This window comes from Anolis sagrei, chromosome 6 (genome assembly GCF_037176765.1).
Source record: "Anolis sagrei isolate rAnoSag1 chromosome 6, rAnoSag1.mat, whole genome shotgun sequence".
In the NCBI taxonomy this organism is placed as follows: domain Eukaryota; kingdom Metazoa; phylum Chordata; class Lepidosauria; order Squamata; family Dactyloidae; genus Anolis; species Anolis sagrei.
Window position 1 is genome coordinate 14,835,706 of NC_090026.1, and position 287,004 is coordinate 15,122,709.

Here is a 287,004-nt window from a genome sequence, read left to right on the forward strand (position 1 = left end):
AGCTCAAACATCTATATAAATAAAATTGTATTGTTCGTTTGTGGGATTAGCATAACTCAAAAGCCACTGGGCGAATTGACACCAAATTTGGACACAATACACGTATCAGGCCAACAATTGATCATCACTCATAAAAAAAACTGAAAAACACAGCAGAAGAGACTTAAAAAGCCAAAAAAAAATACATTACAACACATGCACAAAACCATATATATATATATATATATATATATATATATATATATACGCAAACACACATATATACACATTTCTTGTGCTGGTACGGCTGTACCAGGAGCTCCAACTTTATTTTCTTTCTGTTATCTGTTTGCAGTCATAGGGCAGGCCTCCTGTCCATCATAATTAAGCTTTGGTTCCGCCCCTTGTTCAGGGCTCTAGGAGGGAAAGGAGCCATTTTTTGGGCAGTCTCACACAAGGAAGCTAAACTATAGGACGCAGACCAGTTCGTCCCGTGAAAAGCTTCTTTTCCCAAGAGCATCCAGGGAAAAAGAGCATCCAGGGGAACAGAACATCCAGAGAAACAGAAATTCCAGGGAAAAGATCCCAAGGCTCTGGCTGAGAGCTCACAGCCTCTCAACCTCACAGCAATCAGAGGGAAAACAGCCCTGAAGTTTCAAAGAATTCTCTGAGGGAGGACAGCATTACAGATCCAAGGAACTCCAGCTGAAATATCTTCAAGCCTCGGCTGGTAGGTCTTCTCAATACCCAGACGCATTTGGAATCGGTAGTAGGACCCACACCGATGAGGCATACATAGTAAACAGCCTGGGAGAGGTTAAAAAGGGTTTTTCCTACAGAGAAAGTTCAGTTAATCAAAGTCAGGTACCAGCCCATTGAGGACTATACTAAGAAAGCCTTGAAGTGTTGTTTGAACCATTGAAGATTTGTTGTTTGTTCCATAATAAAGACTTTGTTGTATTATTAAAGACTCTAAAGACCATCACTTCCTATAGAAAGGTACAGCTGTTACAGGCCCAGCACGCAACAGAACATTTACAAAAATATATACACAGACAAAGCACATATACACAGACTGAGCCACTGCAACGTGTGACAGGGGACGACACATATAGATCTATATAAATAAAAATGTAATGTTCGTTTGTGGGATTAACATAATTCAAAAACCACTGGACAAATTGAGACCAAATTTGGACACCATACACCTATCAGGCCAACAAGTGACAATCACTCATAAAAACACTGAAAAACACAGCAGAAGAGACTTAAAACGCAAAAAAACCAAAAAATTACATGACAACGCATGCACAAAAACACATATATCCACAAACACACACACACATACACACACACACAAAACACATAAACATAGACTGGGCCACAGCAACGCATGGCAGGGGACGGCTAGTATAATTAAAAAATGCAATGTTCATTTGTGGAATTAACATAACTCAAAAACCACTGGAGGAATTGAGACCAAATTTGGACACCATACACCTATCAGGCCAACAAGTGACCATCAGTCATAAAAACACCGAAAAACACAGTGGAAGAGACTTGAAAAGCCAAAAAACAAAAAATGCATTACAACACATGCACAAAACTACATATATACAAACACACACATATATACACACAAAACACATATACACAGACTGGGCCACAGCAGTGCGTAGCAGGGGACTGCTTATATATATATATGCTGGGGTTACACTTCAAAATGTAGCTATTCCAACTTATAAATAAATTCAATTTAAGAGCAAACCTACAGAACTTATCTTGTTTGTGACTTGGGGACTGCTTGCATGCCGTACCAAATAATGTTTGTTTCTCTGTGTGCCACACATGAAAGGTTTATGTAAGTGGTTAGTTTGTAAGATTGAGTTTGGTGCTTATTGAGATTTATGCATAGCAGTGTTTACAAATATACAAACACACCTGCACATGCTAAGCATCCTGTTATATAAGAAATTGGCAGGAATTATTTGGCTTTCTATAAGAAAGCTGTGTTTGCTACTTAGCAACTGACTGAAGTTCTGCCCTGAGGACTGAAGATGAGGGGCCAGGGCTTTATTTGGCAACCATGTATGTGACGTGCCACATAGCATGCACTTATGTGCTAGAATCATGGAATAACTAGAACAGGCATGGGCAAACTTGGGCCCTCCAAGTATTTTGGACTCCATCTCCCACCATTCCTAACAGCCTCAGGCCCCTTCCTTTTCCCCCTCAACTGCTTAAATTGACCCTTTTAAGCAGCTGTAAAAGTGAATCTTGTTAGGTGGTTTGTGGGCATTATTAAAGGGTAATCCATAGATAGATAGATAGATAGATAGATATTCCTGGAAATGGGTGCATTTACACAGTAGTTAATCCACTTTGAAGACATGGAGTTTGTGAAAGAGATAGTTGATGTGGTGGGTGCCTTCAAGTTGTTTCTGATTCATGACAACCCCCACGGTGATCATATCACAGGTTTTTCATGACAAAATTAATTCCGATGAAGGTTGACATGGCTTTCCTCTGAGGCTGAGAGAGTGTGACTTGCCTAAGGTCACCCAGTGGTTTCCTTAGGCAAAAAACTACATAAAACAAATAACATTGTGCAACATTAATTTTGTTCCTGGGTTATAAATATTATTTCCTAATAGGTTCTATCAGAAAAACATGGGGGAAGTTTATTAAACTCCCAGAACTTGGTTTTTGCTGGAGGGACATCCTGCAGCACATTTTGCTCTAGTTTTTCAATATCTCATAGAATTCAACACGTTTTTCTTTCATGCCTTTTCTCCTGTAATCGTTCATTTTCAGATTTATCACCTGCCATTAAAAAAAAACAAGGGGGGGGGAAGTGTTGGGGATACTGGTCTTTCCCCTTCAATCTCACTACTCTGGAGTAGACCCCAGGCACTGATTTTAACACCACTTTATGGATAAAGGACTTTCCCCTCCAATCTCACTACTGGAGTCCACTTTGACAGCTCCTATCTTTACTCTTCTTAATTCAGAACAACATATGTTTTGTTTTTGTTTTTCTGTCGTGTCAGGAGTGTCCTGTTGTGAGAGAATTGGCCGTCTGCAAGGACGTTGCCCAGGGGACGCCCGGATGATTTTTTGATGTTTTATCATCCTTGTGGGAGGATTCTCTCATGTCCTCGCATGAGGAGCTGGAGCTGATAGAGGGAGCTCATCCGCCTCTCCCCGGATTCGAACCTGCGACCTGTCGGTCTTCAGTCCTGCCGGCACAGGGCTTTAACCCACTGCGCCACTGGGGGCTCCAACAACATATGTACAACGTGATCAGTTGCATCAACTCACATAATGCCCTAATATGAGAGATTTAAAATGGTCTTTCCTTGTCCATGTGGATAAACTCCTTCAGCAGGTCATGAAGCGAGAGCACGCTCCAAACTCTGACTCTCTGCTTCTCTCTTTTTCTCTCTGCAGCTGCATAGCTCAAACCTGAACAAAAATGTAACAATAACCAAAAGTCCCAGGCTCAGCTTGCTCCCTGGGAATTGCTCAACCAATCAGCTCCATGCATCTTAACTGATACCTTGCATGCTCCAACATTATATGAGTCTCCCTTGCGATATAATTCAGTTCAAAGCAGATAATCTGGATTGTATATGGCAGTGTAGAATGGGGCCAGAGAGATACTGCACAGATAGGGTTAATGCTCACTGCTTAGCTTTCCTTTTCCTTCAAACAGATTTACAGGTAATAGAAAGCGAAACCTAAATTGTAGTATATGAGCAATCAAAGCCAAGGGTGGGTCAGTTAGTTGATGTGGAGGCTGGAAGAGGATGCTGAGGTGAAAATACCATTGAATAATTGAAAAAAGCAGAAGTGGCGAAGGCAAGAAAAGACAGAGACAAGAAGGAATTAAAGCAGAGAAACAGCTATGGTGTAAGATTTCATCTATATGAGAATGGTTTTGAGGAATCAGCTTGCCTAAACAGCTCTACAAAGAACTGCTTGCTTGAAACCTGGAAGGAAGTCCTCAGAAAAAGTGTAAGATCTATATATAAATATCTTTTGGATAGATTTAGAATGCATCTACACTGTAGAATTAATGCTGTTTGACATCACTTTAACTCCCATGACTCGATCCTATGGATCATTGGAATTATAGCTTTACAAGGTGTGTAGCCTTCTCTGCCAAAAAGTGCAGTGCCTCACCAAACTACAAATCCCAGAACTCTATAGCAGTCAGCCTTGGTAGTTAAAAAGGTGGCAAACTGCATTCATTGCACAATGTAGATGCACCCTTAAAGGAAGCCATTTATTCACTATTTGTTTATTCTATTGCTTAGTTGGGAATTTGTTATAAATGTTACTCTCTAGCTGTCACAATTTGACAGATTAATCCTTTGCCATCCCATTTTTCAGCCAGTTATAATATTGTGTCTGTTTCTCTTTATCTCTCATATCATTTTCTGCCTTGATATTCTGGGTTATATGGGTGTGGAGAAGGGCTCTGAGAGGGTGTGACTGGACCCCTATATCCCAGAATATCAAGGCAGAAAATCCCACAATATCTGCTTTGAACTGGGTTATCTTGAGTCCACACTGCCATATAGCCCAGTTCAAAGCAAATAATATGGGATTTTGTACAGCTGCATGGAAGGGGCCCCAATTCAATGCAGATATTGTGGGATTTTCTGCCTTGATATTCTGGGTTATACGGCTGTGTGGAAGCGCCCTGGAAGGGTGTGACTGGACCCATAGGGTCCTTCAACATAGCCCTATATTCTAGAATATCAAGGCAGAAAAGCCCACAATATCTGCTTTCAGCTGGGTTATCTGAGGGCCCTTCCACACAGCCATATAACCCAGAATATCAAGGCAAAAAATCCCACATTATCTGCTTTGAACTGGGTTATCTGAGTCCACGCTGCCATATATTTCAGTTCAAAGCAGATATTGTGGGATTTTATTCAGCTTTGTGAAACGGCCTGAGTCCACACTCAGATAACGTGGGATTTTCTGCCTTGATATTCTGGGATACAGGGCTGTGTGGAAGGGCCCATGGCTGAGCAGGGATTTGAACCCTTGTCTCCAGCACTGTAGTGGATAGATTGCATCAACCCTAGTTTCTTAGATAGGGCTATCATGGTTTTCTGTGGGCAAGATGGCAACTTGTAGATGGCATATGCTCAGTATCTCAAAAACTTGCCCTAATAGGGGGAAACTATTGCAATTTTTGGAATCAGCAGGTCAAATAGAACCAGAAACAGGATAACATTTGAGGCACCGAAATGTGTGTTGACAATGTAATTTTGAATTCTTAGCAAAAGATTTTTTCAAAAAGATTTTAATATTACACAAGCAATCCTTTTAAAACATGTATTATTGCTGTGATTGATAGTAACTACTAGTTGTCCACCTAATTCCTGAAGTCCTACCACTATACCAAAGAAAAAGATAAATAGATTGGAGGGTGGGTTGGTGGAAATACCTCTAAAGCAGTGTTTCTCAACCTGGGAATCGGGACCCCTGTGGGGGTCGCGAGGGGGTGTCAGAGGCATCACCAAAGACCATCAGAAAACATAGCATGTTCTCTTTGTCATGGGTGTTCTGTGTGGGAAGTTTGGTCCAATTCTATCATTGGTGGGGTTCAGAATGCTATTTCATTGTGGGTGAACTATTAATCCCAACAACTACAACTCCCAAATGGCAAGGTCTGTTTTCCCCAAACTCTACCAGTATTCACATTTGGGCATATCCATCACTGTTTGAGTCCACAGTGTTCTCTGGATTGAGGTGAACTACAACTCCAAAAACTCAAGGTCAGTGTCCACCAGACTCTCCCAGTATTTCTCTTGGCCATGGGAATTCTGTGTGCCAACTTTTATTCAGTTCCATCATTGATGGAGTTCAAAAGGCTCTTTGATTTTAGGGGAACTATAAATCCCAGCAACTCCAACATTCCCAAATGGCAAAATCAACCCCCCCCCCCCCCAACCACATCAGTATTCAAATTTGGGTGTATTGGGTATTTGTGCCAAATTTGGTCCAGTGAATGAAAATACATCCTGCATATCAGATATTTACATTACTATTCATAACAGGAGCAAAATTAAAGAAGTAGCAATGAAAATAACGTTATGGTTGGGGGTTACCACAACGTGAGGACCTTTACTAAGGGGTTGCGGCATTAGGAAGATTGAGAACCACTGCTCTAAAGGGTTAATGTTCAGTGATTAAGTTTCTCTTTCCTTCAGAAATACCAAAGATTTGTAAAGAATAGAAAGTGAAAGCAAAAATGTGGTATATGAGTAATTTATGGGTGTGTTTGTTGATATAGACTGGAGGCAGCAATTGAGCTGGAACTAAAATTAAAGTCAAAGCAGAAGTGGCCAAGGACAATGCAGTCTCCAACATTTAACAGATTGAAATATGTACATTTGTGCCCAAAGAGCATTAGAATCTAATTAAAACGGCAAAACACCCCAAGATAATTTTACAGTAGCACAAAAATAGGTATGTATGATTAGGCTTAATTGACTTGGAGTCAGAAGGGACTCTGAATTGAATCCAGAGACACTGTCAAGATAGAATGCAAAAAACAAAACAATACAAAAACCCTACTGCTATTGATTTAGTGAAACTTAAGAACAACAAAAAGAGAATTTCAACCAATACTGCTTGCTATCTACAGAGCTAGTTTAGGTTGAGAAACTGTAGAGAGCCAAAACTCACTGAGATATTTTTGCAGCCAAGTGGGGGGATTGGAATTCAGATTGTTCCAATCCTTAATCAGTATTGAAAGAAATGATAAAATTCTGTTTTTACAAAATATAAAATTAGTGCCTTAAATAATATAGACTAGATTCATTAGACGACGACAATCAATAGGATAGGTTCATTAGAAATAGATTGGTAAATAAAGTAGTTTATTGAAGAATATGTTGCATTTATTAAGGTTTGTGTTTTGCTGCTGATAAGAAAAATTGCTGGCCACAGACAATTTTAATTGCCAGAAAAACCTTGAAGATAAGGAAGAAAAAAGGGAAGGTGCAGTCAAAACAGGTGTGAAAAAGTGCAGCTGCGGTCAAGATGACTTGCATACTTGAAAGTTGAAAAGATAAAGGAATAAGTTGGCCAAATTGGGAATAACCCTGCCAAAGAAGGGCAAGAAATATTTAATTGGTTTGAGGTTGTCTTAAATTTATAACAACTCTGATAAGCCCATAGACCAGTGTTTCACAACCTTCCAAATGCCGCAACCTTAATATAGTTCCTCAGGTTGTGGTGACTGCCAACCATAAAAATATTTTGTTGCTACTTCATAACTGTAATTTTGCTACTGTTATGAATTGTAATGTAAATATCTGATATGCAGGGTGTATTTTCATTCACTGGACCAATTTTGGCAGAAATACCCAATACGTCCAAATTTGAATACTTGTGGGGGGGGGGGCATGATGTTGCCTTTTGGGAGTTGTAGTTGCTGGGATTTATAGTTAACCTATAATCAAAGGGCATTCGGAACTCCACCAATGATGGAATTGAACTAAACTTGACACACAGAACTCCCATAACCAACAGGAAATATTGGAAGAGTTTGGTGGGCATTGACCTTGAGTTTTAGAGTTCTGTTTCACCTACATCCAGAGAGTGCTGTGGACTCAAGCAATGATGGATCTGGACCAAACTTGGCACAAATACTCAATATGCCCAAATGTGAATGCTGGTGGAGTTTGGGGAAAATAGACATTGACATTTGTGAGTTGTTGTTTCTGGTATTTATAGTTAACCTACAATCAAATAGTATTTTGAACCCCACCAATGATAGAATTGGGCCAAACGTCCCACACAGAACCCCCACGACCAATAGAAAATACTGTGTTTTCTGATGGTCTTTGGCGACCTCATGACACAGCCCTCCTGACCCCCCCCCCCACTGGCTCCTGACCCCAAGGTTGAGAAACACTACCATAGACTCTATGACACCGTTGATCAAATCAGAGAGGAGTGAGACTTTGTGAAAAGGAAGAGTTAAAAGACTCACACAATGAATGTTGGGGTGTGCCTTTTATTGATTGATTGATTGATGATGATGATGATGATGATGATGATCGTAAAGACACCAGTATCTGCAGGTATTTTTATAAAGAAATTTTCTGCTCCACCAAACTTTGTGCTCAGAGTAATTTTTAATAATATGGCTCTAAGAAGGGGCAGATACAGGCAAACCCCAAGTTATGAACAAGGTTCTGTAGGTCTGTTCTAACTATTATACTAGTGTTTATTCTGTTTCTCCTGTTCTTTACTATGGGAAAATGCAGCCAGTTAATCAAAGGCACTTTTAAAACAATCTAACCAGCTAATCCAGATCTCCATCCCCTCTGTTGTTTGTAGATACATATGTCTTGTTCATAGGGATGTGCACCAAAGATTTGGAAGAAATACTTTTGTGGACTTTTAACTCCCATATTGGTCGGAAGATCATTTTCAAGCTCTGGCTTTACTTGAAGAATAGGTGAAAGCTGTTCATATTGAAGAAGTTCTAAAAAGAATTGATCTGCTTTTGTGTAGGAACATCATCACCACAGCTTGCCTCCATGGCCTTTGAGACCATTCGGAGGGAGCGTGAGAAGCTCATCGCCTTTCTTGAAAGGGCGCCTGATCTCATCTTGGACGATGCAGCTTCCCAAGGCTTTATCTCAGAGACAGATTACAGTGAATTGGACAAGCTTCAGTCCTCCAAGGAGAAGATGCGCAAACTTTTGGTCAAGATCCAACGCAAGGGCGAAGAGATTTGCCATCGGTTTCTGGAAAGCATACGGAGTATCTTTCCAGACCTGCCTGCTGCCTTATGGCCTCCAGCGAGTGGTGAGTTGATGTTTGGTAGGATTCACCATTCATATAATCATAGGGCCATCCACAAAGGCCATCCAGTCCAACCCCATTTGCCATGCAGGAACACACAATCAAAGCTCTCCTGACAGATAGCCTCTGCTTAAAAATTTCCAGAGAAGGAGACTCCACCATGCTCCCAAGCAGCATATTCTTCTATCAAGATTTCCAAAGTGAGGAAATATTTCCTAATATTTAGATAGAATCTCGTGAAGTTTGGATTCACTGTTCCATGGCCTAGTATCTAGAGTAGGTTACCCCTTCCTCAAGGTGACACTCTTTGAAATATTTAAACATGGCTATCATGTCCCCTCTCAGTATACCCACCTACGCTTGGTTTCCAGACCTTTGACCATTTTGTTTGCCCTTCTCTGCACATGTTCTATATTGGTGAATGTAGAATCCATTAATGCTACATGAGAACTTTTGAAATGGGCTACAGGTAGCTATCCTTTTGGGTCCTGCCCCAAATCTTTATTCTGACAGCTCTCAAAAGAGAGACAAAGGGCCCTTCCACACAGCCCTATATCCCAGAATATCAAGGCAGAAAATCCCACATTATCTGAGTGTGGGCTCAGAAAACCCAGTTCAAAGCAGATATTGTGGGATTTTCTTACATAATATTCTGGGTTATATGGCTGTGGCCCCTTCTACATCTGTGTTAATATTCTGGAATATAGGAGTGTGGAAGGGCCCAGACACAGCTCTCTCAGGACCCTTCGAAACAGCCATATAACCTAGAATATCAAGGCAAAATACCCCAAAATATTTGCTTTGAACTGGAATATCAGAGTCCACGCTGCCATATATCCCAGTTTAAAGCAGATAATGTTGGATTTTATTCAGCTCCGTAGAAGGGGCCTTAAAGCATAAAGCAACACAGAGACATACTTCGTGTTTAAACCAGCTTTCCCCTGATTTTGGCAGTTTGCGGAAAACTGCAGGGATTTTATAGAACGAATACAAGTTGACATCACTTTTACTGCCATGGCTCAATGCTGTCAAATCCCAGGCTTTGTATTTGGGGGGTGGGGGTGGGGGGACAGCACTTTTTGGCAGAGAAGGTTAAAAACTTTTCAAAATATCTTATAAGCCGCTCTGAGTCCCCTTCGGGGTGAGAAGGGCAGCATATAAATGTCGCAAATAAATAAATAAATAAATAAATAAATAAATAGCTGCCATGATTCCACAGTATTGAGCCATGGCAGTTAAAGTGGTGTCAAACTGCATTAATTCTACAGTGTTGATTCACCCTGAGTATCCTTCTGCACACTGTCCATTTCCCTCCACTAGTGAGCAGCAGAAATGAAGGTCCCTCTTGGAGCTTACTTGCACCTGAGAAGGACACTAAACTACAAATAGTGTTAACATCCTGACTGCTTGGTGTAGGATCCTGGTCACAAGGTTCCATACTTTTTGCAATGTTTTCATCGAACCTCTGCGTTCTGGAGTTCTCAAATTGCTTCTCCTCAGCTTTTGAAAATAGTAGAATTGCTGATTGCAAAGAGCTGTGAACAAATTAAATTAAGGTGATAATAATTAATAATTAATGCAGCGCCCTAACTGCACCGTATTTTATGGCCATCACACCTTGAGGTGTTGGCCACTATTATCCCCATTTTACAATTGAATTATCTGAGGTTGAGAAATGGTGACTTCATAGCACCTGTTGAGTTCAGAGCTTAGGTGTGGTAAAGGCTATAAATGAGCCAGCCGCCAGTCCCAGAACTTCCTTTGAGTATCTGAGAGAATAAGTTGGGAGAAAATGAATTAGTTTTTCAATTAGCAGAAAAGGGCACTGAGGAATGATGATGATGATGATGCATTTATCTATATACCGTCTCCTAATAATGAGACTCAAGGCAACTAACAACAGTGCAGATGTACCCCAGGACATGGAAGGGCAGCTATGAAAGAACGAAAGAAGACCCTGAAGTGTCAAAATGAATATTAACATTAATATTTTACCATGCCATGGTATTTCTCATTATGGAATCCTAGGGTTTGTAGTTTAGTGAAACACTAGCGCTAGAGCTGTCTGCCTGATATTTCTAAATACTTCTCTGTAAACTGCAAATCCCAGAATTCCATAGGGTTGCAGTTAAAGTGGAGTCAGAGTATTGCAATCAGAGGGCATAAAATGCCCTTGGGAAGAAATGTAGGGAATTCCATATCCACCATGAAGTCTACAATCTTGTTTTTCAAGTACTGAACACCAAGGTTAGCAAAGCAGAGTGTTCTCTGGGCATTTTCACTGTTGTCAGGAGTTAATGGATGACAGAAAAATTAATAGTATTATTTTCCCAGTGTAATCAATTGGCATTGATGCTTTACATACTAGTATAATTGGGCAGAGGTCGGATTTCTGTTCAGTTGACAGTGGAGGAGCCAAAAGAAAAGAGGAAAGACTGAGGTACAAATTATGAACGAACTAAACTTTATTATATGCACTTTAGGCTTAAGTACACTTTAGAATTGTTTACAAGGAAAGAGGATCATAACACATCCACTTATGTTACACCTTCTTCTACACTGCCATATAAAATCCAGATTATCTGCTTTGAACTGGATTATAAGGCAGTGTAGACTCATATAAACCAGTTCAAAGCAGATAATGTGGATTATTTGCTTTGATAATCTGTATTATATGGCAGTGTAGATAGAGGGCCTTAGAATGATCCTGAAAGGAAATAAGTGTCCTAGATCTTCTGAGCAATACTTACAATTCTGGTTTGCACTGATGAAATATTGGTGATTTCTTTTATCTCTGAAATTGCATAATACATGCCTCATGGACTGTGGACCCAGTTTGTTCAATTTTTTTTGTTGTTTTTTTTTTTTTTTGCATAATACTGAGTTGCTCAAGGCTTTGCTTTCCCTTTTTAGACCTTTTGTTTTCAGTTGTTCTTCCTTTAGTCATCAGTTATGGACCTGGCTTGGGGGTCAACAGGATATGGAGTTTCCCCTTTGTTACAACTTATTCACAGAAATTCAGTTTATTGGTGGGAGATCAAGTGTAGCTGGGGAACCACCATTATTGCCCAAGGGCTTCCTCTGATCCTTTCCATCTCAGCATGTTTGGTGCCTCCTTTGTGCAATTTGATTTGTCTCCCCATCTTTCATTGAAACATCTCTGTGGGTTAAATATCAGGTTTCTTAGGGCCCTTCCACACAGCCATAGAATATCAAGGCAGATAATGCACAATATCTGCTTTGAACTTGGTTATCTGAGTCCACACTGCTATATAATTCAGTTCAATGTGGATTTTATACAGCTGTGTGGAAGAGGCCTTAGCAAAGCCAGCTGTACTTCTAAGAATTACCTGAAGGAAGGCGCCTTCATGTATAAGCTACCCTTCTGCTAATATGTAAGATTGCTTGCTTGGAATAGAATCTTCTCCTTTCTCTTCATTTCCATGCTCTCTTCATCTGTCTTTGTTTAGTGTGTGCATGCACGAGTGCGTATATGCATATAGGATTCTCATCTCCCATGGGAAGTCGGATCTGGCCACGGTGGTCCACGCCCTTGTTACATCGCGGATAGATTACTGCAACGCACTCTACATGGGGTTGCCTTTGTAGACTGTTCGGAAACTTCAATTAGTCCAGCGGGAGGCAGCCAGATTGCTCACCGGAGCATCATACAGGGAGCATACCACCCCCCTGTTGTGTCAGCTCCACTGGCTGCCGATCCAGTTCCGAGCACAATTCAAAGTGCTGGTTTTGACCTACAAAACCCTATACAGTTCCAGGCCAGCGTATCTGTCCGAACGCATCTCCCTCTATGTCCCACCTCGGAGTTTGAAATCCTCTGGGGAGGCCCTGCTCTCGGCCCCGCCTCTGTCACAAGTGAGATTGGCGGGGACGAGGAGCAGGGCCTTCTCAGTGGTGGCCCCTCACCTATGGAATTCACTCCCTGGGGAAATTAGATCAGCGACATCCCTCCTTTCCTTCAGAAAGAACTTAAAAACATGGATGTGGGACCAGACATTTGGGCAATCTGGCAGATAAATAAAGGACTGCAACGACGGATAGGAATAGACAATGTGGAACGAAGTATGGACTCTGAGTTGGTGAACGCTGTGCTTGAGATTGGCTATTGACTGTGATATATATTGTTGTTTTAATTGTTTTAATTATTTAACCGTTTAACTGTTGTTTTTATACGTTTATTGTATTATTGTGTAGGCATCGAATTGTGCCATTTTGTAAGCTGCCCTGAGTCCCCCCTTGGGGGTTGAGAAGGGCAGGGCAGAAGTATACGAAATAAATAAAATAAATAAATAGGAGAGAAAAACAAAGCCTAGTCTCTAGAGAGTTAGAGATAGGAATAAGTACAAGTTAAGCCCTCAATAACTTCCCCAATAACTTGTGTGGCACCTAAATGATCTTCTACATCTACACTGTTGATAGTTGCCTTGAATCTCATTATTGGGGCACAGATGGAATATATACATAAATGAATTGTTGTTGTTATTCCTCAGGAATTACTCAAGATCCTGAAGTGTGGAGATATATAGTTGAATATTAAAGTTAGGATTGCCCATGTCATGGTATTTCTCATCTTATGCTCAATCCTATGTGGTTTGATAGGGTTGCAGAATGTTAATCAAATGACCAATATCCAAATCTCAGCATAGGTTATCTGGCTCTTCTTCCGGAAGAATATTTAATACTAATACAGCCATCACTCTACATTCCTAGCGGCTGTTAGGAATTATAGGAGTTGGAAGTCCAAAACACCTGGAGGGCCAAATTCTGCTCGTGCTTTTTCTAGAGAGTGTCTCTTTGATCAACCTCCTTCAATCATATTGGAGGACCAAGAGATAGCTAGAGAAGATTCTAGCTATTGCTTGGTCTCCCAGTGCAATTCTGTGGTCAGCTTTCAGCAGAGGTTGACCATAGATTTGTGCTGGATGGCCTAGATATTCTTAGAAAGGTATTCCTTTGGGTAAACAAAAGTAATTTCTATATTTGTAGTGTTTCACTTTGACGGGGGTCCTCTGCTCCTAACCCAAGTTAATGTGAAAGGCTGACTGTCTGTATGCATTTTCATTATTCTTAGAAGTGATGCTGAAATTTATAGTTGGACAGCTTTCTTTTTGTTTAGAGGGAGGGTGTTGGATAGAATTGCTTTTAACTGAAGGCTTTTGGTTAGCTTGCTCTCCTACTGAATGCTCAGACGTAAATGGAAGTTGTAACTCTCCTCCTGCTGAAGCTGTGAATGAGAAGAGTGAACCAGAAAATCCAGACTTGGTGACTTCCTTGCCAGTGAATGGAAGCAAGAACTCTGAAGGTATGCCCTGAATATTAATTTATGAAAGCCCATTTAGTGCTAAAGTTGCAAAAAACGTTTATTCCTGTAGTTAGTCTTCATGATTCCTGGATCAATTGGTTATGAACCTTTGCATATTGTTTTTTGAATCAATATGATTACTCTTACTTTCTTCTCTGAAGCTATGAGAAAGATGAAGTGGATATTTTTCTCAGGTTGCCAGATTGAATTCAGGCCACACATCGCCCTGTTTTAAATTGTTCTTGGTGTGAAAAATGGATTTTCCCCATCCAGTTTTCATTATATTTTTCAGCCAATAACACTGAATTCCTCATTAGCCTATGGGAAACCTATGCCCCTTCATAGATTGTTGGGTTTAAATTCCTCATCAACCTCGGGCAGTATGGTCTATGGTATTTGGAGGACTATTGCTTTCCCTGCCCTAGAACTTATGCAAACTTTGATCTCCCAATGTTTTCTGTACCTTTCTGTCTTTCTAACCACACTAAAGCTCTAAGGTTAGATGAGGTTTTTATTCATCCAAACTGATATTTTAATTTCTTTCCAGCAGCTAGATAAACGAACATTCCTTGACAGAGGAAACATATTCAAGGGTAGCCATGTTGGCCATACAAAATCCATAAAATAGCATAAATCATAGACTACTCAAAACAGTCCTCCTCAGCAGGTAGTTCTCCAGTTTCTTTTTGAAGATGTCTAGAAAAAAGAAACTCCACACCACTTCACTAAAGCAAAGTTCTACATTTGTTTGCTGTGTGCCTTCCATGTTGTTTCCGACTTACGGCAAACCTAAGGCGAACCTGTCACAAAGTTTTGTGAACATACTCTTACATTTAAAACTTCTCTGATAGAGATTTAGATATAATTTTGGAACAGTACATTCATGAACATGTTGCCTTAAACATTTATCCCTCTCCTTTTTTTTGCATGATAGAAGATGCATCCAATACTGAAGACCTTAAAGTAGATATGATGGAGGAAGATATCCCTGAAGGTAAGGATTTCTCAGCTTCTGGAGAAAATTGTTCATTTTATTAATCTGTTTAACATGTATTGTAAAAGTTTCTCTCTCCTGTCTCTCACCCAACATTCCTGCACTTCTGGGCACATTTACTTCTTTCTTCCAAAATAATTGGTAAGAAATATTGCATGATGAATATTTTTTCTCCCCTTTTCCCTCCCACTAGGAACAGTCAAGAGCTTTCTGAACAAGTTGGGGCTCAGCAAGCAAAGCAGAAGCAAGCTCACTATGAGAGAAATCCTAGAAATTGACTCAGAAAGTCTCAAAATCATGGTTCCCCAAAAGCTGGAAGATCTACCATGGCATTTCTTGAGGAAACTCATGGCACTCAATGGAACTGCTAGAAATACAAGCCTTGTACCAAAGGCTGAGAAAGATTCAGATGAAAGTATGAAGAATGAGATATTTTGTCTTCCTGAAGTAGAGACAGAGGTTTCTTCAAACCCTCTTGATGTCCTTTGTGCCATATTGCTGTGTTCTGATAGTTTCCTTCAACAGGAGATTTTTCTTAAAATGTCCATGTGCCAGTTTGCCCTTCCTTTGATTTTACCTCCCCTTGACACTCCCAAATGTACCTTCATGCTCTGGGCCATGAGGGCCATTGTGAGAAAATGGCGACCACATTCCTTAGCTGAGAGTAGAGGCTTTAGAGAGGATAACTTGGTGCTTATTTCCATGCCAACCATTTCCTTTGTGCGGATGGGAACTAGCAGTCTCTCCAAATCCAAACTTCTTAATGAAGTTCTCAGCTCCCCTCAACACCACCATGATTTCTTTGTACATCGTGATGTTGACTGTGGAAATGTTGCTCGAGAGATTAGTAATGGGCTAGTGGAAATTTCCTGGTATTTCCCTGCAGGGAGGGAAAACTCTGATCTTTTTCCAGAACCTGTAGCAATAACAAACCTGCGTGGAGACATAGAGTCACATTGGTTGCAATTCTGTTTTTTAACAGAAGTATCAACAGCTGTCTTTATTTTTGTTGAGAACATTTCCGAATTCGAATATAACATGTTCTTGACTCTCCGGAAACTAGCGTCTAAATTCTACTTTATCTTAAATACTGAAGGAGGGAAATCAAAGGAAGCACTGGCATCCCTTAACAGACTAGCACCACTACTGAACTTGACCAGATCACAGTTGCTAGTGAAAGAAAAAAGCCAAAACACCACAGAATTTGTGAAGAAGCTCCATTTGGCCATGAGAAACATTGTGACATCTCCTCAGAAAGTGATGACTATAGAAGAAATGTCTGATGTAAGTCGAGAACTGGGGATTGAGGTAGATGCAGATACAGAGGGCTGTCAGAATGGGACTTTGTATGCCAAGGAAATCACTGAAGAAATAGCAGATGTTGCAGATTACAAGAAAGAAATGCTGAAACTCCAAGGCGACTTGTGGAGAAATGTGGCCAAGGTGGAGAAAGAGCAATGCAGAATGAAAGGACAAGCTGACACACCAACAGAAGACTACAAGTCTCAGCTTAGAGAGAAGTGGATACAGTTGCGCGCACAGCAAAATCAGTGTGACCTTACTGATGGCATAACAAAATTTATTAATGGACTCCAGCATCTTTGCCCAACAGAGAAGCATTTCTTTCTGAAACTGATGAAATTCAGCTTAGATCGTATTGCAAGGGGAAACCTCTTAATATTGCAGGAAGAGTATAAAGAGAAATGCCGCACAACAGGTAATGACACAGAGCAATTAAAACAGCTGGACAAATTAATTTCCTTAAGTTCCTTAGGGGTGGAACACTTCATGCGTGAGCTGGGGCAGTTTTATGAAGCAGAATACATGATGGTGAAAGAAGGTAGGATGACAAAGGGCCAAAGGCAATTTCTACACCTGCCAGCAATAGCTGCCGACTTGATGCTGGAAGGATTTCCAATGGAGCTGATTGATGGAGATGCCTCTAACATCCCCCTGCAGTGGGTCACTGATGTTCTGACTGAGCTCCATAATAAGCTAGGGGGCAGATCTAGAATGCAGATTCTAACAGTTCTTGGTGTACAAAGCACTGGCAAATCTACCCTTCTCAATACCATGTTTGGACTGCAGTTTGCGGTCAGCAGTGGTCGATGTACTCGGGGAGCGTTCATGACACTCCTTAGAGTCTCAGAGAATCTGCAGCAGGAAATTGGTTGTGATTTTATCTTAGTAATAGACACAGAAGGTTTGAAAGCCCCTGAATTGGCCAAGCTGGAGGACAGCTATGAGCATGATAATGAGTTGGCGACCTTGGTGATTGGACTCAGTGATATCACCATTGTTAACTTGGCCATGGAAAATGCAACTGAAATGAAGGACATCTTGCAAATTGTGGTCCATGCATTTTTGCGGATGGAGGACATTGGCCGCAAACCCAATTGCCAGTTTGTACATCAGAATGTTAGTGACGTTTCTGCTCATGATCAAAACATGAGGGATAGAAAACATCTCCTTGAACAGCTGAATGAAATGACCAAAGCTGCAGCCAGAATGGAGAATCGTCGTAGAGAAGTGTGTTTTTCAAATGTTATGGACTACAATCCAGAAAAAGACAACTGGTACATTCCTGGCTTGTGGCATGGTATCCCACCCATGGCTCCAGTGAACCTTGGATATAGTGAGAGTGTGTCAGAATTGAAACGGTCCTTATTTGACTTCATGAGGACAAGCTCACAAGATAGATCTAAAGACATTCCCCAGTTTGTTGAATGGATAAAGAGCCTGTGGAACGCTGTAAAACATGAAAATTTTATCTTCAGCTTCCGTAACAGTCTTGTGGCTGATGCATATAACCAGCTCTCAATGAAATATTCAGAATGGGAATGGGATTTCCGGAAAGAGATACATCTCTGGGTATCTAAAGCTGAAACTTCAATTCAGAATCGCCACCTAGAAGAGCTGAAAGCTGATGCCTTAGATACATTAAAGCTTGAGGCTTATCAAAGACTGGATGCTGGAGAGCAAAAAATGCTAAACTCTATAGAGAACTATTTTGAGAGTGGTGGTGAACATTTGCACCTCATAGAAAAGTATAAGGAAGAGTTTATTAGAAGTGCAAAGTTCCTTCGCAACCAGCTGGAAAATGTTTCAGTTAACAAGTGTCAGGAGGCCATTCTGATTCGTAAAGGACAAGGTAAGATAAACCATCTGCTGGCTAAATACTTTAAAACCATAGAAGGAAAGGTAAACAAACTCTTGGAAGAATGTAAGGAAAGGAAATACAAACTGAATTCCGAGGTACTAAAACAGGAATTTGAGAAAATGTGGAAAGAAACCTTGGAAGAGTTGCCCTCTACTATTTTACCTCACCGGAAAATTTTTGACGATGTATTCCTTCAGCTCAGGAAAGATTTAGAGTCTCGGGGTAGCTTGGCAAATCAGATCTTGCAGGAGTTATATTGCAGTTCAGATCATCATGAGAAACTGTTCATCATGAAGGATAAGTATCTGCAAATGTCATTTTATGAGAAAATCAAAAGTATCTTCAAGGATTATCTAGGTAGATTTGAGATTGCCACCATGTCTCTAATTGAAACGTGTCGAAATTATGTTATGGAAAAAGTCAGTCTGAAAGGGGACTATGTTGAAACGTACTGTTGTGAATTGTTGAGGATGATTAATCAGAAACTTCAAGAGAAAGATTTTCAGAAACTTCCTATTACCATTCACTTTCAGGTAGAGGTGAAATATCACATTCTGCGAGAGGCAGCTGCTTCTTTTCAGGAGATGCACAATGCCTTCTACAGAGCAAATAATCCCCATCAGCGACTAGAAAACCTGAAACCTCACTATTTTTCCATCTTTAAAGACCTTTACTATGAGAAAGACGCTTGCCAGAAGAGAGCCACCGATTTTTGTGATGTGTGTCTAAAGCCAGCTCTGGTGGACTACCTCTACAAGAAACTTGGGATAAACATAGTCGATGACTTTCTCAGCAGTGAGCAATCCATTCAGTATGGGAATCGGAGCTTTTTTCAGTTTGCAGTGCAGAAGAAATTACTTGAAGATGAAAATTTTGATGACTATGTGGAGTACATAAGCAATTACAAAAAATTTGTCAAGTTTTGGATAGAAGCACACCTATTGGACCACTATGAGAAAAGGCAAGATCTGGCAGTCTTGGAAAGAGTTATCCTATCTGCTGTCATAAAGAAAGTTAAAGAGGCCCTGGTAATCTCTGCAGCAGAAACAGAGACTTTGTCTGAATTTCTGGAATTTTTCTGCCAAGAGATGAGTGAAGAGCTTGTAATTTCTAAAGATTCTCTGGATGTTATCCTGTTCAATAATACTTCCAAAGTTGGCTCTTTTTCAGCTGATGTCCAAGTCTGTATCTTTGAAGTAATGGAGAGAATTCTTGCAGATCAGTCTACACTTAATATTGATATGATTCTTCAAAAGGTTCCATTCAAGCCCCAGGAAGAAATTTTCAAGCGTGTCTTTGGCTGTGGGAAACAGTGTCCCTTCTGTAAAGTCCCTTGTGAAGCCGGGGGTGGAAACCACCAGGAACATTTTGCCTCGATCCATCGGCCGCAAGGGTTAGGGAGGTGTAGAAATGATGAAACCAAGGAGCTAGATTATTCCTTATGCTCCTCAGATGTCACCTCAAATAGTCGTTTCAGAAACCTGGACACAAATAGTGAATGGCATCCCTATAAAGAATATCGTCAGTTTTATCCTGACTGGCGCATACAGCCTGATGCTAGCATTGCAGCTTCAGACTACTGGAAGTTCGTATTCAACAAGTATAACCAGAAGTTTGCTGAAGCGTATAATGCTCTCCCTGCTGTTCTTCCTGCAGATTGGAACACAATCACCAAGCAACAAGCCCTGGAAAGCATCCAAGAAGCCTTTAACATGAAAGACTAAATGACAGCTGCTGCCATTGTTAACTTTTACACCCAAATGCCTTATTAGGGTGATAGAAATGCTAACCTAAATCCAATTGCTGGTCTCAACTAGTGTAGCCCTACTCAGTCCTTAGTATGATATATACGTGTTAATTAATGTGAGTCAGATTTGGCTCACTTTCTGCAGTAAATAACAATCTATTAAAAGTCATTGAAATCATGTGGCCACTGCCTTGTTATCTTTTTTTTTTTTGGTGGATTCTTTCCCTGTGTCTGCATATATTCAGTAAATTCTTAATTCTAAAGAACCCAGTCTGCTTGCAATAACTTTACCAGTCTAGTAACTTTTCTTCTATTTCCTTTCCTCCCTGGGAGAAATATTACCCTAGGATTAGTATTAACCAGCTTGTTCTGATGGTAGACATATGTAACTTATCTCTTACACTGAGATTGCTTCAGAAACAATGAACAGTATTAAAATTTTACTTGTGTCAAAGAAGGTGAGGGGGTTTATGCCTGTTTGGCAATGTCCTAATTCTTTCCACCTTTATCTCCTACTTTGTAAATCCTGATATGGCAAGAGAGCAGCTTACTTAACTCTATAAAACCAATATACAGCACAATCTAAAAGAAATTACTCAGTACCAGACCACCCCTTCCCTAGCATTGGCCAGATTTCATGGTGACCAAAAGGAAATTTAAATTTTTATGATTTTATGTTAAGTAAAGCAACAAATGACCCCACTGGATGTGGAAAACTAGGCATCTTGTAAAAATGCCTTGTATGACGGTTGGCCACGTCAGTAATAAGACATCCTTCCCTCGACCTTTAGGGTTAGAAATCGTAAAGGAAACAGACTAATATATTTGCTATGTTTTTCTGACATCATTTTGTGTGAATGTTTTAGTAATCTCAACATGGATAGGCAATGGCATTCCAAGAAAGCTTTCCAGGGGGTAACCGTCTTTGGTCACAGAGTTCAACCAAGTCCTGTAGGATCTATATCCTAAACGCAACAGATCTTACCTCGTTTTTGAATCTAGGTTAGGGTCAGATCAGGGTAATACTTGGATTGGGGAGCTGGCAAGGAATACCAGGTGTGGTTTGTAATTGCCTTTTCCTAGTTAGAGTCCCCTCTTTCTTACCTTGGCGTCAATTTGGAGCCAGGAGAGAACAGTTCTGTCATTTGCCCAGAACTTCATTGCTATTTGTCATCTAGTCAACTTTGATGTATAATGATACTATGAATGAAAGACCTACGTTATGGTCTCGTTAATTCCTAAGTTATAGGCTGCTCTGCTCATATCTTACAAACACAGGGCTGTGGCTTCCTTAATTCAAGCAAGGCACCTATAGTTCAGTCTTTACTTCTATTGCCATTTGCTTTACATTATAATATTTCCCCAGTTGTCTCACTGTGAGCCCAAAGTATTATTATTATTATTATTATTATTATTTACAGCATTTATATTCCGCCCTTCTCACCCCGCAGGAGACTCAGGGCGGATTACAGTGTACACATATATGGCAAACATTCAATACCAATTTTGACATACAACATATACAGACATAGACAGAGGCTATTTAACTTTTTCTGGCCGCCAGGGGAGCTGTCATTTTCATCATCCATCTGTGACACTGATGAAGTACTTCCACATTCCCTCCATGCTTTTTGCTGGAGTGCTTGCTGGTGTCTTTTTTTTATGGCCTCATAAATTAGTTAATTTAGCCTCTCCACACTTTAGGTGATACCTAATTTTCCTACTTGACAGATAGAATCATAGAATCAAAGAGTTGGAAACTTCATGGGCCATCCAGTCCAACCCCTTGCCAAGAAGCAGGAATATTGCATTCAAATCACCCCTGACAGATGGCTATCCAGCCCCTGTTTAAAAGCTTCCAAAGAAGGAGCCTCCACCACACTCGGAGGCAGAGAGTTCCACTGCTGAATGGCTCTCACAGTCAGGAAGTTCTTCCTCATGTTCAGATGGAATCTCTTGTAGTTTGAAGCCATTGTTCCGCGTCCTAGTCTCCAAGGAAGCAGAAAACAAGCTTGCTCCCTCCTCCCTGTGGCTTCCTCTCACATCTTTATACATGGCTGCAACTGTCTTTCGGGTTGCAAAGGTCGACAACAGGCTACACAATTGGTTGGAAACCCACTCCAACCCGGGCTGGCTTCGAACTTATGACCTTTTGGTCAGAGTGATCTTAATGCAGCGGACACTCAGCCAGCTGTGCCACAATCCCAGTACAATAGCCTTCCAGGGAAAATTCAGACCTGATGTGCTCTCGGACTCGCTGGTCTCTTGGAAACTCCATGGTACCTGTAGAGCTCTCCTTCAGCACCATATTTCATATCAGTTGATCTATTTTCCTACCAGCTTTCTTATTTCTATCCCTAACTAGAAATACTACAGAATTGATGGTTCAGTTCCTTCAAGGCTGTTGTGCCCAGTCTTGGCCTTCTTTTTATTTCCTGACTATAGTTTCTCTTTTGATTAATTACCAACTTCCAACTTTTAAAAAAAGTTTCTGTACAATATAACAATCATCTTTTTTAAAAATTAGATCCTTCTTGTTGGCTGTTGAGGGAAAAGTGGCAAAACGATGCTTTAAACTCAAACATGGGATTTTGGCCTGCATAAGTAGGAGTATAGTGTGTAAGATCCAGGGAAGACATGCTATCCCTTGATTCTGCCTTGGTCAGACTACACCTGAAATACCGTGTCTAATTCTAGGCACCACAATTGAAGGGAGATTTTGACAAGCTGGAATATATCCAGAGGAGGGCAACTAAAATGATCAAGGGTCTGGAGAACAAGCTCTATGAGGAGTGGCTTAAAGAGCTGGGCATGTTTAGCCTGCAGAAGAGAAGGCAGAGAGGCAACATGATGGCCATGTATAAATACGTGAGGATAAGTTATAGGGAGGAGGGAGCAAGCTTGTTTTCTGCTGCCATGGAGACCAGGACATGGAACAATGGCTTCAAACTATAGGAAAGGAGATTCCACCTGAACATTAGGAAGAACTTCCTGTGAGAGCCGTTCAGCAGTGGAACTCTCTGTCTCGGAGTGTGGTAGAGGCTCCTTCTTTGGAAGCTTTTAAATAGAGGCTGGATGGGGGTGCTTTGAATGCAATTTTCCTGCTTCTTGGCAGGGGATTGGACTGGATGGCCCATGAGGTCTTTTCCAGTTCTATGATTCTGTGATTTTATGTTCCACACATCACTTAACAGTGTCTTAAGCCACAACATTTAGTGTTTTATCAGGGGAAGGTCAATTTTGATATTTTATACTATTTTTATCAATGGTATTGAATTGTTGCCAACACTGTGAACCACCCTGAGTCCCCTTCGGGGTTGAGAAGGGCGGTATACAAATACCACAAATAAATAAATAACCCAATTCATTGGGTGCAGACTAAACTGCATCAGCAGACCGGCTAAATATCCTAAAGGCTTCAAAGTTTGAAGCCACACAGATTCAGCCTTGGATGGGAGACCGCCAACATATACAAGGTGCCTGGACTATTCTTCAGAAGAAGGAATTTGCAAAATCATTTAAGTATCCATTCCTTGTCTAAGAGTGCTCTCTGAAATTAACGGGGTTGTCAGAAGTCAGCAAAGCATTGAAGGCACCTACATATGCAATATCTGTCCTTGGTCCTGATTCCTGGAATGCTGCAGGATAGAATTTCCAGAGGGAAGGAAAGGGTGACTTTTTGAACTATCATCCCAGAAGGGGGCTCTGGGAGCAGCAGTCCAAAAAGAAAACCTGAGGACTGCAAAGGAACCCCAGGCCATGTAGCCCTAAATGGTTTGGGACCATCCTACTTGCGTGACCGCATCTCCGTTTATGAACCCACGCGTTCTCTTCGCTCATCCTGGTTGTTTCCTCTCTGTTGTTGTGCTGTTCTAATTTTGGAGTTTTTTAATACTGGTAGCCAGATTTTGTTCATTTTCATGGTTTCCTCCTTTCTGTTGATATTGTCCACATGCTTGTGGATTTCAATGGCTTCTGTGTGTAGTCTGACATGGTGGTTGTTGGTGTGGTCCAGCATTTTTGTGTTCTCAAATAATATGCTGTGTCCAGGCTGGTTCATCAGGTGCTCTCAACCAGGCACATATTAACACCTCTCAACAAAGGTTTTTCCCAGGCTCAGCCAGGCCTTCAAATGCTAATGAAGGTGGTCAGTTAAAACATTCACACCTAGCTCCAGCAGAGAAGAATCCTTTGTCTCACCCTGGTCATTCCACAGATATATAAACCCTTTTTCCTATTTCCAACAGACCTCACAACCTCTGAGGATGCTTGCCATAGATGCAGGCGAAACGCCAGGAGAAATGCCTCTAGAACATGGCCCTATAGCCCAAAAAAACCTACAACAACCCAGTGATTCCGGCCATGAAAACCTTCGACAATACATATAACCTAACTACCCTCATTTTAGATTAGATGTCTCAAACTGGGATATCTAATCACCTCTCAACAAAAGATTGCTCCAGGCACTAACAAGCCACACCAAACAACAGCCAGGCCATCAAATGCTAATCAAGCCCTGAACGGTTTGGGACCCCCCTACCTGCGTGACCGCATCTCCATCTACGAACCCACACGCTCACTCCGGTCATCTGGAGAGGCCCTGCTCGTGATCCCACCCATGTCGCAAGCGCGCTTGGTGGGGACACGGGACAGGGCCTTTTCTGTGGCAGCCCCCCGACTTTGGAACGCCCTCCCAAAAGATCTTCGACAGGCCCCTACTTTGGCAGTTTTCAGAAAGAATCTAAAAACTTGGCTGTTCCGATGTGCCTTCTCAGATTAGGAATTCCCCATCTCCAAGTCCTAGAAGCACTTTAGTAGAATAAAGATCGCTGCACACTGCACTTATTTTAATCCTACGTTCCTCCTGCCATTTCAGCACTTTTAACCCTGTACCCACTGCTCTGGCCGGCCCAGTTTTTAAAGTGTCCTGATGTATTGTTATTGTTATTTGCTTAACTATTTTGATTTGCTTCTGTTTTGTTGTTGTGTTATGTTTTGCTGTACTGTGTTTTTGAGGCTTCGGCCTGTGTGAGCCGCATCGAGTCCTTCGGGAGATGCTAGCAGGGTACAAATAAAGGTAATAATAATAATAATAATTGAAACATTCACACCTAGCTCCAACAGACAAGACTCCTTTGTCCCACCCTGGTCATTCCACAGATATATAAACCCTTTTTCCTAGTTCCAACAGACCTCACAACCTCTGAGGATGCTTGCCATAGATGCAAGCGAAATGTCAGGAAATGCCTCTAGAACATGGCCCTATAGCCCGAAAAAACCCACAAGAACCTGGAAGGAAAGCTGTGGATGTTTTCTTTGAAGGCTGAGGGACCACAACTCCCAGCATGCCCTGCTCCTTTCCCCCGCCCCCTGAGCCCTTGGGTCGCCTTGCCTAGCTCCTCCCTTCTGCGCCCTGATTGGCTGCGGGGCGCAATGGCGGGCGGGCGAGTGTCTCGTGCCAGAGTGGCAGCAGGGGAAGCTGCCCGGGGCTCGCTTCCCGCCGGAAGGAAGAGCAACAACAACAACAGCAGCAGGAGCGCAGGCGAAGGGATGCCAGGCTGGGAGCGGGCGGCGCGGCTGTGCCTGTGCGCGGCGGGGCTGGCCCTCTCGGCCTACGCCTTCCACGTGGAGGCGGCCAAGGAGCGCGACGCCGCCTACCGCGCCATGTGCGACCTCAGCGCCAGCGTCAGCTGTTCTCGCGTCTTCACCTCCAGGTAGATGCCTTGTGGGCGTATTCAGTCTAGGTTCTTGTGGGTTTTTTCGGGCTATAGGGCCACGTTCTAGAGGCATTCTCTCCTGACGTTTCGCCTGCATCTATGGCAAGCATCCTCAGAGGTAGTGAGGTCTGTTGGAATTAGGACAATGGCTTTATATATCTGTGGAATAGCTGGGGTGGGGCAAAGAGCTCTTCTCTGCTGGAGCTAGGTGTGAATGTTTCAACTGACCACCTTCATTAGCATTTGAAGGCCTGGCTGAGCCTGGGGGAATCTTTTCATAGAATCAAAGAGTTGGAAGAGACCTCATTGGCCATCCAGTCCAACCCCATTCTGCCAAGAAGCAGGAATATTGCATTCAAATCACCCCTGACAGATGGCCATCCTGCCTCTGCTTAAAAGCTTCCAAAGAAGGAGCCTCCACCACACTCCGGGGCAGAGAGTTCCACTGCTGAACGGCTCTCACAGTCAGGAAGTTCTTCCTCATGTTCAGATGGAATCATAGAATCAAAGAGTTGGAAGAGACCTCATGGGCCATCCAGGCCAACCCCATTCTGCCAAGAAGCAGGAATATTGCATTCAAATCACCCCTGACAGATGGCCATCCTGCCTCTGCTTAAAAGCTTCCAAAGAAGGAGCCTCCACCACACTCCGGGGCAGAGAGTTCCACTGTTGAACAGCTCTCACAGTCAGGAAGTTTATTTATTTATTTATTTACTGCATTTGTTGACTGCCGTTCTCAGCCCTAGGGCGACTCACGGCGGTGTACAACATATAAAAAGACAATTTACAATGAAAGCAATATCATAAACAACAATAACAACATCACTATTAATAATACCATTACACTAAATCATTCGCGACGTCTCATCATAGAATCTCAATCCAATCTCATCCATATTCCGTTCCACTTATCATTGCCAATTTGTTGTAGCACTTAGTCAAACGCCTTCTCAAACAACCACGTCTTTAGGCTCTTGCGGAATGTCATAAGGGAGGGTGCCTGTCTGATGTCTACAGGGAGGGTGTTCCACAGCCGGGGGGCCACCACCGAGAGTTCTTCCTCATGTTCAGATGGAATCTCTTTTCTTGTAGTTTGAAGCCATTGCTCCATTGCATCCTAGTCTCCAAGGAAGCAGAAAACAAGCTTGCTCCCTCCTCCCTGTGGCTTCCTCTCACATATTTATACATGGCTATCATATCCCCTCTCAGCCTTCTCTTCTTCAGGCTAAACATGCCCAGCTCCTTAAGCCGCTCCTCATAGGGCTTGTTCTCCAGACCCTTGATCATTTTAGTCGCTCTCCTCTGGACACATTCCAGCTTGTCATATCTCTCTTGAATTGTGGTGCCCAGAATTGGACACAATATTCCAGGTGTGGTCTAACCAAAGCAGAATAGAGGGGTAGCATTACTTCCCTGGATCTAGACACTATGCTCCTCTTGATGCAGGCCAAAATCCCATTGGCTTTTTTTGCCGCCACATCACATTGTTGGCTCATGTTTAACTTGTTGTCCACGAGGACTCCAAGATCTTTTTGTTGAGAGGTGTTAAGATGTGCCTGGTTGTTTCCTCTCTGCTGCTTTGCTGTTGTAATTTAATACTGTTTTTTTTAATACTGGTAGCCAGATTTTGTCCATTTTCATGGTCTCCTCCTTTCTTGAAGCATCCACAGGCATGTTGAAATTGTCCACATGCTTGTGGATTTCAATGGCTTCTCTGTGTAGTCTGACATGGTGGTTGTTGGTGTGGTCCAGCATTTCTGTGTTCTCCAATAATATGCTGTGTCCAGGTTGGTTCATCAGGTGCTCTGCTATGGCTGACTTCTCTGGTTGGAGTAGTCTGCAGTGCCTTTCATGTTCCTTGATTCGTGTTTGGACCACGCTGCGTTTGGTGGTCCCTATGTAAACTTGTCCACAGCTGCATGATATACGGTAGACTCCTGCAGAAGTGAGAGGATCCCTCTTGTCCTTTGCTGAACGTAGCATTTGTTGGATTTTCTTGATGGGTCTGTAGATTAGGAAGTCTGCTTGACTTGAATTCATCTTTCAGGCAGTCACAATTCTGCAGTTCTGCCAGTTCTGCCAGTTCCATTTGGTAAATTGTATCCACATTTTCAATGTCAATAGAAAACAGGTTACAGAAAAGCTGTATGCCCTGTTCATGAAGATAACGCTCTTTTAATCTAATTTGGAACTCTTTTTGTTGTGTCAGGAGCGACCTGAGAAACTTCAAGTCGCTTCTGGTGTGAGAGAATTGGCTGTCTGCAAGGACGTTGCCCCGGGGACATTGCCCGGATGATTTGATGTTTTATCATCCTTGTGGGAGGCTTCTCTCATGTCCCCGTATGAGGAGCTGGGGCTGATAGAGGGAGCTCATCCGCCTCTCCCCGGATTCGAACCTGCGACCTGTCGGTCTTCAGTCCTGCCGGCACAGGGGTTTAACCCACTGCGCTACTGGGGGCTCACCTTTGCAGTGAATCCACACATGTTTTGTTTAGGAATACAACCAATGGTTTTTCCGCTAACAGATTTTGAGTTGTGGGGAGATGGCAGAAATTCCTCTCCTTCACTTGTTTGATGAGGTCCAGTACATCTTGGGGAGGTGGGGGACTCAATCCTTCTCCACACCTGGTGGGCTAGGTAAATGTCCTTGGTGGGCCGCATGTGGCCAGTGGCCCGTAGTTTGAGGACCCCTGGATTAGACCGTAACACAATTTTTGTTCCTGGTTTAGGTAAAGATAAAGGTTTCCCCCTGACATTAAGTTTAATTGTACCCAACTCTGGGGGTTGGTGCTCATCTCCATTTCTAAGCCAAAGAGCCTGTGTTGTCTGTAGACACCTCCAAGGTTATGTGGCCAGCATGACTGCATGGAGCGCCGTTACCTTCCCGCTGGAGTGATATCTATTGATCTACTCACGTTTACATGTTTTCAAACTGCACACACACACACACACACACACATATATCTCTGTATAAATAAAAATGTAATGTTAGTTTGTGGGATTAACATAACTCAAAAACCACTGGACGAATTGACATAAAAGTTGGACACAATACACCTATTAGGCCAACAAATGATCATCGCTCTTAAAAACACCGAAAAACACAATAGAAGAGACTTAAAAAGCAAAAACAAACAAACATTACAATGCATGCACAAAACCACTTATATACACATATACACAAATATATACGACATATACACAGACTGGGCCACAGCAACGCGTGGCAGGGGACAGCTTGTGTGTGTGTATGGCTAGAGTCAAAATATGTCAATACACAAATGTCCTATTGCTATAAACTTCAGCAAAAATACCAATTGGAATAATGAGGAGAATGCCAAACTTGTATAGTACACAAGCATGGGAGTTCAGACTGCTCTTTGATTGTAGGTCGACTATAAAGCCCAGCAACTACAACTCCCAAATGACAAAATCAATTTTTTGACTGATGGTCACTCCTTGGGTTAGTAGGTGTCTTGTGGCCAAATTTGGTGGCAATTCGTCCAGCAGATTTTGAATTATGATGTCACTCAAAACGAACAGAGCATTTAGATAGAGAGAGAGAGAGAGAGAGAGAGAGAGAGATTTGGATAGCATAGGGAAGCGTTATCACTTCTGTGGTGTTTGTTTTGCTCTCTGTGCCCCTGTTCAGATTTCACCTCACCTTCTGTCCTGTGACAATTAGATTTTGAAACATTCGGCTTGTTGGAGATAAAGCTTCAGTGGAGGCACATTTTCCCCATAATAACTTCCAGGACTGAATTTCCCTTCAGAGGGGTAGATTTCTCTTACTTCCTGTTGTCTTAGCCCGTCCTTAACTATGAATTGTTTATAAGCTGGATGTTTGTAACTCAGGGACTGCCTGTAGTTTGGTGAGGTACTGGCACGCTTTGATAGAGAAGGCTCAGAGTCTTGTAAAACCTAAACTCATGATCCCATGGCCTTGAGACATGGTAGTTAAAGTGTCAAACAAACCACTTTAATTCTACAGTGTAAATGCACCCTGAGAGGCGCATGCCAGCAAACCCATTGATCCCTGGAGCCTAGGCTTAGGCTGGAGATGAGTAACATTTACTCCTATTCTTATCTCATTAGAGTTTTTTGACATTTTATCCTGCACATGTGGCCCATCCACTGTCACTGTGATTGTGTTTATTGCAATGTTATTTTGTTATTCTATTCATATGTTTTTAATGTAATTTTGATGCTGTTGCTTATGTTTTGGTTTTATCTTGCTGTAATATGTTGTCCGGGCTTGGCCTCATGTAAGCCGCCCCGAGTCCCTATTGGAGAGATGGTGGCAGGGTATAAATAAAGTTTGTTTGTTTTTTTGTCATGTCAGGAGCGACCTGAGAAACTGCAAGTTGCTTCTGGTGTGAGAGAATTGGCCGTCTGCAAGGACGTTGCCCAGGGGACGCCCAGACGATTTGATGTTTTTATCATCCTTGTGGGAGGCTTCTCTCATGTCCCCGCATGAGAAGCTGGAGCTGATAGAAGGAGCTCATCCGCCTCTCCCCGGATTTGAACCTGCGACCTGTCGGTCTTCAGTCCTGCCGGCACAGGGGTTTATTATTATTATTATTATAAAGTTTATTATTATTATAAAATGTGACCCTTTAAAGATGGTTGGACTCCAGTTCCCATCATCCTTCACCATTGGTCCTGCTGGCTAAGGCCAATTGTGGTGTTCTCTCCATCTCCTTGCCCATCATGCTCAATCCAATATATTATTATTATTATTATTATTATTATTATTATTATTTCCATTCTGTAACATATTTCTTGCCCCCTTTTTCTTTCCAGGTGGGGTCGTGGTTTTGGCTTGGTGGCCGGCCTCTTGGGATCTGATAGTGTGTTCAACCAACCGAATAGCATCTTTGGGATTGCTTTCTACATTCTTCAGGTTCTTTTGGGTGAGTGATAACATTCGTTTCGTCATTCATAAAGATCCCAGGGTGATGCATTGGGGAACAAAATATTCAGTAAAAGGACCATAAATATAACTGTGCATGCTATAAAACCAAGAGAGTCCTCAATTTGGGGGAGAGTGGGTTAAAAAGTTTGTTTTCTTTGGACTTTTGGTTGTCCTTGCAGCTGAATTCTGGGAAGTATAGTCCAAAGTCTGTTTAAAATTGGACTGTAGCAAACAGACTGTGGAGATGTCTGTGTGCAAGAGTGCATGTTGTGTACACACATCTGTGTGTAAATATGTTTCGGTACAACCTTTCTCTGTAAAGCCACCTTGAGTCCCCTTTGGGGTTGAGAAGGGCAGGGTATAAATATGGTAAATAAATACATTCAGGAGTAAATTACCTTTCTGAGGGGTAGATTTCTCTCACTTCCTGTTGCCTCACTCCTGTTCTTAACTAAGAGTTGGATGTTTGTAACTTGCAGACTGCTTGTAGTAAGTTAATTAGGATGTGGTTTGTTTTTGTTTGTTTGTTTGTTTGTTTTGCTTTCATTTCTGTGGATGAAAGCAAAGTAACCTTGCATCCTTCTTCTTCCCAGGTTTCTCCACCAGTGGCTTGGCGGCCATCGCTCTGTTGGGCTCATCCTTGGTCTCCATTGCTGGCTCGCTCTACCTGGCTTACATCCTCTTCTTTGTGCTCCATGACTTCTGTGTGATTTGTGTCAGTACTTACATCCTCAATTTCGCCCTGCTCTTTCTCAACTACAAACGCCTCAGCTACCTCAACCGGTCTTGGCAACGTCATCCAGCTAAGACCAAAAAGCAATGAATATAAAACCTGGATTATGCTATGATGGTGAAGCTTTAGACTGATCTTTCGAATCTTTTTATAAGCCTTTTGTTTAGCATAAATTTGCTCATTCAGCTTGTTTTGTCCTCTTCCCCCAAATCAGTGAGACCAGATTTTTCAGCATTCCTCTTCTCTGTGCCTTTGGATTCCAATCAAATTAGGACTCTGGGTTCTATTTTGAGTCTTAGATGGTTGTGTTGACCTACAGAACTCAATACCTTCTTTTTAAATATATATATAAAGCTTATTTTTATAGGCCTTCATATAGAAACAAAAACCATGTTAATATAGCAACAAAAACATATCAGTCTGTGCAAATATAGCTATTGCTGGTTTTGCTTTTTCAAATGGTATTAAAGTGAGAATTGTTGACAATTTGAAATTAGACAGTCATGGGAACAACCTAATTTTGGTAGGAAACGTCTTCGATTTTTAACCACACTAAACATAATTGAGAGTTTGCTATCTTTTTAATGGTCCTCCAAAGTTTCCTGTCAAATTCTCAGCCTAAAATTGTACAAAAATGATATTTTTTAAAAAATACAAAGTTATGTTCTAACACTAAGTTTGAGAACCGCACCACAATTTCCCCTGGTTAGTGGTCACACTGATGTTGTGTCCTGCCAAATGGTTTACTTTTCCAATTATTAATAATAGTATGCTTGTGTATAATTTATAAATATAATAAATATACTTTATTTATATTCCACTCTATCTCCCCGAGGGGACTCAGAGAAGATTACAGAATACATATATGGCAAACATTTAATGCTGTTATACAATTAACAAAGACAGATAGTACACAGACAGAGGCAAGGCTTCCCTTTTTTTTTTCATTTCTGGCATCTGGAGACTGTGCTCAACTCGGCCATGGGGAGGTGCTGTTGTTCCATTTTTCTACGCCGAGGAGCCTGTTGTCCATAGATGCCTTCCTGATTGAATTGCTGGCATGTTTTCAGGGGCACCTTTTACCTCCCTGCCACAGCAGTACCTATTTATCTACTTACATTGCTGTTTTTGAACTGCTAGGAAAGCAGAAGCTACGACTGACGGTGGGAGCTCACCCCAACCTGCAGCTTGAACTGCCAACCTTCTGATCAGGGAGAGAGAGTGGTCTAGAAATAAAGTATTATTATTATTTGTAGCTGGCATTTTAACCTGCTGTGCAGACCGCGGCCTTTTACGGCTAGGCCTACGTTAGATAGGCTGAAACAATCTACTTCAGGCAGGAGACTCTGGATTGCCATTTAAAAGACAGTAAACTGTTATTTTTAGTGGGTTTGATAATGCTAGACATTGCAGATAAATGAAAAATAAACCAAACCTGCATTCAAATTTGTTAGCATTTTATTTTAAATTCTGCAAGCTGGGGCTTTATGTGGAACTCTTGTTTTGACAAAGGATGTCTGGCATATACCGACAAAATGCTGACAAATTGCCTAAAATGAATGCATTGCTCAAATACATTTCAGAAACACTGTGACAGGTAGCAGTAAATGTCAGCAAACGTATAACATATTACATATCTCTAGAAATATATACAGGTATGTGTAATATTTGGGATCATTTCCATTTGTTGCTACATATTACACATTTCTATGTTCAGACAGTTGGATTGTGTACACATACCTTTGTCAATGGGTACTGACTTGCAGTATAGTCCCATTGGCTTGGTTAGAAGATAGTGGTCACATTGTGCTGACCTTACGTGCTTTAAAGTTATTTCCATCTTATGGCAACCCTAAGATAATCCTATAATGGGGTTTTCATGGCAAGATTTGTTCGGAGAGGGGATACTTTTTGCCTTGCTCTGAGATTCTGTATGTGTCTATACTGCAGAATTAATGCAGTTTGACCCCATGAAATACAATACTGGACGTTATGATTTGGTGAAGCACCAGAATTCTTTGGCAGAGAAGACAGCAATCCTTGTAAAACTGCAGCTCCAATAATTCCATAACATTGAGCCATTGCAGCCATTGCAGTCGAAGTGGTGTCAAACTGCATTAATTCTACAGTGTAGACCAGACGTGTAGACCAGACAGTGTAGACCAGACAGTGTAGACCAGACAAACTTCGGCCCTTCAGGTGTTTTGGACTACAACTCTCAGCCTACTGGCTGTTAGGAATTGTGGGAGTTGTAGTCCAAAACACCTGGAAGGCTGAAGTTTGCCCATGCCTGGTGTAGATGCACCTTATGATTTGCCTAAGGTCAGCCATTGGATCATCTTATGGAGCCTCCGGTGGCGTAGTGGGTTAAATCCCTGAACCGGCAGGACTGAAGACCGACAGATCGCAGGTTCGAATCCAGGGAGAGGCAGATGAGCTCCCTCTATCAGCTCCAGCTCCTCATACGGGGACATGAGAGAAGCCTCCCACAAGGATGATAACAATATCAAATCATCCGGGCGTCCCCTGGGCAACGTCCTTGCAGATGGCCAATTCTCTCACACCAGAAGCGACTTGCAGTTTCTCAAGTTGCTCCTGACATGACAAAAAAAAAAAAAGCCATTGGATTTCTATAGCTAAGCATCGATTCAAACTTTGGTCTCAAACCACTGTATTTATACTGGCTGCCATCGGACCTATACTAGTTGACTATCAAGAAGCTTTAGCTGTATATGCCCATTTCAGAGAAAGAAAGACTCAGAGTGCATTCATACTGGAGTGCGTTTCCCATGAAGGAAACTGCATAAAATATTTATTTATTTATTTATTGTTTACAGCATTTGTAGCCCGCCTTTCTCAGCCATAGAATCATAGAATCAAAGAGTTGGAAGAGACCTCATGGGCCATCCAGTCCAACCTCCTGCCAAGAAGCAGGAATATTGCATTCAAATCACCCCTGACAGATGGCCATCCAGCCTTGCGACGACTTAAGGCGGCTCACAGAAATAGCAATTTTAGTGCCATACATTAATAAAAATACCTCTAGAACATGGCCATATAGCCCAAAAAAACCTACAACAACCCAATAAAAATACAGTTAAAAACATTTGACTCAATATAAAAAAAAAAGCATATATAAACCATTTAAAAACATATAATCACCGGTCCTGTTACAATCATTATCCAGCAGCATTGTCCAGCCATTCCATGTTCATTCTTCCTATTGCATAATTACCTATTCTGTTGCACTTATAGAATCATAGAATCAAAGAGTTGGAAGAGACCTCATGGGCCATCCAGTCCAACCCCCTGCCAAGAAGCAGGAATATTGCATTCAAATCACCCCTGACAGATGGCCATCCAGCCTCTGTTTAAAAGCTTCCAAAGAAGGAGCCTCCACCACACTCCGGGGCAGGGAGTTCCACTGCTGAACGGCTCTCACAGTCAGGAAGTTCTTCCTCATGTTCAGATGGAATCTCCTCTCTTCTAGTTTGAAGCCATTGTGCGGCGTCCTAGTCTGCAAGGAAGCAGAAAACAAGCTTGCTCCCTCCTCCCTGTGGCTTCCTCTCACATATTTATACATGGCTATCATATCTCCTCTCAGCCTTCTCTTCTTCAGGCTAAACATGCCCAGCTCCTTAAGCCGCTCCTCATAAGGCTTGTTCTCCAGACCCTTGATCATTTTAGTCACCCTCCTCTGGACACATTCCACCTCTCAATCCCTCTCTTGAATTGTGGTGCCCAGAATTGGACACAATATTCCAAGTGTGGTCTAACCAAGGCGGAATAGAGGGGTAGCATGACTTCCCTAGATCTAGACACTATGCTCCTATTGATGCAGGCCAAAATCCCATTGGCTTTTTTTGCCACATCACATTGTTGGCTCATGTTTAACTTGTCCACGAGGACTTCAAGATCTTTTTCACACGTACTGCTCTCAAGCCACGCATCCCCCATTCTGTATCTTTGTATTTCGTTTTTCCTGCCAAAGTGGAGTATCTTGCATTTGTCCCTGTTGAACTTCATTTTGTTAGTTTTGGCCCATCTCTCTAATCTGTCAAGATTGTTTTGAATCCTGCTCCTGTCCTCTGGAGTATTGGCTATCCCTCCCAATTTGGTGTCGTCTGCAAACTTGATGATCCTGCCTTCTAAAAGCTTGTTCAAAAAGCCTAGTTTTTACTCTTATTCGGAAGGACAGGAGGGAGGGGGCCGATCTAATATCCCTAGGGAAGGGAGTTCCACAGCCGAGGGGCCACCACTGAGAAGGCCCTGTCTCTTCGGATTAGAAATTGAGATGAGCACCACACCCCAGAGTCGGACACAACTGGACTTAATGTCAGGGGGAAACCTTTACCTTTAAATTATTTTTTATTAATTATTTTAAAATTATTTTAATTTTATTTTAAAATTATTTTAATTTTCATTATTTTAAACTTATTTTAAATCTTTAAATTATTTTTTATTAAATTATTAATAATTTTTAAAAGGTATTTAATAATTTAAAAAACCAACATCTAAATAAAATGATAGCCTAGCAACATCCTTCAAAGACTACACTTCCCATACTGCCGCGCGCTTCCCTTTTGTTTGTGTTCTATTTCAAAACCAGCGCACTTCCTGTTTGGGGAAAGAGAGAGAGCGCACTGGAAGGGAAAGGACTCCATTTCCCAGAAGGCATTACTTCCCTCCGTCAGCGCTCGCCTGGCATCAGTTCCCCCTCTCCCAAAGAGCCAGCTGGTTCAGTCCGGTCCCTAAAGTGCGGAAACCGCTGCGGCGTTTGGGACTCGGCGGTAAGGGCCCTCCTCGTGGAAGGTACCATTGTGATTGCTGATAGGGGGGGAGCCAGGGAGGGTGTTTAAGATTGAGGCGTTCTAGTCACAGCAACCAAGGAAAGGATGGCAGGCTTTTGTATTGTTTAGCAGCGCCTTGGGGAAGAAAGACATGGTTGTTATGGGGTTCTTTTAATACTGGAGAGGAGCTTGGCAAAGCCAGGACTGTGTCAAGATATTGGGGGCTAAAATGAATGGTTTCAGTTCCCCTCAAAGAAGAGGGGAACTGGTTTAAATGGAACTATAGCCCACCTAAATGTTTAGGGCCTCATAGTTAAAGCCAAGGTCTTGGGCAGTGGTTCTCAACCTGTGGGTCTCCAGATATTTTGGCCTTCAGCTCCCAGAAATCCTAACAGCTGGTAAACTGGCTGGGATTTCTAGGAGTTGTAGGCCAAAACACCTGGGGACCCACAGGTTGACAACCATTGGACTGGGGTGTCCTTGTGGACAACAAGGTAAACATGAGCCAGCAATGTGATGCTGCAGCTAAAAAAGCCAATGGGATTTTGGCCTGCATAAATAGGAGGAGTATAGTGTCTTCATCTTGTTTCATGCCCTTTACTAATAATATATTATTAGTAAATATACTACTACTACTACTACTACTACTTCTAATACAATATTATACTAATATATTTTATATTCCATGTAATATTACCCTAAACCAGTGGTTCTCAACCTTCTTAATGTCACGATCCCTTAATACAGTTCCTCATGTTGTGGTGACCCCCAAGCAAAAAATTATTGTTGTTGCTACTTCATATCTGCAACTTTGCTACTGTTATTATGTAAATATCTGATATGTAGGATGTATTTTCATCACTGGACCAAATTTGAATACTGGTGGGGTTGGGGGGGATTAATTTGTCATTTGGGAGTTGTAGTTGCTGGGATTTATAGTTCACCTACAATCAAAGAGCATTCTGAACTCCACCAAGGATAGAATTGAACCAAACTTGGCACACAGAACTCCCATGACCAACAGAAAATACTGAAAGGGTTTGGTGGACATTTACCTTGCGTTTGGGAGTTGTAGTTCACCTCCATCCAGAGAGCACTGTGGACTGAAATAACGATAGATCTGGACCAAACGTGGCACGGATACTCAATTTACCCAAATGTGAACACTGGTAGAGTTTGAGGAAAATAGACCTTGACATTTGGGAGTTGATTGTTGCTGGGATGTATAGTTTACCTAGAATCAAAAAGCATCCCGAATCCCACCAACAATAGTATTGGGCTAAACTTCCCACACAAAACCCCTGTGACCAACAGAAAATACTGTTTTCTGATGGTCTCTGGTGACCCCTCTGACACCCCCTGGCGACCCCTCCAGGGGTTGAGAAACGCTTCCCTAAATGGTTCTGGCCCAACTTACCTGTCCAAACCCATCTCCTCCTATGAACCCACTAGGACATTAAGATCGTCTAGGGAGGCCCTGCTCTCGGTCCTGCCTGCGTCATATGTACATCTGGTGGGGACGAGAGACAGGGCCTTCTCAGTGGTGTCCCCTTGGCTGTGGAACACCCTTCCTACAGATATTAGGTTGTCCCCCTCTTTATTGTTCCACAGGAAAGTGAAGACCTAGTTGTTCAAGCAGGCATTTGAATAGGCAGTGTAAAGAATATAGGAATATGGAACAATTGGATGATGAAACGATCCTGATTCTAATTATGAGACGCTAACAATGTTTATTGATGTATAATGGATTATTTAATATGCTACTGTTTTAATTGTTTTTAACTATTTTATGTTGGTCTGAGCATTGAATTTTACTATTGTTAACCGCTTTGAGTCGCACGAGGAATGAGAAAAGCGGTATACAAATATAGTATATATACACATCTTGCAAGCAGCTTTGGGGTGAGAAGGGCGGCATATAAATGTTGTAAATAAATAAATAATAGTGTCTAGATCAGGGATCCACAATTTTTTTAAACAGAGGGCCAGGTCACAGTCCCTCAAAGTGTTGGAGGGCCGGATTATAATTTGAAAAAAGTATGAATGAATTCCTATGCACACTGCACATATCTTATTTGTAGTGCAAAAAACACTTGAAAACAATACAATAATTAAAATGAACAATTTTAACAAATATAAACGTATTCGTATTTCAGTGGGAAGTGTGGGCCTGCTTTTGGCTGATGACCTAGGATTGTTGTTGTGTGTTTTCAAGTCATTTCAGACTTAGGTAGATCCTGAGTGATGGCCAGGTAAATGACCTTGGATAGCCATATCCGGCCCCCGGGCCTTAGTTTGAGGACCCCTGGTCTAGATCCAAGGAAGTCATGCTACCCCTCTATTTTGCCTTGGTTAGACCACACCTGGAATACTGCGTTCAATTCTGGGCACCCCAATTGAAGGGAGATGTTGATTCTAAGCTGGAATGTGTTCAGAGGCGACTGAAATGATCAGGGGTCTGGAGAACAAGCCCTATGAGGAGTGGCTTGAAGAGCTGGGCATGTTTTGCCTGCAGAAGAGAAGACTGAGAGGAGACATGATAGCCATGTATAAATATGTGAGAGGAAGTCATAGGGAAGAGGGAGCAAGCTTCCTTTCTGCTTCCCTGAAGACTAGGATGCAGAACAATGGCTTCAAACTACAAGAAAGGAGATTCCATCTGAACATTAGGAAGAACTTTCTGACTGTGAGAGCCGTTCAGCAGTGGAACTATCTTCCCCAAAGTGTGGTAAAGGCTCCTTCTATAGAGGCTTTTAAACAGAGGCTGAATGGCCATCTGTTGGGGGTGGTTTGAATACAATTTTTCTGCTTCTTGTCAGGAGGTTAGACTGGATGGCCCATGAGGTCTCTTCCAACTATGATTCTATGTGTATCTACACCGGGCCTGGGCAAACTTGGGCCCTCCATGTGTTTTGGACTTCAACTCCCATAATTCCTACAACAGCTGGTAGGCTGTTAGGAACTGTTGGAGTTGGAGTCCAAAACACATGGAGGGCCCAAGTTTGCCCAGGCCTGATCTATACTGTAGGATGAATGCTGTTCAATACCCTATTAACTGCCAAGGCTCATTGCTATGGAAATACGGGAGTTGTCGTTTGACAAGCCTTCTTTGCCAAAGAGAGGCGGGGCCTCACCAAACTACAACTCCCAAGGTTGCCTTAGCCTTGAACCATGACAGAGTGGCGTTGAACTGCATTGTTTGTACGGCGTGGATACTTTCTTGGATGAGCCATAAAATGCAATCTGAAACTGTATTACGTGGTCGGTGATAGCCTCATGCTGTTTGACAACATTGAATGGCATTGGATGAGTCTACACCAGGAATGGGAAATCTTCGCCCCTCTAGTGTTTTGGACGTCAACTCCCACAATTCCTAACAGTTTTGGCCTTCTCTGCCAAGTAGTGATGGTGTCACTCCAAATTACAATTGCTGTTATTCCATAGCATTGAGCTATGGCAGTTCGAGCAGTGTCAAGCAGCATTGATTCTATAGCAGTGGTTTGCTACCTTTAGTCCTCCGGGTGTTTTGGACTTGAGCTCCCACAATTCCTAACACCTGTTCAGCAGGCTGGGATTTGAAATCCAAAACAACTGGAGAACTAAAGGTTGAGAACCACTGTTCTATACTGTAGAGCAGGCAAGGGCAAACTTGGGCCTTCCAGGTGTTTTGGACTTCAACTCCCACAATTCCTCCTGGTCAGTGAGCTGGGATTTCTGATAGTTGAAGTCCGAAAGAATTGGAGAACTAAAGGTTTGGAACCACCGTTCTATAGTGTAGAGCAAGCAAGGGCAAACATCGGCCTTCCAGGTGTTTTGGACTTCAACTCCCACAATTCCTCTTGGTCAGCGAGCTGGGATTTCTGGTAGTTGAAGTCCGAAAGAATTGGCAAACTAAAGGTTTGGAACCACCGTTCTATAGTGTAGAGCAGGCAAGGGCAAACATCGGCCTTCCAGGTGTTTTGGACTTCAACTCCCACAATTCTGGCTGTTAGGAATTGTGGGTGTTGAAGTCCAAAACACCTGGAGGGCCGAAGCTTGCTCGTGCCTGATCTACACTATTAAGTTAATGTCATTCGATACTACTTTACCTGCTGTGACTCAATGCTGTGGAACCCTGGGATTTGTAGTTTGGTGAATCACCAGCACCCTTTGGCAAAGAAGACCAAAGACCTTGAAAAACTACAACTCCCAGAATTCCATAGCATTGAGCCATGGCTTTCAAGTGGTGGCAAATTGCAGTGTAGGTTTATGCTTGGTTGCTCTGTAAAGTGACAAAAATGTTCTGCTTTGGTTGCCATTTATGTTTGTTATTTAGGTTCCTCATGAATAGGGGATGTACCAAAGGTGGGAATTAAAGCCATTAACACCCAGCTAGAGTCTGGTAGGTTAAAGGAAGGGGACTTCAGGAGGAAAGGGCAGCTGCCGCAGTTGGGCTTGATCAGCCTTGTTCTACATAGAGTTGCAAGATAAGCTTGGGCTGGTGTCCAAGATGTCCTGCATTGCTCCTTTCTCCTTTAACTGGCTGAACCTGGGGAATGTAAACAGCTGGACTTGGCAAGGAAATGGCAATTGTTCCAAATACTCTTGGCAGGGAGCAGCGGCTTCTATAAGTACATACTTCAAAAGCACACGGGACTAGCCTGTGGTGGGGACGTGATATTGGGAAAGCTGCACATGAAACATCGAAGACAAAGATCTCTCTTTAGTGTTTGTGTTTCACAAAGCGTTGTGTGCAACGATCGTGATATATAATAATTTACAGAACACCATGCAGTAGTGTAATGTCTAAAAGGAAATAGCATGGCCGGAATCACTGGGTTGCTTGGAGTTTTCCAGGCTGTATGGTCATGTTCCAGAAGCATTCTCTTCTGACGTTTCCCCCACATCTATGGCAGGCATCCTCAGAGGTTGTGAGGTCTGTTGGAAACTAGGCAAGTGAGGTTTATATATCTGTGGAATGTCCAGGTGGGAGAAAGAACTCTGTTTGAGGCAAGTGTGAATGTTGCAATTAGCAAGCTTGATTAGCATTGAATGGCCTTGCCGCTTCAAGACTTGGCTGCTTCCTGCCATTGAAATCCACCAGTATTTAATACCAGTATTAAACTCTAAAGTCAGGATAGTAAATTAAGAACAACATAGGATTTCCAGACAAGATACAATCAGGGCCAGCCAACACCTCCCAACAAAAGATTCCCCAGGCAGGAAGCAGCCAGGCCTTGAAGCTCAAGGCCATTCAATTCTAATTAATCTTGATAATTGCAACATTCACACCTGCGTCAAACAGACAAGAGTTCTTTTCCCCACCTGAACATTTCACAGATATATAAACCCCACTTGCCTAGTTTCCAACAGACCTCACAACTTCTGAGGATGCTTGCCATAGATGCAGGTGAAACATCAGGAGAGAATGCTTCTGGAACATGGCCATACAGCCTGGAAAACTCACAACAACCCACTGCCTAGAAGGCTTGTGCACTTTATGTACTTGTGCATAAGTCTAGAAACATTAGTAAAAAAAATAGCCCTCAGAAATTATTGAATTGAAACCAAAACTACAAGTATATCAGGGTCTGACTGTTACTTTTTAGTTTGTTTTATCAAGAAACATTTTAAACTCACAGTTAATTAGAAAATGTGGATTTTTTAATATAAAAAGCCAGTGTGATGTAGTAGTTTGAGTGTTGGATTAGGACACTGGCGCCCCATTAACACTGCCATATGATGCAGTTTCAGAATGCCATTTAACTGCACCGAAGTGCATTATATGTCAGTATTATTATTTATTTATCGTATCAGAAGCGAACCAAGGGTACAGTTGTAATGTATTTTAAAACACAAACAAAGTTTTTAAACTTGCCATTATAGTAGATTTCCTTTGGCCAGAAGCTGCCCACTTGGAGTGCCTCTGGTGTTGCTATAAGAAGGTCCTCCATTGTGCATGTGGCAGGGCTCAGGTTGCATTGCAGTAGGTGGTCAGTGGTTTGCTTTCTCCACACTCGCATGTCATGGACTCCACTTTGTGGCCCCATTTCTTAAGGTTGGCTCTGCATCTCACGGTTCCAGAGCACAGTCAGTTCATCGCCTTTCAGGTCACCCAATGTACCCAGGAGGGAGTCTCTCATCTGGTACCAGTCATGGCTTGAGGTTCCATGTTTTAGCCTGCCACTTTTGGAATCTTGTTTGCTGAGGTGTTCCTGCGAGTTGCAGTATTATATGGCAGTGTAGATTCGTATAATCCACTTCAAGGCAGTTAAACTGCATACAATGGCAGTGTAGAAGGGGCCTCTGAGGCCAGGGTTTGAATCTCTGCTTGGACATGGAAACGTATTTGGTTACTCTCTCAGAAGAAACGAATCCACTAAGAATCAATCTTGCAAATACACACACTAGCCATCCCCTGCCACGCGTTGCTGTGGCCTAGTCTGTATATAAGTGTTTTGTGTGTGTGTATATGTGTGTTTATATTTGTGTATCTGTGTATATTTGTGTGTTTGTGTGTGTGCATCTATCTTTCTAGATATAGATAGATTAGATATGCGTGTGTGTGGGGTATGTGTGGGTGTATATATGTGTGTGCATATGTGTGTTTGTAGATGTGTATATATGTGTATATAACCGCATTGAGTCGCCTGTTTGGGCTGAAAAATGCGGTATAGAAATAAATAAAATAAATAAATAATATGTGTGTATATATTTGTGTGTTTATAAGTGCATATGTATATTATGTATATGTGCGTGCTTGTTTTTATTCATATTTGTGTTTATATATGTATATGTATGTGCGCATGTGTATATGCGCATATGTATATGTATATATGTGTGTATGTAGATGTATGTGTGTGCATATTTGTGTGTGCTTGGGTGTGTGTGTGTATATATATATATACATGTACACACGCATACGTATGTGTATGTTTATATATATATGTATGTGTGTGTGTGTATTTTTGGGTTTTTTAAGTCCATTCTGCTGAGGGTTTTTTGTGTTTTAGGGGTGATGAACACTCGTTGAACTGTTAGGCGTACTGCCTCAAAATTTCGTGCCAATTCATCCAGTGGTTTCTGAGTTATGTTAATCCCACAAACGAACATTACATTTTTATTTATATAGATATATATATCCTGTGATAGATTCACCTTTTTTCATATATTGGAAACAACTTGAATGCACCTGATAGCAATTAGTTTTTAAAAGAAATTTAGCTTACAACTTCTTAGGATGCTTGCTACAGATGCAGGTGAAACATCAGGAGAGAATGCTTCTAGAACATGTCCATACAGCTTGAAAAACCTACAACAACCCAGTGATTCCAGCCGTGAAAACCTTCAATAATAAAGCTAGTTTTGTTGTGTCAGATTGCCTGTCCAGTTTGTATTCTTGATAGAAAAATGCCGAGATGTAAGGAATGGTAGGAGTTGAAGCCCAAAACACCTGTAGGGCCAAAGTTAGCCCATGCCTAACCTAAATGATTAGCACCCCGTCATCTTCTTTGGTTGCGAAAACCTTAATGAAACCTCCCAGGACCTTTTCCCCTGGGCACCCTTTTGATGCTGCTGGGCTTCCCCTCCCTGCCGTCTTCAGCTGCTCCCGGTCAAATGAGGTTGGAGGCGTAGGGAGGAGCTGGGCTGGGGCAGCTGCTGCGTGCGTGTACACTGTGCCAAGAGCCAGAAGACTCTGTTGATAGCAGCCAGACAAACAGGGCCTTGGCAGCGTTGCTTCCTCGGCAGTGCCCATATGGAACCTGGGGACCCGCATGGGCAGGAGGTGAGTGGATAAGTTCATGCCCTCCAGGAGACCCGTCTCTCCCCTCCTCCTGTTCCTCCTTCCTAGGGGCAGCTGAGGCCAGGAATCTGGGCTTCTGGCTTCCAGTTTGCTGAGCCGCAAGGCCTCATCCTCTGCCTGAAATGGAAACCGGGTGTCTTAGTTTTCATCCTGCCTAGAAAGCCAAAAGATGTTATTTCTTGGTGGGCTTCCCCAGTCTAGGAAGGCCTCTCTGCCCTCTCAAAGCTGTGATTTGAAGGGAACTACAGTAGAGTCTCCAACCTTAGCACACCCAACATTTTGTATTATCCAACGCAGTCTGCCTCCTGCCCGGATCCACAGCTGTTTCAATACATTGCAATGTTTTGGTGCTAAATTTGTAGATACAGTGATTACTACATAACGTTACTGTGTATTGAACTGCTTTTTCTGTCGATTTGTAGTAAAACATGACATTTTGGTGCTTAATTTGTAAAATCATAACGTAATTTGAAGTTTAATAGGCTTTTCCTTAATCCCTCTTTATTATCCAATATTTTTGCTTATCCATCGTTCTGCCAGCCTGTTTACGTTGGATAAGCAAGGCTCTACTGTATTCGTTTTGTTTCCTTCTTATGTCCTAATTCTTTAAGTCTGCTCTCTCTTTCCGAATTGGAAACTTCAGCCCTCCGGATGTTTAGGACTTCATCTTCCACAATTCCTAACAGCCTACTGGAATTGTGGGAGCTGAAGTCCAAAACACCCAGATTACCAAAGCATGGGCAATCTTCGGTCATCTGGGTGTTTTGGACTTCAGCTCTCACAATTCCAGTAGACTGGGTTGTTGTAGGTTTTTTCGGGCTATATGGCCATGGTCTAGAGGCATTCTCTCCTGACGTTTCAGTAGGCTGTTAGGAATTGTGGGAGTTGAAGTTCTAAACATCCGGAGGACTGAAGTTTGCCCATGCTTGGTTTATACTCGTGTATAAATCAACCTTATGTTTGCATTGAGGGATAGTTTGGGGGTTAGAATTGTGAATTTTATGTGACCTATTCAAGAGTCATTCTGCAGAGAAGAGAAAGGGCCAATAGAGAAAGTAGAGGAGAGAGTGGTACTTCTTTTAGGTTCTCTTGGGACAGATCAAAATCCTATCTTTTGCTACTCAATTAGGAAATTCAGTACTTACATAGACCCAACTTAAGTTTTTTTTCTAGACTTATACATGAGCACATACAACAGTATTCTAGACTTGCACGCCATCTCTGTTTGAACTCATCTAAGGCATAAATATTGTTGAATTGCAGATTCTCCAGATGTCATTGAACTGCAAATTCTCCAGCCAGCGTAGTGATTAGTTAGGAACATGAGGAGAAGCAGTTTGGCAACATTTAGAGGGTTGCACAATTCCAACCATGTCCACAGTCCATGCCTTAGTTACATCCAGAATGGACTACTGTAATGCACTCTACATGAGGCTGCCTTTGAAGACGGTTCGGAAATTTCAGTTAGTGCAAAGTTGGCTGCCAGATTACTAACTGGGGCTAGCTATAAGGAACATACTATGTAACAGCTCCACTGGCTTCTGACAATTTTCTAGGCTCAGTTCAAGGTGTAGGTTATTACACTTTGGGTCCAACATATCTTCGAGACCACATCACTATGAACCAGCGTGGGCTTTGAGATCAGCAGGGAGGCCCTACTCTCAGTCCCACAAGTGAGGTTAGTGGGGACGAGAGAGAGGGCCTTCTCTGTGGCGGCTCCCTGGCTCTGGAATACCCTCCCAAAAGAGATTAGGTTAGCCCCCACTTTTGAATCCTTCCGATCCAGTCTAAATACATGTATTTTTAAGCAGTCTTTTGGCCTCGAGTAGGATGACACTCTGGTACTTTAGTTGTGAATTGATGGCAGCTAGTTTTAACAACAGATGGTCTGCATTTTTAACTTGTGTTATTTTATTTTATATGTTGATAGTAAGTGTTTTTAGAATTTTATATGATATTGTTTTATACTCATGTACTGTTTATGTTATATACTGCGCTTTGAGTGCCTTGTAAGCCACCCTGAGTCCCTTTTGGGAGATGGTGGAGGGATATGAATTTATTTATTTATTTATCGTGTCAGGGGCAGACCAAACAGTTGCATTGCATTTTTTAACAGACAAACAAACAAAACACAAAGTTTGCAAGCTTGGTAGTTGATTAAATGTTCTTTGACCAGTATCTGGCCACTTGGAGTGCCTCTGGTGTTGCCACAAGGAGGTCCTCCATTGTGCATGTGGCAGGGCTCAGGTTGCATTGCAGCAGGTGGTCTGTAGTTTGCTCTTCTCCACACTCGCATGTCCAGGATTCCACTTTGTAGCCCCATTTCTTAAGTTTGGAGGGATATAAATGATGATGATGATGATGATGATGATGATGATGAAGGCAGCACACCCTCCAACTGTCTCAATTTGGCAGGGACAGGCCTCTGTCATCCCACTGCATTTGTAATGTCACATATTTTCTCTACCTTCCCCCTTTTTAGTTTACTTCAGATCTTGCAGACTGGTTTTAAAGTGGTTTGCACTCAGTTATCTCAATGGACAATAGGAGGTGGTGGACACTTGATGTTCCCTATAGTTTCAGTCAAAACCAAAACCACTGTAGTCTCTCTTGACTTGGGTGTTGTACTGCATGAATTATTTTTGCCATCTTACCACTCTGATATAATTCTTGGTCATTCATATCCCAGTTTTTATTTGTCAAATAGGCAAGATGAGGCAGCCTTTGTTTTTCCAGGTATTATTCGGTTGCATTTTGCCCCACTGGCCATGTTGGTTGGGGCAGATAGTAGTTAGAGTCCAAGAATATATAGATTCTTATCCTATGAACTACTGTAGTTTTCATTGGGGATGGTAAACCTATATCTGGACTGTACCAGATTTGGCTATTGGAGGGAGGGACTTGTACAATGGTATGTTCCTCTTTTCTAAGCTACGGTGAGCACATTGGGGCTCTCCATGGATCCAATCATCCTCATTTTGAAAATCCCCCCTGCCTCTCCATCAACCCCCCAATTATAAATTTTTCTATAAGGGACACTATTGTATTATGCCATAGTATATAATAGGACTTGAGCATTTATGGATTTTGATACCCTCAGGGAATCCTGGAAACCAAACTTCAGCGGATACCACTGGCCTACTGTTCATGGATAGTTCTTTTTAATTAGAGTTCTTTTATTCTGTACTATATAAGTCAGAATCACCAGTGGCGCGGTGGGTTAAAGCGCTGAGCTGCTGAACTTACTGACTGAAAGGTTGGCAGTTTGAATCCAGGGAGTGGGGTGAGCTCCCGTTGTTAGGTCCAGCTTCTGCCAACCTAGCAGTTCAAAAACATGCAAATGTGAGTAGATCAATAAGTTCCGCTTCAGCGGGACGGTAATGACGATTCATGTAGTCATGCTGGTCACATGACCTAGGAGGCGTCTACGGACAACGCCGGCTCTTTGGCTTAGAAATGGAGATGAGCACCACCCAACAGAGTAGAACACAACTAGACTTAATTTCAAAGGGAAACCTTTACCTTTACCTAATTGTATAAATTTGATAAAAATATATTATTAAATGCTTCTCCTCTATAGACTGTTTTTCTAATAACTGGATTTTTCCTCCCTTGCTTTTTAGATGGAAGCGGAGCTACCTGTCCTTGGAGAACAAGGAAGCTGGCAGGAGATAAGCAAATTTACTTGAGGTAAATCTACTGTGAGATTTCTGCTGGATCTAAATTGAGTCCTGCTTCTCACTCTCTCCCTTTCCTTTCAAGTGATTTCAAGCTTATGTTTGCCCATTTTAATCTTTGTGTCAATAAAACTAGATGCAAGCCTGAGTTGTATGACTGCATAGCTGTATGAGAGGACATAATGATGTGAAATGTGTACACCCAGCACTAAAAGGAGGCAATTGCCAACAGGTTGCTGTTGTAAACGTGGTCTTTATGGCACAAGTGGAGCATAATGGATCAGTGTGGTTTTTATGGCAGACTTTGTAATGTCCTGTGACTTTAGCCATTTTGTGTGTGTCGAGAACGACTTGAGAAACTACAAGTCACTTCTAGTGTGAGAAAATTGGCCGTCTGCAAGGATGTTGCCCAGGGGATGCCCGGATGTTTGATGTTTTACTATCTTTGTGGGAGGCTTCTCTCATGTCCCTTCATGGGCAGCTGGAGCTCACAGCAAGAGCTCACCTGCTGTCTCTGGATTAAAACCACTGACCTGTTAGTCAGCAGTTCTGCTGGCACAAGGTTTTAACCCATTGTGCCATTGGGGGCTCCTTACTTTAACCACGAGATGGCTAAAAGAAGAGTGCAAAACCGTTATGATTGAGGAATAATTGTCTTATTTGTTCAATTCTGTGCTTAAAATCCCTCTCAGCTGGAATAGATTGTCCCCGAAGTTGGTGGCCTTTCCATCTTTGGAGATCTTTGAATAAAGGTTGGATGGTCATCTTTCAGGAATGCTTTAGTCGCATATCCCTGCATGGCAAACAATTGGATTAGCTGACCCATGTGGTTTCTTCCAACTCTGAGATTTTATCATTCTAATGCTTGGAAGGTGGCGTGTGCACCTCTACGCTTTCCTACTCTGAGAGTCTTCGCATCTCTTTCCTCATCTTATCTGACATCTGCATTTCTTTTGTGGAACATGTAGACTCATAACTTCCATGTATGAATGGGCCACCAGAGTTAAAGCACCTCAAATGAAGCAACTTGAGCTGTCCACATGTTCAGGACTGCCAGTCAAGCATTTACCATACATACTCGAGTATAAGCCGGGTTTTTCAGCCTCTTTTTAGGCTGAAAAAGCCCCCCTCGGCTTATACTCGAGTCAAGGTTATTTATTATTTTATGGTATTGTTGTTTTGTTATTATTATTATTATTATTATTACATTTATTATTTTACCCTATTTATTATTTTTACATTTATTATTTTACTCTTATTATTACATTTATTATTTTTCTTATTATTGTTGTTATTACTACACTTACATTATTTTACTCCATTATTATTTTATTACATTTCCATTATTTTACTCCATTATCATTTTTATTACATTTATTATTTTACTCTATTATTATTGGAAGGATACGTAAGCATATTTACATTGAAGAAGGTTAGAATAATGGTTTAATCATAGTTGGACAGTCTTACCTTAAATATCTTATGTAAATATTCAAAAACATTTAACCTACTGATGCCTCAATTAATGTATGTGCATTGGTATCTATTTTTATTTTGAAATTTACTAGTAGCTGCTGCATTTCCCACCCTCAGCTTATACTCAAGTCAATATGTTTCCCCAGTTTTTTGTGGTAAAATTAGGTGCCTCAGCTTATATTCGAGTATATACAGTAATAATGTCCCAGGATGTGTGAATTAATCAATTGCCTTCTCCCATAGGGAATGCACGGAGATCCTGCCAGAGGGGAGAGTGCCCAGACCGGGAGAAAGCAGAAAGAAGTATAATTTGTCATTTTAGGAGTAAGTCTACTGCATTGTTAAATTGCTTATCCTCAGGAAAACAAATACATATTGATTTTGGTGGTATGATCTCAAGCTGCAGATTACTTAGCAGAATCTATTCTCAGTTCCATCTTAGCTGTAGGGACTGCTTTAGTCTGCCATCCTGTTTCTGTATCTTATGTACAATAGCTGTAATCTAGCTGTCTGATTTTATATTTGTCATATTTTAATAATAATAATAATAATCTAAAATTAATAATAATTGTTATAATAATAATTGTAATCTAGCTGTCTGGTTTTATATTTGTCATATTTTAATAAATAATAATTGTAATAATAATAATAATAATAATTGTAATCTAGCTGTCTGGTTTTATATTTGTCATATTTTAATAATAATAATAATAATAATAATAATAGTAATAATACACTTTATTTATATTCCGCCCTTCTCCCCTAGGAGACTCAGAGCAGATTACAGCATTTACAAACATAAGCAAACATTTAGTGCCTTTACAATAACATGAGACCACAAACACAAACAAAGGCAAGGCTTTTCCTTTCATGAAGGTGGTGCTCATCTCTGACTCTGGAAGGTGCTTTGTCTCCATTTTCAAGCCTAGGAACCTGCGTTGTCACCTCCTGGTCATGTGGCCAGCAAGATTGCTTGGAACGTCTCTTTGCCTTTTTTTCTGCCAAAGTGGTACTTATTTATCTACTCACATTTGCATGTTTTCTAACTGCTAGGTTGGCAGGAACTAGGGCTGACAAATGAGAGCTCAGTCCATCTTGAGGATTCAAACTGCCAATCTTCAGGTCAGCAGTTCAGCAGCACAAGGGTTAACCCCTTTGTCCCAACGCAGCCCCAGATGGATATTTAATTCTTATCTATTAGCATTGCTTCAGAACCAATAATATTCCTAACTTAATACTCTTGATTGAAATATTTTGAGAGAATTGCAGTTTGGGAAGAGTGTGAGGCAAGCTGCCATACTGTTCACTGTGTGGGAATAATATCCCATTGATTAGATTTATTATGGCCAATATTTGCTTTTATCACTGCTTATTTTTCCTCAGTTTAATTTATATTGTTTACATTCTGATCTGTTTTAAATAGTTTACATTAAAATTGCTGGTATGATGACCCAAGATCCTAGTATGCATGACAACATATACATATTTACATGAAGTGTTTTTTCACTTGTGAAGTGTGATTTCCTCTGTATAAACTTGCCAAAAGTTAGGACTGCCTCTCTGATTGAGTGAAGCATTGAAACAGACAGAAGGAAACTGTGACATAGCTAATGTGTTATACCACAGGAATAACCAATTATCACGATGGGTCCAACTGGCACACAGTCTAACTCAAGAAATGGGAACCATTCAACCTCTCCAAGCTGATGGACTGCAACGTCTAGCATTCTTCATCACTGCCTGTGCTGCCTATGGCTAATAGCATTGCAGTCTGACAACATTGGAAGGGCCACATGCTTCCCACTCCTATCAAAATTATAACTTCAGTATTTATTTATTTAAAACATTTATATTCCGCCCTTCTCACCCCGAAGAGGACTCAGGGCGGAGCACAGCATATATACAGCAAACATTCAATGCCGGGACACAAATTCTTATATATATATACATAAACATTAAAAACATTTATCAGAATATTAAAATACACCATTTAAAACCATCCTAATCATCCTAGTCAGTATGACTCCCATACCCATAGGAGATGTGTTCCAGGACTTTGCATGGCTATCTAAAGCTGAATAATGACGTACCTTATTGTTTTAAATGGAATGATTGACAAGATACCAAGAAGAGGGTATAACATGAACAGAAGGCCCTAAGTAAAACTTTTTTTTCCGTGTCAGGAGTGACTTGAGAAACTGCAAGTCGCTTCTGGTGTGAGAGAATTGGCCATCTGCAAGGATGTTGCCCAAGGGATACCTGGATGTTTTGATATTTTACCATCCTTGTGGGAGGCTTCTCTCATGTCCTCACATGGGGAGCTGGAGCTGACAGATGGCAGCTCACCCTGCTCCCCTGATTCGAACAGCTGATCTTTCGGACAGCAGTCCTGCAGGCAAAAGTGTTTAACCCATTGCGGCATCTGCAATGAAACTGCAGAAGCAAAACCATGTATATACCATATATACTGGAATATAAGTCGACCCAAATATAAGCCGAGGCACCTAATTTTACCACAAAAACCTGGGAAAATGTATTGACTGTAATAATAACAACAATAATAAAGTAAAATAATAAATGTTATAATAATAACAATAATAATAATAGAGTAAAATGATAAATATAGTAATAATGAATAAAGTAAAATAAGAAATGTAATAATAATAATAATAATAATAACAGAATAAAATAATAAATAACCTTGGCTGGAGTATAAGCCGAGGGGGACTTTTTCAGCCTAAAAAAAGGCTGAAAAACTAGGCTTATACTCGAGTATATACAGTAATTTCCATAGATCTGCATCGGGCATATACCTAAAGAAGCTTTATATCAAGCAAGAAAACATGTACAAATGTATTATACAGTATTGCCATTCTAACACATCTGTTTTGCTTCTAGCTGTCTGTGGAAAAAAGAATGATGTGGAAGACATTGTTGATGCTTGAAGTGGGTGGAGTAGGAGGGCGGTCTCCTTGCGTGTTCCCGTTCTTTGTCCCTGCTTTCCGATACCGGTCCTCTTCGGCCATCGATCAGCAGCATGAGCTGGCACGTGAGCGATCCAAGACGGTTACCTCTTTCTATAACCAGTCAGCCATTGACATAGCAGCCGAAAAGGTGAGCACAAGACGATTACCGTATCTGTTATCTCTCATTCACAGTCCAGTCCAAACACACTGAAAGCCTGGCAGAGTAGGAAAACATTCTTGTTTCTCAACCTCTTCCTTCTTTGAGGCGTAGTTTGCCTCATCCTGCAAGCTGTGAGCCATGAGCGGGTCTGGACGCTCCCAACTCTTCCTTCTTGGCAGCAGAGGGACAAACCCTGCCAGGACTAGAAGCCTCAGGAAGATGTGTTGTGTGAAGAACAGGCCTGAGCAGGCAAATTCTCTTCCTCATAGTAGTTTTGGGACTACTAAAAAAAATTATGACCCAACTCAGTTTGTTAAAATTTGGGGATAGGAGTGTTTTGCTAACTTTTGGGAAGAAAAGTGGAAGGCAGGAACAGATAATTCTTTGTTAGTTTACATTTCCCTCAGAAATCACCCATTTTCTATTGTTTTTGGACAGGATTATCTTTGAGCCCTTGGGTCCCATTTTTCTAATCACCGCCACTTAATGAGTTCCCCAAACAGATTGGCATAGAACCGAAGGGGGGAGTGTCCACATCATAAGCTAAAGGGAGAAGTCTAATCTTGCTTCCGCTGTATGGAACCCACCCTGGGGAAAACACTGATTAATTAAATAAAACATCTGCCTGGCATTATACAAGAGGCCTTATGAGAGAGGCTTCTGTTATCACTTGGCACAATGAAGACGTTACCCGCTCGGTTTTGAACAGAAGCCATTTATGAATGGAACTTGAGGCATTTGAGTAGGGCTCCAGTGTTCACATAGTAGTTGGGAGTTCTAGGTGAATTGTGACTACATATTACAGGGGAACAATTTGCCAGCATGGTTGCCCCTTGCTCCCCCTAGAGAATTGCTAAGCATCTTTACCTGGCAGATATATAACAGATGCCGCTTCTTCCCTTCCATTGACATCTGTGAGTTGGAGAAAAGCCGCAGCTGTTGCTTTCCTTACTGTTTATACAGCTTTTGAATGCAGAAGTAGCTTGTCAAGTGAAAAAAGGTGGCAACTTTATTATGTGGAATAGCATCTGGTTTCCATTTAGAGGGAACTTTGCTTTGCATTTTGAGAGTCAAGCAAGTGAGGAGGGAATGTATGAAACTGAAGCCCTACCACTCACAAAATCTGCACACCAATTTTCTTCCCCACAATCTAGGTTTTCTGAAATTTCAGCAGTCACTAGAACTAAACAGCGTCTATGTTTGGGCTGTATAAATGGAAGAGAAATACAATGTGTAAAAGTGCTGGCTTTGACCTATAAAGCCCTAAACAGTTCTGGCCCAGCTTACCTGTCTGAACATATGTCCCTCTATGAACTGGTTCAAGTGCTAAGATTTGCCAGGGAGGCCCTGCTCTCAGTCCCACCTCCTTTGCAGGTGTGACTGGTGGGGATAAGAGAAAGGAACTTCTCAGTGGTGGTCTCTTGGCTATGGAACTCCCTCCCCAGCAATGTCAGATCGGACCCCTTCCTCCTGGTGTTCAGGAAAAAGTTAAGATCTGGCTGTGGAACCAGGCATTTGATGAATAGCATAAACCACAGTGCAATATGGAACTGACATAAATGAAAACAGCATGAACGATGACTATGGGACTGGGTGCTATATTTTAATAGATTTTAATTGCAGTTACCTTGCATGTTTATTTGATTTTGATTTTAATGTTATATGTGTTGTACTTTTATATTTTGTGTTGCAATGCGACATTGAATGATTGCCAAGACTGTACAATGCTCCAAGTCCCCTCCAGGGTGAGATAGAGCAAGATAGAATTATAGTAAATAAATAAATAAACCCTGTAAATAAATATATTCAAAAGAGTTGTTAACATGGTACTATGGGCCTCATTTTCAGTGCAGTCCTCTCCACATTCGCTGGAATTTGGGGCACAGGATCAACACAAAATTTAAAAAGAAATTTAAAAGTCTGTGTGTGTTTTTTATAATACATCTCTAGGAATCTCTAGATCCTCCAACATGGTTCTGTGGTCAGTTTCTTCTGGACGTTGATTACGGAATCAAATCCTGGACTTAGAGAGAGATGTTATCTCTAGAAAGCTCTAAGTTAATGGTTCTCAACCTATGGGTCCCCAGGTGTTTTGGCCTACAACTCCCAGAAATCCCAGCCAGTTCACCAGCTGTTAGGATTTCTGGTAGTTGAAGGCCAAAACATCTGGAGACCCACAGGTTGAGAACCACTGCTCTAGGTCCTCCTGTGTGATTCTGTGCTGTTGTCAACTTCTAGCAGAAGAAGTTGATTGCAGAGCCATGCTGGAAGATCTAGGGCAGGCTTGCAGGATCTGCAACCCTACAGGCATTTGGGACTTCAGGTCCCAGTATTCCCAAACACCTGGAAAGCCACAAATAGTGCGGTTCTGCTCTAGAGGTTCAAGCAAAAATTAACCATATAGCCATGCTGGAAGACTGAGAGATTCCTAGAGAACATTTTCAGTGAAATTTGTAAAAGTGAGGCCTGAAAATATGGAAGCTCTGACTACACGCTCCTTTCATGAGGGGATGAGTGGAAGCCATTCATAAGAAGCTGTGGATTTAAGGAATGGCTGGAAGAAAGGAAGGTAGTAAAGACAAGTTAATTTGTGGTGGAGAAAAGTCAGTGTTGGTGCTGTCTCCCTGATTGTTTTCATGGGGCCATTTTGGATGCTATGTGAACATTTGTTCCTTCTTTTCCCCTCAGCCTTCTGTGAGGTTGACGCCCACCACCATGCTATATTCTGGACGTTCTCAGGATGGAAGCCACTTACTGGTAGGTGTGAGACCAGCTGCTTCCCCAAAAATTAATGATTGTAAGATTCCTATCTCCAAGTTGTTTTGGTTCTTGTTCTTGCTTTTAATTCTTTTTGGTATGATTTTTTTCTGATCTCTACCGTAAAATCTAGTAAGTCTTGGTTTTCAAGATTAGTTTTCTAGTAAAAAGAACTTTATTTATTTTGAGTAAGCAGTGGTTTTTCAATCTTTGAAGCCTCCATGTGGATTTTGAATCAATGTAGTCTCAAAACCTGCACCAAATGGCCCTGTTGGATAAGTACAACTGTGTTCTTGTGACTGTACTATCCCTGAAAATATATGGTGATACTACACACTGTCAAGTCTGCACATAGCATGGGCCGCAATGTTATTCTGCATTACAACCTTTTCTGTCTCCCATATTTAGAGATGTTTGGACTTTAGGAATTTTGGAGGATCCATAGAAAGACTGTGCCATGTGTTTTGGCTTCATATTTTTGTTTAGGCTATCAGTCATCCTTAACAGAAGCAGTGTAATTTTTGCATTCTATGCAGTACCAAGAATTTGGTAGTTCAGCATTGTATACAAGTCATCACAACAACCAGGACCTTCTCAGTGGTGGCCCCTTGGCTGTGGAACTCCTTCCCTCTTAGCCTTCAGAAGGAAAATAAAAACCTGGCTTTGGGGTCAAGCCTTTGGAGATTAATCTATAGTGCAATAATAGCCTCGAAATATGTGCAATTGGTCTTTGGATCGACCTCGGATTATGATTGAGGATGGCGTGATTTTAATAACGAATGCGATGTTTTATATGTTTTAATGTGCATTTAATTTTAATTTTTAACTTGTGTATTCTAACTGTTTGTTGTCCAAAGGCATCAAATAGTTGTCATATGTAAAGCTGCCTTGAGTCCCCTTTAGGGTAGAGAAAGGCAGGATACAACTAGAGTAAATAAATAAATAAATAAATATACCAAAAGCCTATTTAATTCCACACAACAATGAATAAAGGTTGCCTCACCAAGATAACATGAGTAATAATTAGGAGTTGTAAAGCTTTGCTATCAAGAGCAGGGTATAAATGCAAGAAACCGGTGATTGTTTTAGTAGAAGCTGCAATACTTTCTTTTCTGAGTATTATAGAATTTCTAAGATTGAATTAAATAGAAAAATTATCTGGTCCAACTCCCCCACCCCCACCCCACTGCTCCTGCCAGTACATAGCACCATATGCATGGAGATATGTCAAAAGATCCTTGTGGGAACTCATGATTTAACTAGTCTCAAACCACATCTTAGTACCAGGAATCCCTGAATCTTATTGTCCCAAGACTGAGTTCCTTATAACTTAGTTCCCAGTTACTCTGCAATGGTTCACCAGCCTAAATGCACAGAGGAGCGAGCTTTCTCATCTGTTTTCCTTCCTGACCTTATTCCCATATTGTCTAAAACTTAATCCAAGAATCAGAATGGCTTTTTGATGGTTTCTGTCAGGTCACACCAACTTGTAGATTGCAGATAACAATAGGTCAGTGTGTCACTGCAATTGTTTTCTGTGCAACTTTCCAGTCATGACAGCTCCCGCTATTATCAGTTGGTGTGGCAACCCCTGTTTATCTCTTGTGTGCAACCAGGAGACAACATCTTTGTTTCCTTGTTTGCTCCATCAAGAGCACAGCAAACGAGTAGGATCAAGCAGTCAGGTTAACCAGGAAAAACTCCCTGCGGGCATAGGCAGAAACTGGGACATGCAGACTAGAGTAAAGGTTTTCGCCTGCTGTAGCTATGGCAACCTGTGACTCAGTTGCCATTGCCGCCTGAGCACCTTGAGGGAAAAACAAAATTATGTCTGTGTTTGCAGCCTCAACATGTTGTGTTTTAAAGAGATCTTAAGATCTTTCTGGATGCCATTGCAGTCTTCCTGGCCCAGATTAACTTGGAGCTCTTCTGCTGAGAATAAGACTCGCCAAAAAAACCTCATTAGCTCACCTTTCCCCCCAACATTGTTGACTGGTTATGCAGCACTTTCAGTGCACAAAAATATGAAATAATTGATTTTATTTATAACTAGCTGTCCCCTTTCTGTTGCTGTGGCCCACATGGGGGTTCTGTGTGGGAGGTTTGGCCCAATTCTATCGTTGGTGGGGTTCAGAGTGCTCTGTGATTGTAGGTGAACTATAAATCCCAGCAACTAAAACTCCCAAATGTCAAGATTCTATTTTCCCCAAACTCTACCAATGTTTACCTTTGGGCATATTGAGTATTTGTGTAGAGTTTGGTACAGATCCATTATTGTTTGATTCCACAGTGATCACCGGAGGTAAGTGAACTACAACTCCAAAACCAAAGGACACTGCCCACCAAACCCTTCCAGTATATTCTGTTGTTCATGGGAGAATTGTGTGCCAAGTTTGGTCCAATTCTATTGTCAGTGAGGTTCAGAATGCTCTTTGATTGTAGGGGAACTATAAATCCCAGCAACTACAGCTCCCAAATGACAAAATCATTTTTTTGAGTGAAATACATACATTGGGTTATTAAGTGTCTTGTGTCCAAATTTGGTGTCAATTCGTCCAGTGGTTTTTGAGTTCTGTTAATCCCACAAACGAACATTACATTTTTATTTTTATAGATGGACAAAATCCTATGGGCACCATGGTCTTCTGTTTGTGGCATAATGTAAAATAAACCATGTGTAGTTCACGTTGAATCAGCCCACACACTGCCTTGCTAGAGAAAGAAAATACGCCACACAGGTGAACAGTAAAGAACAAGTACCGTAGTTTACTCTTTGTAGTTCAGAACAACATATGTACAATGTGATCAGTTTCATCAACTCACTAAATGTCATTTCCTGAGAGATTTAAAATGATCCTTTCTGTGTCCACATGAGAAACCTTTTCAGCAGCTCTCTCTGCTTCTCCTTTCTCTGCACGTGTATAGCTTGAGCCTGAACAAAAATGCAGCAGTATCCAAAAGTTTCAGGCTCAGCCATCACCCCGTGCATTGCCTGACCAATCAGCTTCATGCATCTTTTTTTTACAGTTGACACACACACTCATTGATTGCTTGCATGCTCCAAAAGAGTTCATCTGGGTAACAATATAATCAAACAGTATAATCAACTGACCTGTCTGTGCTTTATTATTACAGAAAAGTGCCCGGTATCTGCATCATGAACTTCCGGTCCGCATTGCTCATCGCATCAAAGGCTTCCGGAGCCTCCCCTTTATTATTGGTTGCAATCCCACCATCCTCCATGTGGTACGTGGGCCAGGACACTACAGCAGGAGTGGGTAACTGCAGAGAGAGTGGGCTAGTTTACTCTATGCATTTATCCCAACAGTCTGCACTATTGTGTTTCAGCCATGACTTTGGCTAATTTGGGGGCTTTTATTTGGTTGGGGCTTCTTTTGGAGAGTTGTCTGGTGGGAGGCAGGGAAGATAAGTCACTGTATTTAGGAACATTGTGAGATGTTTTGGCTGTTTTGCAATAGATGGATACGTAGTATGTGCAATGACTATTACAATGGCCCTGGATTATGGTTGTGGATGGTGTGGTTTTAATAATGAATGTAATGTTATTAAATGTTTTAATATGTATTCATTTTAATGTTCATTTCAATTGTATGTTGTTTTTAAGGCATTGAATAGTTGCCTATGTATAAAGCTACCTTGAATCCCCTTTGGGGTTGAGAAGGGTGGGGTGTAAATAAATAAATAAATTTGTGGGGCAGAAAATTGCCTGACAATCAGCATGAAGAAATTGAGGGGTTCAGAATTTTAGAGGCCATATATTGGAGCCACATGGGCTGTACTTAGCTCAAGGAGATGATTAGTAGTAGCTGGATCATATTGGAACTAGGGCAGTGAGACTCTTAGGACGTGGACATTCAAATAATGTGGCAACGAAGCAGCACAATAATACCACATTGCGCACATTGTTTCCTATTTTTCAGTCAAATGGTTATCAGTATGCCTTAACAATAGATTTGAATAAAGACTGAACAAACTTGTGGAAGTCTCCAGATGTGAGAATTATAATTTTTTTCTAGATCACTGGTTTTCAACCTGTGGGTCCCCAGATGCTTTGGCCTTCAACTCCCAGAAAGCCGAACAGCTGGTAAACTGGCTGGTATTTCTGGGAGTTGTAGGTCAAACCATCTGGGGATCCACAGGTTGAAAACCACTGCTTTAGAAGTCGTTTAACTACACCTCCCAGCATCCCTCACCATTAGCAATGCTGGCCTATCCTGCTGGGAGTTGCAGTCTCCATCACCTGGAGGCTTCTGGATCCAAACCCATCAATATACATATGCAGATGATCATACAGTTTTTAAAAGTCTCCCCAATTAATGGTACTGGCATATTCTCTCTTTTAACTTCCTTATTAAAAGCAAATGGGAATTTCTGGGAGGCCTGGTATTTACTAAGCCTTCATATTATTTCCTGGCCAGTGCCTGGATGTTTTCCTAGGGAGGTCAATTCTTCCAGCCCTGAACTGTTGATGCTGATGTTTCCAATCTGAACTTGGCCTTCACTGGCTAGCATTAGTTCAGTGGCTCTTTCAGCTTTTAATTTTATCATGGTGGAAATGGGTGCATTACAGCAACCATGCCGAGTAAACTACTAAAAATATAATTATATAATTTACAGACTTTTTCAAACTCTTTTATGGAATTTTTCTAAGTATCTCATTTAATGTGCCTTGTTCAAACCCAGGAAACCTGGCTCTTATTATTTCTTGCTTCTAATATATTAAGAACACACCCTTCCAAGAATTTAGAAAGTAATTTGACAGATTTTGTAATCTGTGCTTCCGCTTTAATTCATTTTTCCTTCTTTCAGCATGAGCTTTACATCCGAGCGTTCCAGAAGCTGAGTGAATTCCCCCCAGTAAGTATTCTCCAGTCGTGGAACATAAAGACGTTATAGAAATTGTCCTATAAATGGAGATAACACAAATATATATTTTGTAGTAGCCAGATAAAATATGAACATATGATGCAAGCATGATTATTGGAAGCTAGTTATAAGATGTTTAAATGCCCAGACGGCACCAGATCCTGTCTGATTTTGGAAGTCAAGTGGAGTCAGTGCTGGTGGAGTCAGTGCTCAGGGCTATAATCCAGAGTCTGTGGCAAACCACATCAAATACTCCTTGTCTAAGAAGACCCTGTGATGTTTATGTGGTCATCATGCGTCAACAGGCCCCCTGGTGGCACAGCAGGTTATACCACTGAGCTGCTGAACTTGCTGACCAAAAGGTCGGCAGTTCAAATCCAGGGAGCGGGTTGAGCTCCTTCTGTTAGGCCCAGCTTTCGCCAACCTAGTAGTTTAAAAACATTCAAATGTGAGTAGATCAATAGGTACCGCTTTGCAGGAAGGTAATTGCGCTCCATGCAGTCATGCTGGCCACATGATCTTGAAGGTGTTTATGGACAACACCAGTTCTTTGGCTTAAAAAAAATAAAGGGATGTTCAGTGTTTTCTAGCTTGAAGTGGGACTGGTTGAGTGGGACTCGATGTCTTCCTCCTTTATATGTGTGTTCTTTTCCTCTATCCCCACCCGTCCTCAACCTGCACATTGATCTTTAAAGGCATTTTATCCCCTATCTTTTTCCCTCTGAACAGATTAAGGACCAAGAAGCTGAGGCCCAGTACTGCAAACTGGTTCGCCAACTCCTAGATGACCACAAGGATGTTGTGACGCTACTAGCTGAGGGCTTACGGGAGTGTCGTAAGCATATACAGGTAAGGCCAGGTTACAGTGGTTGGTGTACAGTGGTTGGAAAGAGAGGTGTACTGTTTTGTCTCCAAGGAACATGACTGAATCATTGTACATTATGGAATTTCTGATTCCTTTAATGGTCTTAAAGCACTTGCTCCAGTTGCAATTTAGATAATCCAGTCTGGATTATCTAAATTGAGACTGACTTCCTCATTTTTTCTGAGCAGTTTTGGGTTAGAGTTCAGCAGCCTGTGTCTGAGAAAAGGGTTGAGAGGGAAAGATAATTAAAAATAAGACACCAGAGGCTGTAACTTGTAAGAAAAACATGGAAGTTGAGTCTGGATTCCAGAATTAATGGAATATTTATCCAAATGTGCTTTATGTTCTGAGCCTAGCCTTGCCTTTGTTCTGTTCACCATAAATCTCTGCACAGAGTAGTGAGGGCAAAACAGATGAAATAATAAGGTGATTCGGCATCTCTGTTTCTTGCACGTTGTTATCCCTTGAAGATTCACATGAAAAGGATTTACAAGAAAGAGGGGAAAATGTCACTTTCCAGATGGAGCTGTTATAACCACTAATGAGGTCTTGGGCAGTGCTGCAGCCTATTCGATTTTCCTTTCCTTTCCTAGGATGAGAAAGTGATCCGTTCCTTTCTGGACAAGACTCTCACCTCCCGCTTGGGTATCCGGATGTTGGCCATACACCACCTTGCTTTACATGAGGATAAGGTAAATATATATTCTTTAATTGAATAACTTTGAGTGAGCTGTGACCCCTGGGAAAAGTAATTTTCGATTTAGATGTAGATTTTCTGCGCCTATGAACAGGAGACACATCTTGTACTGAACCAAACAATCTAAAGCAATGTTTCTCAACCTGGGGGTTGGACACCTAGGGGGGTTGCAAGGGGGTGTCAGAGGGGTCATCAAAGAGCATCAGAGAACACTGTGTTTTCTGTTGATCATGGGGGTTCTGTGTGGGAGGTTTGGCACAACTCTATCCTTGGCGGGGTTCAGAATGCTCTTTGATTGTAGGTGAACTGTAAATCCCAGCAATGACAACTCCCAAATGTCAAGGTCTGTTTCCCCCAAACTACACCAGTGTTCACATTTGGGCATATTGGGTATCTGTGCAAAGTGGTCCAGATCCCTCATTGTTATTGTCCACAGTGCTCTCTAGATGTAGGTGAACTACAACTCCAAAACTCAAGGTCAGTGCCCACCAAACCTTTCCAGTATTTCCTGTTGATCATGGGAGTTCTGTGTGGGAAGTTTTGTCCAATTCTATCATTGGCGGGGTTCAAGATGCTCTTTGATTGTAGGTGAACTATAAACCCCAGCAACTACAACTCCCTAATGACAAAATCGACCCCCCCCCCCAACCTCACCAATATTCAAATTTGGGCATATTGGGTATTTGTGCCAAACTGGATCCAGTGAATAAAAATACATCCCGTATATCAGATATTTACATTACAATACACAACAGTAGCAAAATTGCAGTTATGAAGTAGCAATGAAAATAATGTTATGGTTGGGGGTCACCTCAACATGAGGAACTGTATTAAGGGGTCGTGGCATTAGGGGGGTTGAGAAACACTGATCTAAAGCATTTTTACCTAGAGTCTTAGAGTTGGAAAAGATCACAATGGCCATCTAGCCCAACCTTGTGCCATGTAGGAATATACAACTAAAGAACTCGTGATATATGCCCATCAGTCATCTGTGTAAAGACCTCCAAGGCAGTCTATACTATCCAATAGCTCTCACAGTAAACACATTCTTCCTAATTTTTAGGTATAATATCATGGATTGAAATTTGAATCCATTGGTTCTAGTCTCTGGAGCAGTGGAAAACAAGCTTACTTCATATCCATATCTCCAGATATTTAAAGGTGGATATTATGTCTCATCTCAGATTTCTCCTCACCTCTCCTCTCCAAACTAACCAAACCCACAACCTAAGCTTTTCCCATAGGGCCTGGTTTCCAGATCTTTGGTCACCCTTTTTCAGGATATATTCCAACTTGTCATTATCCAGTTACTGTTGGATAATCAGGGAGGCAAGAGCCCTGAGCCTGCAAGACCTGAGCAGGGCTGCTTGAGGTTACAATGGCTTGAAAGACTCTGATTCATAAGTTAACAAAACAACAAACCAAAGTCTTTTAACAGTTTAAAACAGTTTACAAATCATGTGAACAAGTGAAAATCACTCATTTGTGAATTTGGATGAAATCTGTCATGCACCATTTATTTATTTATTTATTTATTTATTTATTATTTGCTTTATTTCTATACCGCATTTTTCAGCCCTTAACAGGCGACTCAATGCGGTTTACATGGTACAATTATCAAACAGTGTCAGTGCAATTAAAACATAACAATGCAACAAACATTTCAGTTTCTTCTTTTCATCTCTTTCTGCAGCCAGACTTCGTTGGGATCATCTGTACTCGCTTGTCTCCAAAGAAAATAATTGAGAAATGGGTGGATTTTGCCAGGTATTGTTTGCTATTCCCCTCCTCCATCCCTCCGAAAAGATGAAGTCTTGTCATACTCTTGGTGTCTTTTTCAGCAGTCTGTGACTTCCCCCTTGTGGCCAAGTTGAGCAGTTGCACTTTATGCAATTTCTGTATCTACTTATTGTCCAATATGCTTTCATTATTATTATTATTATTATTATTATTATTATTATTGCCCCCAGTGGCGCAGTGGGTTAAACCCTTGTGCTGGCAAGACTGAAGACTGACAGGTTGCAGGTTCGAATCTGCGGAGAGGCGGATGAGCTCTCTCTATCAGCTCCAGCTCCTCATGCAGGGACATGAGAGAAGCCTCCCACAAGGATGATAAAACATCAAATGATCCAGGCGTCCCCTGGGCAACATCCTTACAGACGGCCAATTCTCTCACACCAGAAGCGACTTGCAGTTTCTCAGGTCGCTCCTGACACGACAAAAATATATATATTATTAATGTATTTTTTATCCTGCTTTTCTCCCATGAGTGGGACTCAAACCAGCATACAAGGTAAAAACAGCAAAGATAAACATAACATAAAAGTCCAACAAAAATATCATAACCCAGGTGAACAGATTGCACGCAATACCTCCCATATAGAAACATTTTAATAAATTATAATATATATAATTTTTAAAAAAGCTCTAAACCTCTGGCCACTGAAAGTATTCAAGTGCTTGAACGTCATACCTCTATACTTACTTAAGCGATCCCTCATAGTCCGAGGATGATGGTCCTCCAAGTGTAGTGTCTTAGCAATGAGTCCGTAGGTGGCTGTGGAGCCCTATTCTTGATCCGCATGTTCTCCCACAGTGAGGACAACAGTTTCCAGGTGGAAGGCAGTCCCAGTCAGGGTTGGCTTGGCGCACCTTCCTCTTGGCATGTTTCTCTCTTTTGCCCTCCATTGCTGCCTCTTCGAATTCTGCAGCACTTCTGGTCACAGCTGACCTCCAATTCGAGTGCTCAAAGGCCAGGGCCTCCCAGTTCTCAGTGTCTATGCTACAGTTTTTAAGGTTGGCTTTAAGCCAATCTTTAAATCTTTTTACCTGTCTACCAACATTACGTTTACTGTTCCTGAGTTGGGAGTATAGTAACTGCTTTGGGAGACGGTGATCAGGCCTGGGTGGCAAGACATCTAATCTTTAATATCATACTGCTAAACATGAATTTCAAAATTCAGCATCCCTGATTCATTAAATAAATAAGACATTGTCCTATTAAATAAGACATTGTGCCTCCCGTCTACCAGTAATAGTATGTCTTGGCTTAGCTGGGACTTGATTGAAGGAAGATTAACCACACTTATTGCAAAGGAGTACTTCTCTCCACTAAGCTTCATGTCACAAGTTCATAGCTTGGATTAAACTCATCAGACACAAGGAGCCCCCAGTGGCACAATGGGTTAAACCCTTGTGACAGCAGGACTGCTGATCAATAGGTCAGCAGTTTGAATCTGGGGAGAGCGGGTTGAGCTCCCTTTGTCAGCTCCAGCTCCCCATGTGGGACATGAGAGAAGCCTCCCACAAGGATTCTAAAATATCAAACATCCAGGCGCCCCCTGGGCAACATCCTTGCAGACAGCCAAGTCTCTCACACCAGAAGTGACTTGCAGTTTCTCAAGTTGCTCCTGAGACACACACACACAAATCAGACACAAGGTGAGCAGGGAGATTGTATTCAGACATGCAACTCTACTGTAATATAGGTTGTTTCTAGGAGCACAGAGAGAATGGATTTATGTTCAACCTATTTTCATTTGGCTTTCTAGGCGTCTCTGTGAGCACAAGTATGGCAATGCTCCCCGAGTGAGAATCAATGGGCATGTGGCCGCCCGCTTTCCTTTCATCCCCATGCCTCTTGATTACATCCTTCCAGAATTGCTCAAGAATGCAATGCGGTAAGTTCACCTTTCCCCTTCTTGTTTGCAGCAAAGGAGTAGACTTTCCCCCCCTAAAAATGGAGTGGGCCAAATGCTACCTCAGAGCTACATGTGGCCCCAAAGGCTGTATTTGTGGCCCTTAACATCCACCACCCACCCCCAGATTTCCCACACTGTGATTTTGTAGTTGAACAGAAACAAAAAATTGTGTTTCTTAGAGTTCAGGAATGACGAGACTTAACAGTTTGCACCTTCTCATCAAGACTCAATGCTCCCTTTAAAAATCCAAAATAAGTGTAGACCTTCAGTTACTTTTAGTTTTGACCCTGCCTCTTTTTAGGGCATTTTGGGCAAACTGTATGGCTATAGAGAGTCAGTTGAGCAGAAATGTGGCCCCTGAACCTGCTGTGACTGCCACTTCCTGTTCTAAAAATCTGCAACATTGATCTGCTGTTATGTTTACGTTTCATTTAATTACAAGACTTTTCTGGATTAGAAGACTTTTACATGGGATCACAAGACATGGGGAGCTTTTGCATAACACCAAGTGGAACAGTGTTGAGATACCTTTTTAAGGTCAAATTTAGCCTTGTTGTCTTCCTTTCAGAGCCACGATGGAATCTCACCTGGATACACCCTACAATGTGCCAGACATAGTAATCACCATTGCCAACAATGACATTGACCTGATCATACGGTACAGTGGAATAATTATTATGCCTTTACTATAGCTTTAAGATCACCACCAATGTCTACAATTATGGCAGGACTTGGTCACTGTAGTATAATGCTATGGACACATGTAAATTGACTGAGCAGTACTATAGAGGCAAACTCCAGAAAACAGCCTTCGTTTTGGTCAGGAATGGAAGGTATAAATTGTATAAATAACTTAGATTGCAGTACATGGCTTCTTATGTCGCGGGTCTTCTTTTCATAACAGGATTTCAGATCGAGGGGGTGGAATTCCTCATGATCATGTTGAGAAGGTAACCGATTACCACTTCACTACAGCTGAAGCAAGTACCCAAGATCCCCGCTTGAACACCCTCTTCGGAAACATGGTGGAAATGGGGAACAGCGCCCAGTCGGGGCCCATGCATGGGTGAGCACAGAGGGAGGAAAGGTGGGGTTTCTGGCAGTCAAGGCTAAATAGATAGATAGATAGATAGATAGATAGATAGATAGATAGATAGATAGAGGTTCCTTCTTATACGGAGAGAATTGTGATATAAACCCAGTTCCAATTCCAATCCAATAAGCCTTTATTGGCATATACATAGCAAAAAAAGAATAAAATACACTACAAACCATAGAAGAGAGAACTTCACATTTGCTAAACATTCAGTTTACAGACTTCATTCAGGAATTTTACCACTGAAAGACAGAAGTTAAAATCTTGTCAATTTAAAAGCATAATTACTTTGTCTGGATCACTGTGGTTTTTCAAGGCATCTATAACATGTGGTAGTAAGCTAGATCTTGGTTCTTTGTAAAGTGGCCAGTGCAGAAAAATATGCGGGATATTTATTTATGTATTTACTTGCTGTATTTGTATACCGCTTTTCTCAGCCAATCGGCGATAGAATCCAGCTGTCCTGTGCTACAGGGAGAATGCCTCTTATTGCTCGGTAGACTGTTAAGTCTTCCTCTATGGAGTGGAGACGGCATAATATTAAGATATATTAATATATATAGTTGTTAATCTCATTTAGAACAGATCTAGTGAAGTTGTGCTACCCCTCTATTCTGCCACAGCTGGAATACTGTCTCCAATTCTGGGCACTGCAATTTAAGGGAGATGTTGACAACCTGGAATGTGTTCAGAGAAGGGCTACTAAAATGATCAAGGGTCTGGAGAACAAGCCGTATGAGGAGCGACTTAAAGAGCTGGGCATGTTGAGCTTGCAAAAGAGAAGGCTGAGAAGAGATAGCCATATAGCAATATGTGAAAGTCATAGGGAGGAGGGAGCAGGCATGTTTTCTGCTGCGCTGGAGACTAGGACGCAGATAAATAGCTTCAAATTGTAGGAAAGGAGATTCCACCTGAACATTAGTAATAACTTCCTAACTGCCAGAGATGGCTGTTCAGCAGTGGAACTCTCTCTCTGCCTCTGGTGGAGGCTCCTTCTTTGGAGGCTTTTAAGCAGACACTGGATGGCCATCTGTCAGGGGTGTGATTTTCCTGCTTCTTGGCAGGAGGTTGGACTGGATAGTCCACAAGGTCTTTCCAACGCTATGATACTATGAGTGTATGAGATGTATTTAATCTGTGGGGTTCACAAAAGTGAACTTACCAGTCAGCAATGTAGCTTGTGAGGGGGAAAAGGAAGAGGGCTGAGGCTGTTAGGAAGTGTGGGAATTGGAGTCCAAAACACCTGGAGGGCCAAAGTTTGCCCATGCCTGTTTTAAACCCCAAAGGATAGCAACTTGCCACATAAAAAAAAACATGTAAACAAGATTCCCAGGAAGCCACCCCCATTACCAAGCTCCAGCACACAAATCCCTGGCAAAGCCATGTTAAATGTACGACTGTATATTATCCGTGATATAGTTAGATGTGATACTCTGGTGGTTTTTGGATTTTTTTCCCCAAGCAGTCGTCCTTTATAGGATTATCCCACACACTTGCATTGCAAGACAGTGGCATCCCATGGAACAAAAGTAGTAGGGTTTGTCACTCTGTGAATGTGAAGGACTGCAGAAGTGTTTGCTCTACTCCAAAATTTGGTCATAGAACCAAAGACTGGGCTGCTGTGAGTTTTCCAGTCTATATGGCCACGTTCCAGAAGCATTCTCTCCTGATGTTTTGCCTACAACTATGGCAGGCATCTTCAGAGGTTGTGAGGTCTGTTGGAAACCAGGCAAGTGAGGTTTATATGTCTGTGGAAAGTCCAGGGTGGGAGAAAGAACTCTTGTCAGCTTGAGGGAAGTGAGAATGTTGTAGTTGGTCACCTTGATTAGCAATTAATGGTCCTGGAGTTTCAAGGTCTGGCTGCTTCCTGACTGGGGGGAATCGTTTGTTGGGAGGTGATTAGCTAGCCCTAATTGTTTCTTTTCTGGAATTCCCCTGTTTTTGATTTTAGAGTTTTTTAATGCTGGTAGTCAGATTTTGTTCAGTTCTGAAATGATAAAACCATGAATTCTTTTTTAATTCTGGCTAACAGAATTAAAAAACTCTTAAATCAAAATAAAGAACAACACTCAAAACAGGGGAATTTCAGACAAGAAACAATCAGGGAGAGCTTATCATCTCCCAATAAAGGATTCCCCCCAGGCAGGAAGCAGCAGACCTTGAAACTCCAAGGTCATTAAATGCTAATCAAGGCGGCCAATTGCAACATTCAGATATGTAAACTCCACTTCACTAGTTTCAAACAGACCTCACAACCTCTGAGGATGCCTGCCATAGATGTGGGCGAAACGTCAGGAGAGAATGCTTCTGGAACATGACCATACAACCCAGAAAACCCAATGATTCTGGCCATGAAAGCCTTCGATAGTACAAAAGACTCTACTTGCTGCTTCTTACTGCTATATCTGAATAAGTGTCCACCTGCCTATTCTTATTTTCTTTTTCACAGGTTTGGATTTGGGCTTCCCACGTCCCGTGCTTATGCCGAGTACCTGGGGGGCTCCCTCACGCTCCAGTCCATGCAGGGGATTGGCACAGATGTGTACCTCCGCCTTAAACACATTGACGGCAAAGAGGAGAGTTTCCGCATCTAGGAAGACCATTTTCTGTGGGTGGAATTCCCCTTGGCTGCTGGAGAAAGCTTTTGATCACCTCCACCCAGGCCCAGTTCTGCAAGAATTATGGATTTCTACCAATGCTCCGTGATGGCCTGGTGAAGCTCTCCTTTCCTCTTGGACTCCTGGGTGCTGTGACAAAGGATTTGTGGGGTTCGTGTTCCTGTGCAATTGCTGGTAGATACAGCGTCCTCCTGGTTGTTCCAGTCCTTCCTACGGGCATGCTTTATGCTTTAATGACTTGTCTCTTGAAGCCAGATTCCTGTGAGAGCCTATGGACAACTTTTCAACTCTCTGCTTGGAGAAGTGTGAAGTCACAAAATGGCACCAGGGCAGAATCAAGTCGCTTTTCCTCTGCCCTCCTCCTGTTCACTGCCAACTGCATCTTCATTCTCCTTCTGCTGAGGTTGTGATTGTTTCTCAAAGACATGGGGTGAAGGGAAACCTTTTATTCTCGCATGTGCACATCCTGTTTGGATCTCTCAGGCTGTTCTTGATCTGAAAGTCAAACATTGACATAGTAGCATGTGGCACCAAAAACCCTTTCCTTTTATCTTACTCCCAAAGTCTCAGCCAAGGACTTCTTTTATTGCTACATCTACATGTTGGGCCTCCAACAAATCAAGACTTTTCATATTTCAGGCAGCAGCCAGATGTCCTCATCTTGAGAGGAAAAGACTATATGACAACCTTGAGTGTTCATATTCCGTTGCTCTGGGGTGGGTTCCAGAACATTCTCCTCCTTTCCTGCACAATGACGTGTTTTATTTCCACCCTCAATCTGTTCTTTCTGTTGCCATTCATTATTTTTTAAACAAATGTTACTTTAGGGAGTGGGATGATGGGTTCCTCTCTGCCCCTTCCCCTCCCTATTCAGCATTAGAGGGAAAGGGGTACAGAAATAATTCTCTTTTTTGCTGTGATACTCCAATAAAAATGTGCAGATTCTAAAATCTACCAAGCGTTGTCTACTTTTCAAAGGGAATTGGATAAAATTGTGTAATGTAAAATAAAACACGTGTAGCTCATGTTTGATCAGCCCACACACTGCCTTGCCAGAGATAGAAAATATGCCATGCAGGTGAACAGTAAAGAACAAATAGTTTACTCTTCATAGTTCAGAACAACATATGTACAATGTGATCAGATGCATCAACTCACATAATGTCCTTTTATGAGAGATTTAAAATAGTCTTTCTTTGTCCATATGGATAAACTCCATCAGCAGCTCATGAAGTGAGAGCACATTCCAAACTCTGTCTCTCTGTGCTTCTCTCTCTGCTCCAGCATAGCTCAAGCCTGAACAAAAACGTAACAGTAACCAAAAGTCCCAGGCTCAGCCATCTCCCCAGGCATTGCCTGACCAGTCAGCTTCATGCATCTTAATATTCGTAGTATAAAGAAAGATATTCAGTATGTTAAACCTGACTCTGACTTACTTTATAAGTATAAAGGCAGGCGATAACTAATATGTTACTACAAATCTTGGCACATTCCTTTTATCTTGCACTTCATCTAAAATGGAGCATATTGAAATGAGAGTTGTAGTCAAAAGGTCTTTTTAACTCTATCTCACATGACACAGTTCTATAAACTGAGATCTGTGTTGTTTTTCTAAAGTCATTTGAGTTGGTAGTTTTACTCATTACGATTCATAACAATAAAAAAATTACAGTTATGAAGTAGCAACGAAAATAATGTTATGGTTGGGGGAGGGGGGATCCCACAACATGAGGAACTGTATTAAGGGGTCGTGGCATTAGGAAGGTTGAGAACCATTGTGTTAGACCCTGGATTATTCTAGGAACTTCCCTGCATTGAACGTCTTCCACAAATTGGTGTATGAAAACAAGACAATTGCTAGAATCAGCTGAAAAGGTGTCATATGATGGAAGCACTTCTTTCAGGCAAACTATCAGGAAGGCAAAATACTCTTAATACTAGAGAAAAGCATTTTAATGATAGTAAAAATAAGACTATTTCATAACAGAAATTCTTCTTATGGGTGTGGAAATGCAAAACTGAAAGTTGAAACCTATATGGCCTCATTAGATTACAGGCTGAAAGGTAAATAGACAGAATGATTTGCAGGAATTTGCTTTCTCTCAGCTTCAAAAAAAGGCATATTGCTTCATATAGTGTTTCCATGTATTTGTAACATTGTAAACACTATTACTAATATCTTCTGTCTACCTATCTATATAGAAATGCTCTGTGCGTTTTGAGTGGCATCATTACTCAAAATCCGCTGGACAAATTGCCACTAAATTTGGCCACAAGGCGCCTACTAACCCAAGGAGCGACCATCACTAAATATATATATATATATATATATATATATATATATATATATAGTCATTTGGGAGCTGTAGTTTCTGGGATTTATAGTTCACCTACATTCAAAGAGCACTCTGAACTCCACCAACGATGGAATTGAACAAAACATGGCACATAGGACTCTCATGACCAACAGAAAACACTAGAAGGGTGTGGTGGGCACTGACCTTGAGTTTTGGAGTTGTAGTTCACCCACATCCTGACAGCACTGTGGACTCAAACAATGAAGTTTCTAGACCAAACTTGGCATGGATACTCCATATGCTCAAATATGAACACAGATGGAGTTTGGGGGAAAGAGACCTTTACATTTGAGAGTTGTAGTTACTGGGATTTATAGTTTACCTACAATGAAAGAGCATTCTGAACCCCACCAACGATAGAATTGGGCCACATTTATATGATAGATATATATGATTGACACAGACACACACACACACACACATGTATATGACAGATATAGTATCATAGATTTGAAAGGGACCCCAAAGAAGGACAATTGTATGTTGCATGTTCCAGAGTAGGCAAACCAGACAATCTCCATATCAACACTCACAAAGAAACATGGAATACTGTTTACCCACAAGCATAAAGAAATTACATATATTAGAAACCAACACTTTCTCATTACTTTATTTTCCAGATCAACAGTCTGGGCCACAGCAACGCGTAGCAGGGGACCGCACACACACACACGCACACACACACATATATATAATTAAAGGCAAAATATGTATATGTATATGTGTTTCAGGACAATGACAGAGGATTATGGGAGATATACAGGGTTAGTCAAAATGCATAGGCCAATAAGCCATTCAATTGAATGGCTTATTGGCCTATGCGTTTTGACTAACCCTGTATATAGTTCACATCTTAAAACACTGACGGGGTTTGGAGGGATTGACCTAGCATGATTGGAATTGTAGTTCACCCACATCCTTCTGCATCCTTCTGCATTTTCTTATGGGCCCATTCATAAAATTCAAAACCAACCACATTTCAGGAGCTCTACATAGATTCATTATCACTCTAAGATGCAGCAGCAACAACGTGTAGGATGTAGAAAGGGATTTTGTTGAAAAGCCCCAGAATGGCCTTGGAGGGAGTGTGCCACTTTTAATTGGAACTATTTGGATTTTTTTTTTTATGCCAAGGGAAAAGAAAGGCATAACTAGCCAAGAATAACTGCTTTTGAAGACTAACAGATTTTATTTTACATAAGATTTTGCGGACTGCAGCCCACTTCCTAGGATGGATGTAGCAGGCAGATATTTATGCACATGTCTGATGTGGGAATATGTAATTGTTAGAGAGAGAATGGAAATGTAGAAAGTACAAGCTTTTAATTGTTATGTGTACTTCTAAATATATGATGGGATACACTGTTAGAAGTGTTTGTCAATGTCAAAAATTTTACTATTCTCGCTCTTTTATTTGTATTACACTAGGAATGTATGTGTCCACCGTGTATGGTGTTCCTTCCGCTATTAACCTCTACAACAATCCAGTAAGACAATTATATTGAAAGATAGTAGTGACCCATAGTCACATGGTTAATTCAGTGATTAAGCAGAGATTTGGACCTGGGTCTCCTTGTTCCAAGCACTTTAAATGTTAATGCTACTGGTTTTCTCTGATTTGTTGTAGCTGTCAAAAAATATATGAAATTTGATTATAGCTGTGATGTCGAAGGCTTTCATGGCCAGAATCACTGGGTTGCTGTGAGTTTTCTGGGCTGTATGGTCGTGTTCCAGAAGCATTCTCTCCTGACATATCACCCATATGGTAGGCATTCTCAAAGGTTGTGAGGTCTGTTGGAAACTAGGCAAGTGGGGTTTACAGTGTTCCCTCGCCACTTCGCAGTTCACTTTTTGCGAACTCGCTGTTTTGTGGGTTTTTGCCTCCCAGTTTATGAATGGTTGTTCCACAAAAATATAGACCTCACTTGCCTAGTTCCACAACCTCTGAGGATGCCTGCTGCAGATGTGGGTGAAACGTCAAGAGAGAATGCTTCTGGAATATGGACCTAGAGCCCAGAAAACTCAAAGCAACCCATTGATAATAGCTCTTTAACTCGTTTTAACTATAATGACTTCCTTCTGTAAACAATTCTTTAAAAACTCCCCAAAGCTCCATTAAGTACAAGGCATGAATCCCAACGAAACAGCAAAGACACAAAAGGCTCAAGAGGTTTCTTATTTTCAAATAAGAGTGAGGTTTGTTGAGTGCTATTAAATAAAAGTCTCTCTTGTCAAATTTGCAGCACATATTTCTTCTTCGTAGTAATAAAACTACTTTCAATGTATGCACAGCACAAACAGGAAAAACGCTTTTAAACCAGTAAGAGAACATTTTTCAAATTTTGTTACACAGTGTTGTTAGCAACATGTGAGAGACATCACGATTCTGGTCTCTTTCACTTTCATTTTCTTTGAATTTAGGGAGGAAACCAAGCCAGCACAAAAATCAGCAGCCAGTTTCCTGCTCTCTTCTGGAACAGAAGGTAAGTCATCCCCATGCCCTTAATAACAGTTATAAGTAATATATACATTTTATAGAACAGATTGAGTATCCCTTATTCAGAATGCTTAGGGCCATGAGTGTTTTGGATGAAATATCTTGGGAGATGCTACCCAAGTCTAAATATGAGATTAATTTAAGTTTCATATATACCTTACACTTAGCCTTGAGGCAATTTTATATAATATTTGTAATAATTTTGTGCATGAAAATCTCTGTGTACTTTGAACCATCAGAAAGCAAAGGTTTCACTATCTCAGCTACCTTTGTGGACTCTTGAATTTTAGCATTTCAATTAAGGGATGCTCAGTTATATTCAGATTTAGGGTTGTTATTAGTAATGTTAATAAGTCATTCATATCTCAGTAACTCCTTTTAATATAACTCATGTTTGTGCGTGTTTGGTGTTAGGTAGAACTTTTAAAAAAGACTTGCCAGACACGGGAAAAAGCCCCAGTGCAGACGAAAAAGAAATGGTCACTTTTGTATCCTGTTTGTATCCTGTTTATGAACTTTACAGAAGACCCTCACCCCTTTCTGCACACTTTTAAAACAATTTCAAAACATGGCTTCAAGGGAAAACCCTTCTGGTGTTGTACAGAAGGACACAAAGGGTTTAATGGAAGGTTTCCCACCCAAAACCACCCCACTCCAAATAAACCAGTTGCTCCTCACATAGGAAAATAAACAATTAGCCCTTCATGGGTTTTACAATCGTGGTTTTGATTTTTGATTACTCATAAACTTATACTACTGTACCTGCTGTGTGAACATTCACCTTACAGTGCTGTCTTTGGGAACGGGGAGCACAATCTAGGCTATGCCTGGCTCTTGAAGATGGGATTAACAATCACGTAGCAGCCCCATCCTCAGGAGGTGGGCAGGGATGAGCTATCACTTCCCAGGCTATGCCCATTTCCCAAAAATAAGACTGCCCTGTGAACATTCACATAGTAGCCACTTGGGACTTCGATGGGCACAACAGTAAAAGCTTGCAAACCAGGCTACCCAGAACTGTTTATCTGTACTTACTTACTTAGGTGATCCCTCGTAGTCCGAGGATGATGGTCCTCCAAGTGATGTGACTTGGTGGTGGATACGTAGGTGGCTGTGGAGCCCTATTCTTGACCTGCATGTTCTCCCGCAGTGAGAGTATTGGTTTCAGGTGGAAGGCGGTCCTGGTGGGGGTTGGCTTGACATGCCTTCCTCTTGGCACGTTTCTCTCTTTCGCCTCTTCAAATTCTACAGCACTGCTGGTCACAGCTGACCTCCAGCTAGAGCACTCAAGGGCCAGGGCTTCCCAGTCCTTGGTGTCTATGCCACCGTTTTTAAGGTTGGCTTTGAGCCCATCTTTGAATCTCTTTTTCTGTCCACCAACATTCCGTTTCCCATTCTTGAGTTCGGAGTACAGCCGCTGCTTTGGGAGAAGGTGATCAGGCATCCGGACAACGTTACCAATCCAGCGGAGTTGATGGCGGAAGACCATCTCTTCAGTGCTGGTGGTCTCTGCTTCTTCTAGCACACTGGTGTTTGTCCACTTATCTTTCCAAGAGATTTGCAGGATTTTTCAGAGGCAACGCTGATGGAATCGTTCCAAGAGTTGCTTGTGACGTCTGTAGATAGTCCATGTTTCGCAGGTATATAGCAGGGTTGGGAGGACAGTAGCTTTGTAAACAAGCACCTTTGGTATATTTATCTGTACTTACTTTCTCAATTTCTATCAGCACAGATGTTCATTAAGAGATGCAAAGGGTCATGGTGAATACCAGAGTGTCCAAACCACAACTGGGTTGATATTGCCTGTAAAAAATACCAGAAGAAACAAAAATGGATCCAGATTCAGGAGTTTCAGCGGAAACAGCCAATGAAGGGTAACTTCTGCACTTGCATTTATACTCTTGCATAGCAGGAAAACACACCACTGTTGGGTAACCTCAACACAGTGTTCCAACTTGCCAACACCTCGTCTCTTGAGGGCAGCCAAGTCACCAAGGGCGGGGGGGGGGGGAGACTTAATCCTCTCTTTTTATTTATTTATTTATTTATTTCGAGGTTTTATATACCGACCCTCTCACCTTCAAAGAGGGATTCGGACCGGTTCACAACATGTGTTAACATACAAAAAATATACAATAACAACACAATGCCACTTCATTACACGATTAAAATATCAGCACCATACACATTAAAATATTAACATCCTAGTTAAAAGAGCCAAATCGTCCAACACCATCACAATCACATTCATCATCCTCCTTTCATGTGGGCAAAGAATTAAATCAGTTGTCAAATGCCGCGTTCCACAACCAGGTCTTTGTTAGTTTCCTGAACGTCTTTTGTATTTGAACTCTAATTATGTAGTTTTGTACTAACTGGCTTTTGATGAGATTACTATTGGCACCACATCCATATTTTGTAGTTATGGAACATTACAACAGAAATCAGCAGTGCTAGTCCCATGAAACTGAATGAGAGCTTGCTTTTTGATTGGAGTAGGATTACACTGTTCCCTTGCTACTTCGCGGTTCGCTTTACGTGAACTTGTTGTTTTGCGGTTTTAAAAAAATGAATTTAAAATATTTACATTACAAGAAGCCTCTGAAAGGGAAGCTGGTGTGCAGCCCCTCGCTTCCTGTCACTTTTTTGCTCATTCCTTAATGTATAAATAAAGTATAAATATAAATAATGTATAAATATGAAAATTAATGTAATTTTAATATATAAATGATGTATAAAGATAACAATTAATATAGTGTCACTACACAGATTTTCACTTATTGCGGGTGGTCCTGGAACGTAACCCCCGCGATATGTGAGGGAACACTGTATAGTCAGCTACAAGTGGGGAACATATGACTCTTCAAATGTTGTGAGATTAATACAACTTCAATTGCTTCTCAGTGCTCATGAACCAGGAGACACTGGTAGTCTACAGCAGGCCTGGGCAAACTTCAGCCCTCCAAGTGTTTTGAATGGCAACTCCTGCAATTCCTAACAGCCTACCAGAGTTGAAGTCCAAAACACCTGGAGGGCCGAAGTTTGCCCATGTATAGTCTACAGGGAGGAAGTATGTTGTGTAAAGTAAAATAAACAAAGTGTAATTAATGTTTGATCAGTTTACACACTGCCTTGCCAGAGAAAAAAAAATGCCACACAGGTGGACAATAAAGAACAAGTAGTTTACTCTTCTTAGTTCAGAACAGCATATGTACAATGTGATCAGTTGCATCAACTCATATAATGTCCTTTTATGGGAGATTTAAAATAGTATTTCTTTGTCCATTTGTATAAACTGCTTCAGCAGCTCATGAAGCAAGAGTACACTCCAAACTCTGTCCCTCTCTGCTTCTCTCTTCGAACTGTCTCTCTCTGCACTTGCATAGCTCAAGCCTGAACAAAAATGTAACATGAACCAGAAGTCCCAGGCTTAGCCATCTCCCTGAGTGTAGCCCAACCAACCAGCTTCATGCATCTTATTTTACAGTTGACACACACACATTAAACTGATTCCTTGCCTGCTCCAACAAAATAGGCTTAATAGTTTTATGGAACCTCCCAAATTTTTACATTCTCTGACTATTCCTCAGTGACATTTGAGTATGTTGGGTTCATACCTTGTGCAGAATATTGTATACCAGGGGTCCTCAAACTTTTTAAACAGAGGGCCAGGTCACAGTCCCTCAAACTGTTGGAGGGCTGGATTATAATTTGAAAATAAAATTAGTGCATTCCTATGCACACTGCACATATCTTATATGTAGTGCAAAAAACACTTTAAAACAATATAATAATTAAAATGAAGAACAATTTTAACAAATATAAACTTATTAGCATTTCAATGAGAAGTGTGGGCCTGTTTTTGGCTGATGAAAAGGGATTGTTGTTGTGGTGTGCTTTCAAATAATTTCAGACTTAGGTTGACCCTGAGCGAGGACTGGGTAAATTATCTTGGAGGGCCGTATTCGGCCCTCAGGCCTTAGTTTGAGGACCCCTGTTGTATACTATGTATAAAACTCTGCAGTACTACTGTGAAACACATCATTTGAACATAGCGGGTACCATGTTCTCTGTCTGCATCTCTATGAAAATCATCCTATGCTGTAGGTCTAAAAAGAGCACTGCCTTGGATCTTGTAAAGCCACTGCCTTTCAGATTAATCCTAAACACTTTCAAGGTCTGGGTAACACTTTAAGCCTCAGCCAGAAAGATGGAGCCCCACGTGTAAATTTCAAAACTGTGACCGCATTTTTTCCTCCTTTACTTTTTCATTCGTTTTTTATTTTTCTCTTTAGCTATTTTTTTTATAAAGCAAGTAAAATAGTACAAGGGAAACTGGAATAAAGCAAATAGTGGGAAGTTGCTCTTGTTATTAATTTTAAGGTTAGTTTTGTCCCAGTTGTGGGTGCTGATCTACAAGTTGAATGTCAACAAAATAGATCTTATAGCATTGTTAGACTGGTAGACTCATTGAAACACTCCTTTATATTCTTGCTAGCTATAATTCCACCCCCTTTCCATTCTAGTTATCTAATTCATAAAATATATTTTTCTTGCCATAGGTCACTGGACTCAGTGGCATCTGCCTTTAGTATTATTTCCAAGCAGAGAAAACAATTAACAGAACTCCTTCAAGAAGACCTAGAACTTGTTTTAGATGAGCTACTTGTCCAAGATGTCATCACAGAGGAAGAATACGAGACCTTGGACAAAACAGAAGAGGAATCAAAGAAGAAAAGTAGGAAACTGCTGATCATGATACAGAAGAAAGGAGAAAAAGCCTGCTTCCAGTTCCTGGAATTGTTAGAAATGGCACGACCAGGTTCAAGACGGTTTCTGCAGCAGTCAAGAGAAGGTGAGTCTTGGGATCCTTCTAAACATCCAATAACATTTCAACAGAATTTGTATACCTTCATCCCCAACCGGTCCCTACAATTTTCTGAACACACAAAGAAAATGTGAGGATGCTTGCCATAGATGCAGGCGAAACGTCAGGAGAAATGCCTCTAGAACATGGCTCTATAGCCCGAAAAAACCCACAAGAACCTAAAGAAAATGTTGTTGCATTTATTATAGAAAGTAAAATATAGTTATATATGCAATGCGTGGTACAGTGGGCTCTTGATATCTGCTGGGGTTTAGTTTCAGGACTGCCTGTCCCTTGCCTCCTGTGAGTATGTAACTCTGTGAATGCCCAAGTCCCATTATATATAATGGCATGGTCTCTTATCTAAAATGACAAAATTAAGGTTTATTTTTTGGAATTTTCTTTTTGGGCGAATATTTTCAAGTGATAGATTTTTGAATTTATGGATGCAGAATTTGTGGATACAGGGGAACAAATGTACCGATGAGGTCTCCCTAGACCTAATTTATTGCTTTGGTTTTCCTACACTTTATTTCCAGCCCCAGCCCTATAGTTTGCATTTGCACAACCCCTTGCCCTGCCCTCTCAAATCTGAATATGCCCACTTTTCCCGGCTACTGGTTGTTGATGTCAGTTGATTTCTTTTTATAATGTTTTACTGTCTGGTTTAATTATATTTTATTGTTCTATGTTTTTAATTGCTTTACCTTGTAACCCTTGTTCTATGCTGGGCTTGGTCCTCATGTAAGCTGCCCCGGGTCCCTTCGGAGAGATGGTAGCAGGATATAAGAATAACATTATTATTATTATTATTATTATTATTATTAACATAAAGTATGAGTCCACAGCAGACACTCTGCTGGCTGTTGAATTGGATCACACGTCGGACACTTCCCAAGTGTCTAGGACTGTGTGATGTATCAGTGAATAATGCGTGCAGATCACAGTAAGGAGGCCTTCTGCAGCTGGCAGATGGTAATTTTGTCAGCGCCGATTGTGTTTAAGTGCAGGCCAAGGTCTTTAGGAACTGCACCCAATCCTGCTGTCACCTGGGATTGCGACATCGATCCATACTTTGTTTTTTAACAAGATTGTGAGGTCATGAGCGTTATTATTATTATTATTATTATTATTATTATTGGTTGTAAAGTACTAAATATGTTAGGGAAGAAGGGGGAAGCAACCTCTTCATGCAGGTAGGAAGCAAAAACATGTTGAGTTACATTGATCTAAGAAAAAGAGGAGGCAAGCAAAACAATAGCAATCAGGTTTAAGAGGACCTGATAGACTGTTTTTAAATTTGCATTTCCTATTATCAGTTCCTGTCATTACACAGATGGGATGAGGCAATGTCAAATTATATTTTTTTAAGAATTCTGTATCTTTTAATTCTCATGCCTTTTTTTTTAGCTTCCTCCTCAACAGCATGCCAGGTGGGAAAGGAATGTAATTTTAATGATTCACCCCAAATTTTGGGGGAAAGCGTACCAGAAAATCCAGATGTTGTCAGTGTATCAAATGAGAGGAAGAACCCAGAAGAGGACTCATGCTGTAAGGCAAGAGGTCTTATTGAAAGTGGAAAGCCAAAATGTGAGAAAGAAATCTCAGAGATATTTTTGTGGATAACGGGCAAAGTACCAGCAAAGGATATGACACTACAGGAAGAGAATTCTAAAGGTATATAAATGTCTTCATGGTGTTATTTCTGATTCCTAATTTCTGCCAATATTGCCTGGCGCTCTAGAAAATGTAATACTACAATGAGACCAAAATATCCATCACTTAATTTGAAGCAATTGAAATAAGCTAGAACAAGGCAGGAAAGTGGGAGGATGAGTGAAAAACTGGGATATTTTAAAATTATCTGAAAAAGGAGGTTGACTGAAGATGAATTGGGACTTTCCCTGCCAAATGAGGACAGTTGGAGGTCATGGCATCTATATATTATTATTATGTTTACTAGCTGTCCCCTGCCACGCGTTGCTGTGGCCCAGTCTGGTGAACTGGAAAATAAAGTAATGAGAAAGTGTTGGTTTGTAATATATGTAATTTCTTTATGCTTGTGGATAAACAGTATTTTATTATGTTTTCCTGCCCTGGTGAAGGGAGTTGGACTGGGTGGCCTTAAGTATTTTCTGTGGTCATAGGGGTTCTGTGTAGGAAGTTTGCCCCAATTCTATCATTTGTGAGGTTCAGAATGCTCTTTGATTGTAGGTGAACTATAAATCCCAGTAACTACAACTCTCAAATGTCAAGGTCTATTTCCCCCAAGCTCCATCTGTGTTCCTAGTTGGGCATATGGAATATTTGTGCCAAGTTTAGTCCAGATACATCATTGTTTGACTGCACAGTGCTCTCTGGATGTAGGTAAACTACAACTCCTAAACTCAAGGTCAATGCCCACCAAGCCCTTCTAGTATTTTCTGTTGGTCATGGGAGTCCTGTGTGCCAAGTTTGGTTCAATTCAATCATTGGTGGAGTTCAGAATGCTCTTTGATTGTAAATTGACTATGAATCCCAGCAACTACAACTCCCAAATGACAAAATAATTTTTTTTAGTGAAGGACATACATTGGCCTGAGAGGTGTCTTGTGTCCAGATTTGGTGTTGATTTGTCCAGTGGTTTTTGAGTTCTGTTAATCCCACAAACGAACATTACATTTTTATTTATATAGGCTAGCCATCCCATGCCTCATTGCTGTGGCCCAGTCTGTGTATATGTTTTGTGTAGGAATATGTGTTTATATATTTGTGTATATATGTGTTTGCATATATATGTGTGGTTTTGTCCATGCGTTGTAATGTTTTCTTGCTTTTTGGCTTTTTAAGTATCTTCTGCTTTGTTTTTCAGTGTCTTTATGAGTGATGGTCACTTGATGGCCTGATTGGTGTATTTTGTCCAAATTTGGTGTCACTTTGTCCAGTAGTTTTTGAGTTATGTTAATCCCACAAACGAACATTACATTTTTATTTTTATAGATTTATACCTCACTTTTTCTTTCCACAAGGAGATTCAAAGTGACTTACATTAAAAGCATTTGAATATAATTTAAAATCTAGAAATATACAGAATTAAATATCATTGATAAGGCTTTTGCTTCCTCCATCCCTCTGAAATCATGTCCTCCTGAATAAAATCTCAGAGTGTTGCAGATCAGCCAAAGGCTGATGGTTTAAAAGGATTGTGGCCCATCATTGTGGCATACAATGATGGGCTTTCAAGTCTGGGAAATTCAAGTCTGGAAAGTGATATTTCTCTCTGAGAAAAAAATGGCTCAGAAATTGCAAGGTCTCAAGGCCAGTCTGAGGAGTCAGAAGTAGCAACAACAGATAAGGAATCAAGTGAAGAGCTGAGTGATAAGGAGGGCTCCCAGGAGAAACCATCTGTAGCTACAGAGATTAACAAAAGTCTCAGTTTACGAATCAGAGCTGAAAAGTTGAGAAACCAAGTGGGGCTCCAATCACAACAGTGACTACTAACTCTACCATGTATTAGAGCCAGCTTTAATGGTTCTGGTAACCAGTCTTTGCCCGGTCTGTCGGGCGCCTCTTTTGTTCCTTCCATCGTTGGCAGCGGAAAAAGGAGAAAAGAAGCAAAAAAACCAAAAAAAAAAAAACAGGAAAGGGTATCTGTTTATGTAAACAATTTTTTTCCAGAGTCACTTCCCCTCAGAATCTGGCCTACTTATTTACTTTCATACTTATCTGGAACATTTATAACTCATTGTTCAGCTTTAAAAAGCTCGAGAATGCCATGCAAATGATTAATTTGATGGTTCACTGTCCTCAGATTTAAAGTATAAAAAGACACTATGCACAAGGAAAAGGGGGTGGCAATTAGGTATGTGATAAGGTCCTGCAGACACTACCTGGTTATGTAGCTCTCCTTCTTTTCTGCAATGAAAATGCTTTCTGCACATACAAACACACACTCTACTAAGAGAAATGTGTGTGTGTGCGTACGTGCATGTGCACACATCTACTGAGCTTTGCCTCCCCGCCCTTGTTCCATGATTGAACTTTTTGAAGGTCAGATTAAAGCACAGAAATCTGTGTGGCTGTGGGGTAGTATCAGTACTTTTTTTTTCAGGAGGCTATGTCTGTACGGACTGCTTTCAGAGCAGTATTGCTGTATAGACACATAGATAAGTCAACCCCAGGGTCAATATTTTTGCATTAATTTTTCGATTTGTACATGAGCAACCAACTTTAGGAAGGCCATATTGGGTTTTGTGTAAACTGCATTTCTGTTTGACAGTTATTTATTTTGTATCAAAAGCATTGCCTAAATTATCATACAACTGACAAAAATAGAAGGTGTGAAGGTGGCTAAATATCTTTCAACCAAAAATGGGCAACGACAACGGCATTGTTGATAGCCTCCAACAATTCCTCCTCTGTACATGAGGCAGGGTACAATGGACAAGAATACAGGTGCAGAGTTGTGTGTTCTGCTCCACAGTCACACAAGGTATTGAATTCTTTTAGGTAGTGCCATTTTGCCAGGTTGTCTTTAGATCTGCCCACTCCGCTTCTGAGTCTATTCAGGGACTTCCAGGTTGCCCATTCTTGGTTTGCCCCTGGAGGAAGACCCTCGCGATGGGCCATCCAGTTGAGATTTTCTGATTTCTTGTTTGACAGTTAATGAAGTTGGATTGAGTGAGGTAACGGTGAACCAGTTTAGCTGCAGAATAATTTAGCTCCTAATTCTCAAACCTTTCATTCAGCTTCCCCCTCAACAGGATGCCAAAATGAAGAGGGTCATGCATGGAGCCTTGTGGATCTGGCCAAAACTTTGGAGGAAAGTGTAACAGGAAATACAAATGTTGCAGTGTCCCCTGTACCAAAGGAAATGGAATACCCAGAAGATGACTTATACTGTGAGGAGAAGTGTCCTTTTGAAAAAGTAGAATCCAAATATGAGGAAACAGCCTCAGATGAACTTTTGCTTTCAAATGATAAAATATCAGCAAAGAATGTGATACCAAAGGAAGAGAACTTTAAAGGTATATATAAAGAAGTGTCTCTATGTTGGTATTTACAATTGCTGATTTCTGTCAATATTTGCTGATGCTCCTGAAAATGTAGTATCTACAGTGAGACCCAGATGTCCAGTTTTCTTTCCTGGTTGCATTTGGATGAATTGGAACTTTTCTGCCAAATCAGGAAAGTAGAAGAGTATGATATATGTGTACTTAAATCTTTTGATTTGCCCTTCTCCGACCCCATCCTCACTCACCATTTAATGCAGTCTGAAACTAGCTAGACAACAGACGAGTACAAAAGTACACAAAATAAAGTCCTTAATGTGTATCAGTGCTGTTGTTTGTGTAATCATTATCAAGGCCTCAAACTGGTACCAAGACTTCCTATGTAATCGTCTGCTCAGCAAAGCCACTTTCTTCATACCAGTTTGAAACTGTATTAAATGGTTAGTGTAGATGGGGCATCTGTGAGAGATCACATCCTCTTTTTTTCAATGAAGGGTGTGTTTACCCTTACCATCCTCCATCACCAAGCAAGGATTCAGACCATGGTCTCCCAGAACGTTAATTCAGCACTTGATACCCATAATGCTCAAGGATTTTTCAAAGCCACAAAGGTCATCTATGGGCCAAGAAACCATGGCATACAGCCTCTACGCTCATCAGACGGAACCAAACTCCTGAAGGACCAAAAGTCAATTGCACTACGTTGGAAAGAACACTACCAAAGCCTCCTAAACCGCAGCTCCAGTGTGGCCGAAGAGGTCCTCTCACAAATCCCGCAACAACAAACCAGGGATGAGCTTGCAGCACTGCCTAGTTTGGAAGAAGTCAGCAATGCCATCAGCCAACAAAAGAACAACAAAGCCAGCGGACCGGATGGGATCCCTGCTGAAATCTTTAAAGAGGGAGGACCTGCGCTGACACACCAACTCCACCAGCTCATAGAAAAAGTGTGGGTGACCGAGAAAATCCCAGCAGACTTCAAGGATGCCACCATCATCACCCTCTTCAAAAAAGGGGAAAGAACAGACTGCGGAAACTATCGAGGTATCTCCCTTTTAACCTCTGCTGGAAAAATCCTCGCAAGAATCCTTGCAAACCGCCTTCTGCCCCTCTCAGAAGACACCCTCCCAGAATCCCAGAACGGCTTCCGCCCCTCCAGAGGAACTGTGGACATGATCTTCACTGCACGACAGCTCCAAGAAAAATGCAGGGAACAAAACCAACCTCTGTACATGGCATTCATCGACCTTGCAAAGGCATTCGACACAGTGAATCGCAGCGCTCTCTGGACCATCCTCCACAAAATCGGGTGCCCAAGCAAATTTGTGAACATCCTGCGGCTCCTCCATGACGACATGATGGCAACAGTCTTGGACAGCAGTGGCTCCCAAAGTGACCCATTTAAGGTAGAATCGGGTGTCAAACAGGGATGTGTTATTGCCCCAACTTTATTCTCCATCTTCATCGCCATGATACTTCACCTTGTTGATGGGAAGCTTCCCACCGGAGTGGAAATCATCTATCGGACAGACGGCAAGCTATTTAACCTCAGCAGACTGAAAGCCAAAACCAAGGTCACAACAACAGCTGTTATAGAACTCCAGTATGCTGATGACAATGTCGTCTGTGCGCATTCAGAAGAAGATCTACAAGCCACTCTCAACACCTTTGCAGAAGCATACACAAAGCTTGGCCTGTCACTGAACATCGAGAAAACCAAAGTGCTGTTCCAGCAGTCACCAGCCGTCCCCTCTCCAATGCCAGAGATACAGCTTAATGGTGTAACATTAGAAAATGTCGACCATTTCCGCTACCTTGGCAGCCACCTCTCCACCAAAGTCAACATCGACGCCGAAATACAACACCGCCTGAGCTCTGCAAGTGCAGCATTTTCCCGAATGAAGCAGAGAGTGTTTGAGGACCGGGACATCCGTAGGGATACTAAGGTGCTTGTCTATAAAGCTATTGTCCTCCCAACCCTGCTATATGCCTGTGAGACATGGACTGTCTACAGACGTCACATGCAGCTCCTGGAACGATTCCATCAGCGCTGCCTCCGGAAAATCCTGCAAATCTCCTGGGAAGACAAGCGGACAAACGTCAGCGTGCTGGAGGAAGCAAAGACCACCAGCATTGAAGCGATGGTCCTCCAACATCAACTCCGCTGGACAGGCCACGTTGTCCGGATGCCTGACCACCGTCTCCCAAAGCAGTTGCTCTACTCCGAACTCAAGAACGGAAAACGGAATGTTGGTGGACAGGAAAAGAGATTTAAAGATGGGCTCAAAGCCAACCTTAAAAACTCTGGCATAGACACTGAGAACTGGGAGGCCCTGGCCCTTGAGCGCTCCAGCTGGAGGTCAGCTGTGACCAGCAGTGCTGCAGATTTCGAGGAGGCACGAGTGGAGGGTGAAAGAGTGAAACGTGCCAGGAGGAAGGCGCGTCAAGCCAACCCCGACCGGGACCGCCTTCCACCTGGAAACCAATGCCCTCACTGCGGAAGAAGATGCAGAGCAAGAATAGGGCTCCACAGCCACATGCGGACCCACAAGGAAACCCATGATGGAAGACCATCTTACTCGTCCAACGAGGGATCGCCTAAGTAAAGTAAGTAAGTAACTTGACCCATTGCATCACACTGAAACTTGTGTTACTAGAGTACCTTAATTTAATTGGAGGCCTATCATGTTTCTTATTTAATGAAAGGTTTTTAGGCTAGTACTAACTCATATATTATTGAGATTGTAAAGAATTTAATGCAATTATTGCTCCAATCATACAAATTGTATTTCATAATAAGACACAATGTAAGCACTCTTGGCAAGCAGGTGAAAAAGGTAGAAAACTATGGGCGAAGGAAAAGGACAGGAAATCCTACAAACAGTTCTGGGGCAAGATGGAGAAGTTTGATAGTGACAAAAATAATACAGATTATAATTTCTTTTTGCAGAGAGAAGTGAGGCACTTGAGGATATTCTCTTGGAATTAAAATTGCTCCAGCGAAAAAGCAAGAAAATCACATTGCATGAAACCCTTGAAATCAGTTCTGGTAGTCTAAAGAAATGCACTCCTCATAGCCTAGAAGAGCTACCTTGGCATTTTCTGCGGAAGGTCCTGGCTTTGAATGTGAGTGCCCGGAACACAAACCTTGACCAGGGGACAGCTGGTGGAAAAGGTGTGAGAGGAATGGAGAAAAAACAGAGCATTGATGATAGGATCTTCATCGCTGAGATGGATACAAAACTGTCCATGAACCCCCTTGATGTCCTTTGCGCTCTTTTGCTCTGTTCGGATAGTTTTCTTCAGCAAGATATTCTCTCCAAAATGTCAATGTGTCAGTTTGCCCTGCCTTTGCTTCTGCCGCCCCTGGGGACTCCCAAATGCACCCTGATGATTTGGGCCATGAGAGACATTGTGAAGAAATGGAGGCCTCATTCGCTGGCTGGAAGCAAAGGCTTTAGGGAAGAGAACCTGGTACTCATTCCAATGCCAATAATATCCTTTGTGCGGCTAGGCAGCTCTAATATCTCTAAGTCTCAACTCCTCAATGATTTGCTTAGCTCCTCCCAGCAGCACCATGATTTCTTCATACACAGGGACATGAAGGGTGGAAACGTTCCTCGGAAAATTTCTGATGGGCTGATAGAGATCACCTGGTATTTTCCAGGAGGCCAAGAAAACTCTGATCTCTTCTCAGACCCAGTTGCATTTACTAATTTACGTGGAGATATAGAGCCACATTGGATGCAGCTTACGTTTCTAGCAGAAGTCTCTTCGGCCCTCTTTATAGTTGCTAAATTCATAAGTGAGAGAGAATACAATTTGTTGTCATTACTGAAAGAATCATCAACTCAGTATTACTTCATCCTGGAATGTGATGGTAGTATATCCAAGGAAACTTTTGCTTTTTTAAATAAATTGGCTCCAGTGCTTAAATTTGACAATTCACATATATTGCCCAAAGCTGCCAGATCCAATAAAGCGGAATTTGTGGAAAAACTACAATCTACTCTTGAAAGAGTAGTCCACTCTTCTTCAAAAAACATAAATGTCCGAAACATGGCTGATATAGCTGGTGAATTTGACATCTGGGTTGATGAGCACTCTCAGGATTGCCTGAGGGCTCGCCGATGTGCTAAACAAATTACACAAGAAATAAAAGATGTCACAGATTATAAAAAAGAAGAACTCAAACTCCAAGGTGATCTCTGGAAAAATCTGGCAGTAGTGGAGAAAGAGCTGTGCAGAATGGAAAAACAAGGGGCCAAGCCCTCTGAAGAATACAGATCTGAATTGATAGGCAGATTATTGGAACTACGTGAACAACAACACAAATGTGAGCTCACTGTTGGTTTGATTCATTTCATTCATGGCATAAAATATTTGAATCCTACAGCGAAACATTACTTCTTGAAATGGATGAAGTTCAACTTGGATTCTGTTGCTAGGGAGAATCTTTTAAGGTTACGTACTACTTACAAAGAGAAATGCAGGACTGTAGGAAATGATGGCCAGGTGATTGTACAGGTAGATCGACAGATAGCTTCCTCTTCCTTGGGAGTTGAACATTTCATGCGTGAATTGGGGCAGCTTTATGAAGCAGAATATTCAGTGGTTCAACAAAGCAAACTTCCAGAAAGTCAAAGGCAATTTGTCCATCTCCCAAGCATTGCAGCTACCCTGATGCTGGAAGGGTTCCCTATAGAGCTGATTGATGGAGATGCTTCTAATATTCCCGTGCAGTGGGTAACAGATGTCCTGACTGAGCTCAATAAGAAACTAAATGGTCAGTCCAAAATGATTGTGGTAACTGTGCTGGGGGTGCAAAGCACCGGGAAATCAACTTTGCTTAACACCATGTTTGGCCTGCAGTTTCCTGTTAGCAGTGGCCGATGTACACGTGGCGCCTTCATGACATTCCTTAAAGTCAAAGAAGACATGGCTGAGGATCTCCACTGTGATTTCCTTTTGGTAATAGACACAGAAGGCTTGAAAGCCCCAGAACTTGCTCAGTTAGAAGAGAGCTATCATCATGACAATGAGTTAGCCACACTTGTGATTGGATTGAGTGATATCACAATAGTAAACATGGCAATGGAGAATGCCACTGAAATGAAGGATGTCCTGCAGATCGTAACCCATGCTTTTCTCAGGATGAAGGAAATCGGTCTAAAACCCAACTGCCAGTTTGTTCACCAGAATGTTAGTGATGTTTCCGCACATGATCAAAACATGATGGACAGGAAACGCCTTTTAGAACAGCTTGATGAAATGACCCAGGCAGCAGCAAAAATGGAGAAAGTTGACAGAAATACCAAATTTTCAGACATCATAGACTACGACCCAGAGATGAACAGTTGGTACATCCCAGGTTTGTGGCATGGAGTGCCACCAATGGCGCCAGTTAATGCAGGATACAGTGAAAAGGTGTTAGAGTTAAAGCAGCACCTAATTGAATTCATAAAGAACCGCTCACATCAAAGATCATGCAAGGACATCCCAGCATTTATTGAATGGTTAAAGAGCCTGTGGAGTGCTGTGAAACAGGAAAACTTCATTTTCAGTTTCCGCAACAGCCTCATTGCTGAAGCCTATAATAATCTTTCTGTAGCATATTCTGAATGGGACTGGAGCTGTCGCAAAGAAATGTATTTCTGGCTATCCGAACATGAAAATGAAATATATAACATTTTTCCTCAAATGGAGTTATATGAGTTGAAATCTGAACTTCAAGACAAGCTGTCAATTGAAAAAGACAAGATTTTGAAGAATTTGGATGAATACTTTCAAAGTGAAGCACAAAACCTTCATCTAGTAGAAAGGTACAAGGAAGATTTTGTCAGAAATGCCAATAGTCTCATGAATGAACTTGGAAGTTCTTTGTGTAAGAAGTTAGAAGATGCCATTAAAATTAAAAAAGGTCAGCATAAGATTGAGGCTCTCCAAAATGAATACCTGAAAACCATTGAAAGGAAAGTGGACCATCTTCTTGAACAATGCAGAAAGAAAGAGCATGTTGTAGAAGAACAAGAACTAAAAAAAGAGTTTGAGCAAGTATGGAGAGAAACGTTGTCAGAACTATCTCCTGTTCATCTAATAGAATTTGATATTTATGCAGATGTTGAATTTCATCTGAGAAAGAATGTGGAGTCTCAAAGTAAGTTAATCACACAGAAATTACAGAAAAGGGGTTTGTCAAGTTATAGAGTAAATGATTTCCAAATAAATGATGACCATATGCAATCAAAATGGTTGAAGCCTCACAATCCAAATTCAGAGGAATATTTGCTGAGGATACAAGAATTCTCTATCTCATTGATATACAAATGCATTTCATATATGGATGAAAAAATCTATTCCAAAAGAGATTATGTTTCAACATACTGTGGAGAACTTCTCCATCTCATCAGTGAGAACTTTCAAGAAGATGATGTTCAAAAACTTCATATGACACCTGCATTTGAAGCGGACCTGAAGCTTCACATTTTGGGAGAAGCAGCTTACAAATTCCAGAAGATGCATAAAGATTTCATTGAGGAAAATGATCCCAGGAAACGCCTGGACAAACTGAAACCTCATTATTTTTCCATTTTCAAAGATCTTTATCAGAAAAAAGATGCCCAGCAAATCAGAGCTAAAGACTTCTGTGACAGGTGTCTCCATCCTGCCTTAGAAGATTACATCAACAAAAGACTTGGGATAGAAATAGTAGATCACTTCCGTAACAGTGAACATCCCATGGAATGTTCTAGTCGGAATTTCCTTCAGTTTACACTCTTGAAGGAGTTGTTGGATGAATGGGATTTTGATCAATATGTGGAATGCATCAGAAACTATGAACAGTTTGTCAAGAACTGGATCCAGAAACAAGTGATAGATTGCTACATAAAAAATGACACTTTGAAGAATTTGGAGAAAGACATTCTGTCAGGAATACTAACAAAAGTTAAGAATACAGTGGACATCTTAAGAAATAAAAATGTTGAAACGTTCTCTAATTTTGTGGACGATTTTTGTCAGGAACTACAAAAGGACTTGGCCATATCAAAGAGTAATCTAGTAGGATTAGAGTTGAGGAGTGCATTTGATCCCGACCACTTCTCTGCTTATGTTGATAACTGTCTTCAAGATTTACAGAAAGAGATACTCTCCAAATTTGAATCATTGGATATTGAATCCAAGCTCTCAAGACTGTCTGTGAAGCCCCAGGATGAGATTTTCAAGCAAGTGTTTGGCTGTGGGAAGCAGTGTCCCTTCTGCAAGGTCCCCTGTGAAGCTGGGGGTGCTGTCCACAAGGATCATTTTGCAGCAGTCCATCGGCCCGGAGGGTTAGGAGAATACAGAGATAATGACACATGGAGGCTCATTAGTGATATATGTTCTTCTCAAGTGGCCTCCCAAAAAAATTTCAAATGTGCAGATACCAATTGGGAATTTTATCCATACAAAGATTATCGTGATTATTATCCTAATTGGTGCATTCAGCCTGATCCCAGTCTCAATGCTTCTGATTACTGGAAGTTTGTTTTAAAAGAGTTCAATACAGAATTTTCCAAAAAGTATAGTGCAAAACGAGCACATTTGCCAAAAGACTGGAAGAAGATAACCAAAGAACAGGCTCTCCAAGCCTTGAAGCAATCTTATAATATGAATAGACAACCTAATTCTGAAAAAACAAGTATCTGAAGTTTGAATTGAATTGAGGAATTGTTTCAGTCAAAGGCTGCTGTTTTTGAAATTTCTCTTTTGTACATAATTTCTTTAAGAAAAAAATATATTATAAGGTATCTGGAACCCTGGAAGAATGAAGAGTATGTATATCCTCCATTTCCAACTGCACATCAGCTTTACAGTGTTTGGAATGTATTGAGAAAGCGGAAAACCATATTCCAGAAATCATGCAGCAAATTGGGAACTCCATCTATACAACCGTTATTGTGACTGCTATCTCCTTTGAACTATCCACTCAGATCACAATATCAATTATTTTGTTTAATGGAAACTCACTTTTTATACAATTCTATAATGATTTTGTCAAGGAATGCAGAAACAACAATTCTTTATTGATTAGTCAATGTTGACCATATCAAAACATACAAAACATACAAAGCATACACACTTACCCATACATACCATAAAACCATATATGAATACAAAGCATCCTGGTCTACTGGCCTGTCAACCCACTCCTAAATGATTGTGCAATTACGAGATGAAAAGATTAAAAATTGATTAATTCCTTAAAATAAGGTTTGAGCGGCAGCGAGGGTAAAGTAAAACTAGTGGGATGTCCATATTAAATTTTTAAATTTGAATTTTGTTGATGGCAGCAATATCACAGCTCTCTGCTTCCATCTTCTCGCTGATGGCCAGTGCTTTTTTTTTGCACAATTTTAAAATAGAGTTTTTATCTGAACCCTGTAGGAGGATGTGCAATTTCTCCTTATTCTCTAGATAAGTATGGTTCTTCAGCAGAGGCTCTAGGTAGTAAGACCGAATCCTGTTGTAGTAGGGACATTTTAAGAAAAAATGTTCTGAGTCCTCTGCATCTACCTCATGAAACCCATAGGTTCTCCTCATATAGGGAATGTTCTGATGTAGTCCCAGCTTGGACTTAATGTCGAGCTGCTCTAATCTAGCCCGGTTAAAAGTTTTCTAATATATAGTGGAAGTATAAAAGAGATAAGTGTCCATGCCCACGTTACATTTAAATTTAGCCAGGTATGGAGTGGCTCTAGCTTGCGCTATGGTCATTAGATCATTTTGTGCAGAAACAAAGAAAGGCAGAAACAAAAATGTTAATCCCTTTTCATTTTCCCTTTCAAAGTGGTGGTGTTGTTAGATTTATTTATACCCTGGTTTTTCTCTCCCGAAGGAGGCTCAAAGCAGCTTAACAAAAGCATAAGCATACAATTTAAAATATACAAATATGCAAACATGGAAACAGGATTAAATATAAATAGTATTAAACAGTTAAAAACCATTAAAACATGTTCAGAGATTTTTTTAAAAAAAACCCTGTGTCTGTTCCTCTGTCAAAACTGGAAGAATATAAGTAAAATACACATAAACAAATCCCTGAAGTATTTGACATCTTGAAGGAAACCGGAACATTAAAAAAAATACTTTCTCTGGTAACTCTAGGGAAACAAATTAGAAGGCTGTGTTGGTGAATATTTAAAGAAATACATTTCTGCCCCATTCTCCAACAGACCAGACTCTCACCTGTATTAGCGTCCTGAATATATTCTAATACAGAAAGTGTCAGGTCATATGGCACTGAACACAAGCTAACTATTGAGCTGATATTTCTGATCAGATATTTGTATTATCTTCTCAGACTAGGCATTAAAACTGACAACCTCAGACTCTTTTCAGACTCCTTGCTATTGGAAAGCTTCAACATACTGACTGTAATCTATCTGTGTTAACCAATAACTTACCTAGCCTTTCTGATGAGGATCGTTCATTTAATACCCTCTTTTGTCTACAACAAAATTGTTTTTAATAATAATAATGTTAATGAAATTAATAATATTTGACAGAAATAAATGTGTTGTCGAAGGCTTTCATGGCTGGAATCACTAGATTGCTGTGAGTTTTCTGGGCTGTATGGCCATGTTCCAGCAGCATTTTCTTCTGATGTTTCACCCACATCAATGGCAGGCCTCCTCAGAGGTTGTGAGGTCCGGAAAGCACACAGCAACCCAGAAAAGAAATGTTATCACTTAAAATGTTATTTGTTGAACATTGTCTATATCATCATATGGATATGTATACATAAATAAATCATAATTGAAAAAAAGGGAAAATGCATTCCTGCTAGATTGGTCTGTCAAGGTAATGAATTGTTACAGCCTCAGTTTTTGATCATTGATTTCTGAAAATCTGTTGAGTGTCTTCATAAAAATATTTTCTTTGCTTCTTGATGTTCAATAAACTCCGTAGCTGTGTTTTTAGTGATAATAAAGGATATGCAAAAAGTGTTTCAGATAGGTGAGATTAACAACATCTCGTGATATCACAAGTAGTATAATACCACTACTCTACCAAACACCTCAGTGTGATGAAGTGGATATACAACTTTGCAGAGTCAGAAGTTGACTATCAATTCCTGGGCTGTTGCCTTGATCTGTGGTTATATGGTACATGAACCCACATTTGTTTGGATGAGAACACAAAACCTCAAAGGTGACAAAAGAGTGCTTTGACTGCTTCTTATCTTTTTGCTAAAATGTAGGCATTGGCTTCTCCTTATCTATTACTTTCAGTAAGGTTGTTCTTAAGAGCATCCTCCTCAAAAAGACTATCAGAAAAACAACTGTAGTCAAATTAGATCCAGCAAAAGGCAGTGTGGCTAAATTTGCTTCAGCCAAACCAATATTCAGCCGTTGCATCTACTATGTTAGAAGACAAGGAAAGAGAATAGTGAGACAGAAAGACAGTTTTGATTCGTAAACTGTAGCCAAGTTATGAACAAACCTATACATTCATATATAGTCAGGTTTGTGTATAAGTCTAGAAATTTTAATAAAAAACAAACCCCAATACCAGGGTTGACTTATCCATGACTCAGTATGAGGACTTTTTGTTATTAAAGAGAGCGACCATTCCCTTCTCTGAGTAGAGTAGCAAAAGGGAATAACTTAGTCCATTCCAGGAGAACCTAAAAGAAGCACCAGTCCCATCTACTCTCTTCTCTGGCCCCATTTCTGCTCTTTTTGAATGTCTGGTGCAACTGCCTCCAGAAGTCGCATTGGTGAGTTTCCCGCTTTGTGGAATGACCGTCAATTTATCTCCCGCTCATATTGCAATCCATAATATTGGCCTCAAAACCTGTTCTCAACTTATAAAGTTGTCTTATACATGAGTATATACGGTAGATAATTTTGACAAATATGATGTGTGCAAAAAAACAAAATAGTTAAGATCTATGAAAGCTATGTTGATACCATTCATCTCCATATCTCTAATCAAACAACTAATGTTCATGGACTTTGGAACCAGAAATAAAAGCACGCAAACAGTCCCATAGATAACACCAAAAAAGGTAATTGGGCTTCAAGACCTTCAATCAAATCAGGTAGAGGAAATTGGGATTAGCTGTTGAAACCTGAACACAATTTCCATTTTCCAGAGTGTTTGATTACTGACGGGCCATGTAAGTAATTTGGCATCTTCTCCTTTGTGCTTCCTAACAGAAAAGTAATTTGATGGATGAGAATTTCCAAAATCATTTAGCCTATGCAACCAGTGAGCAAGTTGGCTGGGAGATAATGAAGATTTATAATTTAAAAAGTTTTCTTTTCCAAGGTCTGGTGTTATATTCATCTGACAATTTTACTTCAACAGATTCAATTACTTCAACTCCTGCAATAGTGAATGTTAAAGAAATCTGTGTTTCTCAATTCTGGGATGTCATGGAGTTCAACAAAAGATACAGGTGATTAAGGGTCCTTCCAGACAAGCCCTATATCTCAGGATCTGATCCCAGGTTTTCTGCTTTAATCTGGATTATATGAGTCCACACTGCAGACAATCCGGGATAAACAGAAAACCTAGGATCAGATTGTGGGATATAAAGCCTGTTTGGAAGGGCCCTTAGATATCTACCCAGAGATAGTCACCAATATACAAACAACCATTACTTACTGTTGTAAGTCAGAGTAATAAGAATTTTGCTTCTAAGTCTTGTTGGGAGAAGAAGCTGTAAGAGAAAACCATGGGAAGAAGATGGTTTGTGCATAATGTCATAGAGATGAACAAAATATGATTTTTTTTTCACAGTAGAAGTCAACTATGGAAGCAGCCTTAATCACAGACAATTAATTATCACACCTGAATAAAAGAACTAATATTTCTGCTCAAATTTCATTTGATATGCAAAGCTATATTGGGCTGAGGGACAGGTCTGGGCAGACCCAGGATGAGGCTCTAACTACACTATAGAGAATTTGAGGCACAAAGTGATACATTTATTATGTCCTTTGAAGAGGTGGCCCTTAAAGATATTTGTAACTCTTTTTTATTTGTGATTTGTCATAAATAGGCAAACTTACATTTTATTTGAAAGTCTGGTAGCTGAGGCACCTATTTGTGAGGATATTCCAATTTGGGTTGAAAAATAAGTTCTGTAAGAAATACACATTTGTCTTAATATCTACAGTTGACCCTTGACACCTGTAAATTTAACTTCTGCAGATTTAAATATTCACAGATTTAATTATTCACAGATCTGATTAATATGTTATCTCTGGGAATCTCTTTCTCGTCTAACATGACTTTGTGGTCAATGCCCATATGAAGTCAAGCACAGAGTTGTGCTGGAGAATTTAAGAAATTTCTAGTGAGAACTTTCCTCTATACATTCTTCAGGTCCTCTGGAAGAAGGCAATCATATGGGCACTCTGGAGGACCCAGGTGGTAAAAATTGCTTTCTTTAACAAAAAAAAGCTCACTTTTGTGGGGGCCCTGTGCCATAAACCACTGTGAATGTGGAGGGTCTACTGTAGTAGACTCTATTTTAGCAACAGAAACTTTTCTTTTTGTGTCAGGAGCAACTTGCAAAACTACAAGTTGCTTCTGGTGTGAGAGAATTGGCCATCTGCAAGGACGTTGCCCAGGGGACGCTCGGATGTTTTGATATTTTACCATCCTTGTGGGAGGCATCTCTCATGTCCCCACACGGGGAGCTGGAGCTGACGGAGGAAGCTCATCCACACTATCCACAGATTCGAACCTCCGACCTGTTGGTCTTCAGTCCTGCCAGCACAAAAGTTTAACCCATTGTGCCACCGGGGTCTCCTAACAGAATCTAGAAAAGTGTGATAGCTTAGTGGATTGAATGCAAAGATCTGAGTGAAGGATGTGGATTTTGAACTTTATTGTCTTTAGCTGTGTGGCCTGTCAGCAGTAAATACTGCAGTAGATAAAAGTATTAATCCGACAAGGAGTAAGTCAGTTTCCTATGTAATGTTTTAATTTCTTCAGTTTTCTTCTGTCTCCTCTTGAGCAGAGTTTCTATCTCTTTGCAGCTGTTAAAGCCAGTCAGCCAGCCAGCTTGCCTTTCTTGACTTGCTTCCCTCCCTCTCATACCATGATTTGAAGGTCAAATGAGCTTAATGCTCTGTAAATTTTTGTCATTCCAAAAACTGCAGTTGAATTCTCCTGGTATGAGTGATCTATGGCACAGATTTTTAAATGAATAAAAAACAATTGAAGACAGTCACAGTCAGTTCTGTCACAAGGCCAGCTCCTGCAAGCCAAGCATTTAACTGCAGTGAAAGATTTGTAGAAACCTTTGATCCACTTCCTTTGGGGAGGAACCCTCCAAGCCTTTTGAGATTCATGACCAATTATGTGCTGATTTTTTTCTTACACTGAGCAAGGAAGAGTTATCCGGAAGTCTCTGAAATTCCGCATCAACACATCATGGACAAAAGGTAGAAGAAATTAATCCAGAAGCATTGTAAAACTTGGGAACCCTGAGGGTGTTATTTTGAATGAACACTCATTATTAATACGACCAAGGATTTGTTTGCATTTTCAGGGCGTGTTTTCACAAAGTGTGCCTAAGCAAATTATGAGTCACCATAGCCAACGCTACTGCATGAACTGTATGTGTATGAGAGAAAAATAATGAGCTTATTTCGGCATTGTTCACAGTTGGCTGTAGTTATGACTAACTAAATTTACACCAATTTTGGTGAGTTTTGTCGAAGTATGATTTGTTCTCTCAAGGCTAAGATCAATATAGAGACATGTGCTTTTACTCAAACCATTTTGTCTCTCCTTTTATGCAATTTAACAGTTTGTAAACCATGTCCAGAGAAAAAGGGCAAGATCTTAAACCAATGGAGCGCCCTCAGCTAGGTGAAATAGATGGCATTCTCCTGGCAAAAACTACCTGTGATGAATGGAACCGGATCCAGAACTTCCAAGCAAAACCAGATGACCTTCTCATTTGCACCTATCCCAAAGCAGGTAAGGGCATTGGGACAAATAATGTCCAATCTGTAAGAGCAGCATCACTGCCAACTGGCTGCAGAAGATGTAAGGCTTGGAAAGGTTTCCCGAAATCTCCAGCCAACAATGCCAGTGACCATGATGTGGGAAGATTGCTACAAAGGCTGGGTGGCTATCTGTTAGGTGTGCTTTGATTGTTCTTTTCCTGCATGGCAGAAGGGAGTTGAACTGGATGGCCCCTGGGGTTATTACTACTACTACTACTACTACTACTACTACTGCAAAGGCTAGGTGGCCATCTGTTGGGTGTGCTTTGATTGTGCTTTTCCTGCATGGCAGAAGGGAGTTGAACTGGATGGCCCCTAGGGTTTCTGCTGCTATTATTATTATTATTATTATTATTATTATTATTATTATTACTAGTAGTAGTAGTACTACAAAGGCTGGGTAGCCATCTGAAGGGGGTGCTTTGATTGTGCTTTTCCTTCATGGCAGAAGGGAGTTGGGCTGGATGCCACCCAGTGTCTTCCACTGAAATACTGTTATGTTTATGTTGGTCAGAAACTTTGCTCATGTCTGATATATGTATATACAGTATATATAATATATAAACATTTATTGGGACTCCACAAAAAGCTTTTACTTCAGAAAGGGATCCGCAGCTAAACATTTTTTAAAGAACCGCTGCTTTGAGGCATTGAGACAGCACACAGCATAGGAAACCACTATCTATTGGTAAAATGACCCTAATGCATACTGAGTGTAGCTGATCTTTGTGCCCAACCTAGATCATATATGAACATGCATAATACTGTATATCTGCATACTGATTTCCCTCCCCCATTTCTCACCCTTCCAAGGTACAACCTGGATCCAAGAGATAGTGGACATGATCCAACAGGAAGGTGATCTGGTGAAATGTCAGCGCGCGCCCCTGAATCGCCGACATCCATTCATTGAGTGGGCAAGGCCACCCCAGCCATCAGGTCATTATAGTAGTTTTTATGTGCCTTCAAGATGACTTGGGCTTATGGAGACCATCTGAATAAGGGATCTCCAACAGATCTGACTATTCCCCGTGGTGCTCAAGCAGGCTAAATTAAGGGCTATTGCTTTATTGACTGAAATATAAAATTGCAAAACTGTAGATCTGGAAGAGACCCCAGAGGTCATCTGCTCCATTTCCCAAGCAGTTCCATTATAATAATGAACTCTGAATGCTATTAATAAAGCAAAAGATACAAATCTACTGAACAGGGAATTATAAAAAGCCTTTGTAGTGAGTTTTTGAAGGCTGGCCAAAATAGAATACTTTTAGCTTGTTCACGTAAAGAGATCAGGAGGAAGACATCCTAAGCTACATTAAGGAGTTCAGAAACCTGAGAACAGCTTTCAAGAAAGTCCTCTTCTCAGTATGTTTCCATAAGATATGCCTGTGAAAATGATAGATTGGATGAAAAGAAGGGCATCTGCCAAAGATATACAACCAGGCAACCTAATAGAGAAAAATATAGGCCTGAATTCTGTTTGGGCAGATTAATTGAATCAATTGGATTTACCTATGTGTGACTCACCATTTAGATGGAGTAATTAACAAGACTGAAGTCATCATCCTTGAGATAGCCGGAAACTAAGTCCATAGTTAAAATATCCACGATGGGTATTGGGTAGCAATGTGTCATTTATTTCCTCCAATGAAGGAAATTTTAGCAACTTCTGGGCATTCTTGCTCTCTTCACCACACAGTCAAAGCAAACCTGAGGACAATTCTATAGCAAATAGAGAAGAAAGTTAATTATTTTAATAGCAGATATTTAGCAGTGTTGCAAAACCTTGGGAGAGAACTCAGACCTGTGAATGTGGTATTAAAGAAACCAATTTTCACAGAGTCTTAACTTCAGAGAAGGAATGATTGGCAATTTCCACTGTGACCTTAGTACTTTGCTTCTTTCAACAGGGATTGACCAAGCAGAAGCAATGCCCTCTCCACGGATTCTGAAAACCCATCTGCCTGTGCAGTTGCTCCCTCGGTCCTTTTGGGAGCAAAACTGCAAAGTGAGTGGTGGAGGTTGAGGTTCTGTCTTTAGTAGGACTTGAAAACAATTTGCTTAAAATAACTGGCTTTACTTCTGTTGATGTTATATTTTTTTAAAAAAATTGTCACACCGTATTTCATTTACGCGTTTAACAACTTAAAAATGTAGTTATTCAGGCCATTATCTTCCTTCGCTGTTAATTTTGAGTAATTATTAACTTTTCCTTTGTAAAGAATCAGAAGGTAAGGGCTTCGTCCGCCCTGGAAGAATCTCAAAGAAACACCAGTGTCCTCTACTCCCCTCACTCTAGTATTTATTCTGTCCTTTTTTGTGAATGGACAATGGCCAACATTGATTGGTCCCCTGAAGCAGCATTGGTACTTTCGCCCTTCTGTGGAATGACCCATGTTGTATCCATGAGTCATATTACAAACCCTAACCCTAACCCATACCTGCCCTAGACTTATACATGAAGTTGAATTACAGGCAAGTATATACACTAATTTGCTGAGAAGCAATTTTAGATAATGTTACTTCCATTTTTCTTTAAATTATTTAATAAATTAATGAGAACATCTTTTACTACAGGCAGTTCCCAAGTTACTAACAAGCTAGATTTTATAGGTTTGTTCTTATGTTGAATTTGCATGTAAGTCAGAACAGGTTTATGTTTAGTGTAATTCCAGCCATATATTGGCCAACAAATATACATTGGGCATTCCTGCCAATATCCCAATTCACAATTCAGCAACCGAGTTTCTTAGTGCCTCTGCTGCTTAGCTAGAGATAGATAGGTAGGTAGGTAGGTAGCTTTGGATAGCAAAGAGAAGGATTAACACCCCTGTGATGTTTGCTTTGCTGTCTGTGTTCAGAAGATTCCACCTCACTTTCTGTCCCTGTAATAATTGGATTTTGGAAAAAAATGGCCTATGATGAAACAAAGATTGCTGAAAAAGCTTCAGTGGACACCTTTTCACCATGATAACTCTTTCAGGAGTGACTTCCCCTTCGAGGTGTATATTTCTCTCACTTCCTGTTGTCTAACTCCCATTCTTAACTCTGTTGTATGTAAGTCAAATGTTTATAACTCGGGGACTGCCTCTTGTCAATGCCACTAAAGACTAATGGAGGAATACCTGTTGCAACATTGCATCTTTATAAGTGGAATTCATATCCAGCAGAGTACTACTGTAACATTGGCAAATAGCTGAGCTAAAAAAGTGCCTGATATGCATTGGTGCCCAGGGCACATCATATTGGGGATGGGGCAACCAATGTACATTGGGCATTCCTTCCAATATCCCAATTCACAATTTAGTAACCGAGTTTCTTAGTGCCTCTGCTACTTAGATTTATGCAGAGCTCTTTATGTTAATTGCCCTGATGAAATCACTGCCCCAACTATTTTGGCCCTTATTGGGCAACCTTCAGTAGATGGATTGCAAATTAGATTTAGATCACTAGGTGGAGCAAATGCTTTCTATTTTGACTTGTCTGTTTGCCTTCGCATTCCTGATTTGGGGCCCATTATACAGCTCTAGCACTACAAGCTGTCAGGTTTCACTTTGGGAGAAAGATGGTTGTACAGACAGATGATTAGTGATACATGATAGTACCTTTTGGTTTCACTTTTAGTTTCTGACCTTTGCCATTTATCCCATGTGAGTATACGTGCCAGTCGTACATGATTTGTTGTTAAACATTGTGTCTTCTCAGAGGGTTTTCTAATAGACTTTCAGTACAGGCAGTTCCCAAGTTACTAACAAGCTAGATTTTATAGGTTTGTTCTTATGTTGAATTTGCATGTAAGTCAGAACAGGTATATGTTTAGTGTAATTCCAGTCATATATTGACCAATGAATATACGTTGGGCATTCCTGCCAATATCCCAATTCACAATTCAGCAACCGAGTTTCTTAGTGCCTCTGCTGTTGAGCTTACTCTATATACATAAATACATACACACACACACACACACACACACACACACATATATATATGCACACACATACATAAGAACAGACCTATAAAATCTAGGTTGTTAGTAGATCAACCTACTAATCTTCATGTGGTTAATCTTCATGTGGTCTGTGTTGTCTGTCGTCTCACAGTGATATTCTGCTCCTAAAGTTAATGCAGTCACCCTCTTTCACTTCCAGGACACCTGGTATAGGTTGCTCTGAGTTTAGCAGTGGAGAATTAGAATTATCTTGCAATTAAGTAAAGAAACGTTTTCTCTCTTTCTCTACACAATTAGTTTCTTTATGTGGCAAGGAATGCCAAAGACTGCATGGTGTCCTATTACCACTTCCAAAGGATGAGCAAGTTGGTTCCTGACCCAGGAACATGGGATGAATATTTCGAGGCATTTATGGCAGGAAAAGGTGAGGGAAAACATATATACATATATTCTTATTTTCCTTTGGAGAATTATCTGTTGAGAAAACATGCAAAAATGACATAATGTCCCAGTATTTTATTTGGCCAGTTTATTTATATTGAGCAAAGTGCAAGCTGTGTGATGTAGTCATTTAGGTGGCCCAAGAATAATTCTAAAATATTTTTGAAAGAAATCTCAAAAAGGAATCATGGAGGGAGTTTTACCTTTTTTTTTTTCTTTTTTTTTTTGCAATCCTACAATACAAAGTGAACCAAAAGAGATCGCTGCTTACTTCCTTTTGGTAGACCTCTCGTAGACCTAAAATGGCCCTGGAGGACCTAAATGCATATCTTAGAGGACATTTGAGACATCTCAGTTCCTTGAACCAAACCATGCTATATGGGTACACTATATGGTCATGTCCTTTTCTCTCTCACATTGGTTTATTATCTCCCAGATTTTTCCCCCATTCTAAAATTTTGAAAGGCAATAAGAGCTGTATGCTAAAATCTGAGGGTATTTTTGTTCCCATCCTTTGTCCACAAGATATATTTATTCCAGAACTTTTCTGAAATTGAATCTAGCTCTACTCTCAGCGTCATTGTCACATAACTTAGAAGTGTTCTTTTTGTGTACTAAATTCCTAGAATTCTCTAGTCAATATGACCATCGAAGAGGACCTAAGGACTATTATTCAACATGTGTGCAGAATAATGTATAAGATGCAACTAAGCCTTTGTTTTTCCTAACATTTTGTGGAGGCTTTCCCCACTTTAAGTGTAGACCTCCTTCTTGTGGGACTTTTCACTGTAGACTTCACCATCTCATTGTACTCCCCTATGTCTTCTAGTGGGCTGGGGCCCGTGGTACGATCATGTGAAAGGCTGGTGGAAGGCAAAGGACACCCACCGTGTGCTCTACCTCTTCTATGAAAATATCAAAAAGGTGAGCAAACCTAGGAAGAACTATTTATCCTATGTAAGCATTTTGCCAATATTGCAGCGCGGATGCGGATATAACAAAGTGCGCATAAGCGGATTTTCTGTCATCATCTCTTCTCACCCTCACTCTTGGTTCCTCCAGGTTTGCACTCCTGAATCCATTTTTACTTTGGAGTCACTTGCCATCAGCATGCAGGTGCCCACTGTGTCATCTCAAGCTCCATTTCAGTAACACACAGGAAATGAGAACAAAGGCATGGCTGGAGAGTTTTCTCATGGAAATTGCTTTCCTTCCGTGCTTCCATTTACCCACCTGTGTATTTTTGGCTCCATCTGTTTATATCCCTTCATCAGCTGTTTTGGGATTTTAAAATGAAGATAAGTATAGAATCATAGAATCAAAGAGTTGGAAGAGACCTCATGGGCCATCCAGTCCAACCCCCTGCCAAGAAGCAGGAATATTGCACTGGAACAGTCTGCACCAGAGTAGTGCTAGGAATTCTCATTTTGGGGAGGAGCGCTGGGATATACAGTGCTCTACTGCAGCTCCTTTTCACCCAACATTGGAGTTTTTCAAAACTTTTTATCGTGTGTTTTCCATGCCCTTTCGTGACCAATTGCACACTGGTTGTGCATTTTGTAGCCACCCCTCCCCTTTTATCCAACTTGCTTCTGGGTTTCCAGGCCTGTGTAGATGGGCCCTCCTTCTGTCTTAACAAGAGCAATGGGTAGTCTTAAGAAGAAGAGCTTTTCTATCCTCATCAGCCTCTCCTTTTCAGCAAGACAACAGGCTGGATGAAGACTTGGGCCCCATCGACACTGCCGTTTAATCCATTTTGAATGCAAATTAACTGCTTTGAATTCATAGATTATATGACTCTACACTGTCATATAACCCAGTTCAATGCAGTTAGTCTGCATTTAGAAACTAGATGATACCAATCTTGCAAAATGAATTTCTCAAATAGGAATTCTCTTGTATAGCTTTTTAACAGAAAGCAAAACCTACAAAGGATCTTCATTCGGGCTGGATAGAAGAGCAAATGTTTAATTAGAGTTCCTCACAGGGTTTTCAGAAAATCATGTAAAATACTGAATCCTTATCCATCTGTTTGCAGCATTTTCTAGAAGTCCATAGGGCTCTTTTGCCTTGGTTTTCTCCTCTTTCCACTATCTATTATTGCTGCTACTATTAAGATTATCTCTCTGTCCACAGAACCCAAAATATGAAATCCAGAAAGTGATGCAATTTGTTGGGAAGCAACTAGATGAAGCAACGCTGGATAAAATTGTCCACCATACCTCATTTGAAGTTATGAAGGACAACCCCATGGCCAACCGGGCTGGAGTGCCCATTACAGTCATGGACCAGTCTATTTCTCCATTCATGAGGAAAGGTATGACTCTTCCTCCTCTGCCATTTATTTCACCTGAAGGAAATTGTTTTTCAGTATCTAAAGTTGGATGCGATTCTCTTGGGTGCTTATGTTTGTATGGATTTATGTCAGTGGGAAGTAGAATTGAGGTCTGTAATATGCCGTAAAGGAATGCTATTCATTTTCTCTATAGGGGAGGCAACGAAGGGACCCATGCACATGGAGACCAATGCACTTAGGTCTAAATTTCTATTGGTACACTGACTAGGAAGTATTGATACTACTCAGAACATTCTTTTTTGTGTCCCATTACACATCTTTGTAATTCAATGTGTTTCAGTGCCTCTGCTACATAACTAAATATAAATGCTATGTAATGTACATCATAATACAAAATTCTACATCTTCTAATTAAGTGATGAAGACATAGTAAGGAATCATAGAGAGAGAGAAAGCCACAGATGCCAACTTCATGCCTTACAGAAACACACAATAAAAAGTTTCCTGTCAGATGCCCATCTAGTTTCTATTTTTAAAACTCAAAAGGAGACTTGTTACAGGCAGCATGTTGCACTGTCAAATAGCAGTTACCATTAGGGGGACTGTTTTTTGATGCAGTTTGAATCTATTGCTTCTTGTCTAGTCTCAAGAAAAGCAGAAAACAAGTGTGTTCCATTTACTGTAGATTTTCAAGAAGTATGTAAATAGTGTTGCAATTATATTTTAGTGGATTGTATGGGTTTGTCTTACAGGGACAGTTGGTGACTGGAAGAACCATTTCACCGTTGCTCAGAATGAGAGATTCAATGAAGACTACAAAAAGAAGATGGCAGGCACAACCCTGACTTTCTCAATGGAACTCTGAGGTCCAAAGTGCCAGTGCTGGGAATCCCCAAAAACATTCCCTATAAAACACAGTGCAGCTCAGCTCTGTCCTCAGTAGTCTAATTTTTTTTCTAACAGGTCTGTAGACCCTTATGATTTCAAATAAAAAAGCCTTTTTAAAAATCTCATGTAGTTCCCTTTGTTTATATAACAGTTCCCCTGTGCATATAGGTATTCTTCTTTTTCTGCCTGATTCCACTTACCTCCTGGATTTTGCAGTTTGGGCTCTTCAAAAAATGACCCAGTTACTAGATTCCTGAGAAGGGTACACAGGAGAAAGCAAGACATGTCTTTGTACTTGTAGATGAGTTTTTCCCCCAATGTAAATATCGCATTTCTGCCAAATGTTCTCATATTTAAAAGTGTACATACAGATTTCAATTGATCAAGGACCTCATCACACTAAAGCAGGGGTCCTCAAACCTTTTAAACAGAGAGCCAGGTCACAGTCCTTCAAACTGTTGGAGGGCCGGATTATAATGTGAAAAAAACATAAATGAATAGCTATGCACACTGCACATATCTTATTTGTAGTGCAAAAAAAACCACTTTAAAACAATACAATAAATAAAGAACAATTTTAACAGATATAAGCTTATTCGTATTTCAATGGGAAGTGTGGGCCTGCTTTTGGCTGAAGAGATAGGATTGTTGTCACCTAACAACGTCTGAGGATGCTTGCCATAGATCAGTGGTTCTCAACCTTCCTAATGCCACGACCCCTTAATACAGTTACTCATGTTGTGATGACCCCCAACCATAAAATTATTTTTGTTGCTACTTCAGAACTGTAATTCTGCTCCTGTTATGAATTGTAATGTAAATATCTTAAATACAGAATGTATTTCATTCACTGGACCAATTTGGCACAAATATCTGATATGCCAACATTTGAATGATGGTGGGGTTGAGGGAGGGTTGATTTTGTCATTTAGGAGATGGGATTTATAGTTCACCTACAATCAAAGAGCATTCTGAACTCCACTAATGATGGAATAGAACTAAACTTGGCACACAGAACTCTCACGTCCAACAGAAAATACTGGAAGGGTTTGGTGGGCATTGACCTTGAGTTTTGGAGTTGTTGTTCACCTACATCCAGAGAGCACTGTGGACTCAAACAATGATGGATCTGGACCAAACTTGGCACAAATACTCAATATGCTCAATTGTGATCACAGGTAGAGTTTGGGGAAAATAGACATTTACATTTGGGAGTTGTAGTTACTGGGATTTATAGTTCATCAACAATCAAAGAGCATTCTGAACCCCACCAATGATAGAACTGGGCCAAACTTCCCACACAGAACGCCCATAACCCACACAGAACGCCCATGACCCGCGCCGCTCGCCTTCTCCCCAGGCCGGCCCCGCCTTCTCCTGGCTTCAGGATGGAGTCTCGCCTCGTCCTGATGACGGGAGAAGGTGGGGGAGGCGGCAGGCGGTGAGTCTTTGGGGCCGTGTTGCCTGCCGCTTCTCCACACGCGGGCCGGATAAATGCTCTCAGGGGGCCGGGTCTGGCCCGCGGGCCTTAGATTGAGGACCCCTGCATTAAAGCATGGATCCACTTTAAATCTGGTTTCTGCCTCCTGCAGAATTCTGGGACTTGTAGTTTAGGGATGGATCTTTAAACTGCTCAGCTAGGCAGGTCCTGGGCCTCACTAAACTACATACCCCAGAATTCTGCAGGAGACAGAAACCAGATTTAAAGTGGATCCATGCTCTAGTGTGATGAGGTAACAAGTAGAAAACAGCTTATACAGCTACTTATTCCAATGTATTACCTGTTCTCATTCTGTTGCCAGCCTACACTTTTTGAGGTATTCCCCGTTGTTATTTCACAGTTATACAAGGAAGGGAGTCAGGATCTTTGTGTAAGCCGCCCCTGAGTCCCCTTCGGGGTGAGAAGGGCGGGGTAAAAGTAAACCAAATAAATAAATAAAATCCTCAAGCCCTTTCCCCTGACTACCCCAAATACATATTTTCAGGTTTCCTGTTGCAGCAGAAATGCTCAGAAAATATTTATGCGTCTTAAGAAGTGGTCTTAAATTCATAAAAGTTATGCTGATATATATCACTCCTTTATTCTGCAATATTAGCTTCTCTTTCTCACCAGACAACCCACAATGGCTTGGGCCTATCCACAGCCATTCTAAAGGCCAGCTCATTTTCTCCATATATTTCCCAGTTGTCAATCATTGTTGTTGCCGTAATCTTGAGGTTTTTTTAATGTTTAGCTGCAACCCAGCTTTTGTGCTTTCTTCTTTCACCTTGATTAGAAGGCTCCTCAGCTCCTCCTCGCTTTCAGCCATCAGTGGTATCATCTGCATATCTAAGGTTGTTAATGTTTCTTCCAGCTATTTTAACCCCAGCCTTGCATTCGTCAAGCCCCGCACATCACATGATGTGTTCTGCATACAATTTGAATAGGTTGAGTGAGAGTATACAACCCTGCCGTACGCCTTTCCTTATCCTGAACCAGTCTGTTGTTCCATGGCTGTAGTCCTGACTAACTAAATTTACACCAGTTTCGGTGAGTTTTGTCGAAGTATGATTTGTTCTCTCAAAGCTAAGATCAATATAGAGAAATGCGCTTTTACTCAAACCATTTTGCCTCTCCTTTTCTGTCATTTAACAGTTTGTAAACCATGTCCAGAGAAAAAGGGCAAGATCTTAAACCAATGAAGCACCCCCAGCTAAGTGAAATAGATGGCCTTCTCCTGGAAAAAACCACCTGCGATGAATGGGTCAGGATCCAGAACTTCCAAGCAAAGCCTGACGACCTTCTCATTTGCACCTACCCCAAAGCAGGTAAGGGCATTGGGACAAATAATGTCCAGTCTGTAAGAGCAGCATCACTGCCAACTGGCTGCAGAAGAAGCAAGGCTTGGAAAGGTTTCCCCAAATCTCCAGCCAACATTGCCAGTGACCATGCTGAGGGAAGATTGCTACAAAAGCTGGGTGGCCATCTGTTGGGTGTGCTTTGATTATGCTTTTCCTGCATGGCAGAAGGGAGTTGAACTGGATGGCCCCTGGAGTTGCTGCTGCTGCTGCTGCTGCTGCTGCTACTACTACTATTACTACTACTACTACTACTACTACTACTGCTACTACTACAAAGGCTGGGTAGCCATCTGAAGGGGGTGCTTTGATTGTGCTTTTCCTGCATGGCAGAAGGGAGTTGGACTGGATGCCACCCAGTGTCTTCCACTGAAATATTGTTAAGTTTATGTTGGTCACAAACTTTGCTCATGCCTGATATATACGCATTAAATATAATATAATATATAAACATTTATTGGGGCTCCACAAAAAACCTTTGCTTCAGAAAGGGCTCTGCAGCTAAAAAACATTTTTAGAACCCCTGCTTTGAGGCATTGAGACAGCACACAGCATTGGAAACCACTAACTATTGGTAAAATGACCCTAATGCATATCGAGTGTAGCTGATCTTTGTGCCCAACCTCGATCACATATGAACATGCATAATGCTGTATATTTGCATACTGATCCCCCCCCCCCTTTTCTCACCCTTCTAAGGTACAACCTGGATCCAAGAGATAGTGGACATGATACAACAGGAAGGTGATCTGGTGAAATGTCAGCGCACGCCCATGAATCGCCGACATCCATTCATTGAGTGGGCAAGGCCACCCCAGCCGTCAGGTCATTATAGTAGTTTTTATGTGCCTTCAAGATTATGTTGCCTTATGGAAACCATCTGAATAAGGGATCTCCAACAGATCTGACTATTCCCCGTGGTGCACAAGCAGGCTAAATTAAAGGCTATTGCGTTATTGACTGAGATATAAAATTGCAAAACTGTAGATCTGGAAGAGACCACAAAGCGGTCTCTTCCAGAGCTACAGTTTTGCAATTTTATATCTCAGTCAATCTACTCCATTTCCCAAGCAGTTCCATGATAATAATGAACTCTGAATGCTATTAACAAAGCAAAAGATACAAATCTACTGAATAGGGAATTATAAAAAACTTTTGTAGTGAGTTTCTGAAGCCCGGCCGAAATAGAATACTTTTCACTTGTTCACATAAAGAGATCAAGGAGGAAGACATCCTAGCTCCACTAAGGAATTCAGATGCTTGAGAACTGCCTTCAAGAAAGTCCTCTTCTCAGTATGTTTGCATAAGATATTCTTGCGAAGATGATAGATTGGATGAAAAGAAGGGCATCTGCCAAAGATATACGACCTCATAGAGAAAAATATAGGCCTGAATTCTGTTTGGGCAGATTAATTGAATCAATTGGATTTGCCTATGTGTGACTCACCATTTAGATGGAGTAATTAACAAGACTGAAGCCATAGTCCTTGAGATAGCCACAGTAAAATATCCATGTTGGGTATTGGGTAGCAATCTGTTGCTTAAATGATGGAGATTTCAGCAACTTCTGGGCATTCTTACTCTCTTCATCTCACAGTCAAAGCAAATGTGAGGACGATTCTATAGCAAATGGAGAAGAAAAGTTAATAATTTTTAATAACGCATCTTTAGCAGTGAGGGAACTCACATCTGTGAATATGGTATAAAAGAAACCAATTTTCACAGAGCCTTAACTTCAGAGAAGGAATGATTGGCAATTTCCACTGTGACCTTAGTACTTTGCTTCTTTCAACAGGGATTGACCAAGCAGAAGCAATGCCCTCTCCACGGATTCTGAAAACCCATCTGCCTGTGCAGTTGCTCCCTCGGTCCTTTTGGGAGCAAAACTGCAAAGTGAGTGGTGGAGGTTGAGGTTCTGCCATTGATAGCATTTGAAAATAATTTGCTTAAAATAATTGGCTTTACTTCTGTTGATGTCATCAGTTTTTTTTTAATGTGTCACACTGTATTTCATTTACACGTTTAACTTGTAGTTATTCGGGCCATTATCTTCCTATGCTGTTAACTTTGAGTAATTATTAACTTTTCCTTTATTACCTTGCTTCACTGTGGGTATCTTCAGTTACTAGTCAGTTTTATTCGATGCTTAGACCATAGGTCTTTCACATACAAGGCAAAGAGATAAATACATGAGCACCAGATTATTAAATACAATATAAATTACACAATAAAATCCTATAAATCATTAAAATGCTACATGTATCAATGGCAGGATGCACGTTTAAAATACTACATACTGTATGGACTCGCACCTGCGTAGTTAAAAACCAGGTAAAACCAAATAGATACAACATTATTAAAACTACATAAACAGTCACTATTAGTTAAAAGCATCCCCAGCACAGTCGACTGCAATATCAGATATTAGTTTTGCCTGGATTTTCTGTGCTGCCAGGGCAAAAAGAGACACTTTGTGAGAGACGACAGGGTTAGTGTCAGCCAAGAGATAGAAAATCTTTTCTGACACCGTGTTGGTTTGGAGAAGGTGCAGAATAGTCACCAAGATTTTGGTTCTTGGCTCAGAGTACAGAGGACAGAAAACAAATAGTGAGGCAGATCCTCAATTTCCGGGGCCCCGCAAACACATAAACGAAGAGCCAGAGGGGTGCCCGTGTATCTGCCATCAATCACTGCTATGGGCATACTTTGAAAATGAATGGCTGTGAAGGCTTGCCTAAGTTTTGGGAATGTGAGCCTAGTTAGGTAGATAGCCTTATCGTGGTCAAGTTTGTATAGTCTAAATCAGCGGGAAAATTTGGAGTTATTAATAACCTGCCTATCATGGTGGACACAGTGATTAAAATATATATTCATGGAGCTTCTCCCTTGAGTTCAAGATAGAGGGCTTATCAGACAGAGTGGGATGAAATTCAAGCAGCTTCTGGTTTCTTGTATTCCAGACTTTGCATTTTGCTAGCTGTTCAAAACATCCCTTGGGGAGAACCCTAACTGAGGAGTCTTTTATACTTCTCCAATAATTAAATAGGCTTAAATGAACATGAAATCTAATAGAGGGGAGACCAACCTCTGCGTGGACCAAGGCTGCCGGGGTGCCCGGTGGGAGTCTCAGTCGTTTCTTAAGAAATGTATTCTGGAGAGCCTCCAGTTTTGCTGTCTGAGACTCATCCCATCCCCAGACAGAAGCACCATACAAAATCTGGGCTATAACTTTACTCTGAAATATTTTAAAGGCTGGGACAACTAGATGACCCCCTGCAGTTTTGTAGAATCTGAGTACTGCTCCAACAGATTTTAAAGCCACTGCTTTAGTGTGTTCTGTATGGGGTTTCCAGGATAGTTTTTCTGTGAAATGGATTCCAAGGTACTTAAATTACTGACATTTTTCTATTTGGTGACTCCTGATGGACCATCTGTGTTGAGAGTGTCTTCTTCCAAACACCATTACCTTTGTTTTATTATAGCTGATATTCAGCTTTTCTTTAGAATAATATACACCAAGCTTAGAAAGCAGTCTTCTCAGGCCAATTTGGGGAAGTGAGATTAGAACTATGTCATCCACATATAATAGAATGGAAATTTTCTTGGATCCTACTGCAGGTGGGAAAAATTCTGGCCCCGAGAGTGCAGGTATTATATCATTCAAGTATAGATTAAAGAGTATTGGTGCCAGTAGACACCCTTGTTTTACTCCTTTATTAGTAATAATGGGGTCAGTTAATGAGCCAGAAGTACCAACCCTTATTCTAGCCATGGTGCCAGATTAAAGTGTCTTGATTAGAAACAGTAGGTACTTATCCATATTGGTGTTGGCCAGTTTTTGCCACAACAGGTTTCTATCGATGGAATCAAAAGCTGCTGCTAAGTCGACAAAGGCAACAAATAGATGTTTGGTAGGTCCAGCAGTTGCTTGTTGAGCTAAGAAATACAAGATCAGACACTGGTCAATCATACTCTGTCCTTTTCTGAAACCAGCCTGTTCAGCGTGAATGATTTGGTTATTGAATTCCAAGTCCTCTAATTTGTTTAACAGGTGTTTACTATATAACTTAGAGTCAATATCTAAGGGGCTAATAGGGCGATAGTTGTTGGGATCTTATTTATCACCCTTCTTATAAATGGGGACAACTATGCTCTGTTTCCAGCCCTCTGGGATTATGCCTGTGTTATTGATTTGTGAGAACGCTTTGCTTATTATTGGAACCCACCACTCTGAATTTTTTAAAAATATTTCTGCGGGCATCATGTTTTCCCCTGGGGCCTTACTCAGAGCCAGGGCTGCAATCAATTTCTTCAGCTTAGAAGTTGATACAGGGGGCCAGTAAAGCAAACAGGTGGTATTGGGAACACTGGTAGGATGATTTTCTGAAGAAGTAGTTCCATAGAGCTTACTAAAATTGTCAAACCATTGTTGTGTTGAAATATGTCCAAGGACTACTGGCCTGACCATATGCATTCCAGTTGAGATAATATCCCAAAACCGCTGCTCATTTTTTTTCCCGACACAGCTAATTCTAGTTGGTTTCACTGAGCTCTAGCATGTGTATCTTTTTCTGCTTTAAAAATGCTTTATACGAAGCCCTCATCTGAGCTAGACTTGCAATGACAGTACTATCTTTGTTTCTAAGTGTATGTTTGGAGTACACCATTAGAGCCTGCCTGGTGCTTCTGCATTCAGAATCAAACCATCTGTTAGTTCCCACCTTGTTGGGGTTTATTTGTTTGTTACAGACTAGTCTGTCTGAGATTTTGAATGATGGATTGATAGGCATTTAAAATGTCTGTATTAGAGTCTAGGATGTATTGTCGGTGAAATCTATATGGGTTGCTCTCAAATATATGCAGAATGGAGTTGCTTAGGTTGACTGACCATCTTATTTTCTGTTCTCCAACATGGATTCCATTTAGATTTTGTGAATTTTGAGAGGATTGTGTTGGAGGTGATGTTTCAAAATTAAATAGGAGTGACAGAGGAAAATGATCACTCTCGTCCCTATTATTAATTGCAAATCTTTGGATATCAGGTAGCAGGTTGGCAGAAACTGCCATATAATCGATAGTACTAGCTCCCCTATTGGTAACATAAGTATAGGCACTTTATGTTATGTAATTCTGGGTTACCTTGAGGCAATATAATTGATGCAAAGGGAGCACCTCTATGAAACTCAGACCGGCCTTGTTTCTGATTGTGTCTCGAGAGACCCTGTCAGCAGATGTAACCTGACCATCATGTCCGAAGTTAGTGCCTTTCACTTGTTTAACACCCGTCCAATTCTAGCATTAAAATCTCCACACAAGAGGAGCTTTGTGGAGGAGTATTGGCATTCCAAACAGGTGAGGGTTTCAGATAGTCTAATCCAGATATTATTAGGACCTCCATTTTTTGATAATCTAGGTGAAAAATAGACATTTATACAGATTACATAACCAAAATGCATGTTCTTAATGAGAAGGGCCTGTATATTGTGGGAAGGAACTATCCAAAGGTTGAATGTCCACATGCAGATCGACAAATGAATATGGTAAGGCCCCAGCTACCATGGCCTTTAGAGCTTGTTTTTAACAGCTGGAACTAAATATGCTCTGAAACCAATGAGGGAAGGGAGATTAATTTCAGTGGGCATGTCTCTTGCAAACAAATAATTTTGAATTGTTGCAGATAAATTGCAAAATCTGCATCATGAAACTTATTTGTCCATCCCATTATATTCCAAGATGGCAGGTGTAATTGTCACGCTGGTATCGATAGGACTGAATCATTACCGATATCCAGACGTTCAGTCTGAGCAGAGGCTTTTTGGTTGGGTGGCAATTTGTTCATTGGAGGTATCTGATTTTCCCTCCTAGGCTTCAGGGGGTGTATTGGATTTATGGTTGTGATGTCGTCCTCATTCATCGCAAGTAGTGTGTCAACAGAGCCCCCGGCTAAATCCCACATAGCATGTGGAGGCTCAGCAGAGAGAACTAATTCCATTAATGGTTCAGCCTGGTCCCTAATTGTAAGCCTCATGTTCTTGAGGTGGTCCAATCTACAAGCAATGTCTTGTTGTTCATTGCAGGTTGGCCTACTTAGGTCCAGAGGGTGCTTCTCTGTTAGGATACTAGGGGTTTTGGTTGGGCTGGGCTGCAGCATGTTCTTGCAAAGAGTTTGTTTGGGATTTATCAAGCGATTACTGCAGTGCGAAGAAATTATCAAAGGGGTGATGCTTAAATCTCGGAACACCCTTGTTGGTGTTATTTGGAAACTGGACAAAAAGAACTTCATCTTCATCAGCATGCTGGGAATTGTCATCTGCTCAAATGATATGAGAATCCTGTCGTGAGCCGACATTCTGGGAAGCCACTCTACCATAAGTGATATCGATGTTATGTGGGAGTATGTGTAATAGCTGGCTCAAAGAAGTTCTGATACCTCTAAATGCATTCCATTTGTCCTTATTTATTTCGATGTGGGCAATTTGCAGTGACTTTCCCTTTGAGGTGTAGATTTCTCTCACCTCCTGTTGTCTCACTCCCGTTCTTAACTCTGTTGTACATAAGTTAGATGTTTGTAACTCGGGACTGCCTGTTGTTAATGCCACTAAACACTAATGGATGGATATCTGTTGAAATGTTGCATCTTTATAAGTGGAATTCATATCCAGCAGAGTGCTATTGTAACATTGCCACATAACTGAGTCAAGAAATTGCCCTATATGCATTGGTGCCTAGGGTACATCATATTGGTCTCGATGGGGCAACCAATTTACGTTGGGCATTCCTTCCATTATCCCAATTCATAATTTAGTAACAGAGTTTCTTAGTGACTCTGCTACTTAGTTAGATATATGCAAAGTTCTTTATGTTAATTGCTTTGATGAAATCCCTGTCCCAACTATTTTGGCCATTATTGGGCAACCTTCAGTAGATGGCTTGCAAATTAGATTTAGATCACTAGGTGGAGCAAATGCTTTCCATTTTGACTTGCCTGTTAGCTCATCTACTAGCCTGTTAGCTCATCTACTGGCATTTTGGTGAAGGTTAGAGATGAGCCTCCTCACTCCGTTCCCCTCCAAGTGTGAAGGTCCTACAGAAATATGCTACCTAAATGCTAAAGCTCTAGCACTATAAACCAGGGGTCCTCAAACTAAGGCCCGGGGGCCGGATACGCCCCTCCAAAGTCATTTATCCGGCCCTCGCTCAGGATCAACTTAAGTCGGAAATAAATTTAAAGCACACAACAACAATTCTAACTCATCAGCCAAAAGCAGGCCCACACCTCCCACTGAAATACTAATAAATTTATATTTGTTAAAATAGTTCTTCATTTTAATTATTGTATTGTATTTAAGTGGTTTTTTTGCACTACAAATAAGATATATGCAGTGTGCATAGGAATTTATTCATGCTTTTTTCAAATTATAATATGGCCCTCCAACAGTTTGAGGGACTGTGACCTGGCCCTCTGTTTAAAAAATTTGTGGGTCCCTGACCTAGACACTATTATTTATTTACGACATACCCCTGCTATGAACTGTCAGGTTCCACTTTGGGAGAAAGACGGCTTGTACAGATAGATGATTAGAGATTACTTACCTTTTGGTTTCACTTTTAGTTTCTGATCTTTGCAATTTAGCACATGTGAATAAACATGTCAGTAGTATACGATTTGTTGTGAAACATATTGCGTCTTATCAGGTTTTCTAATGGACTTTCAGCTTCCTTTAATCTTCATGTGGTCTGTGTTGTCTGTCGTCTCACAGTGATATTCTGCTCCTAAAGTTAATGCAGTCACCCTCTTTCACTTCCAGGACACCTGGTATAGGTTGCTCTGAGTTTCCCAGTGGAGAATTAGAATTATCTTTCAGATAAATAAAGAAACGTTTTCTCTCTTTCTCTACACAGTTTCTTTATGTGGCAAGAAATGCCAAGGACTGCATGGTGTCCTATTTCCACTTCCAAAGGATGAGCAAGTTGATTCCTGACCCAGGAACATGGGATGAATATTTTGAGGCATTTATGGCAGGAAAAGGTGAGGGAAAATATATATATATATATTCTTATTTTCCTTTGGAGAATTATCTGTTGAGAAAACATGCAAAAATGATATAATGTCCAAGTATTTCATTTGGCCTGTTTATTTATATTGAACAAAGGCAAGCCGTGTGGTGTAGTCACAGGGTCATTTAGGTGGCCCAAGAATAATTCTAAAATATTTTTGAAAGAAATCTAAAAAAGGAATCATCGAGGGATTTTTAACTAATTGTTTGCAGCATTACAACACGAAGTGAATCCAAAGAGATCCCTGCTTACTTCCTTTTGGTAAGAAAAGGCCTCTCGTAGACCTAAAATGGCCCTGGAGGACCTAAATGCATATCTTAGAGCACATTTGAGACATTTCAATTCCTTAAACTCAACCATGCTATATGGGTACACTGTATGGCCATGTCCTTTTCTCTCTGACATTGGTTTATTGTCTCCCGGATTTTTCCCCCATTCTAAAAGTTTGAAAGCAATAAAAGCTGTATGCTAAAGTCCGAGGCTATTTTTATTCTTGTCCTTTGTCCACCAGATATATTTATTCCAGAACTTTTCTGAAATTGAATCTAGCTCTACTCTCAGTGTCATTTTCACATAATTTAGAAGTGTTTTTTTGTGTACTAAATTCCTAGAATTCTCTAGTCAATATGACTATTGAAGGGGACCTAAGGACTGTTTTTCAACATGTGTGCAGAATAATGTAACATTTTGTGGAGGCTTTCCCCCGCTTTAAGTGTGGACTTCCTTCTTGTGGGACTTTTCACTATAGACTTTATCATCTCAATGTACTCCCCTATGTCTTCTAGTGGGCTGGGGCCCATGGTATGATCATGTGAAAGGCTGGTGGAAGGCAAAGGACACCCACCGTGTGCTCTACCTCTTCTATGAAAATATCAAAAAGGTAAGCAAACCTAGGAAGAACTATTTATCCTATGTGTTGCATTTGTATGCTGCCTTTCTCACATAATAGGATCCTAACAAGAACAGCCTAAATCTTGTCTCTAAATTATTTTTCATAGGTTGGAAAAGGGAAGGTTTGAAATTAGGAGAATTTCTGGGCCCTTCCAGACAGCCATTTAATCCTAAATAACAAAAAAAAAAATCCTGGAGAGTTCACACACTAAGCTATTAGTCCTGGAAAATGGTTTCATGGCATCCAGAAAGGTTTGGTTAATGCGGATTGATCCGAATCATAAAAGCTAAGGCGGAACATCCACCTGAAATTTTCCTTTAACTTTTTTCCCTAATTATGCTCCGAGATATATTGCAATTTATAAGCATTTTGCCAATATTGCAGTGTGGATGCAGATATAACAAAGTGCGCACAAGTGGATTTTCTGTCATCATCTCTTCCCACTATCACTCTTGGTTCCTCCAGGTTTGCTCTCTTGAATCCCATTTCCCTTTGGGGTCACTTCCCTGTGACACTGTGTCATCTTAAGCTCCATTTCAGTAACACACAGGAAATAAGAACAAAGGCATGGCTGGAGAGAGTTCTCGTGGGAATTGCTTTCCTCTCGTGCTTCCATTTAGCCACCTGTGTGTTTTTGGCTCCATCTGTTTATATCCCTTCGTCAGCTGTTTTGGGATTTTAAAATGAAGATAAGTACTGGAGCAATCTGCACCAGTGTAGGGCTAGGGACTCTCATTTTGGGGAGGAGCGCTGGGATATACAGTACTCTGTAACAGCTTTTTCACCCAATATTGGAGTTTTTCAAAACTTTTTATCATATGTTTTCCATGCCCTTTCATGACCAATTGCACACTGGTTGTGCATTTTGTAGCCGCCCCTCCCCTTTTATCCAACTTGCTTCTGGGTTTTCAGTCCTGTGTAGATGGGCCCTCCTTCAGTCTTAACAAGAGCAATGGGTAGTCTTAAGAAGAAGAGCTATTCTGTCCTCATCAGCCTCTCCTTTTCAGCAAGACAACAGGCTGGATGAAGACTTGGGCCCCATCGACACTGCCGTTTAATCCATTTTGAATGCAAATTAACTGCTTTGAACTCATATAGATTATATGAGTCTACACTGTCATATAATACAGTTCAATGCAGGTAGTCTGCATTTAGAAACTGGATGATACCAATCTTACAAAAGTGAATTTTTCAAATAGGCATTCTCTTGTATACATTCTTAACAGAAAGGAAAGCCTACAGAGGTTGGTTCTTTGGATCTTCATTCAGGCTGCACTGAAGAAGAGCAAATGCTTTAATGAGAGTTCCTCGCAGGGTTTTCAGAAAATCATTTAAAATACTGAATTCTTAGCCATCTGTCGGCATCATTTTTCTAGAAGACCGTAGGGCTCTTCTGTCTGGATTTTCTCTTGTTTCTGCCATCTATTATTACTACTACTAAGATTATCTCTCTGTCCACAGAACCCAAAATGTGAAATCCAGAAAGTGATGCAATTTGTCGGGAAGCAACTAGATGTAGCAACGCTGGATAAAATTGTCCACCATACCTCATTTGAAGTTATGAAGGACAATCCCATGGCCAACCGGGCTGAAGTGCCCATTACAGTCATGGACCAGTCCATTTCTCCATTCATGAGGAAAGGTATGACTCTTCCTCCTCTGCCTTTTATTTCACCTGAAGGAGATTGTTTTTCAGTATCTAAAGTTGGATGCAATCCTCCTGGGTACTTATGTTTTTATTGATTTATGTCAGTGGGAATTAGAATTGAGGTCTGTAATATTCAGTAAAGGAATGCTGTTTATTTTCTCTATAGGAGAGGCAACGAAGGGATCTATGCACATGGAGACCAATGCACTTAGGTCTACATTTCTATTGGTACACTGACTAGGAAGTATTGATACTACTCAGAACATTCTTTCTTGTATCCAATTACACATCTTTGTAATTCACTGTGTTTCAGTGCCTCTGCTACATAACTAAATATAAATGCTATGTAATGTACACCATAATACAAAATTCTACATCTTCTAATTAAGTGATGAAGACATAGTATAGAATCATAGAGAGAGAAAAGGCCACAGATGCCAACTTCATGTCTTACAGAAACAATAAAAAGTTTCCTGTCAGATGCCTATCTAGTTTCTATTTTTAAAACTCAAAAAGAGACTTGTTACAGGCAGCATGTTGCACTGTCAAATAGCAGTTACCATTAGGTGGACTATTTTTTGATACAGTTTGAATCTATTGCTTCTAGTCTAGTCTCAAGAAAAGCAGAAAACAAATACGTTCCATTTTCAATGGAGCCCTTTCTCTGTGGAATTGCTAATGTTAACTCATATTCAAGGTAGTGTGAATAGAGGAAAACATTAAAATATTTATCTCCCTTACTGTGGATTTTCTAGAATAGTGTTGCAATTATATTTTAGTGGATTGTATGGGTTTGTCTTACAGGGACAGTTGGTGATTGGAAGAACCATTTCACGGTTGCTCAGAATGAGAGATTCAATGAAGACTACAAAAAGAAGATGGCAGGCACAACCCTGACTTTCTCAATGGAACTCTGAGGTCCAAAGTGCCAGTGCTGGGAATCCCCAAAAACATTCCCTATAAAACAAGAGTGCAGATCAGCTCTGTCCTCAGTAGTCTATTTTTTTTCTAGCAGGTCTGTAGACCCTTATGATTTCAAATAAAAAAGCCTTTTAAAAAATCTCATGTAGCCCCCTTTGTTTATATAACGGTTCCCTTGTGCATATAGGAATTCTGCTTTTTCTTCCTGATTGCACTCACCTCCTGGATTTTGCAGTTTAGGCTCTTCAAAAATGACCCAGTCACTAGTTTCCTGAGAATTCTCATTCTTATAGGGAGAAGGGTACACAGAAGAAAGCAAGACATGTCTTTGTACTTGTAGATGAGGATTTTTTTTCAATGTAAATATAGCATTTTTGCCAAATGTTTGAGATTTAAAAGTGTACAAATTTCAATTGATCAAGGACCTCATCACACTAGAGCATGGATCCACTTTAAATCTGGTTTCTGCCTCCTGCAGAATTCTGGGACTTGTAGTTTAGGGATGGATCTTTAAACTGCTCAGCCAGGCAGGTCCTGGGCCTCATTAAATTACATACCCCAGAATTCTGCAGGAGACAGAAACCAGATTTAAAGTGGATCCATGCTCTAGTGTGATGAGATACCAAGTAGAAAGACTGCTTACATTGCTACTTTTTTTTTTACCTGTTCTCCCTCTGTTGCCAGCCCACACCTTTTGAGGTATTCCCAGTTGTTATTACAGGATTATACAAGGAAGGGAGGCAGGAGCAATATAAAATCCTCAATCCTTTCCCCCTGACTATCCCAAATACGTATTTTCAGGCTTCCTGTTGCAACAGAAATGCTCAAAAAATATGTATGCATCTTAAGAAGTGGTCTTAAATGCATAAAAATTATGCTGGTATAAATCAATCCTAAAGGTACCATTATATTCATCTCCACTGCCATCATTCAAGCAGTGGGGGAAGAGAGAATCATAGAATCAAAGAGTTGGAGGGGACCTCATGGGCCATCCAGTCCAGCCCCCTGCCAAGAAGCAGAAATATTGCATTCAAATCACCCCTGACAGATGGCCATCCAGAATCAAGATCAAAGATGCTTGCGATATTCCAGCATGCCCGATAAAAGATGTGCAATTCTTGGCGTGACCTTGGGCAAGTTATACTATTTCAACAACACAGCAAAGCCAAGAAGCCCCTGTGATCAGTTCAGCTTAGAGTTGCTTTAGATCGGTTATTATTGCAAGGTCCATGATAACTGTGAAACTATAGAGGGCAGCACACCTTCAGCTCTGAGCATGAATTTTCAAACAGTGGCCTATATTCTAGGAAGGCACAAACCCCTCTACCTATTCAACTGTAGTAGGTATGATTCTAATTAATCCTCTGTTTGTAAGTTTTTACTCACTTTGTAAATGTTCCAATTTCTCCTGTCTCCTCTTATTTCTCCCTTTGTCCTTAATTTATTTCAATTATTGCAAACCGAGTTCAAAGTGCAAATGTAGTTTGTACTCAGTGAACTCAGCAGTGGAGGAAAGGAGGGACTAGTGCTTTGCCCTTCACAGTTGGCTCAGGCAAAGTCAAATTTGCTGCAGCATTTGCTACCGTGCATGTTTTTCCCCATTAAAAATATTTGGTACCTTATAATCGCTTGCTGGTGTTAATTGGCCTCATGCATTTTCTGGAAGCGTTGGTGGACATGAAACCAGAATGTGTCAATCCAGCAAGTCAGACTATGGTTTCACCCCAAGAACCGGTGTTATTATATATTCTTTTATCATGGAAGCATCTTTATTTTGATACCATTTCAGTGGCATCCCAAGAGTCCCCTTTCATAGCTGTGTCCCCAGGGTCTATATCAAGTGTTTTGCTTATAACATCAGCTGAATCTTCACTAATTAACGCATTCAGACTCTTCTCCATGTTTGCTTTCTCTGTTGCCCACTTTTGTTGCACCGCTTCTGGCCAGTTGATTTGATAATAGTACCGATCAACTTCAAGGGTACGTGGGTCTCGGCTAAGATCAGTAATTGACTTGGCTGAAAATCTCATGGAACGGCGGTTACCCTTCAGATGCCAAGCTTTGCAGTTCTTTTTCAGTGGAGCTTTTGTATATTTCCTGGCTGAATCTTTTGGGGGAATACCAGGCAGCTTCTTAGCTTCTGCATCCATTGATGAGCGACGATCCGGGGAACACAATAATTGCTCCGACTGCAAAGCAGTAGTATCCATACTGTGGAATGAGCCAAAAACAGTTTTGGTTATCAAAAGCATGGACTGGGTGGTTATTTTTTGCTTGTGTTATGTGTATTTGCAGGCACCGTATTTGCAGGCATTGGGGATGCTGGGTTTAAAGTGGTTACTAGCTTCAGCAGAGGGCATGTGATTGCCATCACATTATAACGCAGGCAGTTGAAATGAAGTCAGGAAGGAAGTAAATATTTGACTTGGTATTCAGTAATGAAGACCGGGAGTCACGACGTGCCTGTTGTACAAATAAGCTGCTATCTTACAACTTCTTTATGGAAGGGGGTCATTGAACCTTGTCAGGAGGACTTTGATTACGTTTTCTTGCCCTGATGAAGGGAGCTGGACTGGATGGCCTTAAATATTTTCTGTTGATCATGGGAGTTCTGTGTGGGAAGTTTGTCCCAATTCTGTCGTTTGAGGGGTTCAGAATGCTCTTTGATTGTAGGTGAACTGTGAATCCCAGTGACTACAACCCCCAAATGTCAAGGTCTATTTCCCCCAAACTCCATCTGTGTTCATATTTGGGCGTATTGTGTGCCAAGTTTGGTCCTGATCCATCATTGTTTGAGTCCACAGTGCTCTCTGGATGTATGTGAACTACAACTCCCAAACTCAAGGTCATTGCCCACCAAAACCTTCCAGTATTTTCTGTTGGTCATGGGAGTTCTGTGTGCCAAGTCAGGCTTTCGATGAATGAGACAACACCCTAGGATTCTGGATGGAAGATGATGTAGATCTGATTTTAATATGACGACTGACCACCGTAGTTTTATATATAGTGTTATTTTAAACCTGTTATTGTAATTGTGATATATGATATTTTAATGAGTGTATGTGTTTTTATGGTTGGAAACCGGGCTGAGTCCCTCAGTGAGGTTGAGAAGTTCGGTACAGAAAACTTGGAAATAAAATAAATAAATAAATAAGTGTGGTTCAATTCCATTGTTGATGGAGTTCAAAATGCTCTTTGATTGTAAGTGAACTATAAATCCCAGCAACTACAACTCCCAAATGACAAAATCATATTATTATTTTTTTAGTGATGGTCACTCCTTGTGTTGTGAGACGTTTTGTTGCCAAATTTGGTGTGATTTCGTTCATTGGTTCTTTTGTTTTTACAGTACTAATTACGCACAGAGCATTTTTACACACACACACACATATATATATAGATAGATAGATAGATAGATAGATAGATAGATAGATATATGTCACATGTGTGTTTGTGTGCTTATTTCAATAGATTCAGAGGTGTCTTGTTACATGCGTGTGATGCACCTACACACTACTGTGGACACACTACACAACATTTGGAAAGCTCTGGTCTATAGGTACCAACGGAATGATTTATTTTAATTTCTTTTCAGTTTAATAGCCTCACAGAGGAAATAGTTAAGATGGCGTCACTGCATGAGGGGTTTAATCACCATTGCAGTCCAGTGGGCTGTGCACTCCCTTTTCCTTCCCTACATGGAAGCCATTTTACACATGGGTGAAGATGGTTTTCATGTAAGAAAAATACAAGAAAAAGTGAAGGAACAAAGAGAAGTAGGGGAGGGCTAGTAAGCAAAGAGTACGAGAAATGAGTGTTGTTTAACCTGTGGGCAGGATTTGTGATGGTTCCATATTGAATCATCTCCTTGTATACTAGGCATGGGCAAACTTTAGTCCTCCAGCTGTTTTGGACTTCAACCCTGATGGGCTGTTAGGAATTGTGGGAGTTGAAGTCCAAAACACCTGGAGCACCAAAGTTTGCCCATGCCTGCCTTTGATGGTGCGTAAGGTCTGAGATGATCAGGCTTCTTCTCAGCAACAGAACTGGATGAAGCAACCATCTTATTCACCACAACGTGTGATGTTAGCTATTGCATTCCATATCTTACCACGTTCTAGTAACCTCACCTCCTGGTGATTAAATATTAATATTTGTCTCAGATTATCACCTATCTGCGATATTATGGCACAGGTGTCAGTCCTAAAATACAATTTCCCTCACAAAACATGGCCTCCCCTCAAATCCTATCTGTTCCCTTCATGCCCCAACCTCCTGAGGGAACCACTCAAATCTGCCCATTCCAAATAAATCAAATTAAATCTTGTAAATTAATGTTTTGTCTTGATTTTTTTAAAACATAGCAGCCCATATCAGTAGAATACATTAAATAAATAAATGAATAAGTAGGAACTTCTCAACAGGTCCTTGTGATGTGCTTTGTTTCCAACTAATGGCAACCCTTAGGTTTCCTTGAGAAGATTTCCTCAGAAGGGATTTGTGTTTGCTTTCTTCTGAGGCTGAGAGAGCGTGACTTAAACAAAGTGAAACAGTGGGGATTCAAAATCCGCTATTCAGCGTCATAATAGTCTAAAATTCAGTGTCATAATAGTCTATTCAGCGTCATAGAATCATAGAATCAAAGAGGTGGAAGAGACCTCATGGGCCATCCAGTCCAACCCCCTGCCAAGAAGCAGGAATATTGCATTCAAATCACCCCTGACAGATGGCCATCCAGCCTCTGACATAAAACCACTAACTAGATCAGCGTTTCTCAACCTGGGGATCGGGATCTCTGAGGGAGTCGCGAGGGGGGTGGTGTCAGAGGAGTCGCCAAAGACCACCATAGTATTTTCTGTTGGTCATGGGGGTTCTGTGTGGGACATTTGGCCCAATTCTATTGTTTGTGGGGTTCAGAATGCTCTTTGATTGTAGGTGAACTATAAATCCCGGCAACTACAACTCGCACATGTCAAGGTCTATTTCCCCCCAAACTCCACCAGTGTTCACATTTGGGCATATTGAGTATCCGTGCCAAGTTTGGCCCAGATCCATCATTATTTGAGTCTGGATGTAGGTGAACTACAACTCCAAAATTCAAGTTCAATGCCCACCAAACCCTTCCAGTATTTTCTGTTGGTCATGGGAGTTTTGACTTCCAAGTCTGGTTCAATTCCATCGTTGGTGGAGTTCAGAATGCTCTTTGATTGTGGGTGAACTATAAATCCCAGTAATTACAAAATCAATCCCCAACCCCTCACCAGTATTCAAATTTGGGCATATCAGGTATTTGTGCCAAATTTGGCCCAGTGAATGAAAATACATCCTGCATATCAGATATTTACATGACGATTCATAACAGTAGCAACAAAATAATTTTATGGTTGGGGTCACCACAACACGAGGAAATGTATTACAGGGTCGCAGCATTAGGTCCATTATTTGAGTCTAGATGTAGGTGAACTACAACTCCAAAATTCAAGGTCAATGGCCACCAAATCCTTCCAGTATTTTCTGTTGGTCATAGGAGTTCTGCGTTCGAAGTTTGGTTCAATTCCATCATTGGTGGAGTTCAGAATGCTCTTTGATTGTAGGTGAACTATAAATCCCAGCGACTACAACTCCCAAATGACAAAATCAATATTCAAATTTGGGCATATCGGGTCTTTGTGGCAAATTTGGTCCAATGAATGAAAATACATCTTGCTTATCCGATATTTACATTACGATTCATAACAGTAGCAAAATTACAGTTATGAAGTAGCCACGAAAATAATGTTATGGTTGGGGGTCACGACAACATGAGGAACTGTATTAAGGGACACAGCATTAGGAAGGTTGAGAAACACGGCACAAGATCAACCCTAGAAATGGTAGAGTTCAGAAAGAACAAGGGCCAATCTGTTTCTCCGCCAATCTGTTTCTCCGCCATTCTTCCCTCTTTTCAGCCTCACTCTCTTTAATTCCTTCTGTGTCATGGCTCCCTCATAAATAACTGGAAAATTCATTTGAAATTAATCCATTTTCTCACACACTTGGTGGATGAGAGACTGGGAGACTGCATCTACACAACAGATGAATACTGTTTGGTGCCATTTGTAATTGCCTACGCTCAATGCTAACAGAGCATGGAAATTGTCATTTTACAATGTCTTTTGCCTTTCTCTGCCAAAGAGTGCTGTTACCTCACCGAACAAATCCATAGCATTGAGCCATGGCAATTACAGTAATGTCAAACTGCATTAATTCTACTTCTTTGATGAACCCAAAGAAATATTATTTATTTCTTGCCAAAATAAAAGAAAAGACATTTGTGGAGATTGACTAGGGCAAGTATGGGTCAACTTTGGCCCTCCGGGTGTTTTGGACTTCAACTCCCACCATTCCTAACAGGCCCTTTCCTTTTCCCATCAAGTCCAACCGCCAGCCAAAGAGCAGGAAAATCACATTCAAAGCACCCCTGACAGATGCTATCCAGCCTCTGTTTAAAAGCCTCCAAAGAAAGAGCCTCCACCACACTCCGAGACAGGGAGTTCCACTGCTGAACAACTCTCACAGTTAGGAAGTTCTTCCTAATGCTCAGGTGGAATCTCCTTTCCTGTCGTTTGAAGCCATTGCTCCGTGTCCTAGTCTCCAGGGCAGCAGAAAACAAGCTTACTCCCCCCTCCCTATGACTTCCCCTCACATATATATACATGGCTATCATGTCTCCTCTCAGCCATCTCTTCTGCAGGCTAAACATGCCCAGCTCTTTAAGCCGTTCCTCCTAGGGCTTGTTCTCCACACCCTTGATCATTTTAGTCACCCTCTTCTGGACACATTCCAGCTTGTCAACATCTTCCCCTTGGTCCTAATCCGGTTCCTAACCAGATACACTTACCTATGTAAATGACCCACAAGAAGTATTTCTACCATCTCAGATACCATCCAATTGCCTTCATAGTGTGAAAGAGTGCAAATGTTGGAAAAGGATGTTGGTTGCTACAGACTTGGGATCCTTCATTATTATACCAATTAACATCCCCACCTGTTTCCAGGATAACTGAAACTCACCTGGGTATAAAGGTCCCATCCCTCCCTCAAGCAAAAAACAGATCTGTTGGTTTAAGGTGTAAAAGCACCTAACAATCCAGGTGTCCTTTGTTTAGGGGCAATGCATTCCCTGTAACAGGATAACAGTTTCACTTTTGTTCTGCTGCAAACTGCTTGTACACTCATTATTATTAGGGTTGCAATATAGTCTTTTAAAGAGTCTCATTTCAGCATGTAGAATATGCTTTTTTAACTTTTTGTGCTAGCTCAGAAAACAATGCTGTGGTTGGTATATTGGAATTGATTGATTGGATCTCCCTTTCCCGTATCTCCCCTTCCCCATCATCACCTCAATGGGGCCCCCCCATCCCATGGAACTCCCCCTGCCCAACAGGCCCCCTCCCTTCCCTTCATCCTGATAGTCTAGTATTGCACTTTGATGTAATGTATCTAAATCTATAGTTGTTAAAATTCCATCATTTTCATTATTCATTTCCTCAACCTCATAGAATCCTCCACTGATCAAACGGCAGTCATAGAGTGCAAATATAAGGTGCAAGATGGAAAGTGCAATTGTAGGTTTAAAGTGCCAGAAGATCAAGAGCAGCATTGGTAAACATGGACTAAAATGCTAGTGGGAAACCAGCTCCAACCATATCACATTGAGGAATTAATGTCTTAATTATATTAATTGTTGGTGGAGTTCATTGGATAAAGTGCAAAAGTCCTAGTGAAACTGGCAGCAAGTCCCAAAGGCCCGGTTAATAGATTTTAAATTAAGGACGACAGTCATAAAGGGCAGGGATAAAGTGCAAGATCTTCTCCCACAGTGGATCACACAGTATAACATATTATACAGGGTTAGTCAAAATGCATAGGCCAATAAGCCATTCAATTGAATGGCTTGTTGGCCTATGCATTTTGACTAACCCTGTACTATTATTATTAACATATTATTAACATTCCTCAGCCCTAAGTGGTAGTAGAATATTATTGTAATGTTACAGTTATTTAAGACCACAATAAATCCTCTGATGTAAAAATAATTTTCGCTCCCAAAGCAAAAGGACTAAATAAACTCAACCGAAAGCCCTTGAGTAAATGGCCCACCTGAAGGTCTTAAAGGAACACTATGGCCCAAGCCAAAAGAGGCTTTGTATAGGCACGAAATAGGGCCAGGGGAGCCACGAGTTGAAGATCAGATGGTAAATGGCGAGCTGGTAGATCGGCAGCCAGGAGACCGTAGCTGATGACTGGTGGGCTAGAAACAGAAGGAACACCAGGAGGCCCGCGCCATAGGGGTGATGCCTTCCTTCAGTTGCCCCTGGCTGGGCAAGGTAGAGTTTTAAAATGCAGGCTACCTGGGAGAAAGTTGAGGCGATGCCTTGCTTCAGCTGCCCCCCGTCTGGCTAAGGTGAAGTCTTAATGTGCCAGCTGCCTGGATGGGAGTAGGGATGATGCCTTCCTTCAGTTGCTCCTGGCTGGGCAAGGTAGAGTTTTAAAATGCAGGCTACCTGGGAGGAAGTTGAGGCAATGCCAGTTTGGTCCAGATTAATCATTGGTGGGGTCGCAATGGTGTCTGGAAACGGGTGAAGGTACTGCAAATCCCATCATCTGCTTTCCAACCTCCCCCAAACCATACTAGGATGTAAAGCGGGCTACACAGTGTATAGATAGGGTCATTTATAAGTTTGTACAGCTGATGTGGTGCAACTTCCAAGAGCAGCCTACTTACTAAGTAATGCATTTTCTAATGTTATGTATTGGAATTTTTTTCCAATTTACAGCTGTAGGAATGAGTCAAGCAGAGAGGTGATGAAACATCCGCTATAAGTTCAACACAATATCACGTCTCACAGCAGGAATATAATGGCATCGTTGATCTGCTTCTACTGTACTTGGCCATCCCCCATAAAGAAAATTTGCAAAACCTTGGGGTTTTGATTGGGTAAAGGCATCATAGATCCTGCCTTGTGGTAGACTTGACCTTGCACTCTGAAAGTTGTCGGGAAACTCCTTTCTTCAACTGCAGATGTGGTACCAAACGATGTCATTTGGAAACATGAATGGTGTCTTTTTATGTTGTGTAAGAAATGTTTAGCTTCTGAAGTACTTCCAGACATACAAGAAAAAAGGTCATCTGGTGGTTATTGTAAAGGTGGCAGTGCAACTTTTCCACTTTTGCAGTACAACCCAGGTAGCTCCATTTTAAATTTCCTGGCATGACAGTAACTACATATTTGGTCCATGTGTCCAATAATAATATTCGGATATTGATCGTAGTCCTTATGAGGAACATAGTGAAATACTTCAAGCAACAAATCTGAATGCTTTTCTTTCCTTATTGTAGTGACTTTTTCCCTGATTATTAAAGTCGGGCATTGTGCTTATCCATGGTTTCTGATGCTCTTGACGTAGTGGCTCTTTTTTACATTGCTCCAAGACTGGCCTGACGCTGTTGTGGAGTTTCTGCTGCTCTTGTCATAGACGCTCTTTCTTGCATTGCTCCAAGTCTGGCCTGATGCTGTTCTGGAGTCTCTGCTGCTCTTGCCGCAGACTTGCATTGCTCCAAGTCTGGCCTGATGCTGTTCTGGAGTCTCTTCTGCTCTGGATGCCCTGGCTTTTTCTCACTTTTGTTGAAGCCTGGCCAGACGCTGATCTGGAGTTTCTGCTACTCTTGACATAGAGGCTGTTTCTTGCATTACTCAAAGTCTGTTTTGATGGTGTTTGCACGTCTCTGCAATCCTTGATGCATTTGCTGTTTCCTGGTTATTATCAAGTCGCCAATAAGTTGACTCACATGCTTGCAGGAATTTTCCCTTTATTGCTTTTGGTGGGACTTTTCCTGTGGTAGTTTTGCTTTCTTGAGACATTTTGAAGCTTTCACGCCTGATAAAAGAAACACAATTATTCACCAATGTAAAAGAGAAAGGAGTGAGCTTTTTTTTTTGTAGGGATTCAGGGAACAACTTATTACAATGCATACTATGGAAAATGTCCCTAATACCGTAATTATTGTCTGTTGTCTTTTGAATAAAGTACAACCTTACCTTGGGTAGGGACAGTGCTGTTTCCAAATGATCCTGGATAAAACCACCCTTTTTTGAACTATGTTGAAGCAGGGGGAGGGGGAGCAGTTGTGTAGCCTAACCAGCTGAAGACAGCTTGCAAGGTTTGAAAGGATTAAGTGGAAGGGTCAATGGGGGCTGGGGGGGGGGCAGTTAGAACTTTTCATAAATACACATATTATAGAATCATAGAGTTGGAAGGGACCTCATGGGCCATCCAGTCCAACCCCCTGCCAAGAAGCAAGAATATTGCATTCAAAGCACCCCTGACAGATGGCCATCCAGCCTCTGTTTAAAAGCCTCCAAAGAAGGAGCCTCCACCACCATATTGTGCCTGTATACACACACTCTCACACACAGTTATACAAAGGAGATATCTGACATATAGACACCGTCTGTTGGACATTTCCCTATGTGTTTGAATTCATTCATATTTTTCTTTCCCTTTTTTTCACAGACATACCTTAATTTTGTTATTTTTATGAAAAAGAAATGGAAAGGAGTCAAAGGGGGAGGAATAGTCTGTCAAACCCCATCTTATGTAAAAGGAAACATTTAAAATATGATAATTATTTTTCTTTTTGTCTTTTGAATAAAGTAGGACCTTACCTTCTGTTGGGACAGTACTAGAACTTTCCATTATCATAAAAAGGCATCATTTAAAAGTGAATAATCATTATCTCTGGTGTATTTTGAGTAAAGTAAGGCCTTCTTTGGCACAATGTGGATCTGGGAAAATGGTGCCCTCTTTTGTGGCCTAAGATAGCAGTGCCAGCCTGCAAGGCCTTAACAGATTCATCAGAAGGGCCCTTTACAAATCTACAACAATAATTATTATTATTATTATTATTATTATTATTTCTGGTGTATTTTGGGTAAAGTAAGGACTTACCTTGTTGAAAGCTAGTGCTTTTTTCCAAAGACCCTGGTCAAAGCTGCCTTCTTTGACACAAAGTGGATCTGGGAAAATGTTGCCCTCTTTTGTGGCCTAAGATGGCAGTTCCAGCCTGCAAGGCCTTAATGGATTCATCAGAAGGGCCAAAGCAGGCCATGGGGTGGGGTGAGGGCTAGAACTTTCCATTATCATTAAAAAGGCATCATTAAAAAGTGAATAATCATTATCTCTGGTGCATCTTGAGTAAAGGAAGGACTTCTTTGGCATGCTGTGGATCTGGGAAAATGTTGCCCTCTTTTGTGGCCTAAAATGGCAGTGAAAGCCTGCAAGGCCTTAATGGATTCATCAGAAGGGCTTAAGCAAGCCAGAGGGTGGGGGGGTGGGGGGCTAGAACTTTCCATTATCATAAAAAGGCATAATTAACAAGAGAATAATCATTATATCTGGTGAAATAAGGCCTTGTTGAAGGGCAGTGCTTTTTCCCAAATACCCTGGCAAAAGCTACCTCACCAGGACGTAGAGTGGATAATGAGGGCTCTGTGTGCCAAGTTTGGTCTTGATCTGTTATTGGTGGGAGCCACAGTGGTCTGTGGTTGCCCAAGCATTTTAAAGTACTACAAATCCCATAATCCGTGGTCCACCTCCCCCAAACCGCACCAGGATGTAAAGTGGGTCATGGGGGTTATGTGTGCCAAGTTTGGTCCTGGTCCGTCGCTCGTGCACGTCACAGTGGCCTGTGAAAGTGGCAGCCAATCAGAACGCTGCCACATACATACATATATACATACATACATTCTCTTTTATTATATAGGTAGATATATGTCCTTTCCAGGTTACCTCTCTGCGGGCTGCAGCATCCAAAGAAATGTTTACATTTCAGAATCCCAACGAGTTCTCTTATAGAAGCCCTTGCAAGTTATAACCTTCTTCTGATTTTATGACAGCAGTCTCCATTCTTCGCCAAGGTATGGGACATCATGAACTATTTCAATGTCTTCATTGTCCGCTTTAAGATTATAGTATGTCACTTGAGATGCATCTAAACTGCAAAATGAATACAGTGGGTTGTTGTAGATTTTTCCAGGCTACATGGCCATGTTCTTGAGGCATTTTCTCCTGACGTTTCGCCTGCATCTATGGCAAGCATCCTCAGAGGTAGTGAGGCCTGTTGGAAGAATGACCAGGGTGGGACAAAGGACTTTTGTCTGCTGGAGCTAGGTGTTAATGTTTCAACTGACTATCTTGATTAGCATTTAATGTCTTGGAAGTGCCTGGGGGAATGTTTTGTTGAGAGGTGATTTGATGTGCCTGATTGTTTACTCTCTGTTGTTTTGCTGTTGTAATTTTTGAGGTTTTTTTTAATACTGGTGGCCAGATTTTGTTCATTTTCATGGTTCCTTTCTGTTGACATTGTCCACATGCTTGTGGATTTCAATGGCTTTTCTGTGTAGTCTGACATGGTGGTTGTGAGAGTGGTCCAGCATTTCTGTGTTCTCAAATAATATGCTGTGTCCAGGTTGGTTCATCAGGTGCTTCCAACAGACCTCACTACCTCTGAGGATGCTTGCCATAGATGCAGGCGAAACGTCAGGAGAAAATGCCTCAAGAACATGGCCATGTAGCCCAGAAAAATCTACAACAACCCAGTGATTCCGGCCATGAAAGCCTTCGAAAATGAATACAGTTTGCCAGTTTAACTTCCAGTGCTATATATTATGGGAGCTGTAGTTTGATGAGGCACTACACCAGTGGTTCTCAACCTGTGGGTCCCCAGGTGTTTTGGCCTACAACTCCCAGAAATCCCTGCCAGTTTACCAACTGTTAGGATTTCTGGGAGTTGTAGGCCAAAACATCTGGAGATCGACAGGTTGAGAATCACTGCACTATACTCTTTAGCAGAGACTCCTAAAACTACAATTCCCAGGATTCCATAGACATTAGTGGGGCCTGGAACAGCTGGATAACAGGGAGATATCCACTGGTATCCTGGATTAAGACCTTTAGAGGCCCTAAACCAGGCATGGGCAAACTTGGGCCCTCCAGGTGTTTTGGACTTCAACTCCCACAATTCCTAACAGCCGGTAGGCTGTTAGGAATTGTGGGAGTTGAAGTCCAAAACACCTGGAGGGCCCAAGTTTGCCCATGCCTGCTTAAGAGTTGATTCAGCCCTATCTCATCCAGCTTGAGGAATCCTGTCCCATTCTGCTTGGAGGTTCTCAACTGGAACAAACCACTGCAGAGTGCGGGGGTGGATGTGTTTGCAGGGTAGTGTGCAGCACTGCATTTCCTTCTATGGAGAATCCATGCTTTCGTCTGGGCTACTGACCTACTTTCCACGATTGCTATGGCAACAGCCCGGGGTCACTTACGAATCGGCAGGAGGGGCCCCTCCAAGCCGGATTGAACCGGTTTCAGAGACAGCAGAAGCCTTGTTCTCCCTGGGAGAAACCATTTCGCGGTGGTAGAAGGGGGTGGGAGAGATAAATCAGTTATAATTTAGCATGTATACTATTAAATCTAGCAGAATAGACTAAATGTTTGACTAGAATAGTGAAACCTTTGCTTTCTGATGGTTCAATAGACACAAAATTCGTGTTATGCACAACACTTATTAAAAACATTGTATGCCATTACCTTCAGGTTACTGTGTGCAAGGTATATATGAAATATGACTGATTAATGTGTTTTACCCTGCCTTGACCTGAGAGGGGAGGGTGGTAATGAATAACATTTATTATTACTATTATTATTCATCATTCGTAATGACTCATGTCCAAGTATGATTGCCTTCCTCATGATACGTGTCTCCCTTTCGCCCTCCATTTGCACATCTTCAAATTCCACCGCACTGACGCAGGTTCACAGCTTGGGAGCGATCCTGGACTCATCGCTGAGCCTGGAAACCCAGGTTTCAGCAGTGGCCAGGGGAGCTTTTGCACAGTTAAGACTTGTGCGCCAGCTGCGCCCATACCTTGGGAAGTCTGATCTGGCCACGGTGGTCCACGCTCTGGTCACATCCCGAATAGATTACTGCAACGCACTCTACGTGGGGCTGCCTTTGAAGACGGTTCGGAAACTGCATTTAGTCCAACGGGCAGCAGCCAGATTACTAACAGGAGCTACATACAGGGAACATACCACCCCCTTGTTGTGTCAGCTCCACTGGCTGCCTGTCGACTTCCGAGCTCGATTCAAAGTGCTGGTTTTGACCTATAAAGCTCTATATGGTTCTGGCCCATCTTACTTGTACAAACGCATCTGCCTCTACATCCCACCTTGTAACTTAAGATCATCCAGGGAGGCCCTGCTCTCGCTCCCACCAACATCACAAACACGGCTGGCGGGGACGAGAGACAGGGCCTTCTCGGCTATAGCCCCCCGCCTGTGGAATTCACTTCCAAATGAAATATGATCGACTCCATCCCTCCTGGCATTCAGGAAGAAATTAAAATCTTGGTTTTGGGACCAGGCTTTCGGACAATAAACATAAAGCAGCACTTTGACTGGAAATAGACTGGCAAGATGATATGTATGAGGATACGGTTTTATTGTTCTATCAGTGGGCTTGTGGACTGTGTATTGTTTTAATGACTGTTTTAATGACTGTTATGATAATTTGGTCAATTAATTGCTATTGTTTTAACTCTGTATGTATTTGTGGTTTTATACTGTGTTACTGATTGTGGCATCAAATTGTTGCCTTTTGTTATCCGCTCTGAGACCCCCCCCCCCCCCCGGGCGGTTGAGAAGAGCAGGGTAAAAATGCTATAAATAAATAAATAGCTGACCTCTAGTTAGAACATTCCAGTTAGAACAGTGGTTCTTAACCTGTGGGCCATGGATCACCATTGAGCTGCGAGGACGAAAATCTGGTCTACGAGCCTCCTTCCTCTTTCTTTTATTTTATTTGTTTTAAAATATTATTTTATTTCCGCCATTTTTGTGCCACTTGCCACTCCTTCCCTGTTGCTGACCATGGTATATGTTCTACATCAGAAACTAGAACTGATGTGGTCTATCCAATGCAATTTTCTGAATCAGCACCCCAAACTGAATCTAAAGTTTACCAAAAAGTGATTCGTAACGCTGTTGGTACTAATGTTGGAGAGTGATCCCTGGTCAAAGTGGTCCCTGGTCAAAAAAAGGTTGGGAACCACTGAGTTACAACAACTTAGGGAACTGGGCATGTTTAGCCTGAAGAAGAGAAGGCTGAGAGGAGATATGATAGCCATGTATAAATATGTGAGAGGAAGCCACAGGGAGGAGGGAGCAAGCTTGTTTTCTGCTTCCTTGGAGACTAGGACGCGGAACAATGGCTTCAAACTACAAGAGAGGAGATTCCATCTGAACATTAGGAAGAACTTCCTGACTGTGAGAGCCGTTCAGCAGTGGAACTCTCTGCCCTGGAGTGTGGTGGAGGCTCCTTCTTTGGAAGCTTTTAAGCAGAGGCTGGATGGCCATTTGTCAGGGGTGATTTGAATGCAATATTCCTGCTTCTTGGCAGGGGGTTGGACTGGATGGCCCATGAGGTCTCTTCCAACTCTTTGATTCTATGATTCTATGAACTTAACTTTGATTTTGTTTTAATAGTTCTCAGCCTGTGGGTCCCCAGGTGGTTTGGCCTACAACTCCCAGAAATTCCAGTCAGTTTACCAGCTGTTAGGATTCCCCTTCAGGAGAGATAAAGCTCAAGGGCCAGGCTTCCCAGTTCTCTGTGTCTATGCCACAGTTTTTAAGGTTGGCTTTAAGCCCATCTTTAACTCTCTTTTCCTGTCCACCAACATTCCATTTTCCATTCTTGAGTTGGGAGTATAGTACCTGCTTTGGGCATTCAGACAACATGGCCAGTCCAGCGAAATTGTTGCTGTTGTTGTTGTTATTATTATTTGATACAAACCAAAATTAGTACACAGCAAACAAGATTACTATACTGGCTTTTGTATTAGATCACATGCCGGACACTTCCCAAGTGTCTAGGATTGTGTGATGTATCGGCTAATAATGCATGCAGATGCCAGTAGGGTGGCCTTTTGCAGCTGACAGATGGTAATTTTTATCAGCGCTGATTGTTTTTAAGTGCAGGCCAAGGTCTTTAGCTACTGCACTCAGTATGCTGATCACCCCTGGGATCACCTTTACTGGCTTGTGCCAGAGTCTTTGCAGTTATTTAAATCCTCATATCTAAGCTTTTCCAGTTGCTTCTCATCAATCCTGCTGTCGCCTGGGATGATGATGATTATATCAAAACTCTAGAAGGTGCTTATCCTTGTATGGCATACAGTACAGATTCAAGTGTAAAATCTAGTTTGTGAAATATTAATGCCTCCATTTATTCAGTGGGGGCCAATTACTTCCTTTGAAACACAAGTTCTTTATCCAGAAATCTGAAAGATGCTGCAAAATTGTCCACATGGGTGGCTTCTGTTGATTCAGTGTACACCAGCTTTATATTAAGGCACAAAATTATTAAATTATAAATAGAAAATTATCTTCAGACTATTTATGCAAAGTGTATATTAAACATAAATGAATTTTGATTTTAGTCTTGAGTCCCATCTCCAATATATCTCATGAAATCTATCTATCTAGCTATCTGGGAATGAAAACTGAAATCAAAAATACTTTTGGTCCAAAGCATTTCGTTAGGATTTTACCTGTTAATTTTAATTAATACCATTGATGTTTCTATTTCTGTACCATCAGTCGAGGGGCCCTCCCCCCAGCACCAACTGCTGCTCTGGGGTTAGAGTGAGGAGGGGAGGCCAGGAAGACAGTTCCACCTTATCTCCTGTGCCCTCATTTGGGGGCTCTTCCCCCCAGCAACAATATAGTACTATATATTTAAACTGCTGAGCTGCTGAACTTGATCGAAAGGTCGCAGGTGCAAATCCGGGGAGTGGTGTGAGCTCCTGCTGTTAGCCTCAGCTTCTTGCAACCTAGCAGTTCGAAAACATGCAAATGTGAGTTGATCAATAGGTACTACTCTGGCAGAAAGGTAATGGTGCTCCATGCAGTCATTCCGGCCACATGACCTTGGAGGTGTCTATAGACAACGCCGACTCTTCGGCTTACACATGGAGATGAGCAACAACCCCCAGAGTCGGACACAACTAGACTTAATATCGGGGGGAACCTTTACCTTTACTTTATAATCACCAAGGACTGGGAAGCCCTGGCATTTTGGCACTAGTCAGCTGCAAGGGTGCTATGGATTTTGATGGGGAAGGGAAACAGGGTTTCTTGCAGCCAGGAAATCAGAAGATATTTACTTCTTGGGAGGAGAGCAATGACCAAAATTGATAAAATAATAAAGAGTAGAGACATCACACTGGCAACAAAGATCCACATAGATAATGCAATGGTATTCCCCGTAGTAACCTATGGATGTGAGAGCTGAACCATAAGGAAGACTGAGCAAAAGTAGATGCTTTTGAGCTGTAGTGAGGAAAATTCTAAGAGTGCCTTGGACTGTAAGAAGATCCAACCAGTCCATCCTCCAGGAAACAAAGCCCGACTGCTCATTGGAGGGAAGGATACTAGAGGCAAAGTTGAAGTACTTTGGCCACATCATGAGGAGACAGGAAAGCCTAGAGAAGACAATGATGCTGGGGAAAGTGGAAGGTAAAAGGAAGAGGGGCCGACCAAGGGCAAGATGGATGGATGGCATCTTTGAAGTGACTGGACTGACCTTGAAGGAGCTGGGGGTGGTGACGGCCGACAGGGAGCTCTGGCATGGGCTGGTCCATGAGGTCACAAAGAGTCGGAAATGACTGAACGAATGAACAACAATAATAAAATACAATAATATTACTTATATATTATATATTACGTGTAACATTACTAATGATATTACAGTATAGTGGCATAGTACAATATAGTAATATATAATGCCAATATTGTGCTAGGCTAATAATATAAGACACTAGCTGTCCCCTGCCACGCGTTGCTGTGGCCCAGTCTGGTGATCTGGATATGAAGTAATGAGAATGTGTTGGTTTCTAATATATGTAATGTCTTTATGCTTGAGGGTAAACAGTATTTCTCGTTGTTTCTTTGCCAGTGTTGATGTGGAGATTGTCTGGTTTGCCTACTCTGGAACATGTAACATATCATTGTCCTTCTTTAGGGGTCCCTTTCAAATCTTTGATACTGCATCTGTCATATACATATATGTGTGTGTGTGAATGGCTGGATGGCCCTTTGTCAGGAGGCTTTGTTTTGTTGCCCTGGTGAAGGGAGCTGGGCTGGATGACCTTAAGGCAGCATTTCTCAACCTGGGAAGTCAATACACCCGGGGGGGGGGGGGGTCACCAGGGGGGTGTCAGAAGGGTCCCCAAAGACCACCAGGAAACACAGTATTTCCTGTCGGTCATGGGGGTTTTGTGTGGGATGTTTGGCCCAATTCCATCGTTGGTGAGGTTTGAAATGCTCCTTGATTGTAGGTGAACTATAAATCCCAGTAACTACAACTCCCAAATGTCAAGGTTTATTTCCCCCAAACTCCATCTGTGTTTATATTTGGGCATATTGAGTATTCATGCCAAATTTGGTCCAGATCCATCATTGTTTGAGTCCACAGTGCCTTGTGGATATAGGTGAACTACAACTCCCAAACTCAAGGTCAATGCTCTCCAAACCCTTCCAGTATTTTCTGTTGGTCATGGGAGTTCTGTGGTTCAATTCTATCGTTGGTGGAGTTCAGAATGCTCTTTGATTGTAGCTGAGCTATAAATCCCAGCAACTACAACTCCCAAATGACAAAATCGTAATTTTTGATTGATGGTCACTCCTTGTGTAGTGAGACATTTTGTTGCCAAATTTGGTGTGATTTCGCTCATTGGTTCTTTTCTTTTTATGGTACGCATTATGCACAGAGCATTTATATAGATAGATAGATAGATAGATAGATAGATAGTATGTACATATAAGCGCTCTGAATCCTCTTCGGGGTGAGAGGGGGCAGGGGATAAATATAGTAAATAAATAAATATTTTAATGTTTGTATATTTTTGGATTTTAATTGGTGCTGAGATTCTTTTCATAGAATCATTGAGCTGGAAGAGACCTCGTGGGCCATTTAGACCAACCCCCCTGCTAAGAAGCAGGAAAAGAATGTAGTGTAAACGGGCTGCAAATAACAACAACAATATAGGAGTCGTTAAATATATTATAATCCACTGGAGAAAATGTCTTGTTTGTCTTCAGAAGCAATTTCCCATTTATTTATTTATTTTGCTTCTTCCTTTTCTGACCCCCTTCTTTGCCAATTTGGTTGCTTCCAGTCTTCCTCTGTGAGCTCACCCTAACCTCCGTTCTATATGGACTGTACCATTTCAGTGCGGTAGGGGGGGGGTTGGAATCCCATTCTGTTGGAAACCAGTCCCGTGAATTAACCTCGCCTGTTAATTATTTAAATCAATGATTGATATTAGCTTGGGATTCTTTGGGAGGAGATGGCGGCGAGTTGTTCAGTTTAGTGGGGAGAGGAAACGATGTCTATTCTCGGCTCTCCCCCCACAAACTAACATGGTTCGGCCTAAAGGCTGAATGGGAGGGGGAAGTATATAAAGGAAAGAGCGGGCTGGGAAAGCGCTCGGAGGCAAGGAGACGGGAAGGAAGGTTGCTTTTGGCCGCTTTGGGGGGAGACTTGGAGGGGTCTACAGCAATGGCGTCTAACGGTGAGGAAGAGGATACAAAAGGGTGTAATATATTGAATTTTGTAGCGGGTGCAATGCTTGAATCCAGAGTGGAGCCATTGAATCAGCGAGTTTGACTCACCAGGAGGAATTAAGATTCAATGGTTGTATTCTTGGTTCTGATAAACTAAAACTAAAGATTGCAATGGGGTTGGAATAGGATTTTCAAAGGGATTGGGTCTCCTAGGATGTGTTTTCCCTTTCTCTGGGGGTTACACGATTCCTTTACATGCATAGATCTTTATTGCGAAATAGATTGGGTATTGTATTGTCGAAGGCTTTCATGGCTGGAATCAATAGGTTCTTGTGGGTTTTTTCGGGCTATATGGTCATGTTCTAGAGGCATTTTCTCCTGACGTTTCGCCTGCATCTATGGCAAGCATCCTCAGAGGTAGTGAGGTCTGATAGAACTAGGACAATGGGTTTATATATCTGTGGGAAGACCAGGGTGAGGCAAAGAACTCTTGTCTGCTGGAGCTAGGTGTGACTGTTTCAACTGACCACCTTCATTAGCATTTGAAGGCCTGGCTGAGCCTGGGAGAATCTTTTGTTGAGAGGTGAAACATTCACACCTAGCTCCAGCAGAGAAGAGCTCTTGGCCCCACCCCAGTCACCCCACCCTCTGGCCATATAGCCCGAAAAAACGCACAAGAACAGATTGGGTATTATTACAACGGAGGCCATTTTGTACCCCATTTGAATAGGGTGACTTCCATTTTACGGAGCGAAAGGCCCCTTAAATAGCGGTTTCATATGGAAATAGTATTATGGTTGGGTTTATATACTAAGGGGTAATATTCGGAGGCCATGCCGGTCGCTTTTGGCTGTCTAGAAGGAAGAGATCTTGAACTGCGCCATTATTCGCCGCCATTTTGTGCCAGCGTGAGAACTAGGCCACGAGGAGGGGCAGTTCCGCTCTGGAAGGAGCGCGAGGGAGGGCTGGGCTTTTATAGGGAGGGGAAGGAGACGGGGCTCCCCATGGCAACGACACACGGGCAGTGTTCGGCAGCTGCGCATGCGCGAGTGAACACGCTGAGGGGGAGGAATAGACAATGGAAAAGTACTCGAGGTGTGTGCCGGCGTTTCAGATGCTTAGTTAGGAGAGGAAGGAGCGGCGCGCGCATGCGCTGGGGAAAGAAAAGCTTGCGCATGCGTATACAAGGCTGTTTGTCGCAGTGTTACATCCGGGCCCTTGCCCTTCCCCATTCCTTTGGAACGTTGTCCACCCCGTTGAGTCATTCTCTTCACCGCCCACGAGCTCAACTGTCATTTTTTTTGCCCTCTTCGCGGGATCCGCGCATGCGCAGGAAGCCCCTTTGACTTCTCATTTAAAGCGCTGATGGTTCTGATTCCAGCTCTTCTATTCTTTGTTACCTCAGCAGCCTCTACTTGTGTGGGGGCGACTTCTCATACACACAGACACATATATATAAATAACTCTGGAGGCCCATGGGTGGGTTTGCTTCTTTTTACAGCATTTCCTGATCCATAATGTGTCTAGATCTAGGGAAGTCATGCTACCCATGCTCTATTCTGCTTTGGTTAGACCACACCTGGAATATTGTGTCAAATTCTGGGCACCACAATTCAAGAGAGATATTGACAAGCTGGAATGTGTCCAGAGGAGAGCGACTAAAATGATAAAGGGTCTGGAGAACAAGCCCTATGAGGAGCGGCTTAAGGAGCTGGGCATGTTTATCCTGAAGAAGAGAAGGCTGAGAGGGGATATGATAGCAATATATAAATATGTGAGAGGAAGCCACAGGGAGGAGGGAGCAAGCTTGTTTTCTGCTGGCCTGGAGGCTAGGACGCGGAACAATGGCTTCAAACTACAAGAGAGGAGATTCCATCTGAACATGAGGAAGAACTTCCTGACTGTGAGAGCCGTTCAGCAGTGGAACTCTCTGCCCCAGAGTGTGGTGGAGGCTCCTTCTTTGAAAGCTTTTAAACAGAGGCTGGATGGCCATCTGTCAGGGGTGATTTGAATGCAATATTCCTACTTCTTGGCAGGGGGTTGGACTGGATGGCCCATGAGGTCTCTTCCAACTCTTTGATTCTATGATTCTATAATACAATGTAATTTTTTCTCCTCCCCAATGAAGGCGTTCATAGAGCAGCCATGGCCAAACTTAGGCCCTCCATGTGTTTTGGACTTCAACTCCCACCATTCCTAACAGCCTCAAGCCCTTTCCTTTTACCCCCTCAGATGAGGCTGTTAGGAATGATGGGAGTTGAAGTCCAAAACATCTGGAGGGCCCAAGTTTGGCCATGACTGTTCTAGAAAAAGCTATAGTTGTGACTCAAGGGGAAAGATGTTGATTTTGTCTTCCTGCACAAAGGCAGTGTATCTGTTTTGTAGAAATTGGATTAGGATAATTATTTATTATTTACTTCATTTATATACCGCTTTTCTCAGCCCTCAGGCGACTCAAAGCGGTTAACAACAGCAAAATTCAATGCAAAAACATCACAAAACAAATATGGGACAGTTAAAACAGTAGCATCATCAACGATAAAACATCAATATAACAATCATTAGTATCTCATCAGTAAAATCCGAATCCAATCTCATCATCCATTATTCCATATTCCTATATTCAATTATACTGCTTAATCAAATGCCTGCTCGAACATGCCTCAGGCCTCTGTGAATTTTCCTGTCCTCCATTTGTGTGTGCGCTTGTTTATGTTTGTTTATTCTATTTTGGTAGAATGTTGTGACTTGTCCCCGAGACACACAGAACAAATAATGTGGTGGAACAAGAGGGACTTGTGTAGCTTCTCTTCCTAGCTGTCTGGCCTCATTTACACTGCTATATAATGCAGTTTAATTGTGTTGAGCTGCATGATGTGAGTCTACGCTACCCATATAATGCAATTTCAAGCTGCATTATGTAGCAGTGCGGATGGGGCCTCTGTTCCTTCCCACATAGTTAATGCCCCATTGGGTTTTCCTTTAGATTTCCTGTGGCAAAAACAATATGTGCATTTTTGAAAGAAAAAAGGAGGCAGAAGTGTTGGAAACATGGCCAAAGTGTTGGAAACTTGGTATATGTTGTATTTATCTCTCTGTTTCCGAAGCAAATGTCACTGTAGGTTAGGGGTTCTCAACCTATGGGTCCCCACATGTTTTGGCCTTCAACTCCCAGAAATCCTAACGGCTAGTAAACTGGCTGGAATTTCCTAGGAGGGCTTTCGCACAGTTAAAACTTGTGCACCAGCTGCAACTGCACCTCAAGAAACCTGCCTTGGCCACTCTGGTCCATGCCTTAGTTACATCCAGACTGGATTACTGTAATGCACTATATGTAGGGCTGCCTTTGAAAACTGCCTGGAAGCTGCAACTGGTGCAAAGGTTGGCAGTCAGGTTGCTAACTCAAGCCAATTATAGGGAGTAGATGACACCCCTATTAAAGCAGCTCCACTGGTTGCCGATCAGTTTCCAGTCCCAATTCAAAAGTGCAGGTCATCACCTACAAAGCGTTGAGCAGTTTGGGTCCTGCCTATCTTCACGACCGTATTTTCTCTTATAAAGCAGTGCAGACCCTAAGATCTGCAGGGGAGGCCCTTCTCTCGCTCCCACCACCATCGCAAGCATGGTTGGTGGAGACGAGAGAGGGCCTTCTCGGTGGTGCCCCCCCCCCACCCTGAAACTCCCTCCCTAGGAATATTAGGCTAGCACTCGCTCTGTCTACCCTCCGTAAGGATCTCAAAACATGGATGCTGAAATGTGCATTTGAAAATGGTCTGATTGTCCAGCCCTAATTGACCATCAGATTGAATCTCAGCACTTTACCTCAACCCTGACCCTATAATCAGTTTTTGCACAGCGCACATGCCCAGCCCTCTCTAATCTGCCCACCATAGTCATGGTTCCGATTATTGAGATTGACTTTGATTTAGTCCAATGATGTTTTTATATTTTACTGTTTGAATCATGTAATTAGATTGTCATATGTGTTTTAATGTGTTTTTATTCATCTAACTTTGTTATTATTGGGCTTGGTCCCACTTGTAAGCTGCCCTGAGTCCCTTTGGGGAGATGGTGGCGGGATATAAAAATAAAGTTATTTTATTATTATATAGAATAATAAATTGCTTATTTGTAGCTGTGGCTTGTGTATGGAATGGTAAATACTACGTCCTTTGCCTAAGCAAAGTGAACACACTATATGAGTGTATGACACAAACTTTGCACCTGGATACCTTTCTTGAACAGGGAGAAATAAAATGGGGAAAGAATATCCCAAAGGGAAGAGATAGGTTGTATATCTAGACAGGAAAATAATAGAATTGGCATAGAATTAGATGGTAAGGTAGCAATACGTGGGATTTTGAAGATTTTAGTAGCATAGTATTCCAAAAGTCAAGTGAAAAGCCGAAGTAATGGTCACTGTGAGCTAGATAGGGGGCAGGGCCCGTATCAAGTGTCTCAGTTCTGGAATGTTCTGAATGATGGCTCTGCGCTGGCGTAAAATTCAGTTGTGTGAGGCACAAAAATCATAATGAGCAAGTGCTTTTTCCCTATACTTTTAAAAAAAGTAGGAACTTCCTTTGTTAAACGGTTCTAATATCATTATTTTTCTTTTACAGATTATAGTCAGTCAGCAACACAGAGGTAAATAACTTTCAAAGTACTCAATTTTTCAAGTACCTTCACATGCTTTCTCTTTATAAAACTAATATTAGCTACATATGAACAAAAGTTTGTTTCTGTAAATTTTAAAGAGATATGCTCATACATTTGTAAAAAAATCAAGAGGATGTAGGGTTCCCAGCATTTTATCTGCCAGATTTAGCCCTGTGTTTTGATTTCCCCTAGAAGACAAGTAAAATTTTCTAGAAACAGTAGTGCCAATGATTTCTGGAAATAGTGGGCTGAATTGCTTAAAAAATATTTATTGTTTTGGTTACAAACTATTTTGAAACACAACATTCTAAATGTATAAAATGTATGACATTAATTACGATTCTTGGAACCAAGTAATTATTAGCTGTTAGAAATACTCTCCAGTTAAATACACTCATGTTTCTATTTGTTCTGGACTATATCCAAACTAATATGACTTGTACAAATCAACAACCAGAGCACTCCTCCTTGACTCAAATCTGCAGTTGTTGAAACCTAATAGCTGCAAAAGGATTAGTTTCAACAGCTGCTGCCAGAGATATAAACAGAACTCTCGGTGTAGGCAAGATATAAGAAACAGCAACAGTTTCAGAGAGCGGTTTGACTGATTTTAAGTTACTGTAGGCACAAGTTATTCTTTGCTGAACTTTTCTTCCTTTTTCCTTAGTTATGGGGCCTACCCAACTCCACCCACACAGGGTTATTCTCAGCAGACTAGCCAGCCGTATGGGCAGCAGAGCTATGGTGGATATGGACAGTCAGCAGATACTTCAGGATACGGTCAAAGTAGTTACAGCTCTTCTTATGGACAGACTCAAAGCTGTAAGTGTTAATAGTTCTGTGTATTTTTATTGCACATTTTAAGATAGTCATAATTCTAGAAATCTATTTAGCTTTCTCGTATTATGTAAGTTGCAAGCGATTTTAGATTGAATAATCATACATTTTGTTTTTCAAACAGCTGGCTATGGCACTCAGTCAACACCACAGGCCTATGGCTCATCAGCAGGATATGGCAGTAGCCAAACTTCTCAGACATCCTATGGACAACAGTCATCGTATCCCAGCTACTCCCAGCAGCCAGCCAGTTCTACCACTGGAAGGTATTTTCTAAATCTGTCGCACCCCAAAAAGTGAACATTGTGTCACCTCTTATAGGTGGGGGATTGTGCACTTGTTGGATTTAGGCTGTGTCTTTTTGTGCTTTCTCTGATGCAACCAGTGGTGGAAATCCAGTTTTACTATATTTTTGTGATTGTAAACCAAAGTTCTGAATAGAATCCAGAGTTCCATCTTTCTAGTGCTAGAGAAGTCTGTCCCTTTTTGTGTATCCTGAAATCTTACTGTCTCCTTTTTTGAAATTGTAGTTATGGCACCAGCTCTCAAACCTCCAGCTATGGGCAACCCCAGAGTGGAGGTTATGGCCAGCAATCAAGCTATGGCAGCCAGCAGCAGAGCTCCTATGGGCAGCAGCCTTCCTACAACCCACCTCAAAGCTATGGCCAGCAAAGTCAGTATGGCAGCGGCAGTAGCAGTGGAGGAGGCAGCGGTAGTGGATGTGAGTACTTTCCCCCCTTCTAATTCTTTCTCTTTAAAACCATACATGAAATGATGAACAAAATTTGGTGCAGTGCAGTCTGCAGAAGCCCATGACTGCCACCTAGAGGAAGCCAGAGCAACTACTGATCCTGGTTTCCTCTCTTAATTGCCAGGCCTTTCTCATTCAAATAAACAAAGCCTCATAGCCTGCTCTTAATATCTCAATTATTTTTCTTTTCTTCTTCAGCTGGTGGCTATGGCCAGGATCAGTCCTCCATGAGTGGAAGTGGTAGTGGAGGAGGCTATGGCAGCCAAGATCAAGGTGGATACGGGGGTCAGCAAGACCGCAACCGCGGTAGAGGCAGTGGAGGAGGAGGAGGAGGCGGTGGATACGGCAGAGGTGGCTTCGATCGGAGTGGCAGTGGTGGTAGAGGCAGCAACAGAGGTGGCCGTGGAGGCATGGGGTAGGTGTCTAGTCAATTGTTGTGGGAGAGGGAGTGGGTTTTGTAATTAGTAATTTACTTTTTACTTGCAATTAAAAAGCCAACCTCATCTGGGAGGGTGCAATGTGCAAATAATTGAAATCCATGTAGTGTTTTTTGTAAACAAGTGTGGGATGCCACCATGTATACTCTAGATATCAGAATGCTTTTTGAACTGGGATGGATTTTTAATGGATGTCAAAGTTTTGTGTTCCTTGTCTGCATGTGAAAGACCAAAAACCCTACTTTCTAACAACCAGCCATTACAGTAACTAGCCTGTGTATGGGAGGAAGACATGGTATTTTCATCTCATATTTCTGCTTGCATCTGTATACAACCTCCAATGTGTACATGATACGGACTTAAATACTGTTCCTCAAAGGTGAATTATGGTCCTCTTTGAGCCAAGTTCCAGTTATATACCAATATATACAACAACATCTGTACTTCCTTTTTTGTAAAAGAAGTTGATGTCCATACAATAGGAGTGTTCTTCAACTCTACCCCAGTGTCAACCTGATGATACACTGAGGGAGCTTGGTGTATATGTTGATAGCAAATATAATTCTTGGTTATAAAAATCTCTTCAGAAAGAGGTGATTTTATGCAGGCTGCAAGCCAGCTTTCCTTGGGGTTATAATGTTGTGGTCTAGCCATATAATGAATGCCAATACAGGCTCAAAGAATGTGTTCTGGTTTTCCCACATGGTGGCTGGACTACTTGTACATGTGGTTTATGGTGTGGCAAAACAGAATCCTCCACTGCTCCTGGGTGTGTGTACTGCCTCCTTTTTGTGGAGGAGTAATTAAAGCCTGGTGATCAAAAGGCAATGGTTGCTAGGCAGCATTGACTATGTGGGCTCCCACTGAGCGGGAGATAGGAGATAATAGAGAGGTGAGTATAGGCGGGGTCAACTGAAGGGTGGTTTGCATATGAAAAATTGTTGATCTGTTAACAATACCTGCTCTGTTAACGAATTCTGCATTTTGTGTGCCACAGGTGTGAAAGTCAATGAACTTTAATCAAATCTCCACCTTCCACATGTTAGTTAAGGGTCTGAGGAAGGGAGAGAGATCTTACGGGCAGGCAGATATGCAGTCTTAAAAGCTGAAATAAATTACTATTATGAGTGCACAATATGAGGGAATGGGTTCTTACATACTTTCAAAGCAGATGTCTGCATTAGGGTTGTGAAACAAAGGAAAAGTTTGTAAAAGCACAAGCCAAGCTTGAGAAGGGTGAACTGGAAATACAGAGTGCACGGTATGCAATATTTTTAAAAACAAGCTTGGTTCAGCAGTCATGCCAAGAATAGGACGGCTACAAGGAAAACAACATGGTCTCAAAAGCTGCATCACGACGCTTCATGTTACGGTTCAAGATTGGAAGCAAGAATGACTAAACACTAGAGCTGTTTCACTTTCAAACCTTCTTGAGGGTGTAATGATACATTTCAAAAAATGCTGAGGGCAAGGAAAAGGTGGAGCAGGTTGTATTAGATCTTCAAGAAGAACCAAACATAAGTGTTGGCCAGCATCTTAACGGAAATGGTGTAGTTACTAGCAACAAACCTTTTTAGCCATGGAAAAAAGCATCATTATCTTCTAACTTATCTCCTCAGCGGTGGTGAGCGAGGTGGTGGCTTCAATAAATTTGGTGGTAAGTCCAAAGAGTTCAAAAACTTGAACCACAAAAGTGTATTTCTATATATTTTTCAGAGACTCTGTTTGTATGCCAAAAAAGTTGAAAAGCCACCATTTATCAGATAAAAACCTATGGGAGCACCCCCTGTTGTGGCACATATGCCAAAATGGTTGGTTGTATCTATGGTGTTGATTTCCACGTTACGGGGCTTTCTACTCAGCCAAGATCTTGTACCAATACAGTACATTTTGGTTGTATGTCTTGCAACATGATGGGAAAAAACAAACCCTGAGACTTGTGTCGTATTGAGAATACATGAGGTAAAACTTACCTTGTAAGTGTTGGGTTAGTGTGTTGTCCCTTAAAAACACACGTGTGAATGTTGGGTTAAAATGTTCTAATGGAAGTGCATGCATTCTTGAGGAAACATGGTAAAACAATGGTTTATAAGTACCTTGTTTAAAATGCTACTGGTACAGGGAATATGGAGGAACCACTCCCTTCAAACTTGGAAGTGCAATTTTGTCTGTATGAAACTCTTAAGAGCTCTTTGACTAATAAGCGGTTTCATGGGCTTCAATTTGAGAGTTTGGTTTTAATCTGTGAAGTTTCACAAAAGGTCTTCTTTTTATTTTTGGACTTCAATGTACCAAACCAAAATTGGTTTTCAGGAAAGTTCCCATAGGGTTTGCTGAAAAGGGCTTGGCATGAACATTTTATAAAGCGCTCTGTATGTAGGATTGTCATTGCATTTGAGACCAGTGTTGGGCATAAGCTTTTCAAAATGACTAGATGCAATCAATGGTGTCAAAATAAGAAATATATATATATATAGAACGTTAATAACAAAATGGTTGGTGCAAGTAAATAACCTGATGGTTTACAAATAAATAAACAAACAAACACAAAGCTCTCATTTTCAAGGGCTTATTATAAATGTGTTCTGTGATGTAAGGTGATTTCTTTTCTATGCATAAAGTTTCAATAAGTGTCTTATATCATGAAATACATATGGTAGTCTGCAATGTGCTGCTACAGACTTCAATGTGTTGGAGATTTAGACTGACCAAGAGTCAGTAAAAGACTCTGAATAGCAATGGCTGATGTGTGGTGTCAAAACAGATGTTTCAAAGTTGTTTGTCCAACGGTGCTTTCAGTGTGTGTCTGGAGGCCATGATCCTCCCTGAAAAGCTGCAAAATTTTAAGTTTTCAGTATTTTCTGGAAGAAAGAGTGGTATCTGTTTTTGTAATAAGCTATCGTGTCACTAGGACATGGACCACTTCTGAATGTCAGGAGTGTTTTTCTTACACTTAAAAGTAAGCTTGGGCTGCATATGTTCCAACACTGGCCTGTTACTGATGTGTTCGTGATGGTGGTGCTGATGTAAGAAAACAAGTTGGTCATTATTGCCCACTAACGGAGCCTCTCCTTCCTTATTTTCATGTACAAAAGGACCCCGGGACCAAGGATCACGCCATGATTCTGGTAAATATGTTTGATTAGTTCTATCACATTCAGATATGGTTCCAACACTTAGGTCCCTCAGAGCACACATTTTCTACCTTGAAGCTGTGGACATGAATCCCAAGGAAATCTGTAATGTCCCCAGATGTCACTATACTAATGTACCCTGTGAGCAACAAATAGGAGCTTTAGAGTATCAAAAATGTGTCTTATTCTTGTTTAAACGATAAACATTTTGAATGAAGTAAAAACAAGGAAATGGCAAAAGATACCATTCAGAGCAGGATATTTGAAACAGATGACAAACTGTCTTATAGTTCAGAAGTAAAGTGATGAGTTTTAGAGGCTGCGGGAAGGTCCCTGATGAGAAGCAGGAACCAGAGACTATAGATTAGTAGGAAACTTAACATTTTCTTTATTTTTGCAGCTGAACAAGATAATTCTGACAACAACACCATCTTTGTTCAGGGACTTGGTGAAAATGTTACTATTGAGTCAGTAGCAGATTACTTCAAGCAGATTGGCATAATCAAGGTAAAGTTGGTGTCCATTGTGCCTATGAGAAGATCCCATGCACCAGAAAGCTATATTTAACAATCTTACACTCCATTGCTCTAAGAGAATGTGATATGTTAGTGGGTGTTATGGATAGAATGATGACTTGAGAAATTTTGGAATGCGGATTATGGTTTTGATACTAGTAGCAGTAATTTGAATGTAAAGATGAAATCACTGGTACCTAACACAAGCAAGAATATCAAATATAAATAAAAACTATTCAAAAAATTGTTGGAGGATGTCAAGAATCAGGATTATATATACATATGTAAATAATTTTTGGGGGAAAGTATTTAGAGAAATAGAAGATACAATGAATATTGAAATAGAAAGAAATCCTAGTATAGCTTTATTATCATTATATAATAATAAGCAATTGAAAAAAGACTATAAAGAAGCGATAACAAATTTATTAACAATAGCAAGACTGCTTATAGCAAGGAACTGGAGAAAAGAAATAAATATACAAATAGAGGAGTGGTACAAGGAAGTATGGAAATTGGCAATAAATGATAAGCTGACATGTATATTAAAAGTTAAAAGGTATATGGAAACAAAGTGATTTTGATGATGTATGGAGAAAATTTATTGAAAAAGGATTAAAAAATAAAGAAGGAAAGTTACCTCCACAAGAAGAATTGAAATTTTGGACAGATGACATGTAAATCTGTGGCTTGAAAGGGGGGAGGGGAGCACAGTGGTGAGAGGTAGACAATATGTATAAGCAGAGAAAGAACACTAGATTCCAAAAGTATGTTAGGTTGTATCTAAAAATATGTATCTGCTGTAAAACAATGTATAACAAATGTATTAAATCATGATAAAATAATAAACAATATTTTAAAAAGTAAAGATAAAATATCTTTGGTTGAAAGTACATACTCAACCGTTAAAAGTTAATCAGTTTTCATAATGTTTTTCATTTATCAGTGTCAAAGTAGATGATCACAGCATCCACTATGTATAGATAAATAATAGAATAGGATTGACCAAAGACTGATTGACTTGTGGGTTTTTTTGCAGACAAACAAGAAAACTGGACAGCCCATGATTAACTTATACACAGACCGTGAAACGGGAAAATTGAAAGGCGAGGCTACCGTGTCTTTTGATGACCCTCCATCTGCAAAGGCTGCGATTGACTGGTTCGATGGTATGTACATTTTGTCTCCTGAAATGCCTTTTGGGAGTTGCTGTTGGGGGGGAACCTTGATATCACTTATATGACTTGTAATTGAACAGTAAAGGATTTTCTAAAGTCTTGGAAAAGTATGTAGTAGAGAGAGGTTGCTAAGAAGGAAAGCATTCGTATTTTGTTTTCCTATTTGATTAATAAATTCATCCCACTCTCTCCCTAGGTAAAGAGTTCTCAGGAAACCCCATCAAAGTTTCATTTGCTACCCGGAGGGCAGATTTCAACCGAGGTGGTGGCAATGGGCGCGGAGGAAGAGGCCGTGGTGGTAGAGGAGGTATGAGTCACTTTTTTCTTCTGCAATTGAATAGTAGTGCATCGCATAGTAGAATATGGTACCGTTGCCGTTAATGTGATGTGTTTGAGAAAAAGAGATGGAATAGAATTTAATAGTCTGCATTAGCGATGGACAAAAGACTGCATGTGGGCTGTCAAAGGAGGCAAAAATACTTTAGAAATCGTTTTTTGCTTCAAAATGCTCCCAAATGTATAGGTTTGGGGCTGAGAACAGCGCTATACAAAGGGCTGAGAACAGCAGTATACAAATAAAGTAAATAAATAAAGTAAATAAATATTCCCACCATACTTGGTGTACTCCTCCCCCCCCCCCCCCCGGGTGGGAGAAGGGCATTTTATCATGAAATAGTCCAAAATGTTCATAAGGGAGCATGCCATACATTTCCACCATATGCTGCAAATTCCTTAAGCCAGTTTAAACCCAGGGGAGAGTTTTTTGGAAGACCCAAAATCTGGTGAAAATGATCCATAACCCCTAGAGGCAATTTTTCCCTAATCTTCCACATTTGTCTAGTTCAAATAGGAAGTAACAACATAGGCAGTGTGAGAGACTCGTGAGACATTAACCAGAAAGTGTTTTCAGAAAACCACCGCCACTAACTGCCCCTGCCTTTCCTTCTTTTTCTCCAGGACCCATGGGCCGTGGGGGATTTGGTGGTGGTGGTGGTGGCGGCGGCAGTAACAGTGGCTCTGGTGGAGGCAGCAGGGGAGGCTTCCCCAGTGGGGGAGGTGGCCAGCAGCGTGCGGGAGACTGGAAATGCCCCAACCCGTAAGTAGCAGATTTAATGGTTTGAGTGGTAAGGTGGAAAAGGGAGGATTAATGACTACAGGAACATGATTTATATTTCTCTTGTCTTGTAGAACATGTGAAAACATGAATTTCTCGTGGCGCAATGAATGCAATCAATGCAAAGCTCCCAAACCAGATGGCCCTGGAGGTGGGGGACCACACATGGGTGAGTAGAAGAAAGCTAGTGTTTGGTTTGTTAAAGGAACATAAGTTAACATTTACTCAAGAGAATTTTCTTGTTTGCCTATTGAAAGGAAGGAAATGCATACGGTTAGTCTCATCCTCTTTTTCTTTGCATTGTTCCGTACCTTGAAATGCAGTCATCTGAATGTATGAAGTAAGCATTGGTGTTTTGGAAAGGAAGCCTATTTTCACAACCTGCTCTTCTTTGCTAGGAGGTGGATTTGGTGAAGAGCGACGTGGAGGCCGGGGAGGCTTTGACCGAGGTGGATTCCGAGGAGGAAGAGGGGGCGACCGAGGGGGCTTCCGAGGTGGAAGAGGCGGAGACCGGGGCAGCTTCGGACCAGGAAAAATGGATTCCCGGTAAATATTGCTGAACTAACAGAATGCTGTAAAAATGGGGACTTTGGTATCAACTGTCTTCCTGCATTTTTCTAAGCAATTAAGCAAGAATTCAGGTTCAAACTTTTTAAAGTATGGAAATGTTTACAAATATGAGAAAGTTAAAAAATACAGCACACATAAAGATGTCCTGCCCATAAAAGAAATAGCTTCTAACCACCTTTTGGGTAGATTTTCATAAAGACGACCAGAATCTCACCCTAAAATAGTGCCTCCAAAGGATACTACAATTGAAAGCTGCTAAGAGGCGCAGCTTCAGAACCAACTCAACACGTAACCCTTGTACAGTTATTGGTCTAGGTCATTCATAAAAGCCAGACCTGAAAACAAATTGAAATGGATTCAGATAATCAGTTTCATTCAGTAACCTGTGGAGCTGGGGAAGCCACCACAGACTAGAACCTTCAAGGGGAAAAACCAATTGGAGACTGACCGATATTATATAGAGGAGTTTAGGGATGTGGTTTTTCCCTCTCTAATAGGCCTTGCCACAGAAAGGGATCTTATTTTCCAAGAGTGAGGGATTAAATATGCCTAACTTGAGTTTTTATTTCCGTCGACATCCTCTTCTGTTGTCACCCCACTGTAGGTGCTGCAACTGAACACACTATACTAAGCTTTTATTTTCTCTTTGCAGAGGTGACCACAGACAAGACCGCCGTGAGAGACCCTATTGAGTCTGTACAGGATCCCAGACCATGTGAATTTATAAACTTTTTTTATTTTGTATGATCTCCGGCTTTGTTGCAAATTGTGTGTCCTTTGTTGGTTTGTGTACAAACTTTGTATTCCCTTCTCTTAATTTTTGTTGACTGTACCTTGAAATCTGATACAGTTAAAAACAAAAAAAAAGTTTTAGTCATGTATGTATTAACGGCGTGGGGCGGGGTGGGATAGGAGGCTTGGATAATAAAGATGTTTCAGTTAATTCTGAGAAGAGCTACTTTAGTCTTTTTTCCCACAGAACTCTAGAAGCAGCAAGACCAGCAGCGAGTGCTTATTCAGTGTGAACATCATTATTTCTTTTGTAAATATATGGCATTCTAAATGCATGACAGTTGACCACCAGACTGCTGTATCTCCAGGAACCAGAGGTTGTTGATGGCCCTCTTTGGGGATGCTGTTGGGGGCATGACATTAAAACCTCTTGTGTTACTCATTTATCTCCCCACCACAATTTATATTGGACCTGAAGATCTATTCTGACCAACTTGATTACATGACTTGGAGACAGTAGTTTCTCCTATGAACATTACTATATTAAGTTTTCTGGAGACTAGGACATGGAACAATGGCTTCAAACTACAGGAAAGGAGATTCCACCTGAACATTAGGAAGAAGTTCCTAATGGTGAGAGCTGTTCAGCAGTGGAACTTGCTACCCTGGAGTGTGGTGGAGGCTCCTCCTTTGGAAGCTTTTAAACAGGCTGGATGGCCATCTGTTGGGGGTGCTTTGAATGAGATTTTCTTTTTTTATTAATTTTTATTGTGAGTTTTTAATACATACAAACAAGAATCAAGAGAAAACAAAAGAAAAATACGTGACATCGTCCTCACCACCACCTCCCGTGCATCTGGGAGAGAAAAAAAGAGAAAAAAAAGTTTAAAGAAAAGTGAAATTAAAATTGAACTTCCCAAAGTCCTCTGAGAGCTTGATTAGCATTGGTTTACAATTGGTTCTATTCACTCTAATCTTCTCGGATTCACCTCCATATTTTCCCTTTTTCATAAGTTAGACAAGTCTAGTATGAGTGGAATCTTTCTGGATTCGATAAAGTCAGAGAAGCCTGACCAGTCTGTTCTTCTAGCATTATTCAGTTTTTGTGATAGACAATCCATTTGCACTATGTCGAATACTTTGATTACTTTGAATGTGATTTTCCTGCTTGGCAGGAGGTTGGACTAGAAGGCCCACGAAGTCTCTTCCAACTCTTATGAGTCTATGTATTATAGCTGCTGGTGCTTGGAAGCAGCATTAGTGATACTTACATCACAATCTGTGCCATAGTCTTTAAATGTCCAGCAGGGATACAAGTTCGAGATCTTACATGGTTGCTCCTATCTTATTTGAATTCAAGCCTTCTACATCATGTTTCCTGAGACCAAAAGCATGCAAAAACAATATTTTACTCACATAAATTGAACATCGCAAAACAAGATTTATAATTGACTACATTTAGAACACAGCTAACACATACAGCTAATTCAGACACTTGCACTCTTAATACTAATTCCCTGGTGGTGCCGCGGGTTAAACCACAGCTACTGAGCTTACTGACTGTCAGGTTGGCGGTTCAAATCTTAGAAGTTGGGTGAGCTTCTGCTTGTTAGCCCCAGCTTCTGCCAACCTAGCAGTTTGAAAACATGCAAATGTTAGTAGATCAATAGGTATCGCTTCTATGGGAAGGTAACAGCACTCCATGCAGTCATGCTGGTCACATGACCTTGGAGGCGTCTATGGACAAGACCGGCTCTTTGGATTAGAATAGGAGATGAGTTCCCCTCCCCAGAGTCTGGCACGACTAGCTTTAATTTGGGGGATAACTTTATCTTTTATCAATTTTAAGCAGAGAGTTCCACTGCTTATACTGACTCTTAATCCTCATTCTCAATTCACTTACTCTTTTTTAAGTACTTTGATTATATCGGTTGTCGTCTACCACTAAAGTCTCAAGACATTCCATCAATTCTGACAGTTTACTCTAAAAGTGTGCATACATACATTACCTTAGTGTAGTATATATTACATTAACCCAAACTATACAAAAACCCTGGACATAACAACTGCCCCTCAGGAACTGTGTAATTCACCTGAATGGTTGAATATGTACGACGTTATACTGGATCTGCACTATGATGCAAACCCTATTTTTAATTATTGGGAGCCTAGTTTTCTGCTGACTCAGTGTCTTTCATTCATACCTTGTGTTGATGTGCCTTCAAGTCACGTCACCCCCGTTAAATTTACAGGATCTTGGGCAATAAATACTCAGGTGGCTTTGTCAGTTCCTTCCTCTGAAGTACAACCCTCAGCACCTGGAATTTGTCTTATGGTTTTCCATCAACGTATTAACCAGGGCTCATCCTGTTTAGCTTCCACAATCAAATGGCCTCTAGTACTAGGATTTTTGGACCCTTTTTTGACTAAACATTACATCTACTTAGAAAACCTGAATGACCAAAGACAGTTTTTGTCTCAGTGCTTCCCATCATATTTGATCACCTTTAATAGTATTGCTGTAATGAACTTTTTTGAGAGACAAGTAATTAATCACATAGGCAAGTGTGAATGTTGCAGTTGGCCAGTTTGATTAGCCTTGAAGCATTAAAGCCTGGCTGCTTCCTGTCAGGGCTAGCTAACACCTCCCAACAAAGGATCCCCCAGACAGGAAGCAGACAGTCTTTGAAGCTGCAAGACTTTCCAATGGTAATCAAGTTGGCCAATTGCAACATTCACACTTGCCTCAAACAGACATGAGCAGCTTCAAGACCATTGAAATCCACGAGCATGTGGACAATTTAAACAGAAAAGGAAACCATGAAAATCAACAAAGTCTGGCTACCAGTATTTAAAAAGCTAAAATCAGGACAGTAAATAAAGAACAACTCTCAAAACATGAATTCCAGACCAGAAACAATCCGGGTCAGCAAACAGCTCCCAACAAAGTTTCCCCCAGGAAGGAGGCAGCCAGACTTTGAAGCTGCAAGGCCATTCAAAGCTTGCTAATTGCAACATTCTTTCTCCCATCTGGACATTCCACAGATATATAAACCCCACTTGCCTAGTTTCCAACATACTTCACAACTTCTGGGGGTGGATGCCTGCCAAAGATGTGGGCAAAACGTCAGGAGAGAATGCTTCTGGAACATGGCCATACAGCCTGGAAAACTCACAGCAACCCATTATTGAAAATGTCAGAAAGTTGTTACAGTACAGATCTGAAGGGCTCAAAAAGCACCAGATCCTGTCTGATCATAGGCTGTTCCTCTCCTTGCTTTTTAATTCTGATCCAGAGCTGCTGCTAGTAAATAACCTTGTATGTAAACAATGTTCAAATCCTGACAGCTTTGAAAATGCAGGCAAGTTGCTTTGTCTCACTCTTTGATTACAAGATAAGGGTATTGTGCTACAATTACAGAAAATGTCAAATTTTGCAGTCATCTAACTGGCAGAGAAGAGAGCTAATAAGCTCATAGTGGGTAGGATTTTAGGATTGTGCCTCTTGCCTGTTTGGTTAATTAATGTAACTGATTCTCTCCACAATTGTGGTCTTAAGACAAGGTGCCTTATAGACATGGGTTGTTTACATCCATGTGCGGTTGACACCTAATTACTTCTCCTTAGAGGTACCTGAATCATAGCCTCCAGCAAAGCATCCAGCCTTCTCTAAAGCCACCTGTCCTTATCATGGACGCTTCAAAGTTCCTTGTTTAAATACTAGTTTCCGTCCTTCAAGACATTAATAGCACCTGTCGTACAATTTGTCAATTAACTCTTCAATTACTGGAGGCTGTAATAGTCCATTCTGTACTGTAAGAGTCTATTTCCGGCTGTCGGGGAATCCAAGACGGTTTGAGCATTATGTAACGACAGTGCGGACGTCATCCCGTTTCTGTTAACCCTATTCATTCCACCAACTCCCTTAATGACTAAGCACTGACTAGGGGATGGGTGGCAGAGCAGGTGATCTTGGGGGTTGCACAAAGGTGAGGGTGGATCATCAAAACAACACAGAGGCAGGAGGAAGCATTGATGGAATCTACCAGACAGTTGGCTCAGATTTAAGAGATCTGAGCTCAAATTCCTACTTTGCCGTGAACCTTACCAGTGACTCACATCTCTCCTAATCCTAGTTTGTTGTGGAAATAAACAAACTGTGTTCTGAGTTCGTTAGATAGCCAAGAGACATACACAATACATTAGACCCAAGATTTCTTAGCTTTGGATTCTTTTAACTTAGGAAATGTAATGCTCTGAATATTGAAATCTATTGGGAATATACTGATTAAGGCAATTCAGTTATTCCATCCTACCTTGTATGGTTGTTGCTAGAATAAAAATATGCCATGAACTCTGTGGAAGAAGAGTAAACTCACACAATCACAATTCAAACTCGTAAAAAAGGAAAATGCTTGGAAGGAGATTGTAAACATTGCACATGTGATATCAAAGCCAAATTTATGCTGATACAAATCTAAAGATCCTAAATTCCCCTAAAGCAGGGGTTCTTAACCTTCCTAATGCCGTAAGCCCTTAATACATTTCTTCATGTTGTGGTGTTCACCGATCATAACATTATTTTGTTGCTACTTTATAAGTGTAATGTTGCTACTGTTATGAATCGTAATGTAAATATCTGATATGCAGGATGTATTTTCATTCACTGGACCAAATTTGGCACAAATACCCGATACATCCAAATAAGAATACTGGTGGGGTTGAAGTGGTGGTGGTTGATTTTATAATTGGGAGTTGTAGTTGCTGGGATTTATTGTTCACCTACAATCAAAGAGCATTCTGAACTCCAACAATGATGGAATTGAACCATACTTGGCACACAGAACTCCCATGGCCAACAAAATACTGGAAGGAGTTGGTAGGCATTGATCTTGGGTTCTGGAGTTGTAGTTCACCTACATTCAGAGATCACTGTACTTTTTAGGCGATCCCTCATAGCCCGAGGATAATGGTCCTCCAAGTTCAGTGTCTTGGTGGTGAGTCTGTAAGTGGCTGTGGAGCCCTATTCTTGATCCGCATGTTTTCCCGCAGTGAGGACATTGGTGTCCAGATGGAAGGCGGTCCCGGTCAGGATTGGCTTGATGCACCTTCCTTTTGGCACATTTGCCCTCCATTTGTGCCTCTTTAAATTCTGCAGTACTGCTTCTCACAGCTGACCTCCAGTTAGAGTGCTAAAGGGCCAGGGCTTCTCAGTTCTTGGTGTCTAGGTCACAGCTTTTAAAGTAGGCTTTAAGCCCATCTTTAAATCTCCTTTCCTATCTTCCAACATTACATTTCCCATTCTTGAGTTCGGATATAGTAACTGCTTTGAGAGACGGTGATCAGGCATTCGGACAACGTGGCTGTAGGAGAATTGCTTCAGTGCTGGTCTTTGCTTCTTCCAGCACACTGACATTTGTCAGCCTGTCTTCCCAAGAGATTTGCAGGATTTTTCAGAGGCAACACTGATGGAATCGTTCCAGGAGTTGAGTGCTACGTCTGTAGACAGCCCATGTTTGCAGGCATATAGCAGGGTTGAGAGGACAATAGCTTATAAAGCACCTTGGTCTCCCTGCAGATGTCCCAGTCCTCAAACACTCTCTGCTTCATTTGGAAGAATGCTGCACTCACAGAGCTCAGGTGTCAATGTTGACATTTGTAAAGAGGTGGCTACTAAGGTAGCAGAAATGATCAACATTTTCTAATATTACACCATTAAGCTGTATTTCTGGTATTGCACTGTGGACTCAAACAATGATACATCTGGACCAAAGATGGCACAAATACCCAATATGCCCAAATGTGAATACTGGTGGAGTTTGGGGAAAATAGACCTTGACATTTGGTAGTTGTTGCTGGGATTTATAGTTTACCTACAATAAAAAATCATTCTGAACCTCACCAACGATAGAATTGAGCCAAACTTCCCACACAGAACCCCCATGACCAATAGAAAATACTGTGTTTTCTGATGGTCTTTGGTGACCCCTCTGACACCCCCTCACAACCTCCCTAGGGGTCCAGATCCCCAGGTTGAGAAACACTGCCCTAAAGGTACCAGATCTTGTCTGTTCTTCAAAGCTAAGTAAGGTCAGCCCTTCTTATAACAGAGATCAGAGATTGCCAGCAAACTACCAAGTGCTGAAGGCTATATTTCAGAGGAAGAAACTGGCAAAACCACTTCTGAATATTCCTTGCCTAAGAAAACTGTTAAAATGCATGTGGTTGCCCTAGTCAACAGGTGACTTGAAGGCACACATAGATATACACATACAATCGTTTTCTGGAAACACCTTTTTGTAAACCACTAAAACTTAAGTTATTTTTCTTTTAGATGCTTTTTTTCATACAGGGAGGTGTATGTGTGTGTATATATAACATTTAGTCAGCAAGTAACAGGTGAAACTAACAGCTACTGTTGTAATCATTACCTAGACATTTTTCCCTCAAGGTACATTCCTTTGGCAAGAATGTCTGGCACGTGGGCTTTGTGCGTCTAGGGCGGTAAAACCAGTTTCTGATGGTGACCACTAGAATAATGTTATTCTTGGCCACGATCAAGAACACAGATAAGTACACTAGTCCCAAGCTGGAGGGGATATGTTGACACTGAAGAACTGGATCTGCCACTTGTCCATTGTATGAGATGCTGACTTGCATCCAGAAATGGGGAAAAACAGGCGCAAGGGCCAGCTTTCTTATGAAGAGATGTTGTCTGCTTTGAAACGGTCTCTAACCTTGTTAACCCTAGGTATTACTCTAGTATGGAGTGCATGACAACAGTGCAGTCTGTGAACAATCCTTCCCTGTATTGCAGCCCATGAAGTTCCGTTTTAGTTAAGATTAATTCACTTTGAATGCGTTGTCCTTTCTCTGCAGAGGTGTGCCATTTATAATTCTAAAGAAAGATTTGTCAAAATAATCTTTCAGATTTTACACAAAGAGTATTACGTTAGAGTCTAAAAAGCAATTGAACACATTTACTTAATTTACAGAATAAAGGGAAAAGATAAATATAAGGAATTAAGATTATCCTCATGATAGAACAATCTTAATAAATACAGAAAAGTTTGTCAATTGGTCCCGGGGAGGCGAGGGAGAAAGAGGGGGAATATTGTAAACATATGTTCTCCATCGTGGCCTCTGTGAAATCGTACATATTATATTTTCAGTGAAAATGTTTTGAATGCTTGTATAATTTTGTGTAGCACTATTCAGAATAATTTATAATAATAATAATAATAATAATCTATATATATAAATTTCTTAGGGGCATCCAACGAGGAAACAAAACTCAAAAACCCCCCAACGAAACTTAACCAAAATTCCCATGCCCATAACACAACCCACAAAGTACAAACATATCTACTCAAAATGAAAAACAACACAACAACACACTCACAAAACGGCAAAACAACAAAACTCAAAAATCCCCCAACGAAACTTAACCAAAATCCCCGTGCCCATAACACAACCCACAAGGTACAAACATATCTACTCAAAATGAAAAACAACACAACAACACACTCACAAAACGGCAAAACAACAAAACTCAAAAATCCCCCAACGAAACTTAACTAAAATCCCCGTGCCCATAACACAACCCACAAGGTACAAACATATCTACTCAAAATGAAAAACAACACAGCAACACACTCACAAAACGGCAAAAGAACAAAACTCAAAAAAACCCCAACAAAACTTAACCAAAATTCCCATGCCCATAACACAACCCACAAGGTACAAACATATCTACTCAAAATGAAAAACAACACAACAACACACTCACAAAACGGCAAAACAACTGAGCATGCGCATTGGCGCCCAGCTGCAAGTTCCCTGGCGCGCGCACATGGCCTTCCAGCCAACATTCCCTCTGCGGAAACCATGCCCACTCCAAGCCCCGCCGCGCCGCTTCCCGCACACACACACCCCCTGCCGCACACACACACGCAACCCCACGCTCCATCACTCCCCCCGCCGCCGCATACACACACGCAACCCCACTCCCCCCGCCGCCACACACACACACGCAACCCCACGCTCCATCACTCCCCCCACCGCCGCACACACACGCAACCCCACTCCCCCCGCCGCCGCACACACACACACGCAACCCCACTCCCCCCACCACCGCACACACACACGCAACCCCAAGCTCCATCACTCCCCCCGCTGCCGCACACACACACGCAACCCCACGCTCCATCACCCCCCTGCCCCAATCTTACCTCCTTTTACTTCACGCCACCTCCAAACCCCACCCCGCCCCTTTCCGCCCTGTCAAAATCTAGGAAAGACAGGAAGGAAGGAAAGAAGGAAGAAAGAGAAAGGGAGGTAAAGAAAAAGGGGGAAGGAAGGAAAGAGATAGAGAAAGAAGAGGAGAAGGAAAGATGGGAAGGAAGGAAGGAAGGAGGGAGGGAGGGAAAGAAGGAGAGAAAGAGGGAAGATTGGCCACAGCAACACGTGGCGGGTAAAGGTTGTTATTTCTATTATTATGATGATGCTATTGTTCCTCTGAGACCCTTTTAGGGGGAATGGGAGAGGTGTCAGGTCCCGGAGGCAATGCATTGCATTATTGTTATTGTTATGATGGTGGTGAAATAAAAGGAAATAAAAAGTAAAAGAAGGAAGCAAACAGGGAGGGAAGAAAGGCAAAGGAAGAAAGGGGGAGGAAATGAAGGAAAGAGAGAAGGATGAAACCAAGTAGTGAAAGAAGGAAAGAAAGAAAGAGGTAGAGAAGGAAGAAAGGAGAGAAAGGGGGAGGAAAAGGGGGAAGGAATAGGTAGGGACCTCTCTTTCATAATAGTCCAGATATCTACCTCAACTTTGATAAGTTTTACTATAGGCCACAGCAACGCGTGGCAGGGCACAGCTAGTAATAATAATAATAGTTTTTAAAAGCAATGGAACACATCAAATCTTGCATTTTTACCATTCAGTAGCAGTGTGATTGCATTATTGAGTTCCTTAATTTTTTTTAAAGCTTTGCTTAAAATGGCAGATTGTGCAAAAAGAATCTGTGAACCCCACCTCCTCCAAGACAAACTGAACCACCCAAACTGGGCTTTAGAGGCCAATGGATACATCACTACAGACATCAGAAGAGCTGCAAGACCAAGAACAAGCCACGAGAGTAAAGACAAATATCCATCCAGAGGAAAAGTGTTCTTGCCATACATCAAGGGAATCACTGAGCGCATAGGGAAACTGATGAAGAAACACAACCTACAAACTATCTACAGATCCACTAAGAAAATTCAACAAATGCTACGTTCAGCAAAGGAAAAGAGGGTTCCTTTCACCTCTGCAGGAGTCCCCCATATCCCATGCAGCTATGGACAAGTCTACATAGGGACCACCAAATGTAGCATTGCCCAATAGGGCTGGGCGGTTTCGTTTCGTATTTCGTAATTCGTTAAAAATTCGTTATTTTTTTTTTATAACGAAGCAATAACGAACCATTCAGGAGCAACTAAAAAACGAAACAAATTTTTCCAATTCGCTTCGAAATTGATTCGTAATTGTTTCGTAATTGTTTCGTAATTGTTTTGTGATTTCCGAAATTTCGTAAATATCGAACTTTTTTAAAGAAAAAATTCGGAATTCTTTTAAATAACGAAACGCAAAAATCCCCAAAAAATGAATCGAATTTAGAAACAAATTTTTCCGTGGTTGGACAGCCCTAATGCCCAAACATGAATCAAGGAACGTGAAAGGCACTGCAGACTACTTCAACCAGAGAAATCAGCCATAGCAAAGCACCTGATGAACCAACCTGGACACTGCATATTATTTGAGAACACAGAAATGCTGGACCACACCAACAACCACCATGTCAGACTACACAGAGAAGCCATTGAAATCCACAAGCATGTGGACAATTTCAACAGAAGGAAGAAACCATGAAAATGAACAAAATCTGGCTACCAGAATTTAAAAACTCTAACATTATAACAGTAAATAAAGAACAAAACTCAAACACAGGGAAACTCCAGACAAGACCTACAACCTACAAACTATAGACAAGACCTACAACCTACAAACAAGACCCAGTTGGCCCTTTCCAACTGGGTGCGACTCAGCAATCCTCCAAGGAGGGAGGGACTATAAAGCTGTGTTGCACCTGCCTTGGCCTAGTCTCAGACTGCTGCTGCTCCTGCCACAGGGGTCCTGAATCCTTCCATCCAGCTTGGCTGCCCTGGACTACTTGTGAGTAGGAGAAGCCCCAGGCCCTTTCCAACTGGGTGCGACTCAGCAACCCTCCAAGGAGGGAGTGACTATAAAGCTGTGTTGCACCTGCCTTGGCCTTGTGTTGCCTGCGCAATTTAACCGGATAGAGACCAACTGGGCCGACCGCCACCGTGTCGACCACCTCCGGAGGTCCATCCGCTGTCTTACATCAATCGTCTGTTTTACATCTGAATCATAGCACTTGTGCCAACTGTCAATCTCTTGTTTACTGTGTTTACATATTGCCAACATCGAACGTTATAGTTCCATCCTAACTTGCTGCTAATGTGATAATAAGAGCATAGCACAGCACTTTAAAGGCGCCTGCCTCTGTCGCCAACTGTTTTTGCACTTTGTCCCTTCCCCGAGTCCCCCTGCCGCACTTTAGTAGCATTGAGGGCCAAGTTTTGGGCTTGTTGCACTTTAATATCTTGTCGCACTTTAAGTTCCTGCACTTTAAGAACTACCCTTGTAGCCGTGGATTTTGCTACTGTTACTACTGTTGCACTTAAGACTCTAGCACTCTAGGGACCACCCTATTTTGCGGTTGAACGTTTACCATCTGTATTTACCATCTACCGAAGTGTATTGTTCCCATCCATGTGGTCCCCCACCCTCCTATGTATACTGTCTCTGATACTATTGACTGGTGGAAGAAGCAGGGGAGGAAGTGGGCTGGAGCCTGTGAAGAACAATGAGGAGGGGAGGGGGGACAAAGAAGACCAAAGTAATTGGCAAGAAAAAACGCCAACATTTCAAACATCTGATGAAATAGAGATTAAGACCCTGGTCAGGAACTGCGGCATAGAGGAGGGGAGGTGTTCCACTAGCCGAGGGGCCCCCATAGAGGTCGTGGTGGGAAGGAGGAGATGCGGGAAAAGGAGACCTCAAATTCGGCCAAATTCGGACCATTTATCCAAAACATTAACAATTCCAACTCGGTCTCCTAAGGTAAATTGGTGTAACCAGGTGAGCGGACCCTCTGGACTGAAGGTGGTGCTGTTGAACGCTAGATCTGTCAACGGAAAAACGACCTGGATCCAGGACCTAATCCTGGACGAGCGGGCAGATCTGGCGTGCATCACGGAGACCTGGTTGGATGAAGCTGGAGGAGTAAATCTGACCCAGCTTTGTCCTCCGGGCTTCTCCGTGCAGCACCAACCGAGATCCGGAGGGCGGGGAGGCGGGGTCGCAGTGGTCTATAGAGATTCCATCCATCTGACCAGGTGCCCCATCCCGCAGACCGCAAATTTTGAAAGCGTCTACCTGAGGGTGGGTGACCGGGACAGAATAGGGATTCTGTTAGTGTACCGTCCACCTCGCTGCACTACAGTCTCCCTACCTGAGCTAGCGGGGGTGGTCTCGAGCCTGGCGTTGAAGTCTTCAACATCCATGCCGAGGCGACCCTCACAGGTGCGGCTCAGGACTTCATGTCTGCCATGGCAACCATGGGGCTGTCCCAACAAATATCTGGCCCCACCCACTGTGCTGGACACACATTGGATTTGGTTTTCTGCCAGGGATGGGAACAGGGTGGCGGTGTGGAGGAGTTGTCCATCTCTCCGTTGCCATGGACCGACCACTTCCTGATCAGATTTAGGCTCACTGCGCCCCCTAACCTCTGCAAAGGTGGAGGACCTATTAAAATGGTCCGCCCCAGGAGGCTGATGGATCCGAATGGATTCCTGGCGGCTCTTGGGGATTTTCCCGCCACCTCGGTAGGTGACCATGTCGAAGCCTTGGTGGCTCTCTGGAATGGGGAGATGGCCAGGGCTATTGACATGATTGCTCCGGAACGTCCCCTCTCAAGTAGCCGAGCTAAACCAGCCCCTTGGTTTACTGAGGAGCTGGCAGTGATGAAGCGAAGGAAGAGGGAACTAGAGAGCGTGTGGCGTTCGGATCCGAGCGAGTCAAACCGAGCACGCATCTTGGCCTACGAGCCCACGAGGACCTTGAGATCGTCTGGGGAGGCCCTTCTCTCGATCCCGCCTGCCTCACAGGCACGTTTGGCGGGGACGAGGGAGAGGGCCTTCTCGGTGGTGGCCCCCCAGCTGTGGAACACTCTCCCTGCACACATCAGACAGGCGCCTTCCCTCATGTCCTTTCGAAAAAGCCTTAAGACATGGCTGTTCTAGAGGGCATTTAATTAAGTGCTAAACAATACGGTAATGAGAACTGGAATGGAACAAGGAATATGAGACTGGCTATGATTCCACTAAGAGACGAAGCGGATTTTTAGTGTAGTCTGTAATTGTTGTATAGTTTATATGTTGTTGAAACTGGCTTTTTTGTAATTGTCTTTTATGTGTACTGTACACCGCCATGAGTCGCCCTTATGGGCTGAGAATGGCGGTTAATAAGTGCATCAAATAAATAAATAAATAAATAAGAAACAATCAGGAACACCTAATCACCTCTCAACAAAGGAATTTCCCAGGCAGTAACAAGCCACGCCTAAAAACTGTCAGGGCATCAAATGCTAATCAAGGTGGCCAATTGAAACATTCACACGTAGCTCCAAATGACAAGAGTTATTTCTCCCACCCTGGACCTTCAATAGATATATAAACCCAATTTTCCAACAGACCTCACAACCTCTGAGGATGCCTGCCACAGATGCAGGCAAAACGTGAGGAGGAAATGCTTCCAGAACATGGCCATACAGCCCAAAAAACCTACAACAACCCATTTGCCTAAAATGTGTATGTGAATTTGTGGTGACTCCATGAATTTAAAATGGTTTTCTTAGGAAAGGAATACTTAATAGTTGGTTTGCCATTGCCTTTTTCTGCAAAATGGCCTATAGCAACTGATATCCTTTAGAGCAGTGGTTCTCAACCTGTGGGTCCCCAGGTGTTTTGGCCTACAACTCACAGAAATCCCAGCCAGTTTACCAGTTGTTAGGCTTTCTTAGAGTTGAAGGCCAAAACATCTGGGGACCCACATGTTGAGAACCACTACTTTTGAGATCTTCCATTTGAGTACGGAGCAGGTGTGACTGCTTAGCATCCAAGATTGGACACCAACATAATTATTCCAAGGTTTACCTTTATTGATATCTCACATTCCCTCAACTTCTGTTTCACCCTTTCTCAAAGAAGCTCAGGGCACTATCCACACCTCTTCGCTCATTTTCCATTTTATCCTGAAGACAACCTTGTGAGATAGGTCAAAAATAGGAAAAGGAGTAGTTGATCTGGGACTAAGTGGTAAATCTCATAGGTGGTTGGGGAATTGAACCTAAGTCTGAACTTATCCTTACACTAAACCTTTGCTAGTGAATATTTATTACAGTGGAAGCAAATTACTCAAGTCACTCTCCATGGGCTGAATACTAGAACCCCTGGATTCTTGGCTGAAGCAACCTCTTGGACCTCAGGTAGGTATCCAGTTTCACCTGATCTGCACCTGCCATGTTCCTCTGTGATGTAGGAAGGTGTGGGTGGTACAGAGCAATGGGCAGCCCCACAGCAGACAAGGCTGGGGAAATGGAAGTGTCCTATAGTCACCGAAGATTGAGTGGGGAACTTCCAGGAGATCAAATTCAGCCCCAAAACTAGAGGTTCTATCCCTTCTTTTGCCACTACATCATACAGGTATGTGACTTCTGATTGAGGAATGAGGAAAAATCAACTTCAAAAAATGTTGCATAACTCTCGATAGTTGGAAACATGACTGATAAGTCCCTGTTCTTTGTGGTCACTTGTATGGGTGGATGACGTCTGACTAGACCTGAGGAACAGAGCGTTGGGTTCTACCACTCATTCATGAGGGCTGCCCACATTCTTAAGGAAGAGAGAGATCAAAGGTGGAAGGAAGAGAACGAGCAATTAATTTCTCCTGCTTTTGTGCCTCGAACAGCAATCTAAATGACAGTAATTAGGCAGAGGTTCAAGAGACGCAGATACGTGATCAAGAAAGGTCTTACTGATAAACTCTACAGACACAAGAGCAAGGGTAGTAAAAGAGGGAGCAACCGGAACTATGTTGCAAATAGGCTCCTATCTTTCGTTTCATTTGTTTATTACTCATTGTATTCCATGATAAGGACATAGTTTCTTAAAATCCCAGACAGGACTGAACAAGTAGTAATTATTCAGGGGTGAAATGAATGCACTCTATGCATGTTCTTTTGTCCTTATTGGATTTGCATATAAATCATGATTACAGCTGATGAACTGCCAACTTATTATATTTTTTAACGACATTTGTATGCCACCCTTTTCACCCCAAATGGGACTCAGAGCAGCTTACAATATATTATATTTTTACCATAGTACAATATCAGTATTATATATTACTATATTGTACTATACCATTATATTGTAATATTATTAGTAATATTACATGTAATATAAAATATATAATTATAATATATTATTAGTTGTGTCCAATTCTGTGGGGTGGTGCTCATCCCCATTTCTAAGTGGAAGAGCCGGCATTATCTGTAGATGCCTCCAAGGTCATGTGGCTGGCATGGAGCACCGTTACCTTCTCGCTGAAGCGGTACCTATTGATCTACTCACATTTGCATGTTTTCGAACTGCTAGGTTGGCAGAAGCTGGGGCTAACAGCGGGAGGTAGTTTAAGGGAATTCTCCAGCTAGGAAGCTGCCATCTTAATATTTCCTTGCCTCACAATCTTCCATTTGAAGCAGAACTCTCACTGACTATTAGTAGGACTGGGTCTCTCCATATTAGAAGGGTTGGGAAAGCAATGGTCCACCAGCCTCATGCATCCTGCAATGCTGCTTTTATGGCCATTTAACCCCACCCCTGATTCACTGGACTACCTTTTTTCCTGCCCACCCAAGCATAACTTAAAAACCTCAAAAGCAGTAATGAATCTTTTAAATAGGTCTGCAGGACCCAATGGAATTGTCCACCCCAGTGCTGCTGTCGCCTGTCTTGTGGTGACCCTAACCCTCAGGACAACACTAGCTTTAATCCACTAACAGGCTTCCGCTTACTAACTCTTTCAGTGCTTGACTCACACTTACCCAGTTAATTTTTAATATTTCTGACAAAAGCCACTTTTGAGTATTCCTTACCTAAGAAAATCATGGGGTTGCCATATGGCAACAGCAACAGGTGACTTTGAGGGCACACACATAGAAATATTATGAGTGTTTTAATTAGGAACAAGTCAAAGTATCCTACAAGTACTAGTTCCTGTCTAATCTTGGAAATTAAGTGGAATCTGCTTTAGTTATAAATTTGTCGATTATTGCAGGCTACTTGGTTGTTGGTTTGATGGTCGCTCATATGCTATTTAATGTTGTTGTTTTATTTTGTTTTATGCTGTTGATTATGTGTTTTAATGTGTTACTTTAACTATGTTTGATCGGGCTTGTCCCCACGTAAGCCGCCCGAAGTCCCTTCGGGGAGATGGAGGCAGGGTACAAAAATAAAGTTATTATTATAATTTACTGACACAAAAACACAGTATGTCACAGCAAATGAGATATATATGCTGGGTTGTCATTATTGTTGTTGTTGTTGTTGTTATTTGAAACACAACAAGATTACTTAGGCGATCCCTTGTTGGACGAGTAAGATGGTCTTCCTTGATTACTATTTTTGTGGGTTTGTAGGTGTACATAGCAAACAAGGTCACTCTGTTGGCTGTTGTATTGGATCACAAGTCAGACACTTCCCAAGTGTCTAGTACTGTGTGATGTATCGGCGAATAATGCGTGCAAATCCCAGTAGGGTGGCCTTTTGCAGCTGGCAGATGGTAATCTTGTTAGCGCCGATTGTGTTTAAGTGCAGGCCAAGGTCTTTAGGCACTGCACCCAGTGTGCCGATCACCATTGGGACCACCTTTATTGGCTTGTGCAGTTCCATCTTTAAATATTATTATTATTATTATTATTATTATTATATTATTGTACTTGGATAAACATTGCTAATAATACTAGGCACTGTAGGCTAACTGACAAAACTGTCATTGAGTATTTCCTGACTAAGAGAACCCTATGAAAATTCATAAGGTCATCATCATAAGTCAGCCAGCAACTTGAAAGCACATACATACATATTAATGACATTTTATATCAGGGAAAAAAATATTATTATTATAATAGTTTTGGATTATCCCCTTTACACAAACATTTATTTCAAAGTACTTACTTCCTATCCCAATAGTTGTAGGAGTGGGTTGTGTCCTGAAAGCAACAGCCCTATCTTCATTGTCATCCAGGCTCTGTCAAGACTACTTTCCATTTTCCTTTGGGGAATTTTTTTTCCAGGGAGGAAAAGCGGCCAGGAAGCTGAGATCAGAGCCAACTCTGCCTGGTGGGATTAACTTAGCACCTTGATGGATGGATGCCTCCTGCTAGAATTTTAAACAATGCAACCCCCAAAGTCACAGGGGCTGAGAAGGAAATAAGGCTGTGTGATAGCATCTGCTCACTAACACCTATTTAAGGGTTGCTACTATTTACCCTTAGAGCTCATAGGGCAGCAGCATGAGAGGCAGAAGTCCACCATGCCTTTTTTCCAGCAAGAAGAGGATTGAAGGAGGGGAAGGAAAGGTTTGTTGTTGTCATTAAGGTGGCTTAAATGTATAGCTATCCCCTGAATGAGAGATCTCCAGGTCATGCTCTGCTCTGCTCATGTCTTGCAAACCCAAGACTGTGGCTTCCTTGATTGAATTTATCCATTTGGAATGTGGTCTTCCTCTCTCTTCCTTCTATAAAAAGGAGGAAGGAAATGGGAAAAATGAATACATGTGACACCATCATCCAGTGATAAGTCCAAAGTATGACAGTTTTAGTTTAGTCATCTTGGCTTTTAGGGACAACTCAGGCTTGATTGGCTTTATTTATTGTGTCAGGAGCAAACCAAACAGTGATATTGTATTAAACACACACACACAAAGTTTGCAAACTTTGCATTCTATTAAATATCCTTTGACCAGTAGCTGGCCACTTGGAGTGCCTCTGGTGTTGCTATAAGGAGGTCCTCCATTGTGCATGTGGCAGGGCTCAGGTTGCATTGTAATATGTGGTATGTGGTTTTCTCTTCTCCACATTCGCATTTCGTGGATTCCACTTTGTAGCTCCATTTCTTAAGGTTGGCTCTGCATCTTGTGGTGCCAGAGCGCAGTCTGTTCAGCGCCTTCCAAGTCACCCAGTTTTCTGTGTGCCCAGGGGGGAGTCTCTCATTTGGTATCAGCCATTGACTGAGGTTCCGGGTTTTAGCCTGCCACTTTTGGACTCTCACTTGCTGAGGTGTTCCAACAAATGTCGCTGTAAATCTTAGAAAACTATTTATTTATTTAAGTCATTGGAATGCTGGCTGATATCCAAACAGGGGATGGGACGGAGATGTCACTGCCTTGGCTTTAATACCCATTTACTAATCTTTTTAGCAGTCCACAGGAGTCATATAACTCTTTTCCGATACCATGTTTCCTATTACATGTTTGATTTCTCCCTTTTGAATAACAGAATGATAGCACACGTGAAAGGAATCTAGGTAGACCACAAGCTGAACATGAGTCAACAGTGTGATTTTTTTTTATTGTATCAGAAGAGACTTGAATACATATTGCAAGCCGCTTCTGGTGTGAGAGAATTGGCTGTCTACAGAGATGTCGCCCAGGGGACACCTAGATGTGTTGCCACCCTGCTGGGAGGATTCTCTGGTGTCCCTGCAAGCTAGAGCTGGCAGATGGGAGCTCATCCCTCCTCGCGGATTCGAACCGGCAACCTTGCACCACCGTGGCTTCTAACAGTATGATGCGGCTGCTAAAAAAGCCAATACGATTCCATAGCATTAAGAGAAGTATAGCATTAAGATCAAGGGAAGTCAGAGTCTCATTGGTGAGACCTTACCTGGAAGACTGTCCAGTTCTCAGCAACACAGTTCAAGAGGGATATTGTTGTTGTTGTTTATTCGTTCAGTCATTTCCGACTCTTCGTGACCTTGTGGACCACCCACGCCAGATTCCCTGTTGGCCGTGGCCACCCCCAGCTCCTTCGAGATCAAGCCAGTCACTTCAAGGATACCATCCATCCATCTTGCCCTTGGTCGGCCTCTCTTCCTTTTTCCTTCCATTTTCCGCAGCATCATTGTCTTCTCTAAGCTTTCCTGTCTTCTCATGCTGTGGCCAAAGTGCTTCATCTTTACCTCTAATATCCTTAACTGGCCCAGACAGGAAGCAGCCAGGCTTTGAAGCTGCAAGGCCATTCAGTGCTAATCAAGGTGATCAACTGTAACTTTGATACTTGTCTCAAGCAGACAAGAGTTCTTTCTCCCACCCTGGACATTCGACAGACAGATAAACCCCACTTGCTTAGTTTCCAACAGACCTCACAACCTTTGAGAATTCCTGCCATAGAGGTGGGCAAAACGTCAGGAGAGAATGCTTCCAGAACATGGCCATACAGCCCAGAAAATTCACAGCAGCCCAGTGATTCAGGCCATGAAAGCCTTTGAGAACATATTATTTCTTTGTATTTTATTTTACACAAAACTTTTTCTGGCTCTCTACAGCAAACCCTGTGAGGCAGATTAGTCTGAGAGATTATGGCTAGTTCAAGTCCTGATGTATAGATTTCACAGCTGGAGAGGAACGTGTCCCTGGGATTAACCTAGCAGCCGAAGTCATGCTCCAGCCATGACACCAGCCACGTGGCTCTAAAATTGCCTTTACATCTGTCTGACAAAACATCCACACCCAGAAAGAAGCACCTTAACACAGCCTTGGGACAGGAGCAACAGTTATCGGAGCCACAGAAGGCTCCTGCCCCTTCATTTCTTGCCGCTGGAGGCCTCACCTGTCGACTATGACAGGTCCCAACTCACATGCGGCGGGACAGGAAACCTTTAATTTCTCTGACAGATGTTGAATCACCCTTCACGTGCCTCTCAGCTGGAAACGCAAAGCTTGGGAACTCCTGGAATGTCCGAGGATTGAACCCGAGTCCCTGCCGTGGGAACCTGTGACAGGTCCACACAATGAAACCATGTGACAAAGTCATGATTACCATAATTCACAGCCCTAAATATACCTTTTTCATGCACTGCAACCTCAGTCCCTGTTTCTCTGTGAGCCATGGGTGCCTCAACACCATTTTTTAATGTTTTGCAATGTCTTTAATCTGATAATGGTCTGGGTAACTTAGAGAAAGATGACAAAGATCAAAACTTTGAACTTTCTACAGCATATCTTGTTTGTTTTCTAATCTTTAGGCCAGTGTTTCTCAACCTAGGGGTCGGGACCATTGGGTTGGGGGTCGTAAGGGGAGTTTCAAAGGGGGCACCACATATTTCTGATAGTCTCAGGAACCCTTTTGGCAGAGAAGGGTGAAGATGTCTCCACCTGTCCTTCTCTTCCTTTTTGGTGTTGGTGAACTACAACTCCGAGAATTCAAAAACTACCCCCCCCCCCCAAACCCCACCAGTATTCAATTTTGGCCATGTAGGTAGTGTGTTAAGTTTGGTGCAGATCCATTGTGGGCTGGGTTCAGGGTGCTCTTTGGTTGTAGGTGAGCTATAATTCCCAGCAACTACAACTCCCAAAAGTCAAGGTCTATTTCCCCCAAACTCCACCAGTCTCCACATTTGGGCATATTGAGTATACGTGCCAAGTTTGGTCCAGATCCATCATTGTTTGAGTCCACAGTGCTCGCTAGATGTAGGTGAACTACAACTCCAAAACTCAAGGTCAATGCCCATCAAACCCTACTAGTATTTTCTGTTGGTCATGAGAGTTCTGCGTGCCAAGTTTGATTCAATTCCATCATTGGTGAAGTTCAGGATATTCTTTGATTGCAGGTGAACTATAAATCCCAGTAACTACAAAATCAATCCCCGCCAATCCCTCACCAGTATTCAAATTTGGGTGTGTTGGGTATTTGTGCCAAATTTGGCCCAGTGAATAAAAATACATCCTGCATATCAGATATTTAAATGACAATTCATAACAGTAGCAAAATTACAGTTCTGAAGTAGCAACAAAATAATTTTATGGCTGGGGTCAACACCACACAAGGAACTGTATTAAGGGGTCGCAGCATTAGGAAGGTTGAGAACCACTGCTTTAGACTGAAATAAAGGGACACCATATAAAAATAAGTTGGGAACACGCATAGTAGGATCCATTCCAAAACTTCCAAACTCAACTTCCATCTGAGAAAGACTTTGCATGCAACTATGAGTAAATCTATATTTCCTGCCTTTGCTCTCCAGCTCTAATAACAGTTCCATATTAAGGTGTCCTGAAGCAGTCTTTTCCAACATGGTTTTAAATTACAACTCCCATTGTTCTGAGCAAGTAGTCATATTAACTGGGGTTTATGAATGAGCGGTGCAGTTCCATTTCAAAACATCCGGAGATCATTGGCTGAGAAAACTGAGCTAAGGAATGCGAACCATTTCCATATTCAAAAGCACATTAGATAGTCGGCACTGCCTCCATTAAGGATACAAAGCAAATAAACTGCTGCCTTCCACCCAACTTTCTTATGCTAATGTCAGAAAATGCAAGCTTTCACATTCACAAAAGGCTTCTGCTTGAGGAAAGTTCTCCCATAGTCAAAGGGTGAAGTTTTATACTTATTTAAGAAGCTGCAAACCCACTATTTATTTGTTTTTATTTATAGTGTCAGAAGCAAGTTGAGGGTACAGTTTTTTTTCCCATGTCAGGAGCAACTTAAGAAACTGCAAGTCGCTTCTGTTGTGAGAGAATTGGCCATCTGCAAGGACATTGCCCAGGGGACGCCGGATGTTTTGATGTTTTTACCATCCATGTGGAGCCCCCAGTGGCGCAGTGGGTTAAACCCCTGTACTGGCAGAACTGAAGACCGACAGGTCGCAGGTTCTAATCCGGGGAGAGCATGGATGAGCTCCCTCTATCGGCTCCAGCTCCTCATGGGGGGACATGAGAGAAGCCTCCAACAAGGATGATAAAACATCAAAACATCCAGGCCTTCCCCCGGGCAACGTCCTTGCAGACGGCCAATTCTCTCACACCAGAAACAACTTGCAGTTTCTCAAGTCGCTCCTGACACGACCAAAAAAATTAAAACCATCCATGTGGGAGGTTTCTCTCATGCCCCGCATGGGGAGCTGAAGCTGACAAAGGGAGCTCATCCATGCCTTCTCCAGATTTGAACTTGCAACCTGTCGGTCTTCAGTCCTGCTGGCACAAGGGTTTAACCCACTGCGCCACCGGGGGCTTGAGGGTACAGTTAAAATGCATTTAAAAACATAAACAAAGTTTTAAAAGGGGCATTATGCTAAATGTCCTTTGACCAGAAGCTGGCCACTTGGAGTGCCTCTGACGTGTCTGTGAGAAAGTCTTCCATTGAGCATGTGGCAGGGCTCAGGTCGCATTGTAGTAGGTCATCTGTGCTTTGCTATTCTCCATACTCACATGTCCTGGACTCCACTTTGTGGCCCCATTTCTTAAGGTTAGCTCTGCATCTCGTGGTGCCAGAGCGCAAGCCCATTCAGCGCCTTCCAGGTCACCCACCCTTCTGTGTGTCCAGGAAGGAGTGTCTCATCTGGACGCAGCCACTGATTAAGGTGCTGGATTTTAGGCTGCCACTTTTGGACTTTTGTTTGCTGAGGTGTTCCTGTGAGTATCTCTGTAGATCTTAGAAAGCTGTTTCTTGATTTAAGTCATTGGCATGTTGGCTGATATCTGAACAGAGGATGGGCTGGAGATGGCACTGCCTTGTTCCTTTAATTCCTCGCTGCTACTTCCCGAAGGGTATCAGGTGGTGCAATGCCAGATAAACAGTACAATTTCTCCAGTGGTGCATGCGGTAGACATCCTGTGATAATGTGGCATGTCTCATTAAGAGCCACAGCCACTGGTTTAATGTGGTGAGATGTATTCCACACTGGGCATGTGTATTCAGCAGCAGGGTAGCAAAGTGCAAGGGCAGATGTCTTCACTGTATCTGGTTGTGATCCCCAGGTTATGAGAGAAGCCTCCCCACAGGATAGTAACACATCCTGATGTCCCCTGGGCAACATCTGATTCTCCCACACCAGAAGCGACTTGCAATATAGTATAGCTCAGTGGTTCTCAACCTGGAAGTTGGCCTACAACTCCCAGAAATCCCAGCCAGTATACCAGCTCTTAGGATTTCTGGGAGTTGAAGGCCAAAACATCTGGGGACCCACAGGTCGAGAACCAGTGGTGTAGATGCAACCTCTGAAATGTGGAAGTCTGCATCGCCGTCTGAAAAAAGTAACTTTCCAGACTTCTGGGGCTCTTCCCTACTCCTCTCTTGTGTTTTGTGGGGAAGAAACAATATAACATGAATGAAAAGTGGTGGAGAGAGCCTGGGTGGATCTACACTGAAGGTGCAATTTGACCTGGGATCCTGAGATTTGTAGTTTAGTAAGGTTCCAGACCTCTATGACAGGGAACACTGAAAACCTTGTAAAACGATAAGTCTCATGATCCCATAGCATTGCACCTTGGCAGTTTTCCACCTTCTCTGCCACAGAGTGCTGGGGCCTCCTCAAACTACAACTCCCAAGATTCCATAGCATTGAGCTATGGCAGTTCAAACTGCATGGGCAAACTTCAGCCCTCCAGGTGTTTTGGACTTCAGCTCACTCAATTCTTAACAGCTGATAGATACAGACATGGACAAACTTCGGTCCTCCAGGTGTTTTGGACTTCAGCTTTCACAATTCCTAACAGCCTACCAGTTGAAGTTTGCCCATGTCTGTAGTAGAACCACAACTCCTATTGTTCCATAACACTGAGCTATGCCAGTTAAAGTGGAGTCAAACAGCAGCCAATCTTCACTGCAGCAATGAGATGGAGGAAGGCCCCACCTGGGCTGGTGACAGGTGAGTATGCAAATCACGCCCAGGAGAGCAAGCAAGTGATTGGCTGGGGCAGAGAGCCTAACTCCACCCCAGCAGGTTGGGCAGCTTGTCAGTCATCCTAAGGAAGGAGGCAAGAGTCTGGGAGCACCGCCTCTTTCTCAGTCCACCTGTCCGCTGGGTTACCTGTAGCACCTTCTTTGGCCTGCTCTTTCTCCTGAAAGGCTGAAATCCACACACGAGAGGGAAAAAGAAAAAGCCATGAGGAGGCAAAAGAGAAGCTTGGAACTTGGATTGAGACTATTACTCAGCTGTGGTAAGTAGCCAAGGAGGAAAACTCTACCTGGGCGAGGTTGGGCAGGCTTTGGAATGGTTACCTGGCTTTGGAGGAATCTCCCTAGAGTGCACCTTCACTGTCGAATGGGATGCAGTTTGACACCACTTCAGTGCTATGGGAGTTGTAGTTTGGTGAGGAACTCTCTGCCCGGAGTGTGGTGGAGGCTCCTTCTTTGGAAGCTTTTAAACAGAGGCTGGATGGCCATCTGTCGGTGGTGATTTGAATGCAATATTCCTGTTCCTTGGCAGGGGGTTGGACTGGATGGCCCATGAGGTCTCTTCCAACTCTTTGATTCTATGGCAGAGAAGGCAAAAGACTTTGGGAAACTACAGCTCCCAGGACTGCCATGCACTGAGCAATACATACCATTCCAAAGTGACGAGACTCATCATCACCATCTGACCTTGGTTATGTTGAGTTCCTTCAATTCGTTGCCAACCTATGGTTTCCTTGGCAAGTTTTCTAATAATAATAATAATAATAATAATAATAATAATAATAATAATACCTTTATTTATACCCTGTCACCATCTCCCCAAGGGGACTCGGGGTAGCTTACATGAGGCTTGCCTTCCTTTCCTTCTAAGGCTGAGAAAATGGGATTTGCTGAAAGGCATCTAATGCTTTTCCATGGTCAATTGGGAATTCGAACCCAGGTTTGGCATAATCCAAAAACAACATTAAGGATGTAATTATATTGCAGACCCAATGCAACATTGACTCCAGTTTAACTGCCATGGCTCAATGCTAGGAAACCTTGGGAAGTTGTAGTTTAACAGTGTCTTGAGCCTTCTTTGCCGAAGAATGCTGGTGCCTCACTAAACTACAACTTCCAAGGATTCCATAGCATTGAGACATGGTAATTGAAATGATGTCAGATAGCATGCATTCTATAGTGTAGATCAGGCATGAGCAAACTTGGGCCCTTCAGATGTTTTGGACTCCAACTCCCACCATTCCTAACAGCCTCAGGCCCCTTCCTTTTCCCCCTCAGCCGCTTAAGCGGCTGAGGGGGAAAAGGAAAGGGCCTGAGGCTGTTAGGAATGGTGGGAGTTGGAGTCCAAAACACCTGAAGGGCCCAACTTTGCCCAAGCCTGGTGAAGATGCACCCTCAAGTAATCCAAACTGGGGGATTATGGAAGTCTTTGTCCCAAAATAACAACTCTGTTAATTCACAAGGTCGTTCGCCTTCTCTGCTAAAGAGCTCTGGTGCTTCGTGAACTACAAATCCCAAGATTCCATAGCATCAAGCCACAGCTGTTCAAGTGGGGGCAAACTGCAAAATTGTGGCTCGTAAACCCTTTCCAAAAATCTATGCAAGTTTTTCAGGACACTGGCATTCTCAATCCTAAAAAAGTGCTCAGATTTGTTCGGTCGGTCATGTACCTTTTCTTCTGCCACTTGGTTTAACGTTTTGTAATATGTGACTTAGTAAGATTTCTTTGGGGAGTGAAGAGTACACAGGAGGAGGATTTGGGTTTAAAGTCTTCTAACAAACTTCCAGGACATCTTCTTTGTTGATGTGAAAGGTAAACGTCCACTTAAAGGAATGGAAGGCAATCTACTAGGAACATCAGCTTAGTCAAAATGGAATAGATAACAATATGGAAGTGTGGAAGGAAGCAGTGTGTGTAGTATGACACTTAGTACATCTAAACTGTTGAATTAATGCAGTTTGATGTCACTTTAATTGCCAGGGCTCAATACTATGGAATCATGGGATCTGTAGTTTGGGGCAGCGCCAGAAAATTGAATTGTGGAAAGAAGTGTGTGTGTGGTATGACACTGAGTAAATCTATTACTGTTGAATTGATGCAGTTTGATACCTCTTTAATTGCTAGGGTTCAGTATTATGGAATCATGGGATTTGTAGTCACAACACACACACCTTTGCACAGAATATCAAACTCTGCAAAGGTATGTGTGGTATGACCCTGAATACATCTACACTATTAAATTAATGCAGTTTGATACCGCTTTAATTGCCAGAGCTCAATACTATGGAATCATGGGATTTGTAGTTTGGAGCAGCACCAGAAAATTGAATTGTGGAAAGAAGCATGTAGATATATCGTATGACCCTGAGTATATCTACACTGTTGAACTGATGCAATTTGATACCACTTTAATTGCCAGGGCTCAGTATTATGGAATAATGGGATTTTTAGTTTGGGGCAACACCAGAATATCAAACTGTGGAAAGGGGTATGTGTGTGGTGCGACACTGAGTGCATCTACACTGTTGAATTAATGCAGTTTGATACCACTTTAATTGCCAGGGCTTAATACAATGGAATCCATAGATTTTTAAATCCTTGCATGTTGTTTATATGTGATTTATTTAATTTTATTGCTGTTATTTTTTGTTATTGCTTTCTTGTTTATTGATGTGTTGTTGGGCTTGGCCTCATGTAAGCCGCTCCGAGTCCCTTGGGGAGATGGAGGCGGGGTATAAAGTATTATTATTATTATTATTATTATTATTAGTAGTAGTAGTAGTAGTAGTTTGGGGCAGCACCAGAATATCGAATTGTGGAAAGAATTGTGTGTGATATGTCACTGAATACATCTGATCTGTTGAATTAATGTAGTTTGATTACCACTTTAATTGCCAGGGCCAAATATTTGTACAATGGTATCCTGGGATTAGTAGTTCACAAAGCACCAGCACTCATGGGCCGAGAAGGCTAAAGAAAACTACAACACTAATGATTATAATAATAATATAATAATAATCATAATAAACTGCATTAATTCTACAGTGGAGATGTACCCGTATTTACGATGCTTTTCAGATTGAACATCCCCAAATACATTAAAAACAGCTACAATCTTTCAAAACGGGTTTTCATCATTGTGTGGTATAATTTTCCCAAGCTCTACAGTTATTCTGTCCCTCGCTTTTCCTTTCCGCTGTGCTAATAAGACTGCTAAGCGCTGTACTTTTCTTTTCCTGCATCCACACCCCTTCCTTTTGCCTGCTGGCCATTTCTATCATATTCTGCTGGGAACCGAATCCGGTTTGGCAACCAGGCTGCGGAGATCAGGCTGTTAGCTGCAACCCGTTGGGTGTCCCTCCAGAAAAAAAGATGAACCATCTTCTGGTATTGATAACTCAGACATGGTATTTGGGGTGCATCTACATTAGTGGTTCCAAACCTGTGGTCCATGGACCACCAGTGGTCCACATGAACTAAAATATGGACTGCGGCCTCACCGTTACGACACCATTGCAACTAGAGCAATTGGTCTCACAAAACCCTCTTATAGCGCCGAGACTTATTAAATATGTTTTTTTGTGGGTGAGCAGATAGCAACTACTGGATGGCATATATTCTGTATCAGAAACTAGAACTGATGTGGTCTAGCTGATGCAATTTTCCGAATCAGCACCCCAAATAACCAAACTGAATCTAAACCGATTTGTAACCCTTTTGGTACTAATTTTGGAGAGTTGTTCCTGTTCAAGTGGTCAGAAAAAAAGTTGGGAACCACTGATCTAGACAATGGAATCAATCCAGTTTGGCTCCATGCTGTAGAATCCCGGGATTTGTAGTTTGGTGAGGTGCTAATGCTCTTTGGCAGAGGAGTGTTTTAAAACTACAACTTCCAGGATTCCATAGCTTGGAGCCTTGGTAGTTAAAAGCATTGTTGCATTGCATTCATTCTACAATGTAGATCAGGTATGGCCAACTTGGGCCCTCCAGGAGTTTTGGACTTCATCTCCCACCATTCCTAACAGCCTCAGGCCCTTTCCTTTTCCCCCTCAGCCGCTTAAGCGGCTGAGGGGGAAAAGGAAGGGGCCTGAGGCTGTTAGGAATGGTGGGAGTTGAAGTCCAAAACTCCTGGAGGGCCCAAGTTGGCCCATGCCTGGTGTAGATGCACCTTTGGCGAGAAGGAATTGTTGGGACACCTTAGAAGCTGGGTCAAGGCGTGTTTACCTGGTCGTGTGATGATGCAGAATAATTTATTGCTTTGTCACGGTGTATGAGGAAGACAAACCAAAGTGATTCACTGTTGGTTTGTGAGCAAGTATTTGGGAGAAGTTAGTTTATTTAAAAGAGGCACCTGCCTGGAAGCTCTGCTTTGTGACACTAGTCATCTGCTTGGGATCTGTGGGATCTGGCTGTCAAGTTAGCCATACATTAGGGAAATGGACCTTGTAAGAGTCTTCTCCTCAACCTTCCTCCATACCTTTCCAGATTTATGATTAAAAGGACTAATCGCAATCTAACTTTTGTTGTGTTGGGTGCTTTCGATTCATTTCCAACATGTGACGAGCCTACTATTAGGCTTTTTTTTTTGCAAGAGGGGTGCTTTGAATGTGATTTTCCTACTTCTTGGCAGGGCGTTGGACTGGATCGTTCACGAGGTCTCTTCCAATTCTATGATTCTATGATATGTTCCAGGAAGGTTATCCATTGAGTTGTTGAAAGCTTTCATGGCTGGAATCACTAGGTTGCTGTGAGTTTTTCAGGCTGTATGTCCATGATCCAGAATCATTCTCTCATGCTGTTTCACCCACATCTATGGTAGGCATCTTCAGAGGTTGTGAGGTCTGTCAGAAACTAGGCAAGTGGAGTTTATATATCTGTGGGATGTCCAGGGTGGGAGAAAGAACTCTTGTCTGTTTGAGGCAAGTGTGAATGTTGCAGTTGGCCAGCTTGATTAGCATTGAAAAACCTTGCAGCTTCAAAGCTTGGCTGTTTTCTGTCAGGGCCAGGTAACACCTCCCAACAAAGGATCCCCCCTCCCCAGACAGGCTTCCAGATCATAGATCATTTTGTTTGCCCTTCTGTGGACACATTCCAGCTTGTCAATATCCCTCTTGAGACAAGTGTGAATGTTACAGTTGGCCAGCTTGATTAGCATCGAAAAGCCTTGCAGCTTCAAGGCTTTTTTGCCTGCTTCCTGCTTGGGGATCCTTTGTTGGAAGGTGTTAGCTGGCTCCAGAGACGGCCCTAGGTAATTTTCAACGGTAAGCAAACAGTATTTTGGCGCCCCCCGCCCCCAACCAATCACTGATATATATTTCCTGTTCGTCGTGGGAGTTCTGTGTGCCATATTTGGTTCAATTCCATCATTGGTGGACTTCAGAATGCTCTTTGATTTTAGGTGAACTATACATCCCAGTAACTACAACTCGCATATGTCGAGGTCTATTTTCCCCCAAGAGCGCCTCAAGAGCGCCCCTGGGCAAAATCAACTATACTGCAAATGCTTACTTTGCGTAATGGGTTGAGCCGCCCTTGGCTGGCCCTGACAGGAAGCAACCATGCTTTCTATATCTGTGGAAAGTCCAGGTTGCCTCACGCAGACAAGAATTCATTCTCCCACCCTGGACTTTCCACAGATATATAAACCCTACTTGCCTAATTTCCAACTAATCTCTCAACTTCTGAGGAAGCCTGCCCTAGGTGTGGTAGAAACATCAGAAGAGAATGCTTCTGGAACATGGCCATATAGCCCGGAAAACTCACAGAAACCCAGTTATCCATTCAGTTCCTCTAAGACTGAGAAAATGTGTTTTTCTGAAAGCCGCCCAATGGGTTTACATAGCTGAATGGTGATTCGAACCCGGGTCTCCTCTAATCCTAAGACAACACTAAAGGTGCATCAACACTGTAGAATGAATACAGTTTGACATCACTTTAACTACCATGTCTCAGTGCTATGGAATTCTAAGAGCTGTAGTTTTATAATATCTTTAGCCTTCTCTGACAAAGTATGATGGTGTCTCACCAAACTACAACTCCAAGGGTTCCATAACAGTGAGTAATGGCCGTCAAAGTGGTGTCAAACTGCAGCCATTGTACTATGTTGGTACACTTTATAATGACTATGCTACACTGGCTCCAACAATCAAACATATTCAAGGCGTTAAGTGAACTATGCTTGATAGTACCAAGTCTGTATTTAAAAGTTTGAATCCGGGGATTGTGGTGAGCTCCCGCTGTTAGCCCCAGCTTCTGCCAGCCTAAGAGTTAAAATAACATGCAAATGTGAGTAGATCAACAGGTACCGCTTGTGCAGGAAGGCTTCCCTTTTCATCCTTTTTTGGTTTTATCCATTATTTATTATTTTCTTGGAATCCTGGCAGGTAGAAGATGCATCTACATTCAATGATTACTGCAGTTTGACACCAATTTAACTGCCATAGTGGAAATAATAGTAAATGTAGTGTGTTGAGGCACCAGCACTCTAGCAGAGAAGGCTAAAGATCTTGTAGAACTACAACTCCCAGGATTCCATTGCATTGAGCCATGGTACTTACAGTGATGTTAATCCTAGAATGTAGCTAGTTACACCCAGAGATGTGCACTATATATGTGTGTGTGAGAGAGAAAGATATATGTATATATTTTAGTGATGTCTGCACAGGTGTGCAGTTTGTTACACCTTTATTTTCTCAAAGATGTGCTTCACAAATAAAGGTCATTTAGTAGACGGACGTGCCATGCAGCGTGTATTTCCTGTTGGGTAACAGATTACCATTTGTGAATTTAGGAATATAGGTTGTTTACCTGTGGTCTGGGCCAGGTGGGGGTTGTGTGATAGTAGGTGGAGCAGGTAGGGGTGGTCTGAGAAAGCAAACACATCCTGTTCTGCTATCCTTCTTCCTGCAAGCAGCCTTGTGTGCTTGGTGAGGGGGCTGGGATGGGTGCGACATTCCTAGAGGACAAAGGTCTCAGGGTTTTAGGAAAACACAGATAGGAAGGGGAGGAGGTCGGAAATGACTTTATGGCAGTGGTTCTCAATCTATGGGTCCCCAGGTGTTTTGGCCTACAACTCCCAGAAATCCCAGCCAATTTACCAGCTGTTAGGATTTCTGGAAGCTGAAGGCCAAAACATCTGGGGACCCACAGGTTGAGAAACACTTCTTTATGGGGTACCTCTCTCAAGCTAAACTTAAAGCTGCTAAACTTGCTAACCGAAAGGTGGCAGGTTTGAATCCGGGGAGCGGTGTGAGCTCCCACTGTTAGCCCCAGCTTCTGCCAACCTAGCAGTTTGAAAACATGCAAAATGTGGGTAGATCAATAGGTACCACTCCGGTGGGAATGTAACAGCGCTCCATGCAGTCATGCTGGCCACATGATCTTGGAGGTGTCTATGCACAACGCCAGCTCTTTGGCTGAGAAATTGAGATGAGCACCAACCCCCAGAGTTGGACACGACTAGACTTAATGGGCTCTAGTTTCCATACAGAACACATACCATCTAGTAGTTACCATCTGTTCGCCTACAGAAGCCATATTTAATAAGCCTCAGTACTTTAAGAGAGTTTTGCAAGACCAGTCTCTCTCATTGCAACAGTATAGTAATGGACATATTTAATTTTTGTGGAACACGAGTGGTCCACAGACCACAGGTTGGGAACCACTCTGTTCTATAGCATTGAACCTTGGCAGTTAAAGTGTCAAACTGCATTAATTCTACAGTGTTGATGCACCCTTGGTTACTAAAGACTCAATGTACACATCCTTTTACTTGGTAAAAGAGAGCAGAGATCATCTACAAAAGGATCAGCCGGCTACCGGGTTGCGTGAAACTCCTGTTATCTTTCATTCCAACAAGCCCGAAACTCTTTGTAACCAGATTCCTTGGAGAGAAGAGGCTTGGAGCTGAGCCCGTGAGAACAGTGAGCCGTCTTGTCCAGTTAATGTGCAAGTAATGTTTGTTTTCATGGCATGTCCAAATCCTCAAGTAGTTGAGCTGAACCTTGGAATCAATCTGTGCTGAGCATTTGCATAATCTAGTCAAAGAATCAGATTAATTGTATTCCCTTGACTTGTAAGCAGGTGGATGTGCCGTGGTTCATTTGACTTGGCTGTATCTCCTGTATAGAAATAATGTAGTTTGGACACCACTTTAACTGCTAAGGTTTAATGCCATGGAATCTTGGAAGTTGTAGGTTTTTAAAGGACTTCAGCCTCACCAAACTACAATTCCTAGGACTCCATACATGGTTCATTTGACTTGGGTGCATCTCCAGTATAGAAATAATGTAGTTTGGCACCACTTTAACTGCTAAGATTTAATGCTTTGGAATCTTGAGATCTGTGGTTTTTTAAAGGACTTCAGCTTTAGCAAACTACAACTCCCAGCAGGCCCATAGCCAGGATTTCGTTTCGGGGGGGGGGGGGGGCTAAAACATTTTCAGGGGGGGTTTCGGGGGGGCTGAGTTTCGGGGGGGGGGGGCTGAGTCTGAGTGAAAGAGGGTTTAGCCTAGCAAACCTTTTGTATCATTACCCCAATACCCCCATGCATATGGGATATATTGAGTATGGTGATCAGATCATGATATGAATAAACATAACAGTTTAAATAATGCACCAGTAAGGCCTTTTCGCGAACCACCATGAGAATTTCGAGGGGGGGGGGGACTGAAGCCCCCCGAGCCCCCCCCCCCCCCCCCGGCTACATGGCTGACTCCCAGGATTCCATATGTGGTTCATTACACTTGGGGTGTATCTCCAGTATAGAAATAATGTAGTTTGGCACCACTTTAACTGCTAAGGTTTAAAGCTATGGAATCCTGGGAGTTGTATTTTTTTTTAAAGGACTTCAGCCTTGCCGACTACAACTCCCGGGTTTCTATACGTGATTCATTACAATTGGGGTGCATTTCCAGTATAAATATTGTAGATTGGCACCAGTTTAACTGCTAAGGTTTAATGCTATGGAATCCTGGAAGTTGTAGTTTTTTAAAGGACTTCAGCCTCACCAAACTACAACTCCCGGGTTTCCATACGTGGTTCATCACAATTGGGGTGCATCTCCAGTATAGAAATAATGTAGTTTGGCACCACTTTAACTACTAGAGTTTTATGCTATGGAATCCTGGGAGTTGTAGTTTTTAAAGGACTTCAGCTTCACCAAACTACAACTCCTAGGATTCCATGTGTGGTTCATCACACTTGGGGTGAATCTCCAGTATAGAAACAATGTAATTTGGCACCACTTTAACTGCCAAGGTTTAATGCTATTGAATCCTGGGAGTTGTAGTTTTTTAAAGGACTTCAGCCTCACCAAGGTACAACTCCCAGGATTCCATATGTGGTTCATTACACTTGGGGTGCATCTTTAGTATAGAAAGTAGTTTGGCACCACTTTAACTGCTAAGATTCATGCTATGGGATCCAGGGAGCTGTAGCTTTTTAAAGGACTTCAGCTTCACCAAACTACAACTCCCAGGATTCGATAGCATTGAGCCATGGCAGGTGAAGTAGCATCAAAATACATTAATTCTACAGTATAGCTGCACCCTGGGACGTTCGCCTCTTTTACGCTCCCTCCTGTCTTCATTGTGTGTAAAGAGTCAAACTAAGTGAGTAATCACGTTAGAGTTTCTTCAGCAGCGATTACAAGGCATAGCTTTCTAAACAGCTTGAACTCTGACACCTCTCTTATTAGAAACTTGTTTCCTTTATTGACAAAGACTGGGATTAATGTGCAAGGCTTACAGTACCTGTTCCAGTTAGTTCAGATAAGAGGGACTTGCAAGAAACTTTACTTCCGTTCAGTGCTTCATTCAGCCACACTCAAGAAACTCCATTACATTCAATCACTCCCTAGTTTTCTGTGCCCTTCCTAAGCAAGTGCTTGCCATGGAATTTATTATTCTGATATCTATATCATTATCGGAACAAACAGTTAATATTTTGTTCTTATTTTCCTGCAAGAATGGGAAAGAACTGGCCAACTTGGAACCATCAAGATAACAAACTGACTTGTTGAGATTTGTGGTCAAGCAAGAAAATATTGGGTACTTATATGAACCAGAAGATTTTGACAATATGATCGCAGTCAAAGCCAGAATTGTTTTGATTAGGAATATTAGATGATCAAATAGAGAAGAAATATGGAAGATTGTCGAAGACTTTAATGGCTGGAATCACTGGGTTGTTGTACGTTTTTCGGGCTATATGGCCATGTTCTAGAAGCATTCTTTCTTGACGTTTCGCCAGCATCTATGAGGATGCTTGCCATAGATGCAGGTGAAATGTCAGGAGAGAATGCTTCTAGAACATGGCCATATAGCCTGAAAAACCTACAACAACCCAATATGGAAGATTATTACAATATGTAATTGAAGCAGAAGGGAGACTATTAGATGCTCAGAAATGGAAGCATATAGAGATTGTGACACAAGAAGGTTTGTTTGATGAAACCGATGGACTTAGAGCAGGCATGGGCATAAGACCGAACTACAGCTCTGAGATTCCCAGAGCAATTTTCCCGAAACACCTGTCAGTATTCACAGTTGGTCATGTTGAGTCTGTGTGCCAAGTTTGGTCCAGATCCATTGTTGGCTGGGTTCAGTGCTCTCTGGATAAGAGTGACTTCTGTTGGTCGTGGGGTTTTTGTGTGCAAAATGTGGTCCAGGTCCGTTGTCAGTGGGGTGGGGGTCACAGTGCTGTGTTTGATGCAGGGTGAACTACAACTTCCATCCTTTGGCGTCAGTCCAACCCCCTACAGAATGATCTACTCACATCTGCATGCAGTGGGTGAAACCCATAGCTGGCAGGGATGGGACAGGTCATAGGTTCTGGGGAGAGCGTGGATAAGCTCCCTCTATCAGCTCTAGCTCCTCATGCAGGGACATGAGAGAAGCCTCCCACAAGGATGGTAAAACATCAAAACGTCCATTCATTCCCTTGGCAACATCCTTGCAGATGGCCAATTCTCTCACACCAGAAGCGACTTGCAGTTTCTCAAGTCGCTCCTGACACGACAAAAAAAATCTGCATGTTTTCGAACTGCTAGGTCAGCAGAAGCTGAGGCAGGAGCTCACTCACACTCCCTGGATTCAAACCACCAACCTTTTGGTCAGCAAATTCAGCAGCTCAGCGGTTTTATCTACTGTGCCACCAGGGGCTCCTATACACACATACACACACAAATACGCACACTATCAAAAGCTTTTATTTATACACACATACACATACACAAATAAATAAAAGATTTTGATAGCATAGGGAAGGTGTTTGTTTTGCTGTCTATGTCCCTGTGCGGAAGATTTCACCTCACTTTCTGTCCCTGTGATCATTGGATTTTGAAAAAATTGGCTTGTTGCGGAAAGGATTGGTCAGAAAGCTTCAGTGGAGATGCCTTTTCCTCATGATAATTCTTCCAGGAATGATTTCCCCTTTTTAGCAGTAGATTTCTCTTACTTCCTGTTGTCTCATTCCTGTTCTTAACTATGAGTCATTTGTAAGTCGGATGTTTGTAACTCAGGGACTACTTGTATAGATATACGCAGATGGGTCAAAAATGTTACCTCCTGTGTCATAAAAATATTACGAGAGAACATATAACAGCAGAAGTTGCTACAGATCATAGCCTGAACGATCCTCTATACAAAAACTATGGTTCACCATAGTCACCATCAAATTCTACACATTTGTGTCATCGTTTAACCCAGGCATCAAAACGATTGTGGGAAACATTCAGGTTGTGCTCCATGACCCATCATTTTAAAGCTTCTTTAACATTTTAACATACGTGTGAAAAAGATCTTGGAGTCCTCGTGGACAACAAGTTAAACATGAGCCAACAATGTGATGTGGCGGCAAAAAAAGCCAATGGGATTTTGGCCTGCATCAAGAGGAGCATAGTGTCTAGACCTAGGGAAATAATGCTACCCCTCTATTCCGCCTTGGTTAGACCACACCTGGAATATTGTGTCCAATTCTGGGCACCACAATTGAAGAGAGATATTGACAAGCTGGAATGTGTCCAGAGGAGAGCGACTAAAATGATAAAAGGTCTGGAGAACAAGCCTTATGAGGAGCAGCTTAAGGAGCTGGGCATGTTTAGCCTGAAAAAGAGAAGGCTGAGAGGAGATATGATAGCCATGTATAAATATGTGAGAGGAAGCCACAGGGAGGAGGGAGCAAGCTTGTTTTCTGCTTCCCTGGAGACTAGGACGTGAAAAAATGGCTTCAAACTACAAGAAAGGAGATTTCGTCTGAACATGAGGAAGAACTTCCTGACTGTGAGAGCCGTTCAGCAGTGGAACTCTCTGCCCCAGAGTGTGGTGGAGGCTCCTCCTTTGGAAGCTTTTAAACAGACGCTGGATGGCCATCTGTCAGAGGTGATTTGAATGCAATATCCCTGCTTCTTGGCAAGGGGTTGGACTGGATGGCCCATGAGGTCTCTTCCAACTCTTTGATTCTATGATTCAAGTCATTGAATCTGAAACTTTCAAAGTTCTTCAGCCAACGCCTCCCGCTGCTGATGTCCATTATAGCGTCCCCATCAAACAATTATGGTGCACAGCCTTCTCTGGTGCACAGCCTTCTTTGGCCAGAAATTCAATGACGACTCTTTCTTTTAGCTTCAGATTCATGGTTCTAATCAGCCAATCTGAGCAAGAAAAGACTATATTAGTAGAGTAAGGTTACCTCTATAATATCATGCATAGATGGTCTAGAAGCTGTGAAAGAAGTAAAAGTTAGAGCGATGGAGGCATTACTTTTTGACCCACCCTCGTAGGAACGTAAAGAGGACAAACTGACCTTTTGGATCACACTGCTGGGAACCACCTTAGAATTCAAGGAAATGGGACAAATGCACCCTGAGGCATGTATTGAGAGTTACCTGTAACATTCTTTGAGCTCCGTCTTGTCTCCTTTAGATGTTTGCTACCCAAAAAAGGTTGAGCCCCAGGAGGTGAGATGGGGCAAGAGGGCAGAGTTAGGTCAGGTTGGTCTCCTTCAGTGAAATTTTGTCACAGAACGGGTGGAGCTGGCTCCCGCGTCACCAGGCAAGCAACCCAACCAGTTGAGCATGGCTCTATTTTTAAATGCCCTATTTGCTCATACAAACCACAGCCAGCTCGTGGCCTCTGTGCATGAGGACTGGCCATGAGGGATAGAATTAGCTGGCAAATTTTGGCCGTGACGTCTTGCGGGTTTTTCCTGGGTGCTAGTTTGGGATGGAAAAGTCTGTCCCATTTGAGAGCGGAGATCCTTAACCAAAATATGTGCCACACCTGAGTTTCAGGGCAGACAGTTGAATAGTGTTCGTGCACTTGTTGGAGGCTAGGATCAGTGATTCAGTTGTTTCAAGAAAGAGTCAGCGGTTTCTGCTATTTGGATAATGTCAGTTTTGAGCCTGTAGGTCTTAGCCAGTAGCCATGCAGGTTAAAGCGTTCTGGGAATTGCAGTTCAAAAAATAACATTTTCAAAGCTCTGCTTCCCAAAGTGGGAACCAACACGAGTCCTGGGGAGGCCCTCCTCTCACTTCCGCCTCCGTCTCAGGCGCAGTTGGTGGGGATGAGGGAGAGGGCCTTCTTGGTGGTGGCCCTCCGGCTCTGGGACTCTCTTCCTAGGGAGAGCAAACTATCACCTACCCTGTCTTCCTTCTGCAAGAACCTAAAAACATGGATGTTCCATTGTGCCTTTGATTAGGCAGTTCCAAAGAATTGGTCCTTTAATACCTAAGTTCTGGCACTTTATCATGGCCTCCGCTTTACAATCCTGACATTATAAAGCCCAAGGACATTACTCTCCCATCCCTTCCTCTGAATTATGCACTTTCCCTTAGCTCTAGCTAGGAATTTTGCACAAACTCAGAGCCCTCTGAACTTTTCTTGCTCCCATGATACTGTTTTCATTGTGTTATGTTTTATTGTGATATGTTTCTATTTTGTTTTGTTTTGTTTTTATTTTATTGCATTACATTTGAACTCTGTGCTCTCTGGGCTTGTCCTGAATCCCTTCGGTGAGATGGAGACGGGGTATAAAAATGAAATTATTATTATTATTATTATTAGTATTAGTATTAGTAGTAAGGATTGGCAAACTGGAAAGTATTCCTTCAATCTACTTGACGTTACCATAGGAACAAGACTAATCATTCTCTTGATTACTCATTTATCCAGGTTTAATATATTATGGGGTATTGAAAATGATAGATTTCTGCACATACTTCCAAACAAGGATTCTTATATAGCTCATATACATTGTAGGATCAAACCAGTTTGACAATGCTTTAACTACCATGGCTCAATGCTGTGGATCATAGGTGTTGCCATTTGGTGAGGTACCAGCATTGTTTGGTGAAACTAAAATTCCCATGTGTTGTCGAAGGCTTTCATCGCAGGAATCACTGGGTTGTTGTAGGTTTTTTAGGCTTTATGACCATGTTCCAGAAGCATGTTCTAGAACAAAAACTCCCATGTTTCAAAGCATTGAGACATGGCAGTTAAAAGTGGTGTCAAACTGGTTTGATTCTTCAGTGTAGATGAGGTATACAAGAATCCTTGTTTGGAGGCATGGGCACAAATCTTCCATTTTCAATACCCCATAATACGTTAAACCTGGATCAATGAGTTTGTTCTCCACCTAATCAAGAGCATGAGTACCTCTGGGAATAATATTCATAATTTCCTTTTTTGTTAGGGAAAACTACCCTAAAATAAAGCAGAGCATCCAAAAATCAAACAGGATACAAAAGTTGAACATTAGCTCATTAGGAAGCAGAGCGTGAAGTGCCGTGTGATGTGGCTGTAAAGAATTCAGCGCATAGGCAGGCAAGATGCAGAGTCCAGTCTTAAAAAATCACAAAAGGTTTATTTACAATAATAAGAAGTAACTGCATTTCGTAATAATCAGGAACTGGGTCTGAGCTACTCCAACACTCATGTCTTCTAAGGTTTCAAAGAGAGGGAAAAACACCAATCACTACATCTCTCCTGACACACAAGCAGAGAGAGATCTCAAAGCACACAGCACATACTCTCCATACTAAAGTGTAAGAAGGCAAGAGTCAGATTCAAAAAGTTTGCAATAGAGAAATATCCATTTTAAACAACCAATAGAATGAAAGCAGAAACAGAGAAGAAATAGATATATTCCCAGATGTCATATAGGAGACATGGGGGAAGGGAATAACCTATACTAAACTAACTGCTCCTCATTGAGGACTTAGGAGCACCCGGTGGCGCAGTCGGTTAAACCCCTGTGCTGGCAGGACTGAAGACTGACAGGTCGCAGATTCGAATCCAGGGAGAGGCGGATGAGCTCCCTCCACCAGCTCCAGCTCCTCATGTGGGTACATGAGAGAATCTTCCCACAAGGAAGATAAAACATCAAAAAATCATCCGGGCATCCCCTGGGCAACGTCCTTGCAGACGGCCAATTCTCTCACACCAGAAGTGACTTGCAGATTCTCAAGTCTCTCCTGACATGACAAAATAATAATAATAAATTGAGGACTTGAGACTTGGACGGTGTAGGGTTGAATTCCAGCACTTTTCACTATGAAAAAACACCATCACAGTTCCATGTGATTATGGTGGGAAGAGAGGGAATAAACAGAGCAAAGTGGGTGGCTTAAACTCTGCCAAGTTTTGTATGTGAAATTACACATTTCGAGTATTCAGCATAGATCCCCACTTGCTTACCATTGCATACAGTACAATCTCCCTATACACAGGGGATATGTGAACCTGCAGGTAATAGTGAATGCTCTATTTGCACGCTGCCCTGTGAAGAGGAGTAACTTAAGTTCTACTTTGTTACTCTGGAGAAGGAAAAACAGTTTCCCATCCTCTCCAGAGACAAAGCAATAGGGCGGCAATTCTTCCTGCTTCCCCCTTTGCAAGCCTGAAGTTGTAGGAATGTGTACACAACGGGAAGTGGCAGTGGTTCTTCCTTCTTCCTCCACTCCACCCAAGCCTGAGGCTTCTTCCTTCTCGCCCTGGAAGCCCAAGGCTGTTGTATGAATAGTGAATAAGTGAAAGCACTGATATGTGGATTTTACAGTGCTTCAAGGAAAAAAATCATTTGGATTGTATTTCCACCTGCATGGCATTGCCAAGCTCTCATGGTTGTCTAGTAGTGGGTCTCCTACCCAGGCTTCCCCTACTCACCTGAACATGCACCTACCTCCTTGTGTAGTGTAGCTGTCATCTATATAAATAAAATGTAAATGTCTGTTTGTGAATGACCTCAAATCTCCCAAAATATTTCACCGATTGCTTCAAAATTTGGAGACAACGTAGCATTCGAATAGGCGAATGTTTTATGTATTCATATACCTGCTATTATACAGACATCACACCTGTGACAGGTAAAAACATGCATGGCATCAAAAACAGCGCCATCTGCTGGATGTCCTAGTAACACATGGCAAAGTGACTCCAGAGCAGAACTGGGAGAAGAAGAGCAGGAAAAGGGCAGTGGGGCAGGTAGGGAAATCCAGACCAGAGAGAGGAGTGGGGCACAGGCCCAGGGGAGTGAGGGAGGGAGGGAGGAAAGAAGGAAGGCTCGCGCTCCCATAGCCTCATACCATGCCCGGCCTTTCCCAGCGCCGTCTCACACCTGCGCCTCCAGGAAGACGTCTCAGAAGGAAGGAAGGATTGATTGTTAGGAAGGGAGAGATAGATAGGAGGGAAGGAAAGGGTTTCCCCCAAACTCACTGATCATTATTATATAGACCAGTATAATTGTTATTGTCATTATTATATACACCAGTATTATATAGATTACATAGGGCAGTATTATTATTATTTACACCATCATTAGTTCACAGACAATGGAACAACAAAAAAATACTGTATACCCACAAGCATTACGGAATTACATATATTAGAAACCAGCTCTTTCTCTTTTCTTTCTTTTCCATTTAACTTGACTGGGCCACAGCAACGCATGGCCAAGTACAGCGAGTTGTGTAATAAAAATGTACCAAAACACTGTTGACCACCTTTGTGAAAAAGCACAGCTACAGTTGAGAAGTTGGCAATTTACTTTACAAGCCGTAGGTAGGTAGGTAGGAAGGAAGGAAGGTTAAGGTTTTCCCCTGCCATTAAGTCCATTTGTGTCCGACTCTGGGGGTTGGTGCTCATCTCCATTTCTGAACTGAAGAACTGGTGTTGTCCATAGACATCTCCAAGGTCATGTGGCCGGCATGACTGTATGGAGCACTGTTGCTTTGTTAGGTCCTTCCTTTTTTCATGGAATGAAGAAAGCAAAAACAAATTTTCAGTTACATATTTAAACCCAAGACCCATAGAGGGGCTCATCTTCATTTCTTATTGAGTCACCAAGTGACCTCTGCAGTGAGAGAACAATTTTAAATGTATGTTCTTTCCTGCAATGTCCTTACTGACATGTTGGCTGGGTGCTCTCCAAACCTGCATAAGCTCATCAGTCAGGAATCCCTGGCACGACAGGCTTCTCCTCTTGCAGAAAGTACCTTCTTGATTAGTTCTTGGGAAGCAGATCTGTGGCAAGAGAAACTGGGGCAGGAGGTGGGAAGAGACTCATGTCACCTCTCACCCCAAAAGTTGCCAAGCTGAAGAGGAAATCTTGGAAATGCCCCAGGAGAAATCACCTTTCTCTCTATCTCACCATCATGACGCCACCCCAAATGGAGAAGGCACGAGGACAGATGTGATTGGATGTTATATCTTTGGGTGTGGATAAGGCTGATGATCCTTTTCGTCATCCTGGAAAACTTTATCAGCTTTTCACAATATGAGTCTCACTTCTTCAATCTTTGCTCATCCAACGCAGTCTGCCTCCTGCCCGGATCCACAGCTGTTTCCAAACATTGCAATGCTTTGGTGCTAAATTCGTACAGTAATTACTACATAACATTACAGTGTATTGAACTGCTTTTTCTGTTGATTTGTTGTAAAACGTGATGTTTTGGTGCTTCATTTGTAAAATAATGTAATTTGATGTTTAATAGACTTTTCCTTAATTCCTCCTTATTATCCAACATTTTCGCTTATCCAGCGTTCTGCCGGCCTGTTTATGTTGGATAAGCGAGACTCTACTGTATGTAGAATGCAGTCCTTACCTTGACACCAATGTCAGGATCTCCTCCTGTCCCTCCTCTATGGCCTCACATGTAGGGACCTTCCCAATGCCCTTGTGGTTGCAGTTCAGAGCTTTGCATGCATCTACACCAGACATGGGCAAACTTAGGCCCTCCAGGTGTTTTGGACTTCAATTCCTAACATTAAGATATTAAATAGAAGGTGAACATGAGCTCAAAGATTATTATTTAATACATCTAGATCCTGATTGACTCAAACTCCAGCTCACCTCTCTCACATATATTCCTATTACAGACACTCATCTGTCACTCGTAATCCTCCCTAATTGACTTGAGTAATTAACTCATTTCTGTCTCTGACCAACTCTCCTCACGTCTCTAACTCATATCAGTGACTCTGACATTCTTCTTTCACAGCCTGTCTCTACTCATATCCTAATTAGGCTCAGCATGTTTAAAAATAATAATATACTTTATTTATATTCTGCTCTATCTCCCTGAGGGGACTCAGAGCGGATTACAGAACACATATACGGCAGACATTCAATGCTGATGTACAATTAACAATGCCAGACAGTACATAAGCAGAGGTAAAGGCTTTCCATCTTTTTCCATGTCTGGCATCTGGAGGTTATGCTCAAATCTGGTCACAAAGTGGGAGGTGCTGTTGTTCCATTTTTCATGCCGAGGAGCTTGTTGTCATTGGATGCGTTCCTGCTCGAATTGTCGGCATGTCTTTATGGGAGCCTTTTTACTTCCCCACCAAAGTGGTACCTATTGATCTACTCACATTACTGTTTTTGAACTGCTAGGTAATCGGGAGCTAGGCTGACAGTGGGAGCTCACCCCAACCCGTGACTTGAACTACCAACCTTCTGGAGGTGCTAACCATGGCCCTTCTCTATCAAAGAGTGTTACTGCCTCACCAAACTTACGAATTTCAGGATTCCACAGCACTGAGCCAAGGCAGTAGAAGTAGCATCAAATTCCATTAATTTTACAGTATAGATGCAGCCTAGGTGATCTTGGGGCAAGTCACCCACCCTGTTGGCCTCAGAGAAAGACAATTACAACTTTCCTTTGAACATATCTTGCCAAGAAGACTTTATTTTTAAAGATTTAAAGAAAAAGAGAAGAAAAAAGAAATAATTAAAAAAGAAAAATGTATTTAAAAGTTTTCTTTACATAAAAAGTGGGGCAACTTTATAATAAGAGTAATAAGAAAACTTTATAATGAGAGTAGTTCATCCTAGCAGCACAGAAGTCATGGAACAATGGAAACCTGACTTGGATTGTGTCCAAAGTAGAACCAGTTGGATTCTGGAGGGGGGGGGGGGCTTTTTCAGTGAATTCTTGAAGAATGACAAGGCTTGAGCTACATACCAAATTAAAGCTTGCTTGCAATCCAAGGATCAGTTGAAACTATTTGCAGAATCAAGTATAATTTCCCCAACATTCCTTTGATGGAAACTGGAATGTTTATATCTAAGCTATACCTGAATATGGCCAAAATAGCAAAAATAGACAAGCTAGGAGACGCTACAGCAGTTTGGTTATGCCTGACTGTACTGGGAAGGGCATGATTGCGTCCAATCCACTAATAATAATAATAATAATAATAATAATAATAATAATACTTTATTTCTACCCCGCCATCTCCCCCAGGGGACTCGGAGCGGCTTACATGAGGCCAAGCCCAGAAGTACAACAATGGAAATAGACAACATAAAAATAAATAAATAAACAGACCAGAACAATATAAAATCACAATATTCGAACTCTGAAAGTTGATCACAGCGGGCAGGGCCGGTTGCAGAGATTAAAAGTTTAAAAACACTGGGTGAGAGAGCAATGTAATGTATCTGGACAGGGGATCCAAGGGACAATGTAAGGTTAAATTGCACAACAGGTAAAATAAAGTGCTTCCGAGGGCATTTTATGCAGGGTTTGGTCAGGGATTATTGTTCATTCATTAATTGAAGGCACACTGGAACAGCCAAGTTTTCAGGCTCTTCCTGAAGACTGCCAGGGTGGGGGCTTGCCTACTTTCCCTGGAGAGAGAAAGTCAAAGCAGATGAAGAAATAAGATAATAAAGCATTAATAGGACCTGTTCCTGCCAAACCAAAACATTGGGAGGGTATGAAGTCTTCTTCTGGTAGAACTTTACTCAGACTGGGCATTCCATTTCTGGCATCATGGTTTGAAGACAATGTGGTGTTCTTCAAGTAGTCTTTTATGCCATTTTCTTATATGTATGAATGAGAGCTTGGAAAAATTAGTTGCAGTCTTGGCTGTCATAATTTTGGAGCTATAATCCAAAATGTTCATTTCTAAGCTCTGACAAGGATCTACATTTTTACTAAAGGTAAAGGTTTCCCCTTCACATTAAGTCTAGTCATGTCCATCTCTGGGAGGTGGTGCTCATCTCCATTTCTAATCCGAAGAGCCGGCGTTGTCTGTAGACATGTCCAAAGTCATGCGGCCAGCATGACTATATGGAACGGCGTTACCTTCCTGCTGAAGTGGTACCTATTGATCTACTCATATTTCATGTTTTTGAACTGCTAGGTTGGCAGAAGCTGGGCCTAACAGTGGGAGCTCACCCTGCTCCCCGGGTTCAAACCACCAACTTTTCGGTCAGCAAGTTCAGCATGACTGCATGGAGTGCCGTTACATTCCTAGTAGGAACATTTAAATGTCTAATTGGCTGCACCTGCCAGTTGAAGTGATTCAGTCAAATAAAACTGCAATCATATGATGATGTGGAATATCTGAACTCATACCTATGCATTCAGTTCAGAAATGGCAGATATCTTAGAAGAACAGAGACGGCAAAGTAGAGGATGTCATCAGTGGTATATATTCTGCAGCAGGATTCCTAGGCTTTATCTCTAGGCCTTTTGAAGTGTTGTGAAAATGAAATACATCTAGATCCTGCCGTCCTGAATCCCTCTTTGGAGGTAAGAAGGACAGGATATAAATGCTGAAAATAAATAAATATAAATGAATACAAAATATAATCTTTAGCATCACTATTAGAAAATATGTTGACCTCCCTTTTTTCACATTTAAGATGGATTTTTCATCCCGTTTTCTAGTTTTGGTGTAATTGAAATATTGCAAAGAGTTCTTTATATCCCTTCTGACAGCTTGTCTGTTTGTCTTGTTCTCTTTTATACAGCATTTCTCTCCAGCTCCCGCTCTGCAGCCGTGGAAGATGTAAGCACAGGAGGAAGTAAGAGCTTTATTAATGTTGCACTTGTTTTTGAAATAACAATCATAGCGAAGTAGACCTAACAGAAGCTTACTGTTTAGCCTTCCTATTGGCTCTCAAAATATCCTCCTTCCTTGGGATTATTTCTGTTCCAAATCAGTTCGCTGCTATCATGGTTTAGCTATCACAAGCATTACTGATTTCAACTTTTCCAGATTTGATTATTTATGGCTTTGATTAATGTGTTAGCTGTAGGACTCTTTAGGTCAGGGGTCCTCAAACTAAGGCCTGGGGGCCGGATACGGCCCTCCAAGGTCGTTTACCCGGCCCTCGCTCAGGGTCAACCTAAGTCTGAAACAACTTGAAAGCACACAACAACAATAACCCTATCTCATCGGTCAAAAGTAGGCCCACACTTCCCATTGAAATACTAATAAGCTTATATTAAAATTGTTCTTCATTTTAATTATTGTATTGTTTTAAAGTGTTTTTTGCACTAAAAATAAGATATGTGCTGTGTGCATGTTTTTTTTTTCAAATTATAATCCAGTCCTCAAACAGTTTGAGGGACTGTGACCTGGCCCTCTGTTTAAAAAGTTTGTGGACTCCTGCTTTAAGTCCTCCAAGATGACTCTGTTATTAACTTCTGCTGGAAGTTAACCATAAAGTTGCCCTGAAGGAGCTATACGTTCCTAGAGAGGTATTCTCTGAATTTAAAAAGTTGTTTTTATATCAATTTATTTATTTATTTTACATATTTGTATCCCGCCCTTCTCACCCTAAAAGGTGACTCAGGATGGCCTTACAGCAGGCAGCGAGTCGACGCCAATGCATATAAAAATAAACAAATACAATTAAAATCATACAATTAAACATCAATTATTAAAATATAAATTAAAGTCACGTAATCCAGATCATAGTCTAAGGTCTGTCCAATTGTCAATTCCGTTAGTACGTTATCCTTATTGCACTATTTTACTGGTTGAATGCTTGGCCTCACAGCCACGTCTTAAGCTTCTTCCTGAACGACAGTGGGAGGGAGCTGACCTGATTTCATTGGGGAGGGAGTTCCACAGATGAGGGGCCACCACATATTTATTTCATATATTTGTATCCTGCCCTTCTCACCCTAAAAGGCGACTCAGGATGGCCTTAAATTCATGCAATTAAACATCAGTTATTAAAATATCAATTAAAGTCACGTAATTCAGATCATAGTCCAAGGCCTGTCCAATTGTCAATTCCATTAGTATGTTATCCTTATTGCTCTATTTTACTGGTTGAATGCTTGACCCCACAATGGTATATATTCTGCAGCAGGATTCCTAGATTTTATCACTTAAGCTTCTTTCTGAAAGACAGGAGGGAGAGAGTTGACGTGATTTCATTGGGGAGGGAGTTCCATAGACAAGGGGCCACCACTAAGAAGGCCTTGTCTCTCGTCCCCACCAATCACGCTTGCAAAGGTGGTGGGTTCAAGAGAAGGGCCTCTCTAGGTGATCTTAACTTTTGAGGTGGGTCATAGAGGGAGATATGTTTGGACAGGTAAGCTGGGCCAGAACCGTTTTGGGCTTTATAGGCTAAAGCCAGCACTCTGAATTGTGCTTGGTAGCAGACTGGCAGCCAGTGGAGCTGATGCAACAGAGGAGATGTGTGCTTCTTGTACGCCACTCCGATGACCAATCTGGCTTCCACCTGTTGGACCATTTTAAGCTTTAGAATAGTCTTCAAGGGCAACCCCATGTAGAGCACATTGCAGTAGTCTATTTGGAATGTAACAAGAGTGTGAACCACCGTGGCCAAGTCTGGCTTTCCAAGGTATGGGCACAACTGACGCACAAGTATTAATTGTGTGAAAAGTCCCCTGGTCACCCCCAAAACCTGGGGTTCCAGGCTCAGCGATGAATCTGGGATCACTCCTAAGCTGCAAACTTGTGTCTTCAGGGGGAATGTAACCCCATCCAGCACAGGCTGTAACCCAATACTCTGTTCAGGGATTGCTGGGATGTCTTCTTCTATGTCAGTAGCAAGTGAGAAAGTTCAGAGACTATCAAGACATTTTCTTCTGTATCCATAGCAAGACTTGATGTTACCAATCCAAAGTATTGTTTTATCATCTTGTTCAAAAAGTGATGGGATTTTGGAAATGCCTTGTTTTTTCACGCTCCAAAATATCTTATTTCAGCAACACTGTGCGGCGTGCCCTCCATGGGTCGAATCATCGGTGGCATGAATGCCCAGAGGGGACAGTGGCCCTGGCAGGTCAACCTTAACTTTGACGGTCATCACGTCTGCGGAGCCACCCTCATTGCCCCACAGTGGCTGGTCACGGCCGCGCATTGTTTTCCTCCGTAAGTGTGAAACATCTACAGAATGTGATATTGATGTGAGCATTGGGAAGCGGAAATGGGAAATTGTGGTGCCTTTTGGAGATGAGGATTTAAATGGTGGTGGGTTCAAGATCCAGACCTAGATTGGAAGCCAGTGAAATGTAGGGTTAGTACTGATTTTGGAGTCTGGAAGACACAAATTAATGTATTTTTTTTTTAAAAAAATAATAATTTAAAAGTATTGCTACATTAAGCATAATTTTATTCCAATTTAAAGTCCACTTTTTATATTGGCTATGTAAAAAGGTAAAGGTTTCCCCTTGACATTAAGTCTAGTTGTGTCCAACTCTGTGGCTGGGGCTCATCTCAAGTTTCTAAGCTGAAGAGCTGGCGTCATTCATAGACACCTCCAAGGTCATGTGGCGGCATGATTGCATGGAGCACCATTACCTTCCCGCAGAAGTGGTACCTATTGATCTACTCACATTTGCATGTTTTCGAACTGCTAGGTTTGCAGAAGCTGGGGCTAACAACGGGAGCTCACCCCATCCATGGATTCAAACCGCTGACCTTCCGTTCAGCAGCTTTATGGTTTAACCCACTGCACCATCAATGCCGTTTTGGCTATGTAGTACTTTTAAAAATTCTTGAAATTGAAGTCCATGGGGGGTCATGATGATGATGTAGGTGTGCTGTTTTTAACAATTCAAAGCACTTAATGTATCTTTGCCATTCCCCATTCAAATTTCAATATCTGAGCCACTGTATCATGAGAGTTCTTGGACAGAGGCTGACTGGCTTCTGCATCTCCAATAGACGAAAGGAAATGATTCTTCACAGAACCAAGAAAAAAAATTGGGATGATAATTTCCAGAATCCACTAATAGTCATGCTAGTTGGAGGTTGCGGTCTGAAATCTAACTTTCTCTAGATCTAGTTTTTTTTTATGTATTTTGCTGAATTATGGGGAAAACCTGTCTCATTGTGACATCAAGCAGATTATTAACCTTGGCCAGTGGTTAAATGTTGTGGCATAATATAGAATTAAATCACATGTAGTTCATGTTAGATCAGCCTACACATTGCTTTGCCAGGAAAAGAAAATATGCCATGCAAGTGAACAATAAATAAAGAACAAATAAAATTCAGAATAACATATATACAATATAATCAGTTGCATCAACTCACTAAATGCCATTTCAGAGAGTATTTCTTTGTCCATATGAGAAATCTCCTTTTCAGCAGCCAAGAAGCAAAGCAGCCTGTTTCTCTCTGCTTCTCTCTTCTTCTCTCTGTACCTGCAGTGCATAGCTTGAGCCTGAACAAAATTGCAACAGTATCCAAAAGTTCCAGGCTCAGCCACCATGTATTGCCTAATCAATCAGCTTCATGCATCTCATTTTGCAGTTTACACACACACACACACACACACACACAGATTCCTTGCATGCTCTAACAAACGTAACCTTCACATTGAGAAGTACCAGTAAACTAAGTCTAAACATCAATTGGTCTGGATAATGAAGTGGCAAACATTGCCTTCTCTTCCTTTTTTCTGTACTTCTTAGTTGTCCGGCCAATGTTGGACATTAGAAAGTTGGACTAGGTGAGTTCTTAGACTAATCCAGTAGAGATGTTCTTATCAACCTATATCTTGCCTTCCTTTTGTATCTTAGGAAAGTGTTTTGATGAGTCCTGTTGCTTTCTCTTCTCTTAGAGTGAATCCCATAGATAGATATGAGGTGACCTTGGGGGCCTTCCAGCTTAAAAACCCCTCGGATGATCTTGTGGTGAAACTGGTCCAGGAAGTGCTGAAACACCCCGAATACACCGACGACGAGGGGTCGAAAGGCGACATTGCCCTCGTAAAACTTAAGGAACCGGTCTCCTACTCTCGGACTATCCGGCCCATCTGCCTGCCCGCCTCTACTGTCAATTTCCCCAGTGGAATGAAATGCACCGTCACCGGCTGGGGAAACATCCTCACATCCAGTAAGGAAGGAATTTTAATCTGGGAAACATAGTCCTTCTTGTCTGCTTAGCATGAAAGGTGTCTTGATTCTGTGAATCTGGTTCCTTAAAAAGATCTCTTTTGTTGCTATGTCAGGCTACTTCAAATCCTATCTGTAATTGGATTGTTAAAAAATGTACTTGTATGCTAAATACGTGAAGTTTGTGACTATGCTACTTTTAAAGAAGACTGCTTATTTTTGTCTCTTGAGAGTATGATTTAAGCCAAGATATTTTAAGGGAGAGTTGATGTTTTTTCGGCAACTGAAGAGAACACTTCTGAAACTCTGTGCCCCCCCCCCTCATATATATCTATATAAATAAAAATGTAATGTTTGTTTGTGGGATTAACAGAACTCAAAAACCACTGCGGGAATTGACACCAAATTTGGACACAGTACACCTAACAACCCAATGTATGTCCTTCACTCATAGAAACACTGAAAAACACAACAGAAAGGACTTTAAAAGCCCCCAAAGGTTAAATGAAAAAAAGCTAAATGACAATACAGAAAAAAGGGAAGAAAAAGGGAGGAAAGAGGAAAAAAGAAAGAAAGAAAGAAAGAAAGAGGGAGGGAAAGAAAGAAGGAAAGGGAGAAGGAAGCATGGAAGCAAAGAGAGAAGGAAGGAACAAAAGAGGTAGAAAAGGAAGGAAGAAAGGGAGGGAAAGAAAAAGGGGGAAGGAAGGAAAGTTAGAGAAGGAAGGGGGGAAGATGTAGAGAAAGAGGGAGGGAAGGGAAGGAAAGGAAAAATGAAGAAAAGAGACAGCAGAAGAGAAAGAGAAAGGGGGAAGGAAAGAATGAGATAGAGGAGGAAGGAAGAAGAGAAGGAAAGATGGAAGGAAGGAAAGGGAGTGAAGGAAGGAGGGAAAGAAGGGGAGAAAGAGGGAAGGTTGGCCACAGCAACGCGTGGCGGGTACAGCTAGTGTATATATATATAGGCGTATGCGTATGTTTGTCCCTAAGAGTTCAAAGAGATATCTAGGTATATCAGTTTAATAGCTGAGAAACCTGGGTTGTCTTGGATGAATGCTGTTGGGTATTTAACAATAAGGAGAAGGTTGTGATGGAATGAAAATCATGCATAGTTCGTGTCTTTACCAATCCACACACTTTCTTGCTAGAGAAAAGATACGCCACACAGCTCATCAGTAAATAATAAGGTGTTTACTCTTTTTTATGCAGAGCAACATATATACAGTCATGTGAACAGTTGCATTGACTCACAAAATGTCCTTTGAGAGAGATTCAAATGGTCCTTAGGGTGTTCATAGGAAAAATCTTCTTCCAGCAGCCAAGAAGCAAAAATATAAACTGTCTTGATATGCTCTTGCACAGGAAAACCTAAAAATGTAACTGTTGCCAAAACTCCCAGGCTCAGCTAGCTTCTTGGGTGTAGCCCAACCAATCAGCTTTGTGCTTTGTGTTTTTTAGTTAACATACTCGCCAACTGATTTTTACATGATCCAACAAAGATTGTCTTAAGTGAGTTTTTGACTCTTCTCAGGACGATTCCTGTTTTGTCCAAAATGTTACGATCTCTAACAAGGTCATGCCTTTCCTGTGACCAGCGGTTTTCCAAAAGGTTATGAATCCCATTTCCTATATGATATGGAGATTCACATCTTCCAAAGTAGATATAACTGGCATATACATTTCTTCTCCACTTCTGGGCACTGACTCTGAATTTTCTCCTTCCGTTTAGCGAGCCTCCCTTCACCTATGACACTGCAGCAGCTTGAAGTGCCTATCATTGGGCTGGATACTTGCAAGTGCCTCTATAGCAAGGACCCAGATCCTGAAGACCCTCATGTCCTCCACAATGATATGATGTGTGCTGGCTTTGCCGAGGGAAAGAAGGATGCCTGTCAGGTAAGACACCCCATAGAAGAATTGAGATTAGGGATGCTTGTTATTTGGCAAAGCAAGGTTGACGAACTGGCATTTTGTTAATTTAATGTTGGATAGGTGTGCGCTTCTGCTAAATTTGTTGTGACTTGCATTAATAAGAGACACACTGTCTTCTGCTCTCGATGCCACCTCCTTCGTAAATGTGGTTGGTGGGGACGAGAGACAGGGCCTTCCCAGTGATGGCCCCTGGGGAACTCCCTCCCCAGTAAGATTAGATCAGCGCCCTCCCTCCCGGCCTTCAGAAAGAACGCAAAAACGTGGCTATGGGGCCAAGCCTTTGGATAATTGTAGTGCAATAAAGGATAAAGGAATATGTACAATGACAACTGAAATGGCTCCAGATTACGATCTTGGACTGAGTGGTTTTAACAATTGGTGCAGTGTTATGATGTTTTAATTTCTATGATTTGAATGTGTATGTTTATTTTAATTGTATGTTTTATTCATTTATCGTGTCAGAAGTGTGTTGAGGATACAGTTAACATGTATTTATAACACAAAGATTTTGTTGGAGAAAAGAAGGAATCAGTGAGTGTGTGTGTCAACTGTAAAATAAGATGCATGAGCTGATTGGTCAGGTAATGCCCAGGGAGCAGGCTGAGCCTGGAACTTTTGGATACTATTACATTTTTGTTCAGGTTTGAGTTATGCAAGTGCAGAGAGAGACAGTTTGAAGGGAAAAGCAGAGAGAGACAGTTTGAAGTGTACTCTTGCTTCATGAACTGCTGAAGGAGTTTATCCACATGGACAAAGAAAGACTATTTTAAATCTCTCATAAAAGGACATTATGTGAGTTGATGCAACTGATCACATTGTACATATGTTGTTCTGAACTACAAAGAGTAACTACTTATTCTTTATTGTTCACTTGTGTAGCATATTTTCTTTCTTTGGCAAACCAGTGTGTGGGCTTTTTATTTATTTATTTATTTTTATCATGTCAGGAGTGACTTGAGAAACTGCAAGTCGCTTCTGGTATGAGAGAATTGGCTGTCTGCAAGGATGTTGCCCAGGGGACGCCTGGATGCTTTGATGTTCTTATCATCCTTGTGGGAGGCTTCTCTCAAGTCCCCGCATGAGGAGCTGGAGCTGATAGAGGGAGCTCATCCTCCTCTCCCCGGATTCGAACCTGTGACCTGTCGGTCTTCAGTCCTGCCTACACAGGGTTTTACCCACTGTGCCACCGGGGGCTCCTAGTCTCTTGGGTGTAGCCCAACCAATGAGCTTCGTGCTTTGCATTTTCAGTTAACCAAATGATTTTTACACAGAGGCAACCCTAGGTAATTTTCAATGGTAAGCAAACAATATTTTGCCCCCCCCCCCAAACCAACCATTGATATATATTTTCTGTTCATCGTGGGAGTTCTGTGTGCCATATTTGGTTCAACTCCATCATTGGTGGAGTTCAGAATGCTCTTTGATTTTAGGTGAACTATACATCCCAGTAACTCGCATATGTCAAGGTCTGTTTTCCCCCAAGAGCGCCCCTGGGCAAAAACAACTATACGAATGCTTACTTTGCGTAATGGGTTGAGCCGCCCCTGTTTTTACATGGCCCAACAACTTTTTGGACTGCATTGTACAGAGCCATGAGTCAGTGGCCATGGATGCTGGGGAGAGCCTGAGAGTTGCAGTCCAAAGAAAGTAACTTCTCCAGTTTTGGGGTGACACTCTGGCTCTCTAAACTGGTGCCACTGGTGCTATTGCTGCCACACTCTTCCCTCTATAATACGCTTTTTGTTTTTCCTAGGGTGATTCTGGAGGACCCCTGTCTTGCCGTATTGACAATGCTTGGTTGCTGGCTGGAGTCGTGAGCTGGGGCGATGCCTGTGGGGCTGCCAACAGACCCGGCGTCTATATCCGCACCGCAGCCTATGCTGACTGGATTAAGGAGAAGGTTCCCGAGGTGGAGCTCAGCAATGTGGTTGCCAACGTGGAACCGGTTTCTGAACAAGGCATGTGTTCCAATACTTCTAGCGCTAGTCAACCAGGACCTTACGATCACATTCAGCCCGAACCCGGGTGGAACCGTCCCCTCAACCCCAGCCAGCCTCCCAGAAGCAGCGCAGCCCCTTGGCTTCCATCAGCCAGCCTGACCCTCCTTTTCCTTCTCCTCCAGAGTTTCTATTATCTTCTCTGAATTGCACTACAAATGTGCCCCAATTGTGTAGGGAGAATGTCCCCTTCCTACTCCCATACTCAGTGGAAGGTCCCACTATTTCACAATTTCACACCTTTAAGAAAAAGTTTGCGTTCTGAGTGTATTTAATTCTGTTTTTAAACGGCAACGTTTTGCTAGTGCAGAGGTTTCTATCAAGCCTTGGGTTTCAGCCCAATGTTTACCTCATAGGCACACCTTGAGCCTCCGCCTGCTATGTGCTTTTTATGTGCCAATAGAAAATAATGGTTCATGTTTCAAGTTTCTTTTCATTCTTGGCAATCTCACTCTTTGGTTTGTGTGTTTGTGTTTGTATGTTTAATTTCACATTATGGTATAATGCAATTTCTTAACACCGAATGGCCGTCCATTTTACAACTTTGCTTTTGATTCCCTTAATGTTGTAACGTTCCATTTGATGGCTTGCTATCTGAGTCTAATATCAGACTAATAATGTGTTTTCCTTGTCCTGTTTTCTTTCAACTAATTCCTTAAAAAAAACTCAACAACCCTGGACCTCAATCTGCTCCATGTAGATATTCCTTTTGTTCCCTTTCTCCTTTCCTGTAGTCTTTCCAGCCTTGATAACTAGTCTGCTTAGTATGAGGGTTGAATGAAAAATAATGCCTCCACCTTCGTAACTCCTCAACAGATGGCAGTACTGGTATGCAGGTACTGGCTTGTTCAGTAGACTCTCCTCTACAGTTTCATTTTGGTGGGAAGCCTTAGCATTGAATGGTTGTGTTGTTAAAGTATGGAACCCTGCGCAGACTGTCGCTCAATGCGACTTAAGCAATGTGCAGTCATTGAATTCTTGACAGCAGAAGGTGTCACCCCAAATTTCAAGCATAATTGGCATTTCACAAGAACGTGTGGGTCCCATTATTGCTTTGCTTGGCTATCAGAAGATCTGTGCACGATGGGTACCCAGGATGCTGGCGCCTGAAATGAAAGAGCACAGACTTCTTCCATTACGGCTTCAGAAAACTTGTTGTTATTATTATTATTATTATTATTATTATTATTCACTTTATTTATACCCCGCAAAATGTCCCGTAGGACTCAATGCGGCTTACAAAGGCCAAGGCCGCCAACAATCAACAACATACAATACACAATAAACTCATAAGCAAATAATAAAACATCAAACAAAACAATAAACAGTAAGACAATGACACCGGGACACAATTAAAACCAAAGGCCGGGCCAAATGTAATGGACAAAATTTAAAATGCTGAACTTGACAGGTAATATGTAGAGGTATATGGAGGTAGATGCAATGTGCAGATAATCCTGAGTCTCTAGCAAAGTGCAATTGGGACTTGAAACTAGTTCATCATTGGCAGAAATATATCCAATTGTCTGGCGATTATGTGGAAAATTGAATAGTGGTAGTTAAAGAGCACATTCTAAGGATTATTTCTGCGTTTGATTTATTAAAATATTCCTATCCAAAGCCAAGTAATGAAGGTGGAGGTATTACTTTTCATTCAACCCTCGTACTTAACTACGGTGGCTACAATCATGGCTCCCCTTGGTAGCCCTTTTGCTTCTTAAACATTCAGTTTGAGTCTAACAAGAGTCCACAGATGTGCAGATTTGTCTGGTCTGAAGCTAAATGAGCCATGTTTTCCAAGTTGCATTGGCAGTCAATCACAGACTCCAAACCATTGTGTGCTAACCCAAAGGTCTTGATACTTCACAAGACAGGAATCGTCAGCTATTCCTACCTAGATACACTTGAAAGGCAATTTTGGGAGTCTGTTTTGCCAGGTAGACATTACCTGAGTCTATGGTAGAGATTATGAGTGGAAGGCACCTATGAGAGTATCTTGACAGGCCTCCTGTCTATATTCATACAGATTTGATCAACAACACTGGTGGAGAAGAATGTTCAGTGGCACCTGCTCTGCTCTCTGCTTTTTGGATTTTGCTGTCCAGCTTGTTTGTGGCGTTCACCTTTGGGACTGTCTGAGGCTCCCCACCTTTATCCTTCCAGCTCAGTGACTTTTTGAAAAATGGAGCTATGGAGCCAACCTATTTCCTAAACTGTTACATTTTGATCCAGCTCCAATTCTCTGTGTTGACTGTACTATCGATTTACCTCACTTGGGACATTTCTGTTTTGTATCAATGGATCTCTCCGGGCGTGATTGAAGCTGTCAGGTGTGTGCGCGTTATTATGCATGTGCGTGAATGTCGCAAGAGTTTTTGGGAAATGATGTCATCGAGGCAATGTTCTCTCTGAATGCAAAGCATCCTCCATTGTTAACTTGACAGCTTTATTTATGGCGTGTGACTCAAATACGAAGCAAGTAGGATGGAACACTTTGACATGTGCCGGCACGTATGTGCAAAACTATGGCTGGTATGGACACAAGTGCCAGTAGGTGTGTGTCTCTCCCCTCCCCCACCTTGACATGAAGAATGAAGAAATATGACAAGTGGAAAAAAAATGATTGACCTCCCTGGGTATTTACAGACATTTTTAGGTAGCTTATATTTGCACAACTTTTTAAAAATAATTATGTAAGCATTGCTTTGTTGGGAAGAATGAGATACAGATGCTACTCCTATTGTGGTTTTTAATAAACTGAATGGCAATTTTGCAATGATGAGAGCTGTGTCATTTTTGTACTGTCTTGGTAGCCATTCCTACTTGAAATCATGGGGATTGGAGTGTCCCTCTCCCATGGGACTGAGAAAAGCAGTAAGTAAATAAATACATTTTGGATTCACTATGGCTGGGCACCCGAGTTCTATATACTTAAGACAATTACCGTATATACCCGAGTATAAGCCAACCCGAAAATAAGCCGAGGCACCTAATTTTACCACAAAAAAATGGGGACATGGATTGACTTGAATATAAGCCGAGGGTGGGAAATGCAGCATTTACGGGTCAATTTCAAAATAAAAATAGATACCAATAAAATTACATTAATTGAGGCATCAGTTGGTTAAATGTTTTTGTATATTTACATAAAACTGTAATTCAATATAAGTGTCCAACTCTGATTCAACTATTATTCCAACCTTCTTCAATGTAAATATGCTTACGTATCCTTCCAATAATCATAGAGTAAAATAATAAATTTAATAATAATAAAGTAAAATAATAAATTTAATAATAACAATAGAGTAAAATAATAAATGAACAATAGAAAATAATAATAGAGTAAAATAGTAAATGTAATAACAATAAAGTAAAACAATAATAATAACAACGTAAAATAATAAATAACATTGACTTGAGTATAAGCCGGGGGAGACTTTTTCAGCCTAAAAAAAGGACTGAAAAACTAGGCTTATACTCAAGTATATACAGTACTTTTATAGGTGAAGAATGTGGCAGAATGCGTAGTTCACGTCTTTACCAATTCATACACTGTCTTGCTGGAGAAAAGATGTGCCATGCAGATGATCAGTAAAGAATAAGGTGTTTGGGTTGTTGGTTTTTCGGGCTGTATGGCCATGTTCTAGAAGCATTCCCTCCTGATATTTCGGCTGCATCTATGGCAGGCATCCAGTATTTAAAAACTTTAAAATCAGGACAGTAAATAAAGAACACTCAAAAGCAGGGGAATTCCAGACAAGAAATAATCAGGACCAGCTAATCATTTCCCAACAAAGGATTCCCCCACGCAGTAAGAAGCCAGACCTTGAAACTGCTAAGCCATTAAATGCTAATCAAGGTGGCCAATTGCTATCTCAAATAGACAAGAGATCTTTCCCCCATCCTCGACATTCCACAGATATATAAACTCAATTTTCCTAGTTTCCAACAGACCTCACAACCTCTGAGGATGCCTGCCATAGATGTGGGTGAAACGTCAGGAGAGAATGCTTCTGGAACATGGCCTTACAGCCCGGAAAACACACAATACCCCAGTGATTCTGGCCATGACAGCCTTTAACAATAAATACATAAAATCTCTGGGTTCAGCTGAATGTGGCAATCCAACTTTTCACCACGTCAATGTTGTAAGGTGCTGTTGCCCACATAAGTACATACAGAGCGAAACTGAACTTCTTTTGCGGTTTTTTATTACTTAAAAATACTTCTGAAAGTAACAAAACACACTGCTTACATGGAATATGAGTCCTAAAAGCTGTAGTAAGACCACAAAATGGATATTTATTTCTTCTTGGCATATCCAATTCAGCCCAACTGCTTTCCATCACTACTGGCCCAGTGTAAAAGGAAGTAAAAGGTTATTATAGGACGACTGGTGGCAATCTTCCTATGTAGGCTCCATTGTGCTGAATAGACTTTTGATTTTCCCTCCAGAAAACCCATTTTAAGTTATGACAAATTGTCTCTGCAACAGACGATTAAAAATACAGCAGTTCACTTAGGGCTGTCACTTAAAAGGGCATCCAAAGCAAAGCCCCCCCCCCCTCCCCAAATTGGTAATTTAGAACCATCCAGGTTATTTTTGGTTTCCTACCAACATGATGACTTGGCAAGGGGGGGCAGGCTCAAGGCTGGAGGTGGCTTCTGTTGTTTGCCACATTTCCTATTTTTGATGGATTGGCAGAATGTAAGTTCGGACTCTTACCAACAGTCTATTGAACTAGAAAGGATCTGAAGTCCACAAGTGTCTGGTTGTAACAAGTGCTTCCCCTAATAGTTGGCAGCATCTTTAAAACTCTTGTGACTGTGAGAAGCAAAACAAACTAAACTGCAATGCTATCAGTCTTTTTTTTTCTAAGTTGCTACTGTCTGCATAAGTGAGAGAAACTAAGATCTTTCTCCACCAAAACAAGCCAAGTGACCCAGACTTCCCAACAGATGACTTTTAGGTAGACTTTCACACCCTAAGAGGGGAGAAACAACCTGACTTTCAATAGCGATAGGGTACTGGGCATAAATGGAGGAAGCAAGGCACAGCACTCCAGCTGAACTGTTACTAAACTGGTGGAGAGCCCCTCCGTTCTGGACCAACCCATCCGCTGAAAGTATGCCTGATCAATGCAAGACCAAGACAGATACTTGGCATCAGAGCATCTCTTAAAATAAATGGTATGTACTGGGGACGAGCCCAATCCATTTCTCAGATCCGCTTCTTTTTCACTTCTTGGAAATCTTGGCCTGCTTGTGTTTGGGAGGTGCCCATCGGAGACAGAGGGAATCCACTGGAAAAGAGGAAACAACCACACACAAAAAAATCAGTTATTTGGGCAGGACAGAATCAGAGAACTATAGGCTTTAAAGCTCCTAAATGTCATCTAGTCTAACCCAGGCCCTGTTAGAAATAGCAACCTTCCAAGCCTTCACTATTTGTTTGCTAATGTATATATTTGCTAACCTGTATCTATATAAATAAAAATGAAATCTTCGTTTGTGGGATTAACATAACTCAAAACCACTGGATGAACTGACACCAAATTCGGACACAATACACCTATCAGGCCAACAAGTAACCATCACTCATAAAAACACTGAAAAACACATCAGAAGAGACTTAAAAAGCAAAAAAACAAAACAGAAAATGCATTACAACACATGCATAGAACCACATATATACACAAACACACATGTATACACATATATACAGACTGAGCCTCAGCAACGTGTGGCAGGGGAGGCTAGTTGTGTGTGTGTGTAAATACACACACACACACACACACACACATTGAATTGCCAGTTTTGACTGACCTCTTTGGTGTGGGAAGGGCTACAGACATATGATTGTACTGAGCATGTTCAGACTCAAGACTCTTATTTTGTTATTCAGCATGCTTTTGGATTTTAATGTTAGCAGTTCACTTTAGACTTCAATGGAGGTGGATGAAGTATGCTTTTGGACTTCAATTGAAGCAGTTTTGCATTTGGACTCATGCAGGAACAGTTTATATGTCTGCTTTTGGAAGCAGTGAGTACAGTTAAAACAGTTTGGAGTTCCATAAGATGTATACTTAAAGACTTTGGACTATTGATTAAGAATGATGTCCTGTGTTCCCAACACAGGGAAACTACACCCTAACTATAACTGAACTTTAATAAGAAATGTGCCTGTATGCTAAATTAATACAAGATGTTCGTGAGGAAACAAGGTATGCTACTTTTTAAAGACGACTTTGGTTTTTTGGTTTTTTTTCTGGGTGCACATTTTTAAACTAAGAGGTTTTAAGGGCAATTGCAATTTCAATTTCAACTTCAAAGAAACTTTTAAAACTCCGCTAGTTAAGTATATGTTTTTTGTGCAGTGGCATGTCTTTGTCCCTGGCAGTTCAAAGACATAGTTGATCACTCTAACAGCTGAGTTATCTGTGTGCCATTACATGAATGCTTGTGAACATCACTTTTTTCAAAGGGTTGACTTCTAACAAGATCATGCCTTTCCTTGACAAGTGGTTTTCAAAAGGTGGTCTCCAGATGTTCATGGAGATTCACATTCTTTTCAAAAAGATTATGAATGCAATTTTTCCAAAAGGCCTTTTGAAAGGAATTGGAAAGTAAACCAGCAAAGAGTGGTCAAACAGATTACATCACTTTTGGCATGATAGGTGAAGTTGCCTTTTAGCCAAGGTGAGATTACTGATAAATCTCAAAAGGTTATTCACACTGGAAAGATTATATTTAGCAGCCTTCTGTAGGAAGTAGCATATACAAACATAAATCATATGATACTTTGGTGATGTAACAGCAAACTCAAATAAGAAATGTCCTGGTAAATACCTTTTGGCTCTCATAATGTTCTTATTGTTGTTCTAACTACACTGAAAGTGACTGTGATAGAGAGAAGTAAATTATAGTCTTGCAAGTTTTCCATGTGAGCGATCACCAGCCTGGCTTAAACTGGCTCTGTACCAATTTCTTAAAAGAGGCCTGGAGAGGAACCTGGCAACCTCACTGCAGCTCCAATTACATAACTGCCATCTCACCAGTACGTACACGTACACACACACAGGGCCTGGCCACCCCTGGGGAAAACAATAGATCTTTTCAACAAGAGTCAAAATCCGAAACTACTGTAAGTGAAACTCTTGACTTCTTTGACTTTGAACAAGGTGGGTCTGTGTTTGCGTGTAGCTATGCTTGGCAAACTCCATGACCAAGAAAACGAAGCAGAAACAGCTTACAGAACTTACCTGTGTACTCAAGAGGTGGGAATATCATTTTTGTGTTCAGAATTAATACTGTGGACTAATTATGCCTGTCTACGTTCACTCAGCATCATGACTTATGCATCCAACTAATATAAACCAGGGGTAGGGACCCTACAGCACCATTGTGTGCTTGTAAGCCACCCCAAGGCCCTATGGGAGATTTTTTAAAATTGTGTCAGAAGCGACTTGAAAAAACTGTGTGTTGCTTCTGGTGTGAGAGAATTGGCCATCTGCAGAGACGTTACCCAAGGGACGCCCCAGATGTTTTACCATCCTGTGGGAGGCTTCTCTCATCTCTCTGAATGGGGAGCTGGAGCTGACAGACAGGGGCACACCCTGCCTTGTGAATTTGAACCAGCACCCTTCAGGTCAGCAGTTCAGCCGGCACAAGGGTTTAACCCACTGCACCACTACAGATCTCTATGGGAGATGGCGGTGGGGTATAAATAAAAGATGATGATGATGATTATTATTATTACAGAAATTTCTGGGTTCTTATCAGTATCATATACATTAACTGGCTACTGTAAAAATCTGCTTAATAATCAGAATCTTTAACATCACTGTCATTGCATCTGGAGAAATAAGACTGAAACTCACAGAAGATTGTGCTAAAATATAAATCAGGTGCTGCTAGATTCCTTTTCCCTTCCTACGATCGCTTTTTCCATTTTATAGTGCAATAGAATAAGGTGTTTTTTTCTTTGAAACACGTATCAATACTATATTGTACTATACCACTATACTGTAATACTATTAGTACTATTACATGTAATATGACATATAAATTATATTGTATTATCATTAGTATCACATTGTATTACATAATATTATCAATATTATATGTCTATACAATATATTATTAGCACAGCACTATATTAGTATTATATATTACTATATCGTACTATACCACTATATTGTAATAGTATTACTAATATTACATGTAATATAAAATATATAATTATTATATTATATTAGTATTATATTGTATTACATCATAATAATAATATTATCAATATTATATGTGTATACAATATATTACAATATTAGCACATATAAAATATAGCAACTCTGAGAACTTAGGAGGAATATTCTACTTGTTGTGACTTCCAATTTCATGGCAAAATTGTGATCTTGATTATCTAAAAGTGCAAAACTGGCTGAGAATCAACACATGAAAAAAACCGGTGCTGTCTGTAATATCTAGCCAGGGTCTTCTCAAAAGCAGTCCCCACCAGGACTAGTCTGTCTCCTAAGGATCTCTTCTTCCACCCTACCATCCCATTTTCCTCCCTGTAGCACCTGTGATGGGAGGCTTCTTGTACTGGGCGCTTTTGAGGTGCTCCTCAACCAGCTTGGGGGTGACACAGATGACATGCTGGCCCTTCCAGTACTTCACCATGTTCAGCGATTGAAGAGTACTGATGATGTCATTTTGCGTGATGCTTGTCATCTGGCTGTGCCGAGGGCCACAAAGCAAAAGAAAACGAGGGGGGGAAGCATTAAAAAAAGTGCAAAATAAAGGAAGCTTATATGTAAGTAGTTTTCACAGCAGGGCTACATAAAGTTTGCTCAAACCTCCTCATAATACAATACCACAGGAGCGTTCTCACCTGAGATCTTTGATGGAGAGCGTCCCCCGGAAATCCCGTAGGATTTCCAGCAGCACCCACGACCAGTAACTACGGTAGCTCAGCTTGCCGAGATCCGAAAGGGGCTTTTCTGGAGAGCCAACTGTACTTTCCAACTTTGATAGTTCATAGCCTGAGGAAGAAGAGGTTTAGGATCAAGGCCTGAGAGATCACACTTCAGAATCCAAGCATCTCAAGATCTATTCCTGGTTCATGGCCCTTTAGGAAAAAGCTTAACATGTAATATTTATATTTCAAAGATTATTTTTGATAGAAGGTCTAGCTCACTCTCCTCACTATATGTACAGAAGCAGGGGAAGTAAATTATGTCAGATTAGTTGTAGTCAAATACAAAAGAACATGTAACAGAGGCAGAAAGAGACTGCCTTTATATCTTGCAAGCATAACTGATTGGGAAACTGATAGTCTATATCATATTTTGACTGACAGGAAGCTTACTGAAAGCAATGAGGAACTTTCCATAACCACGCCTCTGGTACGGTGGTAAGGTGAGGATGCAGGCCACGTTGTTGCCATCTGGCGATTCTTTCTCCTAGAAATAAAAAAGCAAATCAAGGTAGTAAAGAAAAAAGAAAAAAGGAGGAAGCAAGAAACATGCCATGGCACGCAAAATCGCAATGTTTGTTATATAAGGAAAGAAACATGTCAACCAGCAGGTATTACGCCTCGTAGTCTCAGAGAAAGAAATGAGACAAAGAAGCTTCCTCTTTTCGCTTAATCGTGACTGCCTCTTTTTCTCATACTGTCTCCCGAAGTAGCCAAAATAATGAATTTCCTAATTTGCCCTTCCTGTCTTAGTCAGTTTTCTTTTTCTACTGAATTCTAACAAATTGTAACCCATTTATACTACACTTGCATGCCATATGAAAAGAGGTATATAAATGCATAACTAAACTAATAATATTTCTAGTTCTTGAAGCTGCAGTGACATGCTTTAGAGGGGTAAAAAATGGCAAAGCAAATTTCCAATAAATAATGTAGATATACTCCCAATAGGGCCCCCTTTGGAGGAGCAGCAGGTTAAACTGCTGAGCTGCTGAGTTTGCTGACCCAAATGTTGGCAGTTTGAATCCAGGGAGCAGGGTGAGCTCCCGCTGTTAGGCCTAGCTTCTGCCAACCTAGTAGTTCGAAAACATGCAAATGTGAGTAGGTATCGTTTTGGTAGGAAAGTAATGGCGCTCAATGCAGTCATGCCAGCCACATGACCTTGGAGGCGTCTCTTCAGCTTAGAAAAAGAGGTGAGCACCACCTCCCAGAGTTGGACACAACTAGACTTAATGTCAGGGCAAAGGTTTACCTTTTTACTCTCAATAGGGTTTCTAGACATTAAAAAGGAACAAACATTTGGCAAAGGGATAACAAATTAAAGAAATGGTTTGAAACCGATAAGAGACCTCCAAAACACCTAGAGACCCAAAGGTTGGGAACCACTGGGCTGGAGAAACACAAAGGAAAATACTGACCAAATGGTATATAGACACATAATTAAATCAACCACAAAATTATGTTGGTACAGATGTGGAGAAACTGGCTCCTACATGCATATGTGGCGAGAATGTGACAAATTACAAAAATTCTATAACAAGGTAAAGAAGGAAATAAAAGAATTAATAGGGCATAAACTGGAGTTGAATAAAAAAAATCTTCACTCAGGAAGTAGATAGGAACAAAAACATTAAAGCCTGGGCACAAATTATAAAATATATGACAGTCACCTCCAAAGCAATGGTAGCTTTGGGCTGGAAAGAACATAGAAAGTGGGAAGTCAAAAATGGTTAGAATATTTAGCAGACTTCATGCTTCAGGATGACATATTTCAAAGGAGAAGCAAATGCACATCAGGCCGAATCAAGAAGAACTGGAATCTGAAATGGGGAAGACTAATAGAAAAAGGAAAAAGTAAAAGAGAAAAAACTGAACCATTCTTTCCGCACAATTGATTAACTAAAATAATATTTGAATGAAGGAAAGTACTGTTCCTGGAGGGTGGGGGAAAATATTAATAGACACAGGTGGGAGATAAATGTGGAATCAGCAATGTTAAGAAAATTAAGAGAATATCATTTTGTTTGTCTTATGGAGTAAATGAACTTGAGATTATTCTACCTGTGTTTCCAATAAAGAAAAAACAAAAAACAGGGGCAATTTTAGGTCTTTATAGTCCAAGGAGGTGAAAGAAGCTGAATGGACTTAAGAGTGGTGCCACACACAGCTTTTTCCTGCTCACCTCCATGGCAGGGGCAAAATACATTTCATACAACAGACAAATCTATCACTGCATTATTCAGCTTGTTTTGTTGAATAATTTAGTTTTGAAGTACAGGAGAGGAAGGACTAGGGTGTTTATCCTCCTTCTTATATGTCTTCTGAAATACAGCTAGAATGTGGGATACCCCAACCCCACAGACCCAAAGCCAAGCCAGCACCTTGGAAAAGTAGCCCACAATATGGGCGCCTTGTCTGTCAACCTCGGTGAGGATGTAGAAGATGAAGGGCTCCACGTCGAAGTAGAGGGTCTTGTGGTCTAAGAAAAGTTTGGCCAAGAGACACAAATTCTGGCAGTAAATCTGTTGGAGGAAAAACAAGCGCAAGTAAAGACACAGATATCTAGGATAGAAACAAAAACAGTAAAAAGGAGACAAGCAGAAACAAATAGAAGTTTCTGAATATCCAAACAGCAAATGAAATATGAAAAACACTAAGTCTGGGAGAGAAAAGTCCCATGTCTGGTTAATAACTAGTCGGGGTCCTGTGCGGTGAGGGACTGGTTTCTTATCTGGAGAGCAGTGGTTCTGCTTGACAGTTTGACAGAAATTAGAATCTTCCCATATAGCAGACTGGTTAATAGTGCTCACAGACAACAAAAGCAACAACTGACAGAGAAACAGCAACTGCAGTGAGCCCTTACCTTGTGGTCTTTGCCATCCACCTCATACACAGAAATATTATTTTTCCGGTAGATCTCCTTCCCTGGGGGTTGCCGCCACTGGCACTGTCCCTGAGTAAGAGAAAGAGCAACAATCACCCAAGAAATCCAGGTATCTAATGTTTATCAACTCCTCTCTATATTTAAGCTTTTGGGCTCTCAACACAAGAAATGAACAGGCTATTATAAATTATGAGTTACAATCTTATGAGCTACTACAATCATTATTCAAATTGGAGAAATTCTATAACAAAAGACCCTCCTCAAAAATGCACAGCAGAGTTCTTTTTCTTGAAAAAGAATACCGGGAACCCGATAAAGAGGACAGAATGGACTCTATATGAAAACTACGAAAAGGAAATAAATAAATAAGAGGAACATTATGAAGTGGATATAATGGAAATATCATTGAGGACACAACACCTGATGGAGAGATGGAAGTCAATTTTTATCTTTTATTTTTTTATTTTTTTTCCTTGTTTTTGTGTGTGTTTTTTATATATTTGTATTTTCTGGTGGACTTGGGGGTAGGGGGATGTACTTCTTATTTTTTTCCTACTTTCCTATCATCTTTTTAAATATTCTTCCTCTTTTGATGTTATTCTTAAAATCTTAATAAAAACTATTATTAAAAAAAATGCACAGCAGAGTAACTTATCAGCAGCAGCAGCGTGAGCCACCATCAGTAGCTCAAAGTGATAAAAAGAACAAAAACACACAGGCCAATGTTATATCTTCCTTAGGCAGCTTTTCTTTGTAGCAAAATAATATGGTTCCACTATTTACAAAAACTAGGTTTCCATAACACAAATAAACAAATACACAGTAGCTTTACACACAGCAGCCTTCACACTGGAGCTTTCTCACATGAGGCATCTCTCACACAGAGGTTTACCTCACACTCCTCAAGACGACACTAGCTTTGGCCCACTAACTCTAACAGGCTTTGGCCTACTCACTCTCTCAGTGCTTGACTCACCCTTTTGTAATCAAAAATACCCAGTTAATTTTTAATATTTCTGACAAAATAGGCCCTGAAGTTCCTTATGTCTTTAGAATGGCTCACCAAAAGATTACTTAAAGAGGTAGATCTGTTGATACCCAACAACCCTGCAAATTGGTTCTCCATAAGGTCTTTCAGGATCACCCTATTCCGTATGTATTTCCCCTGCTCTACCATTCAACACCCCTCAACAACTGTGAGAGCAGCCCTGCCCCTTGCGTACAAGATGGTAGCGGTAAGTCTTCTCAAACTTCATGTACTTGAGGCAGTACTCGCAGATCCACAGCTTGGGCTGTTTTCCGTAATCTTCTGGGAATGGCGAAAAATACCATGCATCAATCTCAAAGTTTCCAATGTGGATCTTGTCTACATATTTCACCTTGGTGATCTGAGGAGAAAGAACAAGAGCTAGGAGTCTTGGAACACAGCTATACCCTCTCTAGGAAACAACCTGGAACGTGTATTAGGAAACACTCACAGCTTCATGCTCCTTTTCCAAAGCTGCAGTGGTGGGATCCATCTCAGCATAGGTCTGCAATGCAAGAAAACAGCTAAGTGACAATAAAGTTAATTTAAGTACTCCTGCTTCATTCTCCCTCTTTCACATACATACATCTTCCATCATCATGTTCTAGATATGCAGGATTTTTCTATCTCTGGACTGAGGTACAACACATAATTCTGCCTTCCCAGCCACCTCTCAGACAGCATTACCTTTTGCACATGGTTGATTTCATCATGTTTGCGCTTTTGGTTGCGAGTGATTTTGCGCTCTGGCTGCTCAGACAATTCATTCATGTACTGGTCGGTGTTTTTCTGCACCGCATCTTTGACTGTCTTGGTGAGGGCCAGGCGGTTTTTATCTACCCACTCATCCAGGCGACGGTTAACTGTGATTGTTAGGAAGTGGAAAGAGAAAGCCTTTTAATTACAATTTACCTATTTTTGATAGCGTGTTGTCCTATCAGTAACATGCGCAAATGTGAAAAATATGAGTACAACATGGGGCCTCCAGCTTCTGAAGATCAAGTTAGAAATCTGGTCCAGAGTTTTCTCTATATTAGCCTCAAAGGAGAATATGTTACCTCCAGAAATATACAAAAATGATTAATGTATTCTACTGTTTACACAGGTTTCTATTTTATTAGTAGTTCTACTATGATTTCACATGAATGTGGATCTTATACAATAATAGCTCTTCACAAGAAAGGCTTTAAGAGCATTCCAAGTAAGTTTGCTGGACGTGCTATTTAAAATTTATTCTCATCATTTACAGATGAAACTAGAATTGACAGATAAACAAAATACAAGATAATAAGAAACATCATTGGAAGAGACTATATGGGCCATCTAGTCCAACACTTGACCATACAGGAAAAGCACAATCGAAGTACCCCTGACAAAAGGCCACCCAGCCTCTGTTTAAAAGCCTTCAAGAAAGGAGCTTCCATTGCACTCCGAGGCATAGAGTTCCCTCTTTGAACAGCTGTTCTTACAGTCAGGAAGTTCTTCCTAGTATTCAGGTGAAATCTCCTTTCCATTTGAACCCACTGCTCTGAGTCCTAGTCTCCAGGCAGCAGAATATAAGCCTGGTTCCTCTTTCTTATAACAGCCTTTCAAATATTTAAACAAGGTGGTTATGTCTCCTCTCAATCTTCTCTTCTGCCAGTCGCTCCTCATAGGGCTTTTTTATGCCTCACAGGGCAAAACGAAGAAATAGTTTGGGGTTTTTTGTATCAGGAGAGTCTTGAGAAACTGCAAGTCGCTTCTGGTGTGAGAGAATTGCTCATCTGCAAGGATATTTCCCAGGGGACACCCGGATGTTTTACCATCCTCTAGGAGGCTTCTCTCATGTCCCCACATGGGAACCTGGAGCTGACAGATGGGAGCTTACCCTGCTCCCCAGATTCGAACCGCCAACCTTTAGTCAGCAGTTCTGCCGGCACAAGGGTTTAACCCATTGCACCACAGGGAGCTTCTTGTTTAATTTTAAAAGAACATTAGCAAGTTTAAGTAACTCCTCCCAGTCAACTCTGTCTTGTGTAGTTCAGTCTTTGGATGTTATTTTCCCACTCCATATTTCTGTTCTCCTAACCTATCTGTGTATACAGATCAAATTCCATGAAGGATAGCTATGCCCTATCAAAACACAATCTATCAAAACACATCCATTCAAAACAGCAACTTGTGATGGGTGGATTCAGAGCAATTTTTAAGGAAAGCCAAATATAATCAAAGGACCGTAAAACCCCTGGACTAGACAAGACACCACCATCTCTTCCAACTCAATGGTTCTGTGATGATCTCCCCAACCACATTAGTGTATGTAAAGAAACCCACAGCACTCACATCCAACATAGTGTACGTAAAATTCCTCCCTGGCTTCTTGTTCATTTATTCGCGACTGGATCACCTCTGCAGAATCTAGAAGAGAAGCAACTATCAGTATGGTATAGAGTATTGAAGCAAAGAACAATTAGAGCTGTCACCAATTCACCTTGACATTTTATTATTTATTTATTTATTTATTTACTGCACTTGTAGACCGCCGTTCTCAGCCCTAGGGCGACTCATGGCGGTGTACAACAAAAACATTCATTATCAAGCTGCAAGACTGAAAAAGATATGAGAAAACTGGGCAAAGTTATACTTCTATACAAACTGTCAAAAAGAGAGTATTATGGATAATATGTTGTGGTTGCTGGGATTTATAGTTCACCTACAATAAAAGAGCACTCTGAACCCCACCAATGATAGAATTGGGCCAAACTTCCCACACAGAGACCCCCCATGACAAACAGAAAATACTGGAGGGATTTGAGATGAAGTGACAGCGATTTAGGGGAGATGTAGTTCACCTCCATCCGAAGAGCACTGTGAATCCAAACGACTATGCTAAAGAGATTCCTAAGACCATCAGAAATATGTGTTTTCTGGGTTGTTGTAGGTTTTTCCGGGCTATATGGCCATGTTCTTGAGGCAATTTTTCTCCTGACGTTTCGCCTGCATCTATGGCAAGCATCCTCAGAGGTAGTGAGGTCTGTTGGAAGTAGGAAAAATGGGTTTATATATCTGTGGAATGACCAGGGTGAGACAAAGGACTTTTGTCTGCTGGAGCTAGGTGTGAATGTTTCAGCTGATCACCTTGATTTGCATTCAGTGGCTTGGAAGCGCCTGGGGGGAATCTTTTGTTGAGAGTAATTTCATGTGCCTGTTTGTTTCCCCTTATGTGTTTTCTGAGGGTCTTTGGTGAGCCCTCTGAAACCCCCTCGCGACCCCCTCAGGGGCCCCAACTCTCAGGTTGAGAAACACTGCCCTAAAGGGAGGGAGGGGAGGCGGGACTCACGCCAGGTCCCGTCCGCGCGCCGGCACAGGTACGTCTCCCCGATCTCCACAGCGACCTCGGCCTCGCGGGGCCCCGGCGACGAAGGCGGGTGGTTGGAGTCGGCGTTGTCGCCGGGCCCCGGCGGCGCCGCCTCTTCCTCGTCCTCCCGTTGCGACTCCGATTCGGGAGGGCTCTCCCTGTCTCCCCCTCCTCCTCCTCCTCCTTCTCCGCCGCCCTCATCAGGAGCCGAGGCTTCTTCGCCGGCGACAGGCCTCGCAGCCGCTGCCATGACGACCGCCACCGCGAGAACTCCCTCTCTCCCGTGGCACCGCGAGAACACACCAACGGGCCTCCAAACTTTTGCCAAGGCCTCAAACCGGAAGTCACTTCTCCGGCCTGAATCGCTTTCTGAGGAAGAGCGGGAGAGCGGAGGAAACGTCGAGGGGGCGGCGCGCGAATGTGACGTTGCCGCGCGGCACAACTCTCGCGAGAAGATCGGCACCTGTTGCTAGGAGACACGAAATCCTCAGTGGCCCTCTCTTTTTCGCTTGGTTAGGCCTCAACCTCGGTGGGAAACCCTTTTGAGGACCGACAAGTCGCAGGTTCGAACCCGGGGAGAGCGCGGATGAGCTCCCTCTGTCAGCTCCAGCTCCCCATGCAGGGACATGAGAGAAGCCTCCCACAAGGATAGTAAAACATCAAAACATCCGGGCGTCCCCTGGGCAACGTCTTTGCCGACGGCCAATTCTCTCACACCAGAAACGACTTGCAGTTTCTTCAGTCACTCCTGACACAGAAAAAAACAACCCACAAACAAACAAAACCTGACATGCCAAACATGATGGAATCTGATTGACCAATCTTTGTTTTGCCGACGGCCAATTCTCTCACACCAGAAACGACTTGCAGTTTCTTCAGTCACTCCTGACACGGAAAAAAACAACCCACAAAAAAAACCTGACATGTCAAACATGATGGAATCTGATTGACCACTCTTTGTTGGCACTCCTAAACAGGAATGGTTTACTGGGTTGGTTTGTTGTAGGTTTTTTCGGACTTTAGGGCCATGTTCTAGAGGCATTCTCTCCTGACGTTTCGCCTGCATCTATGGCAAGCATCCTCAGAGGTAGTGAGGTCTGTTGGAACTAGGAAAAAGGGTTTATATATCTGTGGAATGGCTGGGGTGGGACAAAGGACTCTTGTCTGCTGGAGCTAGGTGTGAATGTTTCAACTGACCACCTTGTTGAGCATTTGATTGCCTGGCAGTGCCTGGAACAATATTTTGTTGCGAGGTGATTAGATGTCCAATGTATTGTCGGAGGCTTTCATGGCTGAAATCACTAGGTTCTTGTAGGTTTTTTTTGGGCTATAGGGACATGTGCTAGAGGCATTTCTCCTGACGTTTCGCCTGCATCTATGGCAAGCATCCTCACTACCTCTGAGGATGCTTGCCATAGATGCAGGCGAAACGTCAGGAGAAATGCCTCTAGAACATGGCCCTATAGCCCGAAAAAACCTACAAGAACCTAGTGATTAGATGTCCTTGTTTGTTTCCTCTCTGTTGTTGTGCTGTTCTAATTTTAGAGTTTTTTTTAATACTGGTAGCCAGATTTTGTTCATTTTCATGGTTTCCTCCTTTCTGTTGAAATTGTCCACATGCTTGTGGATTTCAACGGCTTTTGTGTGTAGTCTTACCCATTGACATTTCTATGGCAATATCAATCAAAAATAGTTTATTGTACGGGCCCAAGGCCATGACAAAAAGCACCATACGCGCACAATAGTACCCTCAGAGTACAGGCACCAAAGATGCTAAACAGAACCATGATTTGCTCCCACAACAAAAACAATGGAAGTTAATAGTTAAAATACATTTTAGGAGAGGATCCAGTTAACTCTTAGAACAGTGGTTCTCAACCTGGGGTCCCCAGATGTTTTTGGCCTACAACTCCCAGAAATCCCAGCCAGTTTACCAGCTGTTAGGTTTTCTGGGAACTGAAGGCCAAAAACATCTGGGGACCCCAGGTTGAGAACCACTGCCATAGAATCTCCTTGGCAGTTGATAGCAATTTTATCTAACTCTGTCTTTCTGATCTTTTTTGCAGAGCGAGCAAAAAGGGCTACTTTGTAAGTTACAAAGTCATTTGTATCGCTCAGCAGAAACCGCACTGTTTTTGCAATAGAGTTTCCTTCATCTTGTGTCAGAAAACAATAGGCACCCTAATGAAATTCTTCTATACACAGGGTGGCCAGCTGATAGAACCTGCCCTTAAAATTTTCAGCAGTCAAGTGTAGTCTTACATGGTGGTTGTTGGAGTGGTCCAGCATTTCTGTGTTCTCAAGTAATATGCTGTGTCCGGGTTGGTTCATCAGATGCTCTGCTATGGCTGACTTCTCTGGTTGAAATAGTTTGCAGTGCCTCAGAGGTGTCTTGCCACAGATGCAGGCGAAACGTCAGGAGAGAATGCTTCTAGAACATGACCCTACAGCCCGAAAAACCTATAAGAACCCAGTGATTCCAACCTTCGACAATACAAGGAATGGTTTAGTTGCAGATTATTTTCAAGGGGTCCAGGTTAGACTAGAAGACATTTAAGAGCTTTCAAGCCTATAGTTCTTAAGATTAAGCAGCTGAGTGGGGAAAGGAAAGGGCCTGAGGCTGTTAGGAATGGTGGGAGTTGAAGTCCAGAACACCTGGAGGGCCCAAGTTGGCTTATGTACAAGAGGTAAACCAGACACAAAAGTGAGATGTTAAAACAATAATTTAACTACTTATTGTTCAATACTATATTTAATAAACACAGTAATAAATAATTAGTAAAATGCCTCTTATTAAATACTAGCCATCTTCTGCAATGCGTTGCTGTGGCCCAGTCTGTGTTTATGTGATTTGTGTGTGTATATATATGTGTGTTTGTGCATGTATATATATGTGTGTGTGTGGGTGTGTGGTTTTGTGCATGCGTTGTAATTTTTTTTTGGCTTTTAAGTCACTTCTGCTGTGTTTTTCAGTGTTTTTATGAGTGATGGTCAGTTGTTGGCCTGATACATGTATTGTGTTCAAATTAGGTATCAATTTGTCCAGTGGTTTTTGAGTTATGTTAATCCCACAAACGAACATTACATTTTTATTTATATAGATTCTTTAGTATTGAATGTTTCCTTTGACCAGAAGCTGGCCACTTGGAGTGCCTCTGGTGTGGCTGTGAGAAGGTCCTCCGTTGTGCATGTGGCAGGGCTCAGGCTGCATTGTAGAAGGTGGTCTGTGGTTTGCTCTCCCCAACACTGGCATGGCGTGGACTCCACTCTGTAGCCTCATTTCTTAAGATCGGCTCTGCATCTCGTGGTGCCAAATCGCAGCCTGTTCAGTGCCTTCCAAGTTGTCCAGTCTTCTGTGTGCCCAAGAGGGAGTCTCTCATCTGTTATCAGCCACTGATTGAGGTTCTGGGTTTTTACCTGCCACTTTTGGACTCTCGTTTTCTGAGGTGCTCCTGCGAGTATCTCTGTAGATCTTAGGAAGCTGTTTCTTGATTTAAGGCAATGGCATACTGGCTGATATGAGAACAGAAGACAGGCCAGAGATGTCCATGCCTTCATCCTTTCATTGCTAGTTGCTACTTCCCAGTGGATATCAGATACCAGCTAAATAGTGTAATTTTTCCAGCGGTGTTGGGCATAGACATCCTGTGATAATGCGGTATGTTTCATTAAGAGCCACATCCACTGTTTTAACGTGGTGAGATGTATTCCACACTGGGCATGCGTTTTTGGCAGCAGAAGAGCAAAGCGTAAGGACAGATGTCTCCACTGTGTCTGGTTGCAATCTCCAGGTTGTGCCAGTCTTCTTTTGCATGATGTTATTTCTAGCACCCAGTGTTTGCTTGATATTCAAGGAGTGCTTCTTATAAGTCAGAGCACAGTCCAGAGTGACTCCCAGGTATTTGGATGTGCTGCAACGCTCCAGTCCTATTCATTTCCAGGCAATCCTCAGAGCTTGAGATGCTTATCTGTTCTTAATATGAAAAGCAGATGTCTATGTTTTAGATGTATTAGGAACCTGCTAGTTTTCCCTGTAATAGGCAATAAGAGCACCTAAAGCTTCAGAGGGCTTCTGTTCAATCATCTCAAAGCTGCTTGAGCGGTGATGGCACGATCGTCAGCATACATGTAACTCTGTCCCTTTACAGTTGTGCAAATATTAAACATTGATGGAGCAGGCTAGCTCTCTTGAGGCAGGAAGTTTAGTACAATGCCAAGTTTTTAACTTTGTGGTTTTTTAAAAATTATACATTAGAACTGTATTCAATTTGCTTCTGACATGATAAATAGCATCAAATATTTAATAACTATACTAAATACTGTTAAAATATAAAAGAAATATTAAAAACAATATTTTTTTTCAATCCCAAAATGAAAGGTAAATTATTTGCTGTGTAATACTATTCATATGAAATATTTAATAGTACTGAATATTTAATCAATATCACTATGTTCTGGAACAGCTGTTCCAGGAGCTCCAGATTTATTTGCTGTGTTTAAATGTTTGTATGCAATCCCATGCTTGGGATTTTGCAGCAGGGGGTTTCCCGTTATAATTTGCATTTATAGGATAAGCCACCTGCCAATTATAGTTAGGATTCCTGGTCCCGCCCCTTTTTTGCTTTTTGGACGGAAGGGAGCCTTTTCCAGTCAGTCACAGCAAGGTTAGCCAATGTATAGGATGTGTTTACTTCCCCTGTACAAAGGCTTCAACCTTTAAGAGCTCCAAGGAAAGAACGCCAGGGAAGCATTCCCACAGCTTTAAGGGTCTCCTAAGAACTCCAGGGATTCCTTCCTACAGCCTTGGGAGTTTCCAGAAAGACAGCCAATTCTAAAGAACATCCATTGCCTGTCTGGTAGGTCCTCTCTGTGTTTCGAGAAGCAGTTCGGCCTGGCAGAGGAGCCCACACCAGTGGGGTTTGGATTTTAGTTAGCCTTGGGAGAAGTTAAAAAGGGGAATTTTCCTTTGAAGAAAGTTATGCGGACAAGTTTGAGAGAACTGATACTTTACCAAGAAAGCTTTACAATTTCTGTTTGATTCATTAATAAAAGTGTTTGTTGTACCTTTTAAGCCATTTGAAGATTCCTTCTGTAAAGGAAGCCTCTTGAGAACTTTTCCTAGGGTCCCTGGCTTCCCGCTGGGTAAAGGTTACACATCCTATATCTAAAGTCAACTAGCTATAGGCCCAGCGGTGACAGAACACACTAATTTTAAAAATAAAATCTTAAAATAAATGAAAACATTTACATCTGTCAATTCAAAAAATTAAAACATAATTAAAGTAATCTAGTTGCTGAATTCTAAGACAGATTCTAAGACAGTTGATCAGAAAATACACACTAATTTCAATGACACCGACAAAAGATACATATCCCCTGCGACATATCCCCTTTTTAGAAATGTTTATATAGAAAAAAATTGCATCTTTGAATTGAAGCAATACAGTATTTAAACAAAACGAAGTTATTAAATGCATTGAAAAAACTAAAAAACACAACTAAATGTAATGTCATGAGGTGGCAAAATATTTGAAGGAGAGGAAGATAAACAATATAAAATGAACAAAAATACTGTAGATATAACTTTTAATTTATATAAAATCAAGAGTTTTTAATGAATCAGAAAAAACGCTGTATACAAACAACAGTCACAGTTTATTTGAAGCACACTTGGTACAAAACGAATAAAATGGACAGGATCAGATATTCTACACCGCCTTTTCACTCACTCTTCTTCTAAGAACAACACTAACTCACTTAGCACACTAGGATACGAAAGTAAATTACTATATTGGTTCCTGTTAACAGAACCAAATGAAATGAAAATAAGGCTTGTTATTTTTGTTAAGGTACAAATCTTGATTCGATACATCTGGTTGAGCATAAACCTTTATTCTTTTGGAGGCAAAATGTTTGGAATTGTATTCTATATTCAAATGTGTTAATTTGATCTGTAATCTTTTGGGATAAATGACATATTTATTGTGCTTCTAATTGCTGACTTATTTATTCTAATGTTTATTATAAATCTGCTAGATTTTGAAATCTGCATTGAAAAATTAGATGAATTAGACCCATATCCTCAAAGATGACTGCACATATTCCTGGAGCAATGGGCCCTCCACTTTCTCTGGATTCAGGGGGCAAGGCCCACATAAATGTGAAAAATCCATTTTTAAAAAATCAATTTTTTAACCTGAAAGAAATAGTCTATTTCTAAGACTCTAGGAGTTGTTCTCTAATCCTCCAACTTCATTGACCATAGAATAACACTGAAGGAGATAGAAATGCATACAGAAGAGTTCTCTCTAGGAATCTCTTAAGGCTCCAGCACAACTACCTGGTCAGCTTTCACCATAGAGACCTAAAGATTCCTAGAAATGTTTTAATCAAATCAATGAATAATCACATCCACAAAAGTCAAACCCACAAATGAGGAAGGCTGAATGTAGGAATCAGTTAAGGATCCCTCTTTTTGTCACCATAAGTTTAGTGGGGTGAGAGTACAGTACATTTTTAATGTTATTTCCCCCCCCCCCCCACAGAAATAGAATCCATATGTTATGTTATACAAGATCAATTGTGTGTACCTCCTGACATTTGAAGATGGCATTTGGTTACAATAGTAGTAATAGTAGTATTCATGGAGTAGTCACGAAGAGCAAATAGCTCTTTGTAGTGTCACAGTGGAAGCACACCAGTGAGATGAAGCACAGCACATGATCTAGAAAATACCTTCCAGGTAATATGGCAGAACTACTTGGCATCATAATAATTTAGGGCCATTTGTGTACTGAACAATATAGAGAACATATCAATTTGCACTGTAGGCAATGGCATAGCCATATGGCTGATTTTTTGAAAACCTCAGCTTTCTGCAGTGGCGCAGTGGATTAAACCCTTGTGCCGACAGGACTGAAGACTTGACAGGTTGCAGGTTCAAATCTGAGGAGAGCGCGGGTGAGCTCCCTCTGTCAGCTCCAGCTCCTCATGTAAGAACATGACAGAAGTCTCCCAACAAGGATGGTAAAAACATCAAAACACCCGGGTGTCCCCTGGGCAATGTCCTTGCAGACAGCCAATTCTCTCACACCAAACGCGGCTTACAGTTTCTCAAGTCGCTCCTGACACGAAAAACAACACACGCAGTAATTTTGACCTACTATTACTACTATAACCAAAATAGGATTGTGATAATCCTGCAATGCTCTCATGTGAATGAGTCATATGTCAGTGAAAATGATTTCATCAATTGTTCAAATGTACCAGGAGCCATGACAGGAATAGGTAAAGGTAAATTTTCCCCTCGACATTAAGTCTGATCGAGTCCAACTCTGGGGGATGGTGCCCTAAGTCAAAGAGCCAGCACTGTCCGTAGACCCCTCCTAGATCATGTGGCCATGACTGCATAGAGTGCCATTACTTTCCCACCCGAAGTAGTACCTATTAATCTACTCACATTTGTATGTTTTCAAACTGCTAGTTTGGCAGAAGCTGGGGCTAACAACAGGAGCTCACCTCATCCCATGGATTTGAAACGCTGACCTTCTGGTCAGCAAATTCTGCAGCTTAGCAGTTTAACCCGCTGTGCCACCAAGGCCACCTATATGACAGGAATATATGTATGGTAGTCTATGTTTTACTTACATGTATAACTTTTTTAGCTCACTTTTTGTCTCAAAAGCATTGCTTTGGGCGGTGCCATTCAGTTTCAGAAATTTTGTCTGAGACATCTGTCTGAGGTGCTATGGTCATCTGGTTACTTCATCACAGGCGTATTTTGACTGCTTTTGTCTTCCACCAAATGAAAGAACTTCCAAGGCATCCCTCTTGTTCATGTAACTTTTCTGGTCCACCCAAATCTTTGTGATTGTGCTCTGACTGTAGTGAATCTGATGCAAGGAAAATCAAAAGACAAAACCCCTCAAAACTTTGAGTACTACATAAGGATGTAGAGGTGACTCCTTGTTCAAATAATTTTAAGAAAGAGGCATGAGGAAATAACGGAGTTTTTTTAACCTAGGCAAAGGCATAATCCAACCAGAGTCAACAGGGAACTGTGTGACATTCTAAAGACATTGGTGAAATTCGGTTCCCATTGGACATAGCCAGCATTATGAGATGATAGATGATAGAACTACAGGTTGTTCACTGCTATAACCAATCACTGGGGTCATTATGTAACCTTTCGTGTTGAAATCAGTGGGACTTAAGTGTGTTTTGACAGGATTGCACCAAACTATTCTAATGCATAACTCAAAAGCAGTTTTGACAGTTCCACAGAGTTTCCCCAACCATTTGTGATTTTTAGATTTTTGGACTGAAGTTCCCATCAACCACAGCTCCCATGACCAACTGTGATAATTCACAGAGGCGGAAGTGCAAAGCATCTGAAGGTTAGGGAAAGCTGATCTATAATTTAGTGCAGTGTTTCTCAACCTGGGGGTCGGGACCCCTTGGGGGGTAATGAGAAGGTGTCAGAAGGGTTGCCAAGGCCCATCAGAAAATACAATATTGTCTGTTGGTCATGGGGGTTTGTGGGAAGTTTGGCCCAATTCTATCATTGGTGGAGCACAGAATGCTCTTTGACTGTAGGTGAACTATAAATCCCAGTAACTACAATTCCCAAATGTCAAGTCTATTTTCCCCAAACTCCACCAGTGTTTTGGGCATATTGAGTATTCGTTCCAAGTTTGGCCGAGATTCATCATTGTTTGAGTCCACAGTGCTCTCTGAATGTACTGAATGTGAACTACAACTCCAAAACTCAAGGTCAATGCCCACCTAACCCTTCCAGTATTTTCTGTTGATCATGGGAGTTGTGTGTGCCAAGTTTGGTTCAGAATGCTCTTTAATTGTAGGTTAATTATAAATCCCAGCAGCTACAACTCCCAAATGACAAAATCAATCCCCTCCAACCCCACCAGTATTCAAATGTGGGCATATTGGGTATGTGTGTCAAATTTGGTCCAGTGAATGAAAATACATCCTGCATCAGATATTTACATTACGATTCGTAACAGTAGCAAAATTACAGTTATGAAGTAGCAACAAAATAATGTTATGATTGGGGTCACCACAACATGAAGAATTGTATCAGGGGTCGCGGCATTGGGAAGGTTGAGAACCACTGATTTAGTGCCTGTTTGGAAGTTGTTCATGTTTTGGAAGACAAAACCAGAGAGTAAACCAGTTTAAGGGATGTTCCCATTGTAAACCACTGTTCTGTTTGCACCAAGCAGAACATGAGGTCTGGCATGTATCTTGCGCAAGTTGTCAAGACACTAGTGAATCAATACTACTGAGTTCTGGACAATGAGGAAGATATTATATGCCTCTCTAGAAGAAAGGTTCTACATGAGTTCCATAGTGATAACCAGGTAGCATTCACAAATTCACAAGATTGGAAAAGTCTCAGTCAAACTACCTTTCTTCTCAAACAAGATGACCATCCACAAAACCTCATATTTGTCTACATGGGGATTACCTTTAAAAGGGGTGTGTGTGTGTGTGTGTGTCATCATAGTAGATTGAGTTCTAAGCTTTGTTGTAATCTTCTTCCAGATAGTATCGTAAATGAACTGTCTGAATAAATTCCATAGCATTTAAGATAAGCCACTCCCTTGAAAGATAGTTATCTGTTTCCTAGTTGGTACTGTATATATATATTTTATTAAAAAAATGCTCACAATATCATTTTTTTCCTTTTTTCAAAAACTGTACTAATAAAAGAACCTTCCTAGTTCTGGGAAGCGGTTCCTCTACATGAGGTTGAAAAGGCGTCAGAAACCAAGCCATCCAGTTTTTACTGTGATAATGCTAACTCTGAGAAACAGCTTAGTTATTTAATCATAACTGGAAAGTTTATGGACCTATCACATTTGGCAACAAGTATACTTTTCAGCAGAACCAACCTCAAAGGGAGCTGAAGCCACTCAACCAGGCACTATGAGAGTAGCATATTAACAGTTGTGCTCAAGGAAACACTAGTGCTTATGGTAAGCACAGAAACCTGGTCCTCCCCAGGATGGACGTGAGCCACATGGCGCGGGAACTGTTGCTTATATCTGAAGGTTTTCCCACAGGCAGAGCAGGCATAGGGTTTCTCGCCTGTGTGGATCCTCTGATGTTTGACCAGTTTGGAGTTGACATAGAACCCTCGACCGCACTGGGGACACTTATAGGGCTTCTCCCCAGTGTGGATTCTCTGGTGCTCAATCAGGGATGAGCTCTGGGAGAAGCACTTCCCGCACTCTTCACACCGATAGGGCCGCTCCCCAGTATGCACACGATTGTGAGAGACCAGGTGGGTTTTCTTCTTGAAACATTTGCCACAGAGGGGGCAAGGGAATGGCTTCTCCCCTGAATGGGTACGCTCGTGCTTGAGGAGATTGGAGCTCAGGGAGAAGCGCTTCCCGCAGAGGGTGCATGTATATGGCTTCTCACCTGAGTGGGTACGCAAGTGCTTCACGAGGTTGGAGGTGCGGCTGAAGGCCTTCCCACACTCTCGGCATGGGAAAGGTGTCTCCCCAGTGTGGGTACGTTGATGTTCTGTCAGCGCAGAGCTCCGGCTAAACCCTCGTCCGCACTCTGAGCAGGCAAAGGGCTTCTCACCTGTGTGGATCCTCTGGTGTCCCATCAGGGTTGAACTTTGGGAGAAGCGCTTCCCACATACGTTGCACACAAAAGGCCTCTCACCTGTGTGGATCCTCTGGTGTTCAATGAGCACTGAACTCTGTGAGAAGCTTTTCCCACACTCAGTGCAGTGGTATGGCTTATCCACTGGCCTGCGTGGGGCAGGGGGTGGAAGGGGAGGAGAAGGTTCCAGGATACCCAAAAGATTGATAAACCCTGGAGGATCATGGGAAATCTCCTTTGCTTGATGTCTTCTCACCTGACTCCTCCACCGCTGTTCCTCCACCTGAGAGTCACAATCGTTAAAGCTCTGGGAGTTGTTGGGGTGATGCAGCTCAGCATCTCTTTCAATTGCACCATATTGGTCTTTCATTTGTCTTCCTCCATTGCCTCCTATCAGTAGTCCAGCGTGGTGAGGCCTCAAAAATGTTCCCAACTCATGTATTTCCAAGTTTTCCTCTGCTGCTTCTTTCTTGATCTCTCTTCTCTCAGCCTGACTTTCATACACAGCACCTGCTAAGAAAAAAGGCCCCATTAAGAAATGGAAACTATGAATGAAATAATATTTATTCTAATACCCTCTTTGACTACAGTGAAGCCATCCTGACTTTTGAGGAGTTGGGTCCAGTAGAAGTCTTCTGTGGACAGCAGAAAGGATTCACCTGATTTACAATTCCCTGTTCTCCCCATATAGCTCACCCTGATGGCCACAATTCAGTGTCCTATCTTTTGCTATCATTCTAATAAAGGAATTTGAATATTTTCATAAAGAAGTAATGTCTTCAGCTGCATCTGAAAAGTTTGACTGGAATCCATCAATACTTATGCTGAATTCACAAAAACCAAATTAGAGGTTAGTCCTCAAAAATTCGCAAGATTCCTTCTTTCCTTTCTGAAGCAGACTAACATGGTTATCTCTCAGAAAATCAAATGTTTTGTCTCATCTTAGATTCACAATTACAACCTCCAACATAAGATTTCTTTATATTTGAAGTACTCCACTGACTACATATTAGATAATTTGGAAATCCTGTCATTAACAAAAGACATTGGACCTTTAAGAATGTTCAGAAAATGTAGACATGTCTCTGATTAGAGGCCAAGATGAAGTATTTTGGCCACATAATGAGAAGACGGGAAAGCTTGGAGAAGACAATTATGCTGGGGAAAATGTAAGAAAAAAGGAAGAGGGGCCGACCAAGGGCAAGACGGCTGGATTGTATCCTTGAAGTGACTGGCTTGACCTTGAAGGAGCTGGGGGTGTTGACAGCCGACAAGGAGCTCTGGTGTGGACTGGTTCATGAGGTCACAAAGACTCGGAAGCGACTGAACAAATGAACAAGAACAATCTGATTCTCTGGAGAGGAAATATTCAGATTCATACTGACTATCCAAGACAGAAACTAAAGTTGTTTCAGCGATCAATTGTTTGCCGATGACTGCAAGGTGGAAAGGGGAGTTCATGCCATGTCCAACTGCAGCTATACTCATACTGTGGATTTTACCTCTCATCCTATTTTATAAACATTTCTTTTATACATGCAAAAGCATTAGCACATGGACAATTAAAAGGCATAATTATTTCCATTTCCAAAGCACTTCTCCCTGCTTTGGAAAACTGATGATAAACTTAACTATGAACGTCAAAGCTGGCCTCAAGACCATACGACACAAATAGTAGTGCTAGACAATATTTTCAAATCCCACACATCTCTATCAACCTGTGCATCTGTTATATCCTCTAGGATCTGACCAAACAGTGCACAGATAAATAGTAGCATATGTTTTATATCCATAAATACACATCAATTTGAAGAAAAGCCTTGTGTAACTCATGAAGTTTGCATTTCTTTTTTTCAAATAATTTTTTAATTTTGTTGTATACAAGTGACAAGCAAAAGCAAAAAATACATTAACTAGCAAAACAGGTACCCTGCAATATTCTAACAAATCCTTTCCCTTCTTCCTTTCACCTGTGAACCCACCACCTATAACTTCTGTCACTACTCACTGTGAATCTTATAACTCAATAAAATCTACACTTATAACTATTCTAATAAATTCCCCTTGCGGCTACTTTAAAGTCAACATTTGTACATATTTTATCATCAGGAGTTGGATGTCTCTTGTTTTTAATAACTCTTATATGTTTAAACCGTTTAATGTTTATATTGATGTGTTTGATGTTCATGAGTTGACATTTATGTTGTTGCTCTTATTTTAATTATTGTGATTTGCCTTTATGATTTATTGTGGCTGTTACAGTATATGTTGTTCTTATGTTGTAAGTCGCCCAGAGTTCCTTCGGGGAGAGGGGGTGGGATATAAATAAAGATGATGATGATGATGATGATGATTTGAAATACAAGATTAGTGCACGGCAAACAAGATCATTATGTTGGCTGGCTGTTGTATTGGATCACATGTTGGACACTTCCCAAGTGTCTAGGACTGTGTGATGTATCAAAGAATAATGCGTGCAGATCTGAGTAGGGTGACCTTTTGCAGCTGACAGATGGTAACTTTGTCAGCACTGATTGTGTTTAAGTGCAGGCCAAAGTCTTCAGGCACTGCACCCAGTGCGCTGATCATCATCATCATTATTTTTATTTTACTGACAGAAAAACACAGTACGTCACAGCAGATGAGATCTATATGCTGGATTTCGTATCACAAAATCACAAATCGAATTATTATTATTATTATTATTATTATTATTATTATTATTAGCAACAGCAGCAGCAGCAGCAGTAGTAGTAGCATTTCTCTTTCAAATTCCAGCCTCCATTTTTTTGACAAACTCTTCATTATTTCCTCCCTGGATACCATAAGAGAGCTTGCATTTCTTGACACAAACTAGCTGTGTTACGGTTACAGTCGATTCTCAGTTCAACGGCATCCATGGGGACTTTCTGATGCAGGATAAATATTGTTTCTAGTTGCTTGAGAGTTACTATTACAATAGGCCTAATTAATTATATATACCATAACATACCCTTTGCATTGGCTTGATATTATTATTGGCATATAGTAACTAAAAGCAAAGATAAAGTAACACAATTTTATAATAATTTATTATTTGTGATTTTGTCTAATTTTTATTTCTTCAATTTTTTCCAGTTTCTTGAGAGTTTCATATGTGTGAGCTCCAGTTAACTGAGAGCCTAGTGTCCCATCTTAATATTTTTTAAATCTCTGGGACTTAACACTGTCAATCTTCCAGTTTTGGGTTTTTAAATCTCTAGTGTGCCATAAAGCAGGAAAAAAAATTGCCTTCCCCCCCTGCTACTTACTTTCATCTTTCAGTTTCTCCTTTTCCTCTGCACCTCCCAAAGGTTTCCTTTCCATCTTGCAAAGCTTGTACTCACTAGGAAGCCTGGAGAAGCTCTTTGCAAAGCCTCAGGGCAGAAGCAAGGTACAATAGGCAGCGCTCAGAGTCCTGCAGCTTGTACCACTCTCAGTGGTGCCTGCAGAGTGTTGGAGGGAACCCAGTGATGATGTCACATCCTCAACCAAGTTCACATGATGCAAGGGGAACTGGAGGGGGGAGAGGAAGTGCAATCCTGGAGGCAGTTGCTAGGAGACCCAAAGAAGCACACCAGGCCAAGCAAGAGCTATTCCAAAGCAACATGAAGCCTTGGGTTCTGGTTCAGCCCAAGATTCTCTGCTTTGCTCTTGCTGCTACTCTCTGGAAAGGAACTGTGAAGTTTAATTTTCTGCACAGGATGGCCATATATGTTTTCCTTGATTTCTTTACACAATAGTGTTAATATTGTTAGGATTTTGCCCAGTGTTGTTTTAATTCATGTCTCAAATGTGGGTGCAAAATAAATAATAGCTATGCAATACCTTCTAGATCAGGTATGGGCAAACTTTGGCCCTTCAGGTGTTTTGGACTCTAACTACCAGCTGGAGTCCAAAACGCCTGGAGGGCCAAAGTCTGCCCATGCCTGTTCTATATTACTGCTTCTAATAATGCTTCCCATCCTAGAGGCTTAGATATTCCCCTATTTGCTGCCATTAAATTCTTTTTTTGCCAGCAGTTTTAGTAAAGGTAAGGTTTTTAAAAGTATGCTGTACACATTTTAAAATGTTGTTAGTGTTATTGGTCAAATGTTTATTATATTGTACATGATTTGTGAGTCACCAACGGCGCTGTTGAATTCAAAGAGGCACAAATGGAGAATGAAAGGGAGAAACATGTCACGAAGGTGGCGCATCAAGCCAACCCTTGTTGGGACCGACTTCTATCTGGAAACCGATGTCCTCACTGTGAAAAAACATGAATATCAAGAAGAGGTCTCTACAGTCACCTTTAGACCCACCATCAAGACCCTACACTTGAAAGGCAATCATACTTGGCCACGAGCGATTGCCTATTATGATGATGGTCTTTAATGTTTATTATATTGTAGGTAAAGGTTTTCCCCTGACATTAAGTCCAGTCGTGCGCAACTCTGGGGATTGGTGCTCATCTCCATTTCTAAGCTGAAGAGCTGGTGTTGTCCGTAGACACCTCCAAGGTCATGTGGCTGGCATGACTGCATGGAGTGGCGTTACCTTCCTGCTGGAGCGGTACCTATTGATCTACTCACATTTGTATGTTTTTGAATTGCTAGGTTGGCAGGAGCTGGGGCTAACAGCTCACGCCGCTCCTCAGATTCAAACCTGTGAGCTTTCAATCAGCAAGTTCAGCAGCTCAGCACTTTAACCCACTGTGCCACCGGGTTGTACTCGTTCTGAGTCACCTTGAGTCCCAGGCAAAATTACTTAGTTAAGTATATGCTAATACAGAGTTTTATTTACTACAGAAGTTACATTTTCTATTTCTCAAATCAACTCCAATGGCCATGCTGTGGGTAGATCACCCCTCCCTCTGCTCATTTACTTATTCTGGAGGTTTTCTGTTCTGAAAACACAACTTTAGACAAAAAGATGGACACAATGAGAGAAAAACATTTATTTTCATGACCTATGAAGAACAAGCTATAAGTATGCACAATTAATTCTCAAACACAGGTTTTTAAAAAGATGAATGTTTAGGGCCAATAAGAAACAATAAAAGGAGTATCTTAAAAAGCAGTGGCTCTGTTGTGTTATGAGCATATGTGAAAACTTGCTACTGCCTTGCTCTTGTCTCTCAAAAGCCAAACCACTGCTCAGTTTCAATCTTACTGAAATGCCCTTGCTATTTTACACAAAATCTTGGATAAGAAATATCTGGACCTTTCTGGTTTATCACAACAAATAATAACACAACAAATGCATGAATGTGCCTCAGTTGGTATGAGGGATTCAAGAATTCTCTCTTAAAGAGGTGCTAATGTGGTATAGATACTGCATTTCTTCAGTATAACAATTCTATCACTGCTGGGCAAATGTATGTTGGAATTCTCTCACTGTTAGCAAATTGTAAAAATGTGTAATGGGATACAAGCAAGAGTGTCCTGATGCAGATCAAGATCGACTGATGTGCATCAGCATTCCCTTGCTGGGGTCCTGATATGCAGAATAACTTGGTCATTCTGGCTGAGGAAATAAGGAATTGAGATGGGGTTACAAAAACCTTTCTCCTCAAGGGGATAAAGTCAGCCAAACTGCAGTCACAAAAGGTTATACCAAGAGGGTGGGATCCAAACTTAATCATTTATCGAATAGATCCACTGCAATCATGACTAACTTCCAATGGTTTTAGCATGCCTCCAATATGAATAAGCCTGGATCCAACCCAGAAACAGGAAGGCAGCAAGAGAGGCTACAATAATAAAGAATTCATTGCGGATTCTTATGTTACACTTTGCCTGACATCTGTATCAGAGGAGGCATCTCTGGCCAGGGGCTCAAGGAACTGGGTGTTTGAGCTGATTTCTCCTCCTCCTTTTCAGGGTGTGCCTTTCTCAGGTGACGGGTGATTTGGGGCTGGTAACGGAAGGCCTTCCCACAGATAGAGCAAACGTGTGGTTTCTCCCCTGTGTGAATTCGCTGATGCTTGAGGAGGTTGGCGCTCACGCAGAAACCCCTTCCACAGTCAGCACATATGTAGGGCTTCTCCCCAGTGTGGATCCTCTGGTGTTCGACCAGAATGGAGCTCTGGGAGAAGCACTTTCCACACTCCTCGCACCGAAAGGGCCGCTCCCCAGTGTGCACGCGATGGTGGGACACCAGGTGGGTCTTCTTCTTGAAGCGCTTTTCACAGAGGGTGCAGGGGAAGGGCTTTTCTCCTGAATGAGTGCGCTCATGCTTGAGGAGGTTGGAGCTCAGGGAGAAGCATTTCCCACAGAGCTGGCACGTGTAGGGCTTCTCGCCTGAGTGGGTGCGCAAGTGCTTCACAAGATTGGAGGTGCGGCTGAAGGCTTTGCCACACTCGTGGCATGGGAAGGGTGTCTCCCCAGTGTGGATGCGCTGGTGATCGGTAAGAGTAGAGTTGCGTGTAAAGCCCTGTCCACATTCCAAACACTTGAAAGGTTTCTCGCCCGTGTGGGTGCGCTGGTGTTCCAGCAAAGTGCTGCTGCGGCTGAAGCTTTTATTGCATTTATTGCAGGTGAATGGGCGCTCCCCTGTGTGGATTCTTTGGTGTTCTATCAGGTTAGAGCTCTGGGAGAAGCTCTTCCCGCAATCGAAGCAGGGGAATGGTTTTTCTGAGTCTGGCACATTTGATCTTCTGCAACGGCGCCTGAATTGTGAAGGCGTTCCCTGCAGATCCTCTTGACTCTTGAGGGTTTCTTGTAAAGTCTGGGCTGCTCTTTCTGCAGTTATTGCATTGAGCAGAAGCACTATATCCTCCTTCACTTTCGCATTCTCTATAAAAAGGATAAGACATCTGTCAGAATGACAGCATTTCCAATTCAGAAACACCAAACATTCAGTTCCCTGCCCATATAAAGACCAAATATTTATTAGTGCCTAAAGGAAGGTTGGACAATTTGTGACCTTCTAGAACAGTGGTTCCCCAACTTTTTTTGACCAGGGATCACTCTCCAACATTACCAAAAGGGTTACGAATTAGTTTTTGGTCAGCTTTAGATTCAGTTTGGTTATTTGGGGTGCTGATTCAGAAAATTACATTGGATAAACCACATCAGCTCTAGTTTCTGATACAGAACATATGCCATCCAGTAGTTGCCATCTGCTCGTCCATAGCAAGCCATATTTATTAAGCCTCGGCACAATAAGAGGGTTTCGCAAGACAGTCACTCTGCTGCTTGAAATCTTAAGAGACCTGCCACTCAACTACCCACCTGGATAACTGCTACTTCCTGGGATCTCTTCTTCGGGAATATGAAATTCTGGAACATAGTTTATTCCGTCACCTTGTGCCATTCAGAAGACCAAAGTAATACCTGATGAGCCAAAAACCTGCTTTTGAGATGGAGAATCACAATTTTATACTCACTCTCTGTCTTGAGAAAAATCTATGTTTCAAAAGGACTAAATAAGCACCCACACTGCAATGAAGACACATCTTCACATAAATACACAGCAGTCTATCTAGATGACCAATGACTCTCCTTGCATGGGAGCATCTACAGTGGCCTGGACAAACTTGGGCCCTCCAGGTGTTTAGGACTTCAACTCCCACAATTCCTAACAGTCCGTTGGGACATCTGCAGGGAGACCAAAGTGCTTGTTTATAAAGCCATTGTCCTCCCAAACCTGCTATACGCCTGCAAAATGTGGACTGTCTACAGACGTCACTCAACTCCTGGAACGATTCCATCAGTGTTGCCTCCAAAAAAACCTGCAAATCTCTTGGGATGACAGGCGGACAAATGCCAGCGTGCTGGAAGAAGCAAAGACCACAGGTATTGAAGTGATGCTCCTACGCCATTAACTCCACTGGACTGCCACATTATCTGAATGCCTGATCACCATCTCCCAAAGCAGTTACTATACTCCCAACTCAAGACGGGAAACGTAATGATGGATGGGAAAAGAGATTTAAAGATGGGTTTAAAGCCAACCTTAAAAACTGTGGTAGAGAGCAAGCTCTTGGTGGTATGGGCATACCAAGCCACCTTGTCTCTCTCCTGAGGAATCTGTATAAGGACAAAGTAGCAACATAAGAACTGACCAAGGAACAACAGACTGGTTCAAGATTGGGAAAGGCGTATGGCAGGGTTGTATACTCTCACCCAACCTATGTAACTTGTATGCAGAACACATCATGCGATGTGCAGGGCTTGACGAATGCAAGGCTGGGGTTAAAATAGCTGGAAGAAACAACCTTAGATATGTAGATGACACCACTCTGATGGTCGAAAGCGAGGAGAAGCTGAGGAGCCTTCTAATCAAGGTGAAAGAAGGAAGTGCAAAAGTTGAGTTGCAACTAAACCATAAAAAAACCCAAGTTTATGTCAACAAGAATGATTGACAACTGGGAAATAGAGGGAGAAAATGTGGAGGCAGTGACAGACTTTGTATTTCTAGGTGCAAAGATTACTGCAAATGCAGACTGTGGCCAGGAAATCAGAAGACGCTTACTTCTTGGGAGGAGAGCAATGTCCAATCTCGATAAAATAGTAAAGAGTAAAGACATCACACTGGCAACAAAGATCTGCATACTTAAAGCAATGGTATTCCCCGTAGTCACCTATGGATGTGAGAGCTGGACCTTAGGGAAGGCTGCGCGAAGGAAGATAGATGCTTTTGAACTGTGGTGTTGGAGGAAAGTTCTGAGAGTGCCTTGGACTGCGAGAAGATCCAACCATAGAATCATAGAATCAAAGAGTTGGAAGAGACTTCATGGGCCATCCAGTCCAACCCCCTGCCAAGAAGCAGGAATATTGCATTCAGATCACCCCTGACAGATGGCCATCCAGCCTCTGTTTAAAAGCTTCCAAAGAAGGAGCCTCCACCACACTCCAGGGCAGAGAGTTCCACTGCTGAACGGTTCTCACAGTCAGGAAGTTCTTCCTCATGTTCAGATGGAATCTCCTTTCTTGTAGTTTGAAGCCATTGTTTCACGTCCTAGTCTCCAGGGAAGCAGTAAACAAGCTTGCTCCCTCCTCCCTGTGGCTTCCTCTCACATATTTATACATGGCTATCATGTCTCTTCTCAGCCTTCTCTTCTTCAGGCTAAACATGCCCAGCTCCTTAAGCCACTCCATAGAGGGCTTGTTCTCCAGACCCTTGATCATTTTAGTCACCTTCCTCTGGACACATTCCAGCTTGTTAATATCTCTCTTGAAATGTGGTGCCCAGAATTGGACACAACTGAACACAAACCAGGCCATATTTCAGGAAATAAAGCCCGACTGCTCATTGGAGGGAAGGATAGTAGGGGCAAAGTTGAAGTACTTTGGCCACATCATGAGAAGACAGGAAAGCTTAGAGAAGACAATTAGGTAAAGGTAGTCCCCTGATATGAAGTCCAGTCATGTCTGATTTTGGGGTGTGGTGCTCATCTCCATTTCTAAGCTGAAGAGCCAGCGTTGTCCGTAGACACCTCCAAGGTCATGTGGCCGGCATGAATGCATGGAGTGCCGTTACCTTCCCGCCGGAGCGGTACCTATTGATCTACTCACATTTGCATGTTTTCGAACTGCTAGGTTGGCAGAAGCTAGGGCTGACAGCGGAAGCTCACGCCGCTCCCCGGAATCGAACCTGCGACCTTTCGATCAACAAGCTCAGCAGTTCAGTGCTTTAACCCACTGTGCCACCGCCCCCCCTAAACCTTTCCCTATCCCTAAACCTAACCCCTAAGCCTAATTCTAATCCTAACCCTTACCCTACCCCAAACCCTAAACCTTACTCTAAACTTCATCCTAACCCTCCCCTCCTTTCTATCCTTCCACCAAACTGAAGTATATTCCCACCCTCAGTGTGCCACTCTCCTCTTCCCTTATTCACAACCGCCATTGTGGTATCGAACCTGCAACCTTTCGATCAACAAGCTCAGCAGCTCAGTGCTTTAACCCACTGTGCCACCGGGGGCCCATTATACTGGGGAAAATGGAAGGAAAAAGGAAGAGGGGCCAACCAAGGGCAAGATAGATGGATGACATCCTCGAAGTGACTGGATTGACCTTGAAGGAGCTGGGGGTAGTGACGGCCGACAGGGAGCTTTGGACTGAGCTTTGGACTGAATCATAGAATCAAAAAGTTGGAAGAGACCTCATGGCCCATCCAGTCCAACCCCTGCCAAGAAGCAGGAATATTGCATTCAAATCACCCCTGACAAATGGCCATCCAGCCTCTGTTTAAAAGCTTCCAAAGAAGGAGCCTCCACCACACTCCAGGGCAGAGAGTTCCACTGCTGAACGGCTCTCACAGTCAGGAAGTTCTTCCTCATGTTCAGATGGAATCTCCTTTCTTGTAGTTTGGAGCCATTGTTTCGCATCCTAGTCTCCAGGGAAGCAGAAAACAAGCTTGCTCCCTCCTCCCTGTGGCTTACTCTCACATATTTATACATGGCTATCATATCTCCTCTCATGCCCAGCTCCTTAAGACGCTCCTCATAGGGCTTGTTCTCCAGACCCTTGATTATTTTATTCACCTTCCTCTGCACATTCCAGCTTGTCAATATCTTTCTTGAATTGTGGTGCCCAGAATTGGACACAATTGGACACAAACCAGGCCATATTTCAGGAAATAAAGCCCGACTGCTCATTGGAGGGAAGGATAGTAGAGGCAAAGTTGAAGTACTTTGGCCGCATCATGAGAAGACAGGAAAATGAGGAAAATGGAAGGAAAAAGGAAAAGGGCCAACCAAGGGCAAGATGGATGGATGACATCCTTGAAGTGACTGGATTGACCTTGAAGGAGCTGGGGGTGGTGACGGTCGACAGGGAGCTTTGGCGTGGGCTGGTCCACGAAGTCACAAAGAGTCGGAAACGACAGAACGAATGAACAGCAACAAAGAGATAACAAGAACTGGGAAACCCTGGCCCTTGAGTGCTCTAAGTGGAGGTCAGCTGTGACCAGCAGTGTTGCAGAATTCAAAGAGGCACGAATGGAGGGAGAAAGTGCCAAGAGGAAGGCGTGTCAAGCCAACCCTGACCAGGACTGTCTTCCACCTGGAAACGGATGTCCTCAAGAATAGGTCTCCACAGCCACCTACAGACCCACCACACTTGGAGGCCCATCAGTAAAAGTAATATTCAGCCTGCGTCTCCTTGCTTTTGCCTCCCCCCTTCCTCCAAGGCTAAGCCTTTCTTTGTTGTAGGGAGAAAGGCCCAACCCTTCCCAGCAGAGGCCCCTCCCACACTGCCTTATCTCCCAGGATCTGACCCCTGATTATCTGCTTCAAACTGGGATATACGAGTCCCCACTGCCAGATTACCTGGGATAAACAGCTAATCTAAGATCTAGGAGCAATGTGGAAGGGGACCACGACTCAGCCTCTTCCCCGATTCCCACTCGCAGGCATTGACTGCTCACCAAACCTCCAAAGAACCCGGATGGGCGGTTCCGGAATCGACCTGTGCGGCCACAAAGACTGTCCCCTGGAAACAAGGAAACCTCGCGCCTGGCTTCGAAGGTTCCGCCTCAAGGCTTTCCTCATAGAATCATAGAATCAAAGAGTTGGAAGAGACCTCATGGGCCATCCAGTCCAACCTCATTCTTCCAAGAAGCAGGAATATTGCATTCAAATCACCCCTGACAGATGGCCATCCAGCCTCTGTTTAAAAGCTTTCAAATAAGGAGCCTCCACCACACTCCGGGGCAGAGAGTTCCACTGCTGAACGGCTCTCACAATCAGGAAGTTCTTCCTCGTGTTCAGATGGAGTCTCCTCTCTTGTAGTTTGAAGCCATTGTTCCGCGTCCTAGTCTCCAGGTTAGCTTGATTATTTGCTTTGAATTGGATTATAGTAAAGGTGACTGCTGAGCTTGTTGACCGAAAGGTCGCAGGTTCGAATCCAGGGAGCGGCGTGAGCTTCTGCTGTCAGCCCCAGCTTCTGCCAACCTAGCAGTTCAAAAACATGCAAATGTGAGTAGATCAATAGGTACCGCTCCGGCGGGAAGGTAACGGCGCTCCATGCAGTCATGCCAGCCACATGACATTGGAGGTGTCTACGGACAACGCCGGCTCTTTGGCTTAGAAATGGAGGTGATCACCACACCCCAGAGTCAGACATGACTGGACTTAATGTCAGGGGACTACCTTTACCTTTACCTAGATAATAGATATGAGAGGAAACTTCGCCCCTGGCTTCGAAGGTTCAGCCTCAAGGCTTTCCTCAAGCAAGGAATACTCAAAGGTGGCTTGCCAATTGCCACTTCTGAAATATAGCCTGCAGCACTTGGTATTAATATTTGTTCTCCCATCCTAAAACATTAAAAGCATCAAGGTCGCATCTACACTGCCATATAATCCAGATTATCTGCTTTGAATTGGATTATAGTAAAGGTAAAAGTGATTAGCTTGATTATTTGGTTTGAATTGTATTGTAGTTGATTATTTGCTTTGAATTGGATTATAGTAAAGGTGACTGCTGAGCTTGTTGACCGAAAGGTCGCAGGTTCGAATCCAGGGAGCGGCGTGAGCTTCTGCTGTCAGCCCCAGCTTCTGCCAACCTAGCAGTTCGAAAACATGCAAATGTGAGTAGATCAATAGGTACCGCTCCGGCAGGAAGGTAACAGCGCTCCATGCAGTCTTGCTGGCCACATGACATTGGAGGTGTCTACGGACAACGCCGGCTTTTCGGCTTAGAAATGGTGATGAACACCAACCTCCAGAGTCGGACACGACTGGACGTAATGTCAGGGGAAAACCTTTACCTTTACCTAAAGGTGATTTGAAATGACTGGCTTGGCTCCAAAGGAGCTGGGGGTGGTGACGGTTGACGGGGATCTCTGGCATGGGCTGGTCCATGAGGTCCCAAAGAGTCAGAAGCGACTAAACGAATAAACAACAAAAAAGGTAAAGTTTTTCCCCGACATTAAGTCCAGTCGTGTCCATGGTGCTCATCCCCATTTCTAAGCTGAAGAGCCGGCGTTGTCAGTAGACACCTCCAAGGTCATGTTGCCGGTATGACTGCATGGAGTGCCGTTACTTTCCCACCATAGCAGTGCCTATTGATCTACTCACATTTGAATGCTTTTTTAACTGCTAGCTTGGCAGAAGCTGGGGCTAACAGCGGAAGCTCACACCGCTCCCCGGATTCAAACCTGCGACCATTCGGTCAACAAGTTCAACAGCTCAGCGGTTTACTCCACTGTGCTACAGGGGCTCTGAATTGGATTATATAGCAGTTTAGATCCAGCGGAAAGTCTTAGTTTTGTTTTTCTCATGTCAGGAGTGACTTGACAAATTGCAAGTTGCTTCTGGTGTGAGAAAGTTGGCCATCTTCCAGGACATTGCCCAGGGAACAGCTGGATGTTTTACCATCCTGTGGGAGGCTTCTCTCATACCCCCACACGAGAAGCTGGACCTGACAGGAGCTCACCCAGCTCTCCAGATTTGAACTGCCAACCTTTCAGTCAGCAGTCCTGCCACCGGGGGCTCCTTAAAGTCCTAGTGAAAGCCCAGTTATGCTATGTAACACAACTTTTGTTCCTTTGTTATAAATGTCATTTCCTTATTTGTTCTATTTGTTTGGAAAAAGATTATTCAACTGAAAAAAACTTGGCTTTTGCAGGACATCCTGCAATAGCACACTTTGCTGTAGTTTTTCAATGAATTATCTCATAAGGTTCTCAACCATAGAATGATAATCATAGAATCATAGAATAATAGAGTTGGAAGAGACCACATGGGCTATCTAGTCCAAACCTCTGCCATGTAGGAAAAGCACAATCAAAGCACCCCTGACAGATGGCTATCTGTTTAAAAGCTTCCAAGGAAGGGGCTTCCACAACCAATTCAATATAGTTTGTAGCAGCCACAAAAAAAAATTTCTGGCTTATAATAACTATTTTCGAAGTAAGTAGTTAAACAGGAAATAACATTTTCAAACCAGGAACAGAATTATTTTTTCAAATTTTGTTACATAGTAAGGCCCACTGGTGGTGCATGGGTTAAACTGCTAAGCTGCTGAATTTGTTGACCAGAAGGTTGGTGGTTCGAATCCGGGGAGCAGGATGAGCCCCTGCTGTTAGGCCCAGCTTCTGACAACCTAGCAGTTCAAAAACATGCAAGTGTGAGTAGATCAATAAGTACCACCTCTGCAGAAAGGTAACTGTGTTCCATGCAATCATACTGGTCATTCTGGTCACATGACCTTGGAGGTGTCTATGGACAATGCCGGCTTTTCAGCTTAGAAATGGAGTCTGACCCCCAGAGTCAGACTCAACTAGACTGAATGTCAAGGAGAAATCTTTACCTTTACTAGTGTTACTTGTGGGTGAATTATTTCTTAGCTCACATGTGTTGGGATGGCCTGCAGAATCAAAAAGCTGCCATAGCAATTAAAACGCAATTAGTGTGCATGTTGGAGCCCCCAGTGGTGCAATGGGTTAAACCGCTGAGCTGCTAAACTTGTTGACCGAAAGGTCACAGGTTCAAATCCGGGGAGGAGCGTGAGCTTCTGCTGTCAGCCCTCAGCTTCTATCAACCAAGCAGTTTAAAAACATGTAAATGTGAGTAGATTAATAGGTACTGCTTCGACAGGAAGGTAATGGCGTTCCTTGCAGCCCTGCTGGCCACATGACCTTGGAGGTGTCTATGGACAATGCTGGCTCTTCGGTTTAGAAATGGAGATGAGCACCAACCCCCAGAGTCGGACACGACTGGACTTAATGTCAGGGGAAAACTTTTACCTTTACCTACTAGTGTGCATGCTTACTCAAGAAATAAATATTTTATAACCCTTGTGCATATGTTTCTTTGTTTTCTAGATGGCTTAAATGCTGTTTAAAATCAGTGATTTAAACCATTACTTAAATCAATCCGTCAAGAATATGAAGACTAGGATTTTTTAAGGGAAAAAAGGAGAAGTTATAATGTGGAGTAAATATTGGGCTCCCTAAATACTAGAAGGGAAGCTCAGACTCTGAAAAATATGACAATCTGATGCAGGGCTTCCTCATCTGAACAACTTTTGTCCCCAAACAGAGAGGGAGAAATCATGTCTCCAGAAGATGCTGGGCATAAAATGAAAAAAGGATATCTTTGATCAAAGAAAACTCTCAGGGGCCTTCTGCACAGCTATATAATCTGGAATATCAAGGCAGATAATCCACAATGTCTGCTTTGAAGTGGGTTCTCTCAGTCCAAACTACCATCTAATCCAGTTCAATGTGCATTTTGTACAGCTGTGTGGAAGGGTTCTCAGATGTCAGTGACATCTAGTGGTTTCAAAGGCATATTAAAAACCCATTCTTAATAATTCAGTACCTTGGATTAGCGACAAAAACTCAGAGCAGATTTGCCATCTCATTGAACAAATTTGTTGTGTGGCTCACATGTAAGGCACCAATAAACATTGTTATCTAAAGGTGCATCTATAATGTCGAGTTAATGCAGTTTGACATCACTTTCACTGCCCTGGCTCAATGCTATGGAATCCTGGGATTCATAGTGTGAATAGTACTCTTTGGCAGAGAAGACTAAAGGCCTTGTAAAAACTCCAACTCTCATGATTCCATAGCATTGAGGCATGATTGTTAAAGTGGTGTCAAACTGCTTTAATTCTGTAGTGTAGATACACCCTGAGACATCTTTGCAGACTGCAATTTGTGTTATCTGCATTCTGTATTTATTTTGTTGTATTGTACCTTTGGGCTGGGCCTCATGTGAGCTGCCCGGAGTCCCCTTTGGGGAGATGGTGGCGGGGTATAAATAAAGATGATTATTTATGATGATGATGATGATGATTATTATTATTATTAGCCGCCCCCTGCCACACGTTGCTGTGGCCAAGTCTGGTGATCTGGAAAATAAAGTAATGCGAAAGTGTTGGTTTCTAATATATGTAATTTCTTTCTGCTTGTGGGTAAACAGTATTTCTTGTTGTTTCTTTGTCAGTGTTGATGTGGAGATTGTTTAGTTTGCCTACTCTGGAACGTGCAATATATAATTGCCCTTCTTTAAGGGTCCCTTTCAAATCTATGATACTATATCTGTGTGTTGAATCTATATCTATTTATGGCTGGATGGCTCTTTGTTGGGAGGGCTTTGATTACGTTTTCTTGCCCCGGTAAAGGGAGTTGGACTGGATGGCCTTAAGTATTTTCTGTTGGTCAAGGGGGTTCCGTGTAGGAAGTTTGCCCCAATTCTGTCGTTCATGGGGTCCAGAATGCTTTTTGATTGTAGGTGAACGATAAATCCCAGGAACTACAACTCCCAAATTTCAAGGGCTATTCCCCCAAACTCCATCTGTGTTCATATTTGGGCATATGGAATATTCATGCCAAGTTTGGTCCAGATCCATCATTGTTTGAGTCCACAGTGCTCTCTGGATGGAGGTGAACTACAACTCCCAGACTCAAGGTCAATGCCCACCAAACACTTCTAGTGTTTTCTTTTGGTCATGGGAGTCCTGTGTGCCACATTTGGTTCAATTCCATCATTGGTGGGGTTCAGAATGCTCTTTGATTGGAGGTTAACTATAAATCCCAACAACACTCCTTGGGTTAGTAGGTGTTTTGTGGCCAAATTTGGTGTCAATTTGTCCAGTGCTTTTTGAGTTATGTTAATTCCACAAACGAACATTACCTTTTTATTTATATAGATTATTATTATTAATAATGCTGTAACCCACATTCCCTCACCAGATGCTTGAGAAAATTATGACAAAAAAAAAGAGTCCACCCCAAAATAAGGTTATAGTTTCTAAATATCAAAGAGATTAGTGAGGTACACAAACAAATGTACACAAATGGGAAACGAGAAATTTATTGGACCTTGTGTGACTTTCAGTTTAGTCCCTGTCTTATAACAATTTAGTCCCTGTCTCATAAGAACAAGTGGAATGTTAGAATGCACATTAAAAATGGTATTTTCTCCCACCCCACCCTTCGCCCTGTTAAAAAACCCATCATAAAAGCAGTCATTGCATGTTGCTCACTGTAACTTTTTGTGACAAGTCCACTTGATCTTTTCCTAGTAAAGTCCATGTCATGAAGACTTCCTATGGCTTTGTCTCTTGGTATTACATTGCATTGGAAGGTGACCATCCTCTGTCACTGAGCAGTGTAATAACTCTATTTTATTCTTTGTGGTCTCATTTCCCTTCAAGATCCTCGATAAGGTAGGGGTTTGTGGCCTTCAGTGCCTCATACAGCTTATCCTTGCAGGAGCGGTTCCAGCTTGGCATGATCCTGTAAAGCTCTCTCATTTTCTTTGGGTTAGTTTCCTTCGCGCAGATGTTTTGGTATTGCTCGTCGGTTAGGACTGTACCATACAAACGATCCAGCACTTGCTCAACGGAGGCAGCCCTCTGGATGAGCTCTTCCCTGTAGTGGTCGATAAAATGATCCCCTGCCAAGAAAGAGTGAGAGTTTAGAGATTCACGCTGCACTCTTAAGATAGCTTTCTCACTCATTTTCTCTTCCACCCCATTCCTTGAAAAGCATGGTTTCATGAAGAATGGCAGGAGCCCCCAGTGGTGCAATGGATTAAACCCTTGTGCTGGTAAAAATGCTGACCGAAAGGTTGGTGGTTTGAATCCGGGGAGTGGGGTGAGCTTCCTCTGTCAGCTCCAGCTTCTCATGTGGGGACATGAGAGAAGCCTCCCAATGAATGGTAAAACATCTGGGCAACGCCCTTGCAGATGGCCAATTCTTTCACACCAGAAGCAACTTGTAGTTTCGCAAGTCACTCCTGACACACACACAAAATGAAGAGTGGCAAGGGATTTCTAGCATGTTGCTCTTACCACTTCTCCAGGTTCATTTTGGGAGGAATTATGAGAGACAAAGCAGAATAGAGTTTTTATATTAAAGGATTTGTAGCAAGATATTAAAGGATTTGGAGCAAGAGGATTCCAGGTATCGGAAACTGTGGAGGGGAGGGACAGCAGTGGGAATGTTGTTGGTGACATATTAATCTGGAAGGGACCCCAAGGACCATTTAGTCCAACCCTCTGCCATGCCAGGTTGCACAACGGCAGCATTCCTGAAAGATACCCATTCAACCTCTATTTAAAGTCCTCCAAAGGAGAGTCTATCTCTCATGACAAGGAGAACTATATTTTCAGAGGAAGGAAGAGGCCAAATCACTTGTGAGTATTCCTTGCCTAAGAAAACCCTATGAAATGCACGTGGTTGTCAGAAGTCATTTATTAATGACTTAGATGAAGGGTTAGGCGGCATGATCGTCAAGTTTGCAGATGACATCAATTGGGAGGGATAGCCAATACTACAGAAGACAGGAGCAGAATTCAAAACAATCTTAACAGATTAGAGAGATGATTGGCCAAAACTAACAAAAATGAAGTTCAACAGGGACAAATGCAAGATACTCCACTTAGGCAGAAAACATGAAATGCAAAGATACAGAGTACATAATACTCCTCTATTCTGCCCTGGTCAGACCACACCTAGAATCACACTGTATCTAATTCTGGGCACCGCAATTGAAGGGAGATAGTTTCTAAGCTGGAATGTGTCCAGAGGAGGGCAACAAAAATGATCAAGGGTCTAGAGAATAAGCCCTATGAGGAGTGGTTTAAAGAGCTGGGCATGTTTAGCCTGCAGAAGAGAAGGTTGAGAGGAGACATAATGGCCATGTATAAATATGTGAAGGGAAGTCATAGGGAGGAGGGAGGAGGCTAGTTTTCTGCTGCCCTGGAGACCAGGACGTGGAACAATGGCTTCAAACTACAGGAAAGGAGATTCCACCTGAACATGAGGAAGAACTTCCTGGTTGTGATAGCTGTTCAGCAGTGGAACTCTCTACCTCGGAGTGTGGTGGGGGCTCCTTCTTTGGAGGCTTTTAAACAGAGGCTGGATGGCCATCTGTCAGGGGGTGCTTTGAATGTGATTTTCCTGCTTCTTGCCAGGAGGTTGGACTGGATGGTTCACAAAGTGTCTTCCAACTCAATGATTCAATAAGTCAATAGATGACTTGGAGGCACATATAGATACAGTGAACAGAGGTACATTATACATCCTTGCACACGCATGGAAGGGGAGAACACATGTAGACCCCATAGTTATCTAGTGGATGGATGACAGGATGCCAAACAACACGTAGTTGCAGTTCTGCTATGAAATGAGAGGAAAAGCCCTGTTTCAGAGCTCCATTGAGTTCGCAAGGTCAGAGAGCAACAGAATTGAGATACCGATATCTGAGCAGATGGGAAGGAACTTACCATTTCTTCCTGAGGTGGAACTGACAGATTGTACAGGGGCCTGAGGATGACTGCGACCACCTAGAATTTTAATCCAAAAAATATAGTTTGTATACACTGAAACAAGAAAAGATTGCAATATCAAGGAATAAAACAAATATATCAAACTAGCTGTGCCCTGCCACGCGTTGCTGTGGCCTATAGTAAAACTTATCAAAGTTGAGGTAGATATCTGGACTATTATGAAAGAGAGGTACCTACCTATTCCTTCCCCCTTTTCCTCCCCCTTTCTCTCCTTTCTTCCTTCTCTACCTCTTTCTTTCTTTCCTTCTTTCACTACTTGGTTTCATCCTTCTGTCTTTCCTTCATTCCCTCCCCCTTTCTTCCTTTGCCTTTCTTCCCTCCCTGTTTGCTTCCTTCTTTCTCTTTTTATTTCCTTTTATTTCACCACCATCATAACAATAACAATAATGCAATGCATTGCCTCTGGGACCTGACACCTCTCCCATTCCCCCTAAAAGGGTCTCAGAGGAACAATAGCATAATAATAATAATAGAAATAACAACCTTTACCCGCCACGTGTTGCTGTGGCCAATCTTCCCTCTTTCTCTCCTTCTTTCCCTCCCTCCCTCCCTCCCTCCCTCCCTTCCTTCCTTCCTTCCTTCCTTCCCATCTTTCCTTCTCCTCTTCTTTCTCTATCTCTTTCCTTCCTTCCCCCTTTTTCTTTCTCTTCTGCTGTCTCTCTTTTCTTTCCTTCCATCTTTCCTTTTCTTTCCTTTTCTTCTTCCTTCTTTCTCTAACTTTCCTTCCTTCCCCCTTTTTCTTTACCTCCCTTTCTCTTTCTTCCTTCTTTCCTTCCTTCCTGTCTTTCCTAGATTTTGACAGGGCGGGAAGGGGCGGGGTGGGATTTGGAGGTGGCGTGAAGTAAAAGGAGGTAAGATTGGGGCAGGGGAGTGATGGAGCGTGGGGTTGCGTGTGTGTGTGCGGCAGCGGGGGGAGTGATGGAGCGTGCCAGTGAACTTGCGGCTGGGCGCCAATGCGCATGCTCAGTTGTTTTGCCATTTTGTGAGTGTGTTGTTGTGTTGTTTTTCATTTTGAGTAGATATGTTTGTACCTTGTGGGTTGTGTTATGGGCACGGGGATTTTAATTAAGTTTCGTTGGGGGATTTTTGAGTTTTGTTGTTTTGCGGTTTTGTGAGTGTGTTGTTGTGTTGTTTTTCATTTTGAGTAGATATGTTTATACCTTGTAGGTTGTGTTATGGGCACGGGGATTTTGGTTAAGTTTCGTTGGGGGATTTTTGAGTTTTGTTGTTTTGCCGTTTTGTGAGTGTGTTGTTGTGTTATTTTTCATTTTGAGTAGATATGTTTGTACCTTGTGGGTTGTGTTATGGGCACGGGGATTTTAGTTAAGTTTCATTGGGGGATTTTTGAGTTTTGTTGTTTTGCCGTTTTGTGAGTGTGTTGTTGTGTTGTTTTTCATTTTGAGTAGATATGTTTGTACCTTGTGGGTTGTGTTATGGGCACGGGGATTTTGGTTAAGTTTCGTTGGGGTTTTTTTGAGTTTTGTTGTTTTGCCGTTTTGTGAGTGTGTTGTTGTGTTGTTTTTCATTTTGAGTAGATATGTTTGTACCTTGTGGGTTGTGTTATGGGCATGGGAATTTTGGTTAAGTTTCGTTGGGGGGTTTTTGAGTTTTGTTTCCTCGTTGGATGCCCCTAACAAATTTATATATATAGATTTCTACCCAAAACATAGAAGGCTTCCTCCTGTAGATGAGGAACACACAATGTCAAATCTGAAAGCTAGAGAAGCTGAGAAGGAAGGCAAAGACAGCAGAAAACAAAAGTAAGGATTTACAGAAAGGAGATGGTTTCCTATTTATTGCATTCCTGACTACAGATATGGCGAATTTTGTAAATTCTGGAGTCTTGCAGAAGCTACTTGGACAATTAATTTTTGTCACATCTGTAACTCCTTTCATTCTGCTAGTTCTTATTGAATGTATGTTGAGTATATATATGGTATCGCATCTTATTGTCCTGCAGTTTTTATAAGCAGGCTCGGCTACATATTATTAACCCACTACTGAGAAACTTGCCCGGTAGATCTGCCCAATTCTATTTTAAATTTTTAGTAGAAGTTTTAGTAAAGTTTTTAATAAAGACTTTCTATATATATGTGTGGCCAGCCCATTGTCATCTCTATCGTGATTGTGTCTATTGAAATTTTTATTTTATTTCATTTATTATTACTACTATTATTTTATTATTATTTTAATATCATTTTGATAATGTTGTTGTTGTCTGATGTATATGCTTTGATTTTATTGTTGTATTATTTGTCCGGGCTTGGCCCCGCTCCGAGTCCCCATCGGGGAGACGGTGACGGGGTAGAAATAAAGTTTATTATTATTATTAAATGATCAAGGGTCTGGAGAAGAAGCCCTATGAGGAGCGGCTTAAGGAGCTGGGCATGTTTAGCCTGAAGAAGAGAAGGCTGAGAGGAGATATGATAGCCATGTATAAATATGTGAGAGGAAGTCACAGGGAGGAGGGAGCAAGCTTGTTTTCTGCTTCCTTGGAGACTAGGACGCAATGGAACAATGGCTTCAAACTACAAGAGAGGAGATTCCATCTGAACATTAGGAAGAACTTCCTGACTGTGAGAGCCGTTCAGCAGTGAAACTCTCTGCCTCGGAGTGTGGTGGAGGCTCCTTCTTTGGAAGCTTTTAAACAGGGGCTGGATGGCCATCTGTCAGGGGTGATTTGAATGCAATATTCCTGCTTCTTGGCAGGGGGTTGGACTGGATGGCCCATGAGGTCTCTTCCAACTCTTTGATTCTATGATTCTATGATTATTATGATTATTATTATATTTCTATATTTTTACTACATATATATATATATTAAAGTTTTTAGTAAAGACTTTCTATATATAGTTTAGATTTCAATCTTAATGTCAAAAATAAGTAGTATGATTTTACATGGGATTTCATAGAATCACAGAGTTGGAAGAGACCTCATGGGCCATCCAGTCCAACCCCCTGCCAAGAAGCAGGAATATTGTATTCAAAGCACCCCTGACAGATGGCCATCCAGCCTCTGCTTAAAAGCTACATTTGTGCTACATTAGTACAGTAAAGACATATGTTACTTAAGTGAAATTAACTTTAAATATTAAATAACCAGAAGAATAAAGTAAGGTGTAAACACGAAACTAATCTGGGAATCTGCTATTGCAACACATCCAATGAGGTGGTTTAAACAAAGATTAGGACTAAGTACATTCCAATCTACTTGGAATACATGAAGCTCATTCCAGAAGTGTGTTTAAGAACAGGTCCAAGAGTCCAGAAGAGCCTTGACAATTTTCCCCAAGTTCCTCTCTGAGGAAGCCAGGGTAAAACAACTTCCTGTTTTAGATTCAGGCTGAAACTTGTTTTGTACGTATTTGCAGTGTTCTTACCCTTGTTCATATGCATCTTGGTCTTATCAGTTTCTAATCTGTTTGCAGTTGTGCACCTTTTACCGCGGAGCGAACTGGATCTTTGGACCATCATAAAGTTTTGATTGATTGATAATTGGATAATTAAAATCAAACTGCAGTAGTAATCCCATTGTAAAATCCAAGTGGACACGAAATGTGTAATCTGGGCCAGAGAAAGGACTTTTAGCCATCTCCCCCTTCACAGCTTTTGTTGCATGGCTGTAGGTCAGAAATCCCTTGTTTTACTGACTGGGGGCAAAGTATCCCTACTTATTTCTAAATGGAAGGAAATACTACGTATTTTTGACATTAATATTGAAATCTGAAATATATACCGAAAGATGTGTAGGGGTAAAAATGCTCTCAAATTCTTTATGGAGGGCATGGATTTCAAGGAAGATATAGGTTTAAAAAAAGACAGGCCCTGGACGGAAGTCTGCTTTGGAAAGGAAATGATGACGTGAAATTGAAAGCAAAGGGAAGCATTTACAGGAAGGTGGGGGAAAAGAAGGCTCAAGTGGAAATGAAGTAAAAAAGCAACTTTCAATCTTTCTTATTTCTTCTTTGTTTCATGTTTCATTATTAAAGTTCAAGAGTGTGTTTCTGACAAAGAAAAGTACTTGACAAACCCAAATGCCGCCCTGTAAGTTGACTCTCAGGGATGGCTGAGATCTTTTTTTTCTGTTCTAATTGATTTGTGCAATTTTTTCCCATTTCAGGAGCAACTTGAGAAACTGCAAGGTGGTAAGGGAAGGGTAGGAAAGAAAGGAAGGGGAAGGATGAGAAAGGAAGGAAGGAGAAGAAGGGGAAGGAAGGGAAGGGTAGAAGATAAAGGAAGGGGAAGGATGGGGAAGGAGAAAAGAAAAGAAGAGGAGGGAAGGGATGTGTAGGGAAGAAAGGAAGTGGAAGGATAGCAAAGGAAGAAAGGAGAAGGGGAGGAAGGGGGAGGATAGGGAAGAAAGGAAGGGGAAGGATGGGAAAGGAAGGAAGGAGAAAAGAAAAGAAGGGGAAGAAAAGAAGGTGAAGCAAGGGAAGGGTAGGTATGAAAGGAAAGTGAAGGATGGGAAAGGAAGAAAGGAGAAGGGAAAGAAAAGAAAGTGAAGGAAGGGAAGGATAGAGAAGAAAGGAAGGAGAAGGATGGGAAAGGAAGAAAGGAGAAGGGGAAGAAAAGAAAGTGAAGGAAGAATAGAGAAGAAAGGAAGGAGAAGGATGGGAAAGGAAGAAAGGAGAAGGGGAAGAAAAGAAAGTGAAGGAAGGGAAGGATAGAGAAGAATGGAAGGGGAAGGATGTGAAAGGAAGAAAGGCAAAGGGGAAGAAAAGAAAGTGAAGGAAGGGAAGGATACAGAAAAAAGGAAGGAGAAGGATGGGAAAGGAAGGAAGGAAGGAGAAAAGAAAATAAGGGAGGAAGGGAAGGATAGAGAAGAAGGGAAGGAGAAGGATGGGAAAAGAAGGAAGAAGAAGGAGAAGTGAAGAGTAGGAAAGAAAGGAAGGGAAAAAGGGAGGAAGGAGACTGGGAAGGGAAGGAAAAGTAGGGAGGGAGGGAGGAAGCTTTAGATTGAACGTCCACTCCCCACTTTTGTCAGAAGGAAAAGGGGAGAAATAACAACACATCCCCTTCCCATCTGTAACAGGCGCTTGAACCATTGAAGGTCCTTCAGTCCCACTTTAGGGGGTTTCCCATCACCCAATGGTTCCCAAAGGTGGATCCTCCAGATGTTCAGGACTTCTTCTCTCTGGCCAACTTGAACCCCAGCCAGACCTTCTGGAGCTGAAGCCCTAAAGAGCTGGGCGAGCCAGGTTTGGGGAATCAAAAGCCACCCCCCCGGCTCCCCCTTCTCTTCCTTACTGGTCCCGGCTAGAGAGGCGAGCTTCTCGGCCTGGCGCTTGCAGTTGATCTCCTCCAGCACCCCGATGGCCACCTTCTCGGCGTACTCCTCGGCGTAGAAGCTGAGCAGGAGCTCGGCCAGGTCCAGGGTGTCCGCCTTCTCCAGGCGCCCTTTGGGGATGTTCTCGTAGCCTTTCTTCACCGGGAATTCGTTGAGTTTCCTCTTGAACCGCTTCAGATCCGCCTCCCCCAAGTCATCCAAGGCGTCCAGCAGGCGGTCGTGGGCGGACTTGGACATCCTCTCCCCTCTCCCCTGGTCCCCAGTTCGGTCTCAGAGGAAGGCAGGCTCGTTTCCCCCCTCGAGGGTGCCCCAGGGACAGCCAGGGCGAAAGAGAAAGAGAAAGAAGGCGCTTCCTCCACCTCGCGAGGCCATTGGCGCAGAGGAGGCAAGACCGGCCCACGCGTGTTTCGGGATCAGCCCCACGCTTCCTTTTCGAAGGGAAAGAAGTTGTGGGTTCTCCCCTGTCCTTCTCTCCGCGGTGCTTTCGGGGAAATGCCCTTTTCCACAACCCGAAGTGGCGCATCTGTAGAAAGAAGGGACGAGGGTGGAATGAAAAGTAATGCCTCCACCTTCGTTACTTGGGTTTGGATGGGAATATTTTAATAAACCAAACGCAGAAATAGTCTTTAGAATGGGCTCTTTAACTACTACTATTCACTTTTCCACATAATCATCAGACCAAATTTGGCACAAATACTCAATACGCACAAATGTGAAGACTGGTGGAGTTTGGGGGAAATAGCCTTGGCATTTGGGAGTTGTAGTTGTTGGGATTGATAGTGAACTTACAATCAAAGAGCGCTCTGAACCCAGCCCACAATGGATCTGCACCAAACTTGGCACACTACTGACCAACATTGAATACTGGTGGGGTTAAAGGGCTGTTTTTAAATTCTGGGAGTTGTAGTTCACCAACACCAAATAGGAAGAGAAGGACAGGCAGAGAGGTCTTCAGCCTCCTCCCCCAAAAGGGTTCCTAAGACCATTAGAAGCATGTGTTTTCTTTTTTTTTTTAAGTATCTTCATTAAGAGTTTTCCTTTACAGCATGTAATATACGATAAAATAGAAGAAGAAAAAGGGGATAGAAAAAGAAAAGAAAAGAAAAAGGTGAGTGTGAATATATAAAGTAGAGGTTTCTTGACTTCCCAGCATCTTCATTGAGGTTTGTTCCTTTTTTCTTCTTCTAGATGATTTTATTTCTTCCTTAGTCTCCCTTCCTTCATCCTTTCCCCTCCACTTCATTATGGTTCTCGTGAGTAGTAGTTCTCTCTCTCTTTTCCCCTCTCATGTCCAAATCTTTTTGTTTCTTTGCTTTAGATATTCAGTTACTTGTCTCCAGTCTGTTTCTTGCACCATTTTCCCTTACTTTTTGAAATGAGGAAAGTAAGTCTGTCCATATTTCTGATGTCTAACATTTTCGACATCCAATCGTCCTCTTCCGGTTTCTCTCTATTTTTCCATAATTTAGCATAGCATATCCTCACTGCGGTAGTCATCAAAAATAAAATTTTATCTGTATTTTTTCCTATGTTCAGCTCGCATATCCCTAAGAGGAATGTTTCTGGTTTACTTGGAATCTATATCTCTATTATTTTTTCCATTGCTTCTTGTATCTTTCTCCAATATTGCCTCGCTTTGTGGCATGTCCACCACATGTGGAAATATGAACCTTCTTTTTCTCCACATTTCCAACAGGTTGTTTTTACATTTTTATAACATTTTTCCAGCTTCTGCGGTGTCATATATCACCTATGCGCCTTTTTAATCAAATGTTCTTTCAGATCAATTGCGTACGTATATTTTCTATTCCATATTTCTTCCCATTCTTTTTTTCTAATTGCTCTCCCAATATTTTCCTTCCATCTTCTCTTCTCTCTTTCCTACTGACCATTCCACTAATTGTTTATAAATATTGGTTTATAAACAGTATGTGTTTTCTGATGGTCTTTGGCGACCCCCCCTCCCAGGGTCCCAACCCCCCAGTTTGAGAAATATTGCCCTAAGGCAATCCTTTTGTGGGCTTTTCTTGGCATGATTTGTTCAGAGAGGGCTTGCCTTTGGCCTCCCCTGAGGCTGAGAGAGCATTGCTTGCCCAAGGTCAACTGGTAGGTTTCCATGGACAAGATGGAATTTGAACCCTGGTCTCTGGAGTCATTGTTCAATGCTGAAACCACCATCATATTAGCTATTTTGCAAATATGCATGAATACAAATGAAAGCATTGAAATCATACAGGATATGCGGTTAGATTTCTGAAGGATCCTGCTCTGCTTTTATTGTGGCCTCATCTCCTTTCAGAGTCATCAAGGATAAAAAAAGGCAATATAGTTTATTGTTGCTTTGTATGATTTGAAGGATTTGTGTTTTATGTCAAATACATTCAAGAACAAAAGCACCAAAGTCACACTGTCCAGGCAGCCAGGCAAATATTTAGTGGCATCATATAGTTATCTGTGGCGCCACTTCTTTTCAAGATCATCAATAAGATGCTTCTCCTTGATCTTCAATGCTTCATAAAGCCGATCCTTGCAATCGTCGTTCCAGCTTGGCAGGAGGCTGTAGAGCTCCCGCATTTTATCCTGGGAAGTTTTCCTGGAGAGGATTTTTTGGTATTGCTCATTATGCAGGACGATCCCATAAAGAATATCCAAGACTCCTTTTACATTGCAGGTCCGCCTTATCAGCTCCTCTCGGTGCCGCTCGATGAAGTGCATCCCTGGTGAGTCAGACAGATGGGGAGAAAAAGAGACAATAGGTAAAAATCAGTGGCAGAGAATGCTATGGTATCTTGAAGATTTTAGGAAAGGTGAAGTGACTAGCAGCTGGGCACTTTGCCCTCCAGCAACCCTGATTTCCAGATGTCTGGAGGGATTAAAAGCAGCCTATGATAGGAAGATGGACTTAACAGTGCAATTTGCTGTCCAACTTGCTTCTTATCATCCAATTAACTGACTTGAGACACAGTAGTTTCTGCTTCAGTAGCAGCTCTTATCTTTATTTACATTTCATTCATTGCAATAACACTTACTCTTTAGTACTGTCAGATGCAAGGGAGAAGAGCCAAGAGAAAGAACAAAATGGTGCTCTGTTTATACCCCATTGTTATCAGCTCATTAATTCAATGTCCAGCCTCCTAGTTTATTGCAACATCTTTCTTGTCTGTTCCACGCATGCTTCATAATGCTCCGCAACTTAACTCTTTCACAGCTAGTAGCGTGGAGATTTTAAACTTGTACAATATATATTGATATTACACTGATAGGGCTCACCTGATATTTTGGATGATGAGCCAGCTTCCATTGTTTTCTGGGTTTGCCTGCAGGCACCAGCATCTAGAAAAGGAAAGAGGAATAAACTGCATACATGAAGGAGTCGAGTAATTGTGGTACTTGGGTGACATGTGGCCCCAGAAATCATTTTTTTTTTTTGCATTCATATTAGTCCAGGTGCCTCCTATAGGCTATATAAGAAAAATTTATCCGTGGTTCCAAAAGTCCTCCAAAAGTCACAGAAGACCTAGCCAATGTAGCCAACAGTATTCAATTTTGGGAACTGAAGTCCAAAACAGCTGGGAGACCAATGTTTGGGAACCACTGATAAATTGTTTCACATACCTGATGTATAAGAATGTTTTTACTATCATAGACATTTTACTGTAAGGGAGCAGCCTTTCCCTCTCAAGAAAGAAGTGATCCAGAAATTGACATGTCATTTGTCATGGAAAAACTGCCTTTCAGGCCCACCAGGGAGTAGGTGGATACAAAAACATTTTCCCATGCTTTCCAGTGATATGGAATTTAGACCACAATAAACTGAGAGGGAACTGCCTGTTGAGCTCGTCTAACCATATTTAATAACCAAAGTTCCAGATCAAAGACTCGCCAGTGAAGTGAAGACATAGGACAGAGGCAATTATTGCATTCCTGGCCAAGAAGCGACTAAAAAGAGACTAGGTAGGATCCATGTGGGGATTGGTCTAGAGTGGAGACTGCAGAGCCGCCCCATGGGAGGGAACAGCCTGGAAATATAGCTTAATCCTGTTTTATATTAAACAAAAGCCAAAATTTAGAAAACAACAAAAGAGGCACATTCCAGGCCCCCTGCTTCTGGGAGCAAACGGGCAAAGAAAGGAGGGTCTTCAGGAAGTCTATTGTCTGAGGTTGAGAATATATTCCTGAGTAATAGCTCTGGGGCCTGAGTCAGGCAGTTTAGACGGTCTTATATTTCGTACATTTAAGAAGAAGGTAGAATAAATACTTGGGAAATAGATACAAGATAAAGTCTAGTTGTGTCCGACTCTGGGGTGGTGGTGGTGCTCATCTCTATTTCTAAGCTGATGTGCTAGCTTTGTGCATAGACGCCTCCAAGGTCATGTGGCCGGCATGACTGCATGTAGCACCATTACCTTCCAGCTGGAGTGGTACCTACTACTTATTGATCTACTCACATTTGCATGTTTTCAAACTGCTAGATTGGCAGAAGCTGGGGTTAACAGCGGGAGTTCACCCTGCTCCCTGGATTCGAACTGTTGAACTTTCAGTCAGCAAGTTCAGCACTCAGCAGTTTAACCAGTTTAACCGCTGTGCAACCAGTATTAGATATAATAGCTACATTATATAAAAGGATAACAGTGGGTTGTTGTGTGTTTTCCGGGCTGTATGGCCATGCTCTTCTGGAACATGGATATACAGCCCCGAAATCATGCAACAACCCAGTGATTCTGGCCATGAAAGCCTTCAACAATACAAAATGATAACAGTTATACAGAAAAGAATAGATGTAAATATGTTAGCTGCTTGATTGTAGTTTTGTCTTTGGATGTCTAAGCACAAAGGTGATGGGATTATGTAAATAGAGAATGTTGAAATGACCAAAGTCCCCTTTGATTCTAATCCACACCCAGGACTGTAGCTGGATAACTTGCTTCCTGACCTAGGTCAGGTAGAGATCAATGTTTCCTGTCCCAGAAGTAAAATGGAACATATTTAATAGATTTATAGGAATAAAAAAGGAACAAAACATAGTTTATGGTTAGGGGGATAGAAGAGAGAGGGAAGAGTCTTAAGGTGGAGGGGCCTAGAAGGCTTTATGCAAAAGAGAGGATAGCACTTATTTCATTCTTGCATATTGCTCTTAGAAAACTATAAATCCATTTTCATGTCAAACTATAACTCTCTTTTTTTAGGGGTGGGAGTTACTTGTGTTCAATAACAAAAGGAGGGGCATGGCAAGGATTTACTCCTTTCTTTGCCTTGTTTAGGCACAGGAGGGATATACTGCATCTTCCAGCTGAAATCAGGGTTTCTTTTTTATCATGCAGTTTTAGGGTGGATGAAAATTGGAGCTTGGATTGGGAGGGGGGGCATTATCAGGACACCCCTGCCTTAATCCATCATCAAACTGGATTATGATGCCTGTGTGGATGGGGCCCAAGTTTGCTCAGGGGACCAACTCCTGACAGCTGTCACTCCCAGCATATATGATACAAGAAGGATGTGTGGAGAAAGGATAGCAGTGACAGGATAAGAACCAATGGCTATAATCACGTGATGTAAAATCTTGACAACACTTTCCACGGCCAAATCAAAGCTGCAAATGATCTTGGGCTATTGGGATGGGGTGAGACCCTCAAGTAAAGACATTCTGCATCTTCAAGCACCATATATACCCGTAGAGTCCTTCTCATCTTCTAAGGGATCCGAAACAGTAAACTTCAATTCTTCTAAAAGAAAACAGGAAAAAGAGAGTCAGAAAGAGAATCTCTGTGGGATACTTTTCTCAATCTTACATCCAATGCTTTGGTTCAGTTATGGGTTCCTCCCTTGGTCCAAACTCACCTTTTCTTATGAAGGCCTCCCAGACTATTTCTTTTTCATTCTTTTCATCCTTAAGGGAAAGCTTGAGGTCACCTTTCATGCCTCTTGCAAATAATTCCAGGTACTGCTGCTGCATTTCTGGAGGCCGGTATTCCAATTTCAGTTTCTGTGGAAGTGAGCGTGAGTTCAGAGTGTGTCAAGACTACTTCCCTTGCAGCTTTCCATCTAGCTCAGTTTTCCCTTGTTCAAAAATGTATGGTTATTTTGGCTGGAAGAGCTTGAAAAATCCCTTAATGCAAATAACTTATAACGGAACTGTAACCTGATAGCAATGCACTTCTGCCTTGCTGCTTTGGTTGGTAAGCTGGCAAAAGGCATCATCTTTTGTGTCTCACCTTTGGAGTGATTGTGACACCATCCATGTTTTCCAGATAAAAGTGAGAACCAATCACCAGAGCCTTCATAATTCCAGGTTTTTGAATTTCCTTTGAATCATTTTCCAATTCCTGACGATTGATAGCCTGGGAAGAGGAAACAAGATCATTTCAGTAGTATTAGCGGGTCTCTGGCGGATAGTCCGCAAACAAAACCTCTTTATTCTGGGCAGACAGGTCTATGGGCAAATCACAGGTCTCTAAATCCTCATGTCTTGCTCCCCAGCCCCACTCTCTCAACCCCCATTCCTTCCAATTACACAGGTGATGGTTATCAAACTCTCATCTGACATTTTTTCAGGCCTAGCACAGTCTTCAAGTTAAGAGTGGATATTTTAGTTTCTCCAGGGGTTGTGCACTCTTTACTCCCTGTTATAGTCCCTTACATGGATGCATGTCTTTTATTGGGTACTGCTGAGACTAGATTTCCCTATATTCCCTATATTCTTCTTCTACAGCAGCAGCCCCACCCACCTTACTAAAAAGCATTTACCTTTATTAAATACACATATGTGGAGCTGATTCCTGGCTTGTGGCACTGCCTAGTTTGGAAGAAGTCAGAAATGCCATCAGCCAACAAAAAATAACAAAGCCAGTGGACCTGATGGGATCCCTACTGAAATCTTTAAAGAGGATGGTCCTGAACTTACACAACAACTCCACCAGTTCATTGAAAAATTGTGGGTGACCGAGAAAATCCCAGCAGACGTCAAGGATGCCACCATCATCACCCTTTTCAAAAAAGGGGGAAGAACAGGCTGTGGAAACAACTGAGGTATCTCCCTTCTAACCTCCGCTGGGAAAATCCTCACAAGAATCCTTGCAAACCATCTTCTAGCTGTCTCAGAAGACATCCTCCCAGAATCCCAGAATGGCTTCCATCCCTTCAGAGGAACAGTGGAGATTATCTCCACTGCACGACAGCTCCAAGAAAAATGCAGGGAACAAAATCAGCCTCTGTACATGGCATTCATTGACCTTGCAAAGGCATTCAACACAGTGAATCGCAGTGCTCTATGGATAATCCTCCAAAAAATAAGGTACCCTGACAAATTTGTGAACATCCTGCGGCTCCTCCATGATGACATGATGGCCACAGTCTTGGACAGCAATGACTCCCAAAGTGGCCCATTTAAGGTGGAATTAGGTGTCAAACAGGGATGTGTTATTGCCCCAACTATATTTTCCATCTTCATTGCTATGATACTTCATCTTGCTGATGGGAAGCTTCCCACCGGAGTGGGAATAATTTATCGGACAGATGGTAAGCTATTTAACCTCAACAGACTGAAAGCCAAAACTAAGTTCACAACAACATCTGTTATAGAACTCCAGTATGTTGATGATAACATAGTCTGTGCGAATTTAGAAGCCACTCTAAGCACCTTTTCAGAAACATACGAGAAGCTTGGTCTCTCATTGAACATCGAGAAAACCAACGTGTTCTTCCAGCAGTCACCAACCAATACCTCTGCCATTCCAGAAATATAGCTTAATGGTGTAAATTAGAAAATGTTGACCATATTCGCTACCTTGGCAGCCACCTTTCCACAAAAGTCAACATTAACACCCAAATACAATGCCACCTGAGTTCTGCAAGTGCAGCATTTTTCTGAATGAAGTAGAGTGTTTGAGGACCAGGACATCCATAGGAATACCAAGGTGCTTGTTTATAAAACTATTGCTGTACCCCTGCGAAACGCGAATGGTCTACAGACGTCACAGTTAACTCCTGGAACAATTCCATCAGTGTTGCCTCTGAAAAATCCTGCAAATCTTTTGGGAAGACATGTGGAAAAATGTCAGCATGCTGGAAGAAGCAAAGACTACCATGACTGAAGTGATGCTCCTACGCCATCAACTCCGCTGGACTGGCCACATTGCCCAAATGCCCAAAGATCACCATCTCCCAGAGCATACTCCCAACTCAAGAACAGGAAACGTAATGTTGATGGACAGGAAAAGAGATTTAAAGATAGGCTTAAAGCCAACCTTAAAAACTGTGGCATAGGCACTGAGAACTGGGAAGCCCTGGCCCTTGAACGCTCTAGTTGGAGGTCAGCTGTGACCAACAGTGGTGCAGAATTCAAAGAGGCACGAATGAAGGGTGAAAGGAAGAAATGTGCCAAGAGGGAAGTGTGTCAAGCCAGTTCTGAAAGGACTGCCTTCCACCTGGAAACCAATGTCCTCACTGCGGGAGAACATGTGGACGAAGAATAGGACTCCACAGCCACCCATGGACCCACCGCCAAGACACTACACTTGGAGGACCATTATCCTCAAGTTATGAGGGATCGCCTAAGTAAGTCAGTAATGTGAGAAGTCATCAAACCAAAACATTTTCCTTTCATGAAGCTCTGAAAATTTGACAAATGCTTGTTTGAACAATCACATTTTTGATGAAAAAATAATCTGCCTGGCATTGTCCTTTTGACTTTTATTCCATTGCAACAAACCTTTCTATGAACACTACAGTAAACTTTTATTTCAGCCCACAGTGTCTCCAACATTTTATCCACAGATCCTTTACAGGCATAATTTTAGAAGAAGAAAAAACCCCAAAACAAAAACAAAACACGTTTTTTGTTTGAAATTAACTGGTAGAAGACACTGTCTACAGACTTGTACAAAAGCTACAAACTTCGAGGCAGCAAAAGTGAGCCACGCTGACCTGTGTATAATATGGTCATAGGTTTTTATTTCTAAGCTACTGATTTCTGAGAATTGAAAATCACTTTCATAGAAGTTTTCATAATGACATGACCTAATGCAGAATTCTCCATACCACCTAGTATGATCTTGCTAATTTACCACACCTGGAAAAGATAGAGGTTCCCAGTTACCTGTCTTAAGGAAGCGTCGTAGGGAAGCGGGTAGAAGTTTAATTTCAGGACTGTGCAGTCTGCTTGATACAGCAGGACCATTGCATGAACCTTTTTCCCCCACTTAAGCCATAACATCTCGAGAACAGCTCCCCAAGAAGAGAACGTGGGATTTTTCAGCATTACATGATTTGGCCCCACTGAGTCTGGCTTCTGCAAGGTCATTCCTTCTTCAACAAAATGTGCAAGATAGAGTTCAGAGCAGCCTTTACCTGTCAAAGGAACACAAAGGAAAACTTATTCAGCAGCAGCAAATGAGGGAGGCTCTCTCATTACAGTAGAGTCTCATTTATCCAAGCTTCGCTTATCCAACAGTCTGTATTATCCAACACAGTCCAGGATGGGAGAAAGAAAAAGCCCTTGTCTGTTTTGGTGCTAAATTTGTAAATACAGTAATTACTAAATAACGTTACCGCGTATTGAACTGCTTTTTCTGTTGATTTGTTGTAAAACATGATGTTTTGGTGCTTAACTTGTAAAATCATAACGTAATCATAACGTAATTTGACATTTAGTAGGCTTTTCCTTAATCCCTTCTAATCATCCAACATTTTTGTTTATTCAATGTTCTGCTGGCCCGTTTATGTTGGATAAGAAAGACTCTACTATATTACAAAAAATAGCTCATGCTGGGTGCACCAACATTGTAGAATCTACACAGTTTGACACCACTTGAACTGCTATAGGTCAATGCTCTGGAATCCTAGGACTTGTAATTTGGTGAGGCACCAGAACACTCTGGCAGAGAAGACTAAGATATTGTAAACTACAATTCCCAATATGACGTAGCATGAACCCATGGCAGTTGGGTGTAGATCAGGCATGGGCTAACTTTGGCCCTCCGGGTGTTTTGGACTTCAATGTCCACATTTTCTAACAGCCAGTAGGAATTGTGAGAATTGAAGTCCAAAACACCCGAAGGGCTAAAGTTTTCCCTTGCCTGGTATAGATGCTCCTATAGTTCTGTCTGGGAATGTAATCATAGAATGTGTTGTTGTAGGGTTTTTTTGGGCTGTATGGCCATGTTCTAGAGGCATTCTCTCCTGACGTTTCGCCTGCATGTATGGCAAGCATCCTCAGAGGTAGTGAGGTCTGTTGGAAGTAGGAAAAAGGGTTTATATATCTGTGGAATGACCAGGGTGGGACAAAGGACTCTTGTCTGCTGGAGCTAGGTATGAATGTTTCAGCTGACCATGCATTTGATGGCCTGGCAGTGCCTGGAGCAATCTTTTGTTGAGAGGTGATTAGATGTCCCAGATTCTTTTCCCTCTGTTGTTTTGCTGTTGTAATTTTAGAGTTTTTTAAATACTGGTAGCCAGATTTTGTTCATTTTCATGGTTTCCTCCTTTCTTTTGAAATTGTCCACATGCTTGTGGATTTCAATGGCTTCTCTGTGTAGTCTGACATGGTGGTTGTTGGAGTGGTCCAGCATTTCTGTGTTCTCAAATACTATGCTGTGTCCAGGTTGGTTCATCAGATGCTCTGCTATGGCTGACTTCTCTGGTTGAAGTAGTCTGCAGTGCCTTTCATGTTCCTTGATTCGTGTTTGGGCGCTGCGTTTGGTGGTCCCTATGTAGACTTGTCCACAGCTGCATGGTATACGGTAGACTCCTGCAGAAGTGAGAGGATCCCTCTTGTCCTTTGCTGAACGTAGCATTTGTTGGATTTTCTTGGTGGGTCTGTAGATAGTTAGTAGGCTGTGTTTCTTCATTAGCTTTCCTATGTGGTCAGTGGTTCCCCTGATGTATGGCAAGAACGCTTTCCCTCTGGATGGATCTTTGTCTTTACTCTCATGGCTTGTTCTCGGTCTTGCAGCTCTTCTGATGTCTAAGGTGGAGTCTCCATTGGCCTGGAGAGTTCAGTTGAGGTGGTTCAGTTCATCTTGGAGGAGGTGGGGTTCGCAGATTATTTTTGCACGGTCTGCCAAGGTTTTAATGGTGCTTCGTTTTTTACTTGGGTGATGGTTGGAGTTTTTATGTAGATATCTGTGTTTGTGGATATTCTGTACACGGTGTGACCCAATTGTTGATCTGGGTTGCGGATGACTAGGACATCTAGAAAAGGCAGTCTTCCTTCATTTTCTTTTTCCATTGTGAACTGGATGTTTGCTGTTGATGAACACATCATCCAGCAAGTGGAGGTCACCATAGAATCATAGAGTTGGAAGAGACCTCATGGGCCATCCAGTCCAACCCCCTGCGAAGAAGCAGGAAAATCACATTAAAAGTGATTGAAATCAAATTGCATGATTTGATTTCAGATAAAGGTTCAAGATCTTCCTAGAAAGGGGTGGGGTAGATGAGAGAGACACAGAGAACTATCCATACAGACTTGAGTATAAGTCGATCCGAATATAAGCTGAGGCACGTAATTTTAGCACACACACAAAAAAATGGGAAAATGTATGGACTTGAGTATAAGCCGGGGGTAGGAAATGCAGCAGCTACTGGTAAATTTAAAAAAAAAGATACCAATGAAATTGCATTAATTGAGGCATCAGTGGGTTAAATGTTTTTGAATATTTACATAAAACTGTAATTTAAGATAAGACTGTCCAACTCTGATTAAATCATTACTCCAACTTTTTTCAATGTAAATGTACTTACATATCCTTCTAATAATAATAAAGAGAGTAAAATATTAAATGTAATAATAATAATAATAATAATAATAGAGGAAAAACAATGAAAATGTAATAAAAATAATAATAGAGGAAAATAATGTAAATGTAATAATAATAATAAAAAGTAAAATAAATGTAATAATAATAGAATAAAATAATAAATGTAATTATAACTGTACCTTAGCTGGCTTTTAATAGCTTAAATTATGATTATTTAATGATAATTATTTAAATTACTTGTTTCAATTCATTGTGTAATCCTGGCAATTGATTTGTTGAACCCCTACTGATGGAACTACAATGATTTTTTTTTAGTGTGCTTAATGGGATTTTGGTATTTTATGATGCTTTTAATTGTTATTTTGTTCATTAAGTTAAATTAGGTTGTATTATATTGTCAAATGAGTATATTTTGATATAATTGTCTGTATGGTTTTCTTTCTGGCAATTGAATATTTGCCTTATATTTTGGAAACCACCCTGAGTCCCTTTGGGAGATACAAATAAAGATTATTATTATTATTATTATTATTATTATTATTATTAACAATAATAAAATAATAAATATAATATTTATTTTATATTGATATTGATATTAAATCCAGCATATACATCTTATTTGCTGTGTCATTCGGTGTTTTTGTGTCAGTAAAATAATAATAATAATAATAATAATAATAATAGTGAAATAATAAATAATGTTGAATAGAGTATAAGTCAAGGGGAACTTTTTCAGCCTTAAAAAAGGGCTGAAAAACTCGGCTTATATTCAAGTATATACAGTATGCGTCATCAACCTATAATGAAACAATCCTGTAATATTATGGAAATATCATGAGTTGTGAATGAGCACATTGTCTTGCAGAAGGCGGACACCTTTGGTGAGAATGCCACGTCTCTTGTTTTTGATGGTCTCCCACAATTTCCACAGCAGTGAAGCATAGTATGCCCCAGTGATCATGGTACCCTTTCCTAGGAAATCCATCAATACTACTCCGTGCTGGTCCCAAAATACTGTGAGCATGACCTTGCCTCCTGAGAGTTGGGCACTTGCCTTCTTGGGAAATAGTGAGTCATGATGCTTTCATTGCATCAACTGGACTTAAGTTTCAGGATCATAGTGATGAACCCAGCTTTCATCCTGTGTGATCAGTCTGTTGAAAAAGTCCTCCTGGTTTCCATTGCACATTGTCAATAGAGCCTGAGAGTATTCGACTCATTCCTGCTTCTGGAAAGGTGTGAGCAGCCAAGGGACCCAGCGAGCAGATATCTTATGCATGTGAAGATGGTCTTGGATTACTTTTTCCATAGACCCCACACTAATCTCGACATTTTGGGCTAGGTGGTGAATGGTTACGTGGCTATTTTCCAAAATGGTGACCTCCACTTGCTGGATGATGTGTTCATCAACAGCGGTGTGGGATCACCCTGAAATTGGAGCTGTTTGCACTGAAGTCTGACCACATTTGAATTGACGATGCCAATTTTTGACTACATCATATGATGGGGAATAGAGTTTTAAGCAATTGTGATATAAAAGTTGTAGCTTCAACAGAACAAAGACACTCCTAGCCAGGACTGTCTCCTGTCCATAGCATCTTATGTATTCTTGTATTTTATTGATTTGAGATGTCCCTGAAGCGAGGGAAGGGAAAGAAAAAGGAGGAGAGCTGGGTATCATCAATGTATAGTTGCATCTTCTTGCAATCTCTTCCTCCTCCTCTTCCTCCTCCTCTTGCTACTCTGTGCCTTCAACTCATTTCACTTATGGTAACCTATAACTTGGTATTATGACCAATACAAATGTGTTAACTTTTAAAAATGATGTTCTGAGATGATACATGAAATGATTTTTACTCAGAAACCTAGTGGATACTCCTTTTTAAGATCCTCCACCTGTGATGATGTACACTCAAATTGTGTTTCCTGTTATACCTTCAAGACAAAGAAAGTGAGGAAAGTGAACAGCTGCCACAGCCTCTTCTGAATCCGCGTGGATGTTGAGCAAAGGGCCGGCAATATCCCACTTCTCTCTATGTTCCTCCTTGAAATGCTGTGACCATGAATCAAAGGAGTAGGTGAGAGTGACAGCTGCTTTCACGTCAAATATCAGATCAGTTACACAGCAGCGGAAGGAGCCAGCCTTGGTGAACTTCAGTCTGAAACCAATGAAAAAGAAAGTCAAAAGGGAAAGGGATTTTGAGCAGGGATCTATGTAGCTTCAAATGATATTTTTACAAGGGATCTGGGGTGCCCTTGGATCACATTGCAATCTGTATGAAAAGTTTGCTTGCTTCCTAACTAAATCTATGCAGTTGAAGTCTGATGTTACCTGAATTATATCTTCTTTCTGCATGAGACACAATCAAACAAGTAACTGATTTGTTGAGTTTTGCCTCTTAGCCAGGTATACAATTACTTTAGCTCAGAGAGCAATTCAAATCCTATCTTTTATTGGGGTTTGAAGCAAAGGGTAAGGAAGAATCTGCACTTGGAAGTATGTTGCAACAACATAGGTGTGAAGTAGATGTGGGCAAAGTGAAGTCCATGCCCTGCATACAATCTCCATAGTCATTTTTGTAATTCCCCTGGTATAAACAAAATTGCATCCTTTTCCCCTCTGAAATTATTTCCAAAGGTTGTGGAGTGAATTTCCTATACATCTAAAGCTTATTTGAACTCCCTAGGAGTCAAATAATTTTTTGAAAAATATGTTTTGTCCCTAAATGCTCCTAGAAGCCAAGGAAGGCCCAAAAACATGCTCCCAGGTTCCCCAGAGGATGCTTTTTTTGGAGAAGGGGTAAAAATGCATTTTTGTTTTTTTAAACAGCAAGTACATTGGGGGTGTGCTCCTCCAAAATCTTTTGGAGATCTAACACGACACCTGGTGGTGCAGTGGATTAAACCACTGAACTGCTGGACTTGCTGACTGAAAGGTTAGCAGTTCGAATTAAGGGAGTGGGTGAGCTTTCACTGGTAGGCCCAGCTTCTGCCAACCATGTTTTCAATGGAAATATGAGTACTGCTTCTGCAGGAAGGTAACAGTGCTCCATGCAGTCATGCTGGCCACGTGACCTTGGAATGTCTACGGACAACGCCAGCTCTTCAGCTTAAAAACTGAGATGAGCACCACCTCTCAGGCACGACTAGACTTAATGTCAGGGGAAACCTTTACCTTTGCCTTTAACATGACCATCAGACCTCCAAAGCTTCCTGGAGTAAAGTAATCCACTGATCTGTTCAAATATATTGGTATACATGTCATCTTTATGTGGTCACTAAGAGGTCCAAGTAAACTGAGCATGTTCTTTGTGGAAAATATTCCTGTTTAATGCAGAAACATATCAGAATGGTAAAAAGTTTGAAACCATTAGACAAAGGTTCATTGTGCTCACCTGTATCTTTTGTCCCATTTTGAGTCCTTAAACACTTCTGGTCTGATTTTTATTGCATGATCCTGTAACAAAATAGTAATCTTTGATACAACTGTTCCATATGAAGTTAGAGCAATTTCTTTCCACACCAGAGATCTCACAGTCTGAATTCCACACTTTCCAGTTAGCAATAGAACAAGACAGCATGAAGATCCAATGTCCAAAACAGGAACCTGGCAAAACTTGAAACATGAAACTAGAAATCCACTTGGAAACAAAACTGTCATAAAAACTCCAGTGTTGACGAGACTGAGCTAAAATCTTTTACTTGTATCATAAAAAGTTTTTCCTGTCCCGTGAAGTGAAAGGAAAGCATTCAGTTTGCCCTTACAGCCAGATAAGGATTTCTTATCTCTCTTTTCTAGCAGGTGGACTGACCTTCGCCGATCTTAAGAACTTTGTCTTAGTTTACAAAAGTCTTGTTTTCCATCTTCAAACTCATTACACTCTGCACCTGACAAATCATCCTCAGAAGACAGTTTTTCAGAGAAAGACTGCTGTGGGCCTCTCCCAGGAATTTGACCTTGGGAATCTACAGGAGAAGCACTCCATTCAAGAGAGAACTTGGGCCTCTCAGCAAGGCCTGGGCTTGATTCAGGCCCAGAAAAACCATCATCCCCATTGACATCAGGCACAGGTCCAGGAAAACCATCATCCCCATTGACATCAGACACAATCACAGGCTGAACTACAACAGTATGGCCCTAAGGACCCAGCCTCTCCCACATATCTAAAGACAGGACTGCATGGGGTATAAGAAGACTGGGAACACCTACATCTAACATGACAATTCATCCCATGGCTGGAGAAGCAACAAGATGCCCTCAAATAAATGAGAAAGTCTTACTTACCAACTGGAGGGTTTTTTTTAAAATATGGGGAAGCAACCAGAAACATCAAGTTTTAAGGAAGAAAATGTGCTAAAATCAGCATTAATCACCAGTCTGAATGAACCCAATGTAAATAAATCTATAGGTGGTGGTGTTCGTGATGACATTTTACATAGTGAACTAGAAACTTAAATCAAGAAGACCACATTAAAAACATATCTATATGTAGATGGGTAAAACGAATCAGATTATTTCAGCCACTTACCTCACTTGGACACTGAGTGCAATGGAAATGTTCCTCAAAGTCTTCAGGGTTCTCCTCCTCCTCCTCCTCCTCCTCCTCCTCTTCTTCCTCCTCCTCCTCTTCCTCTTTGTCATCCTCCTTCTTTCGGGTATCTCCTGCAAATATGAAGAGACAATCAAATCACAGACCCCACTGCATAAATAAGAGGGTGTGGAGGGTAAATAGAGTGCGTAAATAATAGATTTTCCTACAAAAAGAAAATAATATTTTGAAATGTCTTTCCCTCATATTGTGTTCAAGAAGATAGCACTATTAGCCCATAGTAGAAAGATAAAGGGAGCAGGGAAATAAATGTAGCTGTACCTTCAACATGACTGAAAAGGGGGGGGGGGGGGAACGCAGGGGGAGAGGATCCAATGAGTCTGAAATCAGAACCAGGAAAGATTCTGGAGCAGATTATTAAATAGACAATTTATAAGCACTAAGGAAGGAAAGTCATACTCATGAAAAGTCAAAATGGGTTTCTCAAAAACAAATCATGGCAGGCTAAACTTATTTATTGGGTTGCTGTGAGTTTTCCGAGCTGTATGGCCATGTTCCAGGAGCATTCTCTCCTGACGATTCACCAGCATCTATGGCAGGTATCCTCAGAGGTTTGCTGGAAACTAGGCAAGTGAAGTTTATATACCTGTGGAATGTCCATGGTGGGAGAAGGAACTCTGGTCTGCTTGAGGCAAGTGAGAATGTTGGAATTGGCCACCTTGATTAGCATTTAATTGCCTTGTAGCTACAAAACCTGGCTAGTTGCTGCCTGGGGGAAGCCTTTGCTTGGAAGTGTTAGTGGACCCTGATTGTTCCCTATATGGAATTCCCTATTTTCTGAGTGTTGTTCTTTATTTACTGTCCTGATTTTAGAGTTTTTTTAAAATACTTGCAGCCAGATTTTTTTAATTTTCATGGTTTCTTTTCTGTTGAAATTGTCCACATGCATGCGGATTTCAATGGCTTCTCTGTGTAGTCTGACATGGTGGTTGTTAGAGTGGTCCAGCACTTCTGTGTTCTCAAATCAAGGAACATGAAAGGCACTGCAGACTAATTCAACCTGAGAAGTCATCCATAGCAGAGCGCTTGATGAACCAACCTGGACGCAGCCTATTATTTGAGAACACAGAAATGCTGGATCACCCTAACAACCACCATGTCAGACTACACAGGGAAGCCATTGAAATCTACAGGCATGTGGACAATTTCAATAGAAAGGAGGAAATCATGAAAATCAACAAAACCTGGCTACTAGTATTTAAAAGAAAACTGTAAGTGCAGGACAGTAAATAAAGAGCAACACTCAAAAAGCAGGGGAATTCCAGACAAGAATCAATCAGGGCCAGCTAACACTTCCAAACAAAGGATTCCCCCAGGCAGCAACCAGCCAAGCTTTGAAGCTGCAAGGCAATTAAATGTTAATCTATTTATTTATTTCTGGTATTTCTATCCCATCACAGTGGATGTGGCTCTTAATGAGACATGCTGCATTATCACGGGGTGCCTGCGCCCTACACCACTGGAGAAATTACACTGCTTAGCCGGTATTGCACCACCTGACATCTGCCGGGAAGTAGCAGCCAACAGTGAGAGGACCAAGGCAGTGACATCTCCAGCTCATCCCCTGTTTGGGTATCAGCCAGCACGTCAATGACTTAAATCTAGAAATATTTTTCTAAGATCTACAGAGATACTAGCTGGAACACCTCAGCAAGCGAGAGTCCAAAAGTGGCAGGCTCAAACCCAGAACCTCAACCCATGGCTGATACCAAATGAGAGACTCCCCCCTGGGCACACAGAGGACTGGGTGACTTGGAAGACGCTGAACAGACTGCGCTCTGGCACCACGAGATGCAGAGCCAACCTTCAGAAATGGGGCCACAAAGTGGAATCCTCGACATGCGAGTGTGGAAAGGAGCAAACCACTGACCACCTGCTGCAATGCACCCTGAGCCCTGCCACATGCACAATGGAGGACCTTCTTGCAGCAACACCAGAGGCACTCCAAGTGGCCAGATACTGGCCAAATGACATTTAATCAACTACCAAACCCACAAATTTTGTATTTTGTCTGTTTGTTTGCTTTGTTCTGTTAGAAATGTAATATAATTGACTGGTTGCCCTGACAGGATAAATAAATCCCATCACTTCTCTACCCCCAAAGGGGGACTCAGGACAGCTTACATATAGTAGTGGTCCATTGCAACATTCACACTTGCCTCAAGCAAACAAGAGTTCTTTCTCCCACCCGGGACATTCCACAGATATATAAGCCTCTTTGGAGGCTTTTAAACAGAGGCAGGATGTCCATCTGTCGGGGGTGCTTTGATCCTGCCTTTCCTGCATGGCAGAATGGGGTTGGGCTGGATGGCCCTTGGGGGTGCCTTCCAACTGATTCAATGATTCTAATACCGAAGTTAATCTGGGTCACCCGGCATTTCCCCCCCCCCCCCCCAATACCCCTTTCAGACCCGTGTTGATGGGTGTCTCTCCTCTGCCTTCTGACTTCGAGGCGCTCGCTTCCTTTTCTTCTCCGATGCCGGAGCGTCCAGACTCATCCTGGGTATTTGGGGAGGTGGGACCCCCTTCCAAGCAGTCGACCTCCTCTGGGTCTGGCCATCTCAATCTCCTCCAGGACATCGAGGGGGGTCGCGGAGGGAGTGGCGAGGGAGGCACCGGCTGAGACCCAACGGATCCCCAGTCGAAGGAGTGCCCCGGACTTCGCCCTCAGACCAGGCTCAGGGCAGAGATGGATCCGCCTTCAGACCATCAATCCCGGGAGGGAGAGAGTGCAAAGGGCGTGGTGCCATGCCTCCTGGCCCTAGTTCCCTTCTGCCCTTCTCCATAGTCAGGTGTTCCTCTGGGTTCTTCTTCCCCCTTAACTCAAATATTCCAAAACGCGCGCCTTTCCTTCCTCTCCATCCCTCTTTTCTTCTCCCTTCTTTCCCTCCTCCATTCTTCCATCCTTCCTTCTTTCCCTCCTCTTTCTTTACTTTTTTCCCTTCCTTCCTTCCTCTTTTCTTCTTTCCTTCCCTCCTTTTTCTTTCCCTCCTTCCTTTCTTCCTTCTTCCTTTTCTCTCCCCTTCTTTTCCCTTCCTTCCTTCTTTCCCTCCTCTTTCTTCTCCTCATTCCTTCTTTCCCTTATCTTTCCTTCCTTCCTTACCCTCCCTTCCTTCCTCCTTCCCCTTCCCCTTCCCTTCACCTCCCCTCCCTCCCTTCCTTTCTTTTTCCATCCATCCTTCTTCCCCTCCCCTCCATCCCCTCCCTTCCCTCCTTCCCCCTTCTTTCCTTCCCTCTCCTTCCCTTCCCCTTCCTTCCTTCCTTCCTTCCTTCCTCTTTTCTTCCTTCCCCTTCTTTCCTTCATCTATTCTTCCATCATTCCTTCTTTCCCTCCTCTTTCTTTACTTCTTTTCCTTCCTCCCCCCTGAAGTCCTTCTGTCCTTCCTTCCTTCTTTCCTTCCTCTTTCCTTCCTTCCCTCCTACCTTTTTCTTTTCCTCCTTCCTTTATTCCTTCTTCTTGCCTTCCTCTCTTCTCCATCTTTCTTTTCCCTTCCTTCCTTCCTTCTTTCCTTCCTCTTTCTATTCCTCATTCTTTCTTTCCCTTATCTTTCCTTCCTTCCTTCACCTCCCTTCCCCCTCCCTTCCTTCCTCCTTCCCCTTCCCCTCCCTTCACTTCCCCTTCCTTCCTTCCTTCCTTCCTTCCTTCCTTCCTTTTTCCACCCTTCCTTCTTCCCCTCCCCTCCATCCCCTCCCTTCCCTCCCTCCCCCTTCCTGTCTTCCTACATCCCCTCTCCTTCCTTCCTTCTTTCCTTCCTTCCTTCCTCTTTCCTTCTTTCCCTCCTCTTTCTTTCCTTCTTTTCCTTCCTTCCTTCTTTTCTTCCTTCCTCTTTTCTTCCTTCCTTCCCTCCTTTTTCCTTCCCTCCTTCCTTTCTTCCTTCTTGCTTTCTTCTCTTCTCTTCTTTCTTTTTCCCTCCTCTCTTCCTTCTTTCCCTTCTCTTTCTTTTCCTCATTCCGTCTTTCGCTTATCTTTCCTTCCTTCCTTCTTTCCTTCCCCTCCCTCCCTCTCCTTTCCTTCCCCCCTTTTCTTCCCCTTCTTTCCTTCCTTCCCCTCCCCCCTCCCATTCCTTCCTTTCTCCTTCCCCTTCCCTTCCCCTTCCTTCCTGCCTTCCTTCTTCCCCTTCCCTCCATCCCTTCCCCTTCCTTCCTTCCTTCCTTCCTTCCTTCCTTCCTTCCTTCCTTCCTTCCTTCTTCCCCTTCCCTCCATCTCTTCCCTCGCTTCCCTTCACCTTCCTTCCTTCCTTCCTTCCCCTCCGCTCCCCTCCGCTCCTTCCTCTAAACTTCATCCTAAACCTCCCCTCCTTTCTATCCTTCCACCAAATTGAAGTATATTCCCACCCTCAGTGTGCCACTCTGCTCTTCCCTTATTCACAACCGCCATTGTGGAATGTGCATAACGCTCAGAGCGTCCGGACCCAGCTATCATACTATCACCATATTCCCATCCAAACTCAAGCACCCTCATACATATCTATGTTAGTTCAGGATCAACATTAGATGGTGTCATGGCATTCATGGGAATGATGTGTTTCCCTCTCCCATGAAGTAACTGGAGTATTTGTGTAAATAGTGCACAGTGAAACTGGTTCAATTTAATCCACCTCCAATCTGCATTATGTTGTTTGTGTTTTTTACTGAGTTTCTAGTGAGTTTCTGGCTTGATCTGCTCCACAGTGAATTTTTTTCATGTCTGAAGCGACTGGTGTGAGAGAATTGGCTGTCTGCAAGGATGTTGCCCAGGGGATGCCTGGATGATTGGAGTTTTCCCATCCTGTGGGAGGCTTCTCATGTCCCCACATGAAAAACTAGAGCTCAACAGATGGGAGCTTTATCCCTGCTCCCCAGATTCGAACTACCAACCTGTGAGTCGACCAGTCCTGTGGGCAGAAGGGTTTAACCCATTGAGTTGCTCCCTTTGTGCCTTTGAGCCAGCCTTTGAGCCTGCCTTTGAACCAGCTTTGAACTTTGAACTATATGGTTTATGTAGAAGCACCCCATTTGAGACTCCCCTTGACTTTCCCCCACTACCAACTCTGCTCTTAAGAAATTACTTAGGCGATCCCTCGTAGTCCGAGGATGATGGTCCTCCAGGTGTAGTATCCTGGCGGTGGGTCCATTGGTGACTGTGGAGCCCTATTCTTGATCTGCATCTTCTCCCACAGTGAGGGCATCGGTTTTCCAGGTGGAAGGCGGTCCTGGTCGGGGTTGGCTTGATGTACCTTCCTCTTGCCACATTTCTCTCTTTCGCCCTCCATTCATGCCTCTTCAAATTCTGCAGCACTGCTGGTCACAGCTGACCTCCAGCTGGAGCGCTCAAGGGCCAGGGCTTCTCAGTTCTCAGTGTCTATGCCAGAGTTTTTAAGGTTGGCTTTGAGCCCATCTTTGGATCTCTTTTCCTGCCCACCAACATTCCGTTTTCCGTTCTTGAGTTTGGAATAGAGCAACTACTTTGGGAGATGGTGGTCGGGCATCCGGACAACGTGGTCAGTCCAGCGGAGTTGATGGCAGAGGACCATCGCTTCAATCCTGGTGGTCTTTGCTTCTTCCAGCAAGCTGACATTTGTCCACTTTTCTTCCCAAAACATTTGCAGGATTTTTCGGAGGCAGCACTGATGGAATCGTTCCAGGAGTTGCATGTGACGACTGTAGACTGTCCACGTCTCGCAGGCATAGAGCAGGGTTGGGAGGACAATATCTTTATAAACAAGCACCTTGGTATTTCTACGGATGTCCCGGTCCTCAAACACTCTCTGCTTCGTTCGGAAAAAAGCTGCACTCACAGAGCTCAGGCGGTGTTGTATTTTGTGGAGAGGTGGCTGCCAAGGTCGCAGAAATGGTCAACATTTTCTAATGTTACACCATTAAGCTGTTTTTCTGGCATTGGAGAGGGATTGGCCGGTGACTGCTGGAAGAACACTTTGGTTTTCCCGATGTTTAATGACAGGCTGAGCTTCTTGTAAGCTTCTGCGAAGGTGTTTAGATTGGCTTGTAGGTCTTATTCTGAATGTGCACAGACAACATTGTCATCAGCATACTGGAGTTCTATAACAGATGTTGTTGTAACCTTGGTTTTGGCTTTCAGTCTGCTGAGGTTAAATAACTTGCCATCTGCCTGATAGATGATTTCCACTCTGGTGGGAAGCTTCCCATCAACAAGATGTAGTATCATAGCAATGAAGATATTTTCCATCTTAAGAAATGTAAAGCATCTATTAGAATTGTCCCAAGCCCTGCCATGAAGTCGTGTCACCTGCAGGAAGGACATTAACCCAGGTTACTTCCTACCTTCTTTGTTTACCACTTTACCCTTCCAAAATGATCAAATAAAAAAATCACATTGCATAAACAATCCAGATTTCCAAACAGCAGCCCAAAACAGCTTTCTGTTCTTTTCCCCAATCCCAAAAAGTATTTCAGGGATTACTGGAAGTACCCAAATGTCTTCTGGCAAAGAAAACAAGCTGACCAATATGAGGACAGATTGCAACTAGCATGTATAAACCTAACCCTGTTATAACTCTTCCAAACAGGAGGTAAGTTGTCGAAGTCTTTCATGGCCGGAATCACTGGGTTGCTGTGAGTTTTCCAAGCTTTCTGGCCATGTTCCCAAAGCATTCTCTCCTGATGTTTCTTTTTTCTTTTCTTTTTTTTTAAATAATTTTTTATTAACCACAAAAGAAATGCTATATACATAAGTAGAGGTGGAACAATATAGTGAAAGAAAAGTAGGAAATAAAGATGTATAAGTCTTAACAAAAACTACTTCATTCTTTTCTTTAAACCAGATTCTTTACAGCGATTCAACTTGTTCTCCTCTTTTTTTCTAAACACCTAATAATTTTATTACATTTATATTCCTTTCATTACATAAACAATCTCTATAATTCATATAATTACTTTTTTCCCTTTCCCCAGTTGTGCTACCCTTTGTGCTCCCCATCTCCGGAGTTCTTCTTTTCTTTATACTCCCACCAGAACCTCATTTCTTCTGGTGGGGGTTGGTTCCCATCTTCTTTCCTTAATGTTTCCTCAATAAATATTTTCCATATATTTTCAAAATCATTATCCTTCCTTAGGCCTTTTTAAACCTTTAAATTGCATGTTAATTTGTCATTTATTGCTAATTTCCAAATTTCCTTGTACCATTCTTCTATCTTAATTTCCACCTCTCCTTTCCAATATTTTGCTATTAGTAGCCTTGCAGCCATTAACAACATTGTTATCAAATTCTTTTCATTTTCCTTCCATTCATCTGTATTGTAAATAGATATATGTATAGTCGCTGGATTTCTATTAATTTTTTTCTTCATAATACTTTCTATTTCTACTATAACTTTTCCCCAGAAACTCTGTACATATTTGCATTGCCACCACATGTGGATATATGTACCCCTTTCTTGGCAACCCCTCCAACATTTTTCTGAACAACTCTTATCCATATTATGTATCTTTGTTGGGGTCAGGTACCATTTCCATATCATCTTATAGTAGTTTTCTTTTATCCTAATTGATAAATTCTTGAGGTGTCTTGCTCTCCATAATTTTTCCCAATTCCTTTCTCCTATTTTTATTCCCAGTTCTTCTTCCCATAGTTCCCTTATTTGTATCCCTTTTCTCTCCCCTTTAATCTCTATTAATATTTTGTATATAATACTTGTTGTCCCTTTTTGATGCTCATTTTCTTCTTTAGCCAGTTCTTTTAATATTATATTTTCAAATTTCGTTGGTTCTCTTTCCCCTAAGTTCTTTCCTTTCCCATTTTTAAACCATTGGTCCACTTGGACCCAATGGAGCCATGATATATTTAATTCACCTAGGATTTCCTTAATGGTGCTCTTCTCCTTTATCTGTTCCATCCAACTTCCAATTTTGTCTAATTTCTTCTTTTTCAACTCCTTATCCATCACATTTTTTAGATTTTTAGGGAACTTCGCCTCTATTATAACTGGCATTATTTTTGAATTCCCTTTAATTGTTTTTCTTATATTTGTTCCATATTGTTAGTATATTTTCCAATGATACATTTCCCATTTGATTCATTTCCTTTTTTGAGTATTCCTTAAAAAATATATTTTCTAATCTCATTTCTATATCTTTATTATTTATTTCCATCCAGTCTGTGTCAGTTTTGTTTAGCATCCCTTCCACCACATGTCTCAATTGGTTCGCCTCATAATAACTTTTGATTTCGGTTAGTCCTAGTCCTCCTTCTTTCTGTAATTTGTACCAGTGGCATTTATTTATTCTATTCTTTTTCCCATTGTTGCAAAATTTATTTGTTAATTGCTGCCATTTATTCAATTCAATTTCTGAAATTTTGAGGGGTATTATTCTAAATATGAAGTTTATTTTGGGTAGGATTTTCATTTTAAATAAGGCTATTCTGCCAAACCAAGATAGGTGTGCATTGTTATATTCAACTAATCTTTTCTCTGTTTCTTTCCTTAATACCGCTAAATTTTTCCTTTCCATCTCACTTAGATTCTTAGTTACTACTACCCCTAGGTATTTTATATCTTCTTTTAGAGTTATTTTTTATCTCCCTCTGACTTTTGAAATCTTCCTCTTCTTGTTTTGTATAGTTAAATAAAATCATTTCTGATTTTCTCCAATTAATTTTCAGCCCTGTTATTTCTCCAAATTTCTTTATATGTTCTCCTATTATTTTCATTTTATCTGTTATGCCTTTTAAAGTCAAAATTGTGTCGCCGGCAAACAGGCTAATTTTATCTGTTTCTTGTCCTATCCCTATTAATTTATCATCATTCCTGATTACATTTGCTAATATTTCTATTATGGTTGCAAATAGTATTGGTGACATAGGACATCCTTGCCTAGTCCCTCTCATTACTTTTATTCTATCGGTTATTCCATCATTTACTAATACCTGTATATAACTATCTGAATATAGTTGATTCACTAGTCCCATTATTCTGCTTCCCAATCCAAATTTATTCAGGATACATTTTAGTGTTGGCCATTCTACGCAATCAAATGCTTGGAATATGTCTAGCGCTATGATCCCTGCCTTTATCTTTTGATTTTTTATTATCCGAATTTTTAAAATTAGTTTCCCTACTAAATTTGACATTTGTCTTCCTTTTATGAAACCGCATTGATCCTTATTAATATATTTATGTATCCAATTATTCATTCTGTTTGCTATAATCGCTGACAATATTTTGGCATCCTGATTAATTAATGAAATTGGTCTGTAAGACCCTGGCTCTGTTTCATCTCTATTAGATTTGGGGATTAATATCACTAGTGCCTGTTTCCAGGATTCTGGAATTTTTACTCCATTTAGTATTGCATTGTATAACTCTAGTAGTTTTGGGATTAGTTTTTCCCCAAATAATTTATAATATTCTGGACCTAATCCATCCCATCCTGGGGCTTTTCCATTCTTCAATTTCGATATTACTGTCTCAATTTCTTCTTCTCTTATTGGGGATTCTAATGATTTCCTATCCTCCTCCCTTAATTTTATATTCCAATTTCCTTCCACATATTCATTTATTTTATCAATTGAGTGTTCTCCTGCTTGGTATAGCTCTGAATAGAATTCCTCAAATACTTTTAACTTTTCTTTCATTAATCTACATATCTTTCCTGATTTATCTTTTACCCCATTTATTGTATTTGCCATTTTCTTTTTCTGTACTGACCGTGCCAACATTCTTGAATTTCTATTGCTATATTCAAAGAATTCTCTCCTTAGATATATCAATTTTTTTTTCTCCCTGACGTTTCGCCCACATCTATAGCAGACATCCTCAGAGGATGTGAGGTCTGTTGAAAACTAGGCAAGTGAGGTTTATATATCTATGGAATCTGTCCAGGTTGGGGGAAAGAACTCCCCCATGACCTTCTGGCAAGAAAACTAGTCCAATGTGGCTAGGCAAAACTACAGTGAGGTGGATCAGTAATTGGTTAAATCGACGAACCCAGAGGGTGCTCACCAATGCTTCCTCTTCATCCTGGAAAGAAGTGACAAGCGGAGTGCCGCAGGGTTCCGTCCTGGGCCCTGTTCTGTTCAACATCTTTATTAATGACTTAGATGAAGGGCTAGAAGGCATGATCATCAAGTTTGCAGGCGACACCAAATCGGGAGGGATAGCCAATACTCCAGAAGACAGGAGCAGAATTCAAAACAATCTTGAAAGATTGAAAGATTGGAGAGATGGGCCAAAACTAACAAAATGAAGTTCAACAGGGACAAATGCAAGATACTCCACTTTGGCAGGAAAAACAAAATGCAAAGATACAGAATGGGGGACAATGCCTGGCTCGAGAGAGGTACGTGTGAAAAAGATCTTGGAGTCCTCGTGGACAAGAAGTTAAACATGAGCCAACAATGTGTTGTGGTGGCAAAAAAAGCCAATGGGATAGTGTCTAGATCTAGGGAAGTAATGCTACCCCTCTATTCTGCTTTGGTTAGACCACACCTGGAATATTGTGTTCAATTCTGGGCACCACAATTGAAGAGAGATATTGACAAGCTGGAATGTGTCCAGAGGAAGGCGACTAAAATGATCAGGGTCTGGAGAACAAGCCCTATAAGGAGCGGCTTAAGGAGCTGGGCATGTTTAGTCTGAAGAAGAGAAGGCTGAGAGGAGATATGATAGCCATGTATAAATATGTGAGAGGAAGCCACAGGGAGGAGGGAGCAAGCTTGTTTTCTGCTTCCCTGGAGACTAGGACGCGAAACAATGGCTTCAAACTACAAGAGAGGAGATTCCATCTGAACATGAGGAAGAACTTCCTGACTGTGAGAGCCATTCAGCAGTGGAACTCTCTGCCCCGGAGTGTGGTGGAGGCTCCTTCTTTGGAAGCTTTTAAACAGAGGCTGGATGGCCATCTGTCAGGGATGATTTGAATGCAATATTCCTGCTTCTTGGCAGGGGGTTGGACTGGATGGCCCATGAGGTCTCTTCCAACTCTTTGATTCTATGATTCTATGATTCTAAGGAGCTGTTGAAGGAAGCAACCTTCGCAAGTCTCCTCTATATTGATACAGTAAGTGAACTTGAGACTCCGTGGCCACTCGCTGGGCCCATCCTCGACCGGTTCATCCCACTGGATGCAGAGGCTGTCGATAGGATCATGACTGCAACTAGGCCGTTACTGGATGGTTGCGTGCCAGCAGGTTGAGGGTGAACCCAGCGAAGACAGAGATCCTTTGGCTGGGCCGTCCGGGTGGGAGGGAGATCCAGCTGCCTACCCTGGATGGCGAGACACTACGTCTGTCACCTTCTGTAAAAAGTCTTGGTGTCTTATTGGACCCTCTGCTCACAATGGAGGCCCAGGTCTCTGCTGTGAGCAGATCTGCGTTTTTCCACCTACGTCAGGCTAGGCGACTGGCTCCCTTCCTATCTAGGAACGACCTGTCTACGGTGATCCATGCGACAGTCATCTCGAGGCTTGACTACTGTAACGCCCTCTACATTGGCCTTCCTTTGTCAGTGATCCAGAAACTGAAGCTGGTGCAAAATGCGGCAGCTCGTCTTCTTGCCAGGGTGCTGGCAAGGTATCGTATCACTCCAATTCTACAACAGCTGCACTGGCTTCCGATTGAGTACCGGATTACTTTCAAGGTGCTGGTACTAACCTTTAAGGCCTTACATGGTCTGGGGCCGGCGTACCTGAGGGCCCGCTGAAGACCAAAATTTGCTTGAAGTCCCTTCCATCTGGACTTATTATTTGTCATCCACTAGACAGAGAGCCTTCACGATTGTTGCCCCTTATTTATGGAATGCCTTGCCAGTTGAAACCCAAACCATCCGAGAGCGACTTGCTTTTCGGAAAGCCTGTAAAACCTTTCTTTTCTGACAAGCTTTCGATGGGTGAACAATCTCGGGACTATGTCTGTTTTCGTTTTTATTGTATTTTAAAGTTGGTTGTATTGTTTTAATCTATTGTTGTAAACCGCTCCGAACCAAATTGGGAGTGGCAATATAAAAGTCAAATAAATAAATAAAATAAATAAAATATGATGTTTATCTGTTTTATGATGTGTCGTTTTATAACCTGAAGTATATGTCCTAATTCATTTGCAGTTTCTTTATCTCTATATACTTAAAGCAGTGGGAGGGGCTGCAGGTCACATGACTGACTCAGTGACAGTTTAGAATGTTCAATTTTAAACAGGATGACAGTTAGGGAATGTCTGTTGAGGAATGACTGCTAGAGAAGACTGCTAGAGAAGTGTGTTATGCTTTAATGAGCTTGAGTAGAGAAGTCTGTCAGAGGGCAGAAGCTCGTGTTAGGAAGTTAGACACTGTTGAGTCTTGTGTTTTATTTGAAAAGTAAACTCTTGTTAAAGAGAGTTGTATGAAGCAACATAGTTTATGAAGAAACTGTTAAAGATTATACGTTCAAGATACAAACTCTCTGAGTTTCAGAGAGTTTTCATTTCTGAAAGAAACATGCCTGTATCTTTAAATACATGAAGATATCAGTAAACAAAACTTATCTTTAAAAGACGTCTGCTTGCACTTTTGTCTGCTGAAAGCATCAAACAGAAACAAAATATTTACACGCCCAGCGGTCATCCATTACCAAATAAACTCTGCTCCCCTGATCACGTTGTGATCCTAACAGTTCATGATCTCTACACCGATGGTCAGTGATCCTAACAGGTCATGATCCATTGACCCCAATAGGAGCTGGCAAAAACCACCTCTCTACTCCATTACTAAGAAGACCGTATAATATTCATAAGATCACCATATATTGAACGGTGATGTGAAGGCACTTCACACACAAAGACCATTTCCCCAAAACATTTCTGTCTAGAACTTCCTGAGGATGGGGGTGCTGGAATTCAACCTCACACTGCCCAAGTCTGCAGTCCTCAATGAGGTACAGTAAGCTTTAGAATAGGCTGAGGGAATCCCTTCCCCCGGCTCCTGAATGTCTGTTAATTTATCGATTTGTTCTCCCTCTGTCTTTCTCCTTCCAATTTTCTAACTGAAACTTCATGGCTTACTTCTGCTTTAGAGAGAAGCTCAGACCCATTTTTTTTTTACTGTCAAGGAATGTAGTTATTATATTTTTGTAATTACATCTTTTGAAACCTTATTTATTTATTTATTTTATTTACTACGCTTCTATACTGCCATTCTCAGCCCGAGGGCGACTCATGGCGGTTTACAAAACGGCACAATTCGATGCCCACAACAGTATAAAAATAGTTTAAACATTAAAAACATTTAGCATAGATAAAAAATCATTACAATTAACATCAATAAGCATAATAAAGATTGAACTCTGCATCTTTGCCTCCTAAGCTCAAAATTCTTTTGCAGCCACAACACTTATCCTTCTGCTTGCTGTGAGCTGACTGCTCAGTTAAGTAGCCTGTTTATGTTTTTGGATGCTCTGCTGTTTTTGGGAGATCTCCCTTACGGGGGAAGTGTCTTTTTGGCTTTCACTACTACCTGGAGGGATTCTGGAAGTGGCAATCTAAAAGACGGCTCTTC

General features: G+C 41.8%; 12 protein-coding genes across 17 annotated transcripts; 8 read left to right on the plus strand and 4 right to left on the minus strand.

The window, feature by feature from the left end:
* The first annotated feature begins 3,729 nt into the window (after positions 1–3,729).
* LOC132777744 (interferon-induced very large GTPase 1-like) lies at positions 3,730–20,217 on the plus strand. Its single transcript, XM_060780179.2, has 5 exons — positions 3,730–3,996; positions 8,527–8,823; positions 14,006–14,143; positions 15,078–15,137; positions 15,331–20,217. Exons 2-5 carry the CDS (start codon positions 8,553–8,555, stop codon positions 20,019–20,021), a joined length of 5,160 nt encoding a protein of 1,719 aa, XP_060636162.2. The 5' UTR covers positions 3,730–3,996; positions 8,527–8,552; the 3' UTR covers positions 20,022–20,217.
* A 5,231-nt stretch (positions 20,218–25,448) lies between these two features.
* On the plus strand, positions 25,449–32,855 carry VKORC1 (vitamin K epoxide reductase complex subunit 1). Its single transcript, XM_060780181.2, has 3 exons — positions 25,449–25,758; positions 30,565–30,674; positions 31,270–32,855. Exons 1-3 carry the CDS (start codon positions 25,478–25,480, stop codon positions 31,497–31,499), a joined length of 621 nt encoding a protein of 206 aa, XP_060636164.2. The 5' UTR covers positions 25,449–25,477; the 3' UTR covers positions 31,500–32,855.
* Positions 32,856–36,083: 3,228 nt separating this feature from the next.
* On the plus strand, positions 36,084–69,836 carry BCKDK (branched chain keto acid dehydrogenase kinase). 3 transcript variants are annotated; one of them, XM_060780191.2, is made up of 14 exons: positions 36,084–36,221; positions 47,606–47,672; positions 49,379–49,459; positions 52,034–52,249; positions 54,950–55,018; positions 58,154–58,264; positions 59,849–59,896; positions 60,635–60,754; positions 61,364–61,462; positions 63,161–63,234; positions 65,019–65,147; positions 65,737–65,826; positions 66,073–66,234; positions 68,714–69,836. In XM_060780191.2, the coding sequence occupies exons 4-14, from the start codon at positions 52,052–52,054 to the stop codon at positions 68,856–68,858; spliced, it is 1,245 nt and encodes a 414-aa protein (XP_060636174.2). In that variant the 5' UTR covers positions 36,084–36,221; positions 47,606–47,672; positions 49,379–49,459; positions 52,034–52,051; the 3' UTR covers positions 68,859–69,836. The 3 variants fall into 3 exon arrangements, with proteins under 3 accessions (XP_060636174.2, XP_060636177.2, XP_060636176.2); XM_060780194.2 differs by having other exon boundaries at positions 36,084–36,199; XM_060780193.2 differs by lacking the exon at positions 36,084–36,221 and adding an exon at positions 43,848–43,964.
* A 5,532-nt stretch (positions 69,837–75,368) lies between these two features.
* Positions 75,369–91,280, plus strand: LOC132779131 (interferon-induced very large GTPase 1-like). The gene is made up of 4 exons (XM_067469602.1): positions 75,369–75,610; positions 78,299–78,591; positions 83,346–83,609; positions 86,545–91,280. The coding sequence occupies exons 1-4, from the start codon at positions 75,567–75,569 to the stop codon at positions 91,278–91,280; spliced, it is 5,337 nt and encodes a 1,778-aa protein (XP_067325703.1). The 5' UTR covers positions 75,369–75,566.
* Positions 91,281–96,946: 5,666 nt separating this feature from the next.
* On the plus strand, positions 96,947–105,300 carry LOC132777751 (sulfotransferase 1C2-like). Its single transcript, XM_067469805.1, has 8 exons — positions 96,947–97,036; positions 97,405–97,577; positions 98,420–98,545; positions 99,517–99,614; positions 101,853–101,979; positions 102,826–102,920; positions 104,133–104,313; positions 105,045–105,300. The coding sequence occupies exons 2-8, from the start codon at positions 97,415–97,417 to the stop codon at positions 105,155–105,157; spliced, it is 903 nt and encodes a 300-aa protein (XP_067325906.1). The 5' UTR covers positions 96,947–97,036; positions 97,405–97,414; the 3' UTR covers positions 105,158–105,300.
* LOC132779351 (sulfotransferase 1C2-like) lies at positions 96,981–119,784 on the plus strand. The gene is made up of 8 exons (XM_067469806.1): positions 96,981–97,036; positions 107,816–107,988; positions 108,718–108,843; positions 109,814–109,911; positions 115,921–116,047; positions 116,862–116,956; positions 118,430–118,610; positions 119,421–119,784. The coding sequence occupies exons 2-8, from the start codon at positions 107,826–107,828 to the stop codon at positions 119,531–119,533; spliced, it is 903 nt and encodes a 300-aa protein (XP_067325907.1). The 5' UTR covers positions 96,981–97,036; positions 107,816–107,825; the 3' UTR covers positions 119,534–119,784.
* Positions 119,785–139,105: 19,321 nt separating this feature from the next.
* Positions 139,106–153,568, plus strand: FUS (FUS RNA binding protein). Its single transcript, XM_060780182.2, has 15 exons — positions 139,106–139,210; positions 143,822–143,846; positions 144,526–144,680; positions 144,820–144,961; positions 145,226–145,416; positions 145,645–145,861; positions 147,503–147,540; positions 148,979–149,011; positions 149,418–149,524; positions 150,572–150,701; positions 150,907–151,017; positions 151,668–151,806; positions 151,899–151,993; positions 152,223–152,370; positions 153,047–153,568. Exons 1-15 carry the CDS (start codon positions 139,198–139,200, stop codon positions 153,084–153,086), a joined length of 1,584 nt encoding a protein of 527 aa, XP_060636165.2. The 5' UTR covers positions 139,106–139,197; the 3' UTR covers positions 153,087–153,568.
* A 22,748-nt stretch (positions 153,569–176,316) lies between these two features.
* PRSS8 (serine protease 8) lies at positions 176,317–208,480 on the plus strand. Of its 2 annotated transcripts, XM_060780184.2 has the most exons (7): positions 176,317–176,475; positions 197,475–197,528; positions 199,693–199,858; positions 201,555–201,829; positions 203,552–203,718; positions 205,508–205,712; positions 207,778–208,480. In XM_060780184.2, the coding sequence occupies exons 1-7, from the start codon at positions 176,421–176,423 to the stop codon at positions 207,888–207,890; spliced, it is 1,035 nt and encodes a 344-aa protein (XP_060636167.2). In that variant the 5' UTR covers positions 176,317–176,420; the 3' UTR covers positions 207,891–208,480. The 2 variants fall into 2 exon arrangements, with proteins under 2 accessions (XP_060636167.2, XP_060636166.2); XM_060780183.2 differs by having other exon boundaries at positions 205,508–207,862.
* A 1,465-nt stretch (positions 208,481–209,945) lies between these two features.
* On the minus strand, positions 209,946–222,392 carry KAT8 (lysine acetyltransferase 8). The gene is made up of 11 exons (XM_060780185.2): positions 221,959–222,392; positions 220,962–221,036; positions 219,327–219,502; positions 219,091–219,144; positions 218,836–219,000; positions 217,592–217,681; positions 217,110–217,250; positions 215,122–215,215; positions 214,645–214,795; positions 214,334–214,488; positions 209,946–211,054 (listed from the first exon to the last, which is right to left on the minus strand). Exons 1-11 carry the CDS (start codon positions 222,224–222,226, stop codon positions 210,990–210,992), a joined length of 1,434 nt encoding a protein of 477 aa, XP_060636168.2. The 5' UTR covers positions 222,227–222,392; the 3' UTR covers positions 209,946–210,989.
* A 5,223-nt stretch (positions 222,393–227,615) lies between these two features.
* On the minus strand, positions 227,616–244,066 carry LOC132777749 (zinc finger protein 271-like). Of its 3 annotated transcripts, XM_060780189.2 has the most exons (4): positions 243,893–244,032; positions 239,850–239,967; positions 238,567–239,411; positions 227,616–232,750 (listed from the first exon to the last, which is right to left on the minus strand). In XM_060780189.2, exons 2-4 carry the CDS (start codon positions 239,929–239,931, stop codon positions 231,923–231,925), a joined length of 1,755 nt encoding a protein of 584 aa, XP_060636172.1. In that variant the 5' UTR covers positions 239,932–239,967; positions 243,893–244,032; the 3' UTR covers positions 227,616–231,922. The 3 variants fall into 3 exon arrangements, with proteins under 3 accessions (XP_060636172.1, XP_060636171.2, XP_060636170.2); XM_060780188.2 differs by lacking the exon at positions 227,616–232,750 and having other exon boundaries at positions 237,557–239,411; positions 243,991–244,066; XM_060780187.2 differs by lacking the exon at positions 227,616–232,750 and having other exon boundaries at positions 237,557–239,411; positions 239,850–239,951.
* Positions 244,067–249,372: 5,306 nt separating this feature from the next.
* Positions 249,373–257,518, minus strand: LOC137097338 (apoptosis-associated speck-like protein containing a CARD). The gene is made up of 3 exons (XM_067469807.1): positions 257,118–257,518; positions 251,808–251,867; positions 249,373–249,973 (listed from the first exon to the last, which is right to left on the minus strand). Exons 1-3 carry the CDS (start codon positions 257,392–257,394, stop codon positions 249,717–249,719), a joined length of 594 nt encoding a protein of 197 aa, XP_067325908.1. The 5' UTR covers positions 257,395–257,518; the 3' UTR covers positions 249,373–249,716.
* A 1,804-nt stretch (positions 257,519–259,322) lies between these two features.
* Positions 259,323–266,332, minus strand: LOC137097324 (NACHT, LRR and PYD domains-containing protein 1b allele 5-like). The gene is made up of 6 exons (XM_067469603.1): positions 266,252–266,332; positions 263,370–263,495; positions 262,996–263,140; positions 262,827–262,880; positions 260,428–260,490; positions 259,323–259,874 (listed from the first exon to the last, which is right to left on the minus strand). Exons 1-6 carry the CDS (start codon positions 266,330–266,332, stop codon positions 259,606–259,608), a joined length of 738 nt encoding a protein of 245 aa, XP_067325704.1. The 3' UTR covers positions 259,323–259,605.
* Positions 266,333–287,004: the final 20,672 nt, after the last annotated feature.

What these genes read in the sequence shown, in the direction of transcription:
- LOC132777744 (XM_060780179.2), top strand. Translation starts at nt 8,553, where the DNA reads ATGGCCTTTGAGACCATTCGGAGGGAGCGTGAGAAGCTCATCGCCTTT. An exon ending in CTTATGGCCTCCAGCGAGTG is followed by an intron (nt 8,824 to 14,005) that starts GTGAGTTGATGT and finishes GCTTTTGGTTAG; the next exon opens with CTTGCTCTCCTACTGAATGC. An exon ending in TGGAAGCAAGAACTCTGAAG is followed by an intron (nt 14,144 to 15,077) that starts GTATGCCCTGAA and finishes TTTGCATGATAG; the next exon opens with AAGATGCATCCAATACTGAA.
- VKORC1 (XM_060780181.2), top strand. Translation starts at nt 25,478, where the DNA reads ATGGCGGGCGGGCGAGTGTCTCGTGCCAGAGTGGCAGCAGGGGAAGCT. An exon ending in TCTCGCGTCTTCACCTCCAG is followed by an intron (nt 25,759 to 30,564) that starts GTAGATGCCTTG and finishes TTTTCTTTCCAG; the next exon opens with GTGGGGTCGTGGTTTTGGCT. An exon ending in CATTCTTCAGGTTCTTTTGG is followed by an intron (nt 30,675 to 31,269) that starts GTGAGTGATAAC and finishes TCTTCTTCCCAG; the next exon opens with GTTTCTCCACCAGTGGCTTG.
- BCKDK (XM_060780191.2), top strand. Translation starts at nt 52,052, where the DNA reads ATGATGTGGAAGACATTGTTGATGCTTGAAGTGGGTGGAGTAGGAGGG. An exon ending in AGCTGAGTGAATTCCCCCCA is followed by an intron (nt 59,897 to 60,634) that starts GTAAGTATTCTC and finishes CCCTCTGAACAG; the next exon opens with ATTAAGGACCAAGAAGCTGA. An exon ending in AAATGGGTGGATTTTGCCAG is followed by an intron (nt 63,235 to 65,018) that starts GTATTGTTTGCT and finishes TTGGCTTTCTAG; the next exon opens with GCGTCTCTGTGAGCACAAGT.
- LOC132779131 (XM_067469602.1), top strand. Translation starts at nt 75,567, where the DNA reads ATGGATCCAGATTCAGGAGTTTCAGCGGAAACAGCCAATGAAGG. An exon ending in GCGGAAACAGCCAATGAAGG is followed by an intron (nt 75,611 to 78,298) that starts GTAACTTCTGCA and finishes TTCTTGCCATAG; the next exon opens with GTCACTGGACTCAGTGGCAT. An exon ending in TCTGCAGCAGTCAAGAGAAG is followed by an intron (nt 78,592 to 83,345) that starts GTGAGTCTTGGG and finishes CCCCCTCAACAG; the next exon opens with GATGCCAAAATGAAGAGGGT.
- LOC132777751 (XM_067469805.1), top strand. Translation starts at nt 97,415, where the DNA reads ATGTCCAGAGAAAAAGGGCAAGATCTTAAACCAATGGAGCGCCCTCAG. An exon ending in AAGGCCACCCCAGCCATCAG is followed by an intron (nt 98,546 to 99,516) that starts GTCATTATAGTA and finishes TTCTTTCAACAG; the next exon opens with GGATTGACCAAGCAGAAGCA. An exon ending in GGCATTTATGGCAGGAAAAG is followed by an intron (nt 101,980 to 102,825) that starts GTGAGGGAAAAC and finishes TATGTCTTCTAG; the next exon opens with TGGGCTGGGGCCCGTGGTAC.
- LOC132779351 (XM_067469806.1), top strand. Translation starts at nt 107,826, where the DNA reads ATGTCCAGAGAAAAAGGGCAAGATCTTAAACCAATGAAGCACCCCCAG. An exon ending in TTGCACCTACCCCAAAGCAG is followed by an intron (nt 107,989 to 108,717) that starts GTAAGGGCATTG and finishes CACCCTTCTAAG; the next exon opens with GTACAACCTGGATCCAAGAG. An exon ending in AAGGCCACCCCAGCCGTCAG is followed by an intron (nt 108,844 to 109,813) that starts GTCATTATAGTA and finishes TTCTTTCAACAG; the next exon opens with GGATTGACCAAGCAGAAGCA.
- FUS (XM_060780182.2), top strand. An exon ending in TTATGGACAGACTCAAAGCT is followed by an intron (nt 144,681 to 144,819) that starts GTAAGTGTTAAT and finishes TTTTTCAAACAG; the next exon opens with CTGGCTATGGCACTCAGTCA. An exon ending in AGGAGGCAGCGGTAGTGGAT is followed by an intron (nt 145,417 to 145,644) that starts GTGAGTACTTTC and finishes TTTCTTCTTCAG; the next exon opens with CTGGTGGCTATGGCCAGGAT.
- PRSS8 (XM_060780183.2), top strand. Translation starts at nt 176,421, where the DNA reads ATGAGGAGGCAAAAGAGAAGCTTGGAACTTGGATTGAGACTATTACTC. An exon ending in GCCGCGCATTGTTTTCCTCC is followed by an intron (nt 199,859 to 201,554) that starts GTAAGTGTGAAA and finishes CTCTTCTCTTAG; the next exon opens with AGTGAATCCCATAGATAGAT. An exon ending in GAAAGAAGGATGCCTGTCAG is followed by an intron (nt 203,719 to 205,507) that starts GTAAGACACCCC and finishes TGTTTTTCCTAG; the next exon opens with GGTGATTCTGGAGGACCCCT.
- KAT8 (XM_060780185.2), bottom strand. Translation starts at nt 222,226, where the DNA reads ATGGCAGCGGCTGCGAGGCCTGTCGCCGGCGAAGAAGCCTCGGCTCCT. An exon ending in AGACTTACCGCTACCATCTT is followed by an intron (nt 217,682 to 218,835) that starts GTACGCAAGGGG and finishes TCTCTTACTCAG; the next exon opens with GGACAGTGCCAGTGGCGGCA. An exon ending in TGGATGGCAAAGACCACAAG is followed by an intron (nt 217,251 to 217,591) that starts GTAAGGGCTCAC and finishes TTCCTCCAACAG; the next exon opens with ATTTACTGCCAGAATTTGTG.
- LOC132777749 (XM_060780189.2), bottom strand. Translation starts at nt 239,931, where the DNA reads ATGGCACAAGGTGACGGAATAAACTATGTTCCAGAATTTCATATTCCC. An exon ending in AGGAAGTAGCAGTTATCCAG is followed by an intron (nt 239,412 to 239,849) that starts GTGGGTAGTTGA and finishes TCCTTTTTATAG; the next exon opens with AGAATGCGAAAGTGAAGGAG. An exon ending in ACACAGGGGAGAAACCACAC is followed by an intron (nt 232,751 to 238,566) that starts GTTTGCTCTATC and finishes CCAGTGGATAAG; the next exon opens with CCATACCACTGCACTGAGTG.
- LOC137097338 (XM_067469807.1), bottom strand. Translation starts at nt 257,394, where the DNA reads ATGTCCAAGTCCGCCCACGACCGCCTGCTGGACGCCTTGGATGACTTG. An exon ending in CGCCTCTCTAGCCGGGACCA is followed by an intron (nt 251,868 to 257,117) that starts GTAAGGAAGAGA and finishes TTAAAATTCTAG; the next exon opens with GTGGTCGCAGTCATCCTCAG. An exon ending in TTCCACCTCAGGAAGAAATG is followed by an intron (nt 249,974 to 251,807) that starts GTAAGTTCCTTC and finishes CTTTCTTGGCAG; the next exon opens with GGGATCATTTTATCGACCAC.
- LOC137097324 (XM_067469603.1), bottom strand. Translation starts at nt 266,332, where the DNA reads ATGGTCCTGCTGTATCAAGCAGACTGCACAGTCCTGAAATTAAACTTC. An exon ending in GTGTCACAATCACTCCAAAG is followed by an intron (nt 263,141 to 263,369) that starts GTGAGACACAAA and finishes TCACTTCCACAG; the next exon opens with AAACTGAAATTGGAATACCG. An exon ending in GGAGGCCTTCATAAGAAAAG is followed by an intron (nt 262,881 to 262,995) that starts GTGAGTTTGGAC and finishes GTTTTCTTTTAG; the next exon opens with AAGAATTGAAGTTTACTGTT.